The 241,657-nt window shown below is 36.9% G+C and overlaps 11 protein-coding genes across 20 annotated transcripts; 5 read left to right on the top strand and 6 right to left on the bottom strand.

Moving 5' to 3' along the window:
- Window positions 1–2,648: 2,648 nt before the first annotated feature.
- abca12 (ATP binding cassette subfamily A member 12) lies at window positions 2,649–71,466 on the bottom strand. Its single transcript, XM_023336860.1, has 71 exons — window positions 71,211–71,466; window positions 69,574–69,652; window positions 69,331–69,424; window positions 67,450–67,585; window positions 66,385–66,515; window positions 66,117–66,187; window positions 65,568–65,738; window positions 65,188–65,381; window positions 64,793–64,911; window positions 64,567–64,667; window positions 64,181–64,327; window positions 62,716–62,873; window positions 62,163–62,296; window positions 61,360–61,490; window positions 60,956–61,114; window positions 60,585–60,793; window positions 60,189–60,322; window positions 59,118–59,232; window positions 55,707–58,316; window positions 54,616–54,728; window positions 54,419–54,486; window positions 54,184–54,320; window positions 53,877–54,007; window positions 52,377–52,519; window positions 49,888–50,055; window positions 49,486–49,703; window positions 46,339–47,247; window positions 46,074–46,180; window positions 44,113–44,210; window positions 43,438–43,637; window positions 43,123–43,193; window positions 41,959–42,086; window positions 41,510–41,674; window positions 40,589–40,753; window positions 40,123–40,318; window positions 39,231–39,370; window positions 38,728–38,847; window positions 38,472–38,562; window positions 37,411–37,590; window positions 36,557–36,884; window positions 35,568–35,682; window positions 34,712–35,041; window positions 34,100–34,169; window positions 33,875–34,009; window positions 33,177–33,338; window positions 32,860–33,043; window positions 32,187–32,405; window positions 31,219–31,415; window positions 28,937–29,094; window positions 26,784–27,017; window positions 26,556–26,697; window positions 25,235–25,481; window positions 24,016–24,105; window positions 22,947–23,034; window positions 22,676–22,803; window positions 21,449–21,536; window positions 21,019–21,127; window positions 18,690–18,744; window positions 16,553–16,730; window positions 16,339–16,454; window positions 13,162–13,324; window positions 12,806–13,059; window positions 12,367–12,571; window positions 11,712–11,821; window positions 11,331–11,481; window positions 7,520–7,654; window positions 6,318–6,421; window positions 5,951–6,043; window positions 5,727–5,832; window positions 3,809–3,946; window positions 2,649–3,321 (listed from the first exon to the last, which is right to left on the bottom strand). The coding sequence occupies exons 2-71, from the start codon at window positions 69,637–69,639 to the stop codon at window positions 3,217–3,219; spliced, it is 13,365 nt and encodes a 4,454-aa protein (XP_023192628.1). The 5' UTR covers window positions 69,640–69,652; window positions 71,211–71,466; the 3' UTR covers window positions 2,649–3,216.
- A 2,655-nt stretch (window positions 71,467–74,121) lies between these two features.
- Window positions 74,122–81,176, bottom strand: pofut2 (protein O-fucosyltransferase 2). Its single transcript, XM_005800735.2, has 9 exons — window positions 80,957–81,176; window positions 80,113–80,366; window positions 79,868–80,012; window positions 79,560–79,670; window positions 78,619–78,685; window positions 78,281–78,406; window positions 77,046–77,226; window positions 76,655–76,778; window positions 74,122–75,657 (listed from the first exon to the last, which is right to left on the bottom strand). Exons 1-9 carry the CDS (start codon window positions 81,130–81,132, stop codon window positions 75,504–75,506), a joined length of 1,338 nt encoding a protein of 445 aa, XP_005800792.1. The 5' UTR covers window positions 81,133–81,176; the 3' UTR covers window positions 74,122–75,503.
- Window positions 81,177–81,862: 686 nt separating this feature from the next.
- Window positions 81,863–87,471, bottom strand: LOC102224061 (tubulin alpha chain-like). Its single transcript, XM_005800711.3, has 4 exons — window positions 87,333–87,471; window positions 83,456–83,675; window positions 83,138–83,286; window positions 81,863–83,046 (listed from the first exon to the last, which is right to left on the bottom strand). The coding sequence occupies exons 1-4, from the start codon at window positions 87,333–87,335 to the stop codon at window positions 82,072–82,074; spliced, it is 1,347 nt and encodes a 448-aa protein (XP_005800768.2). The 5' UTR covers window positions 87,336–87,471; the 3' UTR covers window positions 81,863–82,071.
- A 2,960-nt stretch (window positions 87,472–90,431) lies between these two features.
- LOC102223804 (tubulin alpha-1C chain-like) lies at window positions 90,432–93,647 on the top strand. Its single transcript, XM_023336810.1, has 4 exons — window positions 90,432–90,472; window positions 90,602–90,821; window positions 91,326–91,474; window positions 91,566–93,647. Exons 1-4 carry the CDS (start codon window positions 90,470–90,472, stop codon window positions 92,538–92,540), a joined length of 1,347 nt encoding a protein of 448 aa, XP_023192578.1. The 5' UTR covers window positions 90,432–90,469; the 3' UTR covers window positions 92,541–93,647.
- Window positions 93,648–94,076: 429 nt separating this feature from the next.
- On the top strand, window positions 94,077–96,808 carry LOC102223550 (tubulin alpha chain). The gene is made up of 4 exons (XM_005800709.2): window positions 94,077–94,179; window positions 95,128–95,350; window positions 95,439–95,587; window positions 95,711–96,808. Exons 1-4 carry the CDS (start codon window positions 94,177–94,179, stop codon window positions 96,686–96,688), a joined length of 1,353 nt encoding a protein of 450 aa, XP_005800766.1. The 5' UTR covers window positions 94,077–94,176; the 3' UTR covers window positions 96,689–96,808.
- Window positions 96,809–105,291: 8,483 nt separating this feature from the next.
- LOC102230455 (dnaJ homolog subfamily B member 6-like) lies at window positions 105,292–117,875 on the top strand. 2 transcript variants are annotated; one of them, XM_023336527.1, is made up of 11 exons: window positions 105,297–108,785; window positions 109,986–110,081; window positions 110,350–110,459; window positions 110,750–110,803; window positions 110,966–111,079; window positions 111,317–111,391; window positions 111,540–111,666; window positions 111,796–111,866; window positions 114,057–114,329; window positions 117,327–117,400; window positions 117,536–117,875. In XM_023336527.1, exons 2-10 carry the CDS (start codon window positions 110,017–110,019, stop codon window positions 117,353–117,355), a joined length of 918 nt encoding a protein of 305 aa, XP_023192295.1. In that variant the 5' UTR covers window positions 105,297–108,785; window positions 109,986–110,016; the 3' UTR covers window positions 117,356–117,400; window positions 117,536–117,875. The 2 variants fall into 2 exon arrangements, with proteins under 2 accessions (XP_023192294.1, XP_023192295.1); XM_023336526.1 differs by lacking the exons at window positions 117,327–117,400; window positions 117,536–117,875 and having other exon boundaries at window positions 105,292–108,785; window positions 114,057–117,120.
- Window positions 117,876–118,699: 824 nt separating this feature from the next.
- Window positions 118,700–141,817, bottom strand: LOC102223291 (receptor-type tyrosine-protein phosphatase-like N). 2 transcript variants are annotated; one of them, XM_023336523.1, is made up of 24 exons: window positions 141,459–141,534; window positions 136,916–136,966; window positions 131,399–131,509; window positions 131,012–131,129; window positions 130,769–130,916; window positions 130,410–130,605; window positions 128,324–128,470; window positions 128,086–128,211; window positions 127,908–127,942; window positions 127,546–127,796; window positions 127,339–127,425; window positions 127,164–127,243; window positions 126,952–127,016; window positions 124,649–124,858; window positions 123,732–123,998; window positions 123,495–123,642; window positions 123,241–123,314; window positions 122,897–122,974; window positions 122,374–122,493; window positions 122,019–122,185; window positions 120,323–120,376; window positions 120,079–120,143; window positions 119,825–119,898; window positions 118,700–119,703 (listed from the first exon to the last, which is right to left on the bottom strand). In XM_023336523.1, exons 1-24 carry the CDS (start codon window positions 141,532–141,534, stop codon window positions 119,632–119,634), a joined length of 2,820 nt encoding a protein of 939 aa, XP_023192291.1. In that variant the 3' UTR covers window positions 118,700–119,631. The 2 variants fall into 2 exon arrangements, with proteins under 2 accessions (XP_023192291.1, XP_023192293.1); XM_023336525.1 differs by lacking the exon at window positions 136,916–136,966 and having other exon boundaries at window positions 119,632–119,703; window positions 141,459–141,817.
- An 8,239-nt stretch (window positions 141,818–150,056) lies between these two features.
- LOC102223033 (desmin-like) lies at window positions 150,057–157,109 on the top strand. Of its 2 annotated transcripts, XM_023336871.1 has the most exons (11): window positions 150,057–150,756; window positions 152,113–152,173; window positions 152,315–152,410; window positions 153,753–153,914; window positions 153,997–154,122; window positions 154,241–154,351; window positions 154,581–154,690; window positions 154,782–154,834; window positions 155,387–155,472; window positions 156,033–156,071; window positions 156,410–157,109. In XM_023336871.1, the coding sequence occupies exons 1-11, from the start codon at window positions 150,176–150,178 to the stop codon at window positions 156,449–156,451; spliced, it is 1,467 nt and encodes a 488-aa protein (XP_023192639.1). In that variant the 5' UTR covers window positions 150,057–150,175; the 3' UTR covers window positions 156,452–157,109. The 2 variants fall into 2 exon arrangements, with proteins under 2 accessions (XP_023192639.1, XP_005800764.1); XM_005800707.3 differs by lacking the exon at window positions 156,033–156,071 and having other exon boundaries at window positions 150,176–150,756.
- A 1,319-nt stretch (window positions 157,110–158,428) lies between these two features.
- LOC102230189 (transmembrane protein 198-B-like) lies at window positions 158,429–193,429 on the bottom strand. 3 transcript variants are annotated; one of them, XM_023336874.1, is made up of 9 exons: window positions 192,902–193,429; window positions 175,520–175,561; window positions 175,003–175,080; window positions 173,496–173,789; window positions 168,211–168,449; window positions 167,614–167,826; window positions 166,856–166,979; window positions 162,251–162,558; window positions 158,429–161,708 (listed from the first exon to the last, which is right to left on the bottom strand). In XM_023336874.1, exons 4-9 carry the CDS (start codon window positions 173,632–173,634, stop codon window positions 161,559–161,561), a joined length of 1,173 nt encoding a protein of 390 aa, XP_023192642.1. In that variant the 5' UTR covers window positions 173,635–173,789; window positions 175,003–175,080; window positions 175,520–175,561; window positions 192,902–193,429; the 3' UTR covers window positions 158,429–161,558. The 3 variants fall into 3 exon arrangements, with proteins under 3 accessions (XP_023192642.1, XP_023192641.1, XP_014324893.1); XM_023336873.1 differs by lacking the exon at window positions 175,003–175,080; XM_014469407.2 differs by lacking the exons at window positions 175,003–175,080; window positions 175,520–175,561.
- Window positions 193,430–195,156: 1,727 nt separating this feature from the next.
- On the top strand, window positions 195,157–214,209 carry LOC102222260 (myc box-dependent-interacting protein 1-like). 5 transcript variants are annotated; one of them, XM_014469405.2, is made up of 20 exons: window positions 195,157–195,472; window positions 197,251–197,331; window positions 197,461–197,515; window positions 197,602–197,696; window positions 199,820–199,915; window positions 200,151–200,261; window positions 200,349–200,441; window positions 201,252–201,337; window positions 201,478–201,553; window positions 201,952–202,007; window positions 202,822–202,866; window positions 203,961–204,030; window positions 204,464–204,586; window positions 204,832–204,915; window positions 206,089–206,109; window positions 208,543–208,929; window positions 209,391–209,447; window positions 210,325–210,426; window positions 210,531–210,632; window positions 210,924–214,209. In XM_014469405.2, the coding sequence occupies exons 1-20, from the start codon at window positions 195,386–195,388 to the stop codon at window positions 211,023–211,025; spliced, it is 1,929 nt and encodes a 642-aa protein (XP_014324891.1). In that variant the 5' UTR covers window positions 195,157–195,385; the 3' UTR covers window positions 211,026–214,209. The 5 variants fall into 5 exon arrangements, with proteins under 5 accessions (XP_014324891.1, XP_023193078.1, XP_005800760.1 ...); XM_023337310.1 differs by lacking the exon at window positions 202,822–202,866; XM_005800703.3 differs by lacking the exon at window positions 204,832–204,915.
- Window positions 214,210–215,008: 799 nt separating this feature from the next.
- On the bottom strand, window positions 215,009–225,443 carry LOC102229925 (indian hedgehog B protein-like). Its single transcript, XM_014469396.2, has 4 exons — window positions 224,580–225,443; window positions 222,451–222,608; window positions 222,123–222,226; window positions 215,009–217,083 (listed from the first exon to the last, which is right to left on the bottom strand). The coding sequence occupies exons 1-4, from the start codon at window positions 224,883–224,885 to the stop codon at window positions 216,347–216,349; spliced, it is 1,305 nt and encodes a 434-aa protein (XP_014324882.1). The 5' UTR covers window positions 224,886–225,443; the 3' UTR covers window positions 215,009–216,346.
- Window positions 225,444–241,657: the final 16,214 nt, after the last annotated feature.

The following is a 241,657-nucleotide window of genomic DNA, read 5'->3' as shown; positions in this document are numbered from 1 at the left end:
TTCTATTGCCCAAGATATAAAATTCAAACATGGAATATAGTATCAGTATAATATTGCAATATTCCAATTCCCATTCATGTGATAAGCAAGAGTAAAAAGTTTTGGTCACACTTTATTTGACGTGTTGTGAATAAGACTGTCATGACACCGTAACAAACATGACATAACACCTGTCATGAACATGAGTAAGTCTTCATGAATATTTGTGACTGTTGTCATGATCATGATTTCTTGGTTAATGTCAATTTGTCATAACAAAGACATTTTGAATAATGTCAACTTTGTATTAAAAGTGTCATGATTTACCAAATTGCACTTTATGACAACAGTCATAAATATTCATGAAGACTTACTCATGTTCATGACAGGTGTTATGTCATGTTTATGACGGTGTCATGACAGTTTTATTCACAACCCATCAAATAAAGTGTTACCAAAGTTTTTTGTAGATGTACAATGTAAGCAAAAATATGAAATGACTATATGAAGATAAATTAAACACATTGTGTCTATTACTGCAAAGTAGAAAACAAGCATTTAAACCACAGGGACTTTGTATGTAATGTAAAAAAAAAAAAATCAAATCAATCCCATTTACAAAAAACTTGGCTGGATAAAAATATTGAACAACTAAAACACTTTTCAGATATATTGTTTTAAGTAAAAACCTCTGAGATCCCAGTAAGTCTGAAAAGAAGCTTAAGGAATTCACAAAGATTACATTTCAAGATGTTAAATATCTATTTGCAAGCAAAGACTTGAAGGCTTATAGATTATTTGTCATCATCAAGCCCTCAGCACTGCAGCAAAGCCAGGCACACACTATGGTGGAAATAATTGCATGGGCTCAGTCGAATCCCTTTTAAAAATGACTGTGGGTGAACACATTTTTTTTTTTTTTTTTTGCTGAATCCAATTGATTCAAGATCTGAAAGCAACACTGCAATTTTTGAGCCTGCACTGAAATAAGATAGACGAAGGCAAGGTAAAAAAAAAATGTCCCCAGAGTTTAACAAATCAGACCGTGAATACATATTGTATTGTACATCTGCTTTTTGTTCTCTTGGTTAAATGTGATGGAATGCAGTTTTTCATCAGGACACAGCTCATAAGCCTGTATCCGCAATTGTATGTGGATGTATAACTATATGAGATATAGGTGACTTTCTATTTCTGAATATACCAGTGATGAAGAGCAATATATGAACTGGGGAAATATGCATTGCCATTCAGATGACACATTTTCCAAGAAACCTTTTGCTGGTTTTGCAAAAGGATGCAAAAAAAAAAAAAACCCAACAACCTTATGCTGGGCCTATTACAACTGCAGCCCTTAATAATTAGAGTGTGAGCATTTGTACATTTTAGATCTGCTGCTTTCCAGGTAATTACTAGGTCTAGATTTTTCCATTGCAGTGCTTTCTGTTTATATTCACAGTATGTGGAACACAGGGTTGTAAACAATCAGTGCTCATGACCAAGAGCAATATATTGCAAAGGCTAGTGGAAACACTTCTGTGCATACATATAAGGAGAACACAACCACTGTGAAAAACGTACCATAGATTTCTAATACCTAGCTTCCTTTATTATTCTTAGTTTTTAAGATGTTTGTTAGTGTGCTAACATTTTTGCTAACATTTCTTGGTGTGCTTTAACATTGTTTTTTAGCTAAAATGGATTCAAGCTAAATGGATTTACAGTGCAATCCTGGTCTTCACTAACAGTTTTTTATACCAGGTGACAGAACTTTATTGCACAGTGCCTTGCAAAAGCATACTAAAGCAAATAGGGCTTTATATGGCTTTCTTCTTCCAAGGTTTTCATCAAGGACAGATTTGGAGATTGCAGGGCAAATACTGGTCATGTCACCAGGTTCTTCCACCTGATCTGTGAATCTTTCCAACTCTTCCAGAATTACAATGGGCCTCTTGACTGCTTCTGTGATTGATAGCTTCCTTGCCCAGCCAACATTTGACAGCCATCTCTTTTTAGGTTTGCTGTTGTACTCCATTAGTAGAAATAAAACAGATCATAAAGGAATGTTGGAATGAACAGTGCTCTATGAGCTGTTCAAAAGTGGGGATATTTTTTTTTTATAACCTAACCCTGACTTTATTTTCTTCACAACATTATGCTAAGAGTGCACCTTGGTCTTAATTATGCTGTTTAGTAACTAATGAGCTCTAATAAATCTATACAGCCTTCAACTAACACTTGAGAAAACCTTAAAGTGAAATAACAGGTGTAAATGATACACACTAATTATGCGAGTCCTAAAGTAATTTAATGCACTGGATTTTATTTTGGGTGTCACAGTTAAGGGGTGTTAAAGTATGCATGCCACCTTTTTCAGATTTATTTGTAAAACAACATATTACAGTTTTTCACTTCTTAATCATGGGCTATTTTTTTGTTGGCCTATCATATTCAATTAAAATGAAATACAGACAAGTTTGTCATTGCAACTTAACTAAATGTGAAATACCTCAAAGAGATGTAATTATTTTCCAAGACAGTATGCATCACACACCTAAGCAACACAGAATAATAAAATAGTAATTAAATTCAGAAATAAACATGATATGGATCAAAAGTGATGAATCACAATGTAGAATCAGAAGAAAATGCATCACATGTACTGCAACAGCACTTGAAAAATAGTTTTATTTTGATTACAAAAATACATTCAAGATTATAGTTAAGATGGTCAAAGAGCAGGAGAGACTATTTAGTATTCAGTACAGCTACTCCAATAATGAGCTATATCCTTAGAGGGCGTGTTAAGGTGTAGAGCAAAACTGCACATTGAGTTTGGAGTAGAGATATTTTCTTTTCAGTTTTATCTAGTACTTAAGATAAAATGTACTTACATTTGAAAATTTGATGATGAGTAAGATTCATTTGACATAATCAAAGCATACTAGCATTATGGTCAGTTGAAGATAATAATTGAGGAATATTGAAAATTTGTTCTAGTAGCCCAGCCACAAAGAAAACAATTAAATTTCATAAATATTAAGATCTAGTAAATTAGGAAAGAAAACAGTAAGTAAACACAAGATCAATCTATAAACTTCATTTGCTCATCTGTGCATAAAATTGCAAGTAATAATTTGATCTGATAATCTCATTTACCCTGCATTTGATCATACTTTGCACATGTTACAGGTATTTTACATTGGGTAAATGAACCTTCATTCCAGCCAGTCAGCTTTATGTCTTAGCAGCCTTAATGGAACCCAGGTCTTCAAAGTCATTTTCATCGTGAATTGGGATGGTTTCCATGCCAATATTTCCCATGGCAAAATTGATGAAGACCTGCGGGGATTCAGTAATAATGTAAGATGGAAGGCAAAGTAAAAAGTAATAATTTCTTCTGAAGAAAACTGTAATATTTAGCTTATCGTCTGGTCAGCTTCACAGCCCAACCCCCCTCTTTTTCTTCCATCTATGGTGTCTTCCAATCCCAGAGCCCCAAAGGGTTTAGACTAGTTGAAGAATATCAGCTTTGGCTGCATATAAAGCTCATGGATTCTCTTCCAAACTCATATTCCATTTATTTTCCCTCAGGCATACCCTCTGTCAGTTTTCCTCTGACTCTTTTAAACTTTCTATGCTCTGTCTTTCACTCCCACTCAGCTTTCTTCTGTCCCTGCTTCCCCTACCACCCTCCCGCTCTTTCTCTCATCTCATGTCCCTTTTTTCTGTCCCCTGCTACCATCTCCCCCACACCACAAAGTGACACAGTACTTCCTTCCCTCTCACTCTCACTCTCTCTGTTTATGTTCTGTCTCTTTTTCCTCACCTCATCCAGTGTGGTCTGGCTCACAGAGAAGTGTTTGATCCGCAGAGCATGTTTGTTGGACTCGAGCTGGCTGAAGATGTCAGCAACCCCACCAGGAGCATTTGGTACGTGGTATTCCACCATGGCAGAGTGCTGGTCCTGTGTGTTGAGAAAGAAAGCAGAGTTTGTGTTTAAAGTTGGTGAAAACATAAAACTCCCAGTGAAACCAAAAGTAGTGTACTGAACATTAGACATAAAGACATTTGCTTCGGGAGAAAATCGACATTCTTTGATAGCCAATCCACAATAAGCTATATACAAACTGAGTGTCAAGACCAAACTTGGAGCATTTTATATTCCTAGATTTTTAGCTAAACAAATCTCACACTTTTGGAAATCAGTAAACTTAACAGACCAATAGCAGTCAAAGAACAGCTCAAATTATTTTTAAACTTGCTATAAATAACCTTGTCATTATCATTTAGAATGAATCCACATTAGTTTGTCTCCAAAGCTAACTAGCAAGCATACTGGTTATTAGCTACTTAGATATATGCCAAGACCAATGTGCTTGTACAACACCTACAACATTTATAATGGCTTATGCAGGCATTTTTTTTTCATTGTCAAGTTTGCATTGAATAGTTATTTACAGAGTAAGCCAATAATTTTTTTAAACAGGAACTAGAAAGTGTGCCATCAATGATCCTCTTGTTTGAAACACATACTGAGAATAGAAAATGAAATACAGACAATACAGATGTTCAAAATAACTATATATTTACATTTCTGTCAGGTAGCTGATTTGACCCAAAACCCTTTTACAGGTTACATTCTCAAGAACATCACTGGTGGTGCATTGCCTCCAAGCTCCATTTCAAGTTTAATAGTCACTGGGTTATGGTTTAAGAACCACCAAATGCAAACTTAGTGATTTGAAGCTTCAAAACACAGCATTTGCATAAACCACTAATTTGTCTGATTGAATCTTGGCCCCTCTCAAAGTTGGCATTAGCTTCAGCATCAGGGGCCAGCTAATCTGGGTTTGAACTGAATGAAGATGGGAAAATAATCAATTTAAGACCTTATAAGTTTTACTGATCAATATAGTAATGCTAAGACTGTTTTAGGGCTGCACGTAATTAAATATGCAGCAACCTTCTGAACCTATCATTCTGTTTGGAATATCTTTAGAATGTGAAAACACAAATTTTCAACTATTGGTAAGTGTTTAGAAGCTAAGGAGTTACAAATGTCCTTCAGGACTTTTTGAAAGTTTTTAACACAAACAGGAAGAATTACTTCTAAACCCACATCCATGTTTATGCAACAGCTTGTTGACGCTTAGTTTTTCACACTAAACAAAGTGGAATGTCAGAATGAAGTTGTCAGACTAGTAGAGAGAAAAGAAAAAGATTTACTGCCGCTGGCTATGCACAGTGACTGTGCCATGTAATTACAGTGACACTGTCAGACATTACTTGGCAATATTTTAACTCTTCTTCTGTCTGTGTTTATAATGCTGGGTTATGGTAAGTTTATGGTTGACAGATTTCAATTAATTTGCAGAGACAAATGAAGTTTCAGCAAGTTCAAAAATATACATATCACTGATTCAGTCCTGTAAGATTAAACTATATTTTTAACACAAGTATTTACATAATTAAACAGTAAAAAATTGCACAATTTCACCAGACCTTTAAGCTGCTAAAATTTTAAGTTTCAAATATGTCTCTTCAGTGTGTTTCAATAAGGGAGAGAAACACATTGACTTAAAAGACTCAGACTCTACTTTATTTCATAATCATGTTACATCTGCTATTTTTCTTTACAACAAACATCAATAAATGTCTCGCTACATTTATTAGAGCATGCTATCGTCTTTCACCTTAAGTCTGTTAAGTACTTTTGACTCCTTTGATGAGTTGACGAAGCTCACCTTGAGAAACGTGGTGGGGAATTCGCGCTGCATGAAAGCAGTGATTGCCTCTGTGTCGCACAAAGGCTTGGCCAAGTACATCTTCACAGTGAATCCGCTGCCAAACCTGCAGAAAAGAAATTTTTTTACAAACAATGAACGGTTATTACATGTCTGAGGGGTGGCAAGCGTGTGGGTGAGGAAGAGAGCGGAGGTGTGTTGAAGGATGAGTAGAGGTCACTAACCTGTTCTTGATGTGCTGCAGGGAGCCCAGGCATCGGAACTGACCTTTCACCATGATGGCAAGACGGCTGCAGAGCGCCTCACACTCCTCCATGCTGAGATCCGGAGACAAGGGGAGAAAGATAAAAGGTCATGCAAGGACCATTCAAACTTAGAATAATTAGTCTTAAATATTATTATTTCAGCATGTTTAACTTGCAGAACGCGAGGAAAGAGTGGTAAAGCACAAAGCATATGGTGCTACACAGCTATCCAACTTGTTTGTCCAGTTTTGATTTTTTTTTTTTATCCTTACTCCTTTTAATAAAAAGGCAAAGTATAGATTTTAGTCAGCTGAAATTAGAATACTAATCAAAATTTACTTCTTACCTGTGAGAGGTTAGCACCACTGCGCATTTGCCCCTCACTTCCTCTGAGATGATCTTCCATAGATGACGCTTAGTGCGTGGATCCATGCCAGAGCTTGGCTCATCCTGGGAAGATGAAATGAGTCAGTGAAGAAGAGGAGTGCATTGATATTAGAATTAGCGCTGCGATGACAAAGTGGTATGTGATTGGAATCAGCCCATTTTCCTCATCATCATCTCAAAACTTTCACCTTTATCCTATCGATGAACCCACTGCTTCAATCACTACCAGGTTGTGTTAACAACACTGTATTCTTGAAATGAATACAATGTGAATAAAAAATTACTAAGGTTCCCCTCAGAATGCAGTTATTTCCGTATCAGCATGGCATTGAAAAGGTAAAGATGTTAAACACTACTTAAAAGAAAGCTGTATTCTCTAAGACATCAAGACATGCAATTCCTTCAAGGGTGGAGACAACAAGACGTTCAACAGAAAACAATAAGCTCGAGCAAAGCACACCAAAGTTGCTCAGTTTGATTACTTTGAGCTTTGAGCATCTGTTTATTATGAAACATGATGGAGCATTGGGAGTCTGTTAGAAATTTCAGAAGTAAGTTATAAGGAAATTGCTGTTTTCACTAACTGAGAACATATAACAGTAAAGACAGCTTAAATGCTATTTCTACAATAATTTTGTTTTAGTTTTAAAATAATAAAAAAGTCCATGTTTTACAGTAGATTATATCCTGTCTTACATCTTCTGGTATCATAGTTTGTAAATCAGAATCAGGTTAATATCAGTACTGAAGAGTCTTTACAAAACTTGACAAAAATTGCAGAAAAATAATTGGCTTGTGACAGAGGCTGGCTTGTACCATACATTGGAAGAGTACCAGGAGGAGTTTACAAAATTTTGATTTACTTATGGTAAAGCAAAAAAGATATGGAGAGACTGAGAGAATAACTTATTAGAAACATAACAGAAAAACAAAGTCTAATGCTACAAGAAATACGGTGCCATATACCTTTGAGATGTGGAGTAATTAATAAGATCCACTCAATCTAAGGGATCATGACAAATGCAATGTGCAAGTATCTAATTTACTTTAAGGACCATTAAAAAAAACCTATAATCAACTAGGTTGATATTATCATTCTGGTGACCATTGAGGGAAATAATTAGCCAGGTGGGGTTGTATAGACAGGTGCATCCTCCTTACCAGTAGCAAGATTTGTGGATGTCCAATGAGCGCAAGAGCAGTGGAGAGCTTTCGGCGGGTTCCGCAGCTGTATCCATCTGTGATGGTGTTTTTGTAGTAATTCAGCTCTAGCCTCTTCAGAAGGTAGTTCACCACCTATAAGGGAAGGAAGCATGCAGGGATTAAACGAGTGTTGGGCAGAATAACTAGTACCATAGGTTTGTCCTCTACATGTTTATTTTTTTAAATAAAATGCAAGATCATCATAATTCTCTGTCCCTGTAACATTCCAAATTCAAAAATGACTGATTATTTATAGAACTGAAAGTTAAATTTATAAGTAAAAGTCTTGTCAGTAATCTACACACACTCTTCATTGGCAACTTCAAAGATTTTTAGAAAATAACTGAGTACTCATGTTTGAATTTAATACAGATCTTCTCTAATTCCTTTTTTGCCAATAGTGAGAAACAAATCACTTAGCATAATAACTTTTATCCCACCACACTTGAAAAGTGGTTTTGGAATCCTTGCCTATATCTCTCTCTCTGTATATATATCTATATCTACATATATATCTATATCTATATATTTATAGATATAGATATATAGATATATACAGAGAGATGATGCAACCTAATTAGAACCTCAAACTCAAAACTCAAATCAACTTCCTTAATCTTCTGACTCCAGATCTGTTGAAAGTTTGTTGAAATGCTTTAAAATCGGCTACATGTCGATTTTAAACAAGCGCTAGTATTTATGATGAAAAATAATGGACAAAAAGTACACCAGAATCTTGTTGATGGCTATGACACGTGTGTGGTTTCTCTCTTGAGTCTTTATGAATCATTTTGACACTGTCTGGATGAAAACATGTGTACAAAAAAAAGATCACGTTGTTTAAAAAAAATCACAGAATTTGCCATTGGCAAAATCATTCCTCCCTGGAAAATTTACGTATTGGGTGTATGTAAACTTCTGATCGCAGCTGTATGGTATTTCCAACATGGAAAACTAAAAGCCATTCAATTGTTAACTAAAACAGATCTAAACCAACAGCCTCAAAGTTGATTTCCTACCCATTTAATCCACCAAATGGATGCTCTCAGCAGAGGTCCAAAAAGCCACTACTGCTTTGAGCGTATACTCAGCAGGGAAATGTGGATTTACAAGGACAAAGAGCAAACAGTGGCCTGCCCCTCACTGGGAACTTGATATTAATGGTCTTACAGTAATTGCTTTCTCCTATTCAGTCCAGTACAGCAACACAGCAAATTACACAAGGTGTCTATCAGCTATGCTCGCATGCATATTTAATATTGTTTGCACTGCAATGATGACATTACATGGTGACTTTACTGTATCAAAAACTGGCAGCAATCCTAAGGCAGAAGGAACTGATGCAGGAAAATCCATTTGGTAGATGTCAGTGAATTCTTTTTTGCAACGGAATAAGTCACCAAAGCAGAATGATACCTAACGATTAGAGGCGCTTGAAAACTATCTCCACTGTTTTCTTTTGATCAATCGCATGGAACTGTGAGCTCTAATACTAGTGTGCTTTAAAAGAGCTTGAGGTCATTTCCAATTAAACTATGGTCATTTCCTCACCAGCTGGAGAGTTGGGAAAGCAGATCAATAGAGCAAGCTAATGCAATAGATACCTCAGTTGGCTTAGATTTTCTACTTTTCCTTTGTAAGAGGATTTCAGCCATAACTCTTGTTTTTTCTGTTTGGTTCACTGATCCAGGTAGTTGAACAATGTCTACAAAATTAAATACTTACGAAAACTACTCAGTATTCATCTACCGAATCTGAATGACTAGTAGCTAGAGCTTATTACATTCCTCCCAGGTTCAGATCAAAATTTGTTGTGTTTTCATGTTCTCTCATAAAAGCCACTCTCCAGCACCTTTGATGTAACAACTCATTAAGCCGACAAAACCATGTCAACGTGAAATGACCCCATTAAGGTTTGTCTCATTATCCACAGCAAGGGGACTGTCAGCGGGAGACATCATCAAGAGAAATTCTCTATACATAGCTGCATCTTGGTGAATTAGGCTGACTCTGCCGTTGTGGCTATTACAACCATTGTTGTCATTAGCCTGATCAGATGAAGGCGAAGGGCTTGTGACAACAACGGCGACAGTGATTAGTGTCAGACATCTATTTCTGTGCTTCATTGTCTCTCCCTGTCTTTGTGTGTCTGAGTATACTTGCTGATGTTGTCTCTGGTTTTGTTGATAACATGACTGAGAGTGTCAGAGACAATCAATGTTTTTTAGTTTCTGTGGAAAATGGAACACAGGAAGAGAAAGGGAGGCAGATTTTTTTTTTCTGCGTATAATCCAGATATGTCATGACAACTGCCGCGCCAGCTGTCAGTACTTATGAGAAATGATAGTACGTTTTAGCAGACTACTAAAAGTCAAAAAAGCGGTAAACATATCTTACATTGTATGTGAGGACAATTTTTTGACCTCTTTTACCTGTGATCTATGACATCATCCCAGAACGTCACCTCAGTCGACTTTAGCAAGATCAATATTAGTTTTTAGAGATTTATTGCTTTGTTCGCTGAACTAATGAAATGATGGTGATGTCACACAAAGCTGTGCTTATTCTGTGTGGTCAGTGAGGTGGGCTATAAAAAGATTAATGAGTTAGAAAAGCATGAGTCATGAAACATGACTGACTGAATCTCTATTTTAACCTGACTGGGTGACCATGCTTATTTACACTGAACTCACAAAACCCTTCAGTTAAGTGGCACAGATTTTCAACTGTATTTTGGTATTTCCATGGAGATAAGCCGCATAATTACAAAGTGTATCTACTGTAAATGCTAAGGAAATAAATACACTTATTCAATTTCTGTATTAATCAGATGATGCAAAGATTATATTATCTAAACACCTGAGTAATTTCATCTGAGTGGATATTGGTTTAGATAACAGAAAAAATAATCATAATCTGAATATAAATTTGTTAAATAAATATGCTTTAGCTTACCCAAAGTGTGTGGATATAGAGCATACTACTGCACTGAGCTAAAAGGTTTATTGTAAGTCTATCAAGTGTGATAATAACAGGAATACACATAGAGCCTACAGAAAAGAAAAGAAAAACTCTGAATTTTAAAAGAAAAATATTCCAGAAATATAAAATAATTAATCTATGATTATTGATCCATAACTGCTTAATTTTATGCATGAAAGTGCACTGCCTTGGGATCTAGCAATGCACCTGCCATGTCGGAAGCTGATCAGGGAAAAACACAAGATTAGCACAAAAGCAAAGAACATACAGGTTGTCAGAAAGACAAAGATTGCTTGCTCTATATGCAAAATGTTTTCAAAGCTCCCTCTAAACTCCATTTTCGTTTTGTTCCTCTGCTAATTTCTCTCATGTTGGAAGCAGTGACAGACAGGCACGCTGAGTAATTACCACAGAAGCAAGATTGATTAGTTCTCTCAAAGATAAATGAGAAGAATGGGGATAAAGTGACACATCTAATAAGATCCTACCACCATCAATGTATCATTTAAACACAAATTTGCAGAAATGCAAAAAACACGTCTGCATTGATGAAAAGTTCAGTCCTCAATTCTGAAGTTTGGACGCCGAGCCAAGATGACAATAGCTTTTCCATTTCGCTCCAGACTGTAAGGCTTTCAGCACACATCATACGCTCTGATTAGGTATGCATGGAAGCAACAGCTTCCAGTGCTGCACTGAGAGTGCACCTTGGAATATGTATCAGATTCTGTCGTTTTGCATATGATGTTGTCACTACCCAAAGCTTTGAAAGACCGCTCTTGCTTACCCCAGCTATCTCTCTCTTTGAGATGCCACGAATGCGAGCATAGAAGTACAGATGTTCTTCTCCAGTGAGCAGATCGTCGAGTGCATCCACCTGGGGACAGTAGCCAATGTTAATTCCCTGGCCACGGCAGTCCATGATGTCCACCAAGCGCCTAGGGCCAAGAAAAATATTTTTAAATGGTATCAAATATGATTTCCTCTCTGAGACATACTTAATAGCTTTAGAATGACATGTAAACATCTGAAATATATTTGTATCCTCAAAAAAAAATAAATGTAAAAGCTACGCTACAAACATTTACCTATTTCCATCAACACTGCACAAAAGACAATTTGAAAAGTTTGAATGTTTTGTGTATAAGCTAGTCGTCATACAGCTTACCCATTCCTGTCCCTGATCTGTGCGGAGCCATCAGTGGGGCTCACGTCTCCTGTCAGCATCTTGAAGGTGGTTGTTTTTCCTGCCCCATTTACTCCCAGGAGGCCAAAGCACTGAAAGGCAAAGGCTTAACTTAGTAACTCAAATGCTTATTTAGAAAGCAGTAAGATTACATTGATGTTCATGCAAGTTTTCAGAGCCTGAGTCTACAACAATGTAGCAAAAACAAAGTTAGTGGTTTAATACAAATGGATAAACACAAAGATGTTGAGAAATAATTTAACATTTAAAAGATCTAATAATAAATGTCAGTTGGGCAATAACTTTGTAAAATGAGTCCATAGCATTACAAAATATGGATACTTTGAATTAATATATTATAGCATTTGATTATACGAGTAATAATAATACTCGTATAATAATAGCAATAATTACAAAAACTGAATTTGGTTTAAATCTCTCATGGTGAGCTGTACAAGAACTAAACTCTTCAGCATAATTTAGACATTATTTGGACTCTGCTTTGTTTGGATAATTATAGAGATTTGTTTCTGCCACAGGTTGGTAATTAGGGAAACAATGACCACTTCACTGTCACACAGTCTTTAATCAGACTCCATTGTATTACTAATTTGTGTTCTTGTTTGTGAGTTCTTACCTCTCCAGCAGGGATGCCCACAGACAGCTTCTTGACAGCAGGGACCTTCCTACTGAAATGTTGGTAGATCTTAGTGAGCTGGTTGATCTGCAGAAGGTCTGACCTGGCTGCTCCACTGGCCACCCGAAGATTCTCCGTTGCCACATCCTCATCCTCCTCTTCAAGGTCAGACTGGGGCAGTGTCTTTCTCCCCAAAATTAGATGCCTACAAAAAGAGAGGTACTGAACCCACCATCTTCTGACACACTACTCTACACTTTGCTGCACCTGTTGTATATCCAACCTCATAACAGCAAGAAGACTGAAAAAACAGACCTTGAAACAACATTCTGTACATGTTGCATTGGTTTTAAGGGTTAAAATGAGTGGACCCTAACTTAGTGTTGTTCATAAGGACAAACAAAAAAAAAAAAACTCCCTTTAGCATCTGGCACCTTACCTGACTTTCCGTATGAGGGATCTGTTTAGCAAGAGGCGCAGAGTGAAGAAGAAACATCCTTGGATGAGGGAAGAGATGAACATCCAGCCCAAGCTCTCTGTGGAGAATGGACTCTTGTAGGCGTCAATTCCGTAGCCACTGAGAATCTGGATCTCGATGTTCGACCTGGCCAGCAGCATCAGTCCGTTCCCAAAGCTGAACTGGGGGAAGATGAGGAATGCGTTGCTCAGCTTTCTCAGGATCTCCTGGATGATCTGTTAGGATGAAAGAAAAAAAAACAAAAAACTAAGCTTAAAAGATCTTGTTTTTGAACTCAATGTTGTGCTCTGTGTAGATATGTGAAGCATCCTGGTTACCTCAGAGTTGTGGATTGATATTTGTCCCAAAAAGTACAGAATGGAGGTGGTGATGATGGTGTTGGTGCTGATGAAGAGGTTGATGCACACATAGGTGATGAAGGCCTTTTCCACATCTTTGAAGATACCCGCTAGCAGATACATCCATGGGAATGTGGCAAACCTGAGAGTTTGACAAAGGAAGAATATTTTAAAATAATTTATCACAAATAACCTCCAGAAAAAAATTTAAATGAGGGTATCTAAACAGACCAAACAGTCTATTTGAGTTTGATGAACGCAGGCACAGAAGAATATTGAAAAAAGTAAAGTGGAAAATACCACACCAAAGGAGAGTAAACATTCAGTTTTGGTGCCAAAACAGACAAGGATAAATTACTTCTCTCTTTATTCTCCAGGTGGAGGAACATTTCCTTTCCTTTTTCTCTCACATAATCTGCTACTCCGTCTGATTGGGGGGGAGGGGTTAGTGAGGAACAGAAGAAAAAAGTGAAACAAAGAGAGAAATGAAAAATAAAAAAAAGGAGGAAAGGAATTGAAAGAGACACACAGCTAGACAGAGACAAAGCATCTGTGTGCCATGTCCAAAAAAAAGGTGCTTGGTAGGCAGACTGTGGGTGCCAAGCCATGACAAGGAACAGAAGCAAGAAGGCTGCACACCAGACCAGGTGGGTGCAGCCTGACAGATGGAGCAGTGCGATTACTCATTGCTTGGGAGGGAGACATCTGTCTGATAAATGAGAAGCAGAGTGCTGACTCTGCCTACGATGATATAGGACTCAGTATGAGGCCTGGGAACAACAACGGTCAACACAGGTTCTAAATTTCCACTACAGTTGGTGAATGATATAATGGAGTCTTCTGGTACAGGTAAAGAAAACATAACAAACTATTGGTTTGAAAAATCTGAATATCTTTATCAGAAAGATTTTTAAACTTGAGATCCAGCTGTCACTGTATTAGGGTCTATTTATTTCTTAGGCCTCTTTCTATGGAATAACCAAGTTGGGAGGGATTTTATAACAGCCTTTCTATGCTAATGCCATCTGTTGTCAAAAGAAATTAGAAAGTAAAAAAACAAAACAAAACAAAAAAAAACATAGCTGTCTTTACGTTTGACAGTAGCCGCCTCCGTCTGGTCTGTGCTGTGAATTTAACCTCGCAGCAAACAAAGTAACACCCATTAGAGATTAGAAATCCCAGTGCATATGTGAGGAAAGGCTGTTGTAAGTGTAGGAGCAGTTGAATGATCAAAGGCTTAGGAAAATCCTCTGTAAGAAACATTGGATTTTTGATTGATCCAAAGTTTCACTGTTTGCCAACAAGATTTCAGTGTTTATATTGATAATATTTTACAGGCAGCCAGAAGCTTCGTGCCGACATCTTGTTACACACTGATGCTTAGTCAGAAGCCCCTGGGCCTTCCACCATAAAGCAATATGTACCCTTCCAGTCAAAAAATACATCTGTGGATTTATTTTGCAGAGGATTTTAAAGACTTTAAATTCTACCTTTAGAATTTGGGGCTTGGGAGGATAAATTCACAAAAATCCAACAGGATTTCTTGTGTAAAAAACACAATTACAAAATAGGAAATTATCTTATTGTGACTATATTAGCCTTGCAACTTACAGTTTCCTTCAGTTCAAGATGAAATGCCTATTTGGTTAAATCGCCTCTTATAATGCCCTGGAAAAATATGTACTTGCCCAGCATTTAGCTTGTTGAAATCAGAAATCTCAAAGTATATAATTTTTGAAAAATCACTCTGCACCAGCACTCCCCTCATAGTTGTAGTATCATGTTGTGGGAATGCTTTTCTTTAGTCAGGACAGGTACATTGATGGGAAGCTAAATAAAGCCAAATCCAGAACAACATTGGAGGAAAACCTGTTAGGGGCTGTAAAAACCCTGAGGGGAGGTTCACCTTCCAGCAGAACAACAACCTTAAGCATAAAATCAGAGGTATAGTGTTTAGATTGCAGTATATTCATGAGTTAGAAAAGCCTACTGAAAGCCCGGATCTAATAATAATTTTCAAAGGTGACAAGAGACGAAAATAACTGTACACACTGGGTTTTTATCTAATCAGAGTCTAAGCCATATAGATGCAGAAAACCGGTATAGAGATACTGTAAAAAGTAATATAATTGAATTGAAGGCAACTTGTAATCTCAAAAAGAGACGGCTCTACAAATCATTGTCTTAAGGGGCATAACACATGGAAACTACTTCAAAATTTTCTTTTGTAAGCAGAAAAAAATAAATAACTTATCTTTTGCTTTACAATTTTGCACCTAGTTTTGCACTGCTTTGTGTTGGTTTATCACATAAAATCCCAATAAAAATGTATTGATGCTTGTAATCAAAAGAAAACACAAGTTCAAGAGGCTGAATAATTTTTCAATGCAATGCAATGATCTGCACCACAAAGGGTTAATTGATACAACAGAGACTAGTGATTGAGCAACACAGTACAGTTATTTGTTATATAATCAGAGCACCTTCTATGAATGAAGTTTTTAGCTTTTCATTTTTAAGGTCCCTGCTAAAAGCTCCAGTCAGCCGTGATTGAGCAAAAAATTGCATCCAGCAGGATGGAGCTGCTCAAACCTTTTTTTAAATTTTTTTTTAAATTAGCTATAATTTGGTAGCTTCAAGAAGATGATGTTAATATAATCCTAAAGTTGAAGTAGAAGAAGATTAGGAAGATAGGAAGAATGGGTAAGGAGTTATTTAATTTACCACTTTGATGTGATAAAAAAGTTTTATATAACTTTTGGATTTAAGAAAAAAATAGTAAAGTCTTCATAGTTTTCCAATCTAAAACTGATTATTGTCTCACTACAAATTTCTTAGGCCGTTTGATACTTTTGAGCGATTATAATGTTTTCAAAGGTTACAGATTAGTAAAAATAACTGTATCATAACCAAAACCTAACTGTTTGATCAAGTACAAAATTCTGTTTTTGTTTCTTTACAATATAGAATTTACAGCTAGTGTAGCATGTGTTCTGGCTTGAATGATTTCTATAAAGGTTGGAACAATATAATGGCCTAATTTCTTATCACATACTATACATTTGAGGTGAGAAGTGCAACCACAAGTGATAGCAAAAAAAAAAAAAGATAAAAATAATAATTATCAATTTCTAAACTTTTTCCAAAAATACTAACCCAAAGAGCACAAAAAGCAGGCTGATGGCACCCAAATTTTGTCGATCCGTAAAGGCAGGAATTTGGAAAGCAGCAATCACACAGATGGTCAGTGTCACTGGGATCAAATAAATGACCTGTGGGGCCACAAAAACATATTACCAATTATTTACATGATTAGGTCAGGTACTGCAATGTTCCTTTGGGTTTGCCGCCTCAATACAAGAAGATATACCATGTCATAAAAGAAGTTCACAGCCCAGTAGAAGGGCTCGCTGATGCCGGCGATGTGCTGGAGCCTCTTGGAGCCGCTGTGGTGCTCACTGACTTCGTAGATGGCAAAGCTGGCTGTCGCAATTGAAAATCCTGTGAGTACACACATGGCCACCATGATATGAAGCATTCCCTCGACACTGTGGGGGAAAGAAAAAAATCATTCAGACGATTGGATTAAGTTATGCTCATACTTCTTGAAGTATCATTAATCAGAAATATTCTTGAGGAAGATATTGCAGCTTGCTTTGCTTCGTCTGGACTGCAGTGAAGACAAATGAACCAATCTACTGGGATGTGCCAGAATTGTTTGAAAATTGCTTGAAAAGGGTGGCCCATTTTTAAGTTTTGCATCCAATGATCATTAGTGTCCCCTGTTGAGATCTGACTAATTTGAACAATTGAAATGGCTAGCAATAAATGGAATCTCATTAATAAGTAATTCTTTGTACAAAAGGATTAATGTTCCTCACTTATAACAAGATAGCACCAAAAGAAAAAAAATAATTAGACAGCGTCATGTAGAGATTACTGTTGGGGCGGCTGTTCTGATTCAACACAGCTTCAAAACCTTGTTGAAGCTATGTTCAATTTTTGATGGTCAAATTATTTGAAGCCCCCAGTCAGCAGCTGTTCATTTCTCCAAAGCTTTTGTACTTCCACTGAAAACTGCTCAACTACATTTAGTACTCTGCTCTAGTATGTCTAAAACACAACAGATTAGACTAAATATCTTGCACAAGGCTGTGAGGAGGATGTGGATAAATCTGCCAGAGTGACCAAGAGCGAGGGCGAGGAAACAGCAGAGAGGGACATGTGGTGGGTGTTTTCAGGGCAGCGCTTACTACAGAAGAAAGCCAGGAACGGCAGCTACTGAGCAGGCTTGTTATCAGTGCAGCCAAGATAGCCTTACAATTTCTCCCATGGGCACAGCTACAGCAAGGCGAGAATCAAGACATTTTAAGGAATACATCTGCCATATCTTTAACACAGCACAGGCCAAATCAATATATCAAGCGAGGAAGCCAAGTATTACCCTGGAGTGAATGAATGAGCAAATGTGGCTGCTGCAATATGTCAGCAGGCTGCAGCTCAGACAACAGAAGAAACTAGTGATAAGTCACAATGAATCGACTGGTGAGAGAGTTAGCTCGACTAGGGTAACAAAAAGAAGAGGCTTTATGAAGCAACAACGTTGCTACAATTCCTTCTCAGAGTTTAATTTCCAAAGTGAAATACAAAGTATTTTTAATAAACTAATACTCTGAAGCCAAGGAGAATCAATCCACCTTAGTGCCACCTTAAGGATAAACACTCATTACATTGGGACTCTGATCAATAGCGCAAGCTAAGAAAAATCCATTTAGAAAATCAAATATGGGTAAATACTGCTGTCATGTATCTCCCTGTCCTTAATCCACCCTGACTTCACAGTCCAATCTTGAAAAATAGAATGTTTTTATTTTATTATCTCAGGTCATGCAAACAACAACTCATATTCCCTTCTAACTGGGGTAATTTTAGAATATTTACACCAACTGAACTGTTGATACCAGTGATGGACAGAGAAAGGTGCAGGATTTGCTCAAAGATAATCAATATTCCAGCAGTTTTTAGACTGAATAGTATATGCAGAAAATCTCAGTTATGGTAATAATTACAATTTTTGAGGGAATACACACAGAAAATGTGATTTAATAATTCTAGCAATGCCAACACATACAAGATGCAACATCTGCTCAAAATGTGGACTCTGCCATCCATTCGTTGATTTAAAATGACAGTAAAGCCATGTTTCACACTGCTCTCTAATGCATCACCTCTGTTCTTCATATGAGAGATTATAACCATTAATGATGGGAAGGCTGTAAAAACGTCATTTGAATGCTTGTCTTACGCATTCTTATATTTCTTAAAGAGAAATATTCCAACATCAGTCTCAGCGGCTCTCATTTTTACAAAAGCTGGAGATCTCAAATCCACAGCAGAATTTTCAATTGCTGCATCAGTGGTTGATACAGGTCTTTTCCATGACTACTGCTATTTATGCTTTTGCGTGCTGGTAATCAGTTCAGCAGAACACTGAGCTTAGTTCTTACACTATGTCTTCATCATCCTTTCGGCCAAAGTAGGGGTGGCTGGAGACAGAAATGGCTGTAATAGAAAGAAACAGGGTATTTTATTATCAGTGGTAAAAAGAAAACAATACTGAATGCAAGCTGTTTTTTTCAGCACAGAATCAAATGAGCAATGATATTCTCTTAGCCTGGGACACAGTCAATTGCAAAATACACAACAAGATGATTTGATTTGCTGGCGCACACAGAGGGGGAATTGAATTTACTTTGTCATTTTCCTGTGGAATTCTAGATGCTCACTGACACAAACAACTCTTCCCCATGTTTTTGCTTACATTTCCTGAGACGGGAAGAGTATGTGTCCACCTGAAGCACATTAGCCTCAGAACAGAATGGAGGATCAGTGCGCTCCTTAAAAGCACCAAGAGTGCAAAGATGGGACATTTATGACTAATGCAAATTCATATTCACATCATGTTTGTATTTATCTTTAGCTGCTGTACCCATTTGTCTTATCTTGTAGTATATGCACTCCTATCTATGTATATGTACTTAGCTCTAACCATGAAGAAAGGAGGTTTATTTTGAGAATATCCAGTCTTGTCACACTTCTAAGCTTGGTTTGGTGTGTGTATATTGGGATGAAATCTATAATGTTTCCAGGGCATGTTACTTTTGCCTTGACATCTTCGTCTCGTTTTATTTAGGTCGCCACTTCAAGCATTTGGCACGCATTAGGTTATGTAATTTCTTTTAATCATATTACATAGCACTGGAGCATGTCTGATGACTATGTGATGAAAATATGAACAAAGGAAGTATTTTCTGTAAAACATCAAGTATTGTCACATCCACCAAGTATGTGCACAATCTACATTGTGCTATTGCAAAAGGATAGAATAATTTACATTTGTCCAAATATCATTGGCTAATTTTCATTTGTCAAAATTTAAAGACCACCTCATATTCTGGCCTTTAAGTTGAGTTTGTTTTATAAAGTCTAAAAGTGCTAGGAAGTGACCAAATAATTATAAAGCTGAATAAGGCAAAAGATAAATAGGAGCTCCTTGCTGATGGAGACTCTTCCAGCATTTGGCATTCTGATCCCAAATGCATCAGCATGGATGCATTTGGCATCCAACATCCCTCCAAACCTCCAACATCATCAGGATGTTGGAGCTTGCTTTTTGTTACGTTAACTGTGAAATACCGTATCATCACTTTAATTTTTTTTGTCTTCTAAATAGACCATGTTTTCTACAATTCAAGTTTGCTATAGGTGTTTTATTATTCTTAGTTGTACATTTCAGCTCATAACTTTGAGTTATTAAACAGCTGATAAAATGTATATTTTCTCAAGAGGTTGAAACAAAAAGTATCCCAATACAAAATGCAACACCAGTGAGTCTGATTAAAATCTACAGTCTTGACAGTAGAGACTGATGATCTAAAGTGTTACAGCACATCTGCAATAGTGGGTGGATATGGTCAGAAATCCTGCGAGAGGGGGATGAAAAAACTGTTTGAGGCAGACATCTAAAGGCTCCCAGCCCACTGCTTACACTGTGTGCACAATGTGAGAGTGAGAGCATCAGTTTTGACAGATAAACTGGTCACCTTGAAAAGTAATCTCACTGGATCCACACCCTTGCCAGCCTCCCCCATTAACGGTAACATTTAAATGGTTACACGTTTTCCTGGAGCAGTTCTATCATCTGCTGGGGAATTAAAATGCATGTGTCTGTTCTTTTGTTCATGCACCGTATACTGTATGTTTATCTGTGCACTTTTTATTATTCATATGTGCATGTATGTGTGTTTGTGTCCTGCTCAAAGGCAGATGGTTGGGGTGCTTCTCAGGGCTGAAACGAAACAAAAAACGTGGGCCAGCCTTGTCTCTCTTTAGCATAGTTCCCCAGTGAGTGACACTAATTAGTATGCACCACGCATCATGCTGTTAGTGTAAGGATACACAGCACCCCCTGGCTTTAATCTAGCAAAAATGAACCATGAGTAAACAAGCAGTTTGTAGCTGTCTTTATTTAGAGCACAAAAGGTGCAGGCTGCACCTGGTAATGCTGATATGCTAATATTGCTGATATGTATTTTTTTTTTTGCTATCCTGTGTTTTTTGTGTGTTTTTTTCTGATCAAATCTTTATATTAACAAGGATAAATTGCTTTCCTGAAGGGATATTTTGAATATCAGAGATTAACAGTGAAAAACTGAGGATATAACTTCTCAAAAATATCTCAAAATGACATTAAGCTTCAACCAATAGTAATCCTATTACACAATTATTTCTGGTATTACCAGAAAACCCTGAAACAATTTCTTAAATCCAGCTTACCATATTTCTGTGGATCTTTGTCTGCTGGAATATTGGAACGCAGGATCAAGTTGTTGAGGCTGTTTAAGTACGCTGGCATTGTGTGGTGGCCCTCTGGGTTGAACCAGACCTATGATCATGTAGGCAAGCATTAAAAACAATCACTCACTTCACAGTGGTAAAATTCTGAAAATGTAAATTAGCTCAATGAAAGAACAACTTAAAGATTTGCAGAGCTTCAGATATTATTGTGGGAAGCCTTTACTGCACAAGTGTCGCAGTTAAGCAAATTTATGACAACAGTGACGATTTAACAGTCGGGCTCCATCTTAGAGCATTAATCTTGCAGAGTGCAATTAAGATGTTATATATTAACTTTTAAAAACTCTTCAGCACAACAATTAAAATTATAAAGATGACACTTTGTGGGCAAGTGGGAACACAAAGTTACCTTTGACAGTGTGCGGTTTTTGGGAACGGCCTTAAGGTCCATTCGCAAGTCAGGTGGGAGCGGCATGCCAAAAGCAAAGCCACCATACCTGAAAAATCAGAGTGGACACATCGATCAAAACAAGCAGCTCTGGTTCCTCGTGAGAAATAAAATGTGACATGCCCATGTTTTTCAGTGGATTCTTCTCTTGTTCTCACGGCAAATATCCAACACTGAGGTAAAAAGCATTTGAGGTAAAACCTCAAAGTATGAACATGAAGAGTCATCCGAGGCATACAGGAGGCTAGTTTATCTCAAACTGAGCAACAATAAAAAGAAAGCTTTGAGGAATTATCAAACAAGTTTTTACATTTCTGCTCTCTCCTCTCTATAGTAATGCAATTTTTGAGAGACACATTTAACTAGGAATACTCAAAGTGCTGTCACACTGTTTCTCATCTATCACGATGTATCATGGTGCATTTTACATGGGGCTAAATTAGATGAAAGGAAGAGTGTTTAGAGAGTATTAAGTCTTGTCACATCTATGCAGTGGCAATTCCTGAAATGCGCAACAGCCCAGGGCGGCATCTTTTGGGAGAGGTATGAGCAAGTCAATATCAAGTAATCAATAAGCTATATATATGTGTTTAGTGGATATAGAGAACTGCTTGTAGGATGTAATATTCCTTAGTCCTGATTAGAAAAAATAGTAAAAATGCTCTCATATGGGATACAATGCCATATTAGTGGAAATTACAATTCATTAATATTCATTTTCAGGTTTAAGTTGAGGTTAAAGTGCTACACACAGCTAGGACATGGGGTTCTGTCTAACTAGCTTACTTTTCTACAAACTGCAAAACATGACATGCATTTAGCAAAGGTAAAAAAAATACCAAGAAGAACTTCACCGTATGTAATTTCAGCAGCAGAGTTTCTATGTATTTCAATAAAATCAAAGGCAGTTGGTAGTATGATGGATTGATTAACAGGAAGGAAAGGTTCAGAATAAAATTCAAAATGGCATCTTCTGTCAAATCAAAACGGTATTTGCAAAATTACTAAAATACAGATAGAAGGATAAAATTGGGTAGAAAACAACATAATAAAATTATGCAAAACACGTTATATTTTGACTTGCTAAATCAAAATATAATCAAATAATATTTTGCAACTCATTAATAAAACATGAGTAAACATTTTGCTGCACCACTATTAAACAAAGCTAAATTATCCTCCATTCACCTGTTCCTGATGAAGTCATTGGCTGTAGCCACCAGGTAGTTCTCCACGTTGACGCCAGTCAGATTGTAGACAATCTGAGATGAGGGGATCTTTTTGAAGGGGGGCTGAGGGTTGTCCTTCTTGCAAATCTGTCATATATAGAAGACGCAAATGGTTCACAATTGCCCATTTTTTTTTACAATGATGGAGAACGTGGCCATCAGAGGAAACAAGTGAGAACACAAAAACTCACTCACTCGCACACATACTGTTCTCCCTGACCCAGACTCACCTGTTCCTGTTTGGTGCATTGACACACACTAAATGGTTTGGAGACATTCCCACCGGAGTGCCAGCTGTTTGTGCTCCTTGTGCAGATGCTTTAAGAGGAAAAATAACAAAAAAATAAAAAAAACATTTGCAGTGAGACAAGGCACCTCGACATGTGTTTGTGTTCATACCTTTTTCAAGATTCAGAATTTTGGAAAGAAAATAAATCAGATCAGAAAGAGTTGATCCTGTATGTTTGTCTGCGCCATACTAACAATGTGCCTGGTTAAACTGAGAGAAGAGTAAAAGCCACAGTGACTCATGAAGAAGCTATGAGTTTGGCTGGTTTCAGTGAAACTAGAAGTTAAATATATTCTCTGATCACAGTTTTCCAAGCTGTTTAATGCGGTGAGATAGTTCATGAAATGCGTTTGTGTGGGTTATTGCTCGACTCCCACACAGTTTACTTTCCACCAAGTGGTTTAAGGGACACTACGTGCAAATAAAACAACAGACTGCTGAAATACATGCACAGTAACTGCCAATAATGATAGTTAAAGTGCTTTTTTTAGATTTACTTCTGCAAACACAATGTTTAGCAATAATCAATGTCATTTTTCTATAGCAGAAAGTTGTGAGCAAACATGCAAACTGTTTTATGCTTTTGCTATCCTTTTTTATGTTGTCTTTTAATGATTTTTTTTGCGGGGGAAAGGCGGGCGGTTTAAAATTCCCCATGGTTCTGCTTCATGAGTGCCAACATTGATTTGAGGGCCTGCAAGGGGAAAATCTCCCCTATAAACACGAGGTGTTTATGGAATACAGATGATGCTGTCACATCGCAGAGACCTGCTGCAGGCTTTCAGCCTCGTTCCTCGAGCTGAGCAGCAAGGAAATGAAGAGGAGAGACATGAGAGAGAGACCAGAGAGAATGAAAAATAAAAGACTAGAGAGAGGCTGTCCAGTAAAATAAAATAAAGAGAGAACCAGGAGGCATGGGAAGAATAGCAATCGCTGGAAAGTGAAGAGGCAGTTAGCAAAATGAGTGCATTTTTTAGCAAATGGGAACAGCTGGAAGCGTAATTACGTACTGGTTATTAGAGTTGTCGAGGCAGGCGTTATCGATCCCAGGGAATGACATCATAGTGTCCACCAGATGGCTGGATTGAGGATTCTGGTTGCTGTGGAGTCAGAAAACACTCAGCTTAGACTTAAAGGTACCCTGAATACTTCAAGCAAAATGATGCAACCTAAAACAAAAAAAGTCAGTCTGAGGGGCTTTACTGAGACTTTATTTTAGGTTGCATAAAACCAATATATTAATCCTGGAACTGACATGTAGACACAATTAGTGGTATTTACTGAAAAACACAAGCACATGAAAGGCAGAGATGAAAGGAAAGCATGAAACAACTGACCTGCCACTTTAGATTTAGCAGATTTTGTTTTAGTCACTCCCTTCTCTTAATTTAAACTCAGGAATACACACTCATAAATAAACAATGAGATAATCACCATTGTTGATAAAAAAAAATAAGAAACTAGATGCCTGAAAATAATAAAATCTACAAACAGGAAAGCCTTATGTGCATCTAATCTGCCTTTGTGCCCCCACCCATAACATTCCTGCTAAATTTAATGAAGTGTCATATTGTTGGTCTAATTTGTATGTCAAGTTAAAGAGGTGTAGGAGGAGTGTCCACTCCATCTTTGATATGGATTCACATTTCAGCGTTTTCTCCCCTGCTTTATCTCCCCTTGATCAAACAACAGAACATGTTGAGGATGAAGCCATCTCACGATCTACTGACACTCTTCATCTCTCTCCCTTTGATCAAGCATCAGAGCTCTCTGCATCTCGATGACCTCAAATCTTTGCATTCTTTGCCAGCACCTTGTACTTAAAGTCCATCTGCCCTTCAACAAACTACCACTTTAAATTGATTGTACAAGCGTTGCATGCAAATTACGTGGAAAGAAGTGATTAAATCATGCATTTGTGGAATATCCTGCTATTTCTATTTCAAATGTTTCGAGATTGTTTCCTGTGAAATCAGAGTGGCGTTGCTTCTTTTGGGTTATTTTCTATATGCAACAACAAAAAAGTCCTGACTGAAACTGTGCTGATAAGGACTTTAAATTCCCCTGACCAAAAAAAAGCATGTGATCAAATCACATGCTTTTAGTTTCCAGCTGGGAGGAGTGATTGCACAAGCGCTACCATTTGTCTGGAGCCCTGATTAGCCTGATTTACTTCTTTGATTTCCATTTCTGGTGTGGCCTGTAATTTCTCTGCTAAAGGGATCTGACCTGAAGAAAGAGTAGCTCGGCCCGACGTTGTAGAGAGCAGGGCTCAGCTCCAGCTCAGGATAGTGCTGCACGTCGCTCTTGATGGAACCCAGGCCCATAGCAACTACCACAAAGAGAATAGGAAGCAGGAGCTGGGCGAGCAGGCTCTTCCAGTCTCTCCGGGTGTGATGGAACCTCTTGGTCAGCATGGCTGTCAGCTGCTGCCAGGCCAGGGCTAGGCCAGATAGAGTGGATGACCCGGTAAGGTCTGGAAAACATCAAGAAGGTGTTTTTTTTTTTAAATGTACAATGATCATAGAGGAAAAAACAGTTCCAGAATATATTCTGGAAGCAGTAATATATTCCAGAATATATTACCCCTTTGGAGAAATGCTGTACAGTTATTGCCATTTCAAGTCAAGGACCAACAAAGATTTGTGCATAATTATTAAAGTTATGCAGCATAAATAAATATGTGAAACCAGGAGGGGATCCTGCCAGAGTAGACCTGGCAGGATTTCTCTCCTGGGAAAAAAGGGCTATCAGAGTAGCCCGTTTTACTCTGATACCCCCAAATAACTGCAACTAATTGCCTTCAGAAGTCACCTCATCAATGAATCTCCCTGTGTGCAACTTAATCTCAGTATAAATATAACTTTTCATGTAGGACATCTATCAAATGTGTTCTCAAAAGAATGTTAAAAAGAAAGTCATTGTTAGGAATGCAAAAAAAAAGTAGAAACAGAACAATAAGGAGCAAGGTCTACTGGTCTGTTGAGACTAAAAATTTTGACTTACCAAGTACGGTGGAAGACTACAAAATGCACATCACCCTTAAAACCAACAATCCCAGAAGAGCGCCAGTTAGAGGGGAATGTTTTAGATGAAGCCATATTAACGTGTAACAATGGCCCAGGCAAATTCCAGATATCAAATCTAAAATAACATTTTCTCCACCTGATCTGAATGAGCTTGACCCATTGTGCAAGAAGAAAGGACAAAGTAAGCTGGTAGAAGACCCCTTTAAACCCCTACTGCAGCAAAAAGTGTTTCTACAAAGTTTTCACTCAACAGGTTTATTATAAATACACTTTTTGGATAGTTTTTCATGCATTTAAAGTTTTTTAAATGTATGCACTACTTCATGTTGTATACTGCACTAAAATACTGTGAAATCTGTGGCTGTAGCATGGCAAAATGTAAGCAGCTTATGGGAAGAGAAATACTTTTGAAAGGCACTGTAGTAGGGGATTAATGGAAAACCAAAACACAATAGGTGAAGAACAGGAAGAGAAAAGAAGAAACTGTTGAAGCGAACAATGAAAACAGCATTTCAACTCACTGATCTTGTCACCAGTGCCGCAGCTGCTTGCATAGGAGTCTGATGGGAAGCTGTCGATAGATGCAGTGTCAGAAATCGTCTCAGAGATAGACAGAGGTCCGTCCTTGCCGTCTGGGCTTCCACTGGTCAACTGCAGAAACATCTGCATACGCCCAAGTAAAAAGGCTGCATTCAGTCATGGTTCAGCCTCTGTTTTCATTTTTCATATGTGGTTGTGTAAAAGCTCACCTCCTCCAGTGTGGTGTCAGACACGCCATAGCCCCCAAGCTGAAGATCGTCCAAGTTGGCATCCAGCGCAGTCAGGAGGGAGCGATATGATGAGGCGTTGGATGAAGTGAAGGGAGGTAGAGAGTAGACCACATCACCCCTCTGGGCTTCTTTAAGCCGTGCTTCAGGAAGATGAGCTTGGATGAAGGCCTTGAGGTCAGCACTGTCAATTCGCTCCGCTTCTGGGCTTTGGATCTGTAAGAAAAACAGCAGAAATTTTAAAGTCTGTTTTTTTCCTATTTGGTTACATAATCCGCTTTCCCTCCTGTATACTGAGAAGATGATTTGGAGTTTTAATGTTTAAAGAGTTTATAAATTTATTCTCCAAAAAACAAAGGTCTGCAAAACAAACAACTGACCACTAAGAGGAAAAAAAAACATCTAAAAAAACACTAAAATAAACTAAGTTAATTTTGCACAACCAGCACTAAAGGGCTGGTTGTGCAAAATACATAGGTAGTTTTGTATTTGTAAAGTTCACCAATAACAAGAATTAGTTTTGAGTTGGATTCACACAGGTTGAAACTAATTTCACATTTCACCTCCCAATCTAAAATCCCACAACATTAATCCGAGATGTTTCAAGACATTTTTGCTTGCCTAAAATAAAGACATTTTTGGTATTCTGGCTATTTCTAAGAAAAGAGTTAGAATTGACACAATACATTAAGAAGGAGGCACATTTCTCTACCCGTTACTGTAGTACTAAAAAACCCAAGCTTTGCGCGGTGTGGCTGGGTTGCACTGACCCTGTGTGCGCTTTTATGAGTTTTTTTTATGTGTTGTTTTGGAAACTGATGTTCTGACAGACCTCTCGGCTGTTTTACCATGACATTTGCCATGCTCTTCATAAGTGTCACGCTAAGAATGTGGGAGGGTTCAAGAGAAAGTCATCAGGTTCTTGCCTTTTGTCTGAACTTTGGGCAATCTTTGGTGTTTGAAGTAGGTAAGGTTTGCCATATTGTTCAGTTTACAGCTGTTCAAGTTGTAATTTAAAAAGCATTACCTTTAAGTTCAATGTTCTACATAAAAAGCTAATGCTACATTTAAACTCGTTTGTGCACAACACAAGTTAAAAAAAGTAACTCATGCCAGTGTCGTCAGTCACAAAAAACAGCTAAAGGTGTATGCATGTGTACACACAGTATGTTGCAAAACTCAAAGCTAATTTTAAGAAGGAGTTTATAGTTTCAGTCAGATTTGTAATGTAAATGGTGCCTGTTAGAAAAATTATCCTCCTGTTCATTTACTCATGAGTTTATTTTACAAGTTATGTTTTCATATTATTCTTTTCATATTATTACTCTCATATTATTCTTCTTTTTATATTTACTTAACTTCTCTTTCTTTTGTAGTATATTATTAACTTTGTTTAGGATGTTTGCTTGGAAGCTAAAAACGTTAAACATTCATGTGTTATTAGTTCCATATGTAACTGATTAGTTGTGGTCAGTCACATGCCCTTGTAAGGGCATGTCCATAGGAGGTTCCAGAATGTAAAGACGGTTGGTCAATTCTCTGTGTGACTGTGTGAAGAAGCCCAACCTCCTTTTTCTATACAATAAAGAGAAATGCAAAGAAAGATCTGGCAGAATTGAGTCCAGACAGTGTTTGACAGCGATTCGTCGCGTCTGTTCTCAATTCTCCTATTCTGCAGAAAAGAAATTAAAAGAAACCTAATCTCTGTCTCTGGCTGATTCTTTGCAGGTTAGGACAAAATAAACCTATCAGTGCCCATCTCTCAATGAGAATGTCAAAACCTAGAATTAATTTCCACAGGTTTCTCCATAATAGCGGATTGTGAAATGTTTCAATTTATGCCAGCCAAGAGCTATCCTTTACTGCTATGACAAACGAGAGATATTCAGGTGCTCCCTGCCCTTTGGGGATGAAGGTTGTGCCCTCCCATCTCTCAACTCTGTGTTATGCAAATATTATGACACTGACAACAAGCATCTCTGGCGTAACATGAAATATTTGACTTACTAAATGGAATAAATTCTGAGCACAAATTTATGTTGAAGAAGAAACAGCAGTAAGAGAGTTTTCACTGGTTTAATATCAGTTTTCATTGCTTTGCACCGACATGCCTGCATGCCTGTGAGGATGATTACCTTTTTGGTGAGGGTGAGCTTGTAGCCTTGACCCAGCTTGTCTTTCAAGTAGAAGGGTGAGCCGCAGCATTTCAATCCACCTCTCTCCAAGAAGGCAATCCGGTCGCTCAACACTTCAGCCTCGTCCAAGTGGTGGGTGGACATAATAATGGTCCGATCTGAAAGGATACACGTACATGAGAAAAAGCTGCATCGTTGACTCGGGGATTATTGAACCAATAAATATAGATCAAACAGAGTTATTACAAAGGAAAAGAAACAAGAAATATCATCATACAAACTGTCATAAAAAGCAGTTTTATGAGTGTTTGTTTCTGAAATTGACTAGGAACTCTCACTGCAATAACATCTGAAACAGACCTTAAAGCTAATTTTTAATCTTTTTATCTTTCGATTTCAGTCAAGGCTTTACATACAGTCTTTATGAGCATGAATGTAATATTAAGTCAGAGATTTTGGCAATGGAGCTGAATGTTCTTTTTATGTTGGTATAATTTTATAACTTCTATTCACTTCAAAAACTAATTTAGAACACAAGTTTGAATTTATTGTTGGATTTCTACAAATGGTCAAATTGGTAAATATAACTCCATAAATATTGGGTATGCAGTTCTGACTGGAGATTGTAGAACTCTTTCTGGCAGAAATATAATATAATAAAAAATAATTGTACAAATTCACTTAAATGTTTAATTTAAATTTTATGCAACTGACCAGGTTTTTAAGAATCCTCTACAAACTTTCAATAGTTTTGAGGTCAGAGTTGTAAAAAGGCTACTAAGAAAGTTTGATGTATGCCATCCAAAAGGTCCAAAATTAATCTGCTGTTGATGCTGATGATCTGTGTATATAAACTTCTGACCAGAACTATATTTAGCACACTAGTATTCCCTGTGCAGCAGCAGTAAACCTTAGCACTAACAGAATGCAAAACATTTACAGATGAATTAAGTGGTATCTATTTTTTTAATAGAACTGATGGAATTCCTAGTTGCTGCTTTCAATCTAACTTCGTAAACAAAAGCAGCTCTCCCGTGAACTATAAACCAAGATTTTTTATTTTATAAACCTTTGGACTAACTCATATCTGGAGGAAATGTAGGCTTCAATAGTAGACATGGAAAACAATGTCATAAAATTATATAAAAAAGCTAAGAGTCAAATACTGAAGAAAAGAAAAAAAAACAAATTATAAGAAACATAAAAAATGAAACAATGAATTGTAATCCTGCCAAGAGATGATGTCAGGGAATTACACCCCTTAAAAAGCAATCATGTGATAAATAATCTGAACAGCAAAACAAATAAGCAGGCAATGTAACTCATTGACTGCTGCAAAAGGCAGCGGTAACAATCAAGTCTCTCTGGAAACAAAAGCCAAAGACTAAATTGTTTTATTAAATCCCAAGCAGTGATATTTCCGCTATAGTTGTCCATTTTGTTGACATATTTTCAGGGGAGTGATTCTTCTGAGACCATGGTGGCTGAAATGTTATGATTTGGAGCACATCGGCTGCCTCTGGCTCAGTGCAAGTTGCTGTTAGTTGACCTGTGATTTTTTTTTTTTTTTTTGCCAAATCAAAGCAACTTCTGAAAGCGATTGGGTCACCTTTGCCCGAGAGCCTAAGCTGCACTATAAATGACCAGCAAAGTATGGATCACAACAAAATCGGGCTTCAGCTATTTTCTGGAAGTTTTGTTGTTTGATCAGACTGTTATGAAATCAATTTAGAACTTAGATGACATAGCAGAAAAAAAATGATTTAAACAAGCCATTTTAAGATGGCTTCATCAGCAGTGTTCTATCACAGCTTTGCCAGGAATGCTGAGTGACTGTGGATAAATTCATTCTGACAGGCCTTACTGCTTCCCTGCATCATGGAGCTTGTAGTTTTATCTTATCACAACATAATAACTATCCAATACTGAAAATGCAGTATAACAATAACCAAATATCTGCAGCTAGAACTACAAATCACAGAATAAATGGATGACACCAGAGCAGAGTTCTTATATTTAAAAAAAAAATGAAGAAGCACTGGAAATGTAAAATTACAAATTTAAGTCATAGCCAAATCTATTTTAAGACCCAATCTTAAGCCTTGTGAAGGCCTAAGATTATTAGAGTTAAGAATCAGATTGACATTCTTGTACTATGTTGTGGGTGTTTCATGCAAAAGTATTTAATTGCAGCTGTAACATTGGTAAATGGTAATAATAGCCACAGTATTGACTGATATAAGGTACATTTTGTTTACTGTCAGTATTTAAGTGAGACTCACTCTTCTTATACTGGATAACAATGTCCCAGATGCTGCGCCTGGAGCAGGGATCCACTCCTGTTGTGGGCTCATCCAGAACCACCAAGCGAGAGCCCCCAATGAAGGCGATGGAGATGGAGAGCTTACGCTTCATACCGCCTGACAAGGTATCAACCCGCTTGTGTCTATGAGCGTACAAGTCTGTCTCCTCCAGGATCCTAGAAGACGAGTCAATGGAAAACGTTTAATCTCGAGCTCGTGTGAACATTTTTTCCCTGCGTTCAGGCTGAGTGTTGGCTCGTTAAGTTCCATTAATTAGCCATCAGAGGTTTGCATTGCAAGAGATGTAGAGCGTTTTTGCCTTAAGGTACAAGCTTAATACCGCTCCCCTTGTAAAATTGAAACCCTCCAGAAAGAGTCTCATGATGCAATACAGCTTGAGATGAAGAAGAATAAAAAATTAATTCCGCCCTAAACTGATTTAAGAAGATGCAAAAAGGACTAAAATAGATAGAAATATTACATGTTCTTGTAAAAATATAGTCTTGCAACTTCTTCCCAGTGCTTGCTCCTATGTCTGTGGAAGAAAAAGGCATTCTGCAAATAATGAAAATCTGAAGTAAGAGCTTATTTCAATGATTCTAGTTAGAACTACCGTTTTGCAGAAGCCTTGACATTCTTATAAATCACAGTAGTTATTGCTCTAAAATCTATTCAAGTAAAGAAAATCACTACAACATTAATTTAATACTTTCATATTTTATCCCACCAGTTTATTGAGCTAATATTTCTCCTAAGATTCTCATAACGCCCACACTTTCTGATTTTAAACTTTAAGTTGAAGAAAGACACTACGCAAAAGACACTCTTCAACATTCTCTGTGAAAAAATGAAAGACCAAATTTAACTGGTACATAATCTTTGAGTTTTTTGGTCTTTTTAATGCATTATAGACAGCAGTATCCTTCTCTGATTGATGTGTCACTCACGTGCGGATTTGTTCTCGCAGTTCTCTTTGTGACCAGTGTGGGGCCTTGATCTGGCCGTACAGCAGCAGGTGCTCCTTGACAGTCATGTAGTCAAAGAGGACGTCATATTGCATGCAGACTCCAAGTTCTTGGCGGACTTTTTCTATGTTTGTCTGCATGTCCCTGCCATACACCTCGATGGAGCCAGATGTTGGGGGGTACAGGCCAGTCAGGAGGGACCTGCACACAACACAGGTTAGGGCAGAGCTTGAAAATAAAGTCAAAAAGATACAAAAGGCAAAGAAAACCACTTTTTGATCTACATATTTCTCTTGAACAATTACTTATTACTAGTTTTTATGGAACAAAAAAATATTGTATTTTCTCATTGTTATTTAATCTGGTAATGCTGCAGAACTCATTACATGTCCCCCTGGATGAGCGCATCAGCAAAATGAGTCACATTTAAAATGTAAATGTAAGTGCTCAAGTTGATGAAGATCCGTTGGGCCAATTTCTACTGCTGTGCCAGATTTGGACGGAACAATCTGTCTGTCAGCACTGAGCCACTGAAATGATTAAAGGGATGCGCACATCTAATCTTAAAAGCAGCTGCAGTGGTTATAATGAGGTGGGACTCACAGAGAAAGCTGATAAAACAACAAAAAAACAATAAGAATGGATCCACACATACATGGTAGTTGTCTTGCCAGCTCCGTTGTGACCGAGCAGTGAGGTGACATGACCCTCATGAAAGTTGACATTCAGGTTCTGAATAGCTGTTTTGTCGCCATACATCTTGGTGAGACCCTGGAGTGCAACTCCCACTGGGAGCTCAGAGAAATCCTCGCCAGCCTCGTAGGACAGGCTGCTTTTGCCTGATAGAAACATAAACATTGAGGTAAATTGTAAATCAAACAGAATTTTTAACAGGATCTAAATTAAAAATGACAAAAATTATAAATATAACAGAGATGTAAGAGGAAGAGAGAGTATTCTTGTCATGTGTACCTTTGTCTTTGCTGTCTGCAAAGACAGGCTGGTTTTTCTGCATGATGTTGGAAAAGAGGAGTCCTTTGCTTGCACTTTTATTTGTCTGAAAACTGCTGCACATGTCAGTCCAGAAGGAGAGTTTGAACGGGAAATACCATGGAGCTGGGATTCCATATTTTCCTGATGGATTACAAAGAAAGACGTAGATCTATTTGAATAAATGAAAACAGGCAGGGTCTTAAAAAGACATGCCTGCAGCAGCACATGAAAAAGAAGCTAGATTTATTATTTAAATCAAATGCTGTACTTATGATTTTGAGACAGAAGGACTTACAGAAGGACAGTTATATATACAGTAATTTTGTTAAATTCAATGGTTTATAGAAGTCCTATTAGACATTATGGAGTTCTTATTGTCTTAGCATTTCAGTGAAAAATTAAAGTAAAACTAAAAACCATGAGTCCTTTTAATCGATTTTGGAGGCTGAACACCTGCTCCAGGAAATCAAACCCATAACATTGTCGCATTAAATAAAACTAGGATTGAATCAGTCTACCAGTATATTTGTTCCAGCATTTGGTTAGGGAAATTATTGAAATTGGATTGGCTGTATTCCAGCAGCTTTTGTAGTAGAGTAGATGCAGAAATATTATCAAGAATATATCCCAGAAAGTAGCAGCACAAACTAATAGCAACCAATAATTAGAGATTTCACCTGGGAAAACTGTCCTGATGTAGGCCCCGATGAGGAAGTACAGAAGGGAGTCAATGAGCAAGAACCAGCATAGAAATCCAAATGTTGCTGTGTCTCCAGCTATGGGCGAGGTGTAAGAGTTGCTCCACTGGATTCCTAGAGGAGAACAGAAAAGTGAATCCTTGATTCAGCTGGCTGAAATATCAGAAACATTCTGATGGTATTAAGGTATTCACACGCTCATACCTTCTCCCTGGGCCTCGTAGCGGGAAATGTATTGACTGGCATAGCAGAAGCAGGTCGGTGAAAACAAACTCTGTCAGAAAAGTGAAGACATTTTTGACAGGAGATCAGAAGCAAAGAAACATTTCCCTTTTTTTTTAACAAAGCTATGTAATGTGAAAATATGGCTCTTTCAAAATACAGTACAAAGATGTTTTCCAAGGTAAATTAATTTTAGTTATTTGTAGTCAGAAAGTCTGACTTCCGATTAATACTCATCAGACAGCAGGGAGTAAACTTAAAAAAAACTCAGGTTGTGTCATGCAAATGAGTGAACAGATTTTCAGAAAATTACTTCACCACATGCTACCTTTCAATATGCTGGAAAACAAAAAGATGAGAGCTGCACAAAGACGTTTGCTGCATTATTTGTTGATTTTAATTTTTTTTAGTCATATTTAAACAGCAAAACATTTTGGAGTAAATAAACTAAATTATAGCTTGCATTTACTGTCTTTGTCTCGAAAAAGAGCAATTTTAAAAAATAAAATAAAATTATTTGGTCTAATTATACACAATAACCATGCTAGTTTCACGCACATTATAAATAATAAAGCCACTTCAGAGTATGCTCACCAGAGCGCTCTTCTGGGAAAGGGTTAGATTAGTCTCGACGGACATGACTATGATGAACGGGAAGAAGCTGAGGATGTAGATAAGGCTTCCACTTAGGCCAGCGATGTAGGTCTTGTCGAAGAAGGAGCTCATCAGGTAGCAGAAGGAAATGATGTTCAACCCAACGTCACAGAGGTAGAGGAAGATGAGGAAGCCGTTGCTTATGGGTAGGATGTTTCCAAACTTCAGCACCAGCGTGAGGACGATGATGGTCAGAATCAGGAAGCCGGCGCACTCCAGGAACCAGGCAAAGAAATGACTGAGCTGATTCACACCCATCATCTTCATGTACTGTAATTGGAAGGGAAATATTGTGATGAAGTACGTTGGTATGGAGAATGTGGCTAAAAAGATGTCAAAATTAAATAAAAAATTAAAAACCACAAAGTGTTTATAACTTTTAAATGTTTGCACATTCTGTCACATTATAGTGCAAACTTTGTTTTGTATTTTAGTAGTGTGTATTTGTATGTCAACTCCCTGAGAAAATAATTTGTATGACATTCTATTGCTGCAATTAAATATGCAAATCATTTGTGGTATGCTTCTTCCAGCTTTGTACATACTTCAATTATCAAGTTTTGCCACTTGCTCATTGATCGTACCCATTCTATTGTAGGTGACTGTAATGGTGGAAGCTATAGTTCAACCACAGTCTCACTTTTTTGCAAACTAAAAGGAGACTGGATAAATGAATGCCACACTTTATAGTTTTTTTTTTAATTATTTACAATAAATCAAATAAATCATAAATTTCTAAAAGTAAGCAGGTTACAATATAATGCCATTAGTTTTCAGGTAGAGAAAAACCCATTACCTCATGCAGTCTCAGCTCTCTCTCGTGTACAAGTTTTTTCACGAAGTCAGCCACAAACAACACCCATGGTATCATCAGCAAGAGAGGGAAGACAAAAGAGATGGCCTCCAGATACCTGAGAAATACAGAGATGCCAGCTGTCAGTCAGACTCTCTGCAAACCAAACATCCAGACAGATGGAGGGGCCTATCAGTCAGTCACCGGCTTGACAGAGTGAGGAGAACATGGGTATGCTGACAACCGCATTGTCATTCTCGTCCTGCTATTGTTTACAAAAATAGATTAATCCGTATTGTGTTTTTTTATTGTTTGACCACTCAAACTAACAGCCTGAAAATTTTGATTTCAGTACATGCAGTGTGACATTTACTTAATTTTTTTTACAGATATTTTCTCAGGATTTGTACTGTTTAGGTGACAAATCAAAAAAAAAAAGAAAAAGAGAGCACATAGTCTCTTATAGCTGGTCAAAAGGCAGCCAGCTGGAGGGAGAAGCTCCACTGGCTCTTCTCAGATGAAATATGAGCGCTGCTAAAAGCTGCACTCCAGGGCAAGTGCACACATAGACATTAAATTCAGCAATAATTTATTGAAAACCATGTTGCGTGGCAATGGACAAGTTAATGTCAAAACCATGTTGGATATGTTTTACAGAGAGAGAAAAGTGCTGTGTTCTTTAAGTAGTTTTTTTCTTTTTTTTAGTGCATGGGGTATTCAGTATATGGAATGTTTTCAAAAATGAATGCACAATTACATTGAATGTCAATGTACATGGTTCAGAGCTAATTACACTGTGGCAGGTTCCTGTGAATGACTACTTACTGTCATTCTCAAGTGGCAAATGAATAATGAAATAGCATACATTATTCCACATCAATGCTTGTTCCCCCTCAGTGAGAGCGTGTATCCTTTCATGCCGCCTTGCACGCATTTATGCGTTAACTCCGTACACATCCATTCGTACGCATCCGCTAACGCAGAAAACTCACTCGTCTCGCAGAAAGCAGGGATAGGGGAAGGGCTGCAGCTGCACGGCCGGCTCTGTGACTTTCTGCCCGGTCTGGGTTTCGATGATGGCCCGGTCGATGTTCTCCTGCAGGTAGACGAACCCACGGTTGTAGCGCATTGTGTGGCTGGCCGAGATGTGGTTGTCCTTCACAAAATACGGGTTTCGTGCCCGATCCGTACGCATGATGTTATCCATGTGCATTCGAATGGTGTAGCTGACTTTGGGAGGCAGTTCAGTCGAGGAGGAGGAAGAGGATCTGGCCTCACGTTTCCTTGATGAGTCTTCGTCTTCAGTCTTAAAGATGACACCTAAAGAACGTACAGCACATGCAGTATGAATTCACAAATCAACGGTTTGTTGCCTTTCATAAGCTTCAGCTTATTTTTGCTAAGCCTCCTAATCTCAGCTCATTATTAACAGCCTTTAGAGAACCAACACAGATGCACATAGAGAAAGCTGTGAATTATCACATACTGTGACAAAATAGCATCTTGTGCAGTTGAAAGCCAAGCTGTAGCTCTCTGTTGTGTAGGATCTAATAAGCCATCTTGTGAAATTTTCCTATTTTTTCAGTTTGGCTTAATAAACTGCATAATCCGTTTTTTTCTTATGCCATTACAGCGTTCTCCTTTTTTATGTTGTCAGCACTTTGATTTGTCTTGCTGCGGAAATGTGCTATACAAATAAACTTGCCTTTGATTCTTTTATTTTTTCCAGTGATCTTGATTAAATGAGATAGCTCACACTTAACCCAGTAGTCTGAAAACACAACATTCATATGGTCCAAACAGAACCAGACTTGCATGGCAGATAGATGACCTGATATTTACTCACTTGCATAGAGCTCCCGGTTTTTGGCGAGTTCCTGGGCCATGGCGTTGAGCTCCTCAGCGGAGTCATAACCACGGTAACGGTCAAACTTGATGCAGGAGGAGATCTTCACCATGAGATTTGACAAACTGCTGATCTGATCGAGTATTTTCTTGTTCTTATGCAGCATCTCTGTCATGTTAGCTGTGAAAGAAAACACTTTTTAGCAAGGAGCTGACATAGTCAAACCTAAGTGCTACCTTGTGTTAAGAACAACACTCTTTGTTGTGGAAGTTGTTACTGTGAGAAGGACACTTAAAGATGGCTATTTTTATGCGTGATGAGAAGATCTTCTCTGAATATTCAGAGAAGGTTTGGATTTGCTCCAAACCATTTCAAAAGGTTTGAGGCAAATCTTTAATGTATCATCAAACCAAAAACTATAGGTCCCACTCCTTCATTTCAAATTCATTTTGTCAAAGGTTACATGTGTTCACATCTAAAAGATGAGATATTTCATCTGTAATGTATTTTGTCTGAATCCCATTTTACTAATTCTTTGCTATTTAGTTCAATCAGCTGTTTTGGTCCTTGTTACCAAAGTTAATTGCATGACTAAGTAATTATGCATACCATAACTTTAGATGGATTAGATATTAAATGATGACTGAATCTAATAAGACTTCACAAATGACTTTCATCTGGTTTGAGATGGAAAATGTGCCCAATATAAAAAGTTCTGAATGTATAAATTCAAGGAAAGAGAGAATTTCCATCTTTTCCTATTGCCTAAAATTCTAATAATAATGTGAAACAACACCATGCTCTGCTGTTAAATTGTAATTCTGACAGATGCTGCATTCCTTTATTATGACTCCAATTAGCTTAAAAACCTGAATATCAAAGGTAAACCTAGAAAAACCTTCTCAGAAAAAATAAATCCCCCATTTTGCATCTAAATCCTAAGAGCAATCGTATTTTCTGGCATCATGGATGTTTTATGCAAGTAATAAGTAACAGAAAAATCTACGTTTTGAGCTGGTATCTGCAGCTTACAAAAGTAAGACCCACAAATGCACACTCACAGAAGCTGCTGAGCGTCTTCTTTATGCTGTCGACATTTATGTCTGTCTGCATCTCAATGAAATTCTTCACAAAGGGGCTGTTGAGGGAATTCTGCCAGAAAGGTAGAGAGAGAGGAAGAGAGAGGTGGAAATTATGAACATCATCAAGATTCAGCTGCAGAAACTCATCCACGACAAGCTTTATCTTTAGATTTTCAAACGACAGAGAGGCGGCTGGCATGATCAGATATAAAAAAGCAACTCTGAGACTTTATACCTGCAGCACTGGCAAAGTGGAGCGGAGTAATTCCGCTGACTTTATGATGTAATTTGAGGATTCGATCCAGTCCTCCGAGGATTTCTTCAGATTTGCAAACTCATGCAAGGTGGCATTGGCCTGAGCAAAGTTAAGAGAAAGACATGAAAGAGTAAAACAATTGTGTATCAGCAGAAAGTCCAAACTTTGTGTGTTTATGCGGAATTGTGAGTGTGAGTGTTGCATTCAACTGAAAACAAAATCAGACCTGCTAAAATATTTAGATCATACCAATATGAACATGTGCAAAGAAAAGACGGTACTATGACCAAGACAATCTAGAAATATCTAAATGTTTGGAAGTCACCCCATGTTGATAGCTTAACCACAATTTTAAAAAAGTAGAAATTGTTACAAACACAACTGAGATTGTTCTGTCTTTACAGTCTAATGATAATTTATTATTTGTCTGTATAAATAAGTAGGCCCACAGTGTATTTGTAAACCAAGAAGTTTGTATTTACTTTCTCCATTACAGCCCTTGTGGCAGGTGTGTCAGGTGTGAAGAGGATCTGGCCCATCAGCATTGGTTTGAGGAAGGCCCAGGCGATGGCTCCGCCTGTGGTATTGACCATGTCCAGATACATGTTCATGCAGAAGGGTGCTGCCCAAAGGGACGAAAGAGAAGCGTTAGGTACAGAGCTGAATGGCAAATGGAAAACATGCAAACTTAGATTAAGATTTAGAATCTGAGAATTTTGCTTCTACAGCCTTTTTTAAGAATAATCATGTTTTAAAATGTGTTACTGTATATAAACTGGTGAAAAATACATATATATTTGAAATATATCAACCTGAAATATCTTCAAAAGGATATTTGATTGTAGAAATCTTTTTTCCCCCTTTTTTTTATTATGCCAAAGTTTGAGTACTCACAAATCAGAGGACTTGTCCAGTTTTACCTTGATCCCTAACCTCAATCATCGTATGCATTCATACTAAATAAATTTGAAAATATGTTCTAATGAGGACTGGTTGTCAGATTACCTTTTGAAAATAACTACCTCTAAGTAGGTATTATTAAAATGTTTTTTATTGGTCCAATGTAAAAGTCTAATCTTAGATGTCCTGTTTTGATTACCTATAAGTAGAAATATCCATATAATTAACAAAGAGACATAAAAAACATGATTGTCTAATTAACCTTTATAAATGAACTTGTCAGTAATATCCTAATTTATTGCATTAACATGTATTAATGTAAATGCAATAATATTAATATATGTTAAGAAAACCCTCAAGGTTAGATACTGTGGTATCTAAAACAAAAATTTCTACCAACACATTTTCTTAAATAAAAAAGGAAAATGATAATATTAATAGTCTAAGTATTATGCCCCAAATCTTGCAACTTACAGGAGTCTCGTGGGATCTTGAACCTCTCAATCATCTCCTCCCTCTTTTGGTTGTTGTGGAATGAGGGGCCAGATTCAGACAGTTCAGGCAATTTGGAGATTCCAAACAGAGCGATGATGCCGTTGCTGCACAGAGCCCGGGACAGGGTCACGAATGTGGCTTTGGTGGACATGGTGCTTCTCCTTCCTCTTGTCATCTGGTTGGGGGAAAAAAAACAAAAAAACAATAAAATCACAGTCTCCATGCAAAATATTACTAAAAGAAAACTAGAAAGCTATTTTTTCCAGCCAAAATTATGCTTGCTAGAGATATACATAAAGTACATTTGTATTCCTGAAACGCCTTCTACCGCTATTGCATTGCAATTCTTTCTTTTGACTACTTTGACCACCTATGTTTTAACACTATGTTTTAAAGAAAAGTGTATCCTGTGTAAACCTAGTTTATAGGTTTAATGAAAACGCACTTCGGAGAATTCAGTGCTGGAGTCCAGGTTAAGATCTTTGATGGATAGCAGGTAGCCTTCCAATTGCTTGACTGCGGGAAGAATCTTGTTCATCATATCCGTTGCAACCGTTGCCACTTGGGCCATGACTTCTACCAGACCCTGGAGTTCCTCAGACAACACCATCTACAAGAAAGAGAGCAACATTCAGGTTTTGATCAAATCAACGAGACATATTGTTGTCTCTAAATTGAAAGAAAATTCTCAAGATATGGCCCACAAGTTAATAGTGGAGTGGTAGATATTTTATTATTATTTAATTATAAAGTTTATGCTATGAAAAATAATAAGTTGCAAAAATGAATGCAACAATGTGTCTAAAAAGCATATATGTGAAGGCATAATTAATTAAGTTGAATTTTAATTGAAAATTAAACTTTAAGAACTTTGTTATTTAAATTCAAGAACTACACAAATTGCAGACAATCCTTGCATAACTTGATTACATCTTTAACCAATGTTATTCTAACTTAAATAAAATGCAATATTTAGCTAAATATGTCTTGTCAACTTATAGTCTTTGTCTTAGCATAATAACACACACGGAACAAAAAATGTTTAAAGAAAATCACAAATAAAATCATTGATAAAAGAGATAATGAATAAATTCATGTGCAAACCTAAAATCTGTAAAAGTCACTGAAGAGCTAGCATGAGAGGTCTGGGTGTGAAATGGAAATTTTTGTCTTTCGTATTTTCTCTTATTTCTTTCTTTAATTAACTAAAACAGATTTAAAAAAGGAAACAACGAAAAAAAAGAAAAAATATGTGATTCATGTTTCTGAAACAAATCCTCTGTGACATCCTGCTGCTGCAGTTAGGCACTAGGTGCACTGTTTTGATGAAACGGGAGGGAAGACACATGTCAACTTTGAGCCTTACTCTGTAAATGACCTTCTCCGTGTTTATATGTTCAGCCGTCAGCAGTGAGAACTTGTACCAGTCTTCAGCAGACATAGCGCAGAAAGTTGCCAGAATGTCCACCTCTGTCGTGTTCACTGGTTCAGTGGGGTGACAATAATGCAGGTTTGCCAGCCACGTCAGGATCTGTTCCAAAAGGTATCATGAGAGATATATAAATAGGCCTTAATGCCAGAGACATGACTAAGATTGTATGTTGTGTATATAAAATGGGTGTAAACATAAGAAAGTTTGATTTGATCAGACAAATCCATTTGAGCAGCAATGACAGAATTGCAGGTCTATTCATTGTTTTGTTAAAAAAATAACTCCCTGAATTATGAGGACAAAAATTTCAAATAAAAGGCACCAAAGAGCAGAAACAAAAAGTGCACTTCTAGTGAAACTCTAACATGAAGTTCTTGGCTCACCTCTGTGTTGTTGGGTAGAGGGGTTTCCATCAGAACAAGAAGAGCTGCAGGATCTATATTCATGTGCTCCTGGACGGCCAGAATGAAAGCTTCCTTATTCCTCAGCATTTCGCCAGCTGTCACCACTCCTGCCAGAACAAACAAGATACAAGTCAGCTTAACGATATTTAGTTAAATTACAAAAAATTGCTTTTATGGAGAGTAACAAGGTGTTTTTGCATGAAGAGAAATTATTAGAAAAGTAAAGGAAAATACTTTTTTTAGTCTTAACAAAGACCCAAGTGAGAGAAAGAGTGGGCATCAGTTATAAATAGGGAAACGGAACAATCATTAGCCTGTTTTTATGAGGAGGTTATACTAGTTTATAGTAAACTTGATTAACTTGGTTAACACAAACCATCAATCATATAGCGGCAACTCCGTGAATGAGGACACATATAGAGGGTAGCTTGCTAAAGTTCACACAGCTAATCAGAAATGGGAAAAAGAGGGGATTTAAGTGACTTGTGAATGCTGAGTTGTTTTTGGTGGGGTATATTTTCTCGGAGCACTTTCCTATTAACTTAGCATCATTCAAACACCACAACCTACCAAAGAAATCATATTGAGATCAATAAGTCTACAGTGCTAATATGATGTCCAGTCATCAGATCTCAATTAATTTGAGCAAGACTGCGTTTTAATAAAATAGAAAACTTGCATATGAATGGGCAACTATTTGATGTTATCTTCAATATGGGGCAACATTTTTGAGAAATGTTTTCAATGCCTATGTGACTCTTTTACACCAAAAATAAATGTGGTTCTTAAGGCAACAGCAGGACCGACATCTTACTAGTTGGCCCTTTATAAGTTTTCTTTATAAGGTACACTTTACCTATACCTTATAAAGTGGCTGGTAGTTGTATATTCTTATCAAAAAGATGGGGAGATGCTTAAACCTTTACAGTGCAATGTGTACAATGTAATATTTGATTGCGGTAAGCTCCAATTTAATGGAGTTAAAAAAAATGTTTGAAGGTTAAGAAATGTTAGATAAAATAAAGCCAAAGAAAGTTAAATCCTAATGGTAAATTCAAAATTAAAACCAGACAGACAAAACTGAAACTCATTTACTACAGCACTGACAGTTTTAAGAATGGACGTAGAGACTGACAGACTCACCTGGAGCAGTAATATTGATCGAGCGCAGACTGCTGATGTTCAAGCCCAGCGTTTCACTCAACAAAGCAGTCCTGTAACCATGTACATTCATACTATAAATTAAGTTTGTAAATAAAAAATATTGCAAATTATGCTGTTTAATTTATTCCAAGGGGATAACACACCAACATAATTTGATTAAATAAGTTAAGTTAATTGACTCTTCTTAAAAAACTACTAATGATATAGCCCCATAAGCATTTTGTATATTATATTTGCATGCTTCTTTGGACAATTTGTAATTTTAAAAAAATCAGATGAGGGAAATGTTTGTACCAGTCTGACTGGAGGTTGTATCTTCTGGGATCTCCGACGACAGCCTGGAAGACGATTTCTGACAGGGAGGTTTTGTTGCTCTGTACAGCGTCAGCCAAGACCTGCAGGCTTGGCAAAACTGTGTGACAGAGATCCCCAGGTTTCATGGAAAGTGACTGCAAGAGCAGGGCCACCAAATCTGAGTTCTCCAAAGCACACACCTATAGGGCACAAAGTGGCTATAAATATAATGAACTCTGATGGTATAAAATTATCAAATACATATTTAGACACTTTTTAATGAGATAAGGTGCAATACATCAAACATTAGTAATAACATACACACAAAAACACTTAAACTGCAAGAATATCTTGTTGAAGGTTTATTTGTAGTTCTAAGGAAGTGCAAAGAACAAAATAATGTCACTCAATTACAGCACAAAATCTTAAAACCTTGATAATTAGAGTGAAACTAAGAACTAGGTTCTGAGAGTGGACTTTATTGGTGATTTTTAGTTTTAAAAATGTAAGCAGTTCAAAGTGATTAGGTGATAACTTTCAGAATTGCTAATAGCACAGAAATTAAGCTGAATTTCAAAATGGTTGCATCTGTGAATACAATCCGCAGCAACCTTCACCTCGTCTGAGTCACTATCATACGATAAAAATAAATGACAGGCAAGTTAATGCACAAACCTCAGATCTCAGTTGGTTTAGTTGATCTGTGTATCCTGGGTCAGTTGGGCTGATCTGAAGGGCTGTCTGGATGGCTTCCTGCATGACTCTCAGGTTCTCTGTGACAGGTGGAAAAGACAGAGAGTTGCAGGGGTGAAAAGAGGGAGGCTGAGAGAGATGCCATTAGTGTCTGGAATCTTAAAGAGTTCGGCCTGCGAGGTGACAGAATAACATGACATCCCACTGGGCTTCATTACGACACACGCCATTACGGTGGTACCGTCGTTGAGCAATGAGCAGCAAATGATGTGCTTAAAGTAAAGCTCTGTGCGGGACTGATGGGGCCAGAAGGGCCAGCAGTCCTAGATGCCGTCATGCATAAAAACGCATCTGACAAGTCCTAAGAAAAGCACCACCTCAGGCTGCAAGATGGGATGACAGAATATTTAATTAGTCCAAAATTAGACAATTGTAATGTTTAATCTCAGGCTGCTCAATACCTTGAGGTCTTTGCAACCACAACAGTTTGCAGTGTTTATTAGTGGGGTTTGAGAGTTGAAAACTGAACTTGCCTACAAAGGGGTTCTATGCACACAGAAAAACATTATCGCACAAGCACAGAAGCATATTAAAAAGAGGTCATGGATGCATACTTGTGCGAGTGCAAGGGGAGACATTTAGCGAGGGCGGACAGGATAAGTGATTGAATTCTACTTTGCTAATGAGATTTAAAAAGGTGCTGAGTGGCTTTCTGTTGGAGATGGGCCACATGGCCTTGGGCTCTTTGGGAGTTGAAGCTAAGTCGGTGTGAAGTCTTATTCCTCATATCTGCAGAGTGAATATTCGAAGTGCTGTAATCATATGTGCAGTTACAACAGCACTAACAAAATGTTTTATGGTCTTCCCTTGGTCTTGCAACCGTTATAAATTACAGGGTGACGATGCTCCAAGCTGGAGTCACTGGTGACTGTTTAATGGCAGGCTGTATTTATACATTCAGGCTATCACAGTGGCTCTGCAAACACAAGCTGTAGCAACAGCAAGTGAAGGAATAAGTAGCTAAATCTGAATTTACACACATGCTCAGATGGAGATATTTTATTATGACTTGTTTATTTATTTATTATATTTAAGTCAATAACTCCATGTAGTTGGCTGGGCTTTCTTAGATAATTTTTTACCATTTGACATCACATGATCATCTGAATTTGACCATATTGTCTAACAATCATAGTCAAATTGTATTATGGGATTGGATTGGATTTGTACAAACTGGATTGTTTGATTATATATTCCTATATAATTTAATGTTTATAACAGAGACCTCTTTTCTAAGTGGTGTGGCTCAAAATTACATTAATAAGGCATTGGCATAGTAAAAATAATCTGAAATGACCTAAAATGAAATCCCAATCCCAAATAATAATAATAATAATAATAATAATAATAATAATAATAATAATAATAATAATAATAATAATAATTTTAAAACATTCATATATAATAATAATTTCAATAAGATTGTAAAATATAATCATTTAATAACAATTTCTAGTTATTCAAAATGGTGAAATTGTTCAATATAAAAAACAGAAATGCCTTTGTTATTTACTTAACTAGTAATTTAAATATTTTGAAAAATCAATTAATGTTTTTATTTATTTAATGTATTCCTTTAAATTCCATAAAGTGATCGAATATGTACATTTATTTAAATGACTTATTGAACTTTGGTCCTCAATAAATAAATGCCATCTCAATCAAGTTTTGGACAAGAAGCTCTTATTTTTCTAGTTGCACCAGAGTAAAAAGCAATCATCAAACATGTGTTGATATTAATGTAGTGAAAAAAAACAAAAAACAAAGACAAAACTGAAGCACAAATGTTCAATTCCACTCTTAGTGTTTTTTATGGATTTTGCATGAAAGCCTATAAAATACACTGAATTAAAGAGAATAGTCCAAAAACATTTTTTTATTACCTGGAGATTCACTTGCCAGTGCCCTGCTAATGGTTTTGATCTCAGACGCAAATGGCAAACCATCAGGAAGCATCTCAGCAGCATTTCTCAGAATATCCATTGATGGCCTGAGGAAAATAGTACCAAAAATGTTTATATAACCCAGACTACCATATAAGACAAAAACAAGGAAGAATAAATTAGACTTATCATTGTTTGGACTAGAGAAAATAGTAGCGTACACAACAATTTTCTTTCTTTGGCTAATCTTTAAAGGAACACTTACGTCTCAAAAACTTGAGGGTGAGTAAAGAAGGCAAACATCCCGAGGGTGGCGTCAATAGTGTCTTCTCGTGAAGCATTCAAGCTCCATGGCATGTCTCTTGTTGCTCCCTTCATCACAATGTTTAGATCAGGATTTGAAAACAACACATGGGCCGTCTCTGTCATGTCTGCCGTGGTCGGAGGGACAGAGACGGCTCTGAACATGGCTGGGTAGTCGATTTGAAACATATCAATGATGTCATTCAAGGGGTCTCTTGTCATCATCAGCGACAGGTCGCGTTTCCGCCTGTTCCTCACTTCATGGTTGCCGCTGGACATTGGGGGTAGAACACCACTAGTGCTAACAAACTGGTGAAAAGCTGCAAACATGTTTCCAACCAGCTCTTCGTACACTGCAGTATCCACGTCCACACTCACTCTGGTCAGAATAGATAGTGGAAGTCTGACGATTTCATACATCTTGGAAAGAGCCTGACTCAGCATTTCCAGTCCAAATGTTTCAGTTGAGGCCAGCCACACGGACATCTCATGCATGCGCTCCACCGTCAAGTAAGTGCCGTTCGTTGCCAGGAAGTGCTCCATGGCCTGGTACACCACAGGCGAATGTCCAAAAGCCCTTGTATCGACAATCAGTGTAATTATACTTTCTATTGTGTCAGCAAAAAAGGCCAAATTAACTCCAGAAGCATTTCCTGACACCATGGGGAAGATGTCATTCAAAGTGATGTTTGCAGAGGTTAAGAAGATCATGGCTGCCTCTTCAATGAGCTCCTGGGATGAGCTGCTGCTTTCAGTGAGATGGTAGTTGACCAGAACGTGGCTCAGTGCTTTGAACGCAGCTTCAATGTAGGGCTGAAGGAAAGGAGCCACATCAAGCAATTCATCTGAAAGCTGTCTGATGGAAACCAAACTGTGGAAAGAAGACATTAAATGAATGTCAAAACGTAAATATGTTTGCATAACATAATAACTTTTGTTTTATTCTAATTCTTTATTGCAGTGATTCCCAAAATCTTTCTTTTTTCCTTTTCAGATTTGGAAGAAAAAGACATTTCCAATCTCACCCTTCATCCTCAGGAACAGATTAAAGAGCTGTAACTCATGTAGTTAGACCTGTTTGATTTCCTGGGATACTCAAATTGTGATCCTTATCCCCATGCCCGGCTCATTAATGGTGCCGACATAAAATGAGAAATCAATTTTAAGAAGAGAAGAAGGCTGAATCATGGCTAAGCTACTATCTATTCAGACCTGCCTGTTTTCAGGCAGACCAGCGTTAAATTAATCAATTTGAATGCAAATGTGACCACTTCAGCTCCTCGTGTAATTATGTATGAATCAAATAGGTTTCAGTGGTGCTTTGTGGATAATGTGGTCACAGCAAATTAAGTATTAGGTTCACGATGAGTTCATGTAAGCTGCAGGTGAAATTGTCTCTAAAGGTCGGTGCTCTAAACAGAATTCGATGGAAATGTTTTCTTTTGTCGCTGCTGTATAGCACATCTTTTACTGATTGCGCTGTAGTCAGGAATGACCTGATCCGATCCCAGGTTTCAGCCCAGAGTCCTGATCACGGCACTTTTAATTAATCAGTATCAGGAGTGTTTAACAAAACTCTGGTTCCCAATATTTGTCATTGATCTATGTCTCTGATTATGTCAGCCACTTCCCCAGCAATAATAGTTTTACGCAGCCAATTTTTCACAATTACAGCCTGCTTTTACTAGCACAGTCTGAGAAACTGTATGAAAGTTTGTGTACATTATTTTGGTGATAAAATCACCAATTTTCAGCTTAGAAATGAAGCTTGTTTCATTCTTTACAATAGCTTTCAGAGTGGGAGAGAAGCTGCAGCAGTTCCCTCTGTCATGAGTCATGTGACCTGCTCTGTCTGATGTGCTTAGCCATCACACACAGGTCTTTAACACCATCCTTTAATTTCCCAATCATTCAAAGCAGCACTTGTTTTGTGGAGCAGAGAAAAGACAATAGTGTCATCCTTCTAAAAAAAGGTAAATCATGTCCAGAGAAAAGAAATAAAAATTGTAAATAAGTGGTAGAAGGTGGTTGATCACATGGGCTAACCAACTTCTATGCATAGGATGAATTTGGATTGGACCTATGGGTACAAAATAGCACAATTTCAGCATATGTTTCATGGCTAAATAAAGATTATTACTAAATAACCTTTAATATCCTACAAAGAATACCGTCATGACCATTCGTTATTTTGATTGTTTTCAAAAGGAGAGTATCTTTGTTAGAGCATGATTAACTGGAATTGCATCAAAATATGTAGCAAGGTGAATAAAGTCATGTCAAAACAGAGAGGAAACATGCTAACATTAGCAGAACACTAAAGCAAATATGATCAGGATATGAGTTCATTATTCACTGTGGGTATGCTGAGTGAATAAACATTTTTAGAAACAAATGCACATTATAGGAAACATGTTAAGTTACATTACAGGAGCTATTTTAATTGAACTAACCCATGTTGGAGCAGCATATTGAATCTGACCTACAGAAATCCCGGTTGGAACAAAAATATTTGACACTGTAAGCAGAAAAAGGAACATAGGAAAGAACCGGAGAGACTGCTTCATCTGGAAGCTAGTTAGTGAGTGAATTGTAAGACTGATGAAACGTGGTGTATAATTTACAGCATTTTAAAGTTGCTGCGTTGTAGTTAACGAATATGGCTTTATTAGCTTTAATGAAGTGTTGCGCTGCGATTCTGTACTGGCTGATGATTAAAATAACTCAGATTGGTGTTTGATGCAGTAGATCCCAATCAAACTGTCCTCAAACTTTTTGGCTAAATACCATAAAGGTTGTTTCTGTTTAAAAAATTGGCAACGTTATGCTCCTTTTTCATTCTATATTTTTCTCCTCTTTTCATTCTATATTCTTCTCAAGCAATTTTTCCATTTACCATGGGAAAATTGCTTGGGTTTCCTGGAGACCTAAATAGACCACTAAGTTAATTTGACATGATTTACTGTCAAAACAGCTCTTAGTGAGTTGAATTATTATCGCCAGATTCAACACTAACACATTGTTTAGTGATTTCCTTGAGAGCACCCAAATTATAACAAGAGTAAAGAGCACATCGTGTTAGGAACAACATAATCCAATTGTGGCTGACCTGCTTTGCAACTGCATGTCCTGGAGCAGCCTGTACCAGTATATGTGTCCCTCGTAGCTCAAATGCATGCCTGTCAGCTGCAGGAGCTGGCTGGAGAGAGTCTTGATGAACTGTTGTATCACATCTGTGCGGTTAATGCTGACGTGATAGAGAGACTGTAATGTTTTGACAATCCTGCCAGCTGCCAAGCTCACACTTATTGGTTCCATGTCCATGTGCTGTGTAGAAGCATGCAGGAGAAAAAGTGTAAGAAGTGAGACTGTTTATTTCCTGAGTGACAACACTGCCACCAAGTGTTGAAACTGTTTGTTTTTTTTTCGTTTTTCATTTCCAAGAAAGCACTTTTTTTTTTTTACAAACACATTTGTAGTTTGCATTTTAATTTGCCATGCTCCTACTCACACTCATGTTCAGGTGGGACAAGTCGGTGATTGCTGCTGCGTAGGCATCCAAAACAGGCTGCAGGCTGGTGTTGCACCACACAGCAAATCCGGAAAGGTTTGCCCCTGCTGCCTCTGCAAGAGGCTCCCAGGCTTTAAGGGCGTCACTGCAGTTCAGCGTGCCACTTGCCTAAAGAGACAAAAAAGGAGAAACCATTCTTATATCATGTTCCATACAATGTTCTAATAACCTGCTGAAAAAAACCCCATTGTGCCCAAAACACAAAAGACTGTAGGGAGGGGGTGGCAAGGGGAAGATCCAAATATCTCTTCTTTTGAGGTTTAGAAAGAACCTGTGGGAGAAAGATAATTCTCCCACAGGTGTCTGTTTTTCATTGTGTTAATGTTGTATGCCCACATAAGCACTGAATAAATAACATACACTGAAGTACCATGTAGTCTCTTCCGTGTGTAGACTCTGAGGGTATTCATGTCTTTTGCAAGATAAGACACAAACTTTTCTCCACTGCATGGTGGTTTTTATCATGATAGGGAAATTAATTAGGATGGCTCTTTTTTAATTTGATGAGGAAATGTGCAGGTTCAGACAAAAACACAAAGGAACATAGAAGCACTAACTTTCTGTTGCTGTTGAAAAATTTAAATTTTACACAGCAACTGAGGAAAATTCAAATCATGGCAGAGCAGAATTAGTATTCTGGCAAAGACACTCAGACATTAAAAGTTTAAAAGCACCCTCGGATCTGAGCAGCAGGTTGGTAAACCTTAAAGTGTATATGAGATTTGTTTATCCGCAATAAAAGACTCAGATGGGTGTTGGTTATTTCACTCCTCCACCATTTTGTATATTTGCAAATGTACCCAGCTTTTGCAGGTATGAATTTGGGAAAATGATAACCTGCAAAGTTCATACCAACCATGAATCAATTTGTACCAGTCAGGGAAACTATTTTTACTCACTCTGACAACCACATAGCAATTTAGAGTTATTTTCCATAACCCACTCAATGTGGAAAATGTGGTTGTAGAAAACAAACATCACCTTGAGGCCAAGGGTTACTTTAGTTTGACACGAATACTAACTAATTTGCTATTTTTAATGAGAGTAATACAAAGTTTTAGGCAATAATACAGAATGTGATTTGATTATATTACACATGGGATTTGAGCATTTTTATGACAATTTATCTCTAGAATTTCTAAAAAGATGAACCAGAGCACTGGCTTCATGCACAGCTTCACTAGATTCTCATCTCCCTTTAGTACTCCATCTGGTATTTCTCCCATTGAGTTAAATTCTTCTGGTTGAACTTCAACTGGGTCAATCAGTGAACAGAAGGTGTTGTGAAGCGGAGGAAGTGAACAAAGCCATTCAGTTTATGTTGGCAATTATTTCAAATACTGAGCAATTTAAGTCAGAGCAAGAGGAGGGTTTAGGACATTTTATTGCTGGTAAAGACATAGTGGCTAAGCAGGGGTGGGCAATCCTGGTCCTCAAGGGCCAGTGTCTTGCAACTCTTAGATGTCTCTCTGGTCCAATTCACCAAATCACCTCTAAGTGCAGTCAAGTTCCCCAGAGTCCTGCTCATTACTTGACTCAGGTGTGTTGAAGTAGAGATACATCTAAAAGTTGCAAGAGAACAGCCCTCAAGGCCTGGAGTTGCTCACCCCTGGGCTAAGGGGTTGGTTTTTACATATAAATATGTAGCTATGAGGAAAAACTGAATTCATATGCCAGTGCTTGACTATATGGGCACAAAATGCAGGCTGAAAAGAGCAAAATGGCAATGCGTACATATTAATCTTGGCTACAATATTTCAAGGGGCAAAATGACCCAAAGTCAACTCAAAGTCAGGCAAGCTATATTTTTTGTGAAGCTATACATGTAAAGTTAAAAGGTTTTTCTTTCACAGCCACAAGTAAAAGAGAAACTATTATGATACTATTATTTTTTACGTTCTTGTTTCTTAAAAAAATAGACAACAAAACCAGTGCACACAACAAAAACACTTTTGAAATCTAACTTTTTATCTAAAGAGTAGATTTTTCACAAATATATGTAGAGTGAATAATTTATAAATAAATTCCTGCTTGCATGCAACCATCAGCTATTCTATATCCCGAAAATTTGTAATTTGGACTGTTAACCACTGAAGTCATACCCCCATTATATTTCAGTATGACAATACTGTCTCAAACCTTGTTGAGTTAAATAAATGTACAGATGCCTATTCAAACTGTTGGAACAGACAGATTAAGTTACAAAAAAACAAGACAGTTTTGATACATTAATCAGATGGAAGCTATTGAAAAAAACGAGACATTAGACAAGGATGAGAAACGGCTCTTGTCAAATGCAACAATGCATGACAGCTGGTGTGATGGCTTTCTTGTCCACCTCAAACGCAGACATGTAGACAACTATAACAAAAGGAAACTGCAAATGATTGTGAAGATTCAGAATAATGAGTGGATAAAAGCTGACTGACCTGCTGGGCTGCTTGAAGAGTTTCTTGTATGGCAAACTGCATTCCTTCTGTGAGCTCAGACATGTTGAGATGACTAGTGTTCACAGCCAGCCCAATGTCTCTCATCAGGGCCACCAGGGGCATCTGAAGGCTTTGTAGCATTACTGAGAAGAAGAAAAAATGAAACTGACAAATGCAAATTACCTCTATAAGCTAAATGAAAAATGTACAGACATGGTTCCTTTATGCATTTTAGTTTGAGATTAATAAAGATCAGATAATGTGAAGGAACACTGATGCATAAATGAGATAGTGCTGCCGTTTTCTTCATTTTCTCTTAGATTAAATATGACTACCTCTATCAAAGTACCTACATCACATAATTTCTGTCTTTTTTTTTTGTTATTTTACTTGGGATAAACATAACTGGTGGCAGCCAAAATCAGATCAGGACAGGACTCACAGAAAACGGGACATTGTTACAGAACAAAACAGCATTATCTGAGTCTGTCTGATACTAACTTTTGCTGACATGCAGATCAAATAATAAAACAGTTTGAAAAGTTTCAAATCCCTCAGTGTAATTATTATATGAATATATTCTGGAATGAGGCAGTTTTGAAAGTCAAAACACCACTGGTGACCCCAAGGGAGAGCTCTACGAAGGAGATGGAAATGCACCTTCAGGTGCTTTTGAGTAGAAAAGCTAACTCACATGTCCTTACTTCCTAAAAGTTTACCAAAACCCTTAATTTATATACGCTTTCACAGAACATCAATGAAAATCCACAGATATGATGAGAGTTGTGTTCTTACAGTAGGAGTGGGCGTCTGGAGGTTAACTTATATCTAAATAATACAATACAAAAAAGATATAGAAATATATGGAGAATGCTGAAACAAAGTTCTCCTTTTTTATTTTTTACCAGTGTTGAAATAGTTTTTTAAACAAGGGAGAACAGAACAGTTAGAAAACAACCTCTGGAGTGGACTTAAATTTGGACCAGAAACATCTTTAGTGATGCTTGAGCTAAATTTCAACACATAATTTGGACTAAAAGTTGTACATTTACAAAAAAGACTATACAATCCAAGTTAGTTAAATAAAACTGGTGTACCAAGTGAGCATTCAATAAAGATTACAGTCAAAATTGTCTGTCAAAGCTCACACAATCACTGGAATCATTTTGTCTTGGCAGACATGATATGACCATGTGTTTGTTTGCCTGCCTAGCGGCAATAACCTTAATTTAACAAAATATAATTTAGGAAAATTGGCTGGAGCAGATAGAATTGCTGAAAGGGAAGTGCCTGTTTAGTTTTGTGAATAATGTAGATGTTTAAAATAGCAAAATAAGGCTTTGAGGCAAGATTACATACTCTTGGTACAATTGAAATTTTAGATGACTTGCACAATGTGTGCCTTATTCCTTTTAACTATTTAAACATGCTTCGTCTGGATGAGTCAGCAGTTTGCCTGTAAGACTTTTTTTTGTCTGTTGTGTCTCTTGGTTTTCTCACCATTCTCTGCGTGCATGTTCTTTACCACAGCTTCAGTCAGTTTTTCAAAAACAGGCATGACTGATGAGATGTTGCTCCATAGTTCTTCTCCTTCGAAAGTTGACAGCAGGCCTTCCAGCATCTGTTCAAGGCTGGTACAGAAGAAAATAAAATTTGGATTAAGGCAGCTTCATCTGTCTGTGAACTGAGGGAGATCAAAATGCATAATCTGGCACAGACAGCTTAAAGGTATGGTTTAAAATAATTTGAAAACACCATGAAATTATTTCTTATATCTGTTTTTATTGCTCTGAATAATTGTACTTACTTGTCCCATGTGTCTTGATCTGCATTCCCAGTCATCACCTGTTCCAAAGCAGGAACAATAAGGCTCAAATTGTCCAAAGATGTTGAAGGTGGGCTTTCAATTACAAGTTGCAAGAACATTCCCACAAGTTTGGCCAGCTGTTATTGAAACAAACACACACAATTAGGCATAACTTTATTATTACTTTTGTTGCAAAGGTTCTCACACTACATGTATCAGAGCACATAAACTGCACCTTGTCAATAAGATCTGGTAAGGTTTTCATTGACGCTCCCTCAAAACTCTCCCAGAGACTCATGTTGCCTGAAATTATATGGAAAATTTTGACAAAGCCAAATTAAATTTGTACTGCTCCATATGCAAACAAATATCAGAAATCACCAGGATTTAACATGACGTCTCCCCAATAATTCCACTAAGAAGCTGACTTACCTTGTCCAGGGTCCAAGATGAAGTCTGTTATCTTAATGAGGACAGAGATGTAGTATTGTGCTGAGGAGTTTTGAGGCAGGAAGCTCTCGATGGCCTTCATCTCATTCAAAATTCTTGAAAACAAAGCAAAAAACAACAGTACTTTTCATTTTAGTATTCCTCTTGAAAAGGTTAAAATATTCTTTTCAACTACTTTATCTGGTTTGCTTAACTACCAGAAAAAAAGTCTGACATATTGCTTCCTTTCTACAAATACATTTTATCTTTTTGCTTATCATTAGTGCAATAAATACCAGAGCATATCGACTCAATCCTTTAAGTACATATCTGCCATTGGAAATTTTGTGCAAACCATTTGTTAATGATCTGGGATGCTATGTACCTGCTGTGATAACTAACAATTATTTTCTTTATACTACACATAATTTCTTGAAAGGAAATGTATTTATGTTACTCCATCAAATTTCTCCCTGTTGGAGTCTGCATAGTTATCAATATTTTGGTAGGATCAGTGGTCATTATTTGTCAGATTCTATGAAAGGGCCAAAATGGATCAAACAGGGATCAGAACCAAAATAAAGTTTTCAGATATTATGCAAGTGAAACGATATCTAAACATTTTCATTTCACATTTATTATATTTAATAATTTATGAAAAATACTGATCTACAAAAACAAAAACTGATGGCTCATGGTTTAAATTAAATGGTGCAAATGGAATGAGAATGGAATAAGTTTGGGATGAAATGTCAGTGCAAAAGGACAGAATGAGAGTCTGAATAGGCAAAGTGGTAAACTGACCCTGCAGGGAATGTTTGCTCCTTACATGAAACAAAATAAGACATTGCTTCTGTTCACAGCTGACTTTACTGAACTAATTGCATGACAGGCCATATTTGGTTCAGACAGCAAGACACACCAATTGTAAAAGACAAAGATGTCAATAAAACAAAAACTGAATTTAAAGTCAAGATTTTTTTGCTCAACTATTATTTTCTAATCATAATATTATCATATTTTTTCAACTGTGAAAACAAGAACTGTGATCATTTTACTCCATGAGAATTAGCAAAAGCAGCCCCATTACTCACATTTGATTCCACTGATCTGGCCCGCTGGATGTAGATGCACTCTCAAAGTATGTAGTGAGCAGTTTGACCATTGGCAGCAGATATTCTGCAAAGTCTTTTAGTATTGTTTGTTGGATAACTTTCTCAGCTCTCTCCAGGATGAATAGGGAGATGTTACGTGACGAGGCAAAACTTGTGTCCTGGTTAATGACAAAAGTCAGAGAACCCTCCACAATTCCCAGGATATCCTGCTGCACAGCAGGTGAAGGGAGCCCCGTGACTGGACCATGGATCTGCAGGGCTTTGTGGACGCCAGTTAGGATTGCAGCTATAAAGACATCGCTCTGTAATTCATCTGGTTGCTCTGCCATTCTTATGGCATTGTTGAAAGCCTCTGTGATGTTGGTTATTGTCAGGAGGAATGCTGCCACATCTTCGTCTATCGAAGGAGCTGCTGTCTGTAGCAGAAGATTTAGGTCTCTAACAGAGGTGGAAAATGTTGTTGAAGAGTTTCCCCACTGGAGCATGCTAGAAATGGAGGAATGGACGTTTGGCTGTTTTATCCATCTCTCAGTGAGGTCAAGGTAGAGTCTGACTTGAAGCTGAACAGAGTGCAGCTGTTTCATGCCTGGAATGTTGTCCTGAAGCTCCATTATGGTGTTTGTGTAGTTCAACAGGTGGCGAATGATCTCAATCGTTGTTTGTCCAATGACACTCAGGTCTGCACCATCCAATGGGTACTGCAGATTGTCCATCAGGAACTCAATCTTCTCACTGACATACAGGGTGAACTCAATCTGAGACAACTGGGTTGCCACTTGAATCCTCGTGATGTGGAAAAAGTCACGTAGGAACCTTGAGACTGAACTGTTTCTGGTGATCGTTTCCAGCTTCGTCAAATACCAATCCACAAGCTCCAGGAAGACTTTCTGTGTACGAAGTGGGTCCTCCATTGAGGTAGTATTTAAGCGGTTAAATGGTTCCATGTCAGTGACCAGCTGTATCAGTTGCTCCACCACTGTGATTTCCATATTGATATCTGAACTGTTCTGTTGGTTCAGTTCAAGTATCATCTTGATATTGGTCAAGATGGTTTCCAAGGTTTGCACAACAGCAGTGTCAGGATCAGAGCTAAAGTCCACTTGGTTGAAATCTCTAAGAGTTTCTGTGACAACATCTGAGATGAAAAACAGGAGGGTTGTTTCGTTTCGGAGTGCTGGTGTGTTTGCCAGAAAGCTGCTAATGTCATTTATCAATCCAAGAAGACAGTCCGATGTCATTGTCAGGTTCCTCTCTTGTCCAGAACACGTTTTGTTAATGTCAGTGAAAATGTTCACCATCTTTACCACCAGATCATTCAGGTTGGAAGCTCCAGCAAGTGTTGCAATTTCATAAAGATCGAACCCAGTGAGGTTTGACTGTTCCAGAATGTTCTTGAGACTAGCTGTTGTGATGTTTTGCATCTCTGTGACTAATTTCAAGAAATAAAGGGTCTGTTTGAATGTTTCCACATGGGCTGTATCATTTGGTGACAGCATGAGCGAGAAGACTATTGTGCTAAATTCTTCCAGCTCCTGGCTCCAGGGGACATTGCTGGCCAATGGTATTGTGACAGTTGTATCTCCACCCACTGCAATTATGAATTCTATTAAGTTATCAAGTAAAGTAAAGATTTCTGAAATTCCTTCCATGCAGTTCTTGCCTTCTTCACATTTGGGGACCAAATTCTGCAGAGCTTTAAACTTCTGCAGAAAGTAAGTAGCATTTTCCTGAACATTGGGTGGCAGGAGAGCCATCAACCTCTGAATGATTAGGTCCTGGGCAACATCTGGTACAACATTCTGAGAGAGAGCCTGGAGGTTGTCAGGGTTGAATAACTTAAGAAGGTCCATGAAGGCTGCCTGAAGGTCAGTGACTTGAGCAGCAGTTAGTTGGTCATTGGTTGACAGAAGATGCTCTATGTTTTGCTGTCTGAAGAGAGAAGTTACAATATCTTGAATCTCTTGTAGGTACCCAAGAATTATGTTGGTTGGCTCACCATCTGGAGAATCAGCTAGATTTTGCAGAAGCTTCATGGCACCAAGGATGACTTCATCAAAGGACTGGTTGGTGAAACCGTAGAGTGCCTCTTTGAGAAAGGCAGCATCTTCAGGTTTAATGGAAGCTGAATATGTTAGCAAACTATGTCTCAAGATGTCAGAGAAAGAAAGTGTCAGGTTACTCTCCAAAGACAGGAACTCCATGATTAACTGCTCCAGTCCTTTCATTGCTAAATCGGTTTCTCTAGAGGTAAATATCTGGGGGTTGAGCCTGATTATCTGTAAGACTGCATCAAGCACTGTTGAGGCATTAACCGGAGCACTTTCGAAGAGCAGAGGCTGGAGTGGTTTAAGACCTGCGGATTCTAACAGATCACTGATGAGCGGACCTATGACGGCAGCGTCTGAGATATTTTGGTTAGGCAGAGCAATGATTGTTTGGACAAAGCCATCCAGATCCAGAACCAACTTAATGAGATAGGCAGAGAGTGCATCTCCCTCTTCAATCTCATGTTTTAAATACGTGGCTGTCAGATTTTTGTAGACTTCCCCATACACATGCTGCAGCAGACTCCCTGTTCCTCTTAAAGCACTATAAGAGTAGGATAGAAAATAAGAACAAAAATTACGATTAGGTATGTTCATGTAACAACAATGATAAAGCAAGAAAACAGTATAAAAATTAATGTGGAAAGCGAAAACGTCTGAAAAGAACAAGTTCAAACAGGTTTGTCAGCTGCCACAACAACGGCCTTCATCTGCTCACCACACTGTTGATGTGGGATGATTTTTATTATATGTTCTTATGTATTTTTACATCAGAAATGTGTACTATCCTTTATTCTATTTGTAAAACCATGGGAATTTCTAATTTCCCTATAATTAAAACTACAATCTTATCCTATTTAAATTTGTGAACTCACTGGTTCATACTTTATGTGTTAATTAACTATCTCACTAAATTCCAAAACTTAAGGAAATTTTGGAGCTCAGTGAAAGAGAAATTCAAAAATGAGCAAAAGAACAAAATAAATCTTTAATATCTTGGTTATTAACCTTGGCAGAGGTCCGTACCCTTAGAACTGTGCCTGTATGTGTTTATGTTTTGCTTTTGTTTTTTGCCCAACTGGAATAAGGAGTTTGTCCATGTATCTCATCCTGATACTGTCTAATATCTGTTATTTTATGTGACATCATATTTTCCAACCAATAAGAATGACGACAAACATAGACATAGCATTTGACAAAAGACCATTCCTCTAAATAGCAGTGTTTGATAAGACCATAGATAATCAATGCTTAAAAGCTTTTGAAGGTAAATCAAGTCCACATGGAGTCAAAGTACTCACATAATTACCTCATATAATGAAGACAAACAGTTTTTGACACTTACTTTAGAAGGACATCTTCATTTGGTGACATCACAGCATCTGCTGCTGCTTTGACAAACTTTGACCACTCCAGACCAGTGTCACAATGAAGGGCCATTGATTGGGCATTAACACAGCCTAAAAATAAAGTAAAAAAAGAGAGAAAAAAACACCTTTGTAGCAATATCTGGAAATACATATTTTTTTTATTGTCACTGGTAAACATCTATTGATTACTGTATTTAGAAAAATTATCCTGGTTCACAGCAAACATAGGTTAGTTCAAAAGTATGCATACGGTAGTTGTACATTAGGAGTTGTTTTCAATCAACCAACAACCTCTTTTCTGATAGCAAATGACACACGCATCTTAGCAAAAGATAAGACCATGCACAATGAGTATCAATTCTAATTTATTTTATATTTTTAAGGTTTTTTATGTTTTTAGTTGATAGAAAGGCCTTTATTGGCATTGCAATTCTTATAAATTCTTATAAGATTTTTGCAGCTCTTTATTGCCATTTTTGACAGTTTATTTTTTATGTGACGATCTTAAAGGCTTTAAAGTTAGAAGGCCTGATATTGTAGTCACCCTAATCTTTAGATGCGTTCACAGATACCCTATTGCCAACGTTTTTTAAAATGTGGTACAAGTGCCACTGGTGGTGCTTGGACTGCCTATTGATACTAAAAAAAAACAAACTAATTGCAATGGTAATAGTTTTTTTTAAATGTAGTTTAAAAAAATCTTATTAACTACAATGTAGAGCTGCTAAAAGTCAACATCCAAAAGAATGAGCTGATCGGTACATTGATATTTGTTCATTAAGAAAGGGAAGTGGAAAACGATTGAGAAACTTTCCAGATCTCCTAGTAAACAATGTTCAGTTAAATTAAAAGTGATTTTATGTTCTTCAACCAAATTATTCTTCTTCTGCAGAGAATATCTTACTGAGCTTTTTTTAGTGGCTCAATCTATAATTGTGCACAGGACATAGAGCCAAATGGTGTCTGTTTGTTTTTTCAAGTCCTTTACCTAGCTTCTTGATGACAGAAGAGAAGAAAAAAGACAAAAGAAAAGCAGCTGCACTCACAGTTTGGTGGGTCTTTTTCAACATCAGGTCTGTAGTTCAGAATCCAGTAAGTGATGTGGAAGTAATCCTTCATGCTGGGCCACAAATCACTCTCCTCAAGCTTTTCTCCCAAGTTTTCCAATGACATGAGGAGACTGCATGAAAAACAAAACCAAAGGCTCCTTCAGATTAACAGTGGAAGTGCATTTTATATTTGTAACATCTTCATGGAAAGTTGGGCCACAACTTTCCACAAGTCTTGTTTTTGGAGCTATGATAATATGACTTCTAAATTCATGAGTTGGAAACAATTCCAGCTCATGGTCATTGTAATTTTAAAGCCTAAATAATATTCTGAACTGATTTATTTTTAGAGCAACTACAAAAAGAAAGTGCACTGAAAAGACATTGTAAAACCTCTGTTGAAGTGTTTCCTTGTAGTCATGTGTGTGGTGGCCAGGGATCCAGTCCAACCAGTAGTCTTGATCCAGAAGGGTTATGAATCTCTGCAAAAATTCTCCAAATTGCATGCTGGCATTGACCAAGTTGTTCCACTCAGAGAGCATCATGGGAAGTGTCAGGTTAAAGTCTGCTTGGCCTGTAAGGATGTAGTACACTTCTCCTGCCTGAAGGTAAAATATGACATTTTCAAACAAGATTCAAAATAAGAGTAGGAATTACATAATAAGAAGAATATTTAACACACTTTCCTCAAATCTTTATAATTTAATTTAAAACAATTATACAAATCCTTTTAGAAGTTTCTAAAAATATTGAATGACTTATACCTTTTGCACTACAGGATTCCAGTCCATCAGCAAAGCATCCTTCAGTGCAGGGATGTTTTGAAAGTACATAGATTTCCACACTTCTGCCTTTACAGTCGTGGAGGACAGCAGCCACTCGAAAGGCTCAAAAAGTTCCTCACAATCCTCACGTTCCACCGCCTTAAACAAATACAAGAAAAGTCTGTTGCAAAGCATATATTCCCACTCTTGTGTGACTTGTAGCTATCATATCTACTGAACAAAAGAATATAAGCTGAAAGTGTTGTTAGACCAACTACAGGTCTGTCTTACTTTTGCCTGAGGAGCAAAAGTAAGACATAAGTATAGATGCAATTTATATTTATTAATTTACATTTATTTAGCATAAGAACAAACTATGTTGAATTAAAATAGAATTACCCTACCTCCTCAATGACTTCCATCACACTGTCTATTATCCGGCTAAACCAAGCTGCTGCCTCCGACTGGTTCGTCTGCAGCATGTGATAGGTCATTTGGAGATTTTGTGCGTCTTCCAGGACATTGCTCATCACTTCTGTAAGTATAAGCAACAAATATATAACGATGAAACACCGGATTGGCTGATAATGTATTCAATGGGAAAGTGTTATCTTATGCTTAAGAAACGGATAATAAAACATACATTTCCATATTCGTCTTTAATTTTAAGTCAGGATTATCTTTCTTTTATCAGTCCCCAAAGAAAGAGTGCATCCTTGTATTATTCAGCTCTCAGTTTCTCAACACAAAAAGTATACATACTATTCAGAGATGTACAAGTCAATCAGAAAGGTTATCATTATTATAATAGGCGTGTTAATCTTTTACTCATTGGACCGAGTCATTTTTCACTTCATCTGTGTTTAATGAAAGTCTAAAATGCTTTGTGTGTCATAGTTAGATTAAGAATTTGGCATAATCTTAAACTTGTTTCACTTTCCTTTGGATTTCAAAGTTCTATTTCTATAACAGAAACTGCTGTGCAGTTTTCTTTCTTATGTCTTCTGGTTTTTAGAAGAAAAAGCAATTGGACCTAAAGAAAACCCCACCAATAGTATCGGCCTGGTAAAATGGGATGCATCATCATACAACAGTAAATGTTGAAGTGTATGGTATTTACAAAAAACAAAACAAAAAAACAACGTGACAGTGCTGTTACTCCCATAGCACCTGACTTGCTATAAACATATTTTGTTTGTAGTCTTACTTTCTACAGTGACCAAAGTCACCTTTGCTGCCTTCATGGACTGGAAGCTGGTTTTGAGAGCTCTCTGAACAACCTCGTCCAACTCAGGATCAATTTTTGCGATCTCCAGCAGCACTTGAGTGACTCCCATAAACCTGCCAAAGCAAAAAGTAGGACTCATTACTGAGGGAAAATTAACAGTTTCTTTTGTACAGATATGCAACAGCAAAGTCTGATTTAATAAAGAAGTAATTCAAAACCTTCAAGGTTGAGAGGAGAGAGAATATTGAATCTACAATGTATTTGTAGTCGATAGTAGATACAAAGAATGTCAAACACCTTTATAAGATGAAAAATATCCATGTGAATAAAAAAAATCATTGAATAATTTATTGCTATTTCAGTGTCTTGCAATAGGAATAACTACTACCATTCAACATAATATAATTCTATCAACTCTGTACCTATGAACCTTTCATTTTTGAGATGTTAACTAAATGACCAAAATTTGAAAATAGTTTATGAATCTTGAAATAAATGGCTGCAGGTAAATAGGACATGTCCTTGTACTTACAGCTCTGCCTCATTGCTTTGTGGTTCTGTATCTATGCTGCGCTTTGACCTGGAGACTTCCTGTTCCCCTGACGATGAACCTCCCATGAGACTTTGCACCATTTGTCTCACAAAGGACACATCATCTGCCGCCACATGCTTAGTCCATGCCAGGAAAACCTAGGGTTTAAAATGTCACAAAATTTCATTGACTTGTCAAGTGACTGCAGAGGCAAAATGGCTTCCTCTACAATCTGGTACAGTGCACCAAATGGTGACATTTATGTTTGAGTTGGAAATTGTCCCTTTTTAAATAAAGTTCATTATCAAAAGAGGAAATCCTACATATACTTTTTTAAGTAAAACAATTCCACATTAAACTTCTGCTTTAATCTTCAGTATCTGCAAAAGACAAATTAGGAAAGCAAAACATGTGAGGTACAGAATGGGAAGATCAATAAATAAATAAATAAATAAATAAATAAACTAAAATCTGTGAGCACCTATTCCATTTTCTAGCACACTTAGTGCATGTGTTACATCAGAGAAGCACATCAAATGAGTTCATTTTCACTGTTTTAACATCAAATGGGCATAAAGTAAAAAGATATAAAGGTTAAGTGATTAGGAAATTTAAAAGATGGACACATGAGAAGTGTAAAGGTAAAGTGAATAGAAAGGTGAATAGAAAAGTAAAACACTGGACACACCCATGAATACATGTCAAATTTTCCAAGATCATAGGCATAAATTACGGGTTTTTTCCACCTACTCAAGGTAGGATACACAACTGACAGCATTCCTGTTTTCAGGTCAGACCAGTCAAGTTAAAAGGGCTTCCAAAGATGATAACTTCACTTGGAAGTTCAGTCTCTGCAGCTGTTGGCAACATAGTCTATAATTAAAACTAATTGTCACAAATTTGATCCATGTGAGAGATGCTACAAATCATTGTGTCAACTGTTCCTCATGGCAATAAAATAAGAGCAGGCCGGCTGATGTTATTACTAAACTGTGGGCTTTGCATTAGACAAAGAGAGATTTAAAAATAAAAACTGATGCTCAGTCTGACTACAACAAACCTGAAAATAAAGCAGACGTTTTTATTTTCTGCTCAAAAGCTGAGAAAAGTGGTGAAATAACCTAGTACCAGTGTAACTTAGTGGAAGCAATATATGCACATAATTACTTATAATAGCTTAAAATTAATAAAATACAAGACGTGTTTGCTAACATCTTGCAAACATGCATATTTCCATGACTGCTAATTAACTTCTAATTAAAGGCACTCAGGTTTCCTGGTCTGTTAGTGGTGGAACCGGAGTTGTCTGTTGTCAGCAGGGTTTTTTTGCATACCACTGGGTCTATTTAGCAACATGACACAGCAACAAAAGAAGGCGAAGCAGAAAAACATTCAGCAACTGGATCAATACTAATTTCCCAAACTACCTTTGGTTCTGATTATAACGCTTGAAATAACACCCTACCTCTTTTGCCACTTTGTCAGGACAAATCCAACTCAGGAGCATATCCAGGGTGCCTGTGCTGCATGCTGCTGTTATCCACATTGTGTTGTTGCTGTTGAAACACAAGTGAGAGCGCACCATGTCTTTGTCCCACATCAGTCCTACAGCCTAGAATAGGGAGGACAGTTTATTATTATTATTTGTTTATTCAGTGATGAGTGACATAATAAATCCCCCTCCCCTCCCAGACATTGAAGATTTGGCAAAACCTGCACTGCAAATTTAAAGTCTTCTAGCTTTTGAAAATGGTTGCTTAACTGACACTTGGGGGCAAAAGCTAGAGGTTTTTACCCCAGCTTAAGCCATATTGGTAACCATGTGCCTGTAGTCACTGGTACTTTGTTTACCTGGTGCAGTGGTATGTGAACCTCCTGTAGAATTAGCTTCACAATGTCACTGACTGAGTCACTCCTTAATGTGACAATGTCTCCAAGGCTTATCGAAACATCTAAAGAGATTTAAATCTCACATTAGCACGACATTTCCATAGCTTCTTTTTAAAGAATTATTAAAACAGCAAGAGATGGTATTCTCTTTATACATATTCAAATATAATATATGTTTTAAAGTTACCTTGTCCGGGCCAGTTCTGGACATACTGGATGACGTCAAAGCTTCCATCAAGCACTGGATCTACCTTGAAGATGAAGTCAGCAGAGTCAGGGAAGTTCTGCTGGGTGAAATTCAAAAAGCTAAAGAAAGAACAAGAAAATACAAATCTGTGAGTACAACAGGCAACCAATGAACCAATGCACATGGAGACAATTAATTGTCAAGGTCATTAAAAAATTATAGGCTTAAAAGAAGGCTAAATATAGTATTTGAAAGCATATACCAGAGCAGAGGTAGTTTGAATAAGGATTTAGACAACTACCATCTAATAGACCTGTCTTTTTTGACATAAACCTTCATATATTGTATTTGTAAAATCAAGTTTCTGTGCTTTTACATCAGTAAAATTATATTACCTCTTCATGTTTGTGAGTAGGGTTTGCGTGTTGTTCAGCATGTCTTCAAGAGAACTGGCAGAGAAGAGCTTGGGAAAGGCTAGAAGGTTTTCCCACATTGATGTCTCATTTTGCAGCTGATCAAAAAACATCACTGTCCCTCCTGCCAGCAATAATATCTCATCCGGATTGGTCATCATTAGCTCTGTTATTACCTGAGAGCAAGGAAAAACATCTGAGCTGCTATGCAAAACAGGTTAAAAGAGCCATTTCTCTATTAGTTTCAAAGTGGACTGAAAGAACAGATAATCATTTTTAGTTTTTGCACCACCATCACGAAATTAAAAGGTAACATGTGTACACTTAAGGCCAGATGGTTTAAATGACAAACTGGAACATACCTTGTTCAGTGTTTGAAGTGAGGCTTCTAACAGAGTGTTGTTGGAGTTGCAGAAAGTTACCATAGCATAGGTGACTGCATTGGGTGAGGTTTGGTTTATCCAAGGAAGTGTAACAGTGCAGATAGCTTTCTTAAAAATGTTCACTGACTCCATAATTGTGTTCATGGTTTCCTGCAAGACCCAGGTTGGAATTTACAACAGTAAGTCCAACATCCATAAGAAAATATGTATTCGATTCTCTTACACCAATGTTAAATTTTGGATTAATATATTATAATTAAATGGAACAAATGAAACTCTTAGAAACAGACAATTAGTTTTACATGTTTTCATACATTTCTACAGAGTTACAAAAAATGCTCTAGGACTTGTATGCACTGGTTTGACTGAAGACCCAGCCTTAGTCATTCTACACTCTTTCAAGCCAATGAGAGACGTTTTAGAGTCTCTGTTGTCATTAGCTTATCTATCCTAAAGAGTATGTACATTATATTGCTGCAGAAATACAAATGACTGAGAACGACTGTCATTACTCTAGCGGACACTCACCTGATCGGGCAGAGAGGTGTTGAGGGGACCCATGAGAGGAACATTTGTATAGTTGGCTCTGTTAGATGAACCTTTAAAATATAAATCCACAGTTCAAGGAGAATGTTGAAGTCAATACAATAATCTGAATACCAAATAATAAAGTCAAATTCCAAAGACTTCTACTTTCCTGTATAAGCAAATCTCAACCAATGGTGTGAGTAATTACCCTCATTATAACAAGAAAAAAAACCAGTACAACATAAATGTATGTAAAGTAATAACATACCAATAATGCTTTCCATGAACTTAACCAACTTAGCAGGGTCATTTTGAGTGTCACTGGGGAAAGCCTGGCTGAAAAACTCCTTTCCTTGCATCAAACCTGCCAATGGAGATGTATTTGGCAAAGGAGCAGACCTGTGAAACAAATAATGAAATGAAATGACATCAGAGTTATATATTGATTTTCAGAACAATAAAATTCCCATTCACGGGCACACGTGCGAAATGGTATTTCTTCAACATTAGTGAAATATCGACAAAGTCTTGCGCATATTTGTAATGGGAACACTGCTATTGTCATCAGCTCTACATTAGCTAGTTAAAACAGCCATTAAACAACCCCAAATCACAGAAAGTCCACCACAAATATTTTGAAGAAGTAGAAGGACAATTTTTTCATAAGTATTGTGCATTGACTATAAATGAAATGAAATGTGCCCCAAGCTGGGTAATCAGTGAGCCATAAAGCAAGAGCGAGTATACTAGTCTGTATTGTGCGTAATATTTGTTATTCGAATGTTAAACTGTACTCTTTTTCTAGTTTTTGCACGATTATATATACTTAAATCTCAAAAAAATATAATGACAATGATCATTGATTATTGCATATTTATTGTCCTGTTTGTTGTTGTTCTGCTTATTTTTGTTTATCATGGACCATGTTTGTGTCTGAATAAAAAGGATTGATTGACAATGATAAACAGCATTTTTTGTTTGCTTATAGAACAGTCTTTGAGGGAAAACTAAGGTCAGGCGTTTTATATAGCTAGACACAAATTGAATGCAGACAACCTGAACGACAACACAAACTGGTTTTTCTACCAGCTATTCTCATTCTATTAAAGGGCATTCAACTTGTTTTTTTCTGCTTTATCAATCAACTAAAAAGAAATCTTTATGTAAAAAAAAGCAACGTAAAAAAATTAAACAGAAAAAAGAACAGAAGCAATAAGTAAAGAACTGTAGCCAGAGAAAAAGGATCAGAGCCAGTTTCTTCTATAAAAGATGAGTTTGCAGTGAGCACACAAAGCGTATTCGTAAAGGCAAAATAAAGTAACAGACAAATTACCTTCGATCTCTTGATGACTTTGATGAAGTTGAGTGCAGGCGGGATGTGTTGTGACATCTGCTGTCTGTGTTGCAAAGAAGGGTCTGCAGAAAAGGGAAAAAGCCCGTGCTTGGTAGGTTCCTTGGCCCAACATAACCTAGAAGAGAGTTAGAAAAATTTTATAGTTGGATGTAGATGTTCATAAGCAAAACCTTTAATGAGTATATTAGTAGCAAACTCTAGCAGTTATTTATTTCTCATGTTTCATTTTGAAAGAACATTTCATGAGAAACAATGTCATGGATAAAAAGTTTTAGTCTATTGAGTCAGTGCTATATCACTTTTATTCCCCTCACTGCAAAACCAACACCACCTTTTGTCAAGAAAACAATCTCAGCTTTGGTACAATGGAAAACAAAAGAAAATGGCATGTGACGACCGTGAAGATCAAGTTACTGTCAACCAGCCATCACCGCTAAATTCATGGAACTATGCTTTCCTGGTATTCATTCTGGGGAGCTCATAGTGTTTTCTCAGTGACAGTCACAGTGATTGTGTGAGACATTGTCAAACCCAGAGAAAAATGACTTCTGAAAAACTTGCATTCCATGAAACGTCACAGCTTTTATCTGCTTTTATGTGCCCAGTTTTACTGAGTAAAGAAAGTGTTGACACAAGGAGAAGTTAACTGAAGAAAATGAAAAACTCATGAAAACCACATAAGAAGAACAAAAAACTCTGTATTCATAAATAGATATGAAATCAGTCTTTGTATTTGTTTTTTTACAATGTAGATAGAACTAAACAAAGTACAAATTACATAACCTTTAAAGACATTTAGTTAACAGGGTTACTTATACTTATATATATACTGTATATACAAATACAGTATATAGATATATATATGCATGTTCTCATGCAAATATAGCAGAAAATGTCCTAATAATATAGTGGATGTCTTTTTTTGTCTTTTTTTCTATACAAACCCACAGAGATGATCAAGTCCCAAGTGTGTGTTGTTATTAAATATAATCTTTTTATAACAGGTTGAACAAACAAAAGGAAGTTGGTCAGCTGTTTACATGAAAGTATGTACTCTTTCCCTGGTGCTATTTTGCAATACATTTACAATCCAGATCATGAACACTGATATATTGAAGTATGCAGTTTACTTCATTACCACCATTACTATCTATAATGTGTGCTTTTTTAAGCTGGAACCATTTCAATACCTGGTAACCAAAACACTAGATCATTTTTCTCCCTCAACATGAAAAAATATTTGACTATGAACACTCAAAGGAATGTGTGTGCCACTCCTATCTTACAGATACCCAAAGGATTTAAATAAATAAAAGCATACAAATGGCAAGTCAATAGTTGTATAGCAAGCTTTATTCTTAAGAGGAGTTGGTGTTTGACATATGTTTGCTCTGATTAAGAAACTTGAAAGTCCTGAAACATCAAACTACTGACCTTTAAGATGTCAATCCAGAGTCCTACACTGAATAGCAGCTCAGGAAGTCATGCACATTTTAAATCTGGTTTCTCAGCTTTAAGTAAGTCCTTCATAAAGACTTTCCAGGACTTAAGATAAATTTCCACTAATCCTGTGTTTTATTTTAAATATTTTCAATTAAACATGTTTAGCAACACTTGAAAAGCTATTAGAGATATAAGATACATAAGATACATTTTATATATTTATTCTTTTTGGGGGGTGAGGGGTGGAAATGTGTAATCTACCTTAAAGAATGGCTAGAAACAGAATAAAACATTGATTCATTAATCTGCCTTTAGAATTCTTATATGATCTCAATGTAATGACATTTGATTTCCAATACCTTCATTTGATTTGCTTGGGACTCTGAAATACTTTATTTGCTCCAGTTTTATACTTACATGTGTTTCTTACAATCGGAGGGAAATGGTTCCGAGTCACAGCGATGAGGATGAAGATGATCAAAGGCCAGGCAATCAGAGTCATGGACCACAACTAGGATGACATCGTAGGCGTCAGTAATGGTAATCAATTCTAACTACATTCATTTTAAGAAACACAAAGTTACATGAGACCTACTCTATGTTTTTTTCTTAATGTAAATATCTAAGCGAAAGCCTCCACTACATTGGAAAGTCACCCACCGGCTGTCTGATGATGCCCAGTCCATTCTTCCAGAGAAGAAGTTTCAGCTGTCTGAAGAACGCCATGGGACCAGAGAGGCTAAAAAAAATCAATAAAAGATAAATATACATTGATTCAGTGACATTCCCATTGTTACTTTTAGGCTAAAATAAATGGAAGTTTATAGAAAGCAGTAGCAATACTGTTTCTTGGTACAGTATGTTTTGTTTTCAGCTACAACATATTTATTCTGAAGAACCACGATGGATAAATTATTTCAGGACTGAAATTCAAAGCATGTATTCATAATTAGCCATTGAAATATTTTTCAAACTGTGGTACCAGTACCCTTGGTACTTCACTGTGTTTTAATGGTACCCAGATGAGATTTTGGTGCTAGTTAAAGGTAAATACAAATAAGTTATTATGGTAATTTATTTCCATTTGTTTTCTGAAGAGTAATATTGCTTGATTAACAAACTGAAGCAGGCCATATTGAAGGAACAAGTGCTGGAGGCGGATAATACTGTTTTTGTTTACATCTGAAGTTGGAACTTGGATCTGAGGAAAATCATTAAATCCAAGTTATTGTGTTTCAAGTTGAAGCTCAGAAACAATTTGCCAGTGTTCATTGACCACGATTTAATAACAATGTAAATGTCCAAAGAATTAGATTAGGTTTCATAGTATTGTGTGAATCAAAGATTTGATTAGATATAAATCATCAGAAAGGCGAATAAACAGCAGCAACTTTTATGAATTTTAAGCACTCCTATTTCAGTTTCTGAGTAAAAGTTTAACTCCCTAATCAAACAAACCATCTTATAAGTAAATGTTCAGAAAAAGTCATGTGAATTTGTTCTAAGAGTCAGACCTTGTAAGGCAGCATTCCCTATCATGATGTAATGTTTCCCCGGCATTTATTTTAGGAGAAAAAAAAACAATATTTTAACCTTTTTTTCTCCATTCAGTAATCATCCATGGAACATTTGCTAAAGGTTTTTTTTTTAACAATTTCCTTCAGACTTCCAGTTAATCTGAACCTAAACCTTTAGGGATTGCTCTAAAGGTATGTTGAACGTGTTTTGAAGGTTGTGTGGAGTGGAGCTCAAATTAAGGGTGACGTCAAGGTGGGCTTGACATCATCGTAATTATAGAATTGTATTAGATATATACCACTGTAAACAAGCAAGAAGCTAATCAACAATTCTGGAAATGGTTTTCCAAAATGCCAGGAGTATAAAACTTTTCTTCATTTCATTTAAATTGTATTTTATTGACAGGTTACTTTTATGTACAAAAGCAAATGCAATGCCATGTAATTAAAAAATGTTTTCAAATGATTAATCTTTTATGTAGTCATGGCTACTGGAAAAACTGTATCAGCTGTACCTAGTCTACTTTAAAAGTAATCAATTCTAGGAATGTAAAAACAGATAAATTGACATAAGCATTTTCAAGAAAAGCATTTTCAACCAAAGCACCAAAGTAATTTTAAAGTAGTTAAACATAATTAAGAAACAAATAAATGAAAGGAAACTGAATTCTTCTTGTTTTCTTCTTTTTATAAATCAGAATTTAGAATTGATCCATGTGCTACACATTCATAAGCTGTTGCTTAATAATCCAACTTATTGTAAAAATAGTTTTGACCTACCTGAGCACTGTTGTCCTTGTAAATTAGTTAAATTGTTTGCTATCTGTGTGAAGTCCACGGGGTCATTAATAAGGACATCTTGCCGCAGGAGATAACCCCCTAGCAAGATGTCCTTTCCATCAGTCGTTAACTAAAGTAAACTGAGAAAATTTCCCTCAAAACAGGTCAAATCTAAAACTCAGAACCCAAAACGTTTCCTCCGTGACTCCGCAGTGCTTGAAGCCGTAACAATCCTCACTTCATTAAACGTTCTTAGTTTTCCTGAGAATGATAAGCACCTCCTATGTGCCAGTAGATCTGTGAAAGGGTGTGTACTCTTGCTGTGTTCTAAACAATGGAAAAAAAAAAAAAAACCTCCATGACTTCCTCGAACAAATAGACATACTTAATACAGTACAGTATACAGAACAAGTAGAGGAGCTTTTAGGAACTTATTTAAATTAGAATCAAGGGGTTGTATGTTGCAGATTTATAGAACACTTTATAACATGTATATAAGCAATACTAAGTAAAAGAATATAATCTAAAATCATAAGGCTATGGGTAAAACATACTCATGGGAAAGGAGATGTGTAACGTGTAATTTAAATTACAGAAGACGAGTTATAAGGCAATCGTGCTATTATTCTACATTGTAAAAATGGCACAAAAGCATCAAGTTACGCCCAATCATTTTGTAGGCTGTTGTTGAGGCAGTAAATTCTCCAGAGGAATTAGTCACACATTATCACAGGACGAATCCACTGGGATAAATCATTTCCCCTTAATAGCTAAGAAACAAGATACACAAACACTAAATCACTGTAAAGTAACTATCAAAAGAAAGAAAGTATTTAGAAATGGAGTAGCCAACTATAAAAAGAAAAATGGCAGGATTTCAGAAAAAAGAAAAACAAAATGGAAAGCACGTAATTTAAGTTGAACCACGTTTCCTTAAACAGAAGTTGTATAACAACATGGCGCTGCTCTGAAGTTTTATCTAATCCTGGTAAAAGAGCAGCTGTCAGGCAAGCTGAGCAACAAAAACATTCTTTTCATTTCAGCTCTTCTGCAACAACGTGAGCAACTGGAAGCTTCAGGGTTGGGCCTTGTGGAGTTACAGAGGTCATATGACACCTTTGGTTCGCAAAACATCCAGAAGTCATCCGTCATTAAGGTAGATAGACCGGTTTTTTATGCTGATATTATTATGTGAGGGTTAAAGGGTGCCACAGATACAGTTAAGCTAGGTGTAACTACACTCAAAGTTATTATTTTGAACAAGAATTAACTTGTCTTAACAGCGAACAGATTTTGAAGAATTAAGATGGTATATCAAAGTAAATAAATAAATACAGTCATATTAAATAAATTAGAATATTATTAAGAGGCACTTTTTTAAAACTTAATTCACTAAGCCTTTATTTCTGTTCACTATGACGAGCCTCCACTTACACCTAATGCAAACGGGATATTTTAGATTAGAATATTACATCATACACATAACAAAATCTGTTTTATTACAGGAATGTGGACTTTATGAAAAGTATGTTTCATATCTGGACGTAGGTTATCATTTTCAAATGGTATCTTTAACCTGTTAATCAAGCCTCAGCAGAATGAATATTCAAATTGAATATGATTGTATACCAAAAGTAGTAAGCCAAACTTTTAGGTTTGGAAATCCATTTTAAAAACAACTTAAATTTTTTCTCAGAAAAAATAAAGATGGTTTCATGTAAAATAAATTGTACATAAAGTCATTAAATGTAAAAATATTTTTAATGCAGAAATGTAATCTTTGTAGCTACAGAATTAATTTACTTGTACAAAAATAAGTTTCCATTATTTTTGGAAACTTATTTCCAAAAATAATAAAAACATAAATTGTTTTTAGAAATAATTTATGAAGTCATGTTAATTGCTGGTGTTGGCTGTGATAAAAGTCAGTACTGGTTGCTTTATGGAGATGCTTATTTAATTTGCCAACACGACTTGGAACCTGCTCATAATGCCAACAGCATCACTTCTTGCTTAAATAATCTGGGAATTGATACCTCAGAGAATCTGTGGGATTTCATCAAGAGAAAGATATTTTTAACTATAACAATGTTAGCATGGCCACTGGCTTCCTATGCAATTCCACTCGAAAGAAATTCTCACTTGCAGCACATTCTGAGCTTTCTCCCCTTGACTTGGATTGTCTCCAGTAGATTTTCTCTACAAGGCTAATTAGCGAAAAAAAAGAGAAGTTGTGAACGATTACATTAATTTTCTGTGCTGCTTTTATAATTGTAGTCTGCCAGTAGTTTTGGCAATGGCAGCGGAGGACGTGAATAAAGTGGTTCAATCTGTGTTGGCCACGCTTCTCTCTTCGCGGTGGAGGACAGCTGTTTACACTGCAGACAATTTCCGTTAAATTTCTTACGATCAAACTGGCACATTACATTTGTCACGGGAGAAACGTTAGCAATTGGGTAAAATTTAAAACCTCAACACAGTCCACGCCTCCAGGAAGCAATTGTTTCTCAACAGCCAAGAGCCCAGACCCTCTGTATGAAGCAAATAGTGTAGGACAAGGGGCTGGATTTAACCAGGCTGCCACAACGTAGTCTTGGAGCTATAGTGTGGGGTGGCAGCATCAAATACACACTATCATTTTGTAAGCTGTTGTTGAGAAGGTATATTTCTCCACTGGGGTTAGTTACACTGTAAACTAGGAGAATCCACTGGGATAAGTCATGTGGGAAAAACAGACTTTTTTTCCTTCCCAACAATTCCCTTGTCTAGTAAATGATGAAAGCTGTTTTAGAATAAGAGTCCACAATAATACAAAGACTAAGGGTAAGAGTTCAGAATAAAAAGCTGAATGGAAAAAATTGTTTGTTTCACATTTCCTTACACAAAGACACATAACTATGAGTATGTTTGCACTAAGCTTTTATTTTATGTCAAAGGGAGTTCCAGAAAGAGAAGCAGTCCGGCTAGCCGAACGACAAACGCATTATTTCCATTTATCAGCAGAGGTTACAGCAGCTTAGCTACAACATGAGCAACAGAAAGCTTCACTGTTGGACCTTACAGGGTTATAGGTGACATAAGGCCATTGCTTTGTAAAAGGTTGAGACCGCGTCACCAAGGTAACTATAGTGTTTTCTTTCAGTTCTGCTAATACCATGTGGTTTTTATAGTCACAAACATAAAGGTAAAGGTGTAGTTAAAACACCTTATGCAAGAGGGTCATTTTCCAAGACTGCTGATGAGGATTCAGACTGACCTTTAAAATAGGGATATCGTGACAAATCAATGTCTTTGAGGTTTATATAATATTATTCCCTCATCAAAAACATACCTGCTTTTATTTGCTTTGATTCTTTCATGCATGTCTAGGAAATTCTTGAACTTTTCATGGCAGCCATTCAGCGGTGGCTAGGCGCTTGCTCTCACAAAGAACCATCTATTTCCACAAAGCTCCTCTGGAAGCAGCAGTCTCAAGCCAAGCTTCTGCCTCACAGAGAACTACTCCCCGGTCTCAGTTCCTTCAGACTAGCAGTAGCAGCAATTAGCAATCACCTGGCAGAAGTGCACATCTGTCAAGCTCATCTTATGAACTACTCCTCAGTATTTTTGTGATTACGTCATGTCATGTATATATCATGATGTCATGATTTATACATTTTTTCATAAAAAAAATTATAACTGAAAGTAACATGTCTAATTGATAGTGCTATAAAATTTAACTATGTGCCTAGAAAAAAGCATAATACCAAATCTTTAATCATTTTATTTACATTGCTTTTTTAGGAATAAAAAAATTAATTTCAGTTATGCATATACACTTTCTGTAAATAAATCTTTATTGAATGGTAGATCTTTAAGCCTAGTAAGCTTTGGTTCCTTCCTCTTGATGTGCTTTTGATTTTTTTTATACATTATTCTTAAAATACTTCAGAATTCTTAAACAGTAAAAAACATTTTTGATAATATCAAATCTAAATCAAATACAGTCATACACTAGTGTCAGTCTCCACTTAACATAATTCACTCCACTTGTGAGTTAGAAATGTAACACATTAAATACAATACCCTTTTATGAAAGATTCACAGACCATCGATCTAAATAAAACTATATACAAATTACATTTAGCCAACACTGTTGAGCAGCAGAGCTTGAACCTTTTAAGCACAAAGTTCAAACACAGTGGCCATCTAACACTGAAACCATGAAAAATCCCCTAACAGATCTTTTTTCATAAATCTGTCAGTTGTAATACTGCTTTTGGCACTTGTGCTTCAGAAGAGGTGGAGGTAAAGTTAATAAACAATTTTCCAGTGTGTGGGCTGTTCACATTGTTTCTCAGAGTCTCCACAGAATCGGTTGTACGTGGTTTTGGGATCAAACCCCAGGATTTCTCTTTCTTCGTGAATCCGAAAAGAGAAGGTGGAAACTGATGTCCCAATGAAGAACCTGGGAACAAACAATTAAAGATATAAATTAAGCAAAACTGTGAAGAAACAGCAAATAGAGGAACAAAAGACTATAAAGGTGTGTGAGAATGTCACTTGTGGTGAGGAACTGCATGAGTCACCCTGACCAGCTTATCAAGTTGGGTGATTTTTACTGACGATCTGAAGATGTGGCTGGAAGATCTCAGTACAGACTATGAGCTTACTATTTATACCCTGAAACACTGGTCTAGTGTAACACAATGATTCAACAACTTATCAGATGTCCTAAAACAATGCTCTCATGTAACAAAGCAATTCAGTATCTTACCAGTCGCAACTCACCAACTGTACATGTTTTAGTTTTACATGCAGTATTTATAACATGTGTTTTAGCTGAAAGCCTACCATTTGCAATTTGACCATAATGCTGATAATCAACAATTTAAATGTGCAATATACCTACAGCTGTTAGTATACTACCACCACCACTTTAGTCATTACATAAAAAAAACATAAAAAAACAAGTGAAAAGTAATGTGATCTCATTGACATAAAAAACATTCCAAACTATGATGACTGCATTTCACTTAGTTCTGTAATTAAGAGACTAATTCAACTCTCATTAAACACCTGATCTGGCAATAATGTTTTGCAAGTTTTAGAATTGGTCAAAACTAGCATTTTGAAGAATTGGTCAAAACTTTTTTTACTTGTATTATTGCTAATACAAGTAAAAAAAAAAAAAAGATTGTATAGTAATAATATGGGGTCTAACAGCATGTCAATCACATTAAAAAAGGCTTCAAATGAACATGTAATTTACTTATATCTTCTGGTAAAATGAAAGGTTGGCGGGTTTGTATATGTGTCTGCATATTTATAAAAAATGTTACACTGCCTCATTTCAAAATTGTTTGAATCACCTAGGTTAGTAGGCAGGAATTTCAAAGTGTCTGCATTTTTTTTTAAGCTCTAAAACAAAAAAAAGTAAAGTACAACCTGTCAAAGGAAATTACCTTGCATGAGCACATATCCACTGGTCAATAATAGCCACTCCTCCATCTCTGAGCAGCTCCAGATCCTCTTTGGATGGCTCAAACCGCACCATGTCTGGCAACAATCTTTTCAGCTCTCTCAGTTCTACATGAATAATAAGATCATTACCACTTGCTTGTTCTGTTGTCTTTATAATTTTTATGGGATTTATTTGCTTGTTGAATCAAACATGATCTAAAAAGTTAATGGATTAGATTTTGCATGTAATAAAAAAAAACAAATCACAGTTAGTAGAAATAATATTTAGGAACACAGGTCCGAAAGCAATTGGTAATGCACAAATGAATGAAACAAATACACATGTTATTTTGATAGATTTATTTCTTTCAATATAAGATGTTCTGCCATTACCTTCTCCGTCTGCATCAGTTGCAACAAACACTGTCTGAAGCTTGTGTTTCTTCATCACACTGCGTATCTTTTTGGCTGCCCCTTTCAGGCTGGGCACATCATCTCTGTGACCCCAGATGAAGTCCTTCCTGCGAAGATGAACCCCAATATATGGACCTCCTATAGCAGAGCCAGGCTTGGACTGATAGGAATTTAAAGGAACAAGTTTAAATTGTTGAATTATTGCTAGTTCTGCTCTACATAAGTGTGTTTATGTAGAGCACAGTTATGTAGAAGTCTACACAAAGCACAGTTAACAGTTAACACTGTTAACACTGTTTAACAGTTATGTAGAGTAACAATATAGACTTGTGTTACATTAAGCTGCTAATAAGGTCTGCTAATAAAAAGGCACACCTTTGACATGATGCTGCCAATATTTTTCAAGAGTGTTGCACTATTTCTCTGGGTATTTGTTTTTCCTTCTACTTCACAATTCCACATTATTTTGTGTGGCTTTATCATAATACAATACATACTGAGATTTGTTGTTGTGTACATGAAAAGATATGAAAAACCATAATTCCTTTTATAAGGCCCTATATAATCAGGATATTTTTCAGCACAAGGATTGTGCTGAAAAATATCAGCACAATCAGCAATATCCCAGTGCTGCGATGTGACACCCCCTCAAATTGCAGAATTTATTGGTTCAATAAGCAATGAGATAACTAAACTGGGATGGGCAATATCTTATTGTTCATCATCAACTAGGAAAAGTAGTATTGATGATCTAAAATGATCTCCAATTGAGATCTCCAAATGTTCTTAAATGCTAAAAGCTGCTAGCATGAATGGGACTTTACTGCTTCAAATATCATGAGCATCAGAAGGTGTTTTATTGACATTTCAAAATTTGATCAAATGGAATTATTGTAGATTGAAAGCTGTGAAAAAATATACTCTAACAAAGATTTGTCTCTTTTAGTTAGTTTTTTTTAACTGGCCGAGATAAAATATATTTAGCTGGTTTCTGTTTGTATTTCTAATTGTCCATCTCATGCAGTCGTTACTTCTGCTTTCTTGTCAAACAGGGTAGTGGTTATTATATAGTTCAATACATTATATAATCCATCTACTTGAAAGAGACAAATATATTCCCCTCAAGGTTGTGAATATGGTTATATGGCAAACATTTCATAACATGAAGTTTTCTAAGAAGTGGCTGTGCAATAATGGGGTACACAATGACTCACTTTCATGCGGGTCCAGTTTTCATTATATAGTGTACGGTCTGTGTCATCTGTGGAGTTCAGATATTTTGCTCTGAAATCATCCCCTATGAGTCGCAGGTGCTTGACGAAAACCATGCTGCGCCGGGTCTAAATGAAGTGAAAAAAATATAAATATCTCTGCATCATCTAACAAGAAACATCCTTTAAATGCAAATAAAGGACACGTTCTTTCTCAAAGAGAGGAGAGCAATGCCCCAGGATTGGTCAACATTAACCTAAATTGTTATTAAGGAAAAAAAAGAAACAAAAATCAACCTTTCGAAGACCAAAACGTCTAATACAGAGGTAGTGTCACTTACATTCCAGTAGTCTTTTCCAGCATAGTGATCATGTAGGAGAGTCTCTGCTCTGTCAAGCATGACTGAGCTAAAAAAAAACCCAACATCACAACAATGCCCAAACAAGTTGATTCAATCTGAGTTCCAGTAAGGTCAAAGAGAACAAACAGAGACACACCACACTAAAACAACAAAGAATTCAGATCATTCTTCCCTGGACACGAACAAAGGATGGGGATAGGTTACTTTTCAAGGAATTTTGCATTTAATCTTTCTCAGTATTTGATAAAGTACAACCGTTTTTAGTTAGTTTTCAATTTTGGCTGATTCCGTTTTTTCCCCCTAAGGACTGCAACACATAAAACGACAAATGTGGTCCAAATAATAATAGCAGTTTTGTATCCCACAGAAAATAAAGAAACTACAAAATAATTCTAATTTATGCATCACGGCATATGCCTCTAACTTTGATCAGACTTTTATTAATTATTGTCAAGATATGCATCTTGACAATAATTAATTGTTGTGCATCAATGTGCATCTAAGAATGCACATTGGTGAGCATTCTTAGATGTGATAAATAAAAAAAAACTGTTTTTTTTCAGTATTTAGCTGCTGATTACTGATATGTCAGTCAAGGAAAACTGGAGGATTCTGATTTCTGAAAAACTGACTGGAGCATCTTCAGTGCTAAAGTGAGAACATGACATAGTTTCAACAATTTAACAGTAAATTCAATGCAGAAGCATTTCAAATTAAACAAAACTGATTCACCCCATGCTTTATAAGTAATAATTGGCAATGTATTTGGGCATTATGATTTCTATCATTATATCCAATATACTTCAATATTTACTTTTCTTCGGGTTTTATCATGTTTTTGGATTAAGAATGTGCAACAGTATATGATATTTCAGAAAGTATTTATGTTCGTGGAATGTGAAATATATTTGCGGACTTACATTGCTGTGAAGTTTTTCTGAAGAACTGGGGCTATGATGGATGCATGGCCTTGAGCTGATAAACATGTCACATTTCGAGCCCTTGTTTCTTCATAGCCCCAAAACCAGCCCCTGCAGAAACACACAGAATAGTGCAGAAAAAGAGCTTGTTTCTACATGTCTGATTAAACATTTCATCAAGATAAATTTATTTACTTGACATTTATTCTTTATTACTTCTACTGTGCTCTCAAGCTGGTGTATATTACACATATAACGTCTTGGTCATGGACTATACAAACTTTATCTGTATTGTATACATTTTTTACCTGTAGTAGCCCTGTTTATCTTTGGTGTACAGTAGCTTCTCAATGCATGCACGCTCATCAACTTTTTCCTCCCATCTTCCATCAGTCCATCCTTCGGCATAGTTCTGTAGCACAAGCACCTGGTCTATGAAAGGCCCTCCGTTTTCTAAATTGAAAAAGGTAAAAAGGTCTGTTTGGCACACTGGAGTTGACATTTACATTAAAAGTAGTTTAAAATGTTTAAATGTGCAAATTGGTGTTCTCACCAGCAATAAATTCCTCATACTCAATAACAGGTACGTTGGCTTGCAGGCTGGTCAGGCTGAAGAACTCTCCCCATGGGATACGAACCTGGTGGATATCAGGACTTTGCCAGTGATAGAGTCGACCCCAAGGGGGGAGGACCAATACCCAGTCATCCCCTTCTTTCCTCAAAGTCTTGACCAGTGAGGCCATGCGGATGTAGACATCTCTTCGCAAATTAAACCCTTCAGGTGGGTTTACATCATATAAAAGGTACCTGATATGTAAAAAGATATATAGACAGATACATTTTAGTACTAACTTTACAATTATATCTATTGTAGATCAAGTCGCAGTTTTGCTTAGTGTTCTTACAAATCATAAGATTAGGTTTGATCGAATACTACACCTTTTGAATAATACACGATGGACAACCCCCCTCCAAAAAAAAACAACAAGATTTCAACTGTTGCAGGCAATTTTACCAGTTTAGGAACGAATTAAGGCCAGGTTTAGATTAAGGTCTATGAAATAATATTTAATCATTTATTCTCTATGTCGAATACATATACAGCACAATGATGTTTGGTTAACCTATGTAGGCATACACATAAAAAGGGTTTATAAGTCGTAAAGGTAGAAAGAGATCAAATTAACAACTTTTTCAATGGAATCGTGTATCTCTCGTCAGAGACAGAGGGCTCGAATACCCTCATGAATGCTTGATAAACACGAGATAAACACGCACTTAAAAGTCGAAGACTGTCGCCAAATAGTGACGTACAAATCAAAGTAAACACCAACTAGTAAAGAAAAAGCGACAATCTTCAATTTAGCATTTCTGACAAGCTAGGACAATAAACTCACCGAAGATCCCTTGCTGCAGAGATTGACACTGAAGCCGTGCGGCTCGCACTGAACACATCTTCGGATTGTATTGTTTGTAATGCTGCAAAAGCGACGAAAACAGACAAAAGGAAAGGGCTAAACGAATGCGTTGGTGCCACACATATAAGAGGTATATGCAGTGGGCTATACGCCATTTTTCTTCCCAGCCACGCATTTCCGGAAGCTGGGAAAGCGTCTGTAGTTGCCGAGCAACTACCAAGAACTTCTTCTTCTTCTTTTCTATTATGGGGGATCACAAGCAACTTTCAGATGAGTACGTCACCTACTGTACATTAGTGTGTAGCAACATTACCTTACATCCATTAAATTCTATTTTTTTTAAATTTTGCATTATGAAGATATATATTGCTCTCTTTAATCTAAAAGTATCCTCTACGTTTCCTTCAGTTACCAATATTCATTTAAGCCTCCATGCATGTCATGTCCTTGTTATTTTTCTTAATCTCTCCTTTTCAGGCTCTTTTATGCAATTCATTAATACTTGTTCTACATTTTCTTTCTCTCCACAACCTTCATATTTATAATTTTTCCTCCCAGTTAGACATAACATGTCATTTAAAAAGATATATTATAGCTTATTTTTAACTTGAGAATAATTAATAAATGAAGTTTAATAATGCTAGACGAAATGCCTAGCTAATGCTTAACGTAAGATATGAAGTAAAATTGCTTACAGATAGTTTATTTTTATTCCTCAAATTGTTATGCCACAAAACCTAAGCTCAACTTGAATGCTTATGGCTAAAGACTAAAAGAGGGAAATCCTTTTCAGAATATGGATTGTGACTGGGCTTTAAAGGGAAGCCATTAAAGACACAAGACTATGGGTATATAGTACAAACACAAACACATTATTTTCTTCAGCATGAGTATTTATTGAACAACAACAAAGTCAAAAATAAGATTAATATGTTTTAATGTTCTGATATAAATAAAAACCCAGCCAAACCCTAAAAAACAGAACTTCACTGGACAATAAAAAGAGGTCAAGATGATTAAAACAAAACAAATATTTGAAAATATGCAAGGAGTGGGTTCCATTCTTTAATAAATAACATTATTTTGCTTTTTATTTAATATTCATCGCCTTCCTCCTCTTCTTCAAATGAGTCAATGCCCACCTCTTCATAATCCTTCTCCAAAGCAGCCATATCTTCTCTGGCCTCTGAGAACTCTCCCTCCTCCATTCCCTCTCCAACATACCAGTGGACAAAGGCTCTCTTGGCATACATGAGATCAAACTTGTGGTTAAGCCTGGCCCAGGCCTCAGCGATAGCAGTGGTGTTGCTCAGCATGCACACAGCTCTTTGCACCTTAGCAAGGTCTCCTCCAGGAACCACAGTTGGAGGCTGGTAGTTGATCCCCACCTTGAAACCTGTGGGACACCAGTCCACAAACTGGATGCTGCTTTTGGTCTTAATATTAGAAATGGCTACATTTACATCTTTGGGTACAACATCACCACGATACAGCAGACAGCAGGCCATATATTTACCACGACGTGGGTCACACTTCACCATCTGATTATCTGGTTCAAAACAGGCATTTGTGATCTCAGCCACAGACAGCTGCTCATGGTAGGCTTTCTCAGAAGAGATCACTGGAGCATAAGTGGCCAGAGGGAAGTGGATACGGGGATAAGGCACCAAGTTGGTCTGGAACTCTGTCAGGTCAACATTCAGGGCTCCGTCAAAGCGGAGAGATGCTGTGATTGAAGACACAATTTGGCTGATAAGGCGGTTCAGATTGGTATAGGTGGGATGTTCGATATTAAGGTTCCTGCGGCAAATATCATAGATGGCCTCATTGTCCACCATGAAAGCACAGTCGGAGTGCTCCAGGGTGGTGTGGGTGGTTAGAATGGAGTTGTAAGGCTCCACTACTGCTGTAGAAACCTGGGGTGCCGGATAGATGGCAAACTCAAGCTTTGACTTTTTCCCATAATCAACAGACAGCCTCTCCATTAGCAGGGAGGTAAAACCAGAGCCGGTACCACCACCAAAGGAGTGGAAGATGAGGAAACCTTGCAGACCAGTGCACTGATCAGCCTGAAAATCACATATTCATATACGTTAAAATAACCAAATAGTAATATGCTTGCACATTACAAACTTGTGACTTTAGATCTCGTAGACTCACCAGTTTACGTGTTCTGTCCAAAACAAGATCTATGATCTCTTTGCCAATAGTGTAATGACCTCTGGCATAGTTGTTCGCAGCATCTTCCTTTCCAGAGATCAGCTTTTCAGGATGGAAGAGTTGACGGTATTTTCCTGTTCTCACTTCATCTGATAATTTAGAAAAATAAACGTGTGAGTGTTAGATCAATCTCATCAGTGAAAAATAGCTAAATTTTCAAACATTTCGTAGTTCAATTTGACATTTAGGTATCTCAAGAGAAGAAGTAAACAACTTCCAAAAATGTACTTTCTACATGAAAAAAAAAAACATACTGACCAATGACAGTGGGCTCCAGATCAACAAAAATTGCCCTTGGGACATATTTCCCAGCACCTGTCTCACTAAAGAAAGTGGTGAAGGAGTCCTCAGGACCTGTGGGGGAACTGCTTGCCATCTGGCCATCTGGCTGGATACCATGTTCCAGACAGTAGAGCTCCCAGCAGGTGTTCCCCATCTGCACACCCGCCTGGCCCACATGGACAGAGATGCATTCACGCTGCAACAGAATAAAGACATTATGAGCAACTTCAAAAGGCTTGAAATAGTGTTATTATGCATTTCAGCCACTGGGTGGAAGCAAAACCAAGATGATCATGTTGCAGATGTTCCTAGATTTCATGTAGATGCTACTAGTGGGTGTGAACTCGTGCCTGTTTTTTGGCTGATACAGAGGTTGAGCTTACACCACATATTAGCAGTTGCTATTCATGCATTCAAAATAATTTAAATGGACACTTGTCATGTGGCAGACCTGGAAACATTCAAATTATTTAAACCAGTTTGCCTCTCGTTACCTATTTAATGTCCATAATGAAAAACAAAAAGAATATATTTATGATGAGCCTTGTATGGGTATAGGAAGTCTGACCATATTCTCTGTTCTTGACTATTGTGGGTGGTGTTACTAACCAAAGAAGCACCTTTTAGCATTCTTATTTGGCTCTAGATTTCAATATTGTGCCATAAATTACAAACAATTTAATGTAAACTGCCCAGAACATGGATGAATTGGACTCTGTCACATTCAACAGAGTTCTACCTTTTTCAGGACTATACTGCTTTTTTTTTTACATGTTGCCCAACTTTCCCTTCTTACTGACCAGATAGTGGGTGACAGTTGACAGTCAGTGTGGGTAGTGGTGATCCTGAAAGCTTAGTATAGTTGCTTGGTGTTTCTTCAATATAATTTAGCAATTTTACAATGTAGACTCATATTTTCTAAATTTCAACAATTTCTGGTGGGCAGTGGGCAGAAATGGTGGGCAGTGGGAGATGGTTGATTCTTTCTTGAAAAGAAAATTACAATACAACATGAGGTATCTATAACTCACAATTTTTTTGCATAATTGTGAAGTTGCAAGTAAATAGATGCGTTGTTTTCAAATAGATATATTTTCACATAAAACAATTTTGTAAGTTTTGGAGCATCATGTAATAAATCATCATTGAATAAAAAGAACATTTGACCCTACATCAGTCCCTAGATGTACAAATGACTTTCAGGGGTAATTGTATGTTCATCGTTTCTATTTTTAAAACCACACATATTTTTTCCTTCTACTTCACAGTTCTGAACTACTGGTGGTGAACCATATAAAATCTGAACGAATCATGTTGCAGTTGTTGCAGTTTGTTTGTGGTTGTTATGTTAAACTAAACTAAAAGTTAAAGGTGAACAGGTACTTCATCTTTTCCTCCTGCATGACTTGGCAGAGGTTTCAGTTTAGCAAAGGTATTTTTGTTAACTCCTACTAACCTCACACTTAGCTGTAAACACAGACTGCCAGTCTTCTAAACATTGGTCGTTGTCAAATAAAATTTGAAATCCTATTCACACAAAATGTTTCTCAAAACTATGAGGGTTTAAAATAAGAAAAACACCTCACCCCACACGTATGAGTAAGTAATGCAGAGATAGATTTAAAAAACAAAACTGTCTACAACTGTAAACCTATTAATGACAAGTAGACCTTTTGGAGGTGTGGCTGCATAAGCCACAATCCAGTTCTTCAACGGCATGTGTAAGGTGCGGCCAAGCCGACTTTGAAATTCAGTTCTTCTTGAAACTACATACAGTTTAGTTTTCCAAACCGTGCAAAGCAACATTCAATATCTGGCAGAACCACATCCTTCATGTCACTGAACATGACAATAGGTTTCCGAACTGATAAGATGGGGTGTACTCTGGAGTGCATCTCTCCATCTCTCCTCCCTTGTGTCTCTGACTACTTATTTGTCAGAGACACATTCTGAGAAAATAAGTGTTGAGGCTGGAAGCATATTACTCTATACATAAGCTTTATGCCCAACATAAGACTTTTGAGACTAAAATGCATGTATGGCACGAAAAAATAATCAAAACACCTTAAGTCCTAAACTCTTACGGCGGAAATTAACACTGTTATGTCATTTTAATCATGTTAATAACCTGATTCTTGCTACATTTGAGACAAAATGTCTCTGTCAAAATATAATACAAATTTGAATAAAACTCAGTATAGCAACAAAGAGTTAAACCATATAGTTTAATTCTAATTGGTCCTCCACCTAACCTATGCTGCTGCAACTGGCTGCATCATCTGATTTAATCAGATGAAATGATGGAGTAGCAGGATATGTCAACTGATGAGTTTGGTAACCACGCCAGCTACTATTTACAATAGAAGCAGCAATGTATTTGTCTCCTTCTGTATCTCTTGCCTCTATCAATACGTTTTAAATTGATGGTAGCCATATTGGAAATAATTTATGTGGTTAAATGTGGTTGATATTTTTCTAATTTGGAATGCTGATTTCAGAGGACCTTCTCCCAATGTTTTCAGACTTTGAATTTTCAAATGAAATACATAAACTGTATTTTTCAACCAAATGCTTTTTAATGTCACAAAAACACAATAAACTTGAAGGCCCAATTGTAAAAAGACTCTAAATTGTCAGCATGTGGTATTTGGAGAACTTAGAGTTTATTGAGGTGATACTTGTAAGATGTAAAGAAACCTTTAAGTTGGATGCAAAAGTGTTATTGCTTAACAGTTTCTTAACCAATGTTGTACATTACAAATAAAAACTATAACCACTATTAATTACAATAGGCTACAAAGCAAGTGCTGATGGTAACAGCTGCTAACTACACACAATGTCCAAAGTAAAGTTCCCTGTTTTGAATTTATTACAAAATAAGGCTGAATGTGTAATTTTTGTTTTACTTGCCCATCATAATCAACAGTGATCAGATGGGAATTGGGTGGGAAACATCTTAAACACAACTTGTCAAAATGAGGATTGAACTTTTCCTGTCCAACTCTACAGTTTTAACATTTACATGATCAAAAATTACTACACCAACAACAAAGGAACTAAATGTTATGCATCTATTTTTTTTTTTTGGCAGGGCAAACATACAGCTCCAGTGTACTCAGTAAACACTTGTCATTTGTCTTTTACAGCAATTCTGTCTCTAACAAGCTGTGTTTACACTACACAGTGCAAACAGAACACAGAGGGAAAAAATATGGTGAAAAAATAATTTAAAACAATAAAATGACTGAAGTTTATCTGCTAGATAGGCCAACTTAAACAGACAGGAATGCATTCTTCTACAATTGCAAAATGGCATTCATTTTAATTCTTAAAGCTGCTGGAGAAACATATTCCAATTAATTCAGAAGAAGTATTTCCTGTTCTACAGGGTTATTTGCGTTGTCTTAGTTGCAACTGGTTGGTCACCTAACATGTTCTTATCACCTAACTATCTAACTACACTGCTTCTACAATGATACCCAGTTTTAAAAAAATTTTACTTCATAGAAACAAGCATATTTTATTTTGGTTCACATAAAACAAATGCATCTAAGTAGTGTTGGGAATGCAAATAGACATCTTTGTATATATTGGATGTCTTTTTAATGTTTTTCAATCACCTGGTAATCACAAAATTGACAAGTCATCAGGACCTGCTCTCACAGCCAGCTCACCTTTTACTGACAGACACTATTTCTGACAGAGGGGTCCTGCTTCAGCAGGCCGTACTAGGAAGCATATCAGGACTGTTGTATCATTTTAGCACAATCTATCCAAATTCTTAAGAGACACCATACCAACAAAACTTTGGAGTGAAAATTTCTCTGAACCAGGCATACAGGATTATACTTACCATGGTTTTAAAATAGTAGGAGGACTTTTTCAGACTGAGCTTTGCTTTCGTAGCGTCTCACAGCGGCCTTCAACGTGGTCCTGGTCAGTAAGTTCTGCCAGGTGGGTGAAGTCAAGAGCTGCCACGAACTGCTCAGATGCATGCCACACCCATCTGTCAAGTTGACGTGGAAGTGCATTTCGAGCACGCAGAGGTTGTGTAGAAGTCGGTTTTCTAGAAATTTTAGTCCTCACCCAAACTCATTCCGCTGGAAAAAAATAAATAAATAAGTAAATGAAAAACAAAATCAGATTTAACCTTCTAAAAAAGATAAAAAGCAACAACTGATATTTAATCGTATTTGCAGCGTGGCTTGTTAAACACTAGGGGTCGCAGTTGCAGTAACTAGCAGCGCAAGGAGCCAGATATGCATGCCCGGGGCATATTGGATAAGGCGCAGGGGCAGGACCTACTCAAATCTTTTCAGACTGGTATTGAAAACTATTTTTTAGTTTGAAATTGTGAGCACTAGAGGTCGTAGTTTGTGTAAACAGAAGTTTGATGCGTAATCCACAGTCAGTCAAACGTTTTGAGATGGAGAAAATAAACAGAATTTTCACAGATTTCAGTCTTGTTGGAAGAAACATTTTAGGATCAAAATATTCTCAATGCAGATCAAAATCTTGGGAGACTTGTATTTCACAGTTATGATGACTGTGACATGTTCTGTCATGTTGGAGAAAATATTGTTTATTATCAAAATGTTCTTGGATCACTGGGCATTTTAACCTCATTCTTTCTTTGGTCAATGCAGCATTTTCAGGCAGAGCTATGAGTGAGCTGACTCCCTTCAAAAAGAAGCAACCTCACACAAATAGTCTCAATATTTTTCAATGTTGGCATAACACAGTCCTTATTTTAAGAATTCACTATTTCTTTTCTACACATAATCCTAGACATCCCAAATAGTTGAAAATGGGGTTTGAAGGAAGAAAATTACTTTATCTCAAGTCCCTCCTGTCTAATCCAGGTACTTCTTGTTGAGCGCCAGACTTTCCTTTGATGCTACAAAAGGCCAGTGTCCAAAAGTTACTGACTTGTTGCTAAAGCAATTTATCCTTTGTCTTTTAAGTTCTTGATGATTTGATTAATAATTTATATGATTATTATTTTACTAGCAGGAGCATCCTTAATAGCTTAATATCTATTAGACAACAGCAAGGATATAAAATATAACATAAGCAGAAATGTGTTGCATGAGTCCTATGCATAATCTTAACAGCAGTTCAGCATGTTATCGGCTTAATCCCTTTGTGTTGGTTCTGCTTTTGTTCCAGTGCATAGCATTTAATTTATGTTAATTTTACAATTATGTTATGTAAGTCTGGTCATTGCCACTTCCTTTAGGGTTTTTTGACAACTGTCTACACATTTAACAACCAAAATATATTTCCCCAACAGGCTTAAAGAAACTTTTATAAAGAAAAATTAAACAGCAAGAGTGAAAGAGTCAATCAAATCTTCTTCCTACATGACAAGTTATGTAAAGATGAACACCTAAACACCTGCGGAAATTTCTGGAACTTTCCTTTATTCTTGTGTTCACTGTAAGGAACAGAAAGGAGGAACATTATCTAAGAGAACTTTGGCCATTGTAAGAAGGAAATGGCTGTTTACCTAAGTAGAATGTCTTGTACATGAAATTGTTAAGCAAACAGTGCATTCACTACTGCAACGAAAGCTTTACAGTCCATGAACTAAAGGCTGTAGGAGGCGTGATTAGACAACTTCAAAGCTTCTATTTCTGACAGACTTCACACAGTGGAAGTCGATTAGAGATTTATGACTGAACCAACACCTCTAGGAGGCTATTGGGGGGAATAAATATGGTAGACAGAAAAAGTAGGTTGTGTGTTTGTGTGTTTTGTTCTTTTTCTTTTTACTATTTTGTGGGGTTTTTATTAGAGTGTTCTGTTAAAATGTAGATTCAAATGACATAACTTTGCATACTGTTTGCACATACAGAACACATACAGATTCCTTTGTAATTTCATGCTTTAATACGACATGTGTCAGTAAACATCAGAAGAAGAAAAAGAGATGCCTGACAATGAAGCATCACTTTAACCGTTGCCCCCTTATCTTTATCACCAGAAGACTTCACAACATTCAGCTATTTTTCAGTGCTCATTCACAAGGGCTTGAGCTTTTTACTAACCGGAGACACTTTCAGTGATTTATCAGACACAAAAGCTCTTGCAGAGTCAACAGCCACATGTACTTTAAAGTACCAGTAATGAGGATGCATCCTGATCTTGAAAGTAGTTTGACTTGTTTTAAAAACCTGCCTTCAAGACCATGCCAGTTTACTAAGTTTAGGTTTTGGCTAAAGCCGAATAAGAAACACATGACATAAGGAATTTAAATTAATCAAAGTAAAACTTTAGGACCTCTTTATTTTATGTTGTTGAATTTAGTTTTTGACACAACATAAGAGGTCATTATTGTCTTTTCTACGTTATACAACCTAGGGTCCCATGAGGCATTTTGCATGTATTTTATTCCACTTTAGGAATCTTAAAAGTCAGAAAATGTTTGGATAGGTTTCACACTTGTAGTACCACTTCAAACTATAATAAAGATTTAGGATACTTATCTTAAATGTTAGTCATCTTGTTGATCAAATGCTTAGGTTCACATTATTCAAGTTGCTCTTATGGGAAAATTAAAACATTAAAAACAATAATGTTGAGGACCTATATTGCTGCTCTTTGACAAAGACCTTTTCTCCATTCTGTTTGATTCAATATAATACAATACAAAAACAAAACTTCAGAGCCAACAGACTTTTTGTTTTCAGGATTTAACTTCCTCTGAATCTGTGGTTTTCCCTCTGCCTTCTGAAATTTGAGGTGCACACACACAGGAACAAAACACCACACATAATGAGCAGGGTGGTGACCTCCTTTGGCATTGTGTGTGTGTTTGTAAAATGGGCGATCTTATCCTGGTTTCACAAGTAAAGCTCTCTGATTTCATCTCAGGTTGAATCGCTGTATATTATAGCTGTACATGCTGTATATAAAAGCAGCGTACTACAGGCGTTTCCAACACTATCCTCTTTCTGATACCTGAACGTCAGGCGAGAGACAAAAAATATGGTAAGATGTGAGTTTGTTAGTTGGACATACAAAGTTTATCTTTTATATTTAGGTTGATTTTTTGTAATTATGTCTAACCCTAGAAAGCAGTATGCTTCAGTAAAGTTACATTTATTGTTGTATTTGCAGCGCGAGTGCATCTCCATTCATGTGGGCCAGGCTGGGGCTCAGATTGGTAATGCATGCTGGGAGCTGTACTGTCTGGAACATGGGATCCAGCCAGATGGACAAATACCAAATGACAGGACCACTGGAGGGGATGATTCCTTCAATACCTTCTTTAGTGAGACAGGGGCAGGAAAACACGTTCCCAGGGCCATCTTTGTCGACCTTGAGCCCACTGTCATTGGTAAGTGAAAGATATTTTGTACATATTTGAAAGATATATATGGGCATTTGAGAATTTGAGAGTGTTTTGTATTTTCCTACAATTTATTAGCACAATTTAAATATGCACAAATGATTAATTACCTGCCTTAAATGTTGTAAGTTACCTTGTGCCATCATTTAGTGTGATGCTAGAGTACTTTAATGTTAAATTTTAATGCTAAGTATACGTGTCAGGATATATATAAAATTAAAAATTCCCTTCTCACCCACTGCGGGTGGTTCTTATCCTCTGAGCTCGGGTCCTCTACCAGAGGCCTGGGAGCTTGAGGGTTCTGCACAGTATCTTGGCTGTGCCAAGGACTGCACTATATATATATATATATATATATATATATATATATATATATATATATATATATATATATATATATATATATATATATATATATATATGTGTGTGTGTGTGTGTATTATTATAATTTTTTTTGTCTATTTGTTTTGTTATTTTATTGCTCATTTACAGATGAAGTGCGCACAGGAACTTACCGTCAGCTGTTCCACCCTGAGCAGATGATTACAGGAAAGGAAGATGCTGCCAACAACTACGCCCGTGGTCACTACACCATTGGCAAAGAGATCATAGATATTGTTTTGGACAGAACACGTAAACTGGTGAGTCTACGAGGTCTAAGGTCACAAGTTTGTAATGTGCAAGCATATTACTATTTGGTTATTTTAACGTATATGAATATGTGATTTTCAGGCTGATCAGTGCACTGGTCTGCAAGGTTTCCTCATCTTCCACTCCTTTGGTGGTGGTACCGGCTCTGGTTTTACCTCCCTGCTAATGGAGAGGCTGTCTGTTGATTATGGGAAAAAGTCAAAGCTTGAGTTTGCCATCTATCCGGCACCCCAGGTTTCTACAGCAGTAGTGGAGCCTTACAACTCCATTCTAACCACCCACACCACCCTGGAGCACTCCGACTGTGCTTTCATGGTGGACAATGAGGCCATCTATGATATCTGCCGCAGAAATCTTGACATTGAGAGACCAACCTATAGCAACCTGAACAGGCTCATTAGTCAGATTGTGTCTTCAATCACAGCATCTCTCCGCTTTGATGGAGCGCTGAATGTTGACCTGACAGAGTTCCAGACCAACTTGGTGCCTTATCCTCGTATCCATTTCCCTCTGGCCACCTACGCCCCAGTGATCTCTTCTGAGAAAGCCTACCATGAGCAACTATCTGTGGCTGACATCACTAACACCTGCTTTGAGCCAGCTAATCAGATGGTGAAATGTGACCCACGTCGTGGTAAATACATGGCATGCTGTCTGCTGTATCGTGGCGATGTTGTTCCCAAAGATGTCAACTCGGCCATTGCTGCCATCAAGACCAAACGTACCATCCAGTTTGTGGACTGGTGTCCCACAGGTTTCAAGGTGGGGATCAACTACCAGCCTCCAACTGTAGTTCCTGGAGGAGACCTTGCTAAGGTGCAAAGAGCTGTGTGCATGCTGAGCAACACCACTGCCATCGCTGAGGCCTGGGCCAGGCTTGACCACAAGTTTGATCTCATGTATGCCAAGAGAGCCTTTGTCCACTGGTATGTTGGAGAGGGAATGGAGGAGGGAGAGTTCTCAGAGGCCAGAGAAGATTTGGCTGCTTTGGAGAAGGATTACGAAGAGGTGGGTGCTGACAACGTAGATGGCGATAATGATGAAGAGGAATACTAATCAAACTTTGTCCAAAGCCTGCTTTTAGACAAAATTATTAGATGTCTTCCTGGTTTCAAGGGCATTTACACAGCTAAATTTTGTGCATCAAGTTGAAATATAAAAATCAGAGACCCTATCCAATATTCGTAAATGTGGTTACATATTAGACCAAAGTTAATTCCATTATGCAGATTCAAAATTGAACAATTGTGGATAATAAGTCAAACTACTTTTTTTTCCATCTAATTTTTTTTCTTTTTGAGATCCAGATTAGATCTATATCGGTTACCCAATGTTTTTGATGATATAGCTTTTATTCAGCTACCAATAAAGTAGGCAATCTTTGTCAAAAACCCTGCATAACACACAAACAGCCTCGACAAAATCAGCACAAAAGCTCACAAAACTATGAAATAGATGAAAAATGAACATATTTATTCAAATCAAATCCCAATAATCTTACATTTGAAAGGCATGAACTGCACATTGTGGCACTTGGTAATAAAATAAATGTAATTTCACTTGTCCAGGCATTGTCTATTTTGAAAATGTACTGATTGTATTGTAATCGTTTGGTGTGGTGCCATCAAAACGTTTCAGCCCTAAACAGAACACAGTTGCTTTTTTGTTTGAGCATTTCTTTCAGCTTTTTTATCAGGCTAGAAAACTTAGACCAAACCCTCCATTTTGTTCCCCTCCCCCCAAGTATCCTCTCCCATGAGGAATGCAAGTTATGAAAGGACTCCTATGTCAGTTTCTACGTACCATTCAGCTGTAACTCAGTTAGAGTGAGAACCATGGAGAATAACTGATGTCCTCACTGGCTGGTGTTGTTTGTACAGCTCATTCTCAGACAGCGGGCTGTAGCAACAATAGGATCCCAGTTCAGTTTTGCATGCATGTATGACTAACAGCTTTGTGATTCTATTGGGGAAGTTTTATTTTGTTTAGTCTTGAGTTATGCTGTACTTTACAGTTGCTTCAATGTTTTAACTCTGTTTTGAATTGATCACAAATTATATACATAAAAACCAGTGTACCATTTCTTTTAATACAATCTTTTAGCATTGTCATTATGTGTTCTCCACTTGTTCTATAATTAAAGCATATGTCTGCCATGTTCAATGCTAACAATAAAAAAATATTTTTATTCCATCCATTTCAACTTTGTGTGATTATTCAATGAATTATTCACTTTATAAATTTGGCCATGAAGGCAAGTGTGTAGAAACAACTGTAAAAGTTTACTATAGTCAAATTTGTGCTTGTAAATGATTCAAGGTAACAAACAAAAGTAATTCTAGCATTTAGGTATTGTCCACAAATATACATGACCATATGGAAACCATTTAAAATTGTATAAAAGGTCAAATAGGGAAATTAAACTGATATCTTCAGAACTTGTGTTTTTGCAATGCCCTAAACACTGTATAAATGTGTTTTAAGGTGGCTATAATGAAAAGCAACAGAAGGAACTTGCCTCTTTTTTCTCTTAACTGCTGTTCCCTCCCGCCAATAAACTATGCAGCTGCTTCTGTGGTTTACTGCCAGCCCCCTTCACATCCTTGTGTATATAAGGCCTGGCTCTCCCTTTTTTCTGCACTTCTGCCTTGTGTCTGAATCCTCATCGTCAGTCGAAGGACAAGCAGACAAAATGGTGAGTAGCTGCTTAGCTGATGACATGGCTTGGAAATTTCCACTGTCTATTTTCATTGTTTAGCTTCAACATGTGAGCCTCTTAAAGCTAAGTTGCCTCTGCTGCAATAAATGTTTTGATACAAAGGGAACTTTTTCCCTGTAAGCAGTAGCTAATGGGAATGCATTTTACATAATAAAGCCTTTCAGAGAGCCTTTATTGACTATTTGGGGGAGGGAAGTGAGAGTATTTGGAATTCAGGAAAAATTAACAATTCATGTAGACTTGACAAAACTTGATCAGATAATGGAGAATTCATATGTTACAAAACTTTTTTCTTACCAGATGTGTTTCATGTCAGTATGTCTTGTTAAGAAGCAGAACACATATCCAAATAAGGACAAAAAAAATCTAGATTTACTGTTCTCTTTTCTCAGTGGGACTGGTCATAGTAATCGTGGCAGTGGGAGGGATGAAATAAACAGGAAAGAGAAAAGAGGAGTGGTTTGCCTGCAGTGCAAGCTAGATGGCAGACATTTTGTAAGGAATCTTTGCTTTAGGAAATGTGGAGAAAGAGGGAGAGAGAGAGGGAGAGAGAAAAAGAGAGAGGGCGACATCCCTAAGTGTTACACAGCACTACAGTCTGCAGCTGTGGACAGGATGGGAGGAGGGATCCAAATGGGGGAGGGGATGAGGAAAGGGAAGGATACAGGAATGGGAGGTGTGGGTAAGAATTTTCCATCTTCTTGACGCATAGCCTTCCTGTCTGCCAAATATTCTATTTTTTGAAAACCAAGACACAATGGAGACTTCCTTATATGTTTCAGTGACACCCAGATATGCTTCTTAGTTACTCTAGTGCCTGCAATGTTTGGTGATATAATTCAAGCTCTGTGTGCAAACATTTTCACAAAGTATATGAACATGTGCTGATAATAAAGTAATCAACCTTCTCTCCTATTTCTTTAGCGTGAGTGTATTTCTATGCATGTTGGCCAAGCTGGAGCCCAAATGGGCAATGCATGTTGGGAGCTGTACTGCCTTGAACATGGAATCCAGCCAGATGGTCAGATGCCTTCTGACAAGACTATTGGAGGAGGGGATGACTCCTTCAATACCTTCTTCAGTGAAACAGGGGCAGGAAAGCATGTACCCAGAGCCATCTTTGTCGATCTGGAACCTACTGTCATTGGTCAGCAGTCTACAGATGAACAATCACTTAGAAATATTTGATATTGTGAACTAGTTGTCATTTTAATTTTTTTATTGCTCATTTACAGATGAGGTGCGTACAGGAACCTACCGTCAGCTGTTCCACCCTGAGCAGCTTATTACAGGAAAGGAAGATGCTGCCAACAACTACGCTCGTGGTCACTACACCATTGGCAAGGAGATTATAGATCTTGTTCTAGATAGGACACGTAAACTGGTGAGGATTTCAAGGATATTTGAATTAGCTTTGCAGGATTTTGATTTCTTGAGAGGTTGTGGTTAACTTATACGTCTGGCTGGAGTCAACTTCTAATTCCTCACAAACGTTTTTTTTTTTCAGGCTGATCAGTGCACTGGTCTGCAAGGTTTCCTCATCTTCCACTCCTTTGGTGGAGGAACTGGTTCTGGTTTTACCTCCCTGCTGATGGAAAGACTCTCTGTCGACTATGGGAAAAAGTCCAAACTTGAATTTGCTGTCTACCCAGCCCCCCAGGTTTCTACAGCAGTAGTGGAGCCTTACAACTCCATTCTAACCACCCACACCACCCTGGAGCACTCCGACTGTGCTTTCATGGTGGACAATGAGGCCATCTATGATATCTGCCGCAGAAATCTTGACATTGAGAGACCGACCTACACCAACCTGAACAGGCTTATTGGTCAGATTGTGTCTTCAATTACAGCATCTCTCCGCTTTGATGGAGCGCTGAATGTTGACCTGACAGAGTTCCAGACCAATTTGGTGCCATATCCTCGTATCCACTTCCCTCTGGCCACTTATGCTCCAGTGATCTCTGCTGAAAAAGCCTACCATGAACAACTATCTGTGGCTGACATCACCAATGCATGCTTTGAACCAGCTAATCAGATGGTGAAATGTGACCCACGTCATGGCAAATACATGGCATGCTGTCTGCTGTACCGCGGAGATGTTGTACCCAAAGATGTCAACTCAGCCATTGCTGCCATCAAGACCAAACGTACCATCCAGTTTGTGGACTGGTGTCCCACAGGTTTCAAGGTGGGGATCAACTACCAGCCTCCAACTGTAGTTCCTGGAGGAGACCTTGCTAAGGTGCAAAGAGCTGTGTGCATGCTAAGCAACACCACTGCCATTGCTGAGGCCTGGGCCAGGCTTGACCACAAGTTTGATCTCATGTATGCCAAGAGAGCCTTTGTCCACTGGTATGTTGGAGAGGGAATGGAGGAGGGAGAGTTCTCAGAGGCCAGAGAAGATATGGCTGCTTTGGAGAAAGATTATGAAGAGGTGGGCACTGACAGCATGGGAGATGAAGATGAAGAGGGAGAGGAGTATTAAGGGGGCCAAAACCAGCACACATTCCAAATATTGCTCTGAATAGAGCACATTCCCAGCAGCATCCATATATGCTGAGAAGGTGATCTGTCAATATTATCAATAAAGGCTCAAATGAATGAATTAGGTGAATTGTGATCTTTTTGAAAGTTAAAGGCATAGCAAATAAGGTTAAAAGACCTATTCATCATGGGGTTCAATTGTCCAAAGCAAATAAACAAGCAAAAGAAATCTGTGACACACCTCACATGACTGCCTGAGAGGAACTGCACAACTGTAGTAATAAATGTGACTCATAATCAAAGTTGGTAAGAGTGTTTAAATATTGTACTCAAGTAAGAGTAGCACTTCATCAACATATTTTTACTGAATTAAAAGTAAGAAAGTATTGTCCAAGAAATTACTCAAGTAGCTTGAGTCCAAATTACTCAAGTATTGAGTCCACAGTAAGAACAAAAAAAGTATTATGTAAAAAAGCTACTTGAGTACTGAATACTAATCGTAAAATGCCATTTATAATTTAGAAAGTGTCAGACATACAAAAATATTAACTTCTAAGGAATTTACAAATTCTTATGTTTTACAGATTAAAATGGAAAGGAATTCAAATAAATAGCATAACATACTACATCACAAAGTAGCAAATCCAGGAAGAAGAAACAGGAGAAATTTTACAGATCAAATTAGTTCAATATAAAACATATAATCTAACACACACAATAGGTAATGTAAATGAAACAGGTTAAGGTGCTTTTGGTGACAGTACGTAATCTTTTTTTCTAATTTTCTTCTAATGTCACAGAAGTTTCAGATGATAGAAAATAACATTAAAACAAAAAACCTGTGGACAAACAACAGGTCTCACTAAGCTGTAGATGTGTGTTTGTGTCTCAGAATTTTGGTTAAAACAAGTTTGTTCTTGAAGGTGACAGAGTATTCAGAAATTTTATTCAAGTAATAGCATAGCCTATGTAGAAGTAAAACTACTCCTAAAAGTTTTTATTTTCAAAGTTACTCAAGCACGTAACTGAATAAATGTAACTAGTTACTACACCTCAGCTCATAATCAACATTAACCTCATTATTCAATAAGTACATCAACAACAGTTATGAAAAGCCTTATTTTAATATATTAGTCGGCAATAAGTACAATGTTTGGAGGTGCGAGGATTAAATACTTTAATTTTGTACTGTGTGAATTATTATTTATATAAACGTTGAGCTTATTTCTGTGTACATTAGTCATGGATACAATTGCCTACGTTAACCGTTAGAGAGCAGTAAACACACCGTTTAGACTGAGCGACGTGGCGAGATTGTTCAGTCACTCACCACTTACAGCTTGAAAACTAAACAGCAACAACAACAAAATCTGTCCGTGTTTGATTTTATGTGAGTACATCTATGCAGTAAAATTACCCCGGCAGGACATAAACTCCGTCACAGCACTCTTTGACCAAGTCCGGTTGCTATTTGAAGAATTTCAAAAATATAAATGGGAAATGCAGTCTGTTTTATTTGCATCCGTCCGTTCACCCATCCATCCAGACAGAGAAAAAAAAATTACAAAAATGGATAAAACTAGAATAAAAAACAAGAGAAAAACAAAACGTCTCACTTTTTTTCTGCTGCATATTTTGATTAATGCATCATTGTTCCTTGCGGCAGGGTAGACAGAAATGTTACTCAGGGAAGCAATATATTGTTGATATTACTCAAGATATATATATATATATATATTGGGTGTGTGTGTATGTTTGTTGTTTCTCTAATTTTTTGTTCTTATACATGTACATCATAAAAAAAATATACATTTCGCTGTTTCTCTAAATTATTCTAAAAATATATTAGGGATAGATTATGAATAAAACATATAGTGATATTAACACGAGTTTTATTAGAGGTTTAGATTCGTACTGTTTCTTTGCAGTTGGGTAGGTTTTACAGGTTTAATTTTACCCTGTGTTTGGACTGGAAAATTTAAAATTTACCAACAGTAACGAATGGCGCCATTTTTGTTATTAATGAGCGTGACGCGCATGCGCCATGCTGGATAGAAATATGCTGCAGCTTCTACGTGAGCAAGATGAGGCTAGCACCTGGCTGCAGACAGACACGAAACTGTCGGTCTGATACTCATGAACTTTGGGACCAGGATTAAAAATGATGTTCTCTGATCTCCCAAGACGCAGAATCCGAGCGGACGCCCAGCCTTATGGCCGAAACTTTTGTGGATCCGATTGAAATCGCGTCAGTGTTCATCGAGGCCTAGTTTGGCGTCTTGTACTTGACCTACGAGTAGGCAGCAGTGATGGCAAGTAGGTCGCGGGAGCGTCGTGTTTGAAATCGCTGCGTTGGTTATTCGGTAAGTTATATTTTCGGAAGCCTAATTCTAAGTTGGTTGTCGTTTTTCCACCGATGACGTTAGTGAAGCACTTTTTTTGTTCCTAAACAGAGCAGCACACAAGGAGAGACCCGACCATGGCCTCTCAGCGGTGGTTTGTTTTGCTGGTGGCGTCCCTGAAACATCTGAGGAGATATAATGGCATCTGAAGCTACCAGTTGATCGATTATGGATATACTACAATCAAGCTGAGGACTGTTAGCAGTTGATAGATTATGGATATACTACAATCAAGTTGAGGATTCCCTTCAATGAAGTTGAGGATCGCTTCCGTCAAGCTGAGGAATCGCTACAAGGTGCCTGGCGGATCCGCCCAACTCGTCAAAGGTTGGTTAAGTCAAAGAACTGTTCCAATGGCGGGTCCAGAAGACATCTCAGGGTAGGAGCTGTTGCGGGTTTTGCTATGCTACGCTGCTGATGCTAACGCTGTTTGTTGAAGGCCAACGCTAGGCCTCTTGGTGTGCTGGTTTGGTTTGATTCTCTGCTGAGAGTCAATGAGCTGAGAAGGATTCTGCTGTTGTAAATCCTTCTGTCTTTGGAGTTTTAGTGCTGTTTGAAGCAGTTGCTGTGGTCTTGTGACCTGTGGAGGTTTAGGTGTAACTAGAATCTGATATCTACAATCTGAAGTTCCTGGCTTAAAGTCAGTTGTAATGTGAAAGAAAGAAGGCTGTCAAGGATTTGGCAAATACAGTTTAGAGGTTGTAGGAAGTCATTCAGCTTAGGCTTTGTAAATATCACAATAATAAACCTTGATAACATACCTACTTATTAGTTCTAATGTGGCTATATTCACATTAGTATAGCTGTATTAGGATAATTATCTTTCCAATCAATATCAAATGTTTTTGGGTGAAGATGAGGTTTTTATATTTCAACATACACTTTTTTTATTTTTTGTACTTAATATTTAGTTTGAAATTTAGGGTCCATACTTTAATAACTCAATAACTCAAATTAATTCAATTTACGTTCAATTTAAACGTGAAAACTGATTAATTTTTGCGCCGGAAAACGCGCGGCCTTGTGCAATTTCGTCATGCGACTTAATTTCTTCTGGACGACAACGGAGAGATCTTCTGGAGCTGCAGGTCAGAGGTAACAGAGGTAATGTTCACACTGTAATCCACCATCTCCTATTTTCAGGTTTTCAGCTGAACTCCATGTTTTCCTTCTGGAGAGGATTGACTGGGACCTGCCCTTCAGAGTTTAAGTTTGTTTTAACCCATTTTTTCTCCTAGACTAAGCAACTGGTCGAGCTTTTGTTGCAAATAACTTTTTTCTTTCTCATAGATAAAGCGCCAAAGGAGCTTCTACTACAACTAATGCTCTTTTCTCCTATAGAAACACTCCTGGAGCAGCTCCTTTTCTTTTTCTGTCTCTCTCTTTATTCTGTCCTTTCAAATCCCCCGGGGTAGTGACGGATGGCCTTTCATACAGAGCCAACTTCTGGTTCTGCTGGAGGTTTCTTCCTGTTAAAGGGAAGGTTATCCTCTCCACTGTCACTACATTCATCCTAAATATGAGGCATTGATTTAGCTTGCTTAACTATTAAAATAATTGGTGCAGTGTTGGCCTCATTTTGGAAAGTTTTCCTGTTATAGGGAAGGTTTTCCTCTCCACTGTCACAACATGTATCCTCAACATGAGGCATTGCTTAAGCTTTCATAGCTTTTAACCAATGTTTGATAACCCTTTTTTTGGGAAAGTCTTCGTGTTAAAGGGCAGTTTTCCCTTTCTGCTGTCACCACATGCATGTTCATTGTGAGGCATTGCCTAAGCTTACCTGTAACTTAACACATTTAAATTGGTGCAACTTTGACTTCTTTTGAAAAATCTTCCTGTTAAAGGGAAGTTTTTCCTCTCCACTGTCACCAGATGAGATCCTCAGTGCGACTCACTGCTTTAGCTTAACTATTAACCAATTTAAATAATTGGTGCAGTATTACCCTTATTTTGGAAAGTCTTATCACGTGAATCGTCGGTAGGAGGCATTGCTTAAGCTTACTTAGTGCATTCTTTTCTTTTTTTTTTTTTGGAAAGCCTTCCTGTTAAAGGGAGGTCTTTTTGGTAAAGCTTCCTGTTAAAGGGAAGTTTTTCCTATCCACTGTCACAGCATACTTCTTCAGTATGAGTCTGTGCTTCAGCTTACACAACTTTTAATCAGTGTTTCACTGCAGTTTTTTTCTGATACGTCTTCCTGTTAAAGAGAAGTTTTTTTTTTGTTATTTTCTCCACTGTCACCACATCCATTCTCAGTGTCTATAGTGGTGGATAATGGTTTTGAGCTCGTGGTTGGGAATTTAAGCCCTTGCCAACACATGGTGGACCGGGAAGCTATGGTATATGGACCGGTAAGTGATGGTATATGGAAGCCGATCAACAGTTTTTGTTGAGATGGAACGACGACACCAGATGGCCTCGGATTGTGAAAGGTAGGAGTGTGAATACAACACCAGGAAATGTGGTATGGTACTTCCGGTAGCTACTCCTCAAGGCTATGAAGTCATCGGATGAGTTCAAGGAATTTGGTAACAAATGAGTACAATGAAGGGATCAATCTACTCCATGCACAGTGCTCCACGCAAGAAAAACACTATTTGAAAGGTAGTTCTGATCTTTGTTACAAAAGGGTAAAGGGCTTGGGTTACCCTTCGGTTGAGTGTGTGTGAAAACTAACCATCTCAACTTGTAAGAGGTTAGTTGCCATTCAGTTGGGTTTGTGTGAAAAGGAACCCGACCGACGGGTGAGGGGTTAATTGCTCTTTGGTCAGGTATGTGTGAAAGCGAACCATATTGACGGGTAAGAGGTTAATTGCCCTTCGGTCGGGTTTGTATGAAAAGGAACCTGACCGATGGGTAAGGGGTTAGTAGCCCTTTGGTCGGGTTTGTGTGAAAAGGAACTCGACTGACGGGTAAGGGGTTAATTGCCCTTCGGTCGGGTTTGTGTGAAAAGGAACTCGACCGACGGGTAAGGGGTTAATTGCCCTTCGGTCGGGTTTGTGTGAAAAGGAACTCGACCGACTGGTAAGGGGTTAATTGCCCTTCGGTCGGTTTGTGTGAAAAGGAACTCGACCGACGGATAAGGGGTTAATTGCCCTTCGGTCGGGTTTGTGTGAATAGGAACCCGACCGACGGGTAAGAGGTTAATTGCCTTTCGGTCGGGTTTGCGTGAAAAGGGACCCGACTGAGGGGTAAGGGGTTAGTAGCCCTTCGGTCGGGTTTGTGTGAAAAGGAACCCGATTGACGGGTAAGGGGTTAGTAGCCCTTCGGTCGGGTTTGTGTGAAAAGGAACCCGACCGACGGGTAAGGGGTTAGTAGCCCTTCGGTTGGGTTTGTGTGAAAAGGAACCCGACCGACGGGTAAGAGATTAATTGCCCTTCGGTCGGGTTTGTGTGAAAAGGAACCCAACCGATGGGTAAGGGGTTAATAGAAGGTAACAATAAAAATAACATTGCAATGACCGACAGAAAAGGCCATTATCACCTCCACTGCCGATGGACGACCTCAGTGATCCTGCCATCAGGCTCAGAAGTCTTCCTCAAGAAATGCAGGTATTTTGCTATTTTTTAAGAGATCTTTTAATGGGTTTAACTCTGAAATGTGCTGATTTCAGAGTTGTTAAAAGATTTAACCTTAAACCTGTACCCGTCTTGTCTTTCTATCCTGTTGTCCTTCAGGAATCCTTCTGGTTCATCTGATTTTTTTTCATCTCGGAATTCGCCCTTCATCGGACCCCAATCGACCGATGGAAGAAGCCCTCATCGCTCCAACAACGACGGAAGAAGCCCTCATCGCTCCAACAACGACGGAAGAAGCCCTCATCGCTCCAACAACGACGGAAGAAGCCCTCATCGCCCTCCCTCCCTCCCCCCTGTTGATGGATGACCTTAATTACCCTACCATCGGTCTCAGTCTTCCTGAACAAATGCTGCAGGTATTTTGCTGTCTGATATTTACAAGTGGGAGTTTTTGAAACTATTCATTGAGTTCTTAAAGGGTTAAACCTGCACCCGTCCTATTGTCCTTCAGGAACGCTCCTCGATCATTGCCCCAACAACAGAAAAGAACCTCGTCGCCACCGTGCTGATGAATGACCTTAGTGACCCTAACATCAGGTTCAGCAGTCTTCCTCAAGAAATGCTGCAGGTATTTTGCTGTTATTTTAAGTGATGGTTGCATGTTTGTGAAAAGTGACAATTTCATTCTGAGTTAAGGGTTTGACCTTAAACCTTCACCTGTCCTGTTGTCCTTCAGGAATCCTCCCTGATCATGTTGTTTTTGTCTCGGATTTTGCCCTTCATTGCCCTGCCCCATTGACCGACAGAGGAAAATGATTGAACTTAAAACGATTATCAAAACGACTTCAGTTTCTTTTTCAGTTTCTGGATAAGTCTTCAGTCTGGTACTTTGGTCTTATCTAGCCATTGTTGTGTGGGTTTTTTGTTGTTGTTCTTTTTTTTATGAACAATTTTGCTTCGAGAATTCATAATTAATTTTGTTTTGCTTATTTATTTTAGATATTTAAAATGTCTTCCAATTTAATCTATATTGATTTTTGAGAATGTGTTCTTGCGTTACCATGGTTATGGCATTGATTATGAAAAGACTTAGACTGGTTTATTGTGATCTGTTTATTTATTCTGCTGTTTGTCATTTTCTGTTTCTACTAAATTATTTATTTAAACTGTTTTTGTTTTCTGTAATTTTTCTTTTCCATAGATTCTACACTTGGTCTGGTGTTCTGATTGGCTGTGGTTTCTTGCTGGAAAAGAGCATTGGCTGACATGATGCTGCCATCACCTAACCATTCTCCCTCTCCTTTTCATTTCCATGAACATGGAAAGTTCTCCTGATCAGCAGACCTGTTGCGTCTCTGCTCTGTCTTCTCTCACCTCCAGTCTGTCAGGCAGATGCCTGCTGGTCCTGATCCCATTTCTGGTTCTGCTGGAAGTTTCTTCCTGGTAGAGGGGATTTCTTCTTCTCCACTGTCGCTACATGCATGATCTGTATGAGGGACTGCTGTAAAGTCAACAACTCAACACAAGCGATTTGCTGTCGCCCCCTGCTGGTCAGTTGGAGTGAATGCTGTAAGTAATGACTCCATAGAATCTGTTGGGTTTCGTTTGGTACAAACTTTAAACTACTTTAATAATCAACTGAACTTGTTGTACTAGCAATTGGAATACATGTGATTGGACTAAAATTACTTCAAAGTCCATTGAGATAACATTTGTTGTGAATTGACAATATATAAAATTGCACTTTCAAACTAATGAGCCCCACCAATAAACGATATAAAACAAAAACCTCAAACGTAGATACCGAAACGTTCAAAACCCCCAAAGTAGATATCGAAACGTTCAAAACCCCAAAAGTAGATATCGAAATGTTCAAAACCCCAAAAGTAGTTATCGAAACGTTCAAAACCCCAAAAGTAGATATCAAAATGTTCAAAGCTTATAATTATAACGTTAATTCACAACAATGTTGTTAAGGCATTTTACGAAAAGTCATTTCAATTTAGTGAAATTCCTATTGATTAAAGTTATCAATTCATTAGGCTCAGTTAATTATAAAGTAGTTTGGAAGGTTTGTACCAAATAGAACCCAACAGATTGTATGGAGTCATTACTTATGGCATTCACTCCATCTGCCCAGCAGGGGGCGACAGCAAATCGCTTGTGTTGGGTTGTTGACTTTACAGCAGTCCCTCATTCAGAGCATGGAAGTAGTGACAGGGGAGAGGAAGAACTTCCCTCTACCAGGAAGAAACTTCCAGCAGAACCAGAACTGGGCTCAGGACTAGCAGGCAAATGCCTGACCGACTGGAGGTGGGAAAAGACAGGGCAGAGACACAACAGGTCTGCTGATCAGGAGAACTTTCCATGTTCATGGAAATGAAAAGGAGAGGGAGAACAGTAAGGTATAGCAGCATCATGTCAGCCAATGCTCTTTTCCAGGAAAAAACCACAGCTAATCAACGCAAGACCAGGCGTAGCTTCTATGGAGAGAAAAATAATAATAAAATAGTTAAAGGTTTTGTTTCTAACTAAACCCAGGTTATGGGTTATTTTAAGTCTAACTAAACTTCTTGTTTAGTTAGAAACACCAGAGCGCCACCTTCTGGCCTCTCTCCAGTTCAGTTTAGATTAAAGAACTGTTTCTGGCTTTGTTTTTTTCCCCTCCGTGGGCTGCCACCTTATCGTGGTGGAGGGGTTTGAGTGTCCCAGTGATCCTAGGGCTCATTTGGGTCGGATCTGCCGGGGCAAACGGGTCCTAGGTGAGGGATCGGACCAAGAGCAGCCCCAAGATCGCTTAGAAATATAAACACAGAATGTTCCTATTTAGAGATGGCGATATAGACAGGGTTTCCGCTTACAAAAAGAGCTATAGACAGAAGTCAGTTTCTCCCAGTGTTTTATCAGCCTTGCGGGCCACCAGGCTTTATTTCCCCCCACCATGCTTTGGGTTATTTTAAATGGGGATTTTTCTCCATAACTGACAGTAAAGACAGTTTAAGCTAAAGGTTTATAGTTGAGACGTTGAACTGACTGAGGAGTTGTGTACCAATTGTGCTATCCCATCAGTTGTCCGTTGGATTCACACACTGTTATTTCTGAGTTTTGATGCCTGATCATGGACCTTAGGCTTTCTGTAACTTAAAATTTTTTAACCCAAACATGCAGCAGACCACTGATGGATAACCCCTCAGCTCTTCCACTGGGCTCAGCAGGTTTTCTAGAAGAAACCCTGAAAGTTTTCCCAGGTGACGCTTCCTTATCTCCATTTTGACTTGAAACATTCTTAGCAATCTGCCTTAAGGAATGCTGCAGGTATTTTGCTGTTTATTTTAGTAATATTTAAAAGTGAGTTTTTGAAAAGGGATTTCATTCTCGAGTCGTTAAACCTGCGCCTGTCCTGTTGTTGCCTTCCCGTCCTCAATCTCCATTTATGTACATGATTTGTTTCTCGGTTTCTACCAAAAACTGGATGAAAAGTATTCAGTCTGGTGCTTTGTAAACAAAATTGGTTTAGTTGAGACCAGACACTTCATAATTCCTTTTATTTTGTAGTTTCTGTTTATTTTTTAGGGTATTTTTAAATGTCTTCCAGTTCCAGTGTTAAATGTTCAATATGAAGAGGACTTCTTCCCTTTGGTTGTCCACTCAGCTGCTTCTTTCTTCTCAGTTGGGTTTTTAAAGTTTATTGGTCTTTGAGAATGTGTTCTTGCATTATGCTATAGCCATTGTATTAATAGAAAATGGTCTCATTACCGTTTTACCGTTTATGGCAATAACTTCTCAGGCAATTTATCATCCAGCATAACGTATTGTGACAGTCATTGACAAATTTTGCTGGACAATAAATTGTCCCAGAAGTCATTGCCATAAATGACAATGTTGTTTTAAAACCAGTTTCAGCTTGATGAAATCAGACTCCGGTACCGTCAGTAGTGAGCCGAACGGGTCAGCTGTGTGTCGCTACGACTCGCTCATCTGAGGCGCCATTGCTGGGGGAGATTTGAGATCAAACAACCTCACCTATTGAGTTTGAGTCACTACGTCACACTGAGCCGATGGACACCGGAAGAGAGGAGACACAGTGAGCTTCTCTGCGGGGCAGATTCGAGAGAAGAAAATGAGGATTTAATTCTACCGTCCTGCTTCTCTTCATTCTTCCATTCTGGTTCCCTTCATTCATGCATCCAACCTGGTTCTCTCCCTCCCTCCATCCATCATGGCTCCATCCATCCATCCATCATGGTTCTCTACATCCTGGAACCCCCTCTCCCTCTGTCCTGGTTCCCTTCATCCATCCATCCAACCTGGTTTCCTGGGAATTACGTGACCATTTTGATTTCTTTACAGGGATGTTCTCACAATCTGTTAAAAGAAAAATTAATAAAACCAGAAAATCCTTGATGTTTGTCTTTGAAAGTGGAGATTCGACATGAAGTTTCCTTTGAGATGACAGAAAAAGAGACGATATTAAACATCGGGGACAATGTTATCTCCAATGTTTAAAATTGTAAAGGATGTTTAACGTCCCCAATTTTGTATTTTATCTCCAGTGCTTAACATTGTCCTTGATGTTTAAGTTTATAGCTGATGTTTACTGTATCTGAAATGTTTTACTTTATCTCCAATGTTTAACGCAAAAGCAAACTTTTCCAGAGATGAAGTTTGACATCTGATAATGTTAAACATCAAGGGTAACATTAAGCATTATCCTAGATTAAGTAAAAAATCAGGGACGTTAAATATCTTGCATGTTAAATGGTAAACATCAGATGGCATTAAACAGCTACTGAATACTGAATGTTAAACATCAGACATGACGATAACCATTGGTGGCTAAAGCTTAACATTGACAATATTAAAATATTGGGGGCAACTTTATTTTCACACGATTTATTAATTTGATTTCAATTCTACGAATCTTAGATCCTTAAAGTGTTTTAAATTAAAAGTCTGAAGTTCAATAACAAAGTTGTACCTTTTTCATTTACAACTCTGAAATTAGTAATTCAATTATAGTAACACATGTATTGTAGAAGTCCATAATACTTGGTTAATTAGGAAAAATTGACCGTTCATCCCAGAGTGCAATGGTTAAACACACAGAATTTCTAGGTGTACATTGGCAAGGAGTTGATAATTATTCTGCTGCTGTATGATTATTTAAATTGTCTATTACTATTATGTATCTGTAGATTTTCTTGTCTTATGAGTTATTTTTTAGCCATTTTGTTCATGTAATATAATTTGTTGACTCTTTAGCAGAGCATATTGAACAGGAACAGGAATATTATAACATGGTTTTAATTTAAAAAAAATTGATTATTAGGGCATTGTAAGTCATTAAATTGTATAGGATTAAATAAGTGTTCCATATTAATACGCAAAAAAAGAGTTTGCGGTGATCCGTATTTGTAGATGTCTGTGTTTAATTTAATTTCAATATGAACTTTCCCCTGACTATTTCATTCTTACAGACGCATGTATTTAAAATATCTTTAAAAAGGTAGGATATTCTAAAAAGAGTAGTGCATACAACAGCTATAGCTTTTAATTTTAAACGGATAGGGTATTCTGTCGAAGTGATATTTTTGTGTTTTTGTCGTGTATATAAATTGTTCCAATGCATAACTCCAAAGCTTCGGTCTCGCCACTCAAAGAATTTTAACCAATGATAATATCTAACATTAACACAACCCGCTATAGTTTTTGGTTTGTAAACATGACAGAAGTTTCAGACGGGTAGCACAGATAGTCAGAACACCGGATTTTTAATTAACGTAGTTGAATCAACCATAGACATGGGAATCAACAAGCACAACATGAGAGTGGGCGGGGCTTGTTACGTATAGTAAACGCTGGTATTTTCTAGACGCCTTCTGTCCGCTCGCAGTGACGTAGCGGGCACGGCTCAGACCAGCACTCAACGTAAACTGGGTTAACGGTCTTCCTGTCCTCCCTACTGAAAACACCGGGAGCACCGCACCAGGGCTTAACCAGAACTGTAGTGACACCGTATCGCTGCAAAACATATTCGTGACGAGACATCTTGGAAGTAAAACAGAAGAGGGAGGTGGCTACTTGGTTGTCACAAGAGAAAATTATTCCACAAGACACATCAACTGTCATCTGTAAGGAAGGCAAACGGCTCAACTGCCTGGATCGTAACACTTGAAAGGTAGGTCATGTTTGTCTGTAGCATGTAAGGTGTGGCTACCACCAGCTAACATTACACTCCATAGTACACACACATTTGGTTTGTTTACAATAAACCCAAATTCACCATAAAAGGAATATGTGGCTCTAATATTATGAAACAATGGTAACTCCCCCAACTCTACGCACTGAAACAGCACAGCACCTGTGCATGTAAGTATACATTTGCCGTGTTTAGGCTTCTTATGGCCTACTGTTATGACAGCAGCAGTTGTCAGATGCCACAGTCCTGCATATAACACAGAAATAACACTTGTGTGAGCGCATGGAGTTCCCCGAGGGGAGATAAAAAGTTAAGTTTAGTTTCGTTTCTCCTGAGCCCTGAAGCCCCCTCTGCTTGGAAACTGCTGTAGCAGGAGACTAACGAGATTGGCATGATGGTTAACGTGTTGTAGTTATTATAAATTTGCTACACTGAGGTCAAGGACACTAGAATTCTTACTTTAGAAATTGTTTTTAATGCTTTAAACAAACTACTATTTTTAACTGAAGTAAGCTGATATTTGGGATTTAAAGAGATTTTTTACTATTTTTAAAAAGTACTTAAAAGTAACTGTACTATACTTTAGCAATGAGCACAGCATAGTGTTATTTTAAGCATCAATTTGCAATGCATGTGTCACATTATTATTATTATTATTATTATGATTATTATTATTATCATATTATATTATTTAATTAACATAGCCACCTTTAATGGAAATTAACTCATTATGGATTTTTTATTAGCAAGCATATTTAAAAAAAAAAAAAAAAATGCCGCTTTTTAAAACATGCTTTAAAAAGCATCATGTTTTCTAAATCTGATGCATGATTAACTCCTCAGATAGCTTTACTTTCCAAAACATATAGCTGGTTTGGGAACCAGCTATATGGTTCCGTCTGTAAAGGAAGAAATAGTTTGAAATTTTGTTAATTAAATTTAAAGCTGGAGAAACTAAACAATCCACTATGCATTTTTCATGCACAGTATTGTTTTTATTTTATGGCGTCTTTGCTAAAATACATATCAAGAATATTTTATTTAATATTGTTTTGATAAGAATTTGGTGATTCTGCCACAGCTGTTTAACATGCATTTTTGTAATTGCCTTAATGGACAATAATATTCAGAAAGGCATTCACCCAGATAGTGAAATATGAGTAAATGATTGAATTTCAGAGTGGTGTTCTAAAGAGTGACGGGAGGCGATATGGTGAACTATTATAGTGTGCTGGGAGTGTCCAGGAATGCCTCACAGGATGACATCAAGAAGGCGTAAGTACAATAAGAGTAATTGATGGTTGTCTTTATTTTCAAAAGAAATAAAGTTCTTTTGAAAAAAAGAACTTTATTTCAAATGTAACTTATTGCTGATCTGGCCATTTAGGCTTGGCTAAATGAGAGGACATTTACTGTATAATTCTTAGTTTCAGTTCCATTAATACAACTATTTTTATAATAATGTTATGCTATAAAATGTGTTTATTCAGTTTGTGTGGTTGTATATTTGGTATTGGCATTTGTTTTTGAATATCTGGTGCAGGTACAGGAAATTGGCCCTAAAATGGCATCCGGATAAAAATCCAGACAACAAGGAAGAGGCAGAGAGAAAATTCAAAGAACTTGCTGAGGCCTATGAAGTTCTTTCTGACAGTAAGTCATAATTTAAAGATTTGTGTTGGTGTGTTTTAAACTCTTCACACTTTACTCAATTAAACCAAAGTTAGAATAAAAAAACTTTTTTTTTCCAGTCGATGAGATCCTCTTTCAAACAATCAAAAAAATTGAGGTGTCTTATTCACAATGTTCTAACGGTGCAGTATTTGATATTCAGTTTTAACATATTGGTATTCATTTTTCAACCTAACACTTGTGTGTTTATATGTGTTGAAAATTGTTGTAAAAAAAACAGTCATTTATGGGTGCTTTTTTTTTTTTTACAGAAAGCAGACGAGCTGCATTTGACAGATATGGAAATGACAATGTGAGACACTCAGGTACGTACACGTACCCTGATGTATGGAAGATCAATAGTTATTAGGCAACTTATTTTAATTGCTAACATTTGACGTTAGCAATCTTCAACTTGTTTTCCAGTTATTCATATAATGATACTTGCTTTTTCCTCATCCACTAACTCTGACATCATAATTTCCCAGGTTCTACCACTACAGACTTCTCAGACCTCCCAGAATTCACCTTCACATTTCGCAATCCAGATGAGGTGTTCAGAGAGTTTTTTGGTGGACAGGATCCTTTTGCTAGCTTTTTTGGTATGTCAAACTGTTGGGACAAGATTCAATTATTTTCTCTCCATGACTTTAAAACATTTTTGAATTTTCTTCTCAGTTAGGAAATAGATGTACATTAATGAAAAAGTCATTAAAGTAACTGATCTCACCTGTACTGGACAAAAATTACATTAGTGGAATCATCATCCCTTTCCTTGATGCCATTCCTTCTATATTTATGGGCTGATATATGCTGACATGACTGCATTTCTCATCCAGATGACTTTGCATCGTTTGGAGTCCCACATTCTCGGCTTGGTCCCAGTCGATTTTTCTCTTTTCCCTCATCTGGAGGTAAACACCTAAGGGCTCAATGCAGCAATAAGCAATTTCATATTATGTTTTCAGTTAAAATAGCTTGTTAACTCTTATTTTTTAACAAATGCTGGATATCTGCAAAAATTCCTGTTTTCTTTTTCTTTTCTTTTTTGCTTTTCTGAAGTTGAATTTAGCTCCTTTTCCTCCTCTTTCGGTGGTATCGGTGGGATGGAGAGCATGGGAGGATCTAACTTCAGATCTGTTTCTACCTCCACTCGCATTGTAAATGGAAAAACCACCACCACCAAGAAGTATGTGAAGCCTCCTCTTATAAAACCATTCAGCCAATTAAATACTTCCATTAAAGTAAATTTTTCTTTCAGATGAAGTGCATTTTTTTCTTCTTTCTTTTCACTAATCCTAGTTTGTTTTATTTGCAGGATAAAGGAAAATGGGAAGGAGAGGATAGAGATTGAAGAGGATGGGGTATTAAAGAGTGTTCTTATCAATGGTAAGAAACTGAACACTATAAGTGGTGAGATTACTGATATCTGAGACCTAAAAAATGAGACCATAGTAAATCACTTCCAGGCTTTTTCCATCTTTATTGTGACATTATTCTAAGCAATTCAACTGAAAAACAAACAAGTCTGTTAATAGGAAATGCATATTAAACTAAAAAAAGTTAACATATGGGTTCTCATTCTTAAAGCCACTGTATGCAATGTTGTTAAAACTGTCACTATGTTGTGACAGCATGGTGTAAGAGATAATCTGAAAAAATCTATTTCCTCCAAAAATTGAATAATAATAATGTACTAAAACTAGGAGGAGTAATAGTTGTGACTATTTTGGAAGTCATTGATCATGTCTACTAGTTATGGCAGCGGGGGTGGATGGCCGTCTGGCACACCAGGCAATGCCGGGTGGGCTGATGGACAAATTTGGGCTGGCCTGAGGCTGTTAAAATGTAACCAAAAGAGTATATTAAAAATAATTTTTATCGACTGCAACGTCCCAATGCTTAATTTTCTTAACGGATCTTCTTGGACTAATCCAAAGAAATCCCTCAGACCTTCTTGGCCTGCCCCTCTTGTCTCTTCCAAGGTTATACATTTTTCATTTCATCTGACCACTGTAGAGAGGCAAGTGGATATTTGGTGTGGCGGGCCCAGAAAAGCTGCAAGAAGAAAAGCAAAAAAGCCCCTGAATGGATGCAGAAAATCCAAACTAACTCATATGTTTACCACGCAAACTTCGACCGCTGGAATAGATTGAGGGCTGGAGAAGCAGGGAGAATTAGCGATACAGTGGATTCGTCATCGTCGGAGGAGGATGAGAGACGTGACCCAGAGATAGATTGAGGAAGAGGTCAGATTAGCTGCTGTCGCCCCGGTAAGAAGGAGTCGAAATGTTCATGAAGACGCACATTTTACATGGGGAGGAGGGCAGGTTGGGGTGTGTGTGAGTAAATATTTTAGAGGGGAAGACAACATCTAAGCTGGCAACACAAAAAGCACAAAAGTAAGGAAAAATAGAACAGTTAGAAAAAAAATGATTAGACACCTTTTTACTAAATAATATCTGGGGGAGTTGTAGCCAAAATGCGGAAATGCTCAGCATAAGAAATGATCACAAGACTTATTTTATTTAATCAAATAAATCAAAATCCCATGTGCCAAAACTTGGCTAATAATATTAGGTTGTAGTGTTATATGGGATTGGTGCACAAAACTGGAGTTTTCTGCACAAACTATAAAAGAGAGATAACTGCTTTTATAGCATTTGTTTTGTAATAATTCTATTCTAAATTAATATGGTATTTGCTGTGCAACTTAGTATGTTATTTTGATATAAAGTTAGGGTTTGCAGCAAGTGTTACGGCCTCAAGTAATTTTTTATCATAAAATCTTACTGAAATATTGCTTAGGTGAAATATTTGATTTATCATTGGTAACCAGAGAAAAACATTAGTCAAATTCTCTTTGTTTTTCATAGTTTATGGAGCCACTTGGATGAAGAGCTATTTATTTTGCATGGATACAAGGTCTCACTGTGACCATAATTATGTTTTTGTATAAACAGTATATTACAGAAAACAGTGAGAAGAACTCTAGAAGACTTTCCTTGACATCCATTTTTCCACTTCAGTATGGGAATTTTGACACTGTGACCTGAAGGGTGGTGAAAGAAAATGCAATTTTTTTTTACCACGTACACAGTAGCCTCCTCCATGTAAGCTGCTGTGCTTCATTTTAATTTTTGAAACAATACAGTCTGCGTATATATCGTCTGGTATGTTGCGTACCTTTGCATATCATATAAATAATTATAATGGGCAGCCATGGCCAAAAATGCAAGAGCCGTTTTTTTGATCCCAGTCCAGCTCTGTATTGTAGCCCTACTTTGTTTCATTCTGCAACAGCTCTGAATTAATTTTTATGCCTATTTACACTTCATGATCCAAAAAACATTGATATATGAAAGTGTTTATTTTAGCCAACATGGCAATTTTTTTCCCCCTAAAAATGCAAATGTTTTATCCAATTCTGAAGGTTATAATGGTGGGATTGTTTCACCCACCGCTCTAACACTACTACATATAACATGAAGACTAATCTTGACTATCTCTATAAGTAGTTAATTTGTTTTACTATATGATATATAAACATAACCATGTTTTGGTGTGTGTTTCTTGTAGGTGTGGAAGATGAAATGGCTCTCGCAGTGGAGCTCAGCAGAAGAGAAGGAGAGAAGTCCTCTAAGAAATCCTCCATCATGAACGGATCAGCCCGCCACTACGACCGCTCTGCAACTCCACATCGCTCATTTAGTGCAGCTTCCAGCTACAACCATGTGGCTACAGGGGACAGTGAAGATGAAGAAGATGATGAAGACCTTCAGATGGCTTTGGCATGCAGCCTGTCAGAAATGGAGGCGAAGCAGAAAGCCAATTCTACCAACTTCATATCAGGTGCTGGGGGTAGGGGCAGAACCAAATGCGGTAAAATTGGGGGCTGCACGGGAGAAGGGCTTGTAAATGGACAAAAAGTTAATTTGTCCAGTGGTTGCAAAATAGCTGCAGGAGAGCAAGATGATGGAGGTCAATTTAAACCTGGCACAAGATCTGGAAATATTATTGAAAAGAAGCAAAAAGAAACCAAAGAGCCAGCCACTGCTGCTACGGCACTTCCGAGTGAAGAAAAGGTCAAACCTGCAGCAAAAACATCTGAAGGCTATGTGAAAAAGAAAATGTGTGGGTGTGTTATGTCCTAGTGTGGTTTAAATGCATATTTTGGAAGGTTTCCCATGCTTTTACTTACCATGGTGTCAGCTAACCACACTACATTGTGAGTGCAAAAATCCTTCAAGACTAAAGATTTTGATGTCAAAAATAGCAGTTGAAAGAAACAAACTTTAAAGTCTTGCAGGTGTTTGCTTTCAGTGTGTAATCTTGACTTCTGCACATGAGGTCAAATGAACCTCAGAAGTAAACTTGTTTGGATTTGTAGCTGCAAAGGATATCAAATGATTGTTTCTGAATGACTGTGCATGTGCCAGTTTTAATATTTCCACAGATGGGAAAGGGAATGTCTGAGTAGGATAAGAGCTGACAGATCTAATGGGTCGGAAGTTAGATGAGAAACACTTCAAGTTTTGTATTCTTAATAGAAATTGTTAGAAATTGGAGATAGTGTGTTTTTGGATTTGAGCTACAAGAGATTTGGTTTCAGTGAGAAGATTTGAACTGGGATTGTTCTTTAACAGCTTGGTGCTAAGGAATAGGGTAAAAAAATATTTGATTCTTTTTAAGGAACAAGCAAAAAGCCTTATAACAATGAAATATGTAAGACTGGCTCTCTTTCTGTATGTTTGAGTTTGTGGGTTAACTGCAATTCTGCCACAGAATGTTCTTGTTCAGACTCTGTGCCAAAGACTGAGTAATTGAAATGTGCCAAACCAATGTCAGTCTGAAACAACAAACTGAAATCAAAACGCATAACACAGGACGCTCTGTGGCAGTTTTTGTCTATTTGATTAAATAAGTCTTCTGTAATTTACTGAGAATCATTGATTAAAAATTAAATTATTTGAAGCACAAAGTTTGAACTTAGACATGTTCAAAATGCACACAATTTTCTTAACAATCTACCTTAAAGAACAGTGTAATTAAATATGTACAGTGCCTTGGGAAAGTACCTCTTGGATAATTCCAGCTTAAACATTTTCTACAGCCAATGTAGGCAAAAGGCGTGCCAAATGAAACTTTTTGATCTAGATGTTAAGCACCTTAAATAATGCCCAACCTAACACAGAAAATCACCTTCAAGACACCATCCCCATTGTAAGACATGGTGGTGGCAGCATCATTATGTGGGTATGTTCTTCTCTAGGGAGAGTGAAGATGGTCGGAGTTGACTGGAAGGTGAATAGAAGTACAGAGAAACGTTGTGAAGAGTCTGCAGAAGAGTGGGAGATGTGGTGGAGGTTCACCTTTCAGTGGCACTGAACAGACAACAATAGCTAGAGTAGAATGGTTTACATCAAAGTGTCTTTATCTGTTAGAAAGGCCTACTCAAATACTATAAAATGGATGCTAACTGATCGAATCTATCCAATATAACTAAGCTTGATCTGTTTTATTTTTTAGTTAAAAATGCCTTTAGATATGTAAAGATGTGCAAAGACATACTCTAATGGATCAGGAGAGCTGATGTTATTAAGGTGCAGCTTCAGAATACTATCAGAGCTACACTTACCTTGTATTGGATTGTTGTGACTTCAGGGAGGTAGTTGGTCCTTCAACTGGAGGTCACTGGTTCAATTCCCAACTTTCTCAGTTTTCATTCAGTGACCTTGGACACGAGACTAAAATCCCACGTTGCTTCACAATGTGTTGGCTACTGGTAAGCTGCTTTAGATAAAAGCATCCTCTTAAATGATAAAGTGTAACTTTGTCATTGCTATTATTTCTTTTTAAGACATAACCAACAGATGAAGACAACAGCAAATCCATTACTTTACTAATTCACAAGAATGTGAGGTTCTGCTCACTCACTAATAGCTGCCCTTTATATTTGTATGCACTTTTTACTCTCACCATTGCACTGTAATGGCACATTACTTAAACCACAGTAATAATTCTTTATGTGCACATCAAAGTGTAAAATTTAATAGGGACACAGAGCTTATGTGCGTGTTAGTGTGGGCTATTGCTATGATTGGTGCTGTCTGATTTGAAAAAAACCTTGTTTTAGACGTTGAATGAGGTAAAAGTCATGTTTAATGGTACAGTAATAACTGTGAAAAGGATTGTTGTTTTTGTGAAGATTGCATCTTAAGTTAAGAACAGTCTTGTTGGTGCCAAATTCCAAAACATTAAAAGTAAGTTACCAGCAGTGTCTAGTGTTAAAGGTACATTTCAGGCAGCATCTGTCTGACTTGTTTTTCTGGCTCCTCATACACGTTAATGTTCTGGCACGCACATTTCATCAGTGCTTTAACTGTTTTATGTTGTGACTGTTTTGGATAAAATTATTACCATCACTGGCAGAGGGAAAAGAAATAAAGGATTTATTTTGAAAGAATAAAAGATCATTCCTCCTCTTAATAGTTAGTATGAAGAACAACACACTTAACAATAAAGAGGAGGAATGGTAGAATGTTGTATTAATTGCCTTGCAATATTGTTCTAGTTTGCACTACAATGTTTGTTTTTTTAAACATTGCTTAATGGATAATGACAAATAAAAATTGAGCCTAAAGACGAGTTTGGATTATTCTTTTCAGGTTTTTATATTGCCTCTTTCAATCATCTTACTGTGTCTGAAATGATAGTTATATTTTTATTTCCGACTGGTATGGATAATGGATATAAATCATGTCACATGATTTACATGATCAAATATTTCATTTTAATCTCGGTGCATGAGTGAAAGCCCTGTCTTATACTTTATGCTTCCTGTTTCAGACTCAGACTTCAAGGCCTTCACAAGCTAACCTGATTGGCTCTTGCTGCTCTGTGCCCTTAAGCCCAACTCAGAGGTAAAGGACCAGTGTGACTCTGAGACACCCTGAACATTAAACATTTTTCTCTCCTTCCTTTTGATCCCAATGTAGCTTCCTACTGATCATCTTTAGATAAACTGTAACGTCTCATTTTAACATCTGTTTTTGCAGGTCAAAGGTCATACTCGCTACAATGCACTTTCTCTGCCCAAGAGGTCGCCCATCTCGGAATTAAACTTTAAAAAACGTTGTATTTCTTACTTTGTGTGTCTGTATTTGCAGCTGTTGATAAAGAAAAAGAATGGGTTGAAAACCAAGAAAAGAGTTCTCTGTACTATAAAGTTTTTGATTGATTCTTACTGAAGTTCTGCTTTAGAAAGCTGGTACAAACTATGTAAATCTTGTTCAAAGATTAGGAAATGACATATTTGCTCAATGATGTTATTGGACAAATTAGGAACAATATCTTCAAGACATAAAGCAGAGGAAATAAAGATTTTCCCACTTTTTACTTGGATTAATTTTGTATTAATTTCCCTGTTGTTGGAAGAAGGATTAATTGTAAACATGGACGCACAGTGAAATCTGCTTTTGACCAGAATCAGCTGAATTGAACTTGATTGGGCCTGACAGGCTGGTCTAAAACTCAATTGGTCATTTTTTTCTGATCAGTGAATACATAAGATCTGTAGTAAGATCTGTGGAAAGTATGAGTCATGGGAGGCTGGCCTTGAAGCTTTCTGAGATGTTCAAAAATGAAGCCAGAGAAAGAAAATAAGAAACTTTTCACAATTATTCATGTCTGTTGGTTATCCAAACTGTAAGTAAGTGAGATTTGGAAAGACTTTCAGCAGATAACAGGAAGGCTACTTTCTGCACAATCAAGTTACTCGATTTTTATTCTTTTTGAGTTTTCAACCTCTGTCATGGAACTTTCTGGATCTGGAAGTGTTGGCAGCATTTTGGAAAAGTTGGGATCTACATTCTCTGGGGAATGCACAGAGCAAAGCCAACTAGACTAATCACTAAAATAAAATTCCAAAGACGTTTTTACAATAAATTTCCCTAATAATTTTTATTTATTTTATTAATGTTGGTAAAAAACCTTGTTGAAAAGCAACTGCTTTCACACACTGGATGGAATTTGATCTGTTTTACATATTTTTAGCTAGAAATTGTAATCAACTGAAGTTGCTATCAGAGGGTCAAAGCTTCTCTAATGGCAACTATTTAAGATAGAAATCAGTGAAAACAATTGAAACCTACTTTTTCTCTAGCCTATCTATCATTTGATAAATAAAGCACACTGTAAAGCAAAACGACTCAGAAATATATTTTTTTCTGCTGCATCACATCACAAATTTATTTAGGTCAAGTCAAAAATACATTTTTATAGATATTTTCCATTTGTCTGCTACATGAAATAAACACAATCATCAGCATGAATTATTTACATTAATCACAAGGGCACACATTGACTAAGATGGTAAAAGAATGCGAACAATGCATCGTCGTGTGCAGAAATAGAAAGATTTGGTGATAGCAATGGACAGCATCCAATGCTTAAAGAAGCACAGCTGGAAGAGAACATTTACATCAGCAAGGCAAAGACAAAGCCTCGAAAGGAAAATGTCTAGAAATTGACACCACTGACACTTCTTGTGACACAAAACACCACATCCAAAGATTTAAACTCAACAGTAGGCTAACCTTGCTTTGCCTTAGAAAGATTGATGGAATAGATGTTTTAATTTTGGTCTACTTATCAATGCAGCAAAAAAGTCAGTTTGTCAGCGGGCACTGAGATCAATTTTATGACATCATAGTCATATGGAGGTATATTGCAACTGTTTGGTCACATATACTTTCTTCACTCATGGGAGAAGTTGTGTAAAACTTGCATTTGTATTTAAACAGACACAATTGTTTTAATTTTACACCAGTTGGCTGAATCCTTTTGTAGTAAGGTGGACTTATCAGAGACCAATGATAGATATTACATTTGTATTGTAATTGTGAATAAATATGGTCCTATCTGTGTCCTGCCAGAAACCAGTCACCACAATTTTTTCATATCAGTAAGCTCCAAAAAGCTTAAAAAAACAACAAAGGAAACAGGGAAACAAGGCTGTAATGACAATATTTCAGTAAGACTTAGCAGACTCTTCTCAGCATAATGAACCTAGATGAATGGTGAATATCTCCTTTGGAGCATGTATTTTGGTGTGCCTGCATGTGTTGCGGTCATGTTCCTCAGCTGCCGCGTCTCACTGCGGCAGGGCTTTCAAAATGGCGTTCACCTCCTCAGCAACTGCTGTCAATGCAAACTCAAACTGGTCCTGATCAGGAGGCGCAAAGGAGAGGAAAACCTTTGGGTTATGATGAACTTCATCCAAAAAAAAAAGTCAGAAAAGTTAAGCTGAAATACTTCACACACAACCAGATAAAGGGAGCTGGTACCTTGGTGCGAACCAGTCCAGGCCTCTGGTCTCTGATGTGCTCCAGTGTGGCTGCAATGTCAATCTCTTTCACTCCTAACGAACACAAACAGGAAAAAAATATTATGATGGTATCCAGACTATAACTCCCTCTGGTGTCAACTTATGTTAATTAAACTTTGACATGTGCTAACAGTGTGTCACATGTCAAAGACTGGATCTTTGAAAATGTTCTTAAAATTTTCCAAATTGTGTGTGCGTGTGTGAGTGACTCACCCTTAGCCATGCGATTCAGTACCATGTCGATGAGGACGTACGTGCCAGCTCTACTAGTCCCATCGCTGCAGAAAACCCCCAGAATATATATATATATTTTTAGTAAAGTTTACCTAAACTGAGAACATTCATGCCACATACTGCATATATATATATATATATATATATATATATATATATATATATATATATATATATATATATATATATATATATATATATATAAAATACATATCTTTTTTACCTGCAGTGAACAATTATGGGGCAGGATCGACCTCGGTAGCATTTATTCACCTTTCTGAAAAGAACAACAAATGGACAGTGAAGAAAGAAAGAAAAAAGAACAAAAATTCTTGATTACAAATCACAAACTTCATAATATGATTCTTTTTCAAATTGAGAAATGCATTTATATTGCACAATTTTCAATATGCTAGAAATATTAAAGGCATATAATGTGTGCCTTGCAAAAATATTCATACCCACATTTTGTCACATTTCAAACACAGACATCAATTTTACTCAAACTTTTTGTGATACAACAACACAAAGTAGTGGATAATTGTAAAGAGGAAATAGGTAATACATGGATTTAAATTATTTTTTAAAGCAAAACTGCAAAAATTGTGGCAGGCATAATTCCTTGTCAACACTTTGTAAAACCACAATTCACTGTGATGACAGACAGGGAATATTTTTTTTTATATTTCTTTCACCTTTGCAACTTTGGAGACTCAAGGTTCAGTAAGACTGGACAGAGAACATCTGTGAATATTCAGTTTTCAATTCTTGGCACAGTTTATCAATTGGATTTACCTTTGGAGTTTTACTGTGCCATTCTAACAAATAAAAGTAGTTTGACCTAAACCATTTCTGTATCTCTGGTTACATGTTTCAGAGTTTTGTCCTGTTGGAAGATTAACTTTCTCCCCAGTTTCAAATCTGTTGCAGTCAGAAACAGATTTTCTTCTGGCCCTGTTTTTAACGCCACTAAGAATTCTGAAAATGATACATCTTAGTCTTATTTGATATGCTTACTTTATCCAATACATGGCTTGTTCCAAATGTTAAACTGTATTTCTAATGGTTTTTTGGACACTCTTCTATAAAAGCTAGCCATATGGAGTGTATGACAAATAGTTGTCATGCCAACCTATGTTGTGGATCTCAGCAGCTCCTCCACAGTAACATTATACCTTTTGACTACTCCCAGTCTTGATGGACTCACACAAGATTGAAATTAAACACAATGTGTTTGTGGTTGAAATGTGTCACAATGCCAAAAAACTAATAGGTAGAAGAACTTTTGCAAGGTATTGTAAACATTGAGGCTTAAGCAGTTACAGGTGGTTACTGCTAAAATGAATGACAATAAACGTTGTGGAAGCAGAAGAAATATGAAAATATTTGTTATAAGACCAGATGTGTGGCGAAAGACACACTGACAGGGCATATAAAGGTTGCAAGTTTGACGTGAGGATGTGGGGATAGGACAGGAGGAGAAGGAGAAGCCTGCAGCAGCCAGTCACACCTGCCAATGCTCATTTTTGTGACTATGCAACTGGAGCCAGAGTACTAGCTGCAAACCACAAAAATGACACTGGGAGATGTTAAAATACAAACCTATCAACCTGCACACTGGGAAAGAAGGACAGGGAACTGGGGTGATTGATGGAGGGATGTATGAATGGATGGATGGGTGAATGGATGGATGGATGTGGTATGAAATAAAAAGCAAGAATGCCTTATTATTTTTACATCGGTCAATGGTTGGAAAGGTACAAGAAGAAAGAAAAACATGGACTCGATGAAAGTATTTAAAAGTACTTAAACACGTCATTCAACAAACTGCATCCTTTTTTATTTATAGAAAAGACTGAATTATGTGTAATGTTCATATAACATACTAGCTGTTCCTGCGGACTGTGCAGTTTCTGTACCTCCGAAAGTCGAGCAGCGGTCTTGTAGAGGTGGGAATGCCGTCACCCGGCCAGCTCAGCAAGTGAAACTGCGTCAATGTTCTTGTCTCCTGCGTCTGAACATTCTTCAAGTAAAAGCTGCGCACCAGGAAGTCCTTACACCAGATATGCTCTGAAACCAGATTCACCTGGGTGAGAAAAAGACAAAAGCAGGATAAAAATACAGGGGAAGGGTTTAAAATGTCTTGCTTACAAAAACTTGCAATTTTGCAAACACCAACCTAGATATTCATGTTATAAAAATAGGGTAATACTTTTTCTTACATTTATTTGTGATTCCCCATCATGTACTTAAAGGTTACAGCTGAAAACAAACCTCATAGATGTGGTAGAGAGAAGAACCTTCATCAGGCCAATATCGTTCGCACTGCTTCTCCCCATCTTCCACCAGAGCAGTCATCATCACAATCACTGTGCAGCCGTTCTCCCAAACCATCTGCATTTCAAAGAGACCACTTTGATTATCACAGAGAAGTAAGAATGAGAAATATCCTGTTTTCTGTTGAGCTACATATTTATAATGTTAAGATCATATCTTGAGATCTGTTTTTCGAGTCAGATTGGTCCAGTTAATGATAAATGATGATGCACTCTGGCACCTGAGCCATTTGTCTCTACAATTTCTCTAGTTACCATGAAACCTGATTGTTTCTCTCATTAATGTTCTTCTTCAGGAGCTGTAAATACTTTTGAAGTGCACCAAAGTTTTATTACATTTTCTAGTATAATGTACTGTCTTCTGTAACTTGTCCCATACACTATTCCACAGTTTCTTTGAAGAACAAATGCATCGCAATGCAAGGATGGGAGCACAAATACCAATAAAAAGCCTAACTGACCTGCCAGAAATCAGCAACAGTGTGGGGCAAAGGTCCCTGTGTGGCAATATAGGCTGGTTGGCGAGGGTCATGATCAAACTGAAAGTCACAAAGAGAAACAAGAGTCATGCAGATCTTCTGTTGGCAGGAAAGAAAATTAGGTGAGGGGGTGAAAACTATGAAACACAAACAGGTATCACATTTCAATTTGTATATGTTAAGTGTTTGTATTTTCTTTATTATTTATTCTCCTAATTCAGATAATGGATCTTATAAAATCTTCACATTTAATAAGTGGAAGATAAAATTAGACTTTTTGGTTAGATCATATAGGCATCTTGGTCATTGTATCAGTGATTTCTTACAATAAAACTGGCGTTGATGTAATCCTGTTTATTGATGTTAACTTCTTGCTTCAACTTCACACGAGAGTGATCATCTGAAAAATAAACATTGCTTGTAAAGAGTCTCCAGCCAACCAGTGTTTAATATATTTGTGAAAAAAAGCAGTACTATATTTATTGTTCGTGCTGCTTTTTACTTTTTATATCAGCACTCACTCCACAGAGCAAACACAGTGACAGAAATGATCAGAAAGAAGGATTGATTGAGGACTAACAGGGGAGGGCTTCAGCGTGACGATTTCGGTCCATGTTGGAAGTCTCCTGGGCCACAGACACAGAGCAGGGCTCAGCCTGATAGGAGCACAGAGCCTCCCACTCCTTCTGCAGCCTGTCCTTGTTACGCAGGTGATCCTCCATGTATGCCTGGCCGACACAAGAGAAATCAATATTCACACCGCATGCACCTGGACATATTTTTCCATTACACTTTCTGTGCTCTGTTGTCCCCTCACCAGTATCATGTGACCCGTGGAGATGTCCATATTAGACTGAGCTGGCTCTTCGCTCCAGGACGGGGTAGAGCTGTGAGTGGAGGACGGGCTGTGCTGCGGCCCGTCGCTGAACTGGGATGACACGCTGCTGACACGCGACGTGTCTGTGCCCCTCCGTCCGCCGGCTCCGGGTCCTGTTGCAGGCCCCGCCATGCCACTGCTCACCCCTCCAACACAATCTTGACGGCAGAGGGAAGATTTGGAGGCCATGTGCTGTCGACAGAGCTCCTAAACAAAGTGATAAAATGCATGTGTTAAATGCATTGAGCTAATGATACTGTACAAGCTTTACACAATAAAACGCATGTTAGAATTATGCGTCGAACTCTAGCGTTATCCCCAATTATATCCCCATTTTAAAAATCTCCTCAATTTTTCTGAAGGTTTCATGGTAATTTGTACTCCTTCTGAGTCTGGTGAATTTGATAGAATGCTGCATAATTTGTGCTTTAGAAAACATAGCATGGAACAAATTTATTTTCTGTACACCCTTGTCCCTAGTGGGGTCGGGAGGTGCCTATCTCCAGCGAACGTTTCGGGCGAGGTAGAGTGCACTCTGGACAGGTCGCCAGTCTGTCGCAGGGCAACACAGAGACAGATGGGACAAACAACCATGCACACACACTCACACCTAGGCAGAATTTAGAGAAACCAATTAACCTGACAGTCATGTTTTTGGACTGTGGGAGAAAACCGGAGTACCCGGAGAGAACCCATGCATGCACAGGGAGAACATGCAAACTCCATGCAGAAAGACCCTGGGCCGGGAATTGAACCCAGGACCTTCTTGCTGCAAGGCAACACTGCTACTAACATGTTCCATTTTAAATTTGTAAAATACCCCTGCTAGGTTTACACTTTCTGTAACCTGGTCTCACCTGGTAGTCAAAGTGTGTTTCTGCTCCTCCTTCTGGCCCCAAGCCAAGTTTACCATTGGCTACTTGATGACCATAGTGCCTGAAACAAGCTATGCCCATTGCCAGTACGAGCACACCTCCGACCACTGCCATGGAAACGAGGGTGATGACTGTACCACTGGATCCTGGAGGGACCCTAATTACCTGAGGGAGACCTCGTGCATTTGTTCTCTGGAAAAAAAAAGTAGCAAACGTTTCAGTGTACAACTTTAAAGAAAACTTGGTATTATCAAATAAGTATCACTGCATTGCTTGTCTTAAACCTCAGTTGTCAAGGTGCTTCAGAATGTGTGCTATGTCATGACTCTGACTTAAAGGTCGCCTAATGTTATTTTCACAATTGATTTGATTCTCTGTAACAGCACAAGACAGCTGTGTGTGCTCATCGAGCAACGAGGTTGAGTTTCACAGACAGATGTCTGAAAGGTCAGAGTGCTGTGCTCTATAAATCTAGTAAAAAGACAGCTGAGGTCCCCATAAAGACCAACCAACCATCCCATGGGTCGCTCCGCACATCAATGCTATCCAAGCAATGCCATCCCACGTGTTTGTAAAACAGTTTGTAATATGCAACCCACATAGACCGAAGGAACAGTTGCAGTCTTAAGATCTTGTGTTTTTACATTTATGTACAAATTATTAATCTCAACAAAAAGCCACTGTGAAGCATGTGCAATGAGTAACACTCATTGCACATAAATTATGGAATGATTTAAAAGATAAAATTCATAATATTGCAAGAAAAGTAGCTTATCTTTTTTTTGCGAATCATCTATACTTAATTTGTCATTAATCTTTTTTGCGCAAAGTAGGAGATGTGGGGGATGCTCATTGTGTGAATGGCAGATACTGAGGTCACCGATGCTTGTATGACAGTTGCCATAGCACCTGGGATCTGGGAGTAAAGGATGGGAGGTGGAGCAGTTTAAATGCCATGGCAACAAGTGAAGTACTGGCTTTCTGAAAGTGTCGCTTGACTTACTAGCTCTGGCTACAGATTTATGCACACACACACACACAGGAGAAAAAAAAATGACTCACAGCATTACAGCTTTAATGGTAGTGGGGGATGGAAAACAGTCCTTGAAGGTAAGATACATGCACTGCTGGTGTTTGTTGTGTAGCAAGGCTTAACAGTTGAGAACTAAATAATACCTCTTTAAGCACTCAAAATCGATACTAGATTCCTGAATCAAAAATATATTTTATTATAATCTTAGTGCTAAGATTCAACTGTCATGAAAGACACCCAACAAAAAGAGTTAAAACAGAAGGTCAAATCTTATGCAAGGCACACTGTCTCACTTTCAAACTAAGAGTAGTGTATGAATTAGAAGTATTTTTGTTTTGATTTTCTCCAAACATTTGTTTCACTCTTTTCTCTCTTCGTAGTGGTTAACTATTGCTTGATACACATGTTATTCTTCATTAGATTGGTTATCTTCTATCCCTAATTCTTTACATTTACAACCTGCATCACATTTTGTGTTGATTTTTAATGAATTTTGAATCCAGGGAATAAATAATCTTGGACTTTTTTTTTATCTCAATGTGTAAAACTTTCTAGAAAGGAAGATAAAGCCATGCTTTCAGATTGGTTGAGAACATTTTTGAGATTGAATGTTTTATATATTTTAATATAACCTAATGTATATTAAGGTGTACGATGCACATGGAATACTTTTCAAGGTAGGAGCTGATGCTTTCCAAAATCAATCCCCACAATCAAAGTTATTTTTGTTAATAACAGAGAGATGTTGCTTTTGCCTTTCACAGACTTTTACTTCCGACAAACAACTGCAGTGTATGAGTCATTGTGGCACGGTTGTTATGGCTATTAATTTGTAAGGTTAAAGTCACTTCCTCGGCAGCAACAACACTGAAACGTTCTAAACCTGCTCATTAAAATAAACACTTTTTTTTACTTCTGTAGATGGCAACTGTGATGCAGTCCTAAAATGTTGTACAACAATAGGCAAATCAGGTAGACAATTGGTTTAAATTGTATTATTATATTTTACCTTCCACTTTAATGAAACTTGGGTCTCCACTTATAAAAACAAGTTAGAAGATGCAGCTTGTGTACAAACTCTAAGTGGATACACAAGGGCGAAGCCAGGCCTTACTTTTTTGTTTTTTGCATTAATAGCTAGAAGTAATTAAAGTGATTACAAAAACAAAAACAAATGAAAAGATAAATCAAAAATAACAGCCAAAAGTAGTTTGACTTTCTGTCAGTCTCTTTAACCATCTGTTTGAATTACCTCTCCTACACCAGTCTGGACGATTTTCAGGCCAGTCTCAGACTCCAGAAAGTTCTTCTCAGATTCTGTTGAGGTGGAAAAAGCATCTCAAAAAACAAGACTGGAGAAAAGCACAAAACTGCAAGTGTGACTGAATAAAGTGCCCACGCACAATGCCCATGTGTATGTGTTGCTATGCATCATAAGTGTTAGAGAGAATGTGTGCATCTCACCGGCTTTGGCAGCCACCTCTGCAGCCGTCATGTTGTGTTCATTCTGGCGGATGCGGAAAGTCAGCGCCTGACCCACCACACTGGTGACGCACAACAAAAAACAGCATGCATGTTGAAGTCTCATGAAAAAGTAAAATAGTTGCCCTCTGGCATGGTGACACTATTTCACCCTTACCTAATGTTGATGAAGCTGCTGGTTGTCAGGTGTATTTTTTCAGCCAGAAGTTGCAAAAGCTTCACTCCATCATACAGACTCAGGGGACTGCAGGAAAAAAAAGTTCCCAGTTATATTAATCTTGTTTAACGCATTAGCTGTTCTCCATTTTTTTCTACAAATGATCATAAATAATAACTGCATATTGCTATAAGCACAAATGCTGACCTTTGGTTGGTGACGATGTACCCATACTCCTCTTTACCTTCCATACCTTCTACTAAAGGCTCTTTAAAGCTTTTCTCAACTTCAACAGGAGCAGCCTGTGGAGGCTTGGAGGCAGATGTAGGGATGCTGGCACTCTTAGGTAGAGCTTTATCAGGGACTGTAGCAGAGGGAGCAGCAGGAGCATCAAGTGGACCAGGAACAGGAGCAGCCTTATCTGGTTTGGACATACTTTCTTTTTGTAACAACTGCATCTATAAAGGTGATAGACCAGTCTATCAGTCAAGATAGTATATCTAGCTGAACAGTGTAAAAGGTTTATGGTTACATGTTTCAATTACTGCTAAATATGAGGGTTGACATACCTCTTTAAGAGTGATGAGATCTTTCTCATTTGGTTCTATTTTGAGAGAGACAAAGTTCAGTTTCAGACTTGTACATTAAAACATGATACAGCTTGCCTCCTAAAAACAAACCTTTTACTTAATTTTTTTAAAAAGTAGCAGAACTTGAGAGAGGTACTGTAAATATTTCATGCTGTACCTGTCTTGTCCTGCCCTTGCAGCAGCTGCAGTATGAGAGCCAGCTTGTAGAGTTGCTCCTGACTGAGTTCCCTGGGATCAATGTTGTACTTCTGCAAGACACCTGACATCCTCTGGAGCAAGCCATCTAACATGGAAGAGCAGTGTATTTACACAGCTAGAAAGCAGATTGTGCTAGATTTTACTTAGAGGTCTTACACTACTAAATTAAAACTGTAATCTTAAGCCCTTTTGTTCACCATTATTTGCAACCAGGGGAGCAGACTCCTGTGGAGCTTTTTTATTCTGAATGTTTGGTTGTCTTCCTGCAGTACCAAGCCTCTCCTCTAGAGTGTAGTCTTCCACATAGTCCACTGGTAGCTCTAAATCTTCATAATAAGGCAAACCTGTACATAAAAACAGAAAGTTGTTATGAATGAATTGTGTGTGTTTGTAATTTATCTGATATTTTAGCATGAATTGGCAAACTTAAAATACTGACACCAACAACAGTATTATCTACAGTAATTATCTGTTAGATTTTAATTGCTTATTAAAATATTTAAGACTGGCTTTTCCCCTCATTACAGATCAGTTTTTTTACCTGACCATTTTAATACAAACATATTTCTGCTGTTCCGTCTAGAAAGCAAATAACTGTTATTCTTTAAATATAACTTAAAAAATGCGTCATAAAAATCCCATTCAAAGTTTTTAGTTTGACACTGTCACTTGCAATGTACTGCCAGTAACCAAATTCTTCTATGTTTTTTGTATTCACAGAAATGCCAATCAAAACACAGTTTGACTGACATTAAATTGCATATTTGGTCTTACAAAAACTGGAAGAGGGCTTTTAACCAGGAACTTGTAGCACAAAAGAAAAAAGTGTCATATCTACAGTAATTATACAGCGGAGTGAGAGTAGTTTCTAAAAGTCAAATATCTAATAAACAGGGAAAAATGAGAATTGTAAAAGATCTGCATATACTAAATTCATTAATCAATTTATAGTACTGTGAATTATTGGTGCTAATTTACTCCTCTCTTGTCTGACTTTAAAATTGTTTAGATTCAAATAAAGAAAAGAGAAAATATTGTTTCTGATTGGCTATTGTAAACAGAAAGACATAATCTAAAACTTGGTTTTTTTTTCCAGCGTTTTTTTTATCCTTTGCCTTCACAGCAGATTCATCATTTTGAGTTAAAATGTCCCTTTAGGTCTAAATAATTCATGCCAGATGAAAGTGGCCTAAGAAGTAATAATAAAAAACAAGTACTGCTCTCCTAAAATGTTGCAAGGGCTGGACTAACAGTAGTACATTTCAGTAAACAAATAACTATTACTGAAGATTTAAAAGATCACATAATAAATGTTGAAGTAAAATGTACTGCAATTTTCAATAAATTAGTGAGATTATTCATTCTGATGAGGCTCCTTGCTTTGTAAAATTAACAATCTTCAAACATATTTTTCATACATTTCTTACATACCTACATTTCTTAATCAAAAAGGTTTTCTTTATATTGTTCTGATGTGATATTCCAATTTAATATGTCATATTTCCATTAACCGTAAGCATAAAATTATCATAATTACTAGAATTAAAGACTTCAGTAATGTGTTTCACATTTTAAATTGAGTTACTAAAACAAATTAACATCTAATATACAAAACATATAAATATTTTTGACGTTGACTGTTCCCTAATAATAGATTCGATTTTAGTGGATGTTAAGCATTTGCACAGTTACTAAGCCTACACTAAGTCTCAAAGAAGTTATTCTCTCCCATATGCACATAACACACCTGCTCAGTTCGAAATGGCTCACCTATAGACTCCACTTACAAGTTCCCAGAAACTTATAGCACATATACACAGTACCTTCTCAAATAAAACAAATATTAAATATAGAATGGACAACAATCATATGGATATAATATGGATATTTTGATCTTTTTAGTTAGTAAAATATCTAACAAGACTAGAGCTATGTGAAAATGTTTTTTTGTTGTTGTTGCCAAAATCAATGATTTATAATACAATGAACATAATTTTAAAGCTCGTCTTAAAACCCTTCTATTTTATTTGGCTTTCAACTCTAGCGGGATCTAGTTTTAAATTGTATGTTTTGGTTTTTAAACTGTAAGTTTTTATTTTATGCTTTTTTATTGTTATGTTGTGTTTTGATGTACAGCACTTTGTATCAGCTGTGGTTGTTTTAAAGTGCTTTATAGATAAAGTTGGTATGGTATGGTAATTTCCAAGTCAAGAATGCAAGATCTCTCGGAGCTAACCAAGAGATAATAATGTAAAACAATAAATAATATGAATATGGATTTACCTGCAGGAGCTATGGGAGCAGACCCTCTATGCCGATAAGACGGCTGCGCAGACGCCAGGTATAGAGACAGAACTTCCTGCAGTAGCTGCCGGTCCCGCTCTTGTTCCCTCTGGCTGCCCTGAGACCTTGAAGAGGGGCGAGCATATCCGCCTCTTGCATTCAGAAGAGATCTTTCCACTTCATCTTGGTATCTGTGCTGTGATTGATCAAGATTAAAAACTATTACTTATAATTGAATCAACTACATTGAGGATTGATCTTGGCTTGAGTTTAGATTTAAACGTTTGACTGCTGTGAAACTATGACTTTAAATTAAACCAGTCAACTTCGGCTGGTTTATATCAAGCATGCTTATATACCTGGTGATAGGCGTATGGGTCCAAGGGTGCTGTTTGCATACGCAGTGGGGTCTGAGGAGGCTCAACATACATGTAGTCCACATATTTACCACCAGAAGATGTGGACCCTGATTTAGAGTTGGGGTGGTGGGAGACATGCTGTTTTGAGCTGTGAAACATTCCAGAAACACAGGCAAGAGTTACATGGGTATTACTCTGCATGATTGTAGCTTGTTCATCAAGCATATGAGTACAAGTGCTCACTGAGATGAATGAGAAGACGGTGAAGAGGAGATTGGCTTTGAGAGAGCAGTGGTATGGGGAACTCTCTTCAGTTCTTTTGATAAAATGTACTGGGTTATGTCATCTTGCCATGACAGACCTGCACAAAACACACCAAAATTAAGCAAGACCATAAAAGATCAGCTTTAAGAGGGCGTGTGAAAAATGGATGCATGTCAGCAGAAAATTTCTACATTTATTTATATAATTTTTTATATCATGAAAGATTTCATGTCTAACATCATTCAAAAACATTGGGGAATGCCTTTATGAAGCACTACTCTCCTAACTCAACATAAAATTGACTTTCACCAGTTGTACTTTTCTAAATATTTCCCAACTATTGATGCTTTTTATGATCTGTCTTACCTTGCAGCATGAGCTGTTTGAGGACTTCCTGCATCCTCTTCAGAACAGGAACTGTCACCTGGTACTGGATCTGGTCCTGCTTGGAGCTCTGACACTGACCAAACAACCCATCTGGAATACGCACACATATTATGCATTCAAAAAAAGGCACAGTTGCCTTGCTCTCCTTATGCTCTCTCAGGGTACTTCAGCTTCTTCCCATAATCCAAAAACACTTTTTTTATTATTTAAATACTTCAGTTTGCTCTTAGTGCATAGTTGTGTGTCTCTATGTTATCCTGCCTCTTGCCCAATGCCTATTGGAGATAGGCACCAACTCCCCACCCTGTGACCCTGCAAGGATACACGTTCAGAATGATTGGATGGATGGACATCTATTACTCAAGTCAGTTATTGTTTGAAAAATTAGAAATCTACATTGATTCTCACTGTCGGTTTGACAAGTTTCCTTTTCTGCCAGTGTCTGTTTTTAAACCCGGTTTAGCCGTCCTGAAACAGCTGTTTTAAACTGTTTTAAATAAGGGACATTCTTGTTGGATTTTTTTTTTTCACAAAACTTAGTTTTCTCAGATTTTGCTGTGAGAAAAGATCGCTATATAGATCATAAGTGTAGAGAGAAGAAAGATAATGCAGGGAGAATATTTTTTTTTTCCATTTGGTGCACTGATGAGTCACTGCAGACACCACACCGGCTAAACTGCACACAACCAAATCTGCTACAGAGAGATAAGGGGGTGGGGGGAAATTTATACTGAGCTGATAAGACAGTTTTATAACCAGAAACAGAATGGCAAAAAGTCAGGAGTTGCACATGGGGGAAGGTGTGAGTCATGTTAGGTCAGACTGATTTCCAAGTAAAACAAAATCCTGAATGTGAATTTAAGTGTAAGGATCGATACACACCTACGCGGTTTAGCTTTTGTTTGTACTTTTGTAAGAGACCTTGTCTATTTAAATAATCATGATGAAATTTACAATGATTTTTGTCTATCATGGTAAGGTAAGACAAAATATGGAGAAGGGAGTTAATGATGACGGAAGCAACAGTGAAAGTTGAATGAAAACATGACAGCATAATTAGATATTAGCCAATCTATAAATATGATTGTACATGTCAGTATGATGCTATGAAGGAAATTCTAAAAATCTAATTATAGTCTTTCAGTAAAAAAAAATCAATACAACAAAACATGTTGGGTAGAGATACACTTTATATTTTAGCACTGAAAATTTGTTTGACCTTCAGTTATGAGATTATTTTTGTTTGTGGTAAATGACAGTGTTTATGATATTTTTATGTGTTTTCTGAAGTACATTATTTTTATTTCAGATATTAAAATTCCAAAAACTTACCATCAGTTGTATATTGCATAATATTTCTCAGGCCTAATTGGTTTATGTCAGTTGATACTGAATAAGTAGCACAGTTGAAATTCATTTCAAAATATAAATAGGGGCAGAAATGATGACAAGAGGCATAATAATAATTTTAATGATGGCTAAATTGTTTATATTGTGATAAAAGAGGCAGAAAACAAATACATGCCACACTTTTCAGATTTTTTTGTCAAAGACTTCATGACCTAGTGTGCTTTTCCTTCAATTTCAAAGTCAGAGGCTACTACATGTTTATGTATCATAAGGGTGGCCACCTCTTGGTTGCAACATCTATGTTTTAGATGTGGCCCTGCTTCAATGTATTATTAATCAAATTACCACCTTTGTATGTGCTAACACCCAATAGACTCATTTTTATAGCAGAACAAATAGCTTCTTCATGTATAGAGTAGGTTCTTAATGGACTTTCCTTAATGTACACTTTAAAAGAACATTAAAATGTTCAAGGTAAGTAGCTTAAACATCACAAAAAGTTACGAATGCTTTATCTTTCCAGCAGCAGAGATGACACAAGGAAAAGAAGCAGAATGTGATTTTATTCCTCCCAGGACATAAAGGTAAACAATAGCATTGGTGTGTGTTGATTCCAAAAGCAGAGGTTGCTGGTATAAGAAGATTATCTTTTACTTTGTTGAGATTTACCTCCAGTACATGGAGAGCTGTGTTTCAGCAAATGCTTTTAAACATTTTATAGCAATTATGGCTGAAAGGCTACTTTTTGATGAACCACAGAATTGAAAAAGCCTAAGAGAACTCTACTTAGGAGACTCTAATAGCTCTTATCAGTGCCAGCATGAAAAGGAAATCATTGTTGTGCAAGTTCAAATTGCTTTGTTTAGTTTAGTTTAAAGGGTCACTGTAAGTCTTTAATGTCTGGTGCTTAAATTATGAGCCCATTCTCTCCTTTTTGTGTTACAGAGATCCCAAACAAGTAGACTGAGCTTCTATAACCAGTTTTTTAGGCATATACCAAGTGATTTTGTTTGAATCACAGGAGTACACCCTACAATGCAGTTCAGTAGTCAGCTTGAGGTTGAGTACCTTGCCTTGAATATCAACCTGTGGCAGGGTAGAATGCTGGAATTGGACTCTAATCGTTCCAGCTAGATAATGATTACTTACAGAGCCATAGCTGCCTCTCCCTTTTTGGTTCCACATTGTTAGTAGATTGTTGTGTTTATATGTTGTGATTGTCTTTCTGTCGTCTGTGTTTCATGTTCTTCTTTAATTTGTCTTTCTTGCTGCACTGGTCGAAGCCTTTTTGTGTTGCATTCTTTTCAAAATGCACATAATGTTAATTTGTCTCTCTGGTTTGTGAGTATGCTTACAAATGGCTATTTTTTTTTACCCCTCCAGGGTTTTTTTTGTGGGCTCTAGTGTCCCTTATGTGATAGTAGGCTGACAGGAAACAGGGAAGGAGAGGAGGGAAGACATGCGGCAAATGTCGTTGGGTCCGGGAGTCGAACCCGTGACTCAAGGCCTCCAAATACGGGTCGCGCTAACCCCTACGCCACCACGGCACGCCCCACAAATGGCTATTTGTTGTGAATGTCTCTGTGGCAGACTGGTGACCTATCCATGGTAGAATGTTTTTTGCTCATTGTCCTTTATAGATAGGCACCAGTTGTTATGTGATCTTTCTAACATTATACCGGTATAGGAATGGGAGGGTGAACAATTTGTTTTAATCCAAAAATTGTTTTAGTGATTTAGATCATAGATAATTTTTTTCTGCCCCCTTCTTGGTAAATTTTATCCACCTTTTTTGCATATTAGTAACTTCGGCCCATTTCTTTGATGAAATAGCTAATCCTGTTAATAGATTAACCCCTAACCAGGGTTGCCAACCTTACACTAAAATGCAATATTGCTCTGTTTATGACACTTAAAATACCCTAAAGCAATCAGGTTGTATAATTTTCAACATTTTATGGAATCACTGCAAACCTATTTATAAATGAAGATGATACATTAAATGTGCAGATCAAACCTCTCCTCAACCCAAAGAGGAAATTAATCAATTATTGGTAATTGTTGGGTCACAGAGTTGTGTCTCAGCATTGGGAGGATATGCTTCATAACTTCATTAGGTTTTGTTAAAACGACAAGCATGGTACAGTAGAATTTTACCAAGTAGGTACAATTTATATTGTCTGTAGTGGGAGGAATGTATAGAAGGCACACAGCAGGGAATTTTTATTCACTTTAGGATTTAGTGACGTCAAATGAAATGCAGAAAAAAAGAAAAAAAAAATCCTCACAAAAGCAAGAAGCAGAGGAGGCAGCGAGCTGAATAGAAGCTTATTGCCTGCTTTAAATCTGATACAACATGTCTAATCAACATTGAAGAAATTTTTGCTTTTTTAAACTGTTTAGACAAATGGAGCTTCATTTATTTTAATTTGTGTTTTCATTTAAAGCAATTTGAAACAATATATTGAGAACATAACAAAAATCAGGTAACAGAATGCAAACCAAGCACATCTTGTCTCTTATTAAACTGTAACAATGCATTTGAGTTACTATGTCTATATCTCTTGTAGTCATCACAGGACAATGTGTATCATGTGTTTCCTTAACTAAAATGCATATTTTGGGCCAAAGTTACTAACTAAATGCAGGGCAATGTGTATCATGTGTTTCCTTAACTAAAATGCATATTGCTATACTTAAACTTACCAAAGATCAAAGTAAAACAGCTGAATAAGTCATTGATAAAAACCTCATTTAAGGGAGTACCAAAAACAGCCAGTTTTAATGAATCTAAATATTTTTGTAAACATGTCTTTATCCTTTATCACATCTTTAAGATCCAAAATTAAAAAGTCCAACTAAAAAAAACTAGATGGACTCTGGATGCTTTTTTATGAGCAGAATTGAAACAAGACAGAAAAAAGAAACATCGGTATTTTAAGTACCCTAAAGTCACAACTTGTAATCATAGCTTGACACCAACGATTTCCAGAATACTAATCTGTCAAAAATAATTTCTGCAAGACACGGCTTTACTCTTAAAATAATTCGCAGTGTTTGTCAACTCAATCCAATTCCATCCAATTGTGGTAAATGTGACAAATGGACTTGATGGGTATATGACCCAAGAATGACATAGCAAAAGAATAAAAATTGGTCATTTTTCACCAAGCAGGTTCTAAAGTATAAGATCAAGCTGATGTCGCTACTTATCTTAAGTACTTTGTGAAGGTTTAGTAAGTACATGTCAGTCCAGAATTCCTAATCATTATCAGGTAAAATTATGGGCATCAGTGGTAAAAAGTGGTCACCTAGCAACAACATTTTTTAAATCACAAAGTATGACTTTTGTCCATTAACTAAATTCTGCTGCTGTTTCTGTACTCGTGTCTCTCAAAAACGTTATTTTTAACGTTTTTTTCATAATGTTGCAGTGTTAGTCATTGCAGGATTTTTTTTTATAGAATGTAATGGCTGCCATTTTATTTTCTTCCTGGTGTTAAGGGTCTCTCACACTGTTAAAAAAAACTTAATCAGCCTTTGTTGGGGCCGAATAATGTTGCTTATGGCTTATTTTGCGAACTAGGCTGTTGAAGAAGCAAAGTGGTTTAAAAATAACTAAGTGTTTTGGGTGGATCTCCGAATGTTTTTCTCCTATTCTTCCTTTCTTTGGAGTGTAAGTAAGCTCACTTATCCATTTGGTATTCTGCTCAACCATCAAGTGTGTGCGTAAGTGCCGTTTCCACAGAGAGGGACGTAAGTGCGTGTTAGTGACTCATCGCTGTATCAACACAACAACTGTGGGGGAGTTGGCCTCACCGTGATGTCAGTGTTGCTATGGAAACTGGGGGTCAGTGGGGAGGGGTTTAGATAGAGATGACGAAAAATAGAGGGACAGGTGACGGAGAGATGAAGACGAATGAAGTAAAAGGGGAGGAATCCTTGATTTTTTGTCTATTTTTGTACACAAACATTTAACCCTGTGCTTATTTTGACACTTAACACATGTTTTAATATCTATCTGTTTGTGTGTGCACTTAAAGATCCTACAGACATAGTCACATTTTTGGGTCAAAAAATAAAACATGAAGTTTTAACAAAAAGGACATAGTCAATTTTTTCTGCATGACTGTAGGCTGTACTCACCATCAGAGCAGAATTGATCCCTTGTGCACAGTTTTCTCTCAAACAGGCAACCTGAGACAGAGCGACACAGAGAAAGCTGACAAATTACCATCTTTTGCAGATATTTCCATGCCAACAGTTGATTTAAAGCACACTTAGAGGGCGAAACGAGTTCAGTCCAGATTCACTTACTAAAATTGGTCTCGCATATCAATGAATGAAAGGTTTCTTTGAACCAAGTAGGAGAAATAGTTTTGCAAAAACTGCAATTCTGATTTCAGAATAATTCAAATCAGAATTTTAGCTTGAGCATAACTAATAAAATTAGCTGTACGAGTAGTTTTTTAAACTGGTTCAAAGAAACACTTTTTCATTATACGCTGCAATGTACAAATCACTATTTTTATCTATCGAACTACTATTTTTCATTATTTATGATTATTTATCATTAATTTAGTGATGCAACAACCTAAAGACATCTGCAGTACTTGCATAGTTTAGTTTAAAGCTTTGGATCTGAAAATAACATTGGTACAAAAATGTCCTTTTCTAAACATGCTTCTAAACACCTAATGGTGATACCTCTGTCTTTATTTTTTAACTGTTAAAATTTTCTATTTTAGCTTGGTGAGTAAGACCTTGATGTATTAGTAGTGTGGGAAGGAACAGGTGGTCAGAGAAAGATATGGATGCATGGATAAGACCGTCTGGCTTTCTGTCTTTTCTCTGTCTCACATCACACCTTGGATCTCTTTAAATTTGGAAATCCATGCTTGAAGGGACCAGTTTAACTAAATTAAACATAATCAGTAATATGAACTTGCAAACAAAATTAAATACAGCACATGAATTTTAGTGTTGAGAATGATTTTATCTGATTAAATAAAAAAAAAAGTGCAATAGTTATGCGTATCCATAGAACAAAACACACATAAAATGTTTTGCGGTTTCATAATTTCTCCTGAAACTTGACTAAGAAACATTTCTTTTAGTTTCAGGAAAGAAACATTTCCTGAGTGTCAATCTTGCGTGCAAAGGTGCTTTCCTTTACAAATAACAGAGTCTTGTGCCATTGTGGACTATCCTGTCAGCAATGATTAACCTTTATTAGAGTGGTTGGAAAAAGAAGAAAGAGTCTAACGTTGCTATTTTCATTGAACAATTGGGTTAAATTTCTGTGCCAGTCATCAAACTCTGACTGATGTGAGGGACAGAGCATCTGTTGAACCAAAAGGGCAAGACAAAAAAACAAGGAATCAGATTTCAAGTAAAAAAAAAATCCCAGTATTAAACATTTTCATAAGCAAAAGAGCAGCCCATATGGCAATCTGTTTGAGTAAATATTCGATATCCTTGATGTAAGCCATCATTTTCATGCTCCTTTCTGGTTTGCCCCTTCACTCCACAATTTAGACATTTGCTACTGCTTATTCCATATTTCACCGTACTTCTTCAAAATAGTAAATTAATATGTATTGTATGTTCTACCAGTGACAATTTTTGACATGATTACTATGACTTTCTTCACTGAGCAGCTTATCAAAGGGGGCTTGCCATGACACAAAAAAAGCTATGTCAGTTGAACACTGAACAGCTTTCTATGTCTTAGTTTTTCTCTCCAGTCAATAGAAATGAGTGAACCTTGTGGTGTGCACCATGTCATCTCTGCCTATCTGTCTGCCTGCCTGTCTGTCTGTCTGTCTTTCCATTAATACAAGAAACACCACAGGGCTGTACTAGATAACCAGTTGAGTAGAATGTAGACTGCAACAATAATAATAGTTCAGTATGGGGTTTAATGTCAATTAGTTCTCTTGTATACTACAATTTCAGACATAAATGGAGTCTTATTATTAGATAGTGAATCTAAAAGTTCACTGATCAAGACTTTTGTGCTATTGTAGAGGCACTTTGGCTTAGTAGTAGAACTTTTGTACCTGTTGGTCTGAGTATGTTTTACTGGAGAAGGAAAACATTGAACTAGACCAACAAACGGCCAACTAGATTTTTATTGTTTCAAATTAGTAATCGAAATTGCAATCAAAAAACCATTAAGGACATTGAAAATGTACGTATATAATGAGCACCTTACCCTACATGCCAAAAGGTAAAGTAGTCTTTATTGTCATTGTGCATTTCTGTACAGTGTATGTATGCACAATGACATTGGGGCACATTTGTTTCTTCAGTACAGTTATATCAAATAATCAATCAACAAATCAAATCAGTAATACATAATTTAGGCTATTCAATGTCAGGGTTTTTATTGCAGAATTTTGGAGCAATAAAAATGTGATTGTCAAAAACAGTCACATTAGTTTAATATGATGATCATTGACTAACACAGCAAAATCTTACTAGTTAGGACTTAAGTGTCACTATTATCACAGTTTTGGTTTAATAGTAGGACATTTGATCCTACTTGATAGACAGTGTCACTAATCAAGCAATTTTTTTACATAAGCAGTTTAGGATAACAACAAATAATTAATCATTCAATCAATCAAGTTTATTTGCATAGCGCAACTCAGCAGCAAGGGAGTTCAAAGTGCTTTACATCAAAAAAGACAAAAATGAAGTCAAAGAAACACTGCACAGTCATCCATTGAGAAACAACATTTTGTAAATTGCCATAATCAAAATCATTAATACATAATAAAATATATTGGTCAATGTTGGAATTAGGTTCAAAAGCAACTCCAAACAGGTGGGTTTTCAATCTAACTTAAATAACTACTTGTCAAAGAAACATAGCTTTAGACAACCAAAGAGCTGGCAAAAATTCCATCTTTTCACCATAATATCTACCAATTAATATCCATCCATCCATCCATTCATTGCAGGGAAACACAGAAACACACAGAACAAACAACCATGCACACTTACACTTCACGACAATTTGAAAGACCACTTAATTTAACAGTCCTGTTTTGGGGCAGTGGGAGGAATCTGGAGTACCCGGAGAGAAACCACACATGCACAAGGAGAAAATGCAAACTCTATACAGAAAGACCCAGGCATTAAACCCAGGGCATAGCAAATGTGTCACTGTGCATCTCCAATTATTATTCTTTCTTACAAAACAGATATCGTGTAACAAATCCTTGCAAAGTAGACCAAACATTGCAATCATCCAAAAGCAGTGTTTCTCATAGCAACAGGACATCTGACCCTAAGGGGAAAAAACTGACTGCTAAGATGTAAAAGGAGACATGAGCATCATACCGTTGCACATATGGATAGACGGCAAACAGTTGGATAAATCTGAAGTGTAAAAACAACAACAGTGGAGGCAAAGAGATGCCAGTGATTGAAAGAACCAGTACTAATTTCCCTCTATGGTACTGACACGACCTCCTTGTTGATCACAGCTGCTTATCAGGTTGTCTCTTATTTTTATGCATTATTCTATGTAAATACAAGTAGATTTATTTGTGTTCTCTAAAATTGCTCTAATCAATTTCCGATAACAGTTACATGCTATTTAATAAATTTTGGCAATAAAAACATTCAAACAAACTCATAAACCACGCCAAATAAACATTAATCAATCTGAATGAATACAAATTAAACACAGAAAAGGGGAGGGTAAGCAATGGTGATGCTCTTTTTATTTTCAGGGGCTGAGCGTATGAGCAAAAGGAAAATACTTTAATTAAAGTCAACAGTGGCTAAATTTCTTCAGTGGAATGCTAAATTCAAATCTTGTAAAGACAAGATTTGTTTCTGCACTGCTACGGAAACAAAAATAAAAAGACTAATGGGTATGAAGCTCACTTGTTGCACAATTGTCTCATTAAAAAAGGTCAAATCAATGCAGCTACCAACAAAAACAAGTACGGTAATATCTATACAAGTCAAAATCAGTTCTAAATATTCACAGCAAGACTGTTATTGTTAATGATATTAAACTGCCAGAAAACACTGCAGCTGTCACTGTATTTTCATGGCACACAAACGTATTAGAAATTATAATTGCACTTCTACTCCTCTAAATGTCTTTTACTGAGTAAAGAGCATGTTTAATGTGATTTCCATTTTATTCCCTGAGCACAGAAAACATAGATGAAGTTTTGGATTTCAAACACAACAAATAAGTGCTTTTTTAATTTTATGTATGCAATGTAATTTTAGTGTTTTCATTCTAATGTTCCATTTAGAGCGTGTGGCTCTGTGTCACTGTCTTTATGGCAAAAACATAACTGTAAGCACAATAAAAAAGCAGAGTGAAAGTGGTGAGATGTCATGAGCGATATGATCTAACCTGTTCTTTTATGATGCTATAAGATAAAACAGCCTTTGAAACAGACTAAGTGTTTCTCTTCCCCATCCTCTCTTATCTTCCATCTCTTCTCCTCCCCTGTTTAATATGATTATAGCCCCCTGTATTTACCCACAGATGCAATCACTGAGTTAATTTGGTAAAGACATGTACAGTTCCCTCTTGAAATGCACAAACGCACTTGATGCACCATGCAAAGTAAGGATGTTTTACAGTAGAATATGTAGCTGTTCACTGTTCACTCTCTTAACTAAATTGTAATATGCAGCATCATCATCTTACCGTATTTCTCAGAGACAGCTGGTTGGTAGAGCACCGCCAGAAGGAGCAGAGCTCGCCATGGTTTCAGATGTTGCATGATCCCCTGAAGCTTTAGTGCGACGGACGGATGGAGAGAGAAAGACTCTGAGAGTTTTCCACCTGTTTTAAATCCCCATTATGTTTAACTGAGCCGTCAAGATCGTGTACAGTGAGGAACAAGGGGGAAAAAAATTGAGAAGGGAATAAAAATGATGGATGGATATGGAAGAAGAAACCCTCCCGATGAAAAGGCGGGGCGAGGGGATAGAGGAGGAGGGCACAGACCGCGGACACGCAGCCTATTACCGACTCACGACGGCACTGCTGCGGAAACAGCGAGCAGTCTGTGGAAACGGAGAGCTCTCAGCAACAGAAGAAAGCAACCTGCAGCTGCGTCATCAAGGTGGAAAAAAAACAGAGAGAGAATGGGGGGAGTCAACAAAACCGTTCACTTATATATTCCATATTCCTCCCATTCAGAAATGACAGAAGTACAGTTGTACCCTGTGCGTGCACTGGGCACACGCACAGAAAAACGTGGAGGGTTTATTTATGTATTTTTATTTTTTATTTATTTTTTGTTTTTTGCATGATTCAAGCTCTTCATTATTTTTTTTTACATATTTAACATAAGTAGTGAAACTTACACTTGTAATATGAAAATTTAACACAATATTAGATGAAACGTCTTAGAATCTAACAATGTGCATTTGTAATGCAAGCTGAGGGGAGGTGCACACTACTTAACATCATCCATCCCATATAGCAGCCATATTTTGCATTAAAAATCAATTCAACTGCAATGTTGGGCCTAAAACAATCCACAAATAAGGTGGAAAAGACGACCTATAGGGTAATAACATGCCTAAATTTAAAGCTTTAAAGTTAGAGGAACCGATGCTTTGAAGTTCATGTTGCTGTGCTCTGACGCCCTCTAGTGTTTGCTTAAACGTAGTATTTGCTTTCCCAAATTTTGTTTGTTCATTAAATCTTTAATTAACCAGATAAATAACATTTGTGATTAAGTCCTTTTCACATTGATGACCTGGCCAACAAAGCACACATCATAGCTGGCAAGACAAACATCAATAACAAAATAAATATTAGAAATATTTAATTTGACAATAAAGTGTACTAGGTATTATTACAGTAACGACTTAAGATTTTAAAAACAGTGACGATTTAATATTTTAAACACAAGCACTGTGAAAAGTATTTCTACTGTTGGGATCTTATAATGTAAGTTTTGTTAGCCACTGTGGGTCATAAAACCTCAATTAATTAAACATATACAGTACAGACCAAAAGTTTGGACACACCTTTTAATTCAATGAGTTTCCTTTATTTTCATGACTATTTACATTGTAGATTCACACTGAAGGCATCAAAACTATGAATAACACATGTGGAAATATGCACTAAACAAAAAAGTGTAAAACAACTGAAAATACCCCTTATATTCTAGTTTCTTCAAAGTAGCAACCTTTTGCTGTGATTACTGCTTTGCACACACTCTGCATTTTCTTGATGAGCTTCAAGAGGTAGTCACCTGAAATGGTTTTCACTTCACAGGTGTGCCCTGTCAGGTTAATAAGTGGGATTTCTTACCTTATAAATAGTCATGAAAATAAAGAAAACCCATTGAATTAGAAGGTGTGTCCAAACTTTTGGTCTGTACTGTATATTTTCATAAAATTCTTTGATATGAATTATCATCATTCACTTGTTTAATTGCCTCCATAAACCGTTTTTATATCTCTGAGTAAAAGTCAATACCATTTAGCAAATACTGCCCAACACTGAATATTGAAAAGAAGTAGGTAAAGAATTTTTCACGCATCTTCCAAATATGAAACAACATATAAATTCCTAGGAATATCTTCTGCTCTGTGTCAAAGCAGTTTCATCAACTAACAACAAACTGTAGAAATCCACAACACAAGCATATGTAATACAAATTTTTACTGACTTTGTTCAAGGTTTAAAACAATAATTTCTATCATAAATGCTTACTTTATTAGATTTTAGAAATCACATTATCTTTTATCCTGTAGAAATTGAAAAAAAACACAACATAATAAAATACTTCAAGCTTTCCTACTCTTAATGTGACATATCTCATATTGACCTGCTCGAATAAATTTTGCTCTGAAAAAATTCTTTAGATCAATTTATTCTGTTTTTGACTTGAGTGTACAGCTGGACTTATGTTGGTGATAAAAAAAAGTCCTTCTTGATTTTCAAATTATTAGCAAACACATTTAGGATCAGGAAAGAGGTAGGCCAATACTAAAACCTCGAGTATTGGCCTTTGTCGGTTTCAATCACCTTGATAAAAAGTGTACGGTAGTTACATCTGAACTACTGTAACCCTAGATCTACCTCCTCTGTGTATCAGTGTGTGGTGGTCTTTTGGTGACGTGCAGTGTTTTTAGATTTCTTTTTTGCGCCAAACTTACCTTCTGGAGTTCTGATCAAATGATTAATTTAGTTTCACTTGAGCATTTTTCAGTGTTACTTTCAGACTGTTGGTAACTTTGCTCACCAGTTTCTTACTCATCTTATTAACTTGTATGGAGAAACGTTCAGTTTTCATAATGTCACTGTTGGTCCATATTTTCTACAATTATTTATGATCCCTTTCTCTGTACTATTGAGGTGCACGGTCAGCCAGCTGTCTGAAAAAAAAACTCCTTCACTTTTCCCTTGGTTACAAGGAAGATAAATTCAAATGCTTGGAAGTGTTTCCAGTTACTAAATACACAGGTGGCTATTTGTGTAGCTTTCCTACTATGTTAAACATGTCTGACTGCATACTCCTTTCCCGAGAAAAACGCCTTACAAATTAAAAAGCTTACATCCATTAGACATTTTTGTGTATATGAGAACAGAATAAAATTGGCTATTATATTTTCCAATATTTAGTGAAATTAAATATTGGAAATTTAGTGTTCTTCTGTTTTTAGACTTATGTCCATATATCAAAATATATATTATAGCAGTCATTCTAACATTGAGAAAGAATAACTAGATCATAATGCACATTTTGTGTAAAAGCTCAGAAACTGTGGTACTTTCAGCTCTTAATTCAGTGGTCTCTCTTATTTGCTGAAATAAGTTGTATTACCAGTTGACACAGCAACGTGCAGTTTGAGTGCAGGGATTTCAGGAATTTCACCAGGGAGCAATAAATTAGGCTAAGGAAATTTGGATATTTCTCTAAATGTGACTTATGTAGGTTTCTTTTAGCACCCAGTAACCATAACAGAAGAACCAACAGATTTACCAGTATGTTTGTACTTTTAATGTCAGACCTTACTTGTACTATTATTATTATTATTTATTTTTAGTCAGATATACTTGCTCAATAAATTGTAAAATGGGACTAGGTGCCACTGAAATTGAATCTCTGCAACATATCAAAGCCTAATGATTTTACTTTAGGAACTCCGTAATGTTGCACCACTTTGATATCAAATCTCTCCCAAAATAGACCTGCATAAAACATGGAACAACTGGTTTCTTCTTAAAAATATAATATTTTTAGAAGGCTGTTAGAGTCTTTTATGTTTCACACTTGCATGCAATCACAAGCATGCAAAACCTGTGACAGAGTCAGACAAATACAGCACTTCTCTGTCTTCCTTTTTCTCCTTGTTTCATCATAAAGTCAATTTTGGGCCGCAGCTCATCTGTTTGGCATGTTGTGTATGCCTGTTGGGTTTGTTGCTGGGCAACAAGTATTCTGCCTGTATAAATGTTTAAACCACCTGCTCTTTCCTCACCATTGAGTATTATTTACATCGTACTTGTGCACAGTTTTTTCAACATTCTTTACCTTTTTAAGTTAGAAACTCATAGCTTGGGGCATCCATTTGTGATTGTATCTACTATCATCTTCTTATATTTTAATCGGAAGGATTTAAAATAGAGTCCCCACAATGCTTATTGTTCAAAAGCATTTTGATTCTCCATGCAATTTGTCAAGCTCAGTGTCAAGGAAAATTATTAGTAGATCAAATTACCATCATCTCCCTCACATCCTTTGGCTTCCAACACTTTTGCCTTTCTGCCATACTAACAACTAGACAAAATACTTCTAAAAGATGGCACATTAACTTTACTCTCCCAATGTGTCCCAGACTGACTTTGGGTGCTGTCAGGACATCAAGTCTAGACATTTAAAGAACTCTATGTCTGGGTTTGTAATATTAGCTGCATCACAGAATGGGTCTGATCTAACATCTAACAATTTGAATATAAGATTTTTCTCATCTTGTGACAAATTGGCATGTGATATAATTTACTTTGTTGAGAATTGCTGTTGTTATTTTCTTTTATTCAGATTCAGGCCAGGACATGGATTGTAAAATTAGTACCTGACTGTCATGTGCTGTTAGTTTTCCGGGACTTGTTTCCTGTCTGGATAACTGTTTCCATAGTCGTTTTTTTTATTAGGGTGCTAACTTAAGAGTGTCTTTTCTGGGATACAGTTCAGGGTTGTTTGGCTCTGAGTTTGTGGCTGTTAGGCAACCACTTGCTGGCTCACTGTCTGTCCTAAGCTCACGATGTAGTATTCAAACCACTTGGATGCCTCTTCATCTCGTATCAGCAGTTTGTTTCACATCCAGCCCATAAAAGATTTGCTCTCATCTCTATTGGTAAAAATCCCCACCTCTTAAGTCCTGCTCACTGCAGCATTTGTCACTGTTCTAACTACATTTACTTCAACTTTCTCACCAATATTTGTTGGACACCACACAAGAAAACAGTTCTGTCCAGAACATTTGTCAAGAGCAAAAAACTACAAGACTTTATGAACCAGAACTTCAAGAACAAAATGATAGAACTGCTCTTGAAGATCTAGGAGATGCAAACTTTGTTTTTGCATAATAGGCACTGGACAGTATGTGCAAATTTCACATACTGTCACAGCACAGTATTTGGAAACAGTAAATTGTTTCAAATGGTGACCTAACAGCAAGACTTGAAGTTTCTTTTAGTTTTTTTTTACCTGCTCAAAATGAGGGATGGCATAGACTTAGATCCCTGGCCAACTTTCTTTGTCACAGGCCCAGATATTTTAAAGATTTAAATTATTGTCATATTATTACTCCAATCTGCCTCTAATCTGCTAGTTTTTCAGCCTACAGTAGGAATAAGTTGGAAGGAGACCATTACCACTTCTAGTAATGAGCAGTCAATAACCTAAAACAGATGAATACAGAAAAAACTATTTGTCCTTAAGTTTTACATGTTAATTGAAATAATTTAGCTGTATATTAAAAAAATTAAGATGTATAGAGTTGTACCCCCCATTTGCACTAGAGGACACGAATCAGTTTTATTGGTAATCATATAACATTTTATGGGCCTTCCATAAAAACACCACTTTAAAACAGGTTCACCTGAGCATGTTCGGGCTAGAGCATTAGGGATATGTGAAATATTTTCTTTCTCTTGACATTTAAGACAATATTTAATGTCATTTGATCTATGAGCTTAATTTTTTTTTCTTATGCTTTTAATTAAAATTAAATTTGAGTCACAACAATAATCCTTCATAAAATATGCAAACAAAAAATCAAATATTATGCAATTTTTCATTATTAATTGGAGTAAAATGAATCAGTCTGTCTTGAAAGTACTAATGTCTGTACTTTCTATATGTTACTTTTTAAGGCTAAAATGAGAATTTATGACACAAAACTGAAGCTCATTTCTAAAGGTCCATACTTGAAATAGAACAGATATATTTAGTGTTTTGATATTAACAAGCACACTTTGCATGAAGTTGATGGCGCAGCTTCTCTCATTGTGACTATTTTAATAGCTCAGTTTTATAGCTCCATTGTTAAAAGCTGGGTGACCTTCGATGGTAAAGGAAGGTGTTTGAGATGAACTATCTAGAAATCAAATTTCTTCTCTAAGACACATTAAGTATTTATGTAATTTTACTGTTTTAAACTATCAAATGGTTTTGAACAACTAAGTCACTTTGGTTTTACTCTCCGTAAATAATGCGTTATAGGTTTGTGAAGTAAACACAAAGTTCTTTCAAATCTTGTCAGACATTATCATTACCTTTTCATCAGTTATATTTACAACAGAAAAAGAAACACAAAAAGGCACATACTTGAATTTCTTTAATTAGTGCTACTATCCATTATCTTTACTCCTCTGGGGTCTTTTGGGGCAGACAGCCAAACAGGCTGAGCTCTGAGTAGGAAATCTAAAAATAGGGCTGCTACCACCCACTGCAGCTGACAGGCACGCTGCTTTGTGAAACACAAATATGTGCATGACCACACACAATGACCCCTCCAGCATATACGTATAAATACAGTACATATGCACACTCATTGACACAGAGTGTCTTTTTAAATCCAGAATTAAATCTTATAGGTTTGGAGATTAAACACAGAAGTTGTGTCACTTTATTCTGTGTCAATTAAAGCAGAGAGTTTTGTAAGTACTTGGTAGTCGGCTCTCAAAAGTTACTGTTGGTGTACTTTTTAGAGTAGTCATTACTGACAATACATAAACCCACAAAAGTAGCTATGACAGAAGACTGAGAGCAGGACTTAGAAGCCTCTTAAATCTACTATCAGCTGGGACCCAGCTGTGTGTAAGGTGCTTTCTATTTTTTTTATAGATGATGTTCTTAATTTTCATATGTGTATTATTAAGATCCTTGCATTGACTACCTGAAGTCCTAATATGTACTGCTGACTCATCAGGTGCATTTGGAGGGATTTCCTCCCACTGTTCCTCATTCAGAGACTCTTGCCAACTTCTGATCACTTCAGTTTCCTGATTTCAAAACTTTGGCTGAAGTGGCCCTTGTAGTTCCATTCTACAATATGGGAGCAGAATGGGGATTCAGTCTCCGAATCAGCCATCAAAACGCTGAGACATTTGAGTACACACAGGTGAGTATGCAATTCAGGTGTGAAGTTTTAAATTCAGGTGTGCTCAATTGTCCGGAGATTACGGTAGACTCATTTTTAATGCTATTTTAAGACCACTGTTTTATGTGACTATTTCAGTTCAGTGAGTACAAAGACCTTAGTAAAGGCAAAGCTGGCAATGCCCTGGGCCAGGTTTGATTGTAAGATGACATTTTGAAGAATTGAAATGTTGTCTCCATGTCAGTTATACACTGCATCAATTTGATTACAAATTGTGAACACACCCTGAGTCACTCAGATGCTTAACTTACATCTACTGTTGCAAAAATTCAACCAATGCATCTGACCACTCACACATGGTGTGAGTGGTCTAAGTGTAGTGTGTGACAAATTCGAAGTGTGGAGTGTGACCTTCCTGGCAATCCTATCAGTCAAACTCTGATGCTACTTATATAACCAAGGACAAATATACACCTCTAAAACAACAGAGTTTGGTGTAACTGGATTTAATTTAAGGATATCAGATTAAAGGGAGGTGAATACAAAAGCAGTTGGCTTTTTATTTTTATTGACACACATTGTAGAAACCATTGTAGAAACCATGTACCATTGTGTTAGCTTACTTGATAAAATCCAAATAACATGCATTAGAGTTTGACATTATAATAAAATATGGGTTTGTCTCGGGCCTATGAATATTTTTGTAAGTACACTTTATGCTAGGCATGCATTCTGAAACCAGTTAAAATCTTTATAACTCTTGCTTGAACAAGAGGTTATGAATTAATCTGAACAGACATTTTCACAAATATAATATAATTACACTGAAATATTGAGCTTCAATAGCTTTTATTTTACCTGTGTTGCTTCATTATCCACAAAATTGTGAAGGGTTAAACATTCAACCAAACACTTTAGGTGAAGTTCTACAGACCATTACATTAGTATGGAAAATTTTTATTTGAGAAAATACCACTGATCTAATATTTTACCTCATATTTCTACTAACATTTTTATTTCTACTCATATTTCTACTAACTAACATTTTTTAATGACTTTTACAACTTGTTACTAGCACAATCACTGAATGAATCAGACTCTTAATTGCTCATGCAGTCATGTTTCAGAAGAGACAGCTACGAATGCACAGCTGATCAACTTTACCAGCAGCTGAAATTGGATCCCTTGACAGCTGAATGTAGGGCTGGCAACAGACAAGACAAGGTGGGGGATTGAGGATGGGAGATACTCTGGAGCCATGATTGTTGTCAAAGAGGTTAAAATATGTAACTCTGCTTATATTAAAAGACTGTAATAAACTGGTATAAAAATAAATCTATGATCGTGATTGTTGAAAATGGCATCCAGAAGCTTGTCTATATTTTGAGTTTATGATCAACAAAAAGAGACTCGTTTACAGTTTTATTGTGATCTGATGCAACTCTCCATTGAAAAAGAAATCTCAGTAAACATGAAAGACCTGGATTAATGTTCTCTAAACATCCTGTCTAATATATCAAAGGGATAGGATTGCTTTGGTTTGAGGGTGGTTGAGTGGTGGGCGTAGGACAGCATAGGTTGAGTGGTGGGTGTAGGAGAAAGAGGGAGGCCGTAGAGGAGGGGTTAGGGGCTAGAGTGGGTGTGGATGGTCTACAAATAGTTGCTCTGAGCGCCTCGCCTGCCATTTCTTCACCAAGTTTTTCTTACACTTGCCTGGTGGGACTGTTGGGCCTTAACACCCGAAGCAGCTTCTTTGAACCCACAAACCAACCAAGCAGTCAAGTAACCATGAGCAAATCCTACTCCTCGTCAACCCAGAGTGCCTCCTCCTACCGCCGGACCTTTGGGTCTGGTGTTGGTTCATCACCAATGTCATCCCTCTTCTCCTCCTTAGGAGGAGGTCGAGGCTCTGCTTCCAGCCATATGTCTTCCAGAGTGTACGAGGTCAAGAGTTCCGCTGTTCCCTCCTTCTCCAGCTTCAGAGTTTCTTCTGGAGCTGGGGGAGCAGGATTTGGCTCCTCAACAGCTGTGCGTACCTATGGAGGCGAGAAGCTCGACTTTAACCTTGCAGACGCCATGAACCAAGACTTTCTCAACACAAGGACCAATGAGAAGGCCGAGCTTCAGCACCTCAACGACCGCTTCGCCAGCTACATTGAGAAGGTACGCTTCCTGGAGCAGCAGAATGCTGCCCTGACCGTGGAGATCGAGAAGCTGAGGGTTCGCGAGGGTCCTGGCCGTGTGGCTGAGCTGTATGAGGAGGAAATGAGGGAGCTGAGGAGGCAGATCGAGACCCTCACCAACCAACGTGCCAGGGTGGAAGTGGAGAGGGACAACCTGGCTGACGATCTGCAGAAACTAAAGCTAAGGTAGGTTCTGATGGTGTGTCAATATAGAATGAATACATGATGAGTAGGCTCCAGAAAGTTTTGTAAAAGAGGCCAGAGGGTTTGCTAATTAACATCTTGAGGTGGCCCAGAATATTCTGAGCGTTATATAAACGTGGCAGTACTAGAAATTTGGGTAACCTTAAAAAAAGAAAAAGAAGAAAAAAACATTGATCCCATGTTCTGTAAAACAATACCAAACAGGATATTGTTAAGCTATGTGGAAAAAAGATTATTTGAAGACAAAAAACAGAGGAGTAGAAATACTTTGTTAATTTCTCTCTGTTACAGAAAAGAGAAGCCATAGATAAACCTTGAAGAATTTCAAAGTAGGCCTTCTTGAGTGAATGCTACCGTTTTCAAGCTTCCTATGATTGTGGAAATGTATTCCAAAGTGACATCACTGAGGAAAATAGAGATAGAGACAGATTTACAGACTCATAGGAATGAACCTTAGACAGACAGATAAAGTTTCAGCCAGACGTAAAACATTCAGACAGGAAGAGAGGTGGACAGACAGAAAAAAAAATCTATTATTTTTAGACACTAAAAGGAAATAACATTCTAAATTTCACTTCAATCCCTTGTAAAATTTGTTTGTTGGCCTATATTTGTCTGTTTAAAGCTTTTAGGTCAGTTTGTGTTTCTGGCATAACTCCATCATGACACTGGATGCATCATCGCTCACATTAAAGTGTGTAATAAAAACCCACCCCAACACGCACAGCATGCAGTCAGCTTCCAATTCTTACACACATGCACACACACAGTCTACAGCACGTACACCCCCTCCTGCTCTTCACATTCTGTTTATCAGCCCTCTTCGAGCAGCTGCCTGAAGCTGTGAGTAAGTCCAGCAAAAGCACTTGCTTCACCCACTGAGATCAAAATACACACCCTAACCTCCTGCTTGCTCACAGCTACAGCACGTGAAAATAACAAGCAGGTATTCAAATTTTCATGTCATCCTCCAAAGATCAGTCACTTTCCCAACCTTTGATGCCTGTAATTATGCATAGATTAAAAAAAAAATCCTGTTTTTAAGAAATGTTTGGTGAAATGCTAAATGTGGAAAGAGCAGGAATGGTTCTTGTTATCACCCCACGGCCGCTGACAGTGGGGAAGCAGATGCATTAAAGCTTTAAGGCTGAAAGAGCAAGCAGGCGAAGAGGTGTGGGTGTGTGGATAAAAGCAGAGTTTAAATAGAATACAGTTTGTGTCTCTCGGGTTTTATTTTTAAGTACAAATGCAGCAGCACTCAAGGCAAGAAGAATTTGTCCTTTAACTTTCCTCTGTTATTGTTTTTTCCCCCTGTGGGATAACTCTTCCACCTTTTAGACTGCAAGAAGAAATCCACCAGAAGGAAGAAGCTGAGAATAACCTATCTGCCTTCAGAGCTGTATGTCTTAATTTTTATTTGTTTGAACTTTAGTTTAACTTTTTGAATAAAACTCTGTTTCCGCCTCATCTTTTTGTACAACAGATTCTTAGTCATTTGCCTTTGCCTGAATACATTCTCTTGCTGTGTGCTTGTTTGTAGGATGTTGACAGTGCCACTCTGGCCAGGCTGGACCTGGAGCGGCGCATTGAGAGCCTGCAAGAAGAGATTGCCTTCCTCAAGAAAATCCATGAAGAGGTTTGATACTCTTCTAAATGTTTCCCGTACAGAGGCATTGTTTTGTCTCTGTGATGGTTTGTAACATCTGATCAGAGTCTCTCCCACTGATGTTAAATCACATGCACTAACACACTAATATAAATATGCACAACCAAGAAAACCCTTGCCGAGATCAAAGGACTGGATGAGCCACAAGTTCAGCTCAGTTTCAGTGCACAGCTGAGGATCCATCTTGTCATTTTGTCTTTTTTGTCTCAACTTTGACCTCCCAGAAATGCTTAAGTGCTGACTGGTCTAAAGGAGCATGTCAGCTGTTGCGGAAATAGCTCAAGTGTGTGTGAGTGTATACGTGGCAACAAATGGATAGCTATTTTAAACTATTTGATTAAACCAAACGACAGCTGAATGCAGCTTAAGCTTGTAAAATTATATATTTTTATTGAGAATAAAAGAATTGCATTTGCTGCTACTAGAATTTACGCTTTTAATACTTTCTCCCAGTGCACATAAAAAGAAGGCTTTATTAGTGTCTAGATATTTTATTTTTAATGTCAGTTCAGATAGGAAGTGCATCATTACACATACAAGTTTAATTTCACAGAAACAAGTGTTTGGTATTGGAAAGTGTACCAACACAAGTGTTATAAGAGGTGGGGTTTTAGAAATACACAACCCATCTTTACCAGTTTTCAACTTAACAATTATAAGTTATTACACTGAACTTATAATTTTTTATACAACTGTTTCTGAGGCCTTTAATTCTTTAAGGAGGTATAAATATTTGTAAGATAATTACAGTTAAAAATGTAACTTGTTTATTGGATTCTTTTAACAAAACAATTTTACAACAATCTGTTATCTTTCTAATTGGTTTTTGTGGTTATAACCAATCAGATATTTTTTTTTTTGCATTTTGCTCCTTGTAGAAACATTTTATGAAGATTTTTCTTTTTTTTAATGATTACACAGAAATAAAACAGAGGATGCAAAAAAAGTCAAAAAAGACTGTAGTGAAAGTGTGTTTATCAGTTGAACTTTTATTATATGGTTTATTGTGTGTGTGGCTTTCTACCATATTTTTTGTAGCATGTAACTTATGCCCTTTCAGTTGGGAAAATAAAAATAGATGACGATAATCTCCTAATGTATCAAATAAGATGCAGAGCTAGAGAAAAATCTAGATGTGTACTTTCAAACTATAGAATATTCTGACTATTATTTATTTTGTAAGGCTTTGAAGGGCTAAGCTGCAGTCTATTTCTCTCTTAAACATCCATAAATCTCTTTCTTTTTGTTAAATCATTTCATTAAGTTTACTTTTGCTAAAAATGAATCTCTTCTTTCCATTAACACCTTGCAGGAGATCCGAGAGCTGCAGAGCCAGATGCAGGACACTCAGGTCCAGATCCAGATGGACATGTCCAAGCCTGATCTGACTGCTGCTCTCAGGGACATCCGCATGCAATATGAAGCCATCGCTGCAAAGAACATTGCAGAGGCTGAAGACTGGTACAAGTCTAAGGTAGATTAGAAGCACTTCATGAGTAAAGTTTATTATCTTCTGTTTCTAAAATGCTTAAACACTCACCTGGTGTCTCCTTAAGGTGTCTGATCTGAACCAAGCTGTGAATAAGAACAACGACGCTCTGCGCCAGGCCAAACAGGACACCATGGAGTACAGGCACCAGATCCAGTCCTACACCTGTGAAATCGACTCTCTCAAGGGCACTGTCAGTATTTATTTAACTCACTGTATTCCTGTTATTTGTAAACTATACAGCTTCATTTTTTTTAATTTTGCTGCCAGTCCAGTTTAAACATGACTTCACCTCCTTTCTAACCTTTCAGAATGAGTCTCTGCTGCGCCAGATGAGAGAAATGGAGGACAGAATGGGCCGGGAAGCCTCTGGCTACCAGGATACCATTGCACGGCTGCAGGAAGACATTGCCAAGATGAAGGTAATAAACCTTCATCTTTAGCATTTCACATGAGGCATGCATTGTGACAGCAGATAATAAAAGCAACAGCTGTCAGATATAAGAGGTGGGGTTTTAGAAATACACAACCCATCTTTACAAGTTAATTTCAGTATTTCTAGTAACAGTGTGATTTTTGTTGGTGGGGAAACTTTAATTTTAGGAGTCAGTAAGACTTTTAATTATATTTTTTTAATGTCTTGATGTAAAGGATGATATGGCTCGCCACCTGAGGGAGTACCAGGACCTCCTCAATGTGAAGATGGCTCTTGATATCGAAATTGCCACCTATCGCAAGCTGCTGGAGGGAGAGGAGAGCAGGTCTGTTTGCTATACACACCGATTAGAAGGATGATAACAAACTCAAATTACCTAATATTACTGTGATTTTCTCTCTTTCTTTCCATTGCAGGATCACCACCACTATGCCTGTCCAGTCTGCCTATTCTTCCATTGGATTCAGAGGTAACAGGAATAGTAACATGTTCTTTTTTCAACACATAAATACTTGTTAAATCCATTTTACATTCCAAATGAGTCAATAAGCAGGATGATAACGTTTAATTATAGCCTGTGACTGAATATGGTAGATGCTATTTTCAGTTTATTACATATCATGTACCTGCAGTAACACTTTCTGACCACTGGGTGGAGATGTTACAGAAGACAAAATACCTCACAGGACATTGATTTCACAGATAAGCAACCCAGACTTAGATGATTATGTAACGCTGTCTCCTCCTTTAGTCTTCAAATGTGTTTAATTTCACATGTTGAATTATTATTTTGAATAAATATATGTAATTTTCACATTTAAAATAGAAATGTAACACTGGAAAACAATAAGCAGCTTCAAAATCTCTTTTCTGATTCTCTCCCTAATGTAAAAAGCTTAGAAGAGTACGGTACCTTTCTCAATCAATAGTAAACAACACCAGTGCCTTTAAACTGAATTGATTTTGTGTTACTGTAAATAAAGTTAATTTCCAAGCTAATTAGGTGAATGCATTCTTACAGAGACCAGTCCTGAATCCCAGCGTGGATCAGAGGTTCACTCCAAGAAAACTGTTCTTATCAAGACTATTGAGACCCGCGATGGAGAGGTTTGAGCTCACATGCATCCACGTGTCGACAACACAGGCAAACAAATTATAGACAAACACAAGCTGAATTACTCACATGGGTGAAAATACCCATTGTAATTATTGTTTTTAAGGATTTTAAATTTGGAAATATGACATCTTTACTATTTTTATGCTTTGTAGCAAGATTTGGAAGTAATACAAGATGCAATATACCAGAACACCTCAATCTAGGCATCCCAGTGGGAATTATGCCATTTAAAATTTATAAACTAAGAAAATGGTTCCTTTTGTGAGTGGATTTGACAGTTCTGCTTCCACTTCTATATGTCTAAGGGTGAACCACTGAAAATGGGATATTTTTAAGGGCCACAACATCATTCATTTTTGCAAATTCCTACTGAACAAACAACATGGGATGTGCTAACCCTTAGAAACACATGGTAAAATTTTAAGAATGAAGAAGCAATAGGTATAAAAGGATTCAGCAGTAATTACCATAACACAAACCATGTTAGAAAAGACTGTAAATTGACACACTTATGTGGTAACAGATCATGTTTAATATATGACATTCCTAGATGAAATATTCCATGAGCCAGGGTGCTAGTGCCCAGTGTGTAAGTTTAGTTCCATTGTTCCACCTAAACTTTTAGCATCTGCTCACTTGCTTCTATAGCTTTGCTATAAGCATGACAGCAACACTGAAATGACGTGGAAAGTCTTTGTTTCTCCTCTATAAGATAATGTAGATTGTAGGCACTTCTTTGAAACTGTGAAACTCTGTAACACTTTCTTCTTTGAACTGTTAGCTTCACTGGCCTGCACAGCACTTCACTCCAACCAATATCTGCACAATTTGTATTAACCTACTTAGCGATTTGTCTACATTAATTACTGGTTCTTTTACATGAATGATCCTTGACATTAATTGCTTTTATTTCTTCTGTCCCTTAAGGTTGTCAGCGAGTCAACACAGCATCAACAGGACATCATGTAAAGAGACAACATGAAATGAAAAATAATAAAATATGAACAAATATAGAAACTGTTTCTTACCATTACTATAAGAAAAGATAAGCTGAGCCGATGTTTGTAGGCAGAATTAATAATGTAAGCTTCAAGTTATGAACATAATTTTAATCGATTGTATTCATCATAAAATAGATGCAGGCAGGTTGCCTTTAGCCTGGTTTTAAATGAATAGCATTCCAGGATTTTAAACTTTTTTAGCATTACTTTATATTTCAGAAAAGCATTCGACTTTGCTATTTCTCATCTCTGCATTTCCATTTTAACAAGTTGTTTTGGTTCAGCATAATAAGGGAGGTTTCTGAGCTTCAAGAAGGATCAGCGAGCCCGAAACACTGTGGTCAAACATAATACTGAAAGGAGATATTTTCACTGTGCATATTCCATTATTTGTTTTAGCACAAATATGAACATATGATCAGTTAGGGACAAATGTTGTTGCAAATTTAATGAATGTGTCAGGTTGGATTTAAAGAACATATATATTTTAAAAAAAATTGAACTAAGAGGGAACTCAGTCATGTTTAAAGGTCGAGCTTAGCTGCATGTGTTTAGTGCTTGTGAATGAGAAGGTAAAAATGGTTTGATGTTTCACTCCAAATAAACCTCAGTGGAGATGTCCAAAACTGTGTGGTTTTAAATTGTTCTAATTTTAAAACCTAATAAGAAAAAATGTTGGTATTGGTCCTTTTTTCTTTTTATTGTCTGAGACTGCATACACACTCTTGCAAAGGTAGCCCTTAAACATTCTCACAACAGGACAGTGGGGTCATCGTGCTGTGGGAAAGTTTTTCACCTCTAGGGGAAGAAAAACTATTCAGAGTTTGTGGGAAAGGTGGTTTATTTAAATATATGAGAACCAAACTACTTAAAGCTGAAATAACTTGAGACTAGGTTTGGTCTTAAAATAAATAAAATATGTCAAAGTGTGTTGTAGCAATGTGAGATTTGAAAAAGTTCAGAAGGATACCTTTTCAAGGTACCATATCGCTGATCATTAGTGCTTCTTAAATAACATGCACATCTTTGTATTGATACCTTTATGAAATGTAATTATGCAAGCTTTGTCAGCCAAACATAGCCCTCTATTTCAACATTTAATTCACGAGGAAGAGAGGAACTGAAAAGAGATTGAAACAATCAGTGTAGGAGATGTAGGAGTGAGGGAAATGTGAACAATGGCTGGGTAATGAGTTGTCCCTGGTCACACTTTGTTTCCAGCTGAAAGCAGATTAGAAAGCAACAAGACTTGCAGTCTGTGTCGTTTGTCTCTGAAACCACTGGAGTGAAAATGTCAACAGAGATGAAAAAAGGCCACGGCTGTGAGTGTTGAAGACAGAAAAGAAACAGATAATAAATGAGCATTCGATGAAGAACAGGAGAGAGAGATGGTTATGCAGGCTGAAAAGAAGAGAAATGAAGACGGCGAACTGAATGAAAAGGTTATCTGGACAGAAAAAGACGCAAGAAGAAAAATTAGAAAGAGGAAATTGCGCAGAATGTTGTAACGGAGTTCAAAAAGAAAAAATTTGATGGATATTACAGTAATTAGTGTGAGTTGCGTTAGCCAGAATATTCTGCAGTCATTTTTTGCAGCTTATGTCTAAAACACCCCACTCATTATGTAGCAGGTCAACAGCAAAGGGCAGCATATTTCTACTGTACCTTCTGCTTTCTTTATAGTCAGCCTCCTTTATGATTTCTTCCTACTTATTGCTTCCAGTTTTCTAATACCAGAGGAGAACATTGATTTCCAACCTCTATGCTAATTCATGATTTGCATACTGTACATGTCTTAACATTTTTCTTCCGAACATAAGCCATCTTTAATTTTGTACCCAGGAATATGTTTTTGGAAAGACCCCAAACATGCCACAGTAATTGCTGATCGGTGCTTTAAACAAGCATGCAGCTGGAATAGGTTTGAAGAAAAAAGATTCAAAGCCAAATTTAAATTCCAAGTTTAAAATTTGTCGGCTGAATTCCATCATCACAGGTTCAACCAGCAGAATGAGAAACATATTTACACAAGGTCAAATCAAAAAAACATTCAGCAGGATCACAGCATGACAGGTCTACTCCATTAAAAGTATTCAGCTGCAGAAATGAAACACAACATAATATTAAAAACATTAAAACCGAGTAAAATATTTGCACATTAAGATTATTTACAAGTCAGTATCTACAGTCAAAATATTCTCACAATATATAGTACAATATTCAGTGTATCTGAATATTGTACTATATGAAAATAATAAAAGACAAAGCAAAGCAATATACATAAAAGAATTATTAGCCCACACTACCAATTACAAGCAAGAGAGGAGCCAGTGATTAGCATTTACATATGATAACATACATCACCACTACAGTAAAAACACAACCAGGACATAAAAAAGAGGACTGAGGTACAAGCAAAAATAAAGTTACACTATTACAGACATTACGGTGAAAGACCATAAGAATAATACCATAAAGTAGAACAGGAGGTGGTTTAAATTAAAAAGAAATAGTTCAGAAATTTTTACAGCAGTTCTTGTTAGGAAGTTGCAGTTGTCAAATTACCCACAACCATCTTTGCATCGTCATTTAGTATAAATAAAAATCAGTTGGTTGATGAGGCTGAAGCTAAAGTGTAATCTGAGGGGAGCCCAGACCAAAGTGGATTCATACCATAATAAAAATATTCCAGTACTGAAACCTTCAAAGTGGTTTATGCAAGCAGCTTTTGATCATGTTTTGAACTGTCACTCTGTTTTAGTCGGGCTGCTTATTTTCGCAGCAAATGGAAATAGGAGGTGTCACAGTGATGTTCCTGTACAGAACATGCACCTTGAACTGCACATATACAGCATCTTGTCAGATTAACCACCTACTAGAGAAGTGAGTCAGAGTAAAAATCAATTAAAACATTTTCTAAACTACCAAAAATATTTTTGCTTTTTGACCAGAAATGCTTTACATATTTAATCTTAAGCATGTTTAATGCAAGAACATTACTGATGGTGCACCACGTTCTAGCTCCTGTTCCGGTGAAAATAACCACCATCGTCTTTATAAGTAATCACAAAATACAAACCTGATGACAGTTATAGGGTTAATAAAAGAGCACCCACATAAACCACCATGATGTTTTTGAGATTGGAGGTCTGCTTTGGTCATGGCCTCTGTCAGACTGGCTGTTAGCTTCAGCCTCTGGGACCAACTAATAAGGATTTATGCTACTGGAGGTAAGATGTCAACTGCTTGTAACAGAACCTTACTTTAAATATTCTGAAGCATCCATCTAGTAACAATACATGTCCTTTCAAAGGTATTTACTTGGACAGTGTAAATATACAGAGATAAAGAGGTGTTTATGCACCCTTGGTCCAAAAAAGCTGGAAATCTGGGGTTTCCACATGGCAAAAAATACACAACACAATGGATACAGGTATTACACGAGTTTTGTCATGCAATAATGGAGTATAACATAGTTAATTGTCCCCCTGTAAGAAAGAACCGCAAAATCTGCAAATGTCAAACACTATTAAATCAGTGCGTGAATGTTTAACTGTTGCTCCGCTTTGTTCTGCTCACATTTCAAATCATGGAATCCTACATTTTTAGGAATCAAGTTTAATCCATTTCTTACTTTTGCATTATTGGCAGTATCATTTGTCATAACTCATTGTAATATTTCCTTAAGTTAGGAATTGTGCGTGTGTAAAACATCTAAGTTTCTGTAAGGCGTAAATAAAATAATGTTAAACATTACATCTTTACATAAAACATTGAAATCCACCTCTCCTCTCTGGATGGTGGCTCAACATCTTAATTGCAGGAAATACATAAATTAAAAATAGAGTAACATGTAAATGTATGTTGACACAAACACACATAAAGTCTAAAAGACAGGTCCAGCAGTAAACATTAGAGGGTGCCATTTGCAGATGCTTTCATTTTCTTACCTCTTTCAATGAGCTAATCTTTCTTTAAGGCCTCCTCTTCATTACATAACATGTCATGAAAAACCTTTAGAAGTTAATCCTTCCAAGCGAAGCAGTATGTGGTAAAACAAGAGGAGGAAGAGAATTGGACATCATGCACATCTGACATTTAAATGAATCCCCCTCGTGTTTGCTAATAATTGGGCCAGCCCATCAGCTGTAGGGCTCATGTGTCCACTCAAACATAGAAGCAGACCAGTTGGGACCAAACATGGAGGAAGGTCAGTGATGAGATGTAAACACATCTGCCTTGGAGAATGGAACAATATGCAGGAAGCAATACTAATTTAGAAGAGGAATTAACAAAAAAAACCCCTCTTTGGTTTGAACCGCTCAGTTCGATTCACACCTACAATTCACCCCCCTTTAAAAAACCCACAGGATTTTCCAAGCCACTTGCTATCTTCTGTATTAACAAGCTCTGATCAAAAAATAACCCCAGTGAAATAAATATCTTACTTTACACAGACACCTCCAAGTGGAAAAAAATGAACAGTAAGAGCTTTCAGTTCAGTGTTTGCATTGTACCTTCAGTTTGTTTTAACATTTATCACTGAGCACTCCCCTCAGAACCCTTGAAGTGAAGTGTGTCATCCTTTAACTTCCTTGAAGGTAGAGATACTGAATACAGATGAAGAAAAAAAAAAAGTTGCAGTTCCCCGATACTCTAAAATACACACAATTCCATTTCAGCTGCGATGTTACGGAGTATGACAAATATGCCCTCTCCCCTTCCCAGAACAGTCACATTGAAAAATTACTGAAACAGTTTGCTTGATAACATATAAAACAGCTCCATTTTCTTCAGTGCCTCGATGGAAAGCAAAAGCTTCACTGGCGCTAAATGAAGAATCGGATGGCCATCAATTTGTGCTCCCTCCAAAACCAAAGTCTTTGTTCATTATCATTCTGAAAACCAAAATGGTTGGCAAAACACCAAACAAGACAAAACCATTTTGGGTTACAAATGATCAGAATATGGTAATCTTCAGTTGGGTAAACTAACAGTAGATAGGGCTGTTTCAAGTCTTTTACTTCTGTTGGTGTCCAAGAGTTTTGAAGGAGACAGTGATTGTGTGAATGTGTTTAGATCCGAACTGCTGGTCCACTGGGGACTGTGAGAGGCACTTGAGAGCCGCAGTCATAGTCCAGTTGAGCCATCCGAGAGCGACTCATTCGAGTGTGGGAGTAAGCCCGTCTTTCTGTCTGTCTGTCTCTGAAACTCCTGATGTAGCTCTGTGGATGGACAGAAGATTAGAAAAAGTGAACAAACATCCTTCTCTTCAACTGTATCTGTGATATGTCACAGATAATGTTTGATTACTGAGCCATATTTTACTCATTAAATTACACTAAGTGTACTAATCTGTTGACTTCAAATTGTTTGGACTGGATATCCGGTTTGGACTGATATCAGATTATAGGGGTCATAACACAAACATGTGCCATACTTTGCAGGTTGTATTTGTAAATGTTTAAAACTATGAATCATCTACATTACAATTATATTAAACTTTTATGCTAGATTGTAACATGAAAGCCCAATAAAATACAGTTAACTGTGATTTTAACATAGCAAAAAAGTGGAAGAGTTGAAATGGTATGAATAATTTTTCAAGACACAGTAAATCTACTTATGTTAAAGCAGGACTGTAATGTAGGATCTCAATAAAATCTCAACTTTTGTGGGATCATTAATTCCAAAGAACAAAAAGACAAATATCAATAAAACTATTTTTTTTTTTCTTTCAGTTTAAGAATGAGAATAAGAATATTACCGGAGACAGCACATCTCCATCAAAGCGTCTTTTGGGGTTGGGTTTGCGGTGGTAGCCGGGTTCTGTCTGGGAAGGAGGAGGAGGGACCTTAGGTTGCTGAGAGCTCTGGGTTTGGTGATGAGAGTGGGAGACCACTGGGTGGTGGTACTGCTGGTGATGGTGGCTGTGATGGGTATGAGCCTTCTGCTTGAGGGTGGTCTTCTGGTTTTGACGTTTTTTCTTCTTCTTCTCCTTCTCTTTTTTCAGCTTTTCCTCTCTTTGTCGGATTCGCATGAGCTGAACCCGCCGCTGCTGTCGACTCAGTACCACTGGAGGTCAAAAAGAACAACCTTACTTTAATTATGTGGGGAAGGAAAGGAGAAAGAGAACAATAGGTAATCAAGAGAGAGGGCCTGTATTGTATTAGGGAAAACCAGTGAGGAACAATGCACTTGATAAGAGAGGGCAGATTAAGATATAAGTTTGCCTGTGTCACTTTGTGGTCCTATGTGTGTTTTTTGCATAATGCAGAGCAACTTGAAAAAAATTTAAATGTAAGAAAAATGCAGACAACTTTTGCTATTTTTTTTTTGACATTTCTAATTTGTGAGGCGACTAATTTGCCATGCTGAGTCTACTTGCACCAAGCTGCTCAGTTTCCTGACATATTGTGAGTGGGTGAGTGTGAGCTTGCTATTTTAACACGCTTTTTAGCAGAAGATGTCCAAAATCCATGCCGTCTTATGGTCCATTATTTAAACTAATGGATATACTTAGCTTTGATTCATTCATTTTATATCAACATAAATGATGCTTCAGTTGAAGATATTTGTCCATTTATATTGTGTCTTTTATGAGCGTCCTCACATTGCACACAGACAAAGACGGCGTGTGTTCATGTGTGTGGAAATGTTTGTGTGTGGCTGTTATGTGGTCTATTATTGTTCCTTTGTGCGTGTGAACATGAGGCACCATCTGCCAGGGAAACTGAGTAATGATACCCCCTCCTTTTCTATTTCTAAGTTCACTCTATGCCACCCCTCTCTGAGCACATGTTTCTGTGTGTCATAGGGCCAGCAGACTAGTAAAGCTATCTTGCAAGGTTCAACATAAGTTGTTTTTTTTATTGTAACAGACAAATGAAAATGAGATACAAATATAAATTTGACCTAATTCATTCATTCATGTTGTGTTGCAGTCGCTGTTCTGACAGAAAACATGATTTCCTTCACGGTTTCACTTGGGTGCTCCTGCTTACCCATTGTGCCCCGTGTTGCAACCCTCACCCATGCCCTTCCCCCCATACACCTGCTCCCTCATTACGCTGTCCCTTTTCAGTCATTCCATTTCTCTTTTGCACTATAGTTCTTGTCACCATTAAATGGCACCTTTAGCAGCCTAATGCATTCTTATAGCTATTTATATTTTGGAAAACACAAGCATGGATACTTTTACTTTGAAGCTGACAGTTATAAAGTAGAATATTTTTTAATCACCATTAAGCTTTTTATCTATGATTGATTAGTTTAAAATATTTGACTTAAATGGATACACACCTATGAATTTACCTTTAGAGTAATGCTCACACAAACTTCTTCCTCTTGCTACATTGAGGGAAAATCAAAATATATCAACAGTGATATGAAGAACAATTAATAAAGACTTAAGCATAAGTCTGGTTAATCATTGGGTACAATTTCCAGTTGCCAGAAGATACCACAAGCATTGTATTTTAGCATAAGCAGAAGAGTAATGTTTAGTCATAATATTAAATTATAAAGAGGATGTGATCATTTTCTCACAGCTTTTCAGTGCAAAATGTGCATGGATACTGGTTGAAGCTAATTGTCATTATTCAGAGAGAAATTAGTCATGCACAGAGATGCTTTGGCAGGCTACTACGAGAGGAGGAAGTTCATAAAAGCATCATAAAGTGCCAAATTACATTCACCAAATGCACACAAGAATAAAGAATCTAATTTCCGGAAACATGTTCTCTGCTCTGATGAAACAAAAACTAAAATGTTTGGCCACAACGACTATGACGACATTTGAAGAAAAAGCAGGAAACTTGCAAGTCTGGGGACCCTAATCCAAGAATTCAGCAAAAATGAAGTACTTTTTGAAATATTAAATAGCCTAAAAGAGTAAATGTTTAGTCTGATTTAATATAAGACAGGGAAAGAAAAGAAAACTTATGTGTCTTTCTATAGAGTGTATGAAAATAGCAAATAAAACAACAAATACACAATGCCACCTTTGTGTTTAAGGCTGTTTTGAATTTAAAAGAAACCATTGCTGTTTTTTTCTCGGCTTCTATCCACTGTATAGAATTGGATTTTTTTCTTTTTCAAAATAACACTAAGAGCTTCCTCCAACTCTTTGCCCACGTCCTCTGTGTGGTATCCATGGCAGCCTGCAGTTTAATTCTATTATTTGAGCCAATGTGTAACTTATTCTATGAAACTTTGCAGCTGTGAATGCCAGCAGAGATCAAATGAAGTGTGTGTTTCCATCATAGACATGTGTGAACAAAATACTTTGCACCAATGCATTTGTGTGTCCCTCCAGCCCCTGCATTTGATTTTATACAGGAGTTATAAAGCATTTGTAAGCTGCATCTAGAGATTCGCTTTGTGTGTGAGTTGACCATCTGTGTTGTGGTTGCTTTCAGAATAGATTAAGGCTGTTTTTGTCAATAACAGATTCTGGTGAAAACATTGTTGCTGGTATATTCAGACACTCCATTGCAAGACAACAAACACACACCTACACACAGAACCTCAGTCTCTAACTCCTGAAGCAATGACAATACTTCTTTAAAGTTAAAATTTATCATAGAAGCTTGTAGTGGCCGTGGTCGGATCAATGCTGAATCAGGTTTAGAAAATCAGCATCTGTCAAACGCATCCATCCCCACAACTCACATTAGTACAGAAGCTATATCTAACTTTTGGTTTATTTCTGAAGCTAATTCATGTTCGTCAGCATATTTACCAGAACATATGACCATTTATGTTACATATCATAAAAATATTCCCATGGGACAAACATCAAAGATGATGTTTTCTGGGACATGTTTCGCTACACTTTTCGAATGACAAAATCTTGAATTTCGCACATGGTATCCTAAAAATAAGGCCTTATGCACGCTTGGAAAATATTCTCCAAATTTCTTACCAATTTCTCATAATCATCAAGCTATAATTCTTTACCCAAACATAAGTGCAGGGAAAAATGAATGCAGCAGAAAAAAATACAAAAGCTTCACATTTGACATAAACAATAGTTTGTTTGTGCCTGGCAAGGATTTATGGCGCTTCATTCTCTTCATATGTTTTCATGTTACTACCACAAACTACAGTGTACATTATTTTAAAATTTTTGTGATCGACGTTTGTATGTATATTTTTGTGGTTACAACCTTGCAGAAGGTAAAAAAATAAATAAAAATATCCAGTTTTGGCTATGAAGCTTCTTCGTTTGTTTTCTACAATTTGACTTGAGCGTTTCAAATGTATGTCTTTTACTGTTTTCCTGTTACTGGTAATTATTTTTATTCTCCAGCCACTGTGAGAACTATTTTTTAAATTTCAGTTTTCATTTTCATCTGTCAAATGTTATGAAAAGAAATTCAATTACTTTCAAATCCATGCTGAGCTTAAATAACCTGTCTCCTGTCATTGCTTTGAAGTCAATTCTGCATATAACCGGATGAAAAGATGCATTTATATGTCTCTGTCCTCTCTCTGTCCCTGAAACTGTGAATCAGCTTATGATCTGCTGCTACCTGTGGCGAGGTGACACTGTTTAAATGACACCCATGTTTTTTCCTTAAAGAATTTTGCAGTTATAGTTGACTTCACTGAGTTAATCTTTTTTAATTTTAAGAAAACCATTCTGTTTTTTTTGTTTGACTTCTGTTGCAGTGTACTATGTAACATCAATGTCATGAGCTTCAAAGAGTCTATCACATGAAGAGAAACTGAGGCACAAAAGGTTGAATGCTTTATTTTGAATGTTTTCCTCTGGAGAAGGTTAAACAGAGTCTGACAATTTTCAGAGGGGGCTGAAAGCTTTTCTAAAAGTGTTCATGTGCACTTCGATTGATTTAGAAAAGAAAATTGATTAAATGAACACATTTTTTTATTCATTTATCTTTGTTCTGCTCCCATCTCATAGCAAGACCAAGAATTTTCCTCATAAGATGGAGGAGGATTCAAATAAAAATATTCTGTGTGGTAATTCAGGAGGAAGTGGTTACATATGTAAAACTGATTGCTATTTCTCTGCTTCATGGAGATTTGATTAAGAAGGCAATGAAGCATGATTTGATTTTGTGCAACACACTGATTGGTATGTTAATACTAAAATAATTGAGTCTATCTCAGAGTGCATCAATTATTGTGGGTTACAAAAGAAACAATGATGAAATAAAAATAGTGAAATATTGCTTTGATTCTTTAAGAGAACAAAAGCTTTCCAAGTCGGGTCAACAGAATTGTTCTCTGAAGCAAACCTCTTGTGGTTTACAATGGGAAATTTCTTCTAAAACAATTTTGGTGTGCATTCCTATTTAAGGCAGTGCCAAATTAATTCTTAGCTCATTCAGGTTTAGATGCTTACCCTCCGTGTGAGAAAATCCCTCTGCAGTAACTTTCCATTGGATCAGAACTCCAAGGAGGGTCAGGACAGGCCACACCCCTAAGATGACCCAGGTGAACCAGCAGACAGGCTTCTTTGGTGCCACCTGTAATTAACATCAGTACAGTTTTATAAAAACCTTTTGCTTTATTAGATATAGTGAATTTCCAGAGTTTAACTTTCTATGATATTAGCAGCATTCTGTTGGGAACCACTGTTTTATTTCTAAGCATATAAAGCACAAGCATGTAGTAAAGCACAAGTTGCTGGTCCACTGCTGTAGACACCTTCATTTCAGTGCATTCATAACCAATTGAACTCAGTTAATTTATATAGTCCCTTTTCATAAGTAAGGTAATCTCAAGGCACTTAACAAATTACTTTGGCAGATTGAGAGGTCTATAAATCCAAATCTCTGTTTTGAATTATGTAGAAACAAATCTCAGACCTAACTTGACACCCTTAACTGTTATATAATGAAGACCATAGAAGGCCATAAAAGGCCACATTGATCAAAAGTTATTTTTGAGCGAAAATAACTTTTGACTGATTCACAAAAGTTTGACTTAGGAATCAAATGGTATTGGCAAAGATGTAAATATGGCCCATTTTATCTGTAAATTTGCAAACCTGTCAATCTGACTTTCACTCAAACATTAACATGTCATGAATTTTCATCAGAAACTGCCTCAAGGTGAATTCAACGCTCACACTCACGAACACACAGGAGCTGTCCTAACCTTGAGTCTCTCATAGATGTAGTGCACCAAGGCAAACAGCTCTATAAAGTAATCCACTGTGACAGTGATGATGGCAGAGCCAAATGTTGCCGTAGAGAAGGTGACGAAGCACCGTTGCCACTGAAGAGTGAGGACGGCAAACAATGTCCCAGAGCCCAGAAGGATTCCCAGAGGAACCCATACTGTTTTAGGGTGATAGAATTCCTCCATAACCTGGAAAAGGAAATGTTGTTTAGTAGTTGCTCTTTTCTACGTTAGCTTGTAGAAGCATGTTAAACCGTCTCCATTACAAAAGAAAATCAACACTAATAAAACATAAAAAGTTTAAGCTGGGATGAACAGCTTAAACAGTTGCTAATATAGACAATTATCATAAACGATAAAGAAATATAAAGAAACATTTTCAGATCTGTTCCCTATAGTTTTTTTTATGGTTAAAGTTTATACTTCCTGGAAGCTTTACAAATGCTACTTGGGATTATAAATCTGATTGTAAATGTCTATTTGGTGCATCTCTAATAATAACTATGAAATATTTTCATTGTATTTTATATATCCACAAAAAATAAAAACAACGAACAAAAGGAAGGGATTTACCACAAGTGATGCAACTCCAACCAGCAGGCCCAGCAGCAGGCCTACCATAAAAAGGCCCACGCTGCGGACCAACATGGTCACCAGGCCACACAGTGTCCCAATGCCCAGGCCAATACCGACAGATGCCTCTACGCTCAGCTGAGTGTCCATCACCCTCTCCTTGTAGCACAGCATGAAGATGACCACAGAGCCAAACATCAGGCCTGTTAGAAACAACACTGCCTTGAAGCATCGATAGCCTGAAGGGGGAAAACAGAGCACTGTAAGGCAGACACATGCATTAGACATTTGGCAGCTGGATGGGTGTAAACACTAATTAATATTGTTTGATAGTGGTCAGTGATTTATTGTTTAAAATAAGCAATGCTTAATTCATCAAAACCATTATGTCTGATCATACTCTCACAGCGTTAAGACTAATACACAATAAGAAAAGTAATGGTCTCACTATTAATATCTTCAAAGCAGTGCATCTTACTTCAAAAACATGTAGGTGAGAAACTGTGCTTTTTGCTTTCTTTTTCTTTGAGATATATATATTTTTTGAAGGTCACAGCATTTATCATCAGAACATCTGGAAAAAGTGCATTTACTCATAAAAACCTGATGACGATAACAACCACTACAAAGGAAAGCAAGACGAAGGATGCATGACTGTATCCACCCAGAAAGACAAGGACTATTTATTTAAAAGAGCTCTTCATATAAGAACCTCATTAATAAGACACACATGTAGGGTTTCTCTGATTTACCAATTTATTCTCATTATCTGACTGCACGCTTTCCTCCATTTGGTATGTTGATTGACTCCATAAAACTGCATAGATGCAAGCATTTCTGAAAATAAAGAGCAAGTTATGAGATTTTACCACAAAAGATCAAATATAATGTGGAGGCTGCACAATGAGCAGCAGCAAAAAAAGGATTCAAAAATGCTTTTTTCCCTTAAAGACAAGTGTGCTATCCTTACTGGAGTACTGAAGCAAAAAAAAAAAGTTTAACTCTTATAAAGTAAATAAAATATGATAATCTTTGTATTTTGAAAGGCCATCTACATTCATCCGTTAAAACATTTGCTGAAAACAACAGCTGCTATCCTAATTTTCTGTTTACCATCATTTGCTCATGCCTTTTCTATCTGTTTTTTATGTATTTTATTCAAATGAAAGCTTACAAAATTCTGCAAAGCATTAAAAGCTGAGCTTATCGACCATTCAAATCTCCTTTGCCTTTGCTTTTGTGTTTATTAATGTTTGCCTTTTCGTTATTTTTTTTCTGAATCTATTTCTTTCTCTGACCGGCCTTGGTCTCGAGGGTACCCAACCTCAGATTATTATCTTTGTTTAATCAGGCATTGCACTGCTGAGCAGCACAATACTCTTTCTTATCTAAGCCAATGTCCAAGCTTCTCCCCTGTGACCATAGCTCATTTAATTGACATGCTTCTTGTAGCTTTTTTTCTCCCTTGTATACAGTTCTCTGAGGGATTTTAGATATCTTTTATCTGGGATGTTTGTTGAAGCCACTGCAGCTTTTTACAGCTGTTTGCACTTGCGCTACATTACGCCTGAAGATATACAAATCATAACTGAAACATCTACTGCCATTTTAAGCATTTGTTTGATCGCTAGCCGCTAACTAATTCCCAACATGCCATGATTTCTATTAATCAACAAATGAATTTTAATGTCACTTCCTATTTCCTGCTAATGATTTCAGTGACTCATCCTTTCCTCTCCCTTTCTCAGTCGTTTATCCCTCCAACTGTTCCACTGCTCATCCATCCCTCCCTCTCTATCTTTGTTCCTTGTTTCTTTCCTTTCTCTTCCTCCAGCCATCAGCCAATCCCATCTGTTCATCCCAGCTTAATCAGCTCATGTCCTTCCTCACATTATCTCCCGTTGGCTTTGCTTTATCAGTCCTGTTTCAGCAAAACCACTCCTGATTTATACTACAACTGTGTCTGGATGAACTAAATAAATGCAAACATTTTTGTCTTACCCTCCAGTCTAAGATCAGCACCTACTTCGTCAGAGACACAAGCAATCTGAAATAATCCTTCCTCTGACTGATCACCCTTACTAATGTGCCGTTGTTCAACCCTAACTGAGGAACTTCTGAGGCATAAACAATTTGATGTCTTCTAAATCTAAACTGCAGCTTCTTTTTTATATAATATTGTGTACAGCTAAGGCATAGAGAAACTTGAAAACAGGTTATTGAAGTTGAATGTGTAAAATATCTTTTCATTTTATCCTGCTATTATTTTTAATACCATACTTTGCCCAGTTAAAGTGCTGTTTTTTTTTATAAAGACACTCTTTCAGCTAATATAAAATACTTTATTTAAAGTTATTTTTTGTATAGATACAGTCCATTTCAACAATAAAGGATCTAAAATTTCTGCCTTGATAAAACTGGATCGTAGCGCTGAGTTTGGCACATTGTCACGGTATGTCATGCACCCTCAAGGCTCCATTCTCAGGTTGCCATACTTATTACATTTATCTGTATCCCAGAAAATTACATGTGTGCTTCAGTGACATTTGTCGGTCAGATTAAATATAATTTTTGAAAATAATCATCTTTAAGCAAGTATTTAACATGCTTTTGAGACCACATTTCTGTACTAATTGGTTTATTAATCTGGTTTGGTATAATATTGTAAGAAATGAAAAGTCATGTTTTCATTAAAATTATCAGACAATGAGGTGTGAAAAAGTAAGTCTATGTGTAATGAATCTACCGTCTATAATGTGTTTCGCTCAAGGGAATAAGTTACTGAAATAAATAAACTTTTAAATAATATTCTAATTTATTCGGATGTAACTGTATGCTCTGCCTCAGATTATAAAGTACTTCAACATCTCGTATTTTATCCTTATGATACAGTTTTATACGCTAATATTTCTGTTTCATCACTTAATCAAATTCAATAGCTGTCACTGAGTCAGTGTGCTTTTTCAATCAATGTGTAGATTGGTTATAAGTTCTTTTCTAATTTAATCCTAAAAAAACGAGTGTTTGGTCTTGGTCCCAAAAACTAAAGACAGAGCTGCACTCACCCTTACCCTATCCCTAAAAGAGGCTAAAACCATAGACCGTGGAAAAATCCCACATGTTACCACTCAGACAATAATTCCAACATTGAGTTTATTACTATTTTTGAAATCATTCCCTAGAATAAAGAGTTTCTTGTTGTTGTTGTTCTGTGAGGCACCAAATGGCGTTGGGACCTAATATATTTCAGAGGTGCTTGTCATGCATGAGCTTAAGAACCTTGTTGTCATCAGAGACTTTTACTCTGTTATCCTAGGACCAAAACAAATCAAGGAAGGGTGATATGAAGTTTATATAATCTTCTGTTCTGGAACCAACTCATCTTCCTTTTTGTTTCTCATGCATTTTTCTTTACCTTTGCTCCTTTATTTTCCTCTCAAGCGCTTTGAATTAACTTGTATAGATTGTGCTAGATGAATACAATTCCCTTGCTTTTTATGATAGACCTGAGGTCTATCATCTTCTCCTCTAATGCTAAAACTCCATAAAACATTTCTGTTTCATTGTTTCTAGAAATGTATATCTATGCAGTGCTGCTTACTGTTTGCTAAGTTTTTGAGCAGCCTACCTATAATGTAACATCTGACAATAGGTTTCACCTGGGTTTTATTGAATCTTCATGCTGTCTACATGCTTCAGTGCATCTCTATTTGAATGCAACAACCTGCTGAAAAGCCCTATTAGCTCTAAACCTAAAGCTATGTTTTGAGATGCTTTATATGCTTTTAGAGAAAGACTTATTAGCACCAACTAGATGTATTGCCAAAAAAATGATCAGGACGATTGTAAGCTCAAACCTAATTAACTGACTCTAGCTATGATAAGATTAATTACCAGTCTGATGAACTCAGGGGTTGGGATAGCAGTGGTTTATGGTGCTAGAACTAAGTTTTTCTCCTGGTGGAAGCACAAAGAGCTGGTACTTATACAACCACTTTAAAACTGGAACTGATTTTTTGGACAAGATGCCAAAAGGGATGTTTTCTAACCAGCCATTAAGGCCTTCAAAAAACAGTTGTATTTATATAGTCAATACATTTCTGACAGGTGCTCTCTGTTTACATTAGATATCCAAGTGATGCAACACTTTTCAGATAATTTGTAAAAAAAAAACAAACAAAAAAAAAACATAAAGACCATACACTTTCCCTTCAAATTTACAGCTATTCACTACTTTGAGTTGATTCATCACATGGGGTATGAATGATTCCCACTCTATTTTCTTGACCTGTGGTTATTTTGACACCTCTCACAATTTCTAATTTATCAGTTGACCAATCACAGCAGACTCTGTCTCACATGAGTGAAGCTATTTCAAACAAAATATAGGAGCTGATGGATTGGGAGACAAAAAGAAGCAGCACATCTGCTCTTGTGTATTATAACTGGGAATATTATGGGTTGTTCATGAACTGCTCTTGCTTGACAATGGAAACTGCTGGGTGGTGGCTCAGGTCAAGCATATTAAATGTGTGGTTCAGATGGTGTGGTGTCACACTTTGTGTCTAACTATAACCACTGATAAAGAAGCATCAATCCCTTCAAAGGCAGAAAGCAAAGATGAACAGTGACTTATAAAAGTATTCACACCTTCTGAACTTTTACACATTTGTAAAGTCAGAACCACAAATTTGAAAGCATAAATCATTTTCAAATTTCTTAAACATAAAATATATTTTCAAGGGTAGTTGAGTAAATGGGAAAGAGAAAATAAATCAATACTTCACTTGTTAGATTATGATGAATAATCATAAAAGACACATTTTGAAAAATGTGTCTTTTCCCACCTCTTTAAAATAATGTTGTCTTTGTCTACCACATACATACTTTCACACTGGTGGGTGTAACTTGACACAAATTGAAAAGTTCAGAGTTATGCAGTGCATTTGTAAGGCACTGTATGATATTATTGTTCCTTTGGAAATATTTTCTGTAATTGTTTATTCATTACTCCATTGTGTGTTGACCCCAAAATTTCCTACTGATGATCTAATACATTCTATTTTCAGCCTGATCACAAACTAACCCTCAAAACAAAGCTTTGTGTCTTAGTGCCTGAATTAAACCCATTTTCTATGACAAATGTATCTACATTTATAGCATTTTTTTTATACAAACTAACTGGTTTCAGGTTATTGATAACTGTTTAACACAGTAGTGCTAAATTTCATTTTGAATTTCACATTAAGTTAATGCTGGCATTCTGTTTCCACGGCTTCACTTACCAAAGAAGCAGTAGATGATTCCAAAGAGGCAGCACATGGAGCAGACCACCGAGGGCACAATCTCATACCTCCTCTCGATCTCCTGGTCACACTTTAGGCCCATCTCGGCTAAACCCAGAAGCTGGCTGGTGGAAGTCATTGTGGCTCCTCTTGAGGGGGGGAAGGGTTTAAGGGTAGCAAGGAAGGCAGGGAGGGGTGAGAGACACAGGGATTCCTGGCTCAGTGGACCTCACCCATGGAGACGTGTTTGCCTACAAACAGGAGGCGTGTAGAAAGGGGTGATGGAGAGGGGCACTGGAAATGAATGAGGGCATGAAAGAAAGAGAGGAGGAGCATTATTGATTGCTCTTCTAAGCACTCAGCTGTGAGTGCTGACATTGCAGTAATGATGTGCCATAATTTTGAAAAACGAAACATCTGAGTAGAGAAGCTTGCATAAGTACTACTTAAGATGAAATGCAACGCAGCCACCATTGCTCACCAATATGTACATAAACATTCTGTTACAAATAGTCACGGAGGATGGTGCAGCACAAATAATAGTTGCTATAGAAAGCTCAACCGAATGCATTTGCATAAATTAGCATTTCGTTGGAAATTGTGGCACAAGTACAAAATACCTCGTGGGTTTTACATATGTCTTATAAAGCAATTGTTCTCAAAGAGTTAAAAGTCGTCATATACTCTGACAACTCACTTGAAACAACTCAGTAGAAAACAAATAAGAGGCATTTATAGGAGCTAATCAGAGCTGCTTTGTTTAAATGTTCAAGGCGTTGTTGACTGTGTGAGGCTTTTACTGTTTTGTGGTTCAGCAAAATTATGTTGGAAAATTTATTTTCCTCCATGACAGCAATACACTTCCATAACAATACGCGTCCCTACACTAACATTAATATTAATTCTTTAAAAGGTATTTTTTAAATACTTTTACTTCCTAGCTTACTGACAGTAGTTATGCATATACAAGCACTTTGATGTAATTGCAATTTTATTCAGATCAACAATCTTAGATGGGAATCCCTGTTCTGTCTTGTTATGTCTTTCAGACAAATATTTGCTCATTGCTGACTTCCTGAGATCAAGAAACACGTGTTGTCTTGTTCAATACATCCAGAATCCTTCTTTCTCTTATCTGGGTATCTACAATAAAAAGTCTAATTGTCTAAGTCTAATAAAAAGTCTCTGCTCTGATTGTGGTCGTTAAAAATACACAAGAGCTAATCATCAGCATTAAGAACCCCATAAATTCTGCACAAACAGAATAAATGCATTTCAGTCGTTCACGTAGAATAAAAATGTAAAAAAAAAAAAAAATGTTTAAAACATTCTTCTTTTGTAATTGTACATTGATAAATGTGTTGGACTCTGAATAGACTTTAAAAATATGTTTGCTAGATGTTTTAAAGATTTAGAAATGTCCCACATGCTCAGCAGGAAAATGCTTTAAAAAACATCTTAAAACACATTTTTAATGTAGATGCAGTGCAGTGTGTGATTCATGTACCACAGACTGTTGCTGCCAGCCAAACGCCCACACACAGCTCCGCATTCATTCACGTACCAAATCCCAGTGGTTAAATTTCTAGTTGAGACACAAATTAAGACCTTCTTAATCAATACGCTCACTCAGCTGTGGATACATGTGAATAAAAGCATCAGTGTTTTATTATATGCACCAACTCATTTAGGAGATAATATCACCCGCCATATTTTACCTGTGGCCTACCTGGTTTAAAGATGTACTTTCATTGACAGAAAGGTTTGTCAGGCTTTATCAACCCTTTCCTGAGCTTATCAAAACATATCCTTCCACTGCTCTTTGTAGTTATGTTCATTCTATGTCTGCTTTAAAACTGCATATTGAATGACAATAATCTGGTTTGTTTAGATGTACAATTACAAAACAATTAGATCTTGGTAGAGGTTAAGATGTTCAGACAGAAAACACTGGTATTCTGAAGAACGTTGGGTTTAGAGGCTTGTGTGTTAAATGTCAAGAGTTGTTTCTCTGTATCCATTACCTTCAAAAGGTTGTCTTCTTCAGGTCAGTGAACTCTTCATGTCTGACAACAGAGAACAGACCCACATTTTTTATTCCTCCTATTTCACACCTGTCTGGATCATTCAAAAATAGAAAATGCACATGGTGAACACACACTTTGACTGTGCTTTCAAAAAAATTTGTACACCTAGAACTCTTTCACGTTTTTGTCATATCCGAAGGACATTTTAAAATGTGGCATGCATGTATATTTACAAAACCTTTAACAGTTTTTGCTCCATTTAGAGCAAGTTTTTTAAGGTATGTCTTTGCATAACTTTTTGTAATGACGAAATTAAACATTTGCCCATCCTTCTACACAAAACAGTTCAAGCTTATTCAGATTGGATGAAGATCGACTGTGAACTGCAGTGTTTACATTTTAGCAGCAGTTATTATTTTTGGTCTGTACTCCAACAGGGCCATTTTAACGTGAATACTTTCCAAGAGCTACCAGCCTGAAACCTTTGGGTGCGGTACTCTGCTACCACACCTGGATCCAATGAATGGCTAATTACCAGGCCTCTACAGAGCTGAATGACATGCTAAAGGAATTTGGCCATTTTATTCAAGTCTATTGGGCCAGGGATTCATCTAAAAGTTGCAGGATAGTAGCTCTTGAGAACCAGAGGTGGAGACCCATTTTATTGTCACTCAGGTTTGAATGTTTAGAAATGTTGAAAGGTGAATCTTTGCTCTGGTACAAAATCTTTGTTCAGCCAGATGATAAAATGAGCAATTCTCTGTGAAATGTTCAATGGTTGGGATATTGGTTTCAAACCTAACACTGCTTAGTCACCAGTCTACAGTGTCCCCTGGTGTTCATGAACCTTTTGATTTCCAATGCTCTCTAACAGCGAGGCCATCACAGAGCAACTGTGTTTATACCGGAGGTGAAATAACACAGATAAACTCTATTCATTAGTTAGGTGACTTCTGTTAGAAGTTGGTTGAACTTAATTTTACTTCAAGGTGTCAAAGGAAATGATTAATGATTATATACAAATCACACTTTTCATAACTTTATTTATAATATGTTCATTTTGAAAATCACAAAACCACAATTTGTCAAGTTCCATTTAAACATGACAAAGTATATAATAACTGAAGGGGTGTAAATACTTTAGTAAATTGCTATATGTGATTAGACAGGAAAAATAAACTCCTGTTATTCAGCATTGACGAAGCAAAAGATGAAAGGCACGTACACATACTGTCAATATTCTCTGTTTTAAAGAAAAATATATCATGAAGTGGTTTTTAAATAAGTACAGGATGTTAAGAAGAAAGAAAAAAATCTAATAATCATATTAATTATTTCATGAGCACTGGAAAAGAGCAAAAACCATTTGCAATTAATGATTGTAAAACGGATGTGTGCAAAGTGAAAGATGTATTGTTCCACCTACTTTACAAAATGGGTTTCAATGTACCCTGGATTTAGGACAAAGGAAAATAGCAAAAACCTCAAAAAATAAACTATAGTAAGAATATACTTAAAAAAAGGGTCAGCTTATGAAGCCAAAACATTTTTTATAGCAAAAAATAGAAAGTTTTTAACTAAAATAGTTTTTAACACATTAAAAACAAACAGAGCTTCTGGTGAGGCTGCAAAACTAAACAGCTAAAAATTTAAAATCTCTACCAAAGCTTTAATTCAGCTGCTTGTTAACACAAGTCACACCAGGGAAAACTTGGATGTTTTTCAGAACTGAGATTTACAGTTCATAATTGAAAGAAAATCTGTTTAGTTTGAATTTTAAACAGGTTATATGCAAAGAAAAATATGCACCACAAGGATGGGGATGGGGTATGCTTATTACCTCCACGCCAGTGGTAGATGAATGATGAATAAACTTAATTTTTCTTTCATCAGTTCATTTTGCTGTCTTTTTTAATAATAAACAAATCTACACCTACATCAAGAGGTTTCCTGCAATTACAAACACAATATCCATGTATATATATATATATTTGTAGTAACTTTTAGCTAGTGGGGTATTGTGTTTTAAATGTAATCAAAACATTTGTTTTTGTTGATCAAAAGGCACAATCTAAGATGAAACTGTGTCCAAGATCTCTGGCATTTCTTTTGCAGAACAGGTTTAATTTCATCAGCATGGCAGATTAAAGACTCCCTATTGCAAACTATGAGCGAAACAATTTATATACATAAAAACTGTTAAGCACCTGAGATTGTTATTTTACAAACTAGAAGATGAAAAGGGATATTTGTCTTAGATGCTTGTAGATCGGAGTACAGCTGCCAAAATAGCAGAATATTTGTACCAGTTCTAGGTCAGTTCTTGTATTGACTTCTTAAAATCTGCAGTATTGAACCAGAGTTTACATTATGCCAGACTTGCACATTTCTTTCTTTATGTTGTTTCTTGATGTACGTTTGCTGCATTCAAATTTGGTAGCAGACCTAAAGTTCTTCCCAGCGTAAAGTGATAAATTCTTGGAAAATGTATGCTGTTGCTTGGATACCATGCCGTTGCTAACGAGCTTGTTAACATTAGAACTGTTCACACTCTCAAAGATAAATGTAGAGAGTCATCATCTTATAAACATACTTGTAACTTTAATCACTGGAAGTTAAAATTTAACTAAATCTTCAATTTAAAAAATACAAGACATGTTTAATGAGACAGATGAATACTGTGTTTGTCACTTCATTTAAACTAATACATTTTGTTAATGTTAATTTCCTCAAAATCCTTTGCCCATATGGAAAACTGTCATAAATTCAAGAGTAAACTTCTAGAGTCTACATTTGACCTTTCAAGCTGAATGTTGTGTCACATTTTGCAGTGGCCCCAGCAGCACCCCAAGCTACAGCCACATAGTTGTGGTACAGTTAGATAAAAGCCAACCAGTCAGGTTAGAAGGACAAGGAATAGCATATTATGCAACAACGTCACATAGTGACTGTTGCTATAACAACTAGCAGAAAGAGTAAGACCTTGCAAATGGGTCATAGGACTTGTCTCCATGGGAATGTACAGAGCCAATTCATGATGGCCTCCTTTGAGACTCCTAGCTGTAGATAGGCCTGACCTTTGACCCTTTTCAGCTACTGCCTTTTTAGAATTCACTCAAATGTTAGGATTTCTCCACTGAAAGCACTTGATTTACTACTCATGAGTAGTATAGCCTAAGACTATTCTTTCTTGCTGTAGTAACCAACCACAAAATATATGCTCAGCTCACATAGATTAAAACAAATACATTTATTTTAATAATTCACCATTTACAGATTCTAAGCTAAGTTCACTGTCCTCACTAAGTTCAAAATGTAATTCTGCTGTAATTCCTGCTGAGACAAAGTCTAGACCAAAAATTAACAGATAACATCATGTGTAAGTTAGCATATCAGCAGCGTCATTACACAGCAATCTGGAATCTGCAGTTTGGTTGTTTTCATCTATTTGCTTCTAATGGCCAAATTAACAACAAGGCTGGTCTAAACTACATACAGTGAGGCTATTGAAAATGATAAGTGGTTTTACTCTTGAAATGTGAGAAGCGTGACATGCATTCATTTTAACCACTCACCTAAGACTTAAGTAAATAAAATCCAGTTTAGCTGAATATCTGCAGCCGTCGTCTAATTAATAGGAGGAGCTGCAGAGAGTAAGATGAAAGTTATTTTAAAAGCTGTAAGAATTTTCTTTTGTAGTTTGCCACCAGTCACATAACAGACACAGCAAATCTGTGAAGATGATGCACTGGACCAAAACTAACATGTCAAATGAAAACCTGCTGCAGAAAACACCGCACATCACTCTGAAAACATCTGCAGGACGTTGTGGAAGCAGCATTATGATGTGGAGAGGTTCACCTTCTAGCAGAATAATGACCCACAGAGCCAGAAAAACAATGGAATATTTTGATCAAACCATATTTATTTGTGTCAGTATGGCCCTGTCAAAGTCAAGAACTAAATTAAATTGTGGCAAGGCTTGGAGATTGATGTTCACAGATCCCTTCTATGCAATCTGACTGAGCTTAAGTTATTTTGTAAGGTCATGGGGACTTTCAAGCGTACTTGAATTTGATAAACCAGTTAAGAAAAGACGTCACATGATGTATTAATCGTGATTGCTCTTTGCAGTGATAAGATATTTATAAAACAATATAAATCTTATACTAAGCACTGTGTTCCCACAGAAAATTGGTCACGTTTTTGTTGTGCATCCATAAATTTCGATAGATTATGGCAACTGCATTTGTATGCATATACTGATGTTATGTATTGGTAATAAATCTCCTACTTCCTTAACTGATTACACATGAGTTTAAGTTCTTAATAAATATATATAGCAGACAAAATGATGACTAAAAGCAATAAAATATAGCATTTTGGTGCGTGAGTCAAAACATTGTTTTCAGAATACAGAAAAAAATAATAATTATGCGTTTCATCTGCTCCCTCATGAGCTGTAGTGTGTGAATGCTGCACTAAAACCAACATCTAAATGATGCCTTGCAGGCTTCTTCTGCCTCCCACTGACAAACAACCCTGAATCAGACCTAAGCACCCCTGACACAAATCACAGCACACAGTCCTTACTTCCATCATCTGTAACAACATGGGCAATAATTTAAGGTCACATAACAAAACCACTGGCAATGTAATAACTTTTCTGCGTGTTGATGCGCTTTCTATTCAGTGTGCTGCTTCTTCATCCACTCTTCTAAAAGAAAAAAAGAACTTGATACTGCAAGGGTACAGATCACATACGGACATTGCTGGCACTGCAAAAAGGTTTTTGAGATTTTTTCCTGCTATATAACAGCTTTTACTTCGGGCAAAAAATGCATTTATCATTCACTGTGAAGCATGACTTTGCTTCTGCCATTGTGCTGACCTTCCTAATCTTTAACTCCACACTTGTAGGGAAAAAAAAGATCACATCATACATGCATCTTGTCATTATTACTGGCAGAGCAACTGTTTGATTTTGTATTTCTATGACATTAATAAAACCCCAGAACCAAGTATATGAAATCTTGACAGAATCTTCTAAAAAAATATCAAATCTTCTCATAAATATGCAGTGTGAAATGAATATGTATTTGCAAGGCTTTTTAAAATTTTTTTAGGTTTTTACTCCACAGACCCTGCTGTGAGATGAATTATATTTTCTAATCTTCTGCTGATACAGAACAAACTGTCAGGAAGAAAAACATGAAGCGTTTGAAAGTGTCAGGCCAGTGTGAGTTTCTATGCGTTGTGTATGTGTGTCAAGATGAATATTTCAAAGGCCGCACACTGAGTGGCGGCGACAGAGCATCACCAGAACGGGGACACACTGCTCTTCCTGCTGGAGGTCGGTGGAGTTGGTCATAGGATAGAAGAATAGCAGCCACAATTTTTAGCTGTAGAAAAGTTCAGTCAGAAATGTGAATTGCAAATCTCACCTCATTTTTTTGATGTTATGATAGTTCATTGTAAATACATTGACAAGTAGGAAAGGGGCAGGACATTATAAGATGTATCTTCTACCTGCTCCTTTTCGAACAGAAAATTTTGCATGTCACATGGGCATAATAATTTGTTTCATATTTTATTTCTTAAGTTTGTTTCATTCCATTTTATTTTATTTTCTTTTGATTGTTTTAAAGTCTGTTCGAAATAAATAAATAAATAAATAAATAAATAAATACATTTTCCAATTTTGCAAAACTAACAGACAAACAAAAACAAGCTTTCACCAGTCTTCTTTTTTAAGTTAAATATTCAACTTACTGGTGCAAAGAAAAACAAAACAAATCAAAACTTACTCTGCTATCTAGGAGTGCAGTTGATTCGGAGTAAATTTGTAGAAGATTTGAGAAATTCGTCTGTTAGATTACTGCTTCAAAACACATGGCTGTCATTTCTTTGGATGAGAAAGCAGTACATACTGTGAATAGCAATTTCCTGTGTACTGTGCAAAGAGGTCCAAGAAATATTTTGACAATATATTTTCTGGAGTTGGTGACAGTTACCAGGCTCTGTTTCTCAGGGGTGATTGTGTATGCATTAAAGTGGATATAGAATGTAAAATCCACTTGTTTAGCTCTCAAATACCTATGTTGTGTACTTTGAGTGCATAAAATTTTAATGTATTCTCTCCCAAGGCAGCATGGATATCTTATTATTCATTTTGGGTCATATTCTGTTCATTTTTCTCTGCTCTATTACGTTTTCTTATCTATTACTTCACTGTATTTGCCATGGAACTGCTAAACAAGGTCATGGACTTCTGGGTAATCAGTTTTGTGAATTACCCAGAAGTAATTCTGGGTAATTCTGGGCAAAAATTTTTTTTGTGAGGAAAAATTTCCTCGCAATTTTTCCATTGCGAGGAAAAATCATTTTCCTCGCAATGATTTTGTAGTTAAAGTTCAGCTATGCTGAACAGCAGGACAATGCAAATGGAACATATTACTTGCCAAAGTCCACTATATTCAGTATTTTCATCATTAGTGGATATTGGCTCTAGCTACCGTTTTACTATGTCCAGGTGTGAGAGTAATCATGCCTGACTATTGCTGGTGAAAATACCTGTTTTTGAGTTGGAGTGGACAGCTTTTGCTGTCTTAAAAAAATTCAGCACTTGAGTGTTTTTTGTGCATACTAAGATCTTGTTTGAAGAAGCTAGTTAGTAAATACATTTTCAAAGCACTGTGCAGTAATTTTATCTCAAGCGGAGCCATACTGCAACAAATTTCTAGGGCATAACCATCACAACTCAAAAATGCCCTGCATACAGAAATATTCTGACACTGCAAGAAATTTAACTAAAAGCTATTGAAATGTTTCTGTTTATTTTGTACCCTGCCTCACTATGCACACTCTGTCTGTACAGTACAAACTGAGTCACCATGGCATGATGAAAACTTGGATTGGTTAGATTTATGAGATGGCATATTAGCTAGACCTTTTTTCTGTTTTTGATGTTTATGAGGCGCTCTCACAAACATCATTCTTCATCATTTTATTGCCTAACGCTTCCAGAAGCACCATTTATTTTTTTTTCTTGGCGCTCCTGGATTGGTTGCCCTTGTCAGGATTGGGTTTTTTCTGTGTTGATTTGAGTCTTCTGTGTGTTTATTTTTGGGTTTCTGTGTCTTGAGTCCCCATGTTGTCCTGTCTACCCCTTGATTGTTCCCAGGTGTGTCTCGTTCCGTGATTACCCTTTGTGTATTTAATACCACCTATGTTTCTGTGTCTTTGTTGGGTCCTTGTCGTACCAGTGTGTCGTATCTGTCTAGTCATGTCTGCTGTCAGTTATTTTGTAACCAGTTGCTACCAGAATTTGAGCTTTTAGCCTCCTGCTCAATCTATGCTGCCTGGACTTTCTGGATTTGTATTTTCGTCATTAAATCATCACTTCTTCATCCCAACCTGGGTCCTCAGTGTCTTCCTCACCACCACTCACCACATTTCATGACAGCCCTCCCAGTAGCGGAAAAAGAAATAAGTAGACGTTAACTTCTGCTCTGGTGCTAAGACGGTTTCCACTGTGGATATTAATGCATATTAATTTATTACTTTATATTTGTGTGTGAACTACTGAAATAGGTAGTTATAACAAAAAGCCCCAAATATTCACAGATTTTAGTTCTATAAGGGCAGCTTTGGTCACTAACCCACTCGAATACTGGAGGTATCAGAACACTTGGCAAAACAAGAAACAGTGTGGCGGCAGCTTACATCCGATCATTCTTAAGTGAAATGTTACTGAGTTAAACCTTGTTAATACCACTGAAGCTAATACCCAAATGTCAAGCTTGTTTGCTTAATGAGGCTAATGAGTATTATAGATACAAGGATGAGAAAAGAAAAAGAAAAAAAAAACATGATCAACTTAGCAGCTTGCTTTACTAAATTATTTTGCAGCATCTGGATAAGCCAAAAATTGCTGCAGTCATAATGTGATGGGCATTATTTTAATTTACTCAAAGTCTTATAACCCCATCCAACAGTGCAATGTCTAGATGTACAGTACAAAATAAAAGAAATGCACTGAAGAAGTACTATTAGATATTGTTCATGAATTAGGCAGCAAAAAAAAGTCAACGCCAACATCAACAATTTGTGTTCAGAATACCTGATGCTGATATTTCTCAGGTTTGAAATATTTTCACAGGTTTGCTTCCTATCCATACAGCTGCTTACCATGTCTAACTCCTCGTCGACTAGTGTAGAGAAAACAATACATTTAAAAGTGTTGTCATTTATATGCAGCATTGAAGGAAAAGAGAAAGTGAGAGCATGCATGAGCATATGAGTGCTGAGCTAATGATTACTAACAGTGTGACTGAGCTTCAATCCAGGCCATCTGCCACAGGGAAGACTACTACTGTGTGCTTGTCTGCGTTGGCAGCTGGGGGGATGAGCAGAAAAATAGTCTGCTTGGGACTCAATACAAATCACAGATGAAACTGTCATCCCAATCCTGCTCAATGTTGTATATGTATGTTTATAGGTATTGGATTCACTTACTGAATGATTACACTGTTTCTGGTCAGACATCATTTTGAAGATGTTATTTTTATTTTAATGATGATGAGAGCAGCTTACTAAAATCTGTGCATGTTACTATTGACCTCTGTAATCCAAAATAGCGTCCTCTTGAGAGATGATGGATTTGACATTGATGTGCCGCTTATACGTACATACAGTGACTTGCAGCATGTGTTCTTACATAGTTACAGCTGAAAAAACTCTAAAAATGCCTCACTTAAAAAATAAAACATGCTATCAGTAGTAGAAGTCCGAACATTCACTATTTTCATGCAGTATTAAGCATATTTTGCTTAGTTATGCTTTTTGGATGTTTGGATGTTTTGCTTTAAGTGCAGTGAGTGGGCTTTGGGGATTTGTCTGCTATCTAATGTATTTTACAGACAGAATATTCCATTAATTTGTCAACAACTTCACTCCAGATGAAAATGATGTAGGAATAATAACAAAGTAGATTGGACAGTAATCGTGAACTACACCTCCCATCATCACAGTTGGCATAGTAACCAGAAAGGAGCAGACAGCCTTGCTTCATTGAAAATAACTTCACTGTTGCATCCTTGATTGACTGGCTTGCCAAGATGGAAATTTTACCCTCTGTACAGATTCTGCATATATTGGATATCCAAGTCCTGCAGCTAAGCAATATAACTGAACAGGTTAGATGAATTATACCTTGACACTTCTTAGAAAATCTAATATCGCTCATGTAGGATTCTGTAATTTTGTATCTGTTGCTCAGGAAAATGGTTTTGACGTTCCTTTTTGAACAAATGTGAGAATTTAATTTAAACAAATTTAAGAACTTCCTCACAAATAAATAAAGGAGTAAACACATGCACTACACCCTAACAAAATATATATTTTTAAATGGGAAAGAGATACTAACAAAATAGGTTTTGTGACACATTCAAGGCAATCTCACGAGCGACTTCAGAGAATGTTTTCCTGCTAATACAAGGACTGGAATGGTAACCCCAGCTTAAAGAGAAACATTATTTGGTTAATAAGAGACACGATAATTTGGTAATACTACTGGGAAAATGAAGAACACAAAATTTCAGATTTAACAAAACAAAGTAAGATTTCACAAATCAGTGTGTTTTAAAGAACCAATAGTCAAAGCAAAATGTCCCAGTCAGTGTTTGACTGATTCACATTTTAAGTTTTCGGTATTTGGAGCTCGCCATGAATGCCAAAGTTATTGAAAATGTGTATATGTCATCCTGAATTTTCATAATGACCCATAAAAAAAAGCTCTTGTCTGCTCTTTGCATCTGATTTCCACTATCTACAAAAAGACAGAAACTTAGTTGAGAATAAAAGACATCTTCTAGCTGCAACAGAGTTCCATCAAACTGCTCTGACAGAGATATCAGAGGAACAATAAATGAACAAGATTGAGTCTTGAAGCACCTATTACTAAAGTCAGATGCTGAAAACAGTAAGCGGTTATAAGGAAAAAGCAGTGGAATCTCTCATGGTTGAAGTAAACTGAACAGCAGTCAGAAGATGGTTGCAGCTGCTGTCACACAGCACTGATTTCCCCCCAAAATTCGTGACACTGATCGACATTTGTCACTGCTCATTTGATGTTGGGCGAGAGCTAAATCTGGCAGTTGGTTTTTCTGTCACAACGAACGACTCCACACCATCAATTTTAGCTCACCGATGGAAAATTTCTTGAAATTCTTTCATTGTGAAAGACCGAATAAATGATTCCAGTGTAAACATAGCTTCATAGAAGCTCTGTTCAAAGTAATCATCTGGTTCAAGTTTGTTCAATTTATGTTTCTTGAAATTTGGATTAGATTAATAAAATTCAGTCCAGAGTCACCAAAAAATGTCTGGATAACCCTTCCTTTGCCTTAGCTTTGTGATAAAAATTTCTCCTCCTTAGACTTACCAGCTAAGGTAGGTAAACTTACCTTAGCTGAAAGAGGATGCTTTAAAAATTGTTCAAATGTACGAAAAAGAACAAACTTTATGGTGGCTAACTAAGCAAAGGTTCTGTTACAGGAACTTTAATACGAGAAGCAATTATGTCCTCTGAAGTAACGTGTATGTAACTGTGTGTGTTAAACTTGGTGGCCTCAGCATTGATCCATATGTAAGCCTTGGTCATTGCTCATGGCCTGAAGGAGAGGTGACAGGGGAGTAAAGAGGCTTTCATCAGATTACAGCTCATTCTCCGTCTTTCTCCGTCCCTCTTTTCAGCACTGAGTATCTCTCAGCTGCTTTCAGCCACTTGGCTCCATCCCTCCTTTTTTCACTGCTTTGCTGAAAACTGGACCTGCTTTAAGCGACCGCATTAAATTTGTCTTCAATCTCACAAGGATTCATTGCCTTTTCCAACCTCGCCTGAAAGTGTCTATTCAAGAGCAGGAATGTGACAATTTGAAGTACAATGTATTTTTAAATTTTTATATATATTTTTTTTAATCATATTCAGATATTTGAGGCCAGAGTTTTTTTGTTTTATTTGCAAAAACACTTTTGTTTTTAACCAGTAATTCCTCCAGTATTTGGGCTGATAAAACAGCAGGGATGCAAAAGATCAAGTAATATGGGTGTTTGGCCGCTGGCCCATATTGTGTGGCTTCTGGTCTGGGCTAGAGTGGAGTAGAGGGAGATGTTTTAATATGATTAGCTCCGGTGAAGCAAATTGTTTCACATAAGTCTTGTCTAATCTACCACAGCTTTGAGAACACCACACCAGTATTGGCCCACATCCTTTGCCCTGAAGCTGTCTCACAAACTGAATTGTTGCTACTTCAAAACAGTGAAAGTTGAGAATCCTGCCGCTGACCGCATCAATGTCATTATGTCAACCCTGTACAGTGGAGATTACAACAAAGGCCTTATTGTTTGAATAGAGACAACTGCTCTAAATCATGACAAAATGAAGTTATGATGGTAAAAGCTTTTATTAATAGAGTACTAGTAAACTTAAGGAATCTTTCCTTCTGAGTAATTAAATACTTTTCTTTGTAATAGTTACCAGTTAGTTTTTGTTGCATGTATAAAGTTAAATATACAAGTATGCAAGTTTGAAAATTGTTACTTCAACATTTGCATGCTAATGGAAGAAAATACATTTCTAAATAAGAAGTGCAAAGTATTAGTGGAAGAGTTTGAATTTAATTGTGTAAGCTAGAACCTCATAATATTTCATATACAAGACCCAACTGTTGAAATGGCGATCAAAATTACAATTAATGGAAAATCTCTGTAATAAAAAAAAGTCTTAAAAGATACAATTAACTTCCTATAGCTACATGTTTGCTTTGAATAGTTCTAGGATTGTTTATCTGCATAACTTATTAAGATACCTAGCAAGAATAAAATCACAGGACGGATAGATTTCTTTGTGCACATAAAATAAAAGTAGGTTGGAATGAAATGGCTTTGTGTGGGTATAAAATTGGAATATAAACTGTCAAAGGGGTGAATAAACTATTCTGTTCTATTAATGGCTGCCTCGCACAAGCTGAGACCTGGAGTGAATGAATTCAATTTACTTCCGCTAGCAAAACACAAGCTGTAGGTTTTAGAGAAGTAGGGGCGAGCAACAAGAACTAACACACTCACATCACCTGCTGTTTCTATTAACCGTGCCTCTCACATCCTGTCCCTCTGTAGGCCTGTCCTGAATAACTGAATTTCAATGCAAACTCTGCTTCAACCACTTTAATTTGTTAGCCAGTTTCAGTGTAATCACACCAACACACACATACACATCACTCAACAAAAATATCCAGTCAGAAATTTAAATTGAAAGGGTGAACAAATATGCTACGAAAAACACAAAAAGAATACCATGCAAAATTATCATATCCCTTGGATGTTTCCACATCGTGTAAAGTACAATACCGACTTTAATGCATTTCTGTTAGCTGATTCTCCCACCTGAGCTGTAGATCTCTGCAGCTCCTTCAGAGTTACAATGAAGCAGTTTTAATGCTCTCCTTGCCAGGGCTGTGCCCTAAAACATTTGCTGTTTTGCCATATTCCAATTTCAGATGATTAACGTACACACAGGTGGAGTCAACTGACTTTTGAAGACTAATGTAAGCACTAGACTTTATCTATGGGTATTATTTATAGGTAGTGTAAAGAACACTAAACACAGAAACACAGCACACTTTTAAAAAATTTTATTTGGAAAAAATGAAATGTTTCATTCTGTGTATCCTTGTTCTACTGATTTATAATTAGGTGCTTGTTTGTGTTGGTGCCTGATACAATTTTACAGGGACAGTATTATGTATTTTTCAGGCACATAGTGTCATTTTATAGCACAAGCAAGTAACTATGTTACCTTCAGCTGTTAAAACATTGTATAGATATCAAACATGACTTAAAAGAAATTTGACTTCATAATTTGACATGAATTTAGACTCCGTCTCTTTAAGAAGTCCCTGCTCTTTCTGACACTCCACCTTCAGCATGTCATCACAACATTGCCTTTTCACTATGCTGTTTGCGTTCTTTGGAGCTTTGGACTGAAAAGTAGTTTCTATGATAAGCACGGAAGGTGCACAATCCCACCAGGTGTGTGCAAATTGCTACTGCCGCTAGTCTGAAGGAGCTGTGTGTGTGTGTGTGTGTGTGGGGGGGGGGGGGTGCTCTGTGAGGCGGCAGTTCAGCCGGAGACCCCAGCTTCATGGAGGGGCTTTGAGGAAATAGGCAGCACTTTGCATGAGCAAGCGATTAGACTCCCCTGAATGGTTGCCATGGGAGAGCCAAGGATTTTTCAAACATGCATGATAGAATCAAGGTATGTTTTTGTATGAGGGAATACCATTATAGCATGCTATAAAGCTAAAAGAATTGTTGATATTACATAATACCCCTTCTTCAAGAGTATACATTACAGTTTCTGCTTGTTACACAGAAAAAGATCTGAAAAAGCACAAGCAGTCTGAATACTTTTTTAAGGCACCATATTTGAAATTACTGAAACCTGCTATGTGGCAGGAGGTAAAGGCACTAATGTGTCTGTTGTGATGGTATGCAAAGACCCTTCCAGCAACAATATAACAGCCAAACACAAACATGCAACATGGTGCATTGCATTGCCAGAGGGTTGCTCCACACTGGGATTTCAATGAGCTGTTTGAAACCAGAGGCTCCCAACATGACACTATCTGCATCATGCTGATGGTGCACAGATCTGTGTGGAGAATTTTGCCCGAGGTGCTCTTATAATGTGAAGGAGCACACTTGTGAGCTGAAAACTAACACGAAAACATATCCGACCACACCTTTCTTACAGTTTGACTGTCGTTTATAAAATAAGCTCAAGTGTGTGTTAATGATATTAGGATAGATTTTTTTACCCTTTCAGTCATACTTTAATTTCCTTTCTCTGTTAAATTTGCTTCCCCTACTTTGAGCTCACATCCTTTCTACAAACACATACCAGAAACACTCACTTTTTTTTACTTATTTCCTCTAAACTTTATATATCAGTTGCTTAGGCTCCTAAAACTCCAAATATACACACACAATTCAAAGCTCCCCATCCACCTTGTTTGACCTCCTCCCTAAATAGAAATAAAGAAAAATACAAAGGTTGTTTTCTGCACACTAGACACGAGTCTCTGCAGTTTCTGATCTTTTTTTTTAGCTTGTGTTTGCCACACTAATATAACTCTTTGTCAGGGTGGACAGTATCTCAGTGATGTCCACCACATAAATGATAAGTTGCCTTGTATCAATTTTCAGATTAGCTTTCGATTCTAACTTTTAATTATTTTGGTGGTGAGATCTGTCCTTTATCATTAAAGTGTTGGAATGGAAATATTTCTTCTGTATATTTATGATGTTAAAAATGTCTCCTTTTCTGCCTTCAGGCGTCAGACTGTTTTTCTGGAGAGGGTATAACTTAACGCTTTTGATAAAAGAGAGATGCCATAAGGACAAGGAGCTTTTCAGATCTGGCCAGACTCCTCATCAACTGAGCCTGTCGCTCTGGCTAAAGTCCTAAGTCTGAGGACTGGTTGGCTCACAGTAATGGTTACATAAGTGTCAGGAAAGTGCCATATGGGAAACTCACTGGGGGATGAATGTGTAGGTTTAAATTTCAATACATGTCACACATCTCTATAGCTACTTTGTGCTCCCCAGTATCTCTGCCTTGTTAATTTTTTGCTGAACAATGTAGTATTAAAATACAAAGGTCTCTGGGATGCAAATGGGTCATTAGTCAAGCAATATCAATGTCCGTACTATAACATAATAACAAAATACCACAGAGGATCTTTTTGTGAATCATCATGAATTACACTTAATGTTAATGAATTTCCTGTCTTTAAAGCTATTATTGTAGATCAGAAGCTGAGCTCTGGTGAAACAGCAATGATTCTAGACATGCTGTGTTGGAAACAAAAAAAATAATGTGACAGTAAAAAACAGAGACATAAAGTCAATTGCGTGTTGCAAGAATTGATTCTTTTATCTATTTACTCCCCTCAAGGTTATCTGTTTGAACAGACATATCAGCTCAGAAAATGAATCACAAACTGGAGGAGAATTTTCTTAAGGAAAAACAACTTTCAAGTCAAGGATGCCTGTAGGCAGACATCAGGACGCTTTCCGAGGTTTCTTCAGACCAAAACAAAAGTATGATTTTGACAGAATGCCATTTAATAAAAACTTAAGTGTCCTTTTATTCCTTTTCATATTTAGCTTTATTGATTACTGTGCTCTATGTTGTTTCTCTATCTCTTTTTAAGTCAGTACAAGAACTATGCGCACCATGGTTCCGCATCACAGTCCCATGCAAATATGTTCACACCAATTAAAAATTTTGACATTTGCCACATTACAATCAAAAGTTTCAACGGTTATGTCAGAAAGCAATGCACAGCAGTAAAAACAGTTTTGAAGGTTCTCAAGAGACAAGACAAAATCCAGTGCCTCCATGGTATGCAAACTAATATCTACAGTACATACCACAGTATTCGACTATAAAGGAATAATAAATGGCTGACCATGTGAGGTTACAAGCGAGGTGTTGAGAGTGTTAAAGTAGCATGGGACTTAAGGTGTGATCCATGGTAGAGCTGCAGGAGTTGCAGAAAGTCACAGCTCAGGTAGGGGGAATCTTATTACAAGATAACTACAAGGTTTGTTGTGAACGGGAAGAGTGGTGAAATAAAAGCATCTTTTGAAAGAAAGCCTTATAAAAAATGTATGATAATAAACGAGTATGAACTGTGAAGATGGTAGTGATGTCATCATGCTTTGAGAATGCATTTCTTCAGAAGGAACAGAGAACCTGGTTTAAGTTGACAGGAGGATAAATGTTCCTAAATATCAGAGAGTCCTAGGAAACAAGTTATAGGCTGTTAGACAGAGAGAAGGTTCACTTTCCATCAAGATAATAACCTAAAGCCAGGGCTGCAGTGAAATGGTTCACATCAATGCTTATAATAGGTTGTAAAAGTACACTAAAATTCCTGCTGAGTGTGTACCTCACTTTTAAAGTTACTGTTCCATTTATTTTCCATTTATTTTTAAGAGGCATCAGTTAAGAGAAACCATTTTCTTTCTTTCTTTTTTTTAACATTGTTCATAATTTAGGAAAAAATCAAATCATTTGTCAGATTTGTGGAAATAGTTTGATTTTATCATGTTTTAGAGCTTCAAAGCATGCCCAGTGTAGAACTGACTGGATAATTAATTTGAACATTTTCAACTAATGAAGGATTATCACATGTAGCCAATACCTGAATAAATTACACAACCATAAAGCCATCTGGAAATGGTCATTCAGGAAGTTTTGATTGAATATTTTAGGATGACAGCTGTCCTAGTGGTGTTTACATTCGGCTTGAATTTGTTTCAGGTGAGAAATTAAATTAAGAGTCGAAAAGAGTCTTTCTTGATTCTCACTCTGGGTAGCTCACTAAGAAACTCTACCTTCCTTAAATAGTTTAAATAACTGGGACTTTTGCAATAGCTGGGAGTCCACATTGTTTTGTTTTTGTTGGGTCATGTAAAGGCTTTTGCAGTAAGTATTCCTGTACCAATACTTATCCATATTTAGAATGTCCTAGTCAAACTCCAGAGCTAAATCCAATTGAGGAGCTGTGACAATATTTCTGTCAGCAGATGCTCTCTGTCCAGCCTGACTGAGTTTGAGATACTTTGGAAAGAAGAATGGGCAAATGGCCAAGACTCTGAAGCTGTTAGACACATCTCAACTACAGAAGATAGATAGATAGATAGATAGATAGATAGATAGATAGATAGATAGATAGATAGATAGATAGATAGATAGATAGATAGATAGATAGATAGATAGATAGATAGATAGATAGATAGATAGATAGATAGATAGATAGATAGATAGATAGATAGATAGATAGATAGATAGAGGCGCGAATTAATTTGACTTTCTATGTTTACTCCGTGTCCAGCCTCCTTATGCCCAGAGGAGTCAAATTTATCCTTTATTCTCCTCTCCATTATGTATTCCTCACACACGGAAAGTATCCGTGTGGCTGTCACTGATATGTGACCTGTGAGTGGTCTCGGAGCGCCCACGTCTCTCGTTGTGGAGCACCAAATGTTCTCTCAGGCATCGGTTTGAAAACAATAGAGGAAAAACAATAGCAGCACTGAGGCGCCATGTGTCCACGGTTCAAACTGACAGGCATGCACGGACAACAGGGAAACCTGCCTAAGAAGCTGCGCTGTGATAAAGGTGGACTGTTCATTCACCAAGAAAGAAAAAACAAAAGACTAAATAAAAAGTCGTTTTTATTTTAAGCTCCGCGTTCTATAGTTGAAATGACTGTAATTTGCGGTGAACAAAGAAATCTCACTCACCTCACAAATGCAACATATTGGCGTTCTCTTCTATTGTCATTTTCGCAGCTCCAAAGCGCAGATAAAAAAAGAAGGAAAAAAAAAATCCCGTCCCTCGTTGAACTTGGTTAGCTTTTCCAGTCCAACATCACGTCTCCAAAGCAGGCGGGAAACTCCAGAAACCTCACCAAAGCGAGGATGAAACAAAGCTCAACTCCTCTTCCCTCTCCTTCACTCTTGGCTTCAGTTCCTCTCTCTCTGGCTGCCTTTCTTTCTCTGCACAGACAGACGCGCAGCCAGTATAGCTACTACCTCATATATTATTAAACACCTTTAATGGACAACTGCGGCGGATGGACGGAGGGGGGCAAAAAAAATGGAACGACGCCTTTCGATATTTATTCCGTGTTTACATCATGTACCCAATTATCTCCATTCAGAACGATCAGAATGTGCACTTCCTTTGTGCGTCCAGTCTCCCTCTCTCTCTCCCTCTCAGCGGGTTGAACCATTCCCTCCGCGCAGTAGGGGGGATGATGGGATCTATTCATGAGAGTGTATGGGAACGAATGGGTTTGGTGACTCGTGGCCAAATGTTGTTATTGTCGTGGGATAAAGAAATGGGGGAGCTATGAGGGTGATAGGAGAGGGAAAGGAAGAAAGTGAGGGAGGGGTGGGGAGGAGGTGAGAATACATGCAAGTAACTGAATTAAAGTGGGAGATTTTTAAGGCAGTTATATAGAAAAGCAGAACAAACAGCCCATCTGTACAAATGTTCTGCTTTGGTATGAAATAGGTTCCGTCTTTCTTTGTTGTTGTTTTCTTACACTGCGTCATACTGAAGACTGTGTGATACCCCGCTCTCCTGAAACGACGCCCTCACACACCATTTTTTTCCCCTCTCATGTATAAACAGAGGTTCTCTCAAGCATCCTGTCGAGCTCCACTGTGCAATAAATTTATAATTACACCCCGCATCCTCATGGTGTAGATGTAAAAAAAAAAAAAAAAAACACAACAAAACAACAACAACAACAACAACAAAAAGAAAAACTGACTGCTGCCTGTCTGTTCCTGTGAGTTCAGGACCTCGGAGAGCTCCAATTTAACACAACTCCACCTGTTTACCAGTGGCGCTACCAAGGGATAATGGAGACACCCCCAAATGTGGTGCCCTTCTTTCAGGCAGCATATTTAAAATTAAAATGTACTTAGTTTTAATTATTAATGCTTCTTTTGTCTATTTACACCTAAAAATTTAGATTTCATACACAAAACTACATAGCATTTCATCACTTGACTATCAAATAGATTGTGGACTTTTGTTTATTGTATTTGTTTACTCTTTATGCTCTGTCTGATCACACTGCTCGTTCTGTTTTTTTCTACCCCACAATAAATTAAAGGTTGGAGAAAATAAGTGATGTGCTGGTAGCGCCCCCTCCTGGAGAAAAGTTCGCTACTTGTTTGGAAGCCAGGCACATTTTGAACAAGATCAAACCCGTTGTTTTGTAGAACTTGCTTCAATACTGACCCTATTAGAAAAGACAGGAGGGGTTCAAAGTGCTGCTTGATAAGAAAGCGGAGCTGTCAGCTCGTGTGGTGCTGAAGCAGCTTTTTATTCTTGAGCTGCTGGGACATCAGTCTTAATTATTATCAACCTGATGCAAGAACGTTGTGAAAACAAAAATTAAAAAAATAAATGAAACGACTGGACGTTAGCAGAATATAAAACATATATAAATCATAGAATATTTTACAGGTGTATTGTGTATATTTTCAGTTACACTTTAAATATATTCTGATCGAATTGAAATTCTTCATAATCTGTGCTTTTTCTTAAAAAAAACACACATTTTATACAGCTAAACTTGAATAGCTTTTAAAAAATATGTTTTAGGGAATTTAAATAACTGATACATTTAACAGATGAGTTGCTCTTTAGAGATAGCCTACTTTAGAAAAAAAAGCCTGTCATGATCCTTCATGTTATATAATATTAATAGCTGACTCAAGCGGTAATGCCTCACTACTACCGTTAAAAAAACTGATAAAAACAGTTCATGTTCACTTTAGATTTTGAAAGGAAATTAATTCCTCCCAGCCTCCGCTTCAGTTTTTGTAAAAGTAAAAACATAATTCACGAATTTTCCTCGTCTGTTTGTATTTTACGTACGTTTACATAGGTGTTCAGTTTTTCCGTGCAGACAAGAGGAAAAGCGAGAGTATCTGTACCTTTAAGATCATCGCTCAGCATCCTCCTCCTCTGTCAGGGACGCGCGCACACGTACAACAGCCCAACACTACAGAGAACAGGCTACAATCACGCTTTGCCCACAGACATCATCATTATTATATAGAAGAAAAAAAAAACATCTCTAATTTGCATTTGTCATCGTCTTTTTCCTATTTGGACATTGATGCATTTGCCTCAGCGGTCGCCGTAGCGGTCCAAACGATCAATTTCCTTCCCTCCTGCATCCAAAGACTGATCTGCACTGCAAGATGGCTGAGCTGAATTTGGGGAAGGGGCTGACAGCTGGGAAAGTGGCCAGCAACGTTCAGAAAAAGCTCACCAGAGCCCAGGAAAAGGTAATATGTGCCCCGCCATCTGCTTGTTTTTAAAAAATACATGGGGAATTATGGTGGTTAGGCCTTTTACGCGCCTCGGAGCAGCGCTGCCGCATCCTCCGCTGAGGCGCAGTGTCGCATCACGACATCATAAGAGCAAGGATAATGTGTTTGTGGTTGCTCATTTTAAATATGCCCTTTCCTTAAATACTCTACCGATGGACACGTGCAAATTGATTATAAAGTGCACCTCAGTATAGGCTCACGCATATTTTAGCTTTATATGCCTAGTATTTAAAAAAAAAACAAAAAAAACGGTTGTATACAAACAGCTAAGCGAGTGGATTTTTCTCATTTAAGCTCCACTCGAGCACAATATGTATCATTTCAGCATTACACACTTACGCTTTCTACAGGAAGTGACATATAATAGGCCTGTTCTTTCAAGCACCTGCACGTTGCGGAGAATGAATGCGAGGTGGCGCTGTTTGTCATCCAAAACACATGTCTTAATAGGATCAGGGCAGACGTTTTGCTACTTTATTTTTGCAGGATGACTTCATATTTTCCCGTTTAATGTAATTGAGTGTTTATTATGTGTCTTCATGTCCTTCACTGTCATATGCCTTGCAAAAATAGTAAATCTTTATTAACATATTTGCATGTTGCCACAAAACAGCAAATGCTAATGTATTATGGTATTACTGCTCAACTGTGAATTACAAAAAGTTGTTTTAAGGGGAAAAAAATGCCTCTGAAAACTGTGACATGCATTTATATTCAGCCCTATGACTACAGCTAATAAAATCCAGTAACCAAATGCACCCACTCAATTAGTAAACAAAGTCAATTTGTGGCATCAGAGATTTTTTTAGAGAACATCATTGAGCAAATTAATCATCGAACACAGATGCATTTATTAAACTAAAATGGTATGACATAAATGCAAATATATTAAGAATGGTGATACACAAGGCCAACATCTCTGGCAAGGAGAACGTTAATCAGAAACAACCAACTGCTCCATGAAATCTCTGGAGGAGCAGCAGTGACCTGTAGTTCATGTAGTAGATTATGTTGGAAAAAAAGTAAACATCACAATGCTCCATATGAATCTACATTTTGAATTCTTCTTTGAATTCTTTTGAATTCAATTTTCAAAAGAAGCCAGTAGAATACCCATTTGCAATTTTCCACAAAGTCATGAAGTTGACATACTAAGCAAGTAAATACATTTCTTGGGTCAGAAAAGAGCAAAACATTTCAGCCAACAAGTAAAGTGTTATACATGGCAGAAAACAAACTGCACATCACCCACCATCTCCTCTGTGGCATACTGTGGTTGCATTATGCAGTGGAGATGTCAAATCCCAAACATATTTCAAATTGGAAAACACGCACAAAACTTAAAAACATCTCTATTTGCAGACACTCTTCATCCAATCTGACTGAGGTTGACCTATTCATCAAAAAGCAATGGGGAAAATGTTCCCTCTCTGTACTGTATGTGCGAAGCTTGTGTAGACATACTTCAGAGAATTTGCAGCTGTAATTACAGAAAAAGATGACAAGCCATCATAATCAATTCTTGTGCGCTCACAAGTGTTTTGAAAATATCTGTCATATTGTATCCACTCTGCAGTTACAGTATATGCTGCTTTGTGTTTTTCAATTACATAAAATCCAATTAAAATGCATCGAGGTTTGTGGTTGTTACATGCCCTCTCAATGTTATGTGTACTGATCCATCCAATATTAGCATGTCCCTGGTTTTGATCACTCATTTCTTTGTTTGACAGGTTCTACAGAAGCTTGGCAAAGCAGATGAGACCAAAGACGCTGCTTTTGAGGAGTGGGTCATCAACTTCAACAAACAATATGTGAGCCTACATGCCATACACTTCATTAAATGTTCAAGTTACTGAATAAATCAGTGTAATATTAGTTAAACAGCTGTAACACACAGTTTAGCTGCATAACTATGGACTTATGTTAAACCTCACCCTCAGACTGAAGGCAGCAAACTCCAGAGGGACCTAAGAGCATACCTTGAGGCAGTTAGAGGTACGGTCACATCCATCAAAGTCAAGCAAGTCTGACCATCACTGAAATTCACTTCAGCTTATTTGCTTTTTGTTCATGTGTTTTAGCTATGCACGAGTCCTCCAAGAATCTACAGGCATGTCTAGGTGACATGTATGAGCCAGACTGGTATGGCAAGAATGAAGTGGATTCTGTTCTGGAGGTCAGAAAATATTTTTTATTGTGCTGAAGTACACCACAATGGTCTTTGTGTCTGCGTGAGGGGATGGATTTCTTTTCACTCAGAGGTCAGAACTAATATTAGCTGACTAGGTGTGAAAAATCTATCATGCTGGCTACTTCAAAGATTCTGGCTAGCAACAGCTGCAAAAACCAGTGTAAATCAGAGGAGTAGATGGCTTGAAATACATTGGACATTCATTTTAGTTTTATTTATTTAGCAGCATAATATTCTATGAATCATTTTTACAACATTTACAATATTGCAATACTAAATCCGTGAGAGAAAAAAAGATCAAGCAATGAAACATGTAAAATGTAGCAGCAACACTACAATATATTTTAGAATAATCTGGACTGGCACTGACTTTAAACAGCACTATTAGAAATATTTATATCCGAAAAATAAAAGATCAAAAACTTTTTGATCTTTTTGCAGAGCAACATAGCTGCAGCTTGACTTTTATTCACCCCTTAGTTAAAACACAAAGAAGGAAATATGCTTTTTATCTAAACAACACAGGAGGAAACAATTTGGACACTAAAAGTGGTTGAAACATTGTCAGGGTGGATTAGATGGTTCAATGAAATCTGATGTTTGACATTTTTGTTCAATTTAATTTAAATTTAATTTAAATTTGTACAAGGTGCAGTGTGCAATGTGTTTTTCTTGGTGGAATAAAGACTGATAACTTTCTAATGTGTTTAACCCTCCTGTTATGTTGTGGGTCAAATTGACCCGTATTAAAGATACTATATTTTTTTAATAGTTGGAAGTATTTTTTTTGCATGAAACTTTTTCTATTTGTCTTAATAGGTGCACTCTACTGTACATATAAATTGAAAATTTATTCATTTTAAAAAATTTGCAACCTCCCCTACATAGTACATAGATACTGTTTGGGTCAATTTGACCCGGCAGTCAAGTTGAAGGGTAAAAAAACTAAAAAAATTTCCAATTCTATATGTTTCCTTGCAGCTATGAACCATATTTCACCACACACACACAAACACAACACACATACATGCACGCACAAAAGCCCACTTTCTCACTATTCTCTTTACTTCAGTAGGAAACAGCGATAAAGTAGGTGTTCATACAACTTTTGACGGGAACCTTTTCTGTTCCCATGGGCAAACTCTACCCACACTGAGTGGACACTCAGCAGAAGTGGGAGGAAAACATAAATACTCTCTGCATGACTCATTTGTATTGATTTTAATCAGCAAGTCAATTTTACCCAGAACAGTATATGTGTCTCATGTTCAATTATAAAGATCACCCATTGAAAAAAAAAATCTAAATGTAATATATATATATTTTTTTTTTTTTTACAAAAGATCAACTTCAAGGAAATTATTGTTTTTTTTTGTGTCTAGGTTTTTTAAGTGGACATAAAAAATTTAAATTCCATTTTGATGTCCAAATGAGTAAATGAGTAAGCTGTCGTCATTGATTCTTTATTTGTGAGAAATAAAAAAAAACATCTTTGCACAAATATTGATTGAAATGGTTAATATTGGAGTTAATAGTCAGATACAAAAATGTTTTGGAGAAATTTTTTGGTTTCTGACACTATTGCATGATTAAACACTCTACGGGTCAAATTGACCCACGAACATTATTGCTGTACCTCAGAAACGAACATAACAGGAGGTTTAAGAGCAGCTCTAGGAATGTTTAGATACCTTAACCATGCCTGCACTTCAAGAGGAAAGTATTATTTACATTAGCACGATTCTCTGAATTCGTCATGATATAATGTTGCAATACATGTTTGGTTTAAAATGATAGAGGAAATAAATAATTGTGTGTTTTACATAAAAATATTGAAAGCAAATACAACAGGGATCAACAACGCCTCTTTGAAGACTGACCTATATAAACAGCGGAGAGGCAGAAGAATTTGTGAAAAATTAAGTTATTTTTACAATGTAGTTCTTTTTAGCATTTTAAAACCACAAAAAAATCATTATCAAAACAACAAAAACAAAGACTGACCATGCCGCTCCTCATGACTTTGTAAATGTGTAACACTGATATTAGATTCTAACGGCATGCCTTCTGTTATTGTTAATGACTGTGCATGTTAATCCATCACGCAGGACTGTGATGTGCTTTGGACTGATTACCATCAGAAGTTGGTTGATCACGCTCTGATCTCCATGGATACCTACCTGGGTCAGTTCCCTGATATTAAGGTAAGCTGTGAATTCATGACCTCAACCCAGGATTAGTTGCATTAGTTGCCGATCCACTGGCACCCTGGATTGATTTGAATGTAATTCATAAACCCAGAGTATTATAGATAAAGCAGGCTATGCATATTTTACTAAACTGAGATCTAAGTAAAGAGTAAAACGTTATGAAAGTTCTGTCTGCAGCTCAACACTTATTTTTCTGTGGTTTCTTTTTTTCTTTTCTTCTTTCTTTCAGGCTCGCATTGCAAAGAGAGACAGGAAGCTGGTGGATTACGACAGTGCCAGACATAACTATGCTGCTACGCATAAGACTAAGAAAAAAGACGGAGGCATTAAAATTACAAAGGTAAATGTAATTTATTTATGTGTTTCAACATAGGTTGCAAATAAAATGAACATAGGCTAATATGTAAATATGTTTCTATTTTTTTAGCCGTCCACCTTGTTGGAAAGAGCCACTCCAGGCTGGGCTCAGGGTATCTTGTCTGCACACAACCTTGCTCAGACCAGTCTCTCAAAGAGTCAGGTACTCTGTAGAGTGTTTATGGACAGTGAGATTACTTTATAAAGAAATCAGTGTAATAATAACTCAATATTGTTGTTTTTTTATTTTTTATTTTTGCTAAACTAAATAAAGCCAAAATATGCTAAATCACAATGAAGGAGTCCTTATACAAATACTGATATCAGACAGTTGGAATGGTTGGAATTAACTTGATTTACTATTAAACATTTAAAAATGCTAGATAAATTCTCCATTGAATAATGAGTGCATATTGTCTTTGTATAATTTCTTTTTTAAAAATCACATGAACTGTTAGCTAGTATGACTGTGTGCATGAGTAGTGGATGGAAAGTTGCAGCCACCAGTTTAACATCTGGTTGGGTGCAGCACTTCTTGTTATTGACATTTCCAGGATTATGTAACATGCAGTTAGAACGTATTGTGAACATTTCACCTCACTGTCTGTTGTCTCTGTATCCACTCCTATGTCAACAGATACATAATGAGGAATCAGAGTTGTATTGCAGCTGTATTACTGAGATTTGAAAAACCGTCTTATGAACGTCATGGAAGAAACGTGGTGCAATAGTTTTCATAATCCATGACATTTTTTTTTACATTGTCATGTTACAACCACAACCTAGTTTGAGACTACAGCAGGTAGCACTTCAAAATAATAAAAGAAAATATATTTAATACATGAAAATAAATTTGAAAAGCTTAGACTGTTCACTTGGCAGCCAGGGATGCAGCATGAGTGAAAAAACGTAATTAAGTTAACACACCTGAGCCAACAACGTGGGTGTTTGCTTGCTTGTTTGTGCATTTCAGGCTGAGGAAGAGTTGGAGAGAGCCCAGAAGGTGTTTGAGGAGATTAATCTTGATTTGCAAGAAGAGTTACCTTCACTCTGGAACAGGTGTGTAATCTTTCTGCATATAAGTGCCTGTTTAGATTGGTTTATTTGCTCACTAAGATACCAACCTAATATTAATGCTACAGTTACCCACATTGGGTTCGGCAGTGACAATGATATCTTTTTCTCTCTGCTTTCTCCAGTCGTGTTGGATTTTATGTCAGCACCTTCCAGAGTTTGGCGGGCTTTGAGGAGAAGTTTCATAAGGAAATCAGTCGGGTAAGACCCTTCCGCAGACCTCCAGTACAGACAGGGCTGAGGGTGGATACAGGAGTGGATTAGATTACTGACACAGTATATCAGGTGGTAGGTAATGGAAAATGTTGACTACGTGAGACAGAAACAGTCTCGCGTCAGTTGATCTATACATGTTAAAGTGTCTGCAGGTTTTATTCTTTTACCTTAGCACGAGATGTGTAAATAGTGTCTAATGAACAATAAAAACTATGCAAGGAAATGAAATGAGTTACACTTGGCAGTACATTGTCAGATATACAAAAGAGAAGAGAACAAGCACAACATAGTAATACTGGTGTCACATGAGGCAAAAGACTTTGAAATTATGAAATTTGTGTTGGATGTCACATTTCACACTTCACTCTCTCATATATTTGCAGTTGGATCAGGATTTGTATGATGTGTTGGAGAAATTGGAGAATAGCGACACAACCAGGTTGGTTTCTCATACTTTAATAAAACTCCTAAATGCCTTCTAGGGGGTTTGATGAGCAACAATCATGAAAGAGTCTACAAGGATCAAAAGAAAATACACCCTCTATTAACTGTGTGCTTGACCTCAGTGTCAAGAAATATTGGTTCAAGTTGGCCCTATTTCTAGCAAATAAACTGGTGACCTCTAGATGAGTTTAAGTCAAAGCTCAAGTATGAAAAACAGATTCTTCTGTGGCCTCATTTATTAACAAAGATAAAACAAAATGAGAAGGTTTGTGGAAAGCTAAGAACTCCAGTATACTGCCAGCATGCATTTTTTAAAAAGACTTCAATAAACAAAAACAAAGCCAAACAAGTGTTAATGTAGTACAAGAAGTTTAAATTATGCCTGAGAGCTTTGTTGCTTAATTTAGATTTGCAGCTCAACTCATTTTGAAAAACATATCAGAGTAATCATTTTCAGGATAGTATAACTCTGATTTTGTATTCCTGACCCTTGATAGATGAAAACCTCTGGCTGGTCTTTTACCCAGCACAATAATTAGAGGTTTGTGTCATATAAATCCGTTTTTTTAGACCTTGTTGCTTGTTTGACAAATGTGTATGGATAATGAGGTTATTACATGATTAATGTGCAAATGAGTTCCTGAGAATCTCCTGTCTTGCGATATGTATCAACTGACACCAGAATTTTATTTTAGTTTGTCATGAAAAAAAAATAGATAACATTAATAAATACTGTACATCTAGCTCTGCAAAGAAAGGAAAATCAAGCAATAACCCAGAAACCCCCTTACCTTAACTTCCCCTTTCAGAGCGACTAGTGACCTTGGCACAGCATCGTCAGGACCAAGCAGGAGGTAACTGGCAATAGTTGTGGTAACAGCGGTGACACAGTGTTTGTCTGTCCTTCTAACCTGACCTGTCTGTACAGCTGGTGTATGTCAGTCAGTCTGCAGATGTGGATAATATCAGGGAAACCAATGCTTGATTGTGGTAATGATTTCACACAATGAGAAAGTTGAGTGCTTGGAGCTGGAGCTGAAAAGGAGCAGAGCAAAACCTGCACGTTTATTTGATGGCACAACAGGCAAGAAAAGTCCACAATAATAAATCCACAAGATGTTGCCTCTTTCCCCAAATGGGCCTTGAAGGTTATTAAATAATAAAACTGGAAATAAATGATTCCATGGTGTTGGCAAATCTTCACCTAAAGGTGTGTGTGAGGAACACTCCTCAGCAACTGGGACAAACTATTACATTGGAAACACCTCGCGCTAAATATTTTATAACATTTTCAGATCTGCTAATGTATCTCAAATAACAAAAAATAAGCATCTAGCTCTCTGTTTTATTACGCTACTACAATAAGAGATTTGTTTACTTTGAGACGTTTCTAGGTTTATTTTTTACCTGTGTTGTTAACTTTGACTAACATCAAGTGGATGGGAGCAACTGTCAACTTGTATATAGCAAATAATCTCCTCAGCAGTTGCTGTTCAAGTGTTATAGCAACAGGTTTTTCAAAAATGTATCTTGGCTGGCATTTTGAAATGATGATTGGACAATGTTGCCTGTTGCAGCAGTGCTGTGCAAGTGTATGCTCGGCTCTTTGATTACCTGAAGCTTAGAGTTTGTGTTTATCAGCGGCAGAATATTTTCCCTACAACAGCAAATGCGTCTCACACTGCTCACATATAAGGATTTACTAGAGGACTAAGTCTGCTTGCATGGTAGGAGATGGACAGCAGGAACGGATGCTCACTTTTCTTGCATGACAGCTTTTACAGTGACATGTTCTGCTTGGACTCTTGTAGAGCATGCCCTGTTATCTTCCTCAAGTCGGTTTAACTTTTGAAAGCTGTTCAATAGTTTCTTTCTTGTTGCTGAGCAGCTGTTTGCCACTACAACATCTATACTTTCTTATTATCTTTTTCATGTCTTTTATTCTTAGTGATAGAGAGGACTCTAACCACACTCTCAGACCAGGAGGACCACCTCCAATCCCCAAATCCCCATCCAAGGTGAATTTCCGCAGATGTTTCTTTCTCAGAGTTGAAAGAGTTGGGCCTTAAGTATTTCTTTCCGTAAAATATTGCTGTTTTTAAAGGGCAAATAATGTAGATTTTTTTCGTTTTCAATTGTGTTCATCCTTGCAGATCATGATAAAAAAACTGTTTCTGTGTCAGTGATCAAGAAATTAAAAAAGAACATGGGATAAAAAGGAAAAAGAGGCAGCAAAAGGTTGCCCAAACCATAGAATGTTGAAATTGTTGAATAAAAGTTCAAATAGCAAAGTCTCCTGTTGTAATGTGGTTCATGAACTTATGTAGTGATTTATTAATCGAAGAGAAACGAGCGAGGAGAAATGTTATTTGAGTTTGGGAGCTTATAGACCTAACAAACCGACACCCTACAGGGGAATTTAAAAGTGCTCTTTTTTCTTCTAAATTCTAGTTAAGACCAGCAGTGCCTCCACCACCTAAGGTAACCCCATCTAAGGAACTAAAAACTGAGAACATCATCAGCCTGTTTGATGCTGCAGCAACTCCTGATATCAATGTCACCTCTCCTACAGAGGTAAGTGAGTAGCAGCTCTCAATAAACTGTAAACCAGCACTTTAATTTCTCTCTTTTCCAGGACAGAAGTGCTAACCATTAATTCCCGGCCTCCCAAAAACATATTCTATTCTATTCTATTCTATTCTATTCTATTCTATTCTATTCTATTCTATTCTATTCTATTCTATTCTATTCTATTTCCCTAAATCGTTGAACTTTAAGCCCAGTTAGCCAATGAGTGCTCCTGTTCCTGTCATTGTCAGTTTGACAGTCCTGCAGTCAACAACCTGTTGGATATGGACCTGGAGTCTTTCAGTGAAGCAGCCAAAGTCTCCACAGTCTCTCAGGTGGACCATTCATGGCATGAACATAGTGATCATAGAGACCTCCACCGTAAGATGTGCCAGTCTTCACAAGAGATTTCATGTTCTGCTCAGATTCCCCTGCAGTTTATTTTACAGTATTTATGAATGGACTTATCCACTGTCACATTGCTGTTTCGATTAAAGATGTCAGCCAAATAAATATGAAACTTTTGGTGACATATTAAATGCTCTACTTATTGTGCAAATGTTGGTTGACCTAAAATATACTGAATTAGCTTGACAGGTCTGATAGAATATGAAATTGCTTGGTAAGCTTGGCACAGTTCGAGGTTTTGCCTGCTCTGTTTCTTTCCAAAACAACTAAACCTGAGGTGGATGATGGCATGACGATCTTTATAGACTGGCTTCTAGTGACCACTTCTTTCTGCTTTGGCACTTTATCTACGGATCACATTCGGCATGAACTCCAGACCGTAACCCTGCTGTAATGTAATTTCTTTCTCTTTAGTACTAGACGAATCTAATATGACAGTATCGTAACCAATAGGTACTGGTTATTTATATTTATAGATGATCATTGTAAGGGATTTTGATTGAGATTTTCTCTCAGAAAAAATGCAGATTATCTTAATTAATGTTTTGAGGTGTGGAAATCATGTGCAGATTAAATAGACATAAAGAAAATGTTTCAGTCGGGATTGTTTGTATCAAGCCTCTGTTCAGAAACTTTAGATTTTCCATGACAGATAGTGTAGACTGTTGCCATTTTGGGTGAAACAAAGCTGTTCCACTGCAATGATTTACGCTGAATAGAACACGGTAATTGCTTCAGCTTAACAAGAAACTCAATTTGCAAATTAAAGCTTCAGAAAAATAATGATCATCATCATAATATCAATAAAGGAAAACAGAACCAGTCAAAAGGTGTACTCTGAACGTCAGGATTGTTGTGTGACGTTCCAGAAGGCTTTGTCGCTGACACATTTTGTACAAACCCTTTTTTATGTGTGCAATGATTAATCCTCCATGATTTAGAGCTCCCTAAATTATTTTCTTCTCTTCTTAAATCTAGTGCTGTGCTGGGCTTGTAGTTTCAGAGCATGGGTCCTGTTGTGGAAGTTTTACATTAAATTCAACAGAAGTTATGAAAAATTATACTTTCATGTTCATGCTGTCTCTCTTTATTTTCCACAGCCAGCTAACTGGGACTCATGGGTAAGTATAGCATAAAAGGTGCAAATGTTCTAAAGAAAAAATAGAATGTGCTCAAAATTGTTACTTACTTTTAATAAATATAAAGATCTGAAGATGTATGTATGAAGTAGCAATGAGTTAATTAACTTTGTGAACCCATTCACAAGTCACACCCATATCTTTTCCATTGTCTTTCTTTTGCATTGTTCCTTTTAATATATATATATATAAAAAAATTTCAACGTTTTGGTCTCACTTGTTTTTCCCAAATCTGTGTGAGTGTTGTCTTTGTCTGCAGTGTTCAATGTTGTAATAAAACACTGAAGAAATTGTTTTACAACACAAATTGAACTTGGGAATGTGCTCAAGTCAATTCAGTTTCAAATTGACAGAATACTGACTAGCAGTAAAATGGGTGACTCACTGTGCAGTTTCACATTTCATGTTCAGATTTTACAGCATGAAGATAAAATACAGAACGTATAAGAGACTAAAACTCAGACATCTCATGTTTACTTCAACATAAAAAGATGTAGTTATTTATCTGTGTGGTCTGAAAGAATTTGTAACTGAATTCCCTCCTTTCTTTGGTTTTCCTTCATATCCTTGTGTGTTCACATGTTTTTATAACTAAACATGTAACACTTACATGTGACCTTCATGCTCACATGTAACTCACATGGATTTAAATTTGTTTTATTTTTTTTTATAAATGCTTAGTGAAGTTGCTCACAGTCTTCCAAATTTCTTGTTAAGAATTCATAAGCAGCTTCCCCAAGCCTTGTGTGTTGGTAGACCATGTGACCATCAACTAACCCCTTTTTTAAAATTCTGCCACTGTAAAAAGAGATGTGTCTCAAAAATCATTGTGCACTTGTATATCAGAACTAAAGATAGAGCAAGCTTTTTTCAGAAATGTTCTGGTTATACAAAGGCACTAAGACCACACCTGCAACGCAAACATTCAACATTTGTTTTGGAGGTGAAACAATACTTTTGTTTTGCATTTCTGCTTGTTACTGCTGCCCTACCTGTTTTTCCTCAACCTTTGGTTATAACTGAACAATATCTGTAAAGGTTAATACTTTATGTTAAGTTCTTGTAACCTAATATGGGTATCTTTATATCTGCTGCAATTAAAAATTGCAAAACTAATTTGTTCTACATTAAAGTAATGCAGATAAATTGAAAAGTTTTTTGTGCAATTTATTCTATTGTAAATTATTAATAATAATGCTTTTTAAGATTTTAAGTATGTAAAGTATTAACCTCATTACTTACTGTTTGATTGTTTTTATAGACTAATCTCCTCTTTTGACAATGAATATATACAATCATGTTTCCAAAAAGTTTTAAATCTGTGTGAAATTAGCAAAAGGTGCGAAATTTCCAGCTTTATATTCTTTTAATTTACAAGAATGCAAAAGGGTAGAGTTTATTTTGTTGGTTTTCTTCCTATTTTGAATGAATTGAGTAGACAAAACGTTTTTATCAAATTTTACATTTAACCAATACATATGCATCATCTTTTCCCTTCTAATATACAAATAATATGTTTTAACTGTGGGAAAATATTTAACTTTGAGGACAAATTATGCATTTACCACAGTATGCAACTTTTTTGGAAACACAGCAATAACCCAACCCTTTTGAACCCCTTTTATATCAAATCTTGCTCCTACATTTTTCTTTGTACAGTTGCATCTAAAATTATTCAACCTTCATTTGCTTTATTGGTAAAATATGTAAACTTCAAGCTGTTTGCAATAAACAATTTAAGACAATGTTATCTATATATAGAAATCTTTTAATGGGGTTGAATAATATTTATACTGCAGTCATCATTGAACAGAGGGTTTAACCCTGACTTTTGAATAAAATCTACGGAAGCCCTAAGTGGACATGGGTAAAAATTATGTTGGTTTTTTGTATTTGATACACATGAGAGAATAATGTTAAATTTGATGAGAGATATAACTTACCTAGCCTTCTTTGAGTTTTTAGATGACATCATCAGATTCATATTTTCATAAAGTTATGCAGCCATTTTATATTTATAATATCTGGTGTGCATGAAGATATACGTATATATATATATATATATATATATATATATATATATATATATATATATATATATATATATATATATATATATATATATATATATATATATATATATATATATATATATATATATATATATATATTTTTTTTTTTTTTTTTTTTGCTATTATTATTTTTACCCACATGCCCTGAGGGGTTCTGTAAAAATTCTTGCAATTGGTAAAGCTAAGTTTTATTTAACAAATTAAGCTGAATTAAGCTGAAAATTATCCCGAACTTACTTTAATATTTAATATCCATCTGATATTTAACAGCCTTCATTGTGTATAGAAAAAAAATATATGTTCTTTTCTTCTGACCACTTGAAACCTGACCCTTACCCTTCAGCCGGAGGATGCTGAGGCACAGGAAGAAGAAACTCAGAAGCACTATGACCCTGTTGCTGCTGCTACAGAGGCCTGGGGTGATGATGGTACACAACCCATCCGCTATGATCCCATAGCAGCAGCCTCAGAGGGCTGGGGTGATGATGGGACCAAACCTGTTCGCTACGACTCTGTGACTGCATCGCAGGAGGGATGGGAGGATGATGGGAGCCAGGCGGCTCACTACGATACAGTACAAGAAGCCCAGGAGGAATGGGGTGACGATGTAGAGCAGCCTGTCAAAGAGGAGCCAGCTGCAGCTGAAACACCTGCTGATGTGGCTCTGCCTGATGTGGTTGAAGAGGACAACACTCCAGCTGCTCCCGAGCTGGATGAAAAAGAGGGTCAGGTAACTGAGGACATAAAAATGGAGAGATGCATCTGGACGAAAACAGTGGATGCATCAACCATTAACAAGGAGAATTGAGCATGCAAAAACTAAGTAAATGTATTTTGTAAATACATGTTGGAATAATTTAGGATGCATCTGGACCAGGGGTGTAGATGCATCAACCGAGGTTGGAGAGGTCAGGCTGAAATAGAAAAAAAGAGACATATGTTTTCAAGTGAACAGTTGATTTCTTTTGCCAATAAACAGTGTTGGTATGCAGTAGCATTTTAAAATGAATCATGCAACTTATTTTATCTTACTTCCTGTGGTGGATTTTAGTTTATAGACTTTTTGACTCGTGTTTTTATCTGTTCTTGTTTCGTTTACGTCTTCACCCTTTCATTATTTCTTTTTCTTTCATGGCCTACTCCTTCTCTTCATTTGAATTCCCCTAATGCTTCTTGATTTTCTGGCTTCAGGGAGATTCTTCAGCATCAGCTGCTGAACCTGAACCAGAAGAAGCAGCAACAGAGGAGGTGTGTTAAGAGGGCTGAATCTGAGTATAGAGTATAAATGTTGCTGTTAGATTTATAGAAAATGTTTAATTTAATTTATTAGCTACATTTGACAGGGACAGACACACATTAACATAGACAAACTGAATAAAACAGCAGTCCAATGATTGCATCATGGTGCTTAAAGTGTGAGCTCATTTGCAGCACTTGTCTCTTTTATAAACAGTATATCTAGAAACTATTAGGAAGTAAAATTGTAATGATCACTTAAAATAATACTAAAAATAATGATATTGACAACATATGAAAATGCATACAAGTAAAGAAAGTAACATGACAGTAAAAAATTAAACTTTTACTCTAGATTCACTTCTGTTTTTGACATAGTCATAGTTTTTTTTCTTTTTACATTTTGAAGTTGGTTAGAGACTTTAAGCTTACTGGGAGTAAGTTCCAAATTGAGTCCTATCTCTTGTGTGATGTATATCTGAAGCAACTTTACACATCTCGAGAGAGAAGTCTTTGCCATTTCTTTAACAGATTTGGACAAGTTGAACTAGAAATCAGAGTGGGTTGACAACAAATCCACTTTTCAGATTTTCTAAGCTGTTTTTCATTCTTTTTTACTGAGCATATTATGTCATGGTATGCACTACTTTGCACTGGTCATTTCGATAAAAATCCCAACAAAATACATTAAGTTTGTGGTTCTAGCTTTAAAACTGTAAAACAAATGCGTAAATAATAAAAAGTGTTTGAGGGACACAAAAATCTTTCTACTGACCACACCATTTCTCCATTCTATGTAAAAATAAGATCAAAAGACATGTTCTGAAAAAGTGCCTAGTTTTATTTGCCTTGTCAGTAATTCTTGCCTCCCTTTGTGTCACACCTGCAGACTCCGGAGACTCCGCAGACTCCGCAGACTCCGACCACAGCAGCAGAATCAACACAAGATTCATCAGAGACTACAGACATGCCTCCTGGCTTCTTATTCAAGGTAACACACACAAAAAATAAAATACAAAGACTGTATAGCTGAGAATGTAATGAACAGATACATTTAAAAAGCTCATTAATATCAACCTTTGTGATAAAAAAAAGGTCCAGGTGATGCATGATTATGCTGCCAATGACACAGATGAACTGGAGATGAAGGCTGGTGATGTGGTTCTAGTAGTCACCTTTGACAATCCAGATGAACAGGTACGTGACCTCATTATCTCTAAAATAGCAAAGGAATCCCACCACCGACACCAATAAATCATTACAACCTTATACTAACACCACTAAAATAGCTGTTGTCATTGTGTGACAGAATACTCACAGGGAAAATACAAATTCATTGTCACTGTTTTTTATTTAAGGTTGAAGATAGATGATTTTTCCAAACTGGAAAAGTAGCTCAAATAAAGAGCTACTGGCACTGCATATGTATTAACATTCCACAAGCACTAAAGCAACTGTGTCATTTATTTGTCCTGTTTCTTCCTGTAGGATGACGGCTGGCTGATGGGACTGAAGCAGGACGATTGGCAGCAGAACAAAGAAAATGCCACTAAAGGAGTATTTCCTGAAAACTTCACACAGAGGCTGTGAAAGAAGGGCCACGTTCCTTTGTTGATACTCTGTTCCTCTTGCCTATTTATGTCCTTCTCCTCTCTTCCCCCTCAATACTGTATCCTAACAAGGACTTTGGCCATATAAACAGAGCTGTGATAGCCCTGGATGAAGTCATGCATTTCTAAGATCTGCTACACTGCGGATCTTTTTATTTATGTTTCATTTCTGTTTTTTCATGATGTATCCATTCCATGGGGCTTTTTGCCATCACACTACTCAGTATTTGAGGAGTCCTGCTCATTCAGGATCAGGTGTACTGATAGTAACATATTCAGTGGCTACAACTGAAATCAATTTCTGATGACTCAATCTTTGTCATGTCGCATCAACTGAAATTTAAGATTTGTTATTTTTGTGGCAGATTGAGAACCGTGTTAAATATGTAAGATGTTGCCAGATGTACTAGAAAACTTGAAAAAACATATTGTTGTAAAAAGTAAGTACATCCTCTTTCAACTATAAGGTTTACTTGAGAAGGACAGTGCAATACGTCCTGTTTTAGTTTAATAGGCATGAACCAGTTATCAGTGTCAAGATGTATAGAGGTTTTAAAAAAGTGGAGTTTAAAAAACGGAAAAATGTTTAGCTTTACCACTCATAGGTTTAAAATTATTTTACTAAGATGCAGAGGAAAGTATGAAATGCTGTGCTGACCGTCCCCCATGTGGTACCACACACTGCCAGACAGCTGGCTGAAAGAAGGCTCTTATCCTGCTTCCCCTCTTACAAGATGGTGAAATTTGATTGTTTGTAGGTATTTTCAGGCATGAAAAACACAGACAGTGTAGTGTACTCTTAACAAAAAACTTTTCCGCAACTAAGCTTGCGAGATTAGATCGACATAATTTTCCTATGCAGTAAGATTACAAAGCCTCTCCTGAATTTTGAGGCTGTTTATTTTGGACTGTTTCTCGTATATAAAATTCAATTATCAATATGTAAATGTACAGTAACATTGTTATACCTATAATAAATCAATGCATTTTATTGATTTAACAGCAGTACAAACGTGTTTCTGTTCTAGTCTGAACAAAGCCAATTACATCATGTTAAATATTTTCATTTGATACATTTTTAGGCAAGCATGGCGAAACCGTGGTAGTTCCAATTCATACTTGCTCAATTCCCTAAGACCTGGACATAACCTCATTTTTGGGGGGGGATTAAGTTCTGGTATATAAATGTGTTGAAGTGAAAGAGGGTGTACTTTCATTTTACATGTGTCTATAATATAAAACAAGACCTAAATGTTGTTTTACAAAGATAAAAAGGGGCAAAAGTGCTATTCTCTAGCTGACCAAATGGGCAAAAATCTTCACTCCTTAGTCTAGTCACAAAAGAATAAAATGAGTACCATTCCAGAAAATGCAATTTTATTTAATCAAAACTAAAAAATAAATAAATAAAAAAATAGAAAGGAAAACTTAATAATACTCCCGTCTGATCAGTCAAGATGCTTATCTCATTGCTGGTGGAGTTAATTTGATCGATGATTAAACTCCTCACACATTGCCTTCAGGATATGTCCAGCAATTCCTATATTCTTACTTTCATTGTTTACTTGTGGAAAAGGGGCCCTTGGTTGTTGTTGTGTTAGTATCGAGTCTCTGGTGGCATAAGTACGATCCTGTTGTAAAATCAAATCAGATAGTGACAAATGTAGAAAGCAGCAAATTCAGACAGACAATGGGACTCCAACATCAACAAATCCCCCAGAAGCTAAAAAATAGAAATCTCTATAATATATTTTGAAATAGTTTGAAGTTGTGTGATATGATCTTGTTTCTACATGATTCCAGATATGCATTGCTCAGGCTGGCCATAAAGCTAGCCAGCATCACAGAGAAGCTGCTGCTGGTAGTATAATAGATGACACACTAATTATAGTCCAATATATAACAACTGAGCCAGCCGAACTCATAAAAAAAATGTGCCGAAAACAGTTTCCTCTGTTTGCATAGAGACTTCTAAACACCAATGCAGATGTTTAAGATTATGCACCAGAGCAACTTCTTTTATTTTTATACGCTGCCGAGCAATGATTACATATAGTCTAGTGTAACTATGTTGACGTAATTGCCAACTGAGGATGATCTGGAGTATTTTGTACTTATCTGGGGTTCACTGCTCTCTGTGTAGATTCATAGATATGTAGTACTAACCCAGTTGTTCATTCAGTCTCTAACTTAAAAGTCTCAAATCTCATTAGGTTATTAGTGTGTAATAGGCACGAGAGAGAATGTGAGTGAGTATGTGCAGTGTTTGAGGAATGCAAATGTTTATCTGTAGGAAAATATTATTAACCACCACCACCACTTACAGAGGAATACAGTCAACCGCATCAGTGGGAAGGTTTTATGATGTTACAGAGGGAAACATATGTTTCTTTTTCCACTGGCTGATATTATGGTTCCAGGTATTATAGTGCATTTGTTGTGTATCAGTGTAATTTTTTCCAAGCTGTGATGACAGATACATATTCTAAGAAAACATTCATATCTGTATGTGAGTAACTGTGAGCATGCTGACTTTCCACGTGTTGTTGTGTGAACACCCTTAATTTAAGGCGGTGATACTTGGGTCACTTTTGAGGCAGTTGCAACAAGCTATTTTTTTCTTTCTATATTTTTTATTACTTTTTTTATGGCTACTCTTGGTAAGAGAGATGGTGTGGGCATTACATGGTTTCCTTTTTCAACATTTTCTCATAAATTTATCCTGTTTTTTTTTTTGTTTGTTTGTTTTCCATCTGCCGTGCCTCAAAATGTTTCTAGGTATCGTGGTCCAAAGCAGAGTTAATTAGAAGGGAGGCAGGACTCATAGAGATAAAGTTAATACAACCAGACTCAGGTGCACAGATTTTTTTAAATGCTTTTCAGTATTTAGCCACTGTGGATGTGAATTTTTTTTTCAATGTGTATTTGAAAAAAAAAATTCTCAAATGTGAGAATAACCACCTTCATATTTAGGTAAATCACACAGTAAATCACATGCTTTGTTCTCAAATTTTGTGTATGAATTGGAGTGTTTTACCTGGGTCTGGTTCTGTCTCCAGCTTTATGGATCAGTCTCTAATGGTGGTATCTGGGATATGACAAAAATATTTTTTTTTTCCCTGTACCTAAATGACCAGTAATAATAAAGATTACTTAGAATCTGCTTTACTGTTTTTATCTTCCTTCGTAGTGTAATCATGTTTAGGCGGAAAACAAACATATGATTTACAGTATCTCATAGTTACATTTATTGATTGGTCATCTTTTAAGCAAACTAGCTCTCTGGTCTACTGTGTCTTGCAAAAGTATACCCTTCTGTAAACTTCTCAGCAACTTTATTTGTGACCTGTCAGCCTTCATGAAGCCCATCGCAAAGCTAAGATGAACTATGAAAACAAATTAATCCACAAAACGTTACTTAGGGGCATTGGGGTAAAAATGCATGCAACACTTTTAAGATTTTCAATTTGCAACAAAAAAGAAGAATAGTTATCCTTTATTTAATTTGATAACACATCAAAATGGAAACAGTCCAAGTGGTTTAGATTATTTTCCAACTGCATTTGCTGCAAATATGTGAAGTTCCAGCAGAGTGTGCTGTTTTCAAAGAGTAACTCTTCACCCTAGAAGAAAAACAAAACAAAACAAGCCCCTATCATCCACAGCAGCAAAGTGGAACTTCACATGGTGCTGCTGTCCTTGGTACTGAAACCAACAAGCAGACCACCCTTTAACCACAGTCATTCATGCATTGTCTCCATTGTGCTGGTAACATTGACAGGTCCTTTTACCAACAGATAGTAAATCGTTGGCTGTTGTTCAAGCTAGTATAATGTGTATGCTTTTCTCACTTGGACAGTACAATTTAAAAGGCAAAAAACAAACTTTTCCCAGTAATCAGACATAATTGTGAATTTATTACACTCCAAAAAGGATAAAATAAATAAACAAGACAGGACACAATTAGTTCTTTAAAACTTTTATGTGTCAAATACAAAATTTTATAAACAAAGTTGCCAAAAATAATAATACAAACAACATTTTTCTAAAAATAGATCTTTAAATAGTTTATCCAATAGCTTTAATATACATATTTGACAATATTTCTGAGAAAAATGCCTTGGAGTTACAAGATAATTGTGTCTTTTCATTAAGCATTTTAAAGTCAACACCAGAAACAGTTCAGGCAATCTGAAATATATATTAGATATTTCTACATTTCTATACAGCCTTCCATAAAATTAATATTGTCACTGATAAAAATTTACTGCTCCAATGTGGGTGTTTCAAAAGAGATGAAGCACAAACATAATCTGATATTGGCATTGTAAAATTAGAAACTCTTTTCTATGTGCTAATTGTGATAATTACTGATATTTAACGAGATGCATAGATGATAATACAGTAGTTGAAAAAAGCCTGAGTCATATTACTGACCTGAAAAGTGACACCCTAAGACAATGATCAAACAATTATCTCTTCAATAATACACCTGATAAAAAACATAAACATTGTAGATAAACATGTGAATAAGAGAAAGATCAAGTAGTTTTAAAACTGATGGAAGACTTGAAAACAACTGAGAAGGTGAGCTAGTTCACCATACAACTATCTGTAGAGAAAAAGTCGTGGTTTCATACACACTTTTATTCCCTGCCATTTAGTGGCTTTATTTAAGCCTTCTATAGATGTTTTGCAATTTGTGTATTACTGCTCTACATCACACTGAGTGGACTTAAAAAAATCCTGAAATAACAAGGCTTAGATTTTAAAAAGAGTGATGAAGGAGACAATTCTGGAAGTAAACCTTTACATTATTCCTACATAGTTGTAAGTGTATAAATACTTATTTACATACAAAAGCTTGACAGCTTTATAAACTTTTCTCTTTTCTCACTCTCCCCTTTAATATTCTTCAAATGTTTTTGCGCCAACCTTCTCCTTTCAGTGTCCCAAAGTAGGGATCATGTTTATACCTCAGACAGCACAAACAAAGGGTTTTCAGAAGGAATTAAACAATTTAAGGGCAATACCTGTTTTAGCTGAATAAAAGCTTCAGTTGTCAGTCTTAATGTTAATGCAATTGAAATTATTCCCTCCTCAATGTCTTACACAAGGACATACATAAGAGATTTATTGAAGTACAGCAAATACAGGCACTTGGAGTACATACAAAATATATTTACACTTTTGATCAGTCTTCTTCTAAAAACAGTTGTGCTTTTCCTCATTGTGCCCCTGCATGCAAGTGAGTAAGATATGCCATCAGTTTGATATTTATTTGTCCTCCTTAAGTTTATGTCACTGGTCAAAGCCATAAGGGTGGAAGTGTTCAGTGCCCAGCAGCACTTTCCCCAGCCTTTGCAGAATCCACGGGTACCAGTGCAGCCCATCATTCTGAACTTGAGAGTGTCCTGTTATTCTGTAAATAAGTCTCAAAGGAGCCAAGACCCAGTGGGACAAATAGTGACTGTCCACGGCAGCGTAGCAAGATGCTAACACGCTGTTCACCACTATAGACCCATGCTGGGTGAGCGGGGCATATAACCCAGTGCTTGTCTGCTCCTCAACAAACGTCACAACTGAGAGACTTGGATGTGACTTTGATCTGCCAGAAGATGTAAAGACACACTGTCCAGGCTGGACTTCACTGGCAAAAACTGTCCTCATACCTGGTTCATGTCCCCTCCTCTGCCAAATGGAACCAAAAAGCTTTGTGTCCTGAGATGTCTCTTCCTGCCCTGACCTGGTCAGTCTGCTGGAACATTCTGTGACAAAGATCAGGTGAGCGGCTGTGAGGGTGATGTTATGTCCCCCATCCGTCCCAATAACATAGGAGGTCCTCGTGGCATTGGGCTGGCGATCCAGAAAAGACACAACGGGGCTGTAGAGGAGTGGAGCGTGGACATCTGTTGAGGAGGACGCAAGGACACGGTCGCCAGGGAGGAGGTCACGCATTTGTTTGATGCGCCCACCTTCAATGGTGACCTGAGCGTCGCCAGGAAAACATCCTCCGGTTTTGGCTGCCACTGAGTGCTCTGAGGGAATAAAAGAAGAAGAAAAAACATCCATCTATTTATTTTATTTAATTCTATGAAGTTGTGCTTTTTATTTAATGGTTTAGTTTGATGTACGAAACATAAAAAAAGAAAACAAAGAAGGGGAAAAAATGCGGTTTAAATAAAGTACTGATACTTCCTAGCTTGATTTTCTACGTTCGTTCACTACACCTGCTCTTTATTCCAGGTCACTTAGTGATCCATAAAGCAGGTGAGACTTTGACACGAACTCAAGAACAACATTATCTCAGTTCAATCTCTGAGGGGTTGTTAACATTTGTATAGCAGTATGACTCAGGTTCAAACTATTTGCTCTCTGTCTGCCTTTCGGCTCTCCCATTATAACTGGAAGTCAAGTGCATGACCAGAACAAATTTCAAAAACACATTTTCCACTGGTTGCTTATGAGTTGACATATTTTATGAGTGTTGCTCTCACCCTTACTTATCTTGGATATGCAAAAAAAGAAAATCTGTAGACTGTTACTGGAGCTAATTCAAGTCTCTTTAAATTTTTTAAGAATGTGATGAAATTCACAAGATGACTATAAAGAGAGTAATCACTGGAATTTCTAAAACACTGACCTACTTTTGCAATTTATCATGTTTAATGGGTGCTGTTCTAAGAAAAAGAAAACAGCAAAAAGTAATTCCAATATATTTCTGGGAAGAAACACCTCTTCACAAATATTACAATTTTCAAAAATTCTAGAAACACTTTAATAACATACTGGACGTTCTGATGGATCTTATGATCTATTTTGTCAATATGGATTTAGACAAAATAGATAATCTGCACTAATAGATAATAATACATCTTCTCTGGCCTAAAAACCATTTAAAATTGAACTATTCAATTACATAAAAATGGCTTTTGACACAATAAATTTTGACATTTTACTTATGAAACTTGAGTAGTACATAATCAGATGAACAGTATTATAATGGGTAAGGAGGTATCTGATGATCAGAAAACATTTTGTTAAGAAGAATGAATTTTCTCTCAAATTTTTTAACATTCCTTGGGGGGTCCCCCAGGGGTCAGTGTTGGGCCCAAAATTGTTTGTTTTTCATTATCTTTGCAAAGCATATGTTCTTAAACCAGTTTTATCTGCAGATGGCACTATAATATTTTATTATACTGTGCTATAAAATAATGAGACGACTAAAATATATTTGCTATACCCAATTGCTAATCATAGACAAATTATTTGGAAATCACATATAAAGTGCATAACAAAGTATAGAGAAGTATATATGTATTATATGAAGCCAAAAATGTTCTGGATAAGAAAGTACTTTTAAGCTAATTTGAATAATGGAGTAAACTTAATGTGCTGTTTGATAGAATCATTTGGAATGTATGTATGATTAAATTGTAATGACTTATTTTGTAAAATGCCTTGAGATGACATGTTGTGGTTTGATTATATAAATAAACTGAATTGAATTAAATACAATGTTTTTTGGTTAATTATATTTGATTTGGAAACAGGGTAGAATTAATTAAGTTTGTATTCCATTCCATGTCGTCTTTGATATGAGATTGTATTCATTTTATTCTTTGCTTCTTACACTTTTGTCTTCTTTACTGTTTATTATTTGCATTATTATGATTATTTAGGGTGTTAATCCGCTTATTTCCTGTTGAAAGCAGTTGTTGCTTAACACTAACTTTCAGTCAAAAGTAGCTGTCCTGTTTATTTAGTTGCTTTTGTTTATTACCTACAGCTTGGTTTTTGTTGTTGGCTTTTTAGGCATACATTGATAAATTAAAATGAAATGTTATTGATTTTTCAAATAGATTTTGCATGTTTATTCTTTCAATAGATTTTTTTAAATAAAACTTAACATAAATCTCTATTTTAGTGCAATAATTTAAAATTCACAGTGAAGGTTACAAATTCTTTTCAACCATCTTGTTAAGTGTGACGGACTGCAGAAAAGTAAGTGACCCAGTTCAACTCACTGCCACCTGCTTATTTAAGGGGATTTGTCCTGCAAGGCAGTGATTTGATGCCATCAGCCAAGTTTCCTTAGGCAGAAGTTGTTGTTCTTTTAATTTTTTTTACTCAACTAGACTGGATTGTTTGATAAACATGATCAATTTTGATTTTGAATTTCTCTGTATGAATGGACTGAATTAATTTTTTTTGTAAAATTCCTTGAAATGAAATGGTGACACATAAATAAACTGAAAACAACTTGAATGTTTGAGATAAAATTAATGTTGTTAATCATCTATGACTGATCAACAAAACAAATAATATTTTGCTATCCAGTGAGACTGGGTTAAGAAAATTAAAGTTTAACGTTTCACCTTGCTACAGCTTTGTTTATTGTTGTTTTTTTGTTTTATTATTATTATTATTTTTTCTTTTCTTTTGTTGTTTCTTGTGTTTAATGTGGACAATTTACCAAAATAAAGAGATTGATTGAGTGATAGATAAAACAAAGAGTACAAGCTTTTAAATCAAAGTTGAAGATCTATACACTGTATAAAAATATAGATTATTTTCCCCCATTGTCTGATACTAATTCAGAATAAACCATTCCTGTTTTAAGTCAGCTAGAGTTTAATTAGCCAAATGCCAGAATAATAAGGGAGACACGTTTTTGAGATTTGTCGCCCTTCTCACTGACTGACATTTAAATCCATGTGATCAGATTTCTCTTTGGATAGTGATATTGTCTTTCCAGCATCAACACAAGTTCTTTTTGTTTGGTTTTTTTTCTGAGATTGTTTCGCACATTTTGGATTAAAATATGTTCATATGTGAGACACAGAACCTGCCTTCTTAATGGACGGAACAATGGCTGGAAATGTCCATAGTGTTCATACTGGCATATTTGAATGGAAAAGTGTGGCACGTTCAGGGATCTGGAAATTATACCCAAGGATTAAGAAATTAATTTAAAAAAATAATAATTTAAAAGTAACTTATTCATCGTTTTTGTATTTGGAAATTAGAAACAAATTTGGTAATCCTAACTCAAATAGCCAGAAACAAACAAACAACAACAAATATCAGGTCAAACAATGAAAAATGTTTTGTCTTTTATTACAGATTATATGCATATATCATTCGGCTATATTAAATGGTAAATAAATTACTTAGTTATCGTTTTGCCTTTGAGATGCATTTCTTTACCCAGAATTGTCTGCACAATATATCATGCTTAACTCTGCCTGGATTAATGTTCCCTTTAAGATGCAGTGAGATGAGGTGGCAAGAAAGTATAGTCGCCAAGAGCTAATGGATAACCAGCTGATTGTATCACTGCAGTCAGAGCACGGACCGAGGTCACGGAGGCAGGAAAGTACACAGACTCAGACGTGGTTCTAGATATTGTTTGGACTGCAGAGATTTAAACCAAGTGACATCCTTATTTTTGGTTCCTGTGAGTTTAAAAAAAATCCGACTAAATCAGACAGAAATAAGAAATCAATCAGTATAAACGTGCATATAGTTACCTGTGTATGTGTGTGTGGGCGTGTGGGGGTGTCTGTGAGGGAGGCTTGTCTTAAGGCAGTCCCAAGTGAGCCAAATATTTGTTCAAGGTGTGTAGGTGTGTGTGGGTCTGAAAGCCCGAAGGCTCCACAAAAAGGAGGCCTGTGATAAGATTCAGATAAGAGATCTGAAAGAAACTCACTGGAGGCAAAGCAACGGCAAAAACAAAGAGAGAGTTAATCATCTCACAGCCTACTAACCTAGGCAGACTGCTAGAGTGTGGTTTGGCATCAAATAACTGGTGGTACCAGACGTAGGTATATGGGTTTCTAAAAAAATTCAAAAGTTACATGGAATGTTGTCACGTATTGTTTTTAGGAAAATATAATCTGGAAAAGAATCTGTGGTGGAAGACATAGCTTAGCTTTAACATTAACACATGGCAAAAGCAGTCTGTCAGAAATGGAATCAAGGCATTCAAATTTAGACAAGATGGAAGTGAAAGTAGTTTTCAAAAGTATTCATACCCCTCAAACCTTTTCAACTTTTTGTCTTGTGACAACCACAACATTTTTATGGACTGTATGTTATAGATCAACAAAAAATAGTGGCTAACTATGAAGGAGAAGAAAATCGATGCAGATTTTACATAATACATTTACAAATAAAAATCTGAAAAGTGTTGCACAAACTTGTATTCAGACCCCCTGATTCAAACCTTTCACTGCATTTAGAGCCACAGATCTTTTGAGTAATGTCAGTTTCGCACATCTACAGACTTAAATTCAGTTGTCCATTTAAAAGAAAAAAAAAAAAGCAAATTAAGCTCAGTCGGAGGGCATTTATGAATTTAGCTCTGGTGCTTTACAGTGTCATTGTAATGGTTTGATCTAAACCAGGGGTTTCCCCAAGTCCAGTCCTCAAGATCATCCATGCATCCACTCTCCAACACACATAAATCAAATGGCTGAATTCCCTCATTAGTACGTCACTCGGCTCTGTAGAGGACTGGCAACGAGCCATTCATTTGACTTGAGCATGTGTCTAAAAATTGCAGGATAGTAGCTCTCGGTGGACACCGCCCTGATCTAAACCATTCCATCAGCTTTAGGTGATCAGTGTGAGGCAAGCCTCCGCTCCAGTCGTTCAAGTTTTCATTCAGGATTGCCCTCAACTTAACTCTAGCCACGTCACCATCAATTCCAATCAGCTGCCAAGTCCCTTTTAAAAGGCATAGTAATTTCATTTCTGCACTACATTCAGGAAAAAATAGGTATGTAGGACAAATATTATATATGCCAAATTCTGATAAACTGATAAATTTATCATAAGACCTGACAGTAAGATGAGACTGCATAAAGGAGAGATCACAGGTGCACGCCCTGCTTTGATTGGTTCCCAGTAGGCTTTGCACACAAACACCTTCACAAAATGATAACACAGGTGCTCAAATGGAGGCTGTACAAGCAGGGAGTCACCCCACAAGGTCTCGCATCAGCCTCATTACTGCTAACAACAGCTGACCGCAAACACAAAAATTTTCAAATTCGTTAAAGGTAGTTCTTACCTGACTTCACGCTGCAGTGAATGTGGGCTTTAGACTCATAGTAGACCCAGTCAAATCCAGCCTCTACTGCCAGGCGGGCCAACATGGCATACTTATTTTTGTCCCTGTCAGAGAAAAAGGTCTGAATCACAATTGCAAAAAAAAAGACATCTGCAAAAGTCAAGAAATATTCAGTTTCACACATTTTAGAAGCAAAATACATATAGTTTGCTCTTTGAAAGTGTCACGTGTTAGCTTATTGATAGGTTTAACAAATTATTGATCATTTCAAAGAGCTTAAGTGTTAGTTGGCTAGACTAGAAATGTGTATCAAGTTTGTTTCTCTTACTTGTCTGAGGTGGTGATGTCGACAGCACGCCCCTCATAGTGCAGTGAGTCGATTGAGTGATGACCATCCTCATCCCAGCCCTCTGTTACTCTCAGCTTCACACCTGGCCACATGTTCATCACAGAGATGGCCAAAGAGTTCAGCTTGTCTTTACAACGCTGGGCGAGACAAGGAAAAAGCAAAAGTAGTTAGAGAAAAACAATCAAGGATGATTCAGCTTCTGTTCGCTTTATGTATGCAGCACCAATTCACAACAAATACTTTCTCGAAGCACTTAACAAAACTAGCCAAAGAAATTCATTTTATAAGAATATATGAACAAACCCATCCAAAATATTCTACACAATAAGAATTTTATAATCAATTATATACATTTGTATTTAATCATAGTCGTACGATAGAATACAATCAATCAAAGCTTTTTACATACATTTAAAATCAATTACCTATTGACCAAAGTGCTTGAAAAAAAGTATTGTGTAAAGCTTTAGTAATGAAGAACCAATAAAAAAAAAAAACTTTATTTAGCTATAATAGACGTTACAGTCGAGAAGTTATTTGCACCTATGGTTTTGGTTCTAAATTTGTATTTGCGAGTGTTTAGCAATAGATGTTATTTAAATATCAGAACTCATGCTCAAGTGTGATGGTGTAGTAGTGTATAAATTTATAAAGCCCAAGATTATCTGAGGGAGCCCAGCTGATTGAATTGAAGCACTCATTTTGCATAAATTCAATTGAATCAAAAACCATGTTAGCGAAAATTTAAAAATTCACTTAAATCAATCACTTATCAAACATGAGGTGATAGTAGGAAAGACTGACTCCCATTTAACAGGAATAGCCTTGGTTCTGTTGGAGTGATATTGCTAAATTATTTTAAAACAACAACCCATCCGATCACACCAAGTGACTGAGTTCACAACAATCCCTCATTATGAATAAGCACATGGAGACAGTGGGCAGAAGTGACTCTGTAGAAATCTCTTTCAGGACCTGGCCCAGAGGGGGGTTTATGCCAGAGCTGGATGGGAATTAAGAAAACAGACAACAGACAGACAACGATCACAGAAACAATGGAGTTAGTGGTAAATACAACTCCATAACTGTCTTTAGAAGAGAAGGACAATAAAATAAAAAGCACTTTGCCAGTAGTACAAGAGTGAGAATTACAGTGCATCTATCTAGTTGAAGTATTATGGTTTTGTTCAGGAAATAGATACGTTTATACACTGAAAGACAAAGCCAAGTCGATCTTCATGAGAGGAATAAAAAAGATGATCCGAAAAGCTGACTCTGTGAGACCAAATTTTGATCAATGAGTTTGGCTTTTTGGCTATTCAGCAATGCCAAAAATTGACCAACAGGCTGCAGGAGTATCATTTAATTTAAAACAACTCATATCAGTTCAATAGATAATTTTCATAAATACCTTTTTTTAAAGCATAAAGAGCACAAAAAAGAAAAAAAACAAACCAAAACCGCACCGAAACCAAAACGTACGTTGAGTCTATGAGAATAACAATATGTGCACTTTAAATAATTGCTCCAAGTTCCAACTGTGTCAGGTGAATGGTCAAAGTACACACAACTGTGATTGTGGTGTTTGCTTGAGATCCATTCAATCCGAATACACGAACCAGGCTGAAAGTCAAGGAGTGGACATGCATTTTAATGATTTGCAAATATGAGAGGTTATTGCGTAAAATAACCACAGCTCAAGCTGGCAAGATGGAACTGGGATAAAAATACATGTCTCTTAAGCAAAAGCATAAAATGAATCGAGGGTTAGGACTACTTCCCAAAGATTCACTTATGTTCGGTCAAATGGAAAATTATAGCCAGATTGGGGTCAGGGAAGGCAACACTTAAAGGCAGCCTCAGCAGCTAAGTATGTCAGGTAGCAGAATCCAGAGGTGAAACCAAGAGTTAATGGAATCAATCACTTTGGTTTAAACATTTAACTGACAACAAACACTCAGGAGACAACTGGAAGCAGCAGCGTGGCTAATCTGGTTCATTCAGCTCAGTGTAATTTGATCTCCCTGATAAACAAAATGATCTCGAAAATGGCACTTTAACCGAGATAAGACCCTTTTACGTATCCCACATCCCCCACCCAGCTTTACCTGAGTCATAAGCCTGTCTGCGCCCGTGTCCTCCTCATCTTTAAAGATTATGTCTGTATTATAGTTCGGCGTGAGCTCCTTGAAGCGCTCGGAGTTGCGCGTAATTTTCCCCTCGGGTCGCCCGCTCGCTCCCAGGGTCTTTTCGGCCACGTTTGGGCTGAACTGCTTGTAGGCGAGCGGGATGAGCTTCTTGGGGAGCCGCCTCTTGCCGTATCCCCTCCCCGGCCCGCAGCCCTCCGAAGCAGGTGCGAGGAGGAGGACAGAGGCGCACAGAGAGGCTGCGAGAAGGAGGAAGGAGATCCGCATCGCCCCGGGGAAAGGAGGGAGGACTCTCCCGGGGGGAGAGAGAGAGAGATGTCTTCAGTGCCACTCCGGTTTAGTTTCCATTTTTCCGGGATAAATAAAGCACAGCGTCTGAAAATATTGGATGAAATAAGGTCATCCCCTGGTCTCCATGAGGCACCATTGGAATACCAAAAAGTTTTTTGCACGTCTACAGACTAGAGGAACTCCGCTCTGAATCGCCTGACGGAATCAGCAGTAAGTGTGCAGGCTGTGAAGTCCGTGTATTTAAACAAACAGGTTCAAAGTCGATTTGGTGGGTGTGAGAGTTAAAGAGAGAGAGTGCGGCTGCTGACATCCAAGTTGCAGTGTTGTGGTTTCTCTGCCCTCCTCTTTCTTGTGCACCAGGGTATCTGGAAGAACATCAGCCCCTTATGCGCTCTTTTTGCTCGATGCCCTGCTCTGGACTTCTCCATATGCGACAAGCTGCAGCTTTCCAGTTGAATTGAAGGGAATTGGGTGATCCACAGTGATCTGTTGCCACTTCAGACCGCACCCTGCCAGTCCTGCCCTCCCCTCCTCCTTCTCCTCCTCTCTCCCTCTGCGCTCTCTGTCCCTGCGCTCTGCCACCCAAACCCGCCCCTCCTGGGCACAGGGCGCACTGGAGAGTCCGGTCCTCATCTGCTGGAAGGCAGGAGAGCCTAAGGGTTTTCCCACCGTTCCTCCTCTGTCTTTGTCCTTGACCACTTTTGCTGATAAACGATTTTTGACATTAAACAACAAAATCAATTAATCTAATCAATTTCCCAGAGGCTGCCAGTAGTTTCTCTCAACTGGATTCCAACCCCATGTGATAGAAGGGGGATTGGTTGTTTGACTTTTTACCAGTAGAAAAGTAGAATACTTTGCCTAAATGACTCACTGATTTATTGGGTAACTGAATGTCTGATTGATTTAATTACAGCAGTATCAGCTTATGAGGGTATAATAGATAACCATTTCCAATCATGCATCAATATAAACCCTATTATGCTACCAAACCTGCACATAAGAAAACTGTCTTGCAAAAGATTTCATATTTTTTTTAACTGCTCTACATTTTGTCACTTTACAAATACACTTTAATATATTTATTTGACTGCACATGGTAGTGCATAGTTAAAAGTAAACAGAAAATGATACATGATTTTCAAATGTTGTTTACACACTTATGCCTTTAAACAAAATCCAGAATCTGTAATTTCCCCACAGAAGGCATCTTTCTTTATAAATATTACACTAACAGCTCATCTAATATCAGCATAAGAGGCTGCAAAAGATGCAATTGTTTGTACCTCAGAAGTTTGGTATAGAGCAATGGTGAAAAAGCAGCGTAATGAAGACCAAGGAACACTGGTCTTTATTTTGCTGTCATTTGATCAGATGAGCCCTGGCCTGCAAACAAAACCCAGTATGGTGAAAAAACAATACTCCACATTTTCCTAAGCATATCACACGCATTTAGTTCAATTCCGTTTATTTAAGTAGCATCAATTCATATCAAAGGTACTCTACAAGTTAAAAAAAAGTTATTTCAAATTGACCACACAGACTTTCCAATTGGTCCTATTTATTAAACAGTACATTAAGCTCAGATAATTATATCAAAGTAGTTTAAAAAGTTTTCAACCTGTTTCAATACAAGTGGCCATCTGCACTGATCGATTTGGGGTTTAATAAGACAGAGCCGATACACAAAAACGAAACAGAAGAATGTATGTAAGACCTTCTATCTGAATGAAAAGTAAAAAGTTAACAGCAGGAGAAGAAGAACATTTAGTTGTTGACAGTATCTCAGCTGATCCTCTGTGTAGGTACTGTAGCCAAACATAACTTCAGACCAGATGTAACTTCTATGGAGAGAGAAAAAAGTGAAACATGCTGAAACATGGGAGTGTCAGCATTATACTGTGGGTATGATTTTCTTCAAGAAGAATGTGGAAGCTGTTCAGAGTTGAAGCAAAGATGGATTGAGCTAAAGTCAGGAAAATCCTATCTGTCAGAGGCTGCAAAAGCCGCTAATATTTCAGTTTCGCAATTACACTAAACCTACAATCAAAGCTACAGTGGAACAGTGCAGCATATGTATGGACCTAGAATGGTCAAGTCAAAGTACAGACCTAAATCGAATTGAGAAATCAATTAGTAAATATGCGAAACTCTTAGATACATATCCCCAAAGACTTCCAGCTACAATTACCACTAAAAATAGTTACATAAAGTACTGGGTCAGCTGTGAGCCAAAACCATGAACCATTTTTCTATTTCTCTACAAACACAGATTATTTTATTTTGCTAACACATACAATTCCAATAAAATACAATTAAGTTTGTGATTGTAGCATGTCAAATGTGAAAACGATATTTTTAAAGATACTATATGTATTTGATGCAATACGTTTTAGTTTCTAGTTTTCTGGCTGCATGTGCATGACACACATGAAAACCAGCACACACATGCACATCAGCAAACTCAGTCCCTCCAAATTAGCTCTTCAAATATTTGCCAGGAGAAAATCAGTGGTCTCACCACTGTTTCTCAGGGCTGACTCCTTTGAATGAATTGAACTGTGCAGAGCTGAGGGTTTTCCACAATTTGTGTTTTATTATTTGTGGGTGTAAACACCATAAAGAATTTCTTACTGCACCGCTGCTTTTTTCGTGTATCTAGGCGGAACAGAGAAGGGCAAAGAGAAGGATTCCCAAACAGTAAACAGCCAGCTATAGCTGTGTTTACCCTCCAGCTAAAATAGAACCTCTTTGGACACTTGTGTAAATTGAAACTTTCCTGGGAGGGAACAAACAAACACGTTTGACAGAATCAAAATTTGCCATTAAGATGGTAAAGTTTCCACCTCCATAAAGTAACAAGGCTGTGATAAAGTTTAACTTTTCTGTGGGTACAGAATGTCTCTTTGCATTTAAAGAAAAAAAAAAAAATAGAACATTTATTAGAGTTTTGTTTTCTTTTCCACCCAATCTTCTAATGATTCCATTTGAAACAAATTCAACAAATTTCTAATAAGAAATTTTTGACGAGACATAGGTCGGAGCATTACAGTGAAAGCCATAATGCGCCACTTGTGAAAGTAAATTTGTTGGGTTTCACTTTGGCATTCAGGGAGCTACAATTGTGAGAGTTTCACTGCCAGACAGGACACACATAAAAATGTATGATATGATAAAGAAGCATCACCAGAGTCTCAAGTGTGAACTGTAGATGGCACAGTCACTTTTTAGTTGACTTCTTTCAGTTATATTTAAATTGGTTTGTCTAAATGTGAGTATGTGAGGGGAAGGTTTACTACTCAAAAAAATACAGCCAAAGGAAATGTAACCCACTTCTAGACAAGACACAGTGTGTAATAGACTTCAGTCCAAAGGTTGCCTAATCCACCACTATCATCTTCGAAGCTCAGCAATTAACAAAGGTTATCTTGGTTGTTACCTATAACACTTTGCACTTTTCATAAACAATATGTTTTTTCAGGTGTAAGGTACCTTCAAAAAGAATATTGAGACATGTTTTGACAAGAAATCTGAGATTAATTTCATGCAAATTCCATGAGACAGAGGTGGTTTGATTTAGCTCAGTATGGTAACTAACAAGTAATAAGTAATAAGTAATATGTGGTCACATTAGAAAATAAAGTCAGATAATGAAGGAAGGCTACATCAAAAACTTCGGACTCCTTGCAAGCTCTGTGAAAAATATAGATAGGAACATTGAAGGATCAGGGCAACCGTTCTGTAATGAAACTAAAAATGTTTCCATTAGTAATTGAGAAGGGTATAAATCATTTTCAACAAGCCATTTTTAAAACTTAAAATGTTCAATCAAAATAAACTGTATTAAACATATAATGATGGGTCTTGATCTTCCTTTATACCTAACCAGCTACTATCAGATGTGGACTAAGACAAGCCTCTATATTTCATGGTGGTGCTTAATTGTTCTTTAACTTAAAGAACAATTAACAATTAAACCATCCTACAGGGTTCAGTTCTGAAAATGTAAATTTTTTTCTGAGATTGAATAACATTTTCCTCAAGTACCAAAGTGCAACTCATGGTGGATCCTATGATGGTGAACTGGCAAGACTCTTCTGTAATGACACATCCCTTCCACTTCCAGCTGTAAGTTTCCCAGTTGATATGAGGTTATTTTCCTGGAATGTTATATTAGGTTTTATGCTAAAAATATTATCTGTTCTAATAACCAAGTAACTTGTCCAATGATCTTTGTTTCAAACTTCCTAAGTTTTTTCTCTGTCAATTCTGGTACCTTACACGAGCAGTTTTGATTTTCCGAGGGAGCCATTGTTTCCTTCTTGAACACCTCCCATTGAAGGGAAAGTTTTGCAGTCTCTATATGATTTTACCGGCATACAACTTCTTATCAACAATCTCAAGTACCCGCTGTAGGTCCTGTGATGACATGAGTGTTTTCAGCCTCTTAAGGTCCTTTTTTTCAGGTAAGCTTGCCTGTATGTCCAGAATAAGGCATCCTGGCAGTGATTTTGTTTGTCATCAACTTGTGCAGTTCAGTAACATGGAATCAAATTCATTTTAGGCCAAATTAAATCACTTTTGAGGAGTGTCATGATGTCTTAATAAAGTATGAGGAGTACAATTATGTCTTAATAAAGTGTGAGCAAAATTCCTGTTGATTATTTGCCATTGAAAATCCATATGCAAATTAAATGTGAACCTGCATTTGGAGAAGCTTGGTTTTCCTTTAAGTATAATCATTTTGTGGGTGCCAGTTGGTGCGTGTGAGTGTGTGTCTCATCCTTCCTTTGAAGTTCATAAATACAGGAGTGGTTCAAGGGAAAACCGTCTTTTTTCAGTGTGGCTGTCGACAATGCTTCAGAAGTGGTCACATTTTCCAATCCAGTCATCTCTCCCTAAATCTATTCATCTTTTAGTTAACTTAGGCTCCCCTAAAAAGACACCATAGCCTTTCAAGGAGACAGCTTTCTGATCAGGTCAAACTAAATGGAAGCCTGATCTCCAACCAAAATCTTATTTTTCCCCCAAAACCATTTATCAAACTGTCAGTTTCTTTGACCTGTGCTATTCCTGTCACCTTTTTTCAGACATTTAAATGGTTTGCATGCTGCAAGGTATCCGCTAAAACATATACACACTCACATTAGGCTCCAAAAGCATGGAAAAACAGACACACAAAAAAGACACACATATGCAGGCATGTGCACACAGTCACCAGGCCAGCTGACAAGCCAACCAAGCATCAGGCCCTCGCTCATTGATGTTTGTCAAAGTTATTAATTTTCTCTGTGAAATAAGAGGCCATGGTGGCAGGACAGAAGGAGATGGGTGCCAGCCCCAGAATCTCCCTCTGCTTTCATCTACTGACACTGAGGCTCTAAAAGTCCACAGCCTTTACATGGGCATCGGGGTTACCCACGCATACCCAGGGCCCTAACCAACAAAGGTTCTGTGTCGTCCAAAAGGAGGAAGATACAGATGAAAGAAATTTTTTCAGAAGATGAAAAGAAAAAGATGGAAATGGTATAAACTGGATAACACAAAATGGTTAAGTAATGAGAAAACTGTGAGATTAACACTTTTCTATTAGTTGAAGTAAACATGTGAATTAATTCATTATTAAACAATTGATGGAAATTGTTTACTCATTTAGTGGGAAAATGATACAACATTAGACACAAAGTAAAAAAAAAAGTGTTCTACTTTTTTTACCTCAGTTTCAGTTTCAGCTAACATAAATATCAAAACATGCATATAGTATGTGACTTTACTGTCCCCATAGTGAATTCTTCAATTAGCTGTTTTTTCTCTTCTTGGAGTCTGAAGACATTTAAAAATATACATTTGACCTTGCCTTGATGACAAATGTCAAATGAAGCTGACTGAGAAGACTGTGATTTGACTGATAAGGAGTCTTACAAAAATCTGGCTCATATTTTATTCACTATTTTATCAGACAGGTTTGCTTTTCAAGCTCTTACTTTTGTTAATCGTAAACGAGCAAAATATGTCACCTGTCAGCTGAGTTTGAATGTTAAAATATTAGAAGGGAAGACAGCAACGTTCTGCACAGCTATCAGTATGGGATGACAGTGTCAATGTCAGCACCATATAAAAACTGAAAGTGGAAAATTATATATATATATTTTCAGTAGTATTTAGATAATTTCACCCTTTTACTCTTAGTTAATTCATAAACTTCTACATCCTGCAGCTAATTTGTTCTTATACAAGTCAGCATAATATGTTATGGCCATAACAGAGGTGGGCTGACTTCAACCACCCTCATCTTTTCACAAAACATAAGGAGTCTTCCTGTCCCCTTGAGTCTAATGTGAATGCTCAACCTTTACCCAGGCATTTGTTCAAAAGGTCAGTGCAAAAGCATTTTTTTGGACAATGTGTGCTTGATTAGCTCAATGTGGAGCAACAATTGAAGGTGACCTCATCTTTGAAAAGCAGAAGCAGAGCCTCCTGCACAACTAGCAAGAGTAAGAGTAAGAGTAAGTGATCTCAGGATAGTAAGTCAACAACAAAAAAGCACTTGTCTATTCCAGCAGCCATTTTACTGTGCATACAATGATAAAACCAGCTGACTAAATATCATGGAGTTGCTTGGGTTGCCAGGTGATGGGCTGGGCTTTGCTAGGGTTGTTAGGGGAGAGGCGGTGCCTGCTGATTTGAGACATTACATTTCAGAGGTTTTTGAAATGGGTAATTTTCCAGACACCAAAAAACATTAACTCATTTCCAAAAACTGGCAACAGTAGGAACCCAGATGTGTTCCTACTGGGTTCCTAGCACAAGTACAAAAATGTGCAAAATGTGAATATTACACACTACATTTCCTTTAATACTCAGTGACTATAGAAGCACAGAAATAAATAATAAATGATTTTCATAGTAAATCATATACTGTCACAAACCATGATATCGGTCAAAGGTGAACATAACCTGAACAAAACAATATCTTAATTTTTACCATCTTCTTTAAGAATAGTTTCTTCAGTTTCCCCCTTTGTTTGAAAGAATGTCCAAATATATGGGATAGGCACAGCAGTTTTTTTTAAAGAACCCAGTGCCTTCTCAAGTGAGAAAGCAGGAAGTGAGTAATGAAGTTTGAGAAAACCAAGTAGTGGTGTGAAAGGATTATGGGCAGTGAATTCCATAAGGGACATTATTTTGTAAACAAGTGAATTTGAGTTGTTTTTCACAGTAAGCTTGCATATTTGTGGCTTGTGGTGGGTTTCTGTAATTGGGGTTAAAGGTAACTCAAGGTAACAACAGCTGGTGGTTAAAACCACTATTCCTCTTCCTCCTCCTTTTTTCCCCCTTTCTGTCCCTCAACACACACTAGAGCATCCAACCCTAGACCACAATAAACACTTACCGCTATCTTTATGTGTGAGGGGCATGGGAATCAAAAAGGTTTCATAAATCTCATTATCTTTTATAGTCTCTGACAAGTTGATAGCACTTCCTTCTGTGCTAAACTAATATAAATCATTCACACATTTTGCCATATATTTTTGGGAATAAGTGCCACTTGGTCAGCACCAGTACTTTAGAAGTTAAAGTGTAGCTAACATGGCAGCCAGTGAAAACCACAATGACCAAAAGTGTCTGTCAATGGTTCAGAGTGGCACCAGTACCAGTCTTTCTAAAGGCCAGTTCAGTGTAGAGTGCTTGGTCAGAGCAGACAGAAGGAAAATAGGAGCAGGAGGGTATAAAAAAGGAGCACAGGCTAAATGTGTCTTGGAGTTAGCGGGTAAGGCTAGCCACCACATGGCTAAAGCAAACAAAAAGCTTCCCAGGGGACTGAAGCAGGGTAAGCTGTGCTCTGACATTAAATACAAATGCATGAAAGAGTTGGAGACACACATGAATCCATTTAGAAGTAAAGATACAAGTAACCCAATTGATTGTTGGGTATTTATCACAAGCTTATGACAGCATAACATGCATTATTAAAAGAACTTGCAACCTTCATGTACTAAATCAGTAATGCTCAAAATATTTCCAAACATTTGAATTTCATACTCTGAAGGGTGTTTATTTCTATTTATTTCATTCAACCAGGAAGGGCATATTAAGGACAATTTCTTGTTTATAACCCCAATCTGGCAAAAAAAGCAGGGCCTCTTGAGGGCAAGAAGCATAAGAGGCAGTAAAAGAAGACATCATTTAAATAACAGATAAACTTGTATAAATAGTAAGTAAATATGTTACCAAGTATAGTTTTAAAGATGTTACTAACTCAACATACAGATAACTACACCTGTCAAGATGTCAGCAGCCCAAGAAAGACATTTGTTCTTAAAACTGTTACATAACACTTTCAGTTCCTTGCTAAATCGTTTAAAGCTCTTGAATTCGTTCATATTTTGTCACAAATTTTAGGGTTCAATGCTGTACAAAAAGCATTTGCCCTGTTATAGAATTTCTCATTTTTGTTTTAACAAATTGTTGGAAACCAAATCAAACTAAATGTTTTAAATCAGCTGTCAAGCATCTTTGATTATTTGTGGATTAATTTGAAATGTGTGTAGGAAATTTGGTCCCATTCTTCTTTGCAGAATTAGTTTAATTCAACCAAATTGGGGATTTCATGAATTGATGGCCTGTTCAACATTATGGCCCAGCATATCATCAAATTTAAGCAAAGGATTTAAGTATGTCACTCTAAAACCTTGCATGGATTATTGTCTTGCTGCATAACTTCCTAACCAAGGACTGATTCAAGATTTGTTTTTGAGACAGTGAGATTGATGATTCCTCAAACTTTTACAATACCCTAAAGCAGTAAGGGAGCCCCAAACCATCTCACTCTAGATTTGCCTGTTAGTAGGAGTTACTTTTTTTCATAATTATTTCATGTAGATGAAATAGGATACACACTCTCCAAAACATTTCCCTTTGGTCTCATTAGTCACCAGAATATTTTCCCAAAAGTTATCAAGATCACCAAGAGGTGGCGGTTTGTGTTGTTTTTGGTCAGCAGTGGTTTTGGCATTGTAATTCTCTGACGGAGACCTGTATCTATAATAACTCCCACTAACTTATTGCTGAATAATAAACTTTGACCCAAGGAAAGTGAGGCATGTACTGTAGATCTTCGTATGTTGGCCAGCTACTCCTGAGAAAGTTCAACACCTTTTCATGTTTTCTCAATTTAAGAATTGTGGCTCTCATTGTGGTTTGCTTGCGTTCCAAAGCCTTAGAAATGGCTTTGTAATACTCTCCAAACTGAAATATGACATCTAAATCTTGAATTTGTTCTTGAATTGATTTAGATTAAGGCATGATGTGTTGCTTTTTGAAATCTTTAGCCTACTTCATGTTTTCTGACAGGTTCTATGTAAGTAATTTCTTAAATTTATTTGTCTGGTAGGATTGCAGCATGGGTGTAACTAAAAAACTCGGCCTTTTGGCCACACCCAGCTATGATCTGCAGTTAATTAATCAGAGATAAGTTGTGATTTAAAAAGTCTTGTGGCAGATTGTCTTGTGGCAAACTGCAAACAGCTCTGTTTATGGCTTTATTTTAACAGGTTTCTCTTCTTGTCTTCTTTCTTAAGTTGAGAGTCAGAATACCTTTGTCCTGTTGAACAATTTTCCTACCTGAGCTGTTAAGTTTCTTCAGAATTACCTTTGTGAGAAGCTTAAAACTGGATATAATGTTAACCCTAACCTAAACTTTTCCACAATGAAGAAGAAGAAGGGTTCTGTACTGATGACTACTATGGAACCACTGGAGATGATGGTGCAAAGAAAGAAAATCAAGAAAATTATGGACAGGCCTGAGCATCCTCTTCATGAGACTCTCATAGAAAAAGAGAATGTCTTCAGACAGAAGCTTCTTCAAATTCGATGTAAAACAGTCTGTTCTTTCTTACCCACAGCCATCACCATCTACAATAACTATTTTAAACACCATCTACATCTACTATTTGAAAAATCTTGTAGAATCAAGATATATTGAATTAATATGTTACAACAATATTTAATTTCCCTGACCTGTCTGCTTTTTATATGGTCTTCATGATGCTGTTTTGTTGATTAATAGATTCTCATAAACATTTGAGGCTTCACACAGCAGCTGTACTTATAGCTACAGCTGCTATAGCTACTTATAGCTACAAAAGTAGCTATAAGTACTACTTATAGTGCCGCTATAAGTAGTAGTATTATAAGTACTACTACTACTATAAGTATATATTCCCACTATACTTATAGTGTGAATATTAAACACAGGTGGACTGTTTACTAATCAGAAAAGTTCTGAATGGAACTGGTTGCACTTGGTTTATCACGGGTTATCACTTTTATAATATTTATCTGTGAAAATATGCAAACAATCATTTGTCATTTTATTCCTCTTCACAATTAATGTACTTATTTGTGGTGGTCTATAATATAAAATTGCAATAAAAAATGAGTTTATTGTTGCATCATCACTAAATGTAAAAAGTTCAAGTATATAGGGTAATTACATTGGTTGTTTTTGACTAAAATATTTATTTGTCAAAAGACATACGTATCTTTACCTGTGTGAACAAATACATGAAAAGAAGATGTAGATTATTTATTTAATATATTTGCAGTTGGTGAAAATCTTCTAATCTTCATAATGTCTTTTGGAAGTTGTAACTGAGTACAAATCCAGCAAGAAATAATTTGTTTTTAACATCAGACCTTTATTCTGGAATTGAGTCAGATTTGTGTGGTTTTGTTTAATAACGAGTCTCATAGCCTTTTACTGTGAACAAAAAATGCCGGCCAGTGCTCCTCCCGTTACACATGTCATAGGGTTTCTTCACTCCTCCCACTCCGCATCCTTCTCCCTCTATTTCCCTCCTGACTATGTGCCACATCTGTGGGCTCTGTGGTGATGTTTCTCTGCTCAGAATGGATTCACCAGCTCAAAAACGTCCTTATTATATTTATATTTTACTACACCACTAGAAACCCATGCCAGCTGGGCTGCAGAAGTTTGGGCAGAAAAAAGAAAAAAACAGGGGAGGAGGGCAAGTGAGAAAGAGAGGGAGCAATGGAAAATGGTAGAAAATTGGTAGACGCAAACAACATGTAAGAAGAGGGCATAGATCAAAAGTTTAAACGGGAAAAAAGTAAGATGGAGGTTTGAAAAATATTTAAAAAGTTGAAGAAAATGGAGTGTTCATCTATAAATTGTAGCAATGGTAATGCAACATCATATAAATACATGCTTAAAAGACAAAATAGAGTTTTAATGAGATTTATGGAAAGTTATGGGCAAACATATCTTCTGATGACTTCAGTCGAGAAAAAGCTAGAAGGACATGATTTAACAACATTAAGAAAAGGAAATCTATCTTGGCTATGAGGTAACAAAATGTACAGCAATGAAGGATATGGACATAAAATGACAGACACATTTGACACACAATTTAAAGCACAAGCTAATAGAGGAAAGCATTGTTGAAAATAGTATAAATGCAGAGAAGACATAAATAGACTGTACTTTCTAAACTGTCTCTTTGCTTTATTGTGAATTATGTGTCAGTGTTATCCAAAAAATATGAGAATAAAGCCAACAGTGTAAGATAAAGCTCCCCTGGTGATATATGTTTGATGGTGTATTTGTTGATAAGAGATAATCCGGTACTTTATGAAAATATCACAAAGTTACACCAAAATTCATTAGTTAAAGTTATGCATCACTGAAGTGTTTCAATCAAAGCTCTAGTGTTCATTATTATTTTCAAGCTCATCCAAGTTCATTTTTCTTCTAAAAATGTCATACAGCTATAAATCTGAAACGTGTGGCATGTATTGGAATTCAGCACCTCTGTCAAGAGTTTGTAGAACCACTTTTTGCAACTTAAGCTGCATGTGTTTTTTGAGTATTTTTCTACCAACTTTAAACATCTACAAATAAAAACTTTTAATAATTTTTCCTGGCTAAATAACTGAAGAATATAACATCTGGTCCGTGACCAAATTTAGGTCTGGACATTGATTAGGCCATTTTAAAACTTGAATATGCTTAACCATTGCATTGGAGCTCTAACTGTAGGTCTTACAACCCTTATATTGTTAAGGGGGATGGTCCATCTCTTACCCAAGTTTTCCTCAGCCTCCAGAGGTTTTCCTTTCAAGTCATTTTTAATAATTAAAGTATGCATTCTGACTGTTCTCATTTGTTAGATTAAAAGTATCTTATCTGCACACTTGAGAATTTTTTTGGAGATCCTTTGACTATCTGTGTTACCAACATGAGAGTGAGAAAATACTTTAATCCAACAGATTATCTGCCAAAATATTTATGATGTGTCATTAAGTGGAACACATATTCTGCACAAAATGTCCCACTGAAAACAGCATGTGTGAACAACCACTGAAGAATGTCTGCCTAATTCCAAACACATTTTTCGCATTCTCTCTGTTATTCACATGTAAAAAGCCCATAGACTGGGTACAATATCCAGCATTAACCTCTGAAATAAGGCTTTCTTCTCGGAGAAAATACTGCATTACGTTTTATAAACATAAGCACAACGGAAAATGACCCTCACAAAACAAATGATGACATAAAAATGTTTTTATTTTAAATTGAAAGTAAGCTGTGCTGCACATTACACATACAATTTTGATTATCAGCAATAACATAAATAAACTTACTGAAACTTTCTGATCTATCACATCTTCTGCAGGTAACAACATTTAGAGACATGAGAACTTGAAACCCTGAGTGTGTCTGTGGCTGCAAAGGGAGTTTTTGAATTATTTGATACCCTTTTTTGGACACAGTCCAAATTTGTTAAACAATAAAAAATACATTCATAAAAAAATTTAGAAAAGCATGTATCTTTACATAATTTGTTTTGATATCACAGCAAAGGAACATCTAATGGATCACAGTTGCATAAAAGCCCTGGCACCAAACATTAGAGCAAGTGTTGTGATCTGCATCAACATGTTATTCTGAACAGAAAGCACATTTGCGTGGTTTTCTTTGAAGTTCATAGAAAGTTTTGAAGTCTTGATCTGGAATTTGTTTTCAGCATTCACTGCCCTGTTGTCAAACACTATATTGGTCACTTGGAAAATCCAGTGCAAAGCTTCATGGCTTAAATAAAGATAATAAAACACAAACACAGATCAACTCTAAAATAAACTCTACTGATCCAGATTCAGTCTGAAATTTAAAAATGTCTTGTTTTATAAAAAAAATAACTTGTTTTAAATATTGTTTCTTTATACTAAACATAGGTATATTATCTTTATCAAAATGAACAGATAACAGGAGGCTAGGTTAAGTGAATTGAAGTTGGAATTTGCATAAGTTCCACTTTGTGCCACTTTCTATCCATATGAGCAGAGAAATAAACAAAACCAGAGCATGTCGGCCACTAACGATAAACATATGGTTTGCAATATACATTGCTGGAGATCATTTAACTTGTCAAATTAAATACTGGCATGTAGAGTGTGAATTTATGGTGTCTGAAATGTTATATCCAACAAATATCACATCCAAGTAGCCCTTTGCAACTGTGAGATTACAAACACTGATGTTACAGTGACAAATTCATATTGAGCAGCTCTAAATATTTTAAGAGTGTATTTTGCTAAATCTACCACTGCCATATCTGACACCTTTAAAATGACCTCTATCTCTTTAAGAACTTCTAAATGCTGTCCATTGATGCCATCTATAAACTTTCCTAGGAGCATTGTAGTTTGTATGATAGCCTCTGGAGATGCTCAGTTCCACCAGATGTTTGCTAATTGCTGCTGCTAGTCTGTTGGAGCTGAGTGGGGAAGGTGCATGAAGGGGTTCTCTGTGTACTCTGAGCTCAGCTGGGGACTGAAGCTCCATGGTGGAGCTTTGGGTTAATGGGCAGGAGGGGGTAGAGTAATGCCATATTGACTTTTTAAAATCCTATAACATGTTATAATGTGATCATGTTATTATTCTTTGACTCATTCATGCATGTTTGAGAAATCCTTCAGTCTCCTGTGGCAGCCATTTAGTGAGTGCCTTGATGTAATGAGGTTATTATGAAGGTTGGAATGGCTCTTCCAAATCGTAACCTCAACACAGTTGAACATTTGTGCACTAAAACCAACAAACACTAAAAAACTGGCTCGAGTTATGTCAAGAAGTAGTCAGAAAATTGCTACAAGCTAGATAAACAAAAAGCTGGTGGCCAAGGTGTGTCTTGGTAAGAGACAAAACCACATTTAAGTAGTTTGGGACTAATAGTACTTGAGTTTATATGTAAAATTTTGACTATGAGATCCAGGTGAGAATAAAATGTAAACCACTTACTATTGTCAAGTATAACTGAAGGATTTGTTTTCTTTCTGCCCATAGCAAACTTTTTTTTACAACAATGCTGGTTCACTGAAGGCACACATTATCCCCCACAATGACATCATTTGGTAAATCTGGTCGGATTTAACCTTCTCATGTTGTGGTGTTAGGTCTCTGTAAATTGTATGTAAGAAGGCCAGGATAAACCGAGTGTCATAGTTCTAAGTCTGTGCATGTGCTCACACCGTTCTAAGAAAAAGCAGGTCAGTTATTTGCCTGTCTCACCATTATAGCCAAATCTTTTGCATTCGGTGAGAATACATTTCTCTTGTATAACATAAGCAATAATTTATGTACATTTATTTTTACAACAAGTATCAAGTGGTGAAAAATTAATAAGCTGCATTGCTAGAAGTATTTAATAGCTCTATCTGGACAAATTTCCTCAAGCAACAAAAGAAATAGGTGAGGCTATTTTGCCTACAATTTATAGATTAGTTTTGAACATAAAGGCATATTGTGGTACAACCTACACATTTTTATGCAGCTAGCAAATTCTACATGTGCACATCAAACATGTTTTACAGAATTGCTCAGATGTTACTCTTCTAATAGAAATGTAAAGAAAGAAGGAAATCAAAGCAATAAGAAAATGTGTTGTTTACAAAATTTGTAATATAATAGATTATTATAGGAGGAAGAATAGTATTATGGCAAGTAACATGCAGCAAGTAATTACTGAGTAATTACTTGCTGCATTCATAAGATAATAGATGGGAAGTATTAGCCATAGCCACATGCTGCAGAATAAGGCATTTGATTAAGTCATGAACCAGTATCACCATGCCTCTTGGTATTTTACTTGTTATAATGTGTGGCATGCATATATAAAAGGACTGCATAAGTATGGTTTTTTCAGAAGGTTACCGTGAAAATGCATCTTATGCTAAAAATAAATTACCTACTGAAGCTGTAACTCAAATAATACTCATCGGTTTACAGTCAATATACTCAACATGGGATTTTTGATGGTTAAAATGAGATTTAAACCTTTACTTGCTTTCTGAATAATTCAGTTGATATTCTTATGTTCATCTGGAGCCACCTTTAGATCACTGAAATGCCATTTCAGATAGTGAGTTGTTCCTTTCATCTGAAAAAGTAAGTAAAATCTAACAATAATGTCATGCATAAGTAAGATGAATACTAATGACGAGTGAGAGAACAGTTTTAGGTTTGTACAGTTCAGCCACAATGAACCTTTAGACTTCCAGGACTTCCTTTGAACAAGGTTAATTAAAGTAGTAATGGTTGGCCTTCGCACACCAGCAAAAAAAAAAAACAAAAAAACTTATGCCACTTGACAAAATCACAGTAATGAAGAGACGATGATTCTGGATTGTTTTGCAGCCACAGTACTTGGATATCATGCAGTTACTGAGTTGTTTCCCTGTATACATTGTGGGTGACTGTGGCCCAGTGGGAAGAGTAGTGGTCTTGCAATCTGATAGCTGTGGGTTTGATTCCAACTTCCTTATGACAGATGTTGATGGGCCCCTAAGTAAGAAACTTAAACCCATAAGTTGCCTCCCTACCTCCATATTAGTGCATGAATGTGTGCATGTTTGTGAGAGCGACTGGGTGATTGTGGCTCTGGTGTAAAGCAAATGTAAGATATTTCAGTCCATTTACCATTTACACATATAAAATATTAGAGAGGAAGGCCATTTCCTACGCCTGAAGCTTGGCCCGAACTGTGTCATCAGTTGGACAATAATCCTAAAGACAGCAGAAAATTAGCAACAGAACAATAGAAAAAGAAAAGAATAGAGGCGTTGTAATTCCTCAGGCAAATTCCAGACCTCCACCCTATTGAAACATGAATGAACATGAATGAATGTTCAAACGGCTCCATGAACTGTACAACAGAAATAGAGATGTTTCCCTGAAAATATGTAGCTTGAAAAAGAGTTAGAAAGTCTCAAGCAGATATATCAAGAGAAATCAAGTAAACTGTATAAGAAACAACGGAAAATGGAGAAGAAATAGATAAACACTGTTAGTTAATGAAAAATACAGGAAGATTACATGCTGTTACAAAAAGCAAGTAAAAAGCAAGTAGAAAAGCAAAAAAGAAAGATGCATGACTACAAGGACTGGTACTGATCAGTAGCTCTTTTTGTGATGCGGCTTCCATATTCCAGCCCACTGATTGGTCAGCTGCCTAACTTGGAACATGCGTTCCCACAATCCCTCAGCACCACTTCAATTCCACCACATTGGTTTACCACTCTGTGGTTCAAAACAGTGCCTGCTGGCATGAGTAACATATCAATAAATTCATTATACATTTATACTGAAATATTTATACTGCAGCGGTGTGTTTTGCACAGCAAAGGTATTTATAGAATGTGGGTGCATGTGTTTGTGTGTTTCTGTGTGT

The sequence above is a fragment of the Xiphophorus maculatus genome, chromosome 7 (genome assembly GCF_002775205.1).
Source record: "Xiphophorus maculatus strain JP 163 A chromosome 7, X_maculatus-5.0-male, whole genome shotgun sequence".
Classification (NCBI taxonomy): domain Eukaryota; kingdom Metazoa; phylum Chordata; class Actinopteri; order Cyprinodontiformes; family Poeciliidae; genus Xiphophorus; species Xiphophorus maculatus.
Note: the sequence above shows the minus strand (reverse complement) of the source record. Positions and strands in the feature narration are given on the sequence as shown.

What these genes read in the sequence shown, in the direction of transcription:
- abca12 (XM_023336860.1), bottom strand. Translation starts at nt 69,639, where the DNA reads ATGGCGTTCTTCAGACAGCTGAAACTTCTTCTCTGGAAGAATGGACTG. An exon ending in GCTGGCAAGACAACTACCAT is followed by an intron (nt 32,406 to 32,859) that starts GTATGTGTGGAT and finishes TGTTGTGTGCAG; the next exon opens with GTCCCTCCTGACTGGCCTGT. An exon ending in CAAAGAGAGAGATAGCTGGG is followed by an intron (nt 7,655 to 11,330) that starts GTAAGCAAGAGC and finishes CTTCCCTTATAG; the next exon opens with GTGGTGAACTACCTTCTGAA.
- pofut2 (XM_005800735.2), bottom strand. Translation starts at nt 81,132, where the DNA reads ATGGCGTATAGCCCACTGCATATACCTCTTATATGTGTGGCACCAACG. An exon ending in CAGAAAAACTTCACAGCAAT is followed by an intron (nt 78,686 to 79,559) that starts GTAAGTCCGCAA and finishes GTTTTTTTTTAG; the next exon opens with CTCAGTCATGCTTGACAGAG. An exon ending in AAAACTGGACCCGCATGAAA is followed by an intron (nt 77,227 to 78,280) that starts GTGAGTCATTGT and finishes AATTCCTATCAG; the next exon opens with TCCAAGCCTGGCTCTGCTAT.
- LOC102224061 (XM_005800711.3), bottom strand. An exon ending in TCTGGAGCCCACTGTCATTG is followed by an intron (nt 83,287 to 83,455) that starts GTCAGTATGTTT and finishes CTAAATTATCAG; the next exon opens with ATGAAGTGAGAACAGGAAAA. An exon ending in TGGACAGAACACGTAAACTG is followed by an intron (nt 83,047 to 83,137) that starts GTGAGTCTACGA and finishes TGTGATTTTCAG; the next exon opens with GCTGATCAGTGCACTGGTCT.
- LOC102223804 (XM_023336810.1), top strand. An exon ending in CCTTGAGCCCACTGTCATTG is followed by an intron (nt 90,822 to 91,325) that starts GTAAGTGAAAGA and finishes GCTCATTTACAG; the next exon opens with ATGAAGTGCGCACAGGAACT. An exon ending in TGGACAGAACACGTAAACTG is followed by an intron (nt 91,475 to 91,565) that starts GTGAGTCTACGA and finishes TGTGATTTTCAG; the next exon opens with GCTGATCAGTGCACTGGTCT.
- LOC102223550 (XM_005800709.2), top strand. An exon ending in TCTGGAACCTACTGTCATTG is followed by an intron (nt 95,351 to 95,438) that starts GTCAGCAGTCTA and finishes GCTCATTTACAG; the next exon opens with ATGAGGTGCGTACAGGAACC. An exon ending in TAGATAGGACACGTAAACTG is followed by an intron (nt 95,588 to 95,710) that starts GTGAGGATTTCA and finishes TTTTTTTTTCAG; the next exon opens with GCTGATCAGTGCACTGGTCT.
- LOC102230455 (XM_023336526.1), top strand. Translation starts at nt 110,017, where the DNA reads ATGGTGAACTATTATAGTGTGCTGGGAGTGTCCAGGAATGCCTCACAG. An exon ending in TGACAATGTGAGACACTCAG is followed by an intron (nt 110,804 to 110,965) that starts GTACGTACACGT and finishes ATAATTTCCCAG; the next exon opens with GTTCTACCACTACAGACTTC. An exon ending in TCCTTTTGCTAGCTTTTTTG is followed by an intron (nt 111,080 to 111,316) that starts GTATGTCAAACT and finishes TTTCTCATCCAG; the next exon opens with ATGACTTTGCATCGTTTGGA.
- LOC102223291 (XM_023336523.1), bottom strand. Translation starts at nt 141,534, where the DNA reads ATGCAACATCTGAAACCATGGCGAGCTCTGCTCCTTCTGGCGGTGCTC. An exon ending in GGATCAATTCTGCTCTGATG is followed by an intron (nt 131,510 to 136,915) that starts GTGAGTACAGCC and finishes TGCGTATTCCAG; the next exon opens with ATGGGTTGTTTGGTCAGTGT. An exon ending in TCCAGACTGGTGTAGGAGAG is followed by an intron (nt 124,859 to 126,951) that starts GTAATTCAAACA and finishes TTTTTTTTCCAG; the next exon opens with AGAACAAATGCACGAGGTCT.
- LOC102223033 (XM_023336871.1), top strand. Translation starts at nt 150,176, where the DNA reads ATGAGCAAATCCTACTCCTCGTCAACCCAGAGTGCCTCCTCCTACCGC. An exon ending in ACCTATCTGCCTTCAGAGCT is followed by an intron (nt 152,174 to 152,314) that starts GTATGTCTTAAT and finishes GCTTGTTTGTAG; the next exon opens with GATGTTGACAGTGCCACTCT. An exon ending in TCGACTCTCTCAAGGGCACT is followed by an intron (nt 154,123 to 154,240) that starts GTCAGTATTTAT and finishes CTAACCTTTCAG; the next exon opens with AATGAGTCTCTGCTGCGCCA.
- LOC102230189 (XM_023336874.1), bottom strand. Translation starts at nt 173,634, where the DNA reads ATGACTTCCACCAGCCAGCTTCTGGGTTTAGCCGAGATGGGCCTAAAG. An exon ending in AATCATCTACTGCTTCTTTG is followed by an intron (nt 168,450 to 173,495) that starts GTAAGTGAAGCC and finishes TTCCCCCTTCAG; the next exon opens with GCTATCGATGCTTCAAGGCA. An exon ending in GGGATTTTCTCACACGGAGG is followed by an intron (nt 162,559 to 166,855) that starts GTAAGCATCTAA and finishes TTTGACCTCCAG; the next exon opens with TGGTACTGAGTCGACAGCAG.
- LOC102222260 (XM_014469405.2), top strand. Translation starts at nt 195,386, where the DNA reads ATGGCTGAGCTGAATTTGGGGAAGGGGCTGACAGCTGGGAAAGTGGCC. An exon ending in TCGTCAGGACCAAGCAGGAG is followed by an intron (nt 202,867 to 203,960) that starts GTAACTGGCAAT and finishes TTTTATTCTTAG; the next exon opens with TGATAGAGAGGACTCTAACC. An exon ending in CTCCTGGCTTCTTATTCAAG is followed by an intron (nt 210,427 to 210,530) that starts GTAACACACACA and finishes GATAAAAAAAAG; the next exon opens with GTCCAGGTGATGCATGATTA.
- LOC102229925 (XM_014469396.2), bottom strand. Translation starts at nt 224,885, where the DNA reads ATGCGGATCTCCTTCCTCCTTCTCGCAGCCTCTCTGTGCGCCTCTGTC. An exon ending in GACATCACCACCTCAGACAA is followed by an intron (nt 222,227 to 222,450) that starts GTAAGAGAAACA and finishes TTTCTCTGACAG; the next exon opens with GGACAAAAATAAGTATGCCA. An exon ending in TCACTGCAGCGTGAAGTCAG is followed by an intron (nt 217,084 to 222,122) that starts GTAAGAACTACC and finishes TTATTCCCTCAG; the next exon opens with AGCACTCAGTGGCAGCCAAA.